This window comes from Notamacropus eugenii, chromosome 1 (genome assembly GCF_028372415.1).
Source record: "Notamacropus eugenii isolate mMacEug1 chromosome 1, mMacEug1.pri_v2, whole genome shotgun sequence".
Taxonomy (NCBI): Eukaryota; Metazoa; Chordata; class Mammalia; order Diprotodontia; family Macropodidae; genus Notamacropus; species Notamacropus eugenii.
Genome location: NC_092872.1, coordinates 603,984,627 through 604,272,984, shown reverse-complemented (window position 1 = coordinate 604,272,984; position 288,358 = coordinate 603,984,627). Strand labels below are relative to the sequence as shown.

The 288,358-nt window shown below is 38.4% G+C and overlaps 1 pseudogene; it reads left to right on the top strand.

Moving 5' to 3' along the window:
* The first annotated feature begins 129,833 nt into the window (after positions 1-129,833).
* LOC140521358 (putative monooxygenase p33MONOX pseudogene) lies at positions 129,834-131,371 on the top strand (annotated as a pseudogene).
* The last annotated feature ends 156,987 nt before the right edge of the window (positions 131,372-288,358 follow it).

Genomic DNA, 288,358 nt, shown 5'->3' with positions numbered 1-288,358 from the left:
TTCAACATTTCAGCTACCAACTGCACTCGACTGAAAGGCTGCACAAGCCACAATACAAACAGAACTGGTACATATCAGGTACAAAATTAACCCTTTTTAGTGGATAAAAAGAAGCAGAGGGCTGATAAATACTCTAGTAAACCCCAATTATAAAACAACTGTGATCCAACTTCCCTTGAACCAGAATAATTAATGTTTAACCAACAGATTCGATTTGAAACTGCCTACACAGCATACGCCAGTTCTGACCCGAGGGGAAACTGGATTTTCATTATGTCATATGCAATTGTTACTTTTCACATTGAAAAAATAATCAAAGAGTAATAACACAACTACCAAGGATTCAATTCACTTACACCAAATTAAAACTCAGTGCAATCTGTTAACTAGCTACTTGTCACAAAAATAAATAACACCTACATAGTCTATTTTATATATTAATATCGAAACCAAACAACAGTCTAATACCACAAAAATTGCTCATTAAAAAAGAAACAAGTTAAAACACCAACATAGGAAATAAATTGATATAATACTTCAAAATGCAAAAATCACAACGGTAAAATGCCTGCTGGTAGAAAACTTATGTGATTAAATTACCTAATTCATTCATTTAACTGCTCCATCAGTTTAGGGGCCAGAGGAGCAGAAAAGAGGTTGTGCATGAATTAAGCAACCATGTCTCAGCAATCCAGGAAGAATTTTCCTAGGAAATAAAGGCAGAAGAGGGCAGGGAGAGATGAAAAAAAAAAAACCACCTCTCTATCTGAAATTCTCCTCTTCACATTTAATTCAAAAGCACAACATATATGTGTCCAATAGTAACTTTTTCAGTCTCCTCAAATACCAAGATGCCCACACATACACCCCCAGCTCAGATTGAACCAAGAAGAACATGACACATTCTGAAACCATTCACAGACGCTTCTTTTCCTGATAACACTGAAGTACTCGCAATCAATTAGCTTCTCAAAAGCCCAAACAACTCTTTAAAAGGGATAGGAGTCTTCAAAAACAGTCTGGAGAAATTTTTGAATATTTCAGACAATACTTTGATCAGTACTTCTTGCTTTTAAAATTTATTAGTGTTGCAAAAGATAGTTTTTAAAAGAAATAAAGAAATATTCCTTACTGCTTTAATACATTGAGTCTCAAAAATACATACTCCTCCTTTCAAAAAATAGCAAAGAGTACATTTTATTTAACTTTGTAGCTTTCAGGACTTTCAGGGTTCCATCCATTAAAAAATAGTTAACTCTCCACATCACACACACACACACACACACACACACACACACACACACACACACACACACACACACACACACACACACACACACACACACACACACACCCCCTTTGCAGGAATATGCCTTCTCTTTATCTATTGTTTTAAAAGTGTGAAAATGGTAAAGAGAGGCCACACTAACACACTAGTGGTAGTATGTTATAATTTTATTCAGTAAATGGATTTCAGTAAGATCAAAAATGTACGAGTAATTAAATGGCAAAAACCACATGCTGAGATCATAGCAACCTCCACAGTAGGCATTCAGTGACGCAAAGAATGCTCATTATTTAAATGATTACCAATTTATCATTACAAATATAAAAGTTCCTAAGAAGAATTCACATACTTGATGCCAGTTTGAAGGAACCTTTGTGAGCTCAGTATTTTACACTGTACTCCACCTAATATTGTAAACAAACAAACAAGTTACCTCTTTATTGGAGATGGTGTGCTCTGGCATTAGACAGCCCTGCCTGAAATGGGAGTTACAATTGAATTCACATCTTTGTATTTTAATTCTGGGAAAATCTGTCAGAATTCTGATCTCTCGGAACAAGGAGCTTTGTCTCAGGTAGAACAGTAGCAGAGGAGATGCTTTGCAAACCCTCTGAAAGCCTGAGTCCTGCGTCTAATCATGGCACAGTTCATGAACGGCTCCAGTCACCGACTTTTTGGCTTTTATTAATCACTCTCGGGATTAGCACTGCTACCCACAAGCCTCACCTAAACTCTCATTTCATCCTGAGAGGACACTTTGAGAGCTTCTTCTAAAAGTTGCCACTCACTTAAGAAACACCGTAAAAACCCACTAACTCGATTTAGGAAATCATTTTAATTTTAGTCATCTGGAAAGAGTGAAACAGAACACAGTCCTGAAGCACTTTCTTCAGAGGACTTATCTTTCTTTCTTTTTTTTTTTTTCTTAACACAATTTACCACAACTGAAAAGGTCAATCTAGGAGGATAAATAGAGTCAACTTCTCTTTTAATGACATCTGTAACTTGGGAATTACTGAGCACTGCAGGAGGCACAACAGAAAAGTTTTCATTGAAGATATATGTTCAAACAAAGCATTAAAACACCCACTCCAGCATTCTGCAGCTCGATGAACTCAAACCGAGTCTTACTCATCTTAAAATGAATATTTTTCTGCAAAGTTGCTCCATGTGCAACCTAACTTTTTCTTCCTCTTTTTTCCCCTCACAAACACATTTGTTGACACTACAACCTGAAAATATATTTGCTTAGTTAGAAATATTTCCAAGTGTCACAAAGTGATTGGTATCATTCCTCCTACTCCAACAAATGACCATAAGCTGCCTACCCAGAGGAATTTAGATAACAATCCTGAACATTAAATTCAGCAATGATTTTTGCCAATATAACCTCAGAAATCTAATTTCAGAGCCTCAGAGAGATTCATATGTCTAATCAAATAATTCTTCCTCAGAATGCCATGGATATCAAGACTAGAGAGAAAAAGCAAAAGAGGTAGAAAGAACCCCTAAAATTGGTCAGAATGAATGCTCTAACAGTGGATTCTGCACTTTGATTTTCCATTAAGGGGAGAAAAAACATTTTAAACTAACAAATAGGGTTTTTAATAAGTATGAATACTTATAGTGCATGAAAGATGTTAAAAAAATAAATGTGAGGTTTGTAAAAACTAAAGGAATGCTGTTAATGTTCAATTGTATCCTTTTTTTCAGGGCATCTAATTCTATTGACCACCAGCCCACATAAGCTGGGCATGGTGGTCAGCTGATTAAACGACTGTACATTGTACCCAGTACCACCTTTTCCATACAAATCTGACAATTCACTCCAGTAACAAATAATTTGTTCCCAACATGCCATGTTGAGTGCTGTTCAGAATCATATTTGTAAACATTTCTACACCAGGCAGAATAAGCTACCTTTCAGAGAATAACACTGAACCAACCATTTCATTGACTTTGGGCTGAAAGCTATTGAATTAGATGTAGGATGACAATCTCTTCATCAAAGCCAGCTGAAAACAAAACTGAGAGAAACAGCTTGTGGTTTCACCAAAATGTATTTACATAAAATATATTTTAAAAAGCTTGATTATGAAGATGTTATTTGTGATGTGTGATGTACCTGACATTTAAAGATGTCAGATGGTTGTCAGTTGTATCTGTTGCTGTTGCTAATGCTTTTTTATTTTTATTTTTTCAGATGACACATCTTCCAAACAGGTCATATCTTTTGATTTTCTAACTTGGAAATGTGAAAGGTTTAGCAGTTGTGAATTTCAAGTACATTTTCTCCATGTCTCTGACTTTTTAACTTTAATCTCCATTTTAAAAGAAAATAGACCAATATGTGAAGAGTAGAATAGGAAGAAATGTTTGCAAGCATCCTCAGAGCAACCACAAGGAACAGATCTTGTAAAGAGAGTCTTCGATAAGTTTCATGACTACAGAAACGGAAAAGAATTTTGATTTACTTAACTTAATGTCAACTGCAGTGTACTCCTTTCAAAAGGGCCATCAAACAAGGCTGCTCTGTTTTCCTTGGGTGAAGCTTCAAAATGACTGATCACAAGGAAATGAACATGCACAAAAGGTTTCACTACTATTAAAAAGATTTGGTCTAAAAAAAATCATGTTAAGAGAACAACTAAATACCACCAATTAAAAGTAAATATATATATATGCACACATATTCACACATAAATATAATATATGTGTGTGTGTATATGTACACACACACATAAAATACAAACACCTGTGTGTGCATATGTGTGTGTGTCTTCAGAGACAAAGCATCTAAAGGAACTGATCTGATATAGAAGTTTTTGTGAACATAAAAAATCCTGGAGACCATAAAAAATAATTTCCCAACCTTCATTTGATTCTCCTGTTTTGAGGAGCTCAAAACCTTAGCTGTGTTAAAGAAATGGGACAGGATTATTGAATTCACCCCGGTAAAACACCAATGTTGTATGTAGTCCAATGTAACTTTATTCTCCATGTATATATAAATCGCTCTTGTATCTCTGTCAAGAAAACCCCAAGTGGGGACATGGAGAGTTAGACACAAATGACGAGGATTGGACAAACAAATATAGGTAAGCCAGAGATAAACACCATTTAATGATGTCTGAAAGAACATATAAGAGAAGGAAAGAGGGAGAGAACAAAGAAAGATGGTGGGTAGGAAACCAGTGAGGGCTAACAATAATCACTGAAATTCATATGACACTTCAAAGTATACAAAGCATATGACACTTCAAAGTATACAAAGATCTTTACATATATTGGCTCCTTTGAGTTCCAAAACAACCCTGGGAGGCAGATATTACAGGTTGCATTTTCCCCATTTTCGAGATGAAAAAACTGAGGTTCAGAGTAATTTTACCAAGATCACAAAACTAGTTAAGTGTCAGGGGTCAGATTAAAACTCATGTCTTCCCGCCTCCAAATCCAGAACTTTATCTACTATGCCACAATTCTTCTCCTAATGATGATCTCAATTCAGGATCCAACGCAGCCTTTGTTTTGTTTCCTACTCTCACTGCATTTTCGTTGTATTTGCAAGCCCAAGTACAAAGCACAAAAAGACTATTTCCTTGCATGAAATTACTGTTCAGTTTTCCCGACTGGTTATCATGAACTTCAGAAAATCTAAGCTTATTTTGTCTGTGCACTCAACACCTGAGAAAGCTTTGCTACACGGAGAGATGGAATGAATGAGGTTGATTCTCCTTTTAATGCTCAAGGGAGCCCAGCTTATAAATTTTCCATGCCTTGCACTGAGATCTCTTTCTGTCGTCATCACTGAATGCTTAAGTTGCTCCAAAGCATCCGCTTTGACAGATACAGAGGCAACAGCAGCTCAGCCACGAAGGATTTTTGGTCAAAATAGCAATACTGTGATACCCAAACAGATGTAAGTTTCCAAAAGGAAGCATTTCTCATTTGCAACAAATCATTAGAGCTCTTCAGACTATGCCCCTTGTACATCAGTGAGAAAGTTACCTATCCTAATCTCAGGACTGGATTTCTCGATCATTAATTTTGACTTAGCTAACTTTCCTGTTGCTCTTTCTTCTTCAGTTTAGTAGCTGATACCATACCTATTAGTTGTTTTCTGGAGCTCTGTTGACTACAAATGTCTCTTCCTTTAGAAACATGCTGCTAAGGAATGGATTCTGCTCACTTTTGAAGAAAACATGTATATGTGTGCACACATACACACACACACACACACACACTCCTCTGCTTGGCATTGCACAAACATATTTAAGTTTTGTGACAAAAGTAGAATTCTATTTTTTAAATAACACTAAAAACCTCATTTTACACCAGAAGGATGCCAGCATATGCCCCATAATGGGATATTTTTCATCTCATGGCTGGATATGATATGTTTGGAGTAGGTCTCATTTCCTTCTTGAATTCCTGCCCCTCATAACAAACCATTGTGGCCTGGGTAACTGTAGATCTGCTTAGAATAGCTTGGCTGCTGGTCTAATTCATTTGTGTGTCTTTTCATTTTTTCTAGGAACCAAAACAATAACCTTACAGTAGTTATGTCTTTAAAAAATGTAGACAAAAGGAAGTTGAATTTCCAGGCTTTACAAGTAGACATTATTTACTCACAAAAAAAAAAATTTAAAAAAAGTAGCTGCTGAATAGTATACCTTGCTGTAGGCATCTATCTGATAGACCCAAGTAGCAACTGCAGTTTGCTACTTCTAATGACTCCTATGCAATGAGTATCTCCCACTTCTTCTATGGTTCATCACAACATTAGTTCCCATTATTTTATCACTTGTCCCTGAAGGCCCCTTTATACCATTCACTATGTATTTAATCCAAACAAGTCTTCACATCAATCACTATTCATTGCCTGTAGAAGGGGATGACTTAGCTATTAGCTCCCACTGCTAAAAAGCACAAATAGATATGTTCTGTCTACTCATTGAATGTTGCTTAGGACGGCAGATTAAGTGTTAAAATTCCGGATGTTGCTTTGGCATCAGTAAGATTTTGTTTGCTTGGTTTTTTTTAAGCTCTCACAGGCAAATGTACAAGAATGGACTAGGTCAATTTGCTTGCCATAAAAAAGGTTCAATGGTTGGGGATCTTGTCAAGATCAGGGTAATAGACCGCGAAGGTGCAAAATTAACAGGATACCTTCAAAAGAAGCATAAAACTTTGGTCCTGCTCATGCCCAGAAAAACTTTGTGGTTTATCATAATTCTAAGATCAGTTATTTAATACCAAATGGAGTCAGGTATCAGTCAGTCAATTAAACACCTCAAAGGTTCCAGGTGCTGTCTTAGATGCTAGGGAATCAAAGACTGCAACAAGCTGGTTCTTGTTCACAAGGAGCTCCTATTCTAGAGAGAGACAATATATGCATGTAAGTATATGCAAAAATATGAAACGTATATGCTAAATAAATACAAGGTAATTTGGAGGGAAGAAAGTACTAGCATCTGAAGGGATTAGCAAAGGTCTGATGTAAGATGGTGGATAACTGAGTTTAGCTTTGACAGAAACTAGGGATTCTAAGAGTCAGAGCAGAGGAGACAATACATTTCAGGAATGAGAGTTACCTTGTACATGAAATGTTACATATCAGGGACAGCAAGGTCAGTCTGCCTGGACCAAAAAAGGCATGAAAGGGAAATAATATATAATAAGGCTGAATAAGTAGATTGGAGTTGTGATTGGATGGCTTTAAATACTAAATGGAGGAATTCCGTTTGATCCAAGAAGTTGGGAATAATTTTACATATGCCAAATAATTTTTTTGAGCAGGGAATTGAAAGAGATATTTTGGTAACTTGGGTAAGGATGGGAGAGAGGAGATACTTGAGACAGGGAGACCAATTAGCAAGTTAAAGACTTCTAATAGATATATTGAGGGCCTGGCATGGCACCACTTAGGTGTGTGAGTAGAAAGAAGGGGGGGGTGAAGTGAAAGAGGTGAGGAAATACAATCAATAAGAGTGGGTGAATATTTGGATATGTGAATGGGTAAATGAGTTGAGGGTACTCCCAGAGTTACGAATCCGAGTACGTAGAAAAATGATTTTGCTAGGTAAGGTGATGAATAGAGTGATGTTCCTGAAATCAGGAAGACTCATCTTCATGAGTTCAAATCTGCCCTCAGATACTTAATAATTATGTGACCTTGGACAAGTCACTTAACCCTGTCTACCTTAGTTTCTCATCTGTAAAATGAGCTGGAAAAGGAAACAGCAAACTATTCCTATATCTTTGCCAAGAAAATCCGAAACGGGGTTATGAAGAGTTAGGCACAACTGAAAACAATTCAACAACAAAAAAAAGATGAGTTCAGAAGACACATGAGTTTGGATGTGGAAATAATGTTTTGTTTAAGATATCTACTGTAACAGTTTGAAATATTCAATTGGCATTTGATACTAGGACTGGAAACTTTTGGGAATCATCTGCATAGAGATGATAATTAAACTCATGGTAGTTGATGAAGTCACCATAAGAGAAGGCATAGGAAAAGATAAGAAGGGGGCATAATATAGTCTTGAAATACACTCACAGTTAGGGGGTATGATATGAATGATGATTCAGCAAAAGGAAGTGAGAAGGAGCTGTTAGAATTATAAAGCAAAAGCAAGAGAGAATGTGCTCTCACGTAAACCAAGAAGAGAGAATTTCCAGGAGGAAAGTGTGGTCAATGGTGTCACATGCTGCACAGAGACAAAAAAGGACAAGGGCTAAGAAAAAGGTCATTCAGTCTAGTAGTTGGTAACTTTGGAAAGAACAGTTTCAACTGAGTGTTGAAGTGAAAAATTAGATTCCAAAAGGTTGAGAAGTGAAGAGGAAAATGAGAGAAAGTGGAAAGCAATGGGAGTAGACAGCTTTTTTTCTAATAATTTGTCTATAAAAGAGAAGACAGATTTAGGCAGACAGTTTGAAGGGATGGTAATGCTGAGTGAAGTTGTTTTGTTTTTTAAGAGAGGGAAGACCTGGATATTTGTATAGGCAGCAAGGAATGAGCCGGTAGAGAGGGAAAGATTAAACATTAAATAAAGGGGGGATTATTGTGGGATAATATACTAGAGGAGAAAGAAGCCAATGGCATTTACAAAGGAGTAAGGAAAAGAATGAGGATGATGTCAAGAAGTTTTGAGACACAGAGTAGGGGAGAAGAATGAGAAGTGAATGGCTCATGTTATTTCAATTAAGTATGAGACAAAGTCTTCTGATGAGAAGTTTTGGGGGAGGCACAAGGAGAGAAAAAGATTTGGAAAAGTGTCTGTGAGAAAGGAGATAGAGAATCAGTTAGGGTGGAATTAGATGAATGCCTTACTGCAATGAGGGGGGTCCTTCAAGTGAATATATTCATGGTACCATTGAACATAATGATCTATCAATGGGCAAGTTTACACATTTAAAAAACAAAATTTATGGTTATAATGATGACCCAAAGGCATAAAGAGCTCCTATATCAAATATTAAGTTTTGTTCAATATAGCTTCAGTGTTACATATTTTATGCCATTTTGATCCCTCAAAAAATTTAAAAATAAAACCCTGGACCTTAACTTTATGTTATAAACTAGAGTACTTTTTTTAAACAAAAGTATCTTAATCTCCAACTAGGCCTGCTATAGTAAAAAGTTAAAAAGTTTGATGCATTGTCATATAGCTTTAACCACCATCCTGGAAAAGGCCTTCACATTTTACATTACAAAGACTGAGCAAAGTGTGTGTGTGTGTGTGTGTGTGTGTGTGCGTGCGCATGTGTACATGTTTAAAAACTCCTTTAGGGCTCCTAGTCATGCCAGTGTTTCTTTGAAATAAAACAGAGAGGAGTAAGCACACTATTGCAACACAAAGGTTGTTTGTTCAATTAAATACCATTTATCTTTGCAGGGTTGTGTCTATATAATCCTTCTAGCCCAAAGTGGAACATGTTTGGCACACCTGACTCAATGTTCTGAGGTAAAATCATACAGGGAAAGAACAAGGAAGAATTAGGATACACTTGATGAAAGATAGATTGCAATGAATGAAGATGAGGCGCTCTGCTGGTAGACCGGACAGATTCTAAGGTGCAACCATTCTCACACAGTATCATGTTTCAATGTCAAAAAACAGAGATCTGAATGGGTCTTAAGTATGTTCCCATAAAAATCAAAAGTTGCAACTTATCCCATCCATGGCCGAGGCCTTTTGAGGTCAGCCAGAGAAGGTCAGAATGGGTCATTTGAATGGGTCATTTTACCTTCTGAGTAAGTGGAACACAGACCACATAGTAGAAAGGGTACAAGATGATAGTTAGGAGGTCTGAGCTGGCCTTAATCCCACTACACAGCTTTGTGATTTGTGCCACCTCCCTGAGCCTTATTTGCCATAATGGGAATAATATTAGGTGCTGTATTTGCCTCACAGGTTATTTTTAATGGGTCACCATGGCCAAAAAAATCTTGATTGAGTGAGTGACCAGAACTTAGCTAAGTTGGTCCTTGGACAGCATAATCGGCTACTAGGCCTTCACTCAAAGCCTTTACAATTGAGTGGGACTGCCAGGCCTTACATTCTACTGGCCTAACCCTTAACAAGTCAGAGGTGCCTGCACATCAGAACAAGGCAGCAGAGAAAGACTTTTGATTAGAAATGAAGTAAAAATGGGAAAACAACATGGAGAGTAAAAAATGGTATATAAACATATGTTCATAGGCTAATAACAATATTGAACACTTATACAGTCCTTTAAGATTTATAATGCAACAACAGTAAGAATAGCTAGCACTTACATAATGCATTATATAATTGTATATGTGTATGTATGTATATCTGCTTGTGTGCCTATAGGTATGTATATATGTGTGATATACCCCATTAAAGTATGTAAAGTGTTTACCTCATTTGTAAGAGGCAGATGTTATCATCACCCCTATTTTGCAGATGAAGAAACTGAGGCAGAGATAAGTTAAGTGACTTAGGGTAATGTAGTAACTGAAGTAGGGGGAATCTGAATTCAGGTCTTCCTGACTCCAAGTATAGGATTCTATTTACTATGCACATAAATCTAGGGCCAGAAGGAGGAACCAGACTCCTCATTTTATAGCTGAGAAAAGAGGTCTCTCATTACCTGAGGTTGGTATTCTTTCTTCTTCTCTCATATACAGAATACTTGACTGAAAATATGCTGAAGTGACCAATAGAAAGGCAGTTGCATGGCACAGCAGACAGTGCCTGGCCTGGAAGCAGGAAGACATAAGTTCAAATCCAGCTTCAGACACTTATCGGCTGTGTGACCTTGGTTAAGCAGCTTAACCCTGTTTCCCTCAGTTTTCTCCTGTGTGGAAGGAGCTAAAGAGGGAAATGACAAACCACTCCAGTGTCTTTGCCAGGAAAATCTCAAATAGGGTCACAAAGTGATTGAAATGACTGAACAGCACAACAGTAACAGAAAACATGGCTTCTACCATGCTATTAAAGGAGAAGGGGAGGACCTGTTATAGGTCAGACACTGTGCTAAGGGCTTGTACAAATATTATCTCATTTGATCTTCACAACAACCCTTCAAGGCAGGTACCATTGTATCAATTTTACAACTGGAGAAACTGAGGCAAACAGATTTTTAAGTGACAGGGTCATACTAGTGTACATGTGTAAGGCCAACTTTGAACTCAGGTCTTCTAGACTCCAATCCCAGCACTCTATTCATGGCAACATTTAACTGCCCTAACAACCACTATAATCTAAAAGATTTCCCCTTTAGAAATGGAGAAAAAAGAACTAATAGATGACCTTATTCTCATTTATCATATATGCTAAATATCTAGGATGAGTAAAATCAATGACTCAACGGTTTTATGGAAAGAAGAAATTGACTTATTTTCAAAGAGAATGCTACCTTTAGGCTTAATTGGCCTTTCTACTCCATGCTGGCCAAAACCTATCTCCAGCCAGGTGACATTTCCCAAGAGTCTGTCAACTTTATTTCCCTCTATGCCAACCCTTCAACTCATCTCCAACAAAACCAGCAATGCAAATATTCCACACCTGCCCAAGGTTAGTTACCCCTCAGGGTTTTTGAAAATAGCTTTAACCAAGGTCATCCAAAATAATAAAAATTAACACTTGAGCTCCATATATGGACAGTCCCAAACTTATAAAAAAAACTTTTAAAACACAACTCATTAGCAAGTCGGTTGTTTGAAACTCCAAATACACTTCCCCATAGAAACAATGTTAAACACAGTGGTGAGAGGTTCCCAAACCAACATTCAAAAGTCAATTTAATTCATAATGTTGCTGAAGTATAGCATTAGATTGTGCTGATCTGGGAAAATAGGAAGCCATGTAGTAACATTTGAGGGAGAAATATTTTTTTTTTCCCTTTTCTGGATTCTTTCCTAAGGAACCATCTTGAAACAGGCAAAGCTATTTAACTTTGGTATCTTCTTCTTTGGTATCTTCTCTGCCCCTGCCCCTCCTCAACGTCCTGTAAAGTTTCTGGAAACCTGAAGAGATGGGATAAGATGTTACTGTGGTTTGGTGGCAAAAACACCAGCTCTGGAGACTCAGAGGACCTGGATTCAAATTCCACCTCCAGTGCTTACTACATGGGTAACACTGGGCAAGTAATCTAACCCCTTTCCATCTGTTTTCTGATCTCAAAAATGTGGGAGTTAACTATATGGCCTGAAATTCCTTCTATCTCCACATCTATGATTCTATGTGTAGGTTTTTGACTCAGTCTAACATTCTGTCTGCTTATCCAGAGATAATGATGAGAAAGAGAAAAGTGAACTGATACTTATGTAGACCTATAAAGCCTGCAAAACACTTTTCCCATATTATATCATTTGCGCGCCAAGTTAATATGTCCTTAAATAATAATTTGGAATTTTCAGATTATTTGATGTTTCTATGATAGCATTTTTGAAATGAAAATTTCTAATTTCAAGTTTTTGAATTATTTAACAGATAAAATGAAATGTATATACAAATACATACAGGCATGTTGGTGGGTGGGATATGGTCATCAAAAGGGTTTGGTTTGAAATCTTTTGGCTTCTTGAGGTGAGGGGGTAAAGAAGGAACAGTTACTGCTTTATATAAGTATTACCACTTAGGGTTCCTTCCTAGTTACCATTGAAACTTTCTAATTGCATTGTAGCCACTTTCACATGTTATGTGATAAAGCATTAGAACTTCGGCATCTCTGAACACTTCCATTTAGTATCATTAAGCATTAGAACCTGTGGTTTCTGATTAATTGGCTCATTTTCACTATTGCTGTACTCTTTGACTCACTGCTTTTATAATAGTTACTTCAAAACACTGGTTTATTGCGGTACTTTGTATTAGAGTAATCTTTGACTCATGCTACAATTAGAAAATAAAAGTTAAGTTTTCATTATTTAGTGTTGTTTCTTCCTCTGTAGACTTAAACAGTGGTTGCTTTAACTGAGCAATTGAACTTTGTTCTTTCTTCATTTTTTTTATTGATACTTACTTCAAGCAATGAAAAAAAAAGCTCTAGTAATAAAGAGGATGGTGGCTCTTGTCCCTGACTTACAGGGCTAACGAGTGTGAGATGTTTCCATTTGAGAAAAAGACCCATACATAGCTTGTAATATCTGTATTGTTTTGCCGCTTAGTTTTGTTATGACAAGATTATTTTTAAAACAGGCCAGTACATGAAGCAATCAAGTCTTATCATAAGTTGTAAACATGGTGTTGGCCACACGTGCTTTGATGATAAATTCCTTTAAATATGGGGAGAAGACAAACTAATGTAAAGAAATGTGTTATAATGATGGTGGTGCCACTTTTTCTTCCAAGACATAAAAAAACTAACTTTGTCTATGGTGATAAAGGTATTTCTCTTAAAATCATAATTTTGCCTCAATTTATTCAGAAAAACAGATAACTTGAAAAGATGGGATTATAAATTCACTGGATAGAGACCCTGTTTTATGATCTTATTTAGAATTATCCATTGGATTTTTATTCAATAAATATTAGGTTAGAGTGACAAACAGACATTTCCAACCTCTGTGAAGCAAAGTTGTTCTGTTGCAATGTGAAGCTCACCTCAGATTCTATGGTTTTAAAGAAAAGAATTAGGAGAAAGAAGTTAGGCCAAGTAACAGGAACAGGATGGAAAGCCAGACTTTCAGAATTTCTACATTAGATTCTAAGATAGCTTCTTTCTTTACTCTAGATTACTTAGGGTGTGACCCAATGGCATGGACTGATTCTAAGAGGCTGCAGCCACTAGTCATACTTAATCATTTTTCAATCATGTTCAACCCTCCATGACCTCATTTGGGGTTTGCTTGGCAAAGATATTGGAACGGTTTGCCATTTCCTTCTCTGGCTCATTTTACAGACGAGAAAACTGAGGCAAAAAGGGTTAAGTGACTTGCTGAGGGGTAATACAACAAGTAAGTATCTGAGGTTGGATTTAAACTCAGGTCTTTCTGACTCCAGGCCTAGCACGATATCCACTGTGCCACCTAGCTGCCCACTGGTTTAAGGTATCATAGCTAAAATGGGGTAGTTTTAACTATACTCTTACACTTAAATTTCAAATGGTTCCATGACTCAGGATCTCTGGATAGCAGAGTAAGGACAACAATGCATAAAGAAATATGAAGATCAGACCAGTTTAGTGGGTTTCTGTTTCTATCTCATTGCAAATCCCAGTCTTTCTTTACTCACTTTATTCTCTCCTTTCATTTGCATCTTACTAGCTCTGAGACTCAGGTCTAATCATTTAGCCTCCCTCAGCCTCAGTTTCCTTACTTATAAAATGAGGAAAATAATGATACTTGATGAAGATCAAATGAAATAAAATATGTAAAGTGCTTTACAAACTACAGAATGCCATAGAAACACTAGCTAGCTATTACTCTAACCTAATGGTCAGTGTCGGGCAAGTTAAGTGGTACAGTAGATAGAGTACCAGGTCGAGAGTCCATCTTCCTGAGTTCAAAGCTGACCTCAGACACTTACTAGCTATGTCACCCTGGGTAAGTCACTTAACCCTGTTTGCCTGAGTTTCCTCATCTGTAAAATGAACTGGGGAAGAAAGAGGCAGACCATTCCAGTATCTTTGCCAAGAAAACCCCAAATGGTATCCCAAAGAGCTGGACACACCTGAAAATGACTGAATAACAGCAAACAGCAATGGCCAATGTTACTGGAATTGGTATTTCTTTCCCAATAGGACCACTTCTCACTCAAGTGGACTCCATTATCTGGAAGTTTCTTTCTAATATTAAATTCTAAGATGTCCTTCCCCTGTTTTCACCTCATTATTCTACTTGCTCCTTCCTGTATGATGCTAAATAATTATTCTCTACCCTGGAGATCAATTCCCATTACCTATGTGTGGAATTATATTTCTTTCCATATCTAATCTCCATTTTGCCAAGCTCCACATACTTATTTCTTTGGATCCTTTTTACTGCTAGACAAGTCTCATTAATTCTCTCCTCGGTTTCTTTGATTTGTCTGTCTTTCCCTCTAAGTGAGAGGTGTCCCAAACTGCATGCAATTTATTTCAGGTACGACCTCCTATCAACAAAGCAGCAATATATGTCTTGGGGTAAAATCTTAAGGAAATTTTATTCCTTGGAAATAAATGCATTCCAAGTGGCATGCACTCCTTTCTCCCACACATCTCTCAGAATCTACGCTTTCCTTCAAGTTAGCTCACAGGCCACCCTCTTCCTAAGGCTTTCCCTGGTCTTAGTTTTTAGCATCCTCTCCCACTTTGAGTATTTCTAGAGCTATTTTTCTGAGCTTTTTTTGAGCCCACACACTCCCAACTCTGTTTTATGTTTAACAATGTTTATGTTGTAATGCCCCTGTAGAGCATAATTTACTTAAGAATAGACTCATTTTTGTCTTCATATCTCCAATGCCTAATATGGTACCTTGAACACAGTAAACCCTTAAGGGCTACTTGTTGGAAGTAAACTGAGAAGGAATATAAAAATAGCCTTGAATGTCGTTTCCATATATCACGTCCAGTCTCAAATTTGAATTCTACATAGGCAACACGGCAGAGTAAAAAAAACACTGGATTTGGATTGGGTGACCTACATATTCATCTTGGCTCAGGCATCTAAGTGACTAATGTAGCCTTAATCACTCAATGAACTTTTAGTAAGCCATCTACTATCAGTCTCAGTCTTCTCATCTATCAGTGAGGAAGCTGGGGGATGTCAGAAGGTTCTCCTAGCTTTTAACCCTCTGTCCTAAGAACGGGCTGTTTGGATTTTCCTTCCCTGGCCAGCATAACATTTGACACATCGGCAGTTAGAACCACAGTATTTTTTCTCTATGTGGTGCATCACAGAAAGCGAAAGGCATACCATAAGTCAGTTTTAAGTTGTGGTATCACCTCATTTGGAAAGAAATGTTTCACTGTGACAACAGTCTCCTACATTAAGGTCCTTGCGGTCCTCACTCAAATTGTCACTTTATTTCCCCTCCACAGTTTTCATATAGGATTAATAGTACTCTTTCTGAACAGAAATAATAAACGAACGTCTTGTCCAAGTAGAATATCTTGAATTGGAAAAGAAATAACACTGGCTTCTCCCTGTTCTGGTAGCATGTAGTGATTACTTACTTTGTGATCAATTGGTTAATAAATGAGGAGGGATGTTCATACTGATGCTGAGGCAGATTTTTTTTTAAGTGGATCATAAATAGATTTAGGGGAAAAGTCATTTGGAGAGCAAAACAAATTTTCTTGTAACAGGACATGTGATACAATCTGTCTGAAAAAAAGATGATTCTGATTCACATGTAGCCCTCAATTAATTCAATTCAATTTGCATTTATTAAATGCCTACTAGGTTTCAGGCACTGTGCTAGGCACTAGAAATACAAAGACAAAAGAATGAAATAGTCTCTGCCCTCAGAAGCTGACATTTTGTTGGAGGAAACCACACGTATACAGACATCTAAGTGCATAATATATACAATACAAGTTAATTTGGGGGAAGGGAAAGGACCTAAATGATGGGGGTGAATTGAGAAACATATCATGGAGAAGGTCACACATGAACCAGGCCTTGAAAGGGACTACAGGTATGGGATCTGATAAACATGGATTAACAAGAAAATGGAAAAAATGATATGCTTCCTGGCAGGAGCTTGAAAAATATAGGGTGTAAAGAATACTACATATTCTTAATTATTTCCCCAATTAATGAGTTGACTTTTGGTGTTCTGAATGAAACTATCCTAAATTAGAATTAAATCCTTTTAGTATTAAATCCTATTTAGTATTAAATACTAACCAGTTCTAAAATTCTACCAGGAAGAATACTGGCTTGGTAATCAGAAAGTTCAAGGTTTCCTGACCAAGTTGCTTAACTCACCGAGCCCCAGTTTCTTAACTAGTTAAATGGGAATAACAATCCCTATGGTACCAGCCTCTAATGGGAGCTAGGAGTTACACTAAATAGATGATGAGAAAAGGAGCCAAGATGACCCGAGTTCCAGTCCTGCCTCAAATACTGGCTGTGTTACCCTGGACAAGTTACTTCACTTGTCTGCCTCAGTTTCTTCAACTAAAATGAGGATAGTAATAGCCCCTGTCTCCCAAGGTTGTTGTGAGAATCAAATGAGATATTTATAAGATTCTCAGGATGGTGCCTGGCACATAGTAAGAGTTCAATAAATTCTTCTCTCAGAAACAGAGGTACTTTGCTGTTCAGATCATTAACACATAATCGAAATGATTCCATTATAGCCTAATGATATTTGTGCATGCTGCATTTGAACAGTTTTAGGAGAGAAAGTTGACAGAGGGTATTCCTTTATAGGGGAATCTCAATCAGAATAAAAACATAACAGATAATTGCAGGCAACTTAATTATTGCAAATGTATCTTTGTTTGTAAGTCTTTAACTTGAGTGTATTTCAAGGGATCTTGCTGAATAGTTCAATAATTGACTTCTAGAGGAGAATTTAATGAAACACTATGATAGAGGTCCTCCCACAGAAAGAATTGATTAAAACTCTATTGAAGAGATCCTAGCACAGAAGAGAAGAATCAGTGGAATGAACATTTACTCTCATGTTATATTATTACATTGGATTAAAAAAATTTTAACCATATGTAATGGTCATGCTTGGAGTAAAGTAACTTATCTCTAACTATTCTCTCATCTCTTGGTTTTGTAACTCACCTCTTGCACCTATCAAATAGGTAGATAGGCTCTAACATTTGGGCCTTTTTTTTTTTTTTGGTTTAAGTTCATTAATTAAATTCATATTTATTTCATATTCACTTTTCTAGTTTAAATCATTTTGTTAAAGCCAATGTTGACAAAAGTATCGATACTGATTTTTGTTTGCATGACTTATGTGAATGGTGTAGTTCAAACTTCATTATCAAGGCTGTATTGAGTTAACCAGGTTAGACCACTAGGAAATTCTTTTGGAAAGTATTTCCCTCACTGCTAACCTGAGGAAATGAGTAAGACTTTTTCTCCCCAACCATTTTACATACATCACTTAGACATCACCCTATCCTACACCACTTCACTAAAAAAAAAATCATCTTTGGCCATAATCTAAAAATGGGAAATTTATGTTTGAGTAAACCTAGACCACTGTATTGGAAAATATGATTCAGCCTTGTCTGTAGAAACAATTTCACACTTGCCTCTGCCTGACATAGATCACAGAATCATGAACATCGGGGCTGGAATAGACCTTAAAGCTCATTCTACAAATGAAAAAAATAAGGCCCAGAAAGGGGAAGTGTCTAACCCCAAATCACATAGCTAGATAGAAGCAGCATTTGAACTAAAATAATAGATAATTTGACAGCACCCTAAAGTTCATGAAGCACTTCCAACTCATCATCTCATTAAATCCTCTTAGGTAATAAGAAAAATAATAATGGCTGGCACTTATATAGCAATGTCAGGTTTGCAAAGAACTTTATATCTGTTACCCCATTGGATCTTCACAACAACCCTGGAGAAAATAATAGCTAGCATTTATATTTGGTTTTGAAGCTTACAAAGCACTTTACAGATATCAGCTCATTTGAATTTCACAACAGTTCTTTGGGTTGCTATACTGTTATTTTGCCCATTTGACATATGAGAAAACTGAGGTTAGTAGGAAGGAAGGAAAGAAGTAGTCTTTTTTGCAATATGTCGTTCAAGCTATTTACCAACTCCTGCCTTCAATTTGTTCACAAAAATAAAATAAAATGGGAACAGGAAGGCCAGGTGGAACAGGACTTAGGGAGACAATATGGTAGAATGGAAAGAACACTGATTTGGAGTCAGAAGGACTAGGTCAAAGGCCTGCATCTGCAACTAATTAGGTATGTGACCTTGGACAAATCACCTCAGCTCTCTGGGCTTCAATTTCCTCATCTCTGAGTGAGTTGGACTTAAATGATCTCTAAGTCTCCTTACAGCTATAACATTGTGATTCTATAAACTACTAACCGGCATGGTTTTGCTATTTTGGTGGAGGTAAATACACTTTTAAATGAAAATATTTCACTTTCTTAAGGAAGCAAAATAATTAAGGTTTCTAGCAATAACTATTATCTATCCTGGACACACCTGGTAAAACAATCTCTCTCTAATGCACTGAATACAGACATGCAAATTTACCAAAAACTGGCCATGGATTCAAACAAAGACCACACAATTACTGTCAATCAATACAATGCAATTTTTCCCAAGGGTAAAAGAAGCATGAGGCTGATTTTGTTAATGCTTGAAGGAAAAATACATTCCTTGCTGATGGGAGGGAAGCAATTTTGAGGGTGTTTTAAAATTATCCATGAATATTCACAACTATAGGTTTACAGTGGGAGTGTGAATCATTTATTTGATTTTTTTCAGCTTTTCACATGCCTTTCTGTTTTTCTTGGACATATAAAATTACAATGGGTTGTGACATGAGAGAAAAAAATTAATTTCATGGATAAGCCTATGTGAAATATTAATGTTGTCTCATACAATATGGATGAATATTGAGATAAAAATCACTGGCATGCTACATAATGCTGATTACCAGCTACAGCTCAATCAGTCATTGTTTAATATATCATAAAGACAGAGAAATCTATAAATTTGTGTCAGGCAGAAATGATTTTGAAGATTTCTAAATCATAACCACATCAGATCATTTGGGACACAAGGGCTTCATGTCTTACCCCCAAAATTAGGTTAATCAGTTTCATAGTTAGGCAGTCATAGTATCTTAAGGACTGCATAGAAAAACAGAGAGGCCAAATGTTCCACGTGAAGTCAAAGATGTGTAACTCCACTTGGTAGCCCCCATCTTTTTCAGGGTCAAAGTGTGCTTCAGCAAATCTTCTCACATCGAAAAGAAAGCATGGTTTCAGTTCCACAGACATTTTTTCATTAAATTCTGGCTCTTAATTAGAGAGTTCTAATTTATCTCCAATGAAGTTATTTTTTTAAAAGTCTATAAATGTTTTTTTTACACATAAACCATTAACATAAAATATTTATCACAAAATAACTGACCACTCATGATAAAAGGGAAGGCAAGTACAAAAAGGCCCCAAAATAAAGATAATGGATCAAGCACAATTACTTTTGGGCTCTCCTATTTGTATGGAGGACACAAGCTTTTTTTATTTAAATAAGGAAACTGATCATTTGTATAAAAACCCCAAAACTTTTAAAGGCTACATATATATATATATATATATATATATATATATATATATATATATATACACATACACATAAATATGCTCAAGATCTTATGACAATAATATATTAAAAATAAATTTATAATAATTCTTCTTATTAAAAAACTATGTTATAATATAAACAAATGGGGAAAGCAGCCAGCAAAGGATTGGTAAACTTAATTCTACCTGTGTTCAGGAACACCTTACTAGATAGCATAGCATAAACTGATAATTTGGCAGATTATTTTTTTAAATCTACAAAGTATTTATAAAATTTAAACACTGTCATAAGTAGGCTTTCACTAGGTAAAACTTCCCTCTGGAGATATGATTGGTTAGGCAAATCTCAAAATTAATTTTCCATTCCAATTCCCAAATAGAAAGCTGTTTTTTAAAAATTAAAAATTATTTAGATTTGCTTTGGATCATGGGTTTAAGTGTCAGATTATAAATAACTAGGGGTAGATAAGGGTTGAGTGGGAGTAGAGGTGAGACTGTCCCTAGGATGACACCCATTTTGGAATGAACAAGTTCAAACAGGGCCATTACGAACTAGCCTTCATTTACATCACATTTACTCAAAGTAATGCTGAAACCCACATATTTCAACAGTGAACTCTAAAAGCATATTATCATTACTGTAATCTGCTTTGGACCACGCAATTAATGCAATACCCAAGTAAAAAATGACATGGGGTGGGGGAGGAAGGCAGAAGCCTCTTTTTTAAAAAAAAGAATCAATTTTTGTTTGTTAACTCATATTTTGCTATGAAAGCCACAGATGAGGAAAGAAAGTCTGGGTTTTTTTTTTAAGTATAAAGGAGAGCATGAAGTGGTTAGGTTCTAGAGCCCTTGGCATCCGTGGGTGAACAGAGCATTTTCTAATGAGTAAGACTGAAATCAGTGAAAAGGCACAGAATTAAAGAGACAAATAACTTCTGCATGCTTTCTAACCACGGAGTACAAAATTTGAAGAAAAATTCTTACCGATTCATTAAAAATGTGTATACGCTGAGAAACATATATTAACCTGCTGCTTCTTATGAACTATTTAAAACTTGATGACATTTCTGCTTGATTTAACCTAAATGTCTTAGATTAAACAGAAGAGACCTCATCTTTGTAGAGGTTTCAGAGTCTTTATTTCAAGATGGGATCTTGCTGTTTATTGAAGCTTCCAGATCACACCATAAAATTAAGTATTAATCTAATAACACTGTGGATAATATGGAATGCCAATAGAATCAATCTACTAATGGTATGGATGTTTTTTAACAAAGCTGTCAAGTTGCCCAGGAATGAAGGTCAAGGGTCTTTGATAGTAATCTCATTGTACCAAATTCCCAGAGACAAAACTGAGCTAGCTAGCATAAAAAGTCCAGGCCCTTTTTGATCTGCCTGTGTCTATAGATCATGAAGAATCAATGAAACCTAAAAGCACAACAGAATGACCTTTATAAGCCCTGTTTCCCATAGAGAACTCTACAAATGTTTACACACTCATACACACACACACACAAACACACACACACACAGAACACACATTTTTTTTCTTCCCTAAACTAGGTTAGGTTAAGTCTTAAAGAAAATCTATGGGGTGGCTGGTTCCTATCTCTTCAATAAATCCTTCAGTGTTTTCTCTTCTTTTCAAAATGACAGCAACAGAGAGGGTGAGTTTATGCCATGTGTTCTCAAATTTTCAGACATTAAAAAAGACTAACAAAAACATAGTGCTTTTTTTTCCTTTAAAAATTTTTTTAAAGGTTTCCACAGTCATGTGAAGCAATGCTGAAGTTGTTCTGCCCTTAGCTCTGAGGGTCTAGGAACTGCCTTCTGCATGGCAGTGAGAAAGCTGAGATATCTCCACACACTTGTCCCTCTTCCCTTCTACATCTACTCCCACCACACATGTGCGAGATTGCTTCACCACATTTTCTGTTAACATTTTGTTTGACTTAGTAATAAACACAGAAACAGAAAAGACAGAAGTTCAGGACAAGAGAATTAGCCGTTAGACTGAGTTGTGCAACTTGGGCCATGTGCCTAGCCCTGAGAGAAGAGAGGAAAGCTCCTCCAACATCTATAGATGAACAGACCAGATGTGATTGTAAAAAGAAACTAGATCAGTTGTTCCTGGCTTTTCTTCTCAACATCCCCAGTTCTATAACTCCAAAGTGCCAATCCCTTTTTCAGCAACCTGCTCCATTCTAGGGCTCAGTAATATTCTCTGTCATTCTTTCTTTCCTCCTCCTCCCCAGTCCTTCCCTCCTTTTTTTCCAGTTCTCCCAAAATGTCCTATAGGATCTCTGAAAATAGTTTTCAATCCCTGGCATGGTGTAATGAGCAATGAATTTTGAGATAGAGGACCTGGGTTTGAATTTGGCTCTGCTATTTCTGACTTGTATTAATTGTATGACAATGGGCACTTAACTCATCTAGGTTTCAGTTTCCCTTATCTATAAAATGAGGGGGTTGCATTAGTTGACCTCTAAGATCCCTTTCTGTTCTAAATCTAAAATTCTAAAACATTAGATTTCTAAGAATTCTAAAGAAAGTCATTCTCAGGTCTGGAGCTAAGTTTTATCTTTATATGAATGTCTCTCCTCATGTTCGCATACACATAACCTTAAGGAAAGATAAAGGAGAATTCTCCAATTATACTGCATTAGGGCAGATAATCCAATTTTTATTTCAAAAATAGATTCCTTTAAAAAAAAAAGACAATTTTCAACTTAGAAAACAGATAAGTTAGAATAAATGATTACCCACTCCAAAGGCAGGATTCCTTTAAAACAAACCCCACTGGTGAACTTAACAAAGAATTCTACAAAAGTTCAATTTACACACAACTTTTGGGATCACAGTTACTAAAAATAAAATGAAATACATTTGAATTTGGATCTTATAAATTTTATTTTGCTTCAGAGCTAAAAAGAATTAATTGTACAAACAGGACAACATCTAGGACAAGAGAGTACTTATTTTAGAGTCAGTAAAATTTAAGGGGGAGAAAAAAGACTGAAGTGTCTACTTCCAGCTCTGTGTGACCTCTAAAAAAGATCCATTTCTCTGTGCTTCCATTCCTCCTCCCACCCCATTCCTGGGCTATACCTTGTATATACGACCCCCTCAATATCTCTTACAAAGATGTGAGATGTAGGGATGAAATCATCACAACTAGGAAACCCGATGAGCCAGCAGGAAAAAGGAACAAACTAAAAACGATTATTACTAACACCTAAACTGGACCCTCCACCCAAAGGATGATCTCATCGGGTCTGAATCTTCTCTAGCTCTAGCTGAGGTTAACTGAGCACGGTGAGGTGGGGAAGGGGGAGGGGAGAGGAAGAAAGACTCACTAGGGACATTTAGCGAGGAAATAGTTAATTATTGTTGCTCCTGTTTCAGATAGGCAACAAAACCAGAATCGGTGGAAATTGCAAAGAGGCAGATTCAGACAAGATACAAAGGCTTCTTAACAATGACAGTTGTCCAAAAGTGGAATGGACTGCCCCCCAAAGTGGTGGGTTCAAAGTCACTTGCAGGTCTTCAAACAAAGAGTGCATGGACACTAGGGAGGAGGGGGCGGGGGTTCCTTCTCAGGTATTGGTTGGACTAAATAGTCTCAAGACTCTTCCAAATTTGAGATTCTACGATTTTTCTCTCATTCAATTATTTGCTTCTAATTTCTACAAACACACACAAAAATGCCTTGGCTAAGGGGGAGAAAAACTCCTAGACTCCTCTTCATTTAGTCTGAATAGCAAAAGTGGTTATAAAAAACAATAAATAAAATTTTGAAAAAGGTTCCCTGCCCCTCCCACCCCCCGACCCCCCCCATTAAAACGGGCTCTGCTCCTTCCAGTGCCACATTTCATTTTGGGGATGTTAATTTTTCAGTGAGTTATCTGGATTCTTGGGGGTCAGTCCTGCAGTCTTACAAAGAGTTAATTAGCTGCTGGAACAGTCGCCAACAAAACCCATCTCTCTTGATTCCTTTATTAATAATGCCCCCTACAGGAGCCCTTCAGAATAGACTAGCAATGTAACCTAAAACTTTGTAAGAATAACATTAAAAACAATTGCCCACGGTATTTTTTTTAAACTTCCTGTTTGTTAGTATTTTATCTCAGAACAGAACAAAAGCCTTTATAAGGCAGTTCAAGTAAATGCAGAAATATGCCATCCCCCTCAAGTCCTATTTCCAATAGATACACAAATAACTCTGGGAATGCCAACAACCAGCCTTGGTCGTTTTCCCCCAGTTCTCTCCAGCCCACACCCTCGAAGTTCTCTGTTCACAGAGGCAACATGGGAAAATCAAACAAAATTCCTGTTCTAACAGAAATAAGAAAATTGAGGGTTTGTTTTCTGTGGGTGTCGCTAAATGAAAATACAAATTTCTACATTGAAAAAGTGCATATTTGATCAGTACAGTTTTTCAATTCAAGCCAAGAGTCTCCTAAAAAAAAAACCAAACCAATAACAACAAAATGAAGACTGGTTAAAATAAGAGGATTTCTTGGTGAGTTATGTGCAACCCCAAAATGAGAGGGGAGAGGGAGGAAAAGGTGAGGAGTATGGGTGTGAATAAAGAAGCCTCTGAGTACCAAGACAGACAAAGAATTTGGGACTTTCAATCCCATCTTACAGAGCCTTCAGCTGATGCTTTTTTCTCTGTGATTGGGAGTCATTAATGACCTGTCCATGACATCACCAGCCCATCTATAAGGAGGGAGTCTTGATTCTGTCTCTTATCTTTTACCAAGGCATTTGTGTTCCAAGAATATTGGGTCAATAAGATTAAGTGAATGAAGAAAAAACATCAGGAAATTACCAGCCTAATGGTAGCACTGGTGATATTTTAACTTGAAAATATCCTTAAGAATTGATGGTCAATTGGGGCATGTGCCTGTAATTAGCATATAGCCCTACTACTTCATATACCTGAACAAAACTTCAAAAGATATTCTCAATCAAGACGGATTTCTTCCATTAGTTGTGTCTCACCTGCTTTGAAACACTCCAATATCATTTCCCCATCTACCTAAAAAACAGCAGCTTGGATCTGGGGAGAATGAACTGCCATAACAGATTTCTCATTTTTTTTTCCCTTTCTGAGCCCCAACAATCAGAAAATTGTTCAGCATTTATCCTGCAGGTTCTGCACTTTGTGAAAGGAGGGGGGTCCTTTCCCTCAAAGGCATACTGTGTAACCATGCCTCATGATTCCTGGTAGTGGCTAAATTCTCCTGATCAGAATAAGAGGAAGTAAGTTCGGAGGTGGTTGGACATTCTGCTGCCGAGGAAAACAACACTCTGGACATATCTGCAAACGGGGAAGGGCTGTCAGAACTGAAATGTGAGCTTACAGCTTTTGAACTGACAATTTCAACCTAAGAGGCTGCAAACTATAAACACTGCAGTGGTGCCAACAGCTTCTTTCTAGGCAGCCGAGAGTACTGAGAAGGGCCAAAATAAACCAAAAATAGCAAAACAAAGGAGGTCACATACTAAAATCCTAATCATCATGAGATCATTCCTTGCTGTATTTGAGTCACCACAACTGGATGTCTTAAATGTACAAGTCAAACGAAATGGGGGTTGTTTTGCAAAGGAAAGGGTTGTGTTTTGCTACTTCAATTATCATTTCTGAGGTGTAAAATCCCTCCCAGATCACACTATCCCATGCTCAGTGTGCCGAAGCAACACGCTGAGAGAAAATTCTTAAATACAATGGCATGGTCTGGTTGAGAGGCACACTTGGCTGGTGAACACAGTTAAGCCTTTAAATGATTATTTCTGTTTAAGGAAGGATGTGTGATTGCTGCTTGTTTACAAGAAGAGCAGGGAAAATGTTTAATTGGTATAAAAAAATTATTTAAGCCATGGGTTGACACAGGGCTAAATGCTACAAAGAATAATGATTCTCTAGGATTTTCTAAGTAAACCATTATGTCATCAGCAGATAGGGATAGTTTTATTTCCTCTTTGCTTGTGTTTCTTCGTTCAGTTCCCTTTTTTTTGTCTTCTTGCTATCACTATTATTTCTTGAACTAAGTCAAATAAAAGTGGGGTAGGAGGGCAAACTTACTTTACTCCAGTATTTACTCAGAAAGCTTTGTGTCACATATGCTAGTTTCTTTATTTTAGATATGTACTTTTAATCATCATAAAAATGGTTCTCCTATGCTTATAGCACAAATGGTCGTTGTATTTTGTCAAGAGATGTTTGTCTTTTGATAAAATCATGTGGTTTCAGATTTTTATTTTGTTTTAGTATGATCATTTTCATTGTTTTCTTATGTTGAACCATTTTTGCAGCCCTAGTATAAACCCAACTTGATTAGCAATAAAAAAACAGAAGAATCATCACATCTCCTTTCTAAGAAAGAAAACATGGGTCCATGGAACAAGGCAAATTTCCACAAATTCGGGGAAAAAAGGCAGCTCAGAGTATTTGGGATCTCAGTAGGAAAAGTAGCCACAACAGGCAAAAGAAGTGACCAGAAAAAATAAAACAAAGAATGTAGGCATAGGAATTCTCCTGCCACCTAAGCAACACTAAGTTCAAAAACAATCAAGATATTCTTTACGTAGGTAGAGGAATGAAGTGTTCAATTTACAATGGGCAATTCTGCAGGAACCTTGATCTTATTCAGACATCAATGACTTTGGCCATGCATTTAGACAGGCCCTATACTTATACTTATGGGCTTACGGAAGCCTAATATCTATCCACCAGACTACAAACCGGTTCAACAATAGGACATTCAGATTACACGTTTGCTTGGGGCCTGGAAGCCAGGAAGATTCTTTCTTGAAAGGTAAGCTTGTCACAACTGTGGACACTACAGCTGTGGACACGTTCCCTCATACAGTCTATCATTCATATAGCATGTCCCAGAGAAGCTGATTATGTATCATCACCTTTATTTAATAAATGTCACAGATGTTCCAGCTTCTCTCACAGCCAGATCAGAACACATGAGATTCTATCCAGATTCCCAAAGGGCCACCACCCTACATGACATAGTGAGAGGTCTTTTGTACACATGAACCCTAAATTAGAAGGTGGGGGCCAGATCCCTCTTGCTACTGAGAGAAAAGTGGGTATCAAGTAGAAAAGAAATGTAAATCAATGGTGGTAATGGAAGGTGATCATGTCAGAGGAAAGTAAGGTTATTATTTTTTTCAACACAAAAGACTTAGTAATAAGAATAGTCAGCCTGCCATATGAACAAACATGTCCAGATGGAACAGATAACCATTTCTCTTTCCTTCTCACCATGTCCTTCCATTATCTCTCCTTCTCCTTTTCTTTCTCTCCAGAAATTGCTTCTAAAAGTCAGAGAATTCCATTTTCCCTCACTCTCAAGGCTACATCTAACAGTTCAAGGTTGTACCAGAAAAGTATAAAAGAGAGATCTGGTGAGCATAAAAGAGAATTTTAGTTTTAAATCTATTTTTTAGTTCATTTGGCATGATCATTTTCCCCAGCAAGGCTCAGGATGATTTACTAAAAAGAAGCTTTTATGATGTGGGACATACTACCATTGTTAAGAATAATTAATTATAATACCAATAATAATATTTAGCATTTATACAGTGCTTTGAAATTTACAAAGTGCATTAAAATATTATCTCCTTTGATTCCCACAACAACCCGGAGAGGTGGGTACCACTTTTATCTTCATTTTATGGATGAGGAAACTGAGGCAGAGAAAAGTTAATCAACTTGCTCTGTCGCATAGCTAGTAAATGTCTGAGGCAGGGTTTGAACTCCAGTCTTCCTGGCTCCAAGTCTAGTATTCTATTCACTGAATCATCTATTTAATTTCAGCTCTACTTTTCATCAAAACATGGAATATAAAAATATACTTATTGCTCTAAACCTTAATATGCCATCACATGTATAATTCATGCTATTTGCAATGGCATTTGCTTAGGTATTTCAATGGTGCCAATCATTTTACTTATTAATTACTGGATAATCCTGGAATAAAAATAAAAGGGAGGCCCTATAATAAATTTAATGTTTAAGTTACATTAGTTGTGTCATAAGATCAGTACAAATTTAGGATTGGGGAGGACAGAGGATGGAAAAGAATCAAGATTTGAATAAAGAATTTTTTAAATGGGTCAAACTATTTTTTGGGGGGGTGGGGGACTACATCAGGACAGGGAAGTTGTATCATGAACAAAACCAGCTTCCTGCTTGCTCACACACATCTCATGTTCATAGAAGCGACTCCTCATTCCGTGGTATGACTTCTGTCAGTGGCTGCACCAAGCAGCTTTACTCTTTACTTAGAGCTGTCTACATGAGGCCCTTGGACTCCCACTGACCCATAAAAAATAACATGGCAATTCAGGGCCTAACTTGGATTATTAAACCATGTTTTCCCCATTATTACAAAAATATTAAACCATACTCTGGTTTAACTTCCATTATGGAAAAAGAGATAAAACTGTTTACTAAATAAAAAAAAAAGAGCTCCTATACCTTTTGTGATGGAACAATGGAACCTAGGCTCACATTACCTTCTGCCTAAATAAGTATGATGATTTACATGGTCTCTCTGTCTTCAAGCTGTAATACCAATTCTTCCAACGTGCAATTTCCACCATGCCCCTTCCCCAGTTAAGAAATTCCATGGGCTTACCATGGTTTACCACAAAGAGTGATAGGATCATGGGCTCACAACTGGAAGGGACTTTAGAAGTCATGAAGTCCAATTGCCTCATTTTCCAAATAAGAAAACTGGCCCAGAAAAGTTCAGGGACTTACTCATCTGAATGGTTTTCAAATATGGCCTCACCCTTCCCATCCAATCTTCTCTCTCTCTATTCTCCAACACAATCCTTGAGATTTGCCTGGGCTGATTTCCTCTGTATCCTCCAAACACTTCTTTGAAGACCTACACCTGTTTTAACATGGTTGCTTCTTCCACCAGCCAAGGCCAGAACCACTCTAATTCCTTAACTGATGGTCTTTCCTGGGCTACTGACATCAAAAACAAAACAAAAAACACTGCATGGTGACCAGCCTTCCAGTGATCTGCCTTAGTTCAGGGACAAGGTCCATTGCCAGAGTCATATTTAAAGTCTTTCCACGTGGTAGCCCCAACCAGAGCTTACACATCACTAATATGTCTTTAGAAAGTCAGAATTCACCTCTAGACTATTGCGAGGCATATGGGAAGGACTTTAGGGGAGGCCTCTGTATCTTGCTTACGTTGCTCTATTAATCTAGATAATAATGATAGCAATAAGATGCCAATAATAACAATCCATATTTGTGTAGCTTTTGGAGTCTAAGAATACTGAGATAGGTATTCAAAATATTATTATCCCTATTTTATAGATAAGAAAACTGAGGCTCGGAAAGTTAAAGCAGCCCTTCACATAACTGATAAGCATCTGAACTGAGAAACAAACACAAGTTGCCTAAGTCTTACAGACCTTTCTAGTCCTCTACACTTCCTCTCCATATTTCCTTTCTTCCCTTACCTCTGTCCAAATCCTACTCACTTTCACAATCCAGTTCCAATCTTGAGTATTCCATGAAGCCTTTCCTGACTACCCTAACCTCCCAAAGATCTTTTGTCCTCTCTGAATTTCCACTATGCTTATAATTTACATTTGATTGTTTCCAATGTGCTCACTATGTCTCATCAAATAGATGATAATCTCCTTGAAGACCAGACCCAGGTCTCCTATTTCTTACACTTACCCCATGGTATCTAGCACAGGGCTGGGCACATGATAACCACCTGGCAAATACTGGTTGACTTATTATTGAAAGAACACATTCTCCCTTTTGATTCTATTTCCTTATCTTTATAACACTATCCAGGCAGGAAAAAAAGGGGTCAGTCTCCTTGCACCCATCCACTTCCAAGGTGAAGACATTGAGAGAGTCTCTGTAAGGATGCCATCTTTTTCTCCTAAGAGCAGAGAGCAATAACAGTGTGACCTATTTCAGGATTTTCTGAAAACATGCTTGCTTCACACACTACTTTTCTAAACCCTGAACAAGCCCTAACCACAGTGATCACATCTCGATTAATTACACTCTTTACACGCTTACATGTTTCCCTAAACATCACTCCCTGAATCATGTTTATGAGTAGTGATATTTTACTACCTAAGAAAGGCAAGTCATAACACTAATTTCATATCTTACCAATAGGAACAATTTGACTTTGCTTTGAGGTTTAAGAAGTTGAAAATTAAATGAGCTATATGAAAACTTTAGATATCTTTAGTTCTGAATAAGTTGTTTCATTTTTCTTTATATTCTATCATTCAGCAAATATTACTTTTCTTTTATACAATACCAAACTGCCCATCTTCGTCATAACGGACAAAGACAGAGTACTCGTGTGGAATTCAGGGGGCCCAATTGGCAGTTTTGGCTCTGCCATTAATGAGACCTGTGACTTAATCTAGAACTAGAAAATGATGGAACTGAATTAGATGATCTATCTGGTCCCTTCCAAACCTATCCTTTGTTTCTATGAAAATTTTATTCTCCCCGTTATTACAAAAACAACTAAATGGAATGATCCAAAACTAAGAATTAGATAGTTTTCTTCTTCTCTCTTTAAACATAGATAGAGGGGCCTTAAATGGAATCATTCTATTTGGGACTTGTTGCTATGCTTCTGAAACGTTACACTGCCCTGTGGAGAGAGCATTAAACTTGGGAGTTCAAAGTTAGGGTCGAGTCCCACAGGATCGTGGACAAGTCACTTAATCTGAGCACCAGTTTTCTTGTCTTAAAATGGAAGCCGTAATACCTGTGACATCTTTACAGGTTTCTTTGAAGGAAAATATTGTTTAATCTGTAAGTCACTACTGGAAATCAAAGCTATTATTTTTCCAGAAAAATGAGCTCCATAGTCAATGGATACTATTTAATGAGAATATGTGGCAAAGGGAGGAGAGTTGCTGGTTTACCTTACACCATCCTGACTTTTAGATAATACTACTTAACAATAACAATAATGCCTAACATCCATACAGCACTTCAGTTTCAGAGCACTTTCTCATTTTCTCATAAATTTTCTTATTTGATCCTATTTCTGAATGAATGAAAAGTAATGTATCTAAGCCTGACTGTCTATCAAGTACTGATGGTGTTTTATTTTTTTTCTCCCCAAATGGGAAATAACATGTCTATGGTTCACCCTGATACTGAATGCACAATGATAAGCAACTGCAGTTGGAACATATTAAAGAAGAACACACTGATGACAACATAACGAAAGTCGCTTGACTAGTAAACACAGACATGCCTTTAGGAGATAATTTCTGCTCAGGAAGGAGGTGCTCATTTACAAGAGCAATGAAAACATTTTATCAGCATCAGAAATTATTAAGTATTTATTAAGCTAATCACTGAAAGAACTAAATAAAAAAGACACAGCAAACAGAGAAATATGGCTCCCCCCAAAGGCTATGATCATTATTATTTTTTTATGATTATTAATTTAACTCTGACCCATACTGTAAAATGAAGCAAAACTGCCCTTACAAAGTATTACCAGTTTTCCCAATGGGTAGCCTTGTATTTGCAGCAAATTATTCTCATATCATAAATGTCCTCCCATTTCACAGAAATCAACTTTACATCGAACTTCTCTTGGAGGGATCTAGCATTCTAAGAAAAAGCATCAGAAATGTCTTTGGATGAGGAGCTGAAAGACCTTTGTTCAAGACCTAGCATTGACACCAACTCATTGGGAGACCTTATGCAAGTTCCTTAATCATTCTGATCCTCAGTTTCCTCATTTCTATAAAATAAGGTTAAATGAGGTGATTTTTCAGATTCTTTCCAGTTCCAAATTTGTTTTTCTTGCTTATACATCTAAAAAGTACGGTCATGGACAATGGAAGACTCAATCTCATAACATGATTTAAATGATTTCATGCAGGATATAGGTACAATCAGACTGCAAAAACCCTTAAGATTTACCAGAAAGGCAATTTACCGGGAATATTATAAATCCTTATAGTAAATATAATGAGAGATGAAATACACTCAGCCTCAGACATCAAGTTCTGAAAAATATCGGATGGTTAGTAAAAAAAAAAAAAAAAAAGCCTAATAGTTCTTATTACTTACTCACCAGTTTGTTTTAAAAGGGAAAGCCAAGAACAAAAGGGGGGAAAATTAAGCTGTTTAGAAATGATTTTTACTCAATTATTAGCAACTTTGCCATGTCACACCAGATGAGCCACCCTCCGAGACAGGCTCAAATATTTCATCAAGAAAAAGGATGATGTGTCTTTCACGGTGTGAAACCAGAGAGGCTCCAACCAGCCCAGGCTTCAGATGTTTGCTCTGGTTTCATGCTTTTGTGCACCCCTGGCCTTTTTGATTTGCCATCCAGCTGGTTTGTGGGCAGCTGGCAAAGAGAGTGTGTTGGTGGGGGTGTTCAGTGGGATGCTGCATTGACGTTAGGAAAGAAGTCCCCACCCACACAGCTTTGGTTTCAGTTTCTAGATGTAGCAAACACAATTATGCAAATTCTTTCCCTTGCCCTCCTCACCTTCTTCACTCAAAGTCCATAACCTATTAATAATATGAATTAAGCATTCACATCATATTCACTTTTAAATAATCATAGCGCCTTATACATCTGTGTAGCACTCTCAGTAGGCAAAGCCCTTTTTTCACTTATCAATGTATCTGATCCTTACAAAAGCCCGGTGAGGGAGATAGGGTTAGCTTTACTGTATCCATTTTACAGACAGCTGGAAACAGATTTGGGAAGATTAATTGCTTGCCCAAGAACACCTAGCTAGCAAATGGGAGATCTTGACTTAGAACCCAGGTCTTCTCATGATAATTATAATACATTTTTCATTATCTCACAATACTTCTTTAAAAGTACAAAATTCAGTTTCTTAAAAAGTTATTCTCTTCTTACTCCAACCGTGGTCCAGAGGCAATCTGAGGTTCTCAAAGGCCAAGCCAGCAAAACATAAACCCTGGCAGATCCTACACCAAGCTGGAGAATCTTCAAGTACAAGGCCAGTGAGGACCAGGACAGATGTCTGTTCATACAGCTCAAATCTCACTTGCTACAGAAGGACTTTTCTGTCTACTCCAGTCTTCCTTTCCAGTTACTTTCAGATTACCTTCCTTTACAATGTACATATCTCCTAATAACTCTCCCGTTAGAAAACACGCTCCCTGAGACCAGGAATGGGACTGACTGTGGGATTTTTGCCTTTTTTTTGTATTCCCATCTCTTAGCACAGTGCCTGCCACACAACCAGAACTTAATACATGATTACTGATTGACTCTACTGTCTAAGAATTGGGTTAGCTAGGTTTAGAAGGACTTCAGGTTAGTCCTGAATCCTTAGGTCACAGTAACACACAAAGACTGTCCAGTCACAGAGTTGCTCTGGTGGAGGTAGTACTTGCACTGATGAAAACTGGGATCCTTGAATTATCTAGGATTATTCTGCAGATGGCATCTTCATGACTAAAAAGGGGATCTTGTAGTTCATAGAAATGGTAACAATCCCCAAAGCAAAACAATTTAAGATCTAAATCTAAATGCCTTCCTTTCCGTCTGTACATCTCCTTTCTCCCCAGCTGAAGATAGTGAAGAGTAAATGGTTGGAATTCTGAAGATTTATGGAGGGAAGACACAAATATCTGGATTTATGAGTCTTGAACCATCTCCCCTTGTTAGGAAGGAGGCAGATGTTCATTCTGTAGGGGTTGGAAAAATCGCTAACAGGCTTCATTGTTCCTTGTTGTTTTTAACTCAGGGATGCCAAGTTAATGTTATCATTTAGGATTTTTCCTTAACACCTGGGACAGATTGGGTTTGAAAAATGCAAATGATTACCTCACATTCATAGTGAACTTTTAATATTGGTTATTGTCCTCTGTTTTCATCTTGCCATTGAGTTCAGCTCAGGTTAACTCTTGTCCTTACGATTTCTATAGAGCTTTGAAATAACATCTGGCCCAGCGTGAAGCCCTAGTCAGAGACTGTGCTCCTTAATTAAATGAAGGGGGAGGAGAAAGTCATACCCAAGAAATCACTACGAAAGAAGAATTATTTTCTCTTTTATGCTTAATAAATTGGGGATTTTGTTTTCATTCTAGTTTAAAACATGGATGATAGTAACACCTGACATTTACACAGGGTTTTAAAATTTGTATAATCTTATTTGAAGCTCGTACGACAAACACCATTTCCCCATTTTACGGATGAAGATGAGACTAAGAGCTTAAATGACTCATCCATGGTCACAAAAGGATCGCTAGACCACTAAAATCTCTGAATCAAATATAATTTTAACATGAAAAGAAGAAAAACTAACATGGCAACCAAAAGCTATACTTAGAGCAGAATTCAGGGTCCAAAAAAAACACTTGATATCAAGTGGGACTTCTATGGGGCTGTACATTCATTTAACTTACTTAGCAATACTTGTTAGAGGAGAAAAGAATCCAGGTCTCCCAAACTCCAAGACCAGCATTCCTTCCATTCATTATACAACTCTGCCTCTCATCCCACTCATCTATCCTCTTTTTTGAGTCTCAATTTCTTTTACCAGGCATGAGATTTCATTCATATAAGGAACTCTTGGTAAACATACTTACTCTACAAGGATAAAGCAGGTTTTTTTTTCCTTTAGAGAATTTGCCTGGAACACTGTGAAATTAAGTGATTTGCTCAAGGTCACACATCTAGTACATGTCAGAGTTCGGACTTGAATCTAGGTTGTCCTTCTGACACCAAGGCCAATCCACCATGACACATAAAGGATTTTCAGGTTTACAAAGCACTTTCCTCACGACAATCTGTAAGACAGGCATTATATCAAATGTTACCTTCCCATTTTGTAGGTAACAGAACTGAGTCTCAACATGGTTATGGGCAGCTAAGTGGTGGAGCGGATAGAGCACCTTACTAGCTGTGTGACCCTGGATGTCATTTAACCTTGTTTGCCTCAATTTCTTCATCTGTAAAATGAGCTGGAGAAAGAAATGGCAAGCCACTCTAGTATCTTTGCCAAGAAAACCCCAATAGAGTCATGGAGAGTCAGGTATGACTGAAACAGCTTAGCAACAACTCAGCACACAATAAGTATCAGAGCCAAGATTCACAATCAAATCTCCTAATTTCAAAGACTCAGTTTTTTTTTCTAAAACTATCATAACACAGTTCCTTTCTATAACTAACAGAATTCTTCATACAACTTTCCCTATAATTAATATAATAATTAATAAATTAGATTGGTTTCTTAATTTATTTTCTGATGGGGAGAAAGGGGGAATAAGGGATTTTGGTTAGCTTGTAGGATATTTCTGGATATTATCTTAAATTTCTTCTAGTACACTTCCCCCTATAGTCACTGACTTACATTTTATGCTGACTAGTGACAGCAGTATCAAGTTCATGACGGCAAAGAAGCAACTAGCAGTTCTGCAAATCACTCTGAGCAAGAAGAAAATCCACCTTATTCGTCATAGCACTTTGAAAAAAACGACAAGCAAACTCGAAGGGAAACCACAGTTATTTTAAAGGGAAATGCAATCCAGTATGCTCAGTTATGCTCCTGCAAGAGTCTCTGATAGAGATAAACGAAAATAATACAGATCTGCCATTTTTTTCATTTTTCTAAGCATTGCCAGTTAATGACCATGTAACTTAAGACTAGCTCGATTTTATGCACATTTTTTATATGAGCATTTATATGCTAAAGATATTAAATGTATAACATATAATAAATAGTATGTTGAATACAGAAAATATATGGCATGCCTGTATAACATATATGCTAAATACATATTAGTGTATTAATATAACATTAACATAACGATATTATATTATTATACTAGTTATTAGTACATATATATTTATATATACTAATAACTAGCATAATATATTAGCAGACATACAGATCTGTTAATCTTATATTAAAATAATATGTAGTGTCAATATGAATTAATATCAATAATTTTTATATTTAACAATATTGATATATTAATAATTTTGATGTTAATTAATTATATTATATAGTAGCAATATTAATTAGTGGATATTAAATACATAACCGATATGTGTTAAGTATATGGCATAAATGTATAAAATGTTTTATATATATACATATGTGTAAATATTTAACATACCTAGATCACTCTGATTTTCTAAACCACTTTATTTATTTCAGCCGTACAATGAAAACCTCTAGAGGGAGAGCACCTCTATTCAAATCCTCACTTTGTCACTTACTACCTTGGTGACCTTGGATACTGCACACAGTCTCTCTGGGCATCAATTTCCTCATCTATTAAAAAAAATAAGGTAGGAGGTCTAAACAATCTGCCAGTGACCTCCTCTTAATTCTATAGTATTTAATTTAGGACAATGGTTACACATACTCATTAGGTGCCCTTAAACAAAACCCTCACAAAAGCTTACTTTGTGCCTTCCTGGCTCCCTGAAGACTTGGGATGTGAAGCAAGACTAACCAGAACTAATTGTCTCTTATCTCTTCTAAGTACTCCTCTGTATGTGTATGTGCGTGTGTGTATGTGTGTGTGTGTGTTTGCAGGTGTATATGCAAGTCAGTCCCTAACAGGCTTGTGAATACCCAGCTTTTGAATCTCAGCCAAATGACTGATTTGGTCATGGACTGTAATCTTTCCTACTGCTGGGGATGTTCTCCTTTGCTTCTGAAGACACCCAGACTGCTGCTGCTACCATGAGAACTTTAGCAGAGGGAGATGGGTTACTGGTGACTACAGCAGGAACTTGGTATGCACTTTCATCAAAAGTAAGTAAAATAAATAATAAAAATGGTGAGAGTCTCTACGTAAAGTGCTTGGAAAGCCTCAAAGCCCCAGCTAAATGATACCTAGCAGTAGTAATCAAGAAGAGCTGAGCAACAGTAGGAGAAGGGGGGGGGGGCGCAATATTGTTGTTCAACATGATAGGTTAAAAGGGATTGTGAGGTCTATCCAGGGACCCCAACCACTGTCTGACTCCTTCCAATCAGGACTTTTATCTCCTGCCTCAGAGGCCAGCACCCAATCCACCATGCCACAGAAAGGATTTTCAAGTTTACAAAGCACTTCCTCATAACAATCCTGTAAGCAGGCATCATATCAAATATTATCATCCCCATTTTATAGGTAAAAGAACTGAGTCTGAGGCTAAACTAACATCTCAATTCTGAGGCTTTCTACCGGTGTGACAGGAACCCTGGGCCTCCAATATGCTATCTCCAGAGCTGCTCATTTTGTTAGGGTTTTATCCCTCATCACAAACCAAGCTTCTTCCCACACTCCCCATACCCCCTAAAGAGAGAGCACACATTTCCCCAATTTCTCTTACTTGCTGACAGAGCAGGCCATACGAAACATGTCCTTTCATTTTCTCTTCCATGCACATGTAGGAAGTAGGAGGCAGGGGGGAGAAGAAGAGACCAAGGTGTGTGTGTGTGTGTGTGTGTGTGTGTGTGTGTGTGTGTGTGTGTGTGTGTGTGTGTGTGTGTGTGTGTGTGTGTGTGACAGACACAGACAGACACAAAGACAAAAAGAAAGAAAAAGAGAGAGACAAAGAGAAAGAGCTAGAGAGAGTCAAAGAGAAACACACACACACACACACACAGGGATACCTACTCTAGCACTCACCCATATGTATTAAATGTATTCTTGAGTAATGGATTCAAAGGTAAAGGAGAAGGTCTTAGAAGCATTGAGGAAGAAGGCTGTAGCATGGGAAGGATTAAAGAGGCAAGTCTGCATCTACTTACATCTGCTTTAAAGTAGAAGCCTAATAATACTAATGACATTGACAATATCATCCTCATCATCAGGGCAATCATGATAATGATGGTGTGACGATCTCTATGGCACTTTACAGTTTACAACACACTTCTCTCAAAACTAGCTGGGTTGCACAGAACTGTAGGTATTAGAAGCATTATTATCTTCATTTTAATGATAAGAAAATTGGGCCGCAGAGAGGAGTGACTTGGAGGTAGCAGAATTGAGACTTGAACCCAGGTCCTCTACCTTTAAATTCATGGATCATGCCACCACATCACATAAATAAATTCCTTAAGCGAATAATCAAATATTACATTGGGAAGATGGGCCCATAAATTAGCGAACAAGCAGTCTTGAGCGGGAGGACTCAATTTATTTGTCAAAAATCCATTATCTCAGCCTGGCCCCTGGACACTAAAATCCCAGTCTCAAGTATAATTTTAGGGTGAACCTAAGACTAGGCCAAATTTGCAACCAATATACAAATCTGGAACATTGTGTTTGTCCTTGATTTTCTAAAAGGACCAGGACATCAGGGAGATGATGACATGACTTGCAGTTGACTTTGCTTTGAGTGAGGGAGGGCTGTGCAAGGTCATGTTTGCCAAAAGAAAACCTAGGGCTTTTGCTGAGATTCTTCTCAATATACAAACTTCCTTTTATAATTCTTTTATAAGAATTCCTAATGCTACTTAATGTCTTCTTTACTTATATTGATATTTTTTGGTTTTGTACATGCTTTATTTTAGAATCGAGGACTCTCTACTCATCCACTCAGGGAACTATCCTTTGTAACAATGAATTTTTAAAAGAAATGGGGGAAAGGCAGTTCATTAAAACAAATATATACATCAGGTGAATCTGACAGTACATACAATGTTCTACACCTACAGTCTCCCGTTTCTGCAATGAGAGGACAGAGGGAAATGTATTTTCTCATCTCTTTTTTCAGAGTCAAACTCACTCATTATAACCATCTAGCTGAACGCTACATTTCAAAAATTGAAAGTGACATGATAGAGAAACATAAGTAGAAAGATGATTAAGCTTGAATTAAGGGTGATGATTACACTTGAGAAAATGAAAACGTATCTACAATGCAAATGGAATATTGACTTTGATGAGAAAAAACTTTATGGAGATGGAGAGATGATTTATGAGTGTTTGAAGTGACCCAGCAATCTAAGACTAAACCCAGAGACCTGGGGCACATGCTTCAAGAAGACGAACAAGAAAGGTAAAGAAGTTAGATAGGTGCCAAATTCCCCCCAGATTCTACCCATATGAGGTGCCACTCTGTCAACCTTTAAGTCGGCATATGCTTTACAAAACATGAAAATGAAAGAGCATGTACTTGCGATTTGGTGAGTGTCAGGATTTGTGGAGATGAAGATGGGATGGCCTGAAACTCAGATAAAACCAAATTTGGCAGACCTGCTAAAAGAATCCTGACATGTGGGAGTGGTAAAACCGCAGGCTCTATTTTTGGTCACAGCCAAATTTGAAGCCCAGAAGGGGGCCAAGAATAATGCAAAGGTGAAAACACTTTGTCCCTACAGTCAAGCAAATCGGGATGCCCAAATTAAGTTTACTTTCCAGATCGTTCACCCAGATAGCCAGTTGGAGAATTTATCCTTGGATTATAGCCTGGCAGGTATAAAATATGGAATCAAGTACTTTCAACTCAATGTCACAAACAACTCCAAACAACTTCGGTTTTTACGTTTAGTTACAAACAGTTGTAAGGCGTCCAGGTTTCATATCTCTTGGGCAATCTGACAGCCATAAGACAGCTCCAGCCTGCAAGTGCTCAAAAGATACTCAAATGGCATGATCTCAGCGAACATAGGAAAGCTGATTTTATGAAACTTAGTAATAGCCTCCCCATGGAATCCTAAATAATAAAGAAATAGTTTCGAGCCAAGAATTAAACATTAGGATACATACATGCATCGATACACAGTCAGTTATGGGTAAATCTGCAGGGAAGGGGAGGGGAACAGATGGTCATTAGCAAGGCTAAAGCTGATTTAGAACACAGACCTTTAAAAACCTAACCACTTACTGTCAATACAGTAACAGACCCTCATGGAGCAGTAATGTGATGATAAAAATTCACTGACAGACACCGACTTAATTTAATGAAATTCAATTGAATTCAACAAACTTATTAAAACATCCCCTACGTGCAAGACACCATGTTAGGAAATACAATATGACAGATATGACAGATCTTGCCTTCAAAGAAGTGATGGTCTAATGGGGAGAGGGGGGAAGGGGGCAGTCTGTAATAGAGGAATTGTCAGAGAGAATGTTGGACTTTTGAGTCAGGAGAGGTATGGATTCAAACGAATTTTTGACACTTGGCACTTCCAAACCATAGGTACCTAAGTCACTTAACTGCTCTGTGCCTCAGTTTGCCCATCTGTAAAATGGAAATGATAATACTTAACTCACAGGGATATTGTGGAGAACCAATGAGATAATCCATGCAATGTAGTTTGCAGATTTTGAAGTACTACAGAAATGACAGCTATTTATATAAGGACCAAAAGACCAGAGCTCCAGTGTTCAAGGTCATATGAGCATTGTTAGGCAGAGGTGCCCAGAGAAACTTCAAAAGAGGCCTCCTTGAAATTATTTTCCTGGCACTTTGGTCTATAAGGGCTTATACTTCCTGTCTTCTCTGCTGGAAGCCTCATGTTTTTACCATTTGAATTGCCCATAGAAAAATACTCGCAGAAATAAGACATGACATAGGATGTTAAGTCCCCTGTCTCTGTGAAAAGTGGTGCAGTTTGGGTTGAAGAGTTTCTTTGGAGCTGCCTCCCAACCTGGTAGCACATCGCACCAATCTCCTCAAGGGCAGAAGATTTTCAATTTTTTAGGGTGGATTTAGTTCCTAGAAGCAGAAGTTACTTGGAGCCATGGTGGAGAGGTAGGTGGTAAAACTGGAACAGTATTCTTTGGGATCAAGGGTCATTCAAAAAGAGTTACCAAAATGCTCAACAGCATCATTGACAGAGGGGAAGGGAGGATAGAGAAAAAGCATTTATATGGTGCTTCCTCTGTTAGCAGCCATGCTAAGCGTTTGACAAGTATCGCATTTGATCCTCAGAACAACCCTAGGAGGCAGGATTTTATAACTGAGGAAACTGAGGCAAACAGAGATTAAGTGACTTGCCTAAGGGTCTCTCAGTAAGTATGTAAGCTCCATTTGAACTCAGATGTTCCTGACTCTAGACCCAGTGCTCTATCTACTGCAGCACAACCTGCTGGGGGAATCAGCATCATGGTTTCCCAAGATAATCACTTTGAAAAACAATGTTCATTTGGATGTATCTAAGTCTCAGTACATTTATTTAAACAAAATGAGTCTCAGTGGTCTCTTGGCTCATCTCATTTACTGAAAGAAGACAAAGTCTCTCTCTCTCTCTGTCTCTCTCTCTCTCTGTCTCTCTCTCTCTCCTTCCCTCCCCTCCCTCCCTCTCTCTCTCTCTCTCTCTCCCCCCCCTTTAAAATTCTATGAGCTTATAACCTTCAGAGTTATACCATGTGCAAATACTTGCAATGTGAGCATGAAGACAAAACTGCCTTTTATTTCACTTTATTTTGAAAGAAAATGGAAAATATTAAGTAGAAAAATAACCCCACCAAACCACTCTTCCATTAATTGGGAGAGGCAGATTGATCTACTCTGGCTACATCACTAGCCACCAAAATTAAAAATGTATTTCAATTTGATGGAAACCTGGCACAGACAAAATGACCCCTGATTTTGGACATGTTCAAGAACTCAAGATCATGAATTAAGGATAAAAACAATACAAGAAACAGTAGTGAAGATAATAAAAATGTTGACAGTTTCCTTGGAAGGAGAGAAGAACCACTTTCAATCTCAAGATTTACTTATTTTTTTCTTCCAATGCAGCCACCTGCTTCTCCTTGTCTCTTGTCTATTTCTGAAATAACTACAATTTCTGTAAGTACTTTTTATCTTCAGGAGAAGCAGGCAATTGCATGCACACACACAGGTTCTCACTGCTTTTCCAGGGTTCATTTCAAACCTTTTGCTTTACAATTCCTGCTGCATGCATGGGTCAGTTATGAGAAAGATTGCCCTGTACTTATAGAAGCCTCAGTGGGGCCTGGGTGTGGGGCGGCACATCGGGCACACAGCTGTTTCAATTTGTAATTGGTGACTACCCAGCCAGTATATATTTGGGGGGAAAGGGAAAGAGGGGAATCCCCTACAGTTGCTTTTCAGAGGCAGCAATAATAAAAGTAATTCGACCCTGTAGTGTTCTTGGGGCTTCAATGAAAGAAATTTCCTACCCTCCCCAATCAAAAGTCATTGTCAGACTTTCTACTCATCTGTAAAAGTTGTGCCAGACAGCTTGAAGTTGAAAGCCACAGGTGCTACCACCTGTTCTGAGTTCTCTTCATCTTGTTCACTGTGCAATTGGTGTAAGACAGGGATGGAGAACCTGCAGCCTTGAGGACACATGTGGTCTTCTAGGTCCTGGAGTGTGGCCTTTGGACTGAGTCCAAATTTTACAGAACAAAGGCTTTAATTTATAAGACTCTAAGAGGTTAGACCTTGAAACAATTGAGATGGCCTTAAGATACCCCACCACCATGACATGTCTCAAAGTTGTGCCTCCCTTTCTATTCTCACTGCTATCACCCTCGCTCTGATGCAAATGACTGTAAACACACATTATTTCAAGTTTTCCAACTGGTCTCCATGGTATGAGGGAGATTCTTCTCTCATCAACCTTGTCAGCTGCCAGATTCATCCTCCCAAAACACCATTTTCATTAACTCAATCTTCAATGGCTTTGGTATCACCATAGGATTAGATATTTAGAAATAGAAGGGGAACTTTGAGGTCATTCATCTCCATCTCTTTATTTTACAAATGAGGAAATTATAGCCACAACAAATGACTTGACCAAGGCCATTGAGGTAAGGTACTAGAGCCAGGATTCGAATTCTGGTCTATTAGGTAAGGTAGTAGATAGAGCACCAGGTCTGGAGTCAGGAAACCCTGAGTTCAAATCCGGCCTCAGACACTTAGTAGCTATGTGACCTTGGGCAAGTCACTTAACGCTGTTTGCCTCAGTTTCCTCATCTATAAAATGAGCTGGAGAAGGAAATGACAAACCACTCCAGTATCTTTGCCAAGAAAACCCCAAAGGGGGTCACAAAGAGTTGGACATAAATGAAATGACTGAAGGACAACAACAATCACCAAATGGTTCCACATCCAGGGCTCTTTGTATCATGCTACCTTAGGGCCTAAAGTTCAATTTCATCATTCCAGCATCCAGGAGCCTCCCCATCCTGGACTCTGATCTGTCTTTTCAGTTTTACCTCCTTCTTCTTCCTAAAAAAAAGCAACCTTAATTCTAGCATGTCTGATTGATTTTCTATCCCCAGAAAACAAACACCTCATTCAAACCTCCCCCACCCCCATCTCCCAGGACCTAATACACTACCCTCTCTCTGTCCCAACTATCCAAATCCTCAGAGCTCAGATCTAGTCATTTTTCTCCAAGAAACTTCACTGACTCACACTGACTTCTCCCTCCAATTTGACATGATCTCTACCATTAGTGGTCACTAGGTAGTGGAGCAGACAGAGCACTAGACCTAGAATCAGGAACACACACCTTCAGACCCAGCCTCACACACTTACTAGATGCATGGCTGGGTAACATCTGTCTACCTCAGTTTCCTCAATTGTAAAGTGGAGATCGTAAAAGGACCTACCTCATAAAATAGTTGTAAAGATCGGATGAAATATCTGTGAAGCACTTACTGCCTAGTACATAGTAGGTACTTAATGAATACTGATTCCCATCTCTTCTTTCCCTTCCCAGTCAATCACTTGATCATAGACTGTCTCTTCTAGCTAGCCCACTGATTTATGAATGTCTCCTAGACACAAATGGTGTTGTGTTGTCCAAATCTGTTTTTTTGTGAGGTTAAATGCCAGTGGTTCTCCAATTCTGGACCCTGAAGAGTAAGTGATTAAGTAGTCAGCTACCTAGTGAATGAAGAGAGATGCCTGTCTCTCATCTAACTAAAGGGAAGTGACATTACATGCACATTGAGAGAGGTGCTTTTCTAAGTCAATAAAAATTGACTAAGCATCTGTTATGGGCATTCACTGTGTTAAGGGCTAGGGAAAGAAAGAGAGATAAAGGACAATTTCCACCCTCCAGGAGCTTATAGTCTAATGGATGGATGTACAGGGTTCTTAAACTTTTTCTTCTTGTGACCCCTTCAGTGACCCCCTTTTTAATCTGTGAGGTTTCAAGGACCTAGAATACAGAGAGAGATCAAGTGCCTTGCCCAGAGTCACACAGCCAGAATGTGCCAGAGGCAGAATTTGAATTCAGATCTTCCTGACCTTGGGGCCAGCTTTCTCTTCATCACTTCCTGCTGACCAGCTAAAGTTAAAGAGAAAGATATAAAATATTCCTGGACTCTCCCTCCAAAATCATTTCTTTCCAAACCAAAGATGCCCCACACATAAAAAGACACCTAAATAATTGCCCAGTGAATAATCTAGTATGTAGGTTATGATGGTGAGAGAAGGGGACAGAGGGAGTTAGGCTGGGCTGACCAGAGTGAAACTGGAAGGCAAGAGGAACATGGAGAGCCAGAGAAAAACTGTTCATCTCGTGAACCTCCCTTCCTATATGACTTAGAAGCAGTATGCATTACTTTAAGAGGAGGATTTGCAGTTTCTCAGTTGTCCATTTTGACCTCAGCAAAAACTGAAGCAGATTTCCCTGGCCCTGAGGCTACAAAGAAGTAGTTAGATTCTTGGCTGCTCTTGAACTCCAGTGCTTCCATGGTTCCTTCACCCTCCCTTTGCACCTTCTGTATTCCCTCAAATGCACATCCATATCATGCTTGCTACAGGAAGAAATGGTCCATAATGGCAGAAAGCAGTTCATAGTGTGAGAAAAGAGATAATCAGTCATGACTGAGGCCATAAATGGAATGCCTAAATAATAAAGGATGGGCATGCCAGTGCCAAGGAATATTGACTTGCCTATGTGTTGAAGCTCAGGCTTCACTCACCCACCAATTCCTTGCTACCATTCATCCCACTGATCCAATGTATTGCCAAGCTTTATTTTTACCTTCATGATATCTTGCCTGTATGTCCCCTTCTCCCCATTCACATGGCTGCCATCTTGGTACAGGTCTTTATTATCTCATACTGAAGACTGCAATTGCCTCCTTGATATATCTCCCTGTCCCAAGCCTCTCTCCACCAATTGCAGTCCATCCTCCACTCAGCAGCAAAAGTGTTCTTCCTAAAGGGTCGGTCCAATCATGACACCTCTCCCCCTCCCTTCCCCATACAGAGAGAGAGAGAGAGAGAGAGAGAGCGAGAGAGAGAGAGAGAGAGAGAGAGAGAGAGAGAGAGAGAGAGAGAGAGAGAACACTCCAATTGCTCACCTCCAAAATCAAATATAAAATCCTCTGTTTGGCTTTCAAAGTCTTTCACAGCCTCCCCCTACTTTTCCCTCATTTTCCAGCCTTCTTATACCTTATTCTCCTCCGCGTACTCTACAACCCAGAGATAATAACCTTCTTGCTATTTCTCACATGCGATAATCTGACTCCCAACTTGGTGCCTTTCCTGATTTTGTACCTTTTCACTGACTGCCTCTCCTCCTCCCCACCTCCTGGACTCCCTGGTTTCCTTCAGATTCCACTTGTTGCACAAGGCCTTTCTTGGCCCCCTTCCTTCCTACTTCAAGCTCTCCCTCCCCACCCTACCCCCAAACACAGCACTAGTTCCTTTCTGAGATTATCTCCATTTATACTATGCATGTATCTAGTACTTTCAAGCTGTCTCCCCCACTAGACTTTGAGCTCCTTCAGAGCAGGGTTTTGTGTTTTGTTTTGGGTTTTGCCTTTCTTTGTGTCATCAGAGTCTAAGGCATTACCCTACACAAAGTAGGTGCTTAATAAATGCATGATGATGATGATGACGACGACGACATCATCGTGCCCTTGTGTCCTACTTTCCTCCATGGCTGCTGCCACCTAGCTCTTAAATTTAAAATTTTTCTATTGTAGTTATTTAGTTTTTGACATATCGCTTGAAACAATGGCAAGAAAAACAGAAAGCAGACAACCAAAGACTGTAATTGTGGGAAAGGATCTTATTAATCATATAGGCTCATTTTGTTTTTATAGTGGAAACTGAGGACCAGAGAGATTACTTGACTAGTCCAATGCCATACAGTGGCAGAACAGAGTTTAGAACCCAATACTGCTGAATTCTAGTTTTTTCTAGTACATCAAAATTACGATTCCAGACTCCTCAGGCTCTGTCTACCCATATAGCCAATCAATTGCCTCTGGGGAAATTCCATCCCGCTGAAGAGAGGTATTTAAGTGGTCCAGTGGACAGAGTGTAGTCTTGGAGGCAAGTAGCTATTCAGTAGTTTCAATTGATTCTGACTCTTCATGACTCCATTTGGGCTTTTCTGAGCAAAGATACTGGAATGGTTTTCCATTTCCTTCTCCAGCTCATTATACAGATGAGGAAACTGAGGCAAATGGGGTTAAGTGACTTGCCCAGGGTCACACAGATAGTGAATGCCTGAGGCCAGATTTGAACTCAGGAAGATGAGTCTTCTTGTCTTTAGACCAAACAATCTAATCCCCTGTGCCACCAAGCTGCGCCTCTGAGTTTAAATCCTGTCCCAGCACTCACTAACTGAGTCATCCTGGGGAAGTCACTTGAGCTCTCTCAGCCTGGAGGATAAAGTTGAAACTCATCTCTTTAGTTTTTAAACCCTACACAACCTGGCTTCTCTTCATAGCCTCACTAGACATTACTCTCCTGTATTCTGTTTCTCAAATGACTCTCATTTGAGAAAACTCTCATTCTTAACTCCATGTCTTTGCACTAATCATCCCACATGCCTGGAATGCGCTCCCTCCTTACTAGCTTCCTTTAAGGTACACCTCAAGTACCATATTCTCCAAAAGCCGGTTGACTCCTCCCAACTCCTGGTATCCTTCATTATATGCTACCTTGTGTTTCATTTTTTCATATCTGCATCTACTTACTTTCTATTTATGAAGTAGATATCTGTATATGGGCATATTAATACATAGTAGGCACAAAATAAACATATACTGAATGAGTGATCGATTAACCTTAGAATGGAAGCCCAAACTGAAGTCAGCCACAGAGAGCTCATAAGATTTGAGATTTAAAGCTGGAAGGGAAAAACTCAGAAGCCATTGAAGATTCATTTAAAACTTACTACATGTATGCTAGGCATGGTGTTAAGCCCAGGGACCCAAAGATAAAAGGGAAAATAGTCCCTGTCCCCATAGAGTTCATATTTGAATGGGGGGAGCCAACATGTATATAGATAGTTATATGGAAGATAATACAGAGAAGGGCCACAGATAAGAGAGGACAAAAACATGCCTGTGATTAGATAGTTTCGAAGTTTGGAGCTGGGAGCTGAATTCAGATCTTCCTGATTCCAAGTCTAATGCCTTATACAATCAATCAATCAATGAACATTTACCACATGCCAGGCACTGGACATCCTAAAAGAAGCAGAAGATGGTCCCTGTCCTCAAGGAGCTTACAATCTACACTATATCATGTGGTTTCATTTTACAGATAAAGGAACTGAGGTTCAGAAGAGTGACTAACTTCCCCAAGGTCATAAGGGTTGTAAATAGCAAAGCCAGAATCTGAGATGAGTGTTCTCTGATTCCAAAGCCAGTACTCTTTATACATGCCGATGCAATCATGAGAGTGAATGAGACACCACCACCCCCAGTCAGTGACCTAAGAAACGGAAGAACTAAGAAGCAAAAAATCTACCTTGGAAAATGTCTATATTTAGGATACAGAAAGAAGAGCTAGTGAAGGACAGTATATTATCAAGGAAGTGAAAGCATGTGAAATTAAAGGAAAATTGGGTGAGCAACAGTTGCAACTGTTACAGACAAGTAAAGGAGAATGAGAAAAAAACCATCAAGTCTAGTGATCAAGAAGTTTCTGTTAACCATCAGGAATGAAATTTCAGCAGAGTAGAAGAGGCAGAAGCCAAATTGTAAGGACTTATGAAGGAAGGAGACTTTTAGTGACTGCATATACAGACCACTCACTTGAAAAGTTTGGCAGTGAAAAGAAGGGAAGAAATAATATGGTAGCTAGAGCAGGCAATAGAGTCAAGCAGATGTTCACCACCTCCCCTTCCCAAGACAGGGAAATCCTGCAACAAATTTAAAAGCAAAAGGGAAGTAGCCAACTGAGGACAGACAGAGAATGTAGATGCTTTATAAAGGTAAAGAACAGGATCAAGAACCTAAGTGACACAATTAGTCTTGGGATAGAAGGGGTTATCTAGAGTTTAGAGAATAGTAAAAGTTCCAATTTTCAAAAAGGATGGATCCTTGAAACTGTAAAATGAGGATGATCCTTTGTTGGGGGCGGGGGGAGAATCTAGAACATATTATTAAACATCTTGGAAACAACAGAAAAGAATGTGGTGATCACTAGGATGCAACATGAGTTCACAAAGAACAAATAGAGGCAAAGAAACCTGATTTCCTTTTGTTGATTAAGTACCTCAGTTGGACAATGGAGAGCAAGCAACATGGTAGGCATGAAGAAGCTAGTCTATTTGTGAAGTGCCTATCAGAAGGTGAATGAGAGATGTAATCAAAGAGAATACAACCAGAAAAGGAGGTGGGCTGGTCATGAAGCAAGAGATGTTACCCTCATGAAATGAAGGGATCCAGAGGAAGGCATCCAACATGTTGGACGGATCCTTTGTTGAAGATTTATGGGAGAATACAAACAAGAATCATAACAAGATAGAAGGCATGGAGGGGTTAGCATCTTCAGCCACTGGAGGGAGCACCTATATTAATGAGATGACAAATTCTACTAGATTAATAGAGGAGGGAAATGCCATGATTATAGAGTAGAACTAGATTTCAGAAAAACATGGAAAAATGTTTTTTTGTCCTAGAACCTAAAAGCTTCTAGGTTACTAGTATATAAACCACTTAAGAGTTACATATCATGTCCCAAGTCCACTAGGGCATTGGCTATTTCAGATCCTGAGAGCAACATGATACTTCTGCCATTCTGGTCAGTCACAAACGGTCCTAAGTCCACTGAAATTAATGAATGAACATATGAATAAAGGAAAAATCGTTCCCTAAGCACTTATTAGGTGCCAAGCACAATGCTAAGTGCGAGGGATAAAAAGAGAAAAGTAAAATGGTCCTTGTTCTCAAGAAACTCACATTCTAGTAGGAGGAGACAATACAAATAGGTCTCAGCTTCAAGAGAGTAGGAAAGAGCCCACAGTCCTTACAGGGCAGCAGCACTGGAGATGGTAATGCATTTTCTCTGATGTCATATACATTTCTGAAACGGAATCATTTGATAGTGATAATGCCTTTGCCTGGGATAATGCAACAACTTTCTTTTGGGGGGCTTCAGTAGCTGGGGCTGCTCAGGAGACAAAATGCTAGGTCACATCTTCACAAGGATTGCCCCCCTCAATAATGCCTGCAGGGGCTGAATTAGAAGTAGGGCCAGTGGTCTGAGGGATCCTGCTACTCCCAGAGTTCCCCTTGCTCAGGATCTTGGGCTGCTTCCAGCAGGATGTAAGGAGAAGCAGTGGTCAAGTTGGTTGATCTGAGAGCTCCTCATGGGTAGGGACTATCTTTTCCCTTTTTTTGCATATCCAGCACCCAGCATGGTGCCTGACACATAGTAGTCACTTAATAAATGCTTACTGACTGACTTTCCTGCCTTCTCTCTCTCTCCTTCAGAGTGACTTGAGGTTTCACCTAGGATGATTTGTCAATCCTATCTTCTGGCAGTTGGTCAGTAGTTGGTGATAGGGTTGGGCATGTTCGGTCCCTTCTCCACAATAAGAGAGACATTATCATAGAGTAAGTCCTTTCAGTCAGTTCTTCGAACTACCTGTTGGATTTTCTTGACTTTGCCTTAGCTAAATCTCAGGCCTCACTACTCCCTCCATGTCCAGTTCTCCATACTTCTGTCAGACTTGTGTCATTTGACTTCATCTCATATGATGTAAAGCTGGGACACTCCGTGGAGGTCATCTAATCCAACCCCTTCATTTTATAGATGGAAAAACTAAGTAAAATGACCTTTCCAAGGTCACACAGGTATGTAAGTAGGCTTGACGTTTAAATACAGATCTTTTTATTACAAATCCTCTCTTTTTTCAATTCTGGGATGCTTCTTCCTACTCTGTGGAGTCAATCACTCAACAATAATTTATTAAACACCAATTATATTTTAGAGATCGTACTAAATGTTGGGAATAAATAGAAAAAGCAAAATAGTCTCTTCCTCAAGGAGCTTATATTATGTTATTTCATTCTCTTGCACACACACTTAGCCTAGACTTCACAAAGAATATTTGTGAACTAGGCTTTGCTTTCTACCACAATTAGCAATCCCTTATCCAAGGGCACCAACCTCGTGAACTATTCTGCCATCACTTCAAAAGCTTTGCCAGCCTTTGCCACTCTCTGCTAATTATGGTGAATTGTAAAGACCCTAAATATTCTTCCTTTAGCTTGTGTTAACACACCACCTCAGAGCACGTCATTTGTCATTTTCTGCCTCCAAACTGACCTTTTCCAGTGATATGATTAGGTTATGATAACACTATTCCTCTAAATCCTATTCTCTGGTTGGCCCTGATCCATACAAAAGACAGCTAGGGAGTATGGTAGATAGGGTGCCTGGCTTAGAGTCAGGAATACCAGAGTTCAAATTCTGCCTTGGCACTTACTATCTATGAGACCCTAGACAAGTCACTTAAACCTTGCAGCTTCAGTATCCTCATCTGAAAAATAGAAATAAAAACAGCACCTACTTAACAGTTACTGTGAGAATCAAGCGAAGTGACGTGGGTACAGAGCTTTGCTAAGCTTAAAGTCGTATATGTTAGCCATTATCACGACTACTACTATAACACAAAGTCAAGAGAACGTGGAGTCTGGGAACATCATAGATTGAATTATCTCTACCAGATTTCTTTCATTAAATCCACCTGACTCATCTTTTCTCTGGGCTTACTCCTGTAAGTATACTGTATGATTTCATTTTATTTATTTATAGATTTTATTTTATTTATGAATAGATTTATTCTTTATTTTTAATGTCCTTGAGGGATGATATACTTTTATATGCCACAAATGTCACTAGGACAGATTAGAAGTTGTGGATCTGACAATCCTCTTCTGCTGTGTGTAGGTCCTGCTTGGTTAGGGAAGTTCTTTCTCAAGATTGCAATGCTTGCTATGGTTATCTAATTTTTTTTTAAAATAAGGTCAGCAGGGCATTGGGAGGTAGTTAGTCTGGCCTGCAACTACAATAGAAACCAGCAGAGGGCAGCAGAGGCATGGCTGGCTGGGAGCCATCAGAGTCTGTGAGGGCTTACAATTGGGGAAGCATTTGACCCGTTGAAGCCAGGAGTGGGATTTGGGGACATGTAGGGGTGGTTGGGGGGTATGATGAGGGATCAAGTCCACTACAGTTAGAGGGGGTGTGGGGACTGGTTTGATTGATTATGGAGAATCAAAGCATCATAGGCAAGGAAAGAGTCAAAAACCAGTTACAGTCAATGATAATGATTGAGAGCATGTTATTGTAAAGAGATTATTACACTGAAGAAAAGTCAAGAGAGAAGACCAAGAACTCAAGTGGAAGTGGGATTGGATCAAGGTGGACTTAGCCTGAGACTCTGGAGGGTCAGTCATGTATCATGATTCTGCGCATCACAAGACTTTGAAGCAACGATCCTGGGTGGGCACTCTAAGGGGTCTGTGATCAACCAGTCAAAAAGAGGAAAGAGGGCTCCCTTCCCACCTTCCCCCAAATAGCTAATCATGGGGCATGTCTTCAATACAACCACATCTACCCTTAGGTACTAACATTTCCTCAGTTTACTTCATCCATCTTCTGTGAAAGATGCCAACCCCTCCTGTTCTGAGCACCAGCTTCTCAGGTCAGTTTTATCCTAAGCATGCTACCATAACAGTATCTCCACAGGTGCCTTTGAGAAATTTCCAGCTTTCTTCATACCCACTTTCTGCTCTTCAGATGACCTGGGACTATGGCAGGAGCCCCTGAGAAGGCTCTGCTCTGGACTCTCCCTTTTCTGGATGCTCCCTCCCTTTTCCTTTTAGATGGAACAATGAGTCACAAAGGTTAAGCAGCCATGGATGGGTTGGGATATGAATACATTGTCTTCTCCCCAAACCTATCCCTCTTCCAGACTTCCCTATTTGCCTACCCAAGGCCACCACCACCCTTCTGATATCCAAGATTCACAGCTGGTAAATCATCTTTAATTTCTGGTTCTCCCTCACCTTATAGATCCAGTCAGTTGCCAAACCTTGCTATTTCTAATTCCACCTCTCTCTCATCTGTCCACTTTTCTCTCATTCACATAGCCACCATCTTAGGCCAGGCTCTCATCACCACTTACCTGGACTATCACAATAGCTTCCTAATGGGTCTCCCTCCCTCAAATCTTTCTCCATTCTCATTCAGCTTCCACACTGCTTCCAAAAAGATTTTTTTCAAAGCATAGGTATGAACATAGCACATCTCTACTTAAATTCCATGGTTCCTATTAACTGCAGGAGCAAAAAATATTTCATCTTTACCTCATCCTTTTAACATCCTTTATTTTGTGTTTTACAGTACAATTATAAATAAAATATGTATAACTTAAAACATAAGTGTATATTAATTACATGCTATACAATTATGCATATAATTATTAATGTGGTATTATATGTGTATAAATTATGAAGAACCTATATAGACCATAAAAGCTCAATTTTTAAAAAACTGATCAAGAGTTTGAGACAAGCTCCTTAAAGGATCCAAACACAACCTCAAATCCTACATTGAGGATCTCAGCAGGAATTTTAGCAGCCCTCTCAGTCTTTTTGTGGGTTTGTCTACTTGCATTTCTAAATGAATGAATTTTTACCTTTCTTTTTATCCCAAACACTTAGCACAATGTCTGGCACATAGAAATGGCTTATAAATGCTTGCTAATGGATTCAACTTGAGTTCTCATGTTTTAATGATGAGCAATTCAAATGGCTAGCTTTTGATTTTTTTAGCTAAAATATTTATGAACTTTTTGGTTAATAAATTGACAATATCTAAACAACAAAGAATATTTTATTTTCAACTTTTATTTATTCCATTTCAAAGTACCTACTGATGTGATTAGTACATTGATTATGTTTTTCGAGGTAGAGTCAAGATCCTAATCTTCAGGTCTTATATCACTCTGCAAACACAGTTAGCCATGAAAATTCCAAGTAACAAAATGGTGAGAGATTGGCTTATTGGTTGGTAGGGGGTGCACCAGATAAAGACCTGAAGTGAGAAAGTCATGAATTCAAATTTGACCTCAGATCCGTACTATCTATATGACCCTGGATAAGTCAATTAATCTGTGCCTCAGTTCCTCATCTGTAAACTGGAAATACGAATAGCACCTACCTCTGAGTGTTGTGAAAATTAAAATACTTGTAAAGTGTTCTGCAAGCCTTAAAGTCCTATATAAATGCTACCTATTAGTACATTTTGGCCAACTTGAAGCTTCTAGAACACCTAGAATGAGGGGAAAGGGGAACCTGCAGCCTTCAAACTTCACAAGTTTGGATGCAGTCAAGGGGATGCACTTGAGAACCTTGAGAGCCACATGTAGCCTCAAAGCCACAGGTTTTCCACCCCTTATCTCGAACATCTGTACCAAAGAATACTGATCAATGCCTCATTTTCAATTTGGCAAGACCCTTATGGAGTGTGCCATGTCTTCTTCTCTGACCTCATACAACATGTTTATCAATGACTTGACCCTGAAACTATAAATAACTAATACCACAGATGATAAAAAGGAAGAATTGATTCATTCTCAAAGGCTACAATACAAGGCTGAAGCCAAGATGTAATTTTACAGAGATAAATGTAAAATTCCACAATTAGGTACAAAAATTAAATGATTTAATTACAATAATGGGGAGACCTGGTTTGATAATTGTTTATTTTTTTAAAATCAGGTAGTTTTAGGTGACCTCAGTGTAATGCAATTATTGACAAAGCTAACACCAACTGAGATTATGATGTCCAGAAGGACAGTGTCCAGATGTTAACAGTAGCTCTCTAGTCATTTTTACCTCTGAAGCACTGAATTCAATCACCGAGCCTCAGAGATAGTCCAACTTGCTCATGAAGAAGAAACAGCATATCCAATAAATGGTCATCTAGCGATTGCATGAAATCTCACATGAGTAGGAACCAACCATTACTCTCTAAGACAGTCCATCTATCTTTGGAGAGTTCTAATTGCCAGGAAGTTTTTTCCACATATCAAGCGAAAGCCATCCTCTTTGCAACTCTGATCCTAATTCTGCCCTCTGACGCCAATCGGTAGATGTTTAATCTCTTTTGCAGCATTTTTTTTTTATTTTTGCCTTCATACCTTTTACTACCTAGCAGTTCCTGGCATATACTAGGTGCTCAATAAATGTGGAATTGAATGAACTGAGGCAAAATGAAGATAGCCATCCTATCCCTAAGCACTAAATTTTTAAAGAGGTACTGATAAACTAAAAGGAAGCTAGAGGAAGATTAGCATAACAAGGCCAATTAAAACTCATGGAGAATGGCTGAAAGAACAAGGTCATCACAGCAAAAGAAGAGGTGAATTAAGAGGGAAATGATAACTCTCGTCAAATATTTCAAGAGCTAATATGAATAAAGAATATTGACTTGTTCAGTGTTGATCTAGAAGACAAAATAGCTTCGGTGGGTGAATGATACAAGAAGACAAATTTGGTTCAACTTTTAAACAAGCTCTTAGACAATAAAAGTGGTTACCCTATGAGGTAATGAGCTCCCCCCATCAATGGAGATGTTCAAGACTGGATGTACAGCAAGCTGTTAGAGATACAGTAAATGACTTCTGTACTATGTAAGCAAGTTGAAATGAATGACTTCTCAGGTTCCTTTCAACCACTCATTTGATGAGTTCAAGAAGATTGTGGGCTGGTTCTCTGCCTACCCACCTTAGGAATTTGGAGAAATGTCAAGGAGGCCCTGTTAAGTGGTACTCCCCCAGAAATCAGCAAGAGGAGTACTTAGAAAAGAAATACCCATACAGTAAGGTAACTCCTCCAGACTATTTGAATCATCTTTACCCTGAAACAAACCCACCTGAATCAGCTATAGGTCAGAGAGAGAGAGTTGTAGAGTTCCTCTACAACTTTACCAAACCAAAACCTCAGAGTCCCTGAAGTTCTCTCCTCCTGTGGTTTCTGGCCAAGGTACATATCTGTCCCTGAGCATCCAGACTACTAGCTATAGTGCAAACGAAAATATGATGTGTATAAATGACATACAGGACGATGCCATGAATTTTTAGGCAGGGACAACCTTCCAGCTGAGAGGGCCAGGGAAGGCCTCATGTGGGGCCTCAAAGAGTGAGTTGGACACACTGGGAGGAGAGAAAAGGGACGGGAATGGCATTCCAGCCCCAGAGATGAGAAAGCACAGGACACATTATAAATGGCCAGACAGTACAATGACCCCAAAAGGTCATAACTTCTCGATTTGGTAGGCCAAATACCATGCAGGCCAATAAGTAAAATCCCAATAATTCTATCCACAAGACAAGTGTATAGTTACCTGGAGCCAAGACCTCACTCCTAAATTTGTTTCACCTTCTTGGTCTAGGCACTTTTCCCTCCTTCAGTCTTACCCTAATGTTTTTTCTAACAGAATGCTTATTTGGACCCTTCTCTGCATCAGTTCAGCAGGTTACTTTCATATTTCTGTTCCCAATCCTTACCTTCAAAGCCCCAAGCTCTTCATAGTCCTATGATATAGCATTATTAATTAAGTGGGATAACACATGGTGATTAATTGATTGAGTATATCACAGGTACAGACTTAAAACTGCACTAAGACTTTTGTGACATCCTGTATGCACTTTTAGGGCTATGAGGTGTTCTCTTCACAAAAACCTGTAAACCAGTCAACACAAATACTGTTATCCCCATTTCCCGGATGAGAAAGCTGAAGAAGCTGAAGCTTTGAGAGGTGATTAGCCTTAGGGTCACCGAACCAATAAGTGTCAGAACTGGGCCTGGTAAGTATTCTCTTTTCTATATTAAAACCAAATTCATTTAACCTGTTCTATCCTAGTATTCCCTAGTATTGTCTCTTCCTTTTTAAATATTGCTACAAGTATATGTTGTATTCTCTCTCCATGAATACAAATATGTATATGTATATATAATATATATATACACACGCACATACACATACCTATACACACACACACACACACACACACACACACACTTACCTAGTGTAAGCTCTCCCATTAATCCACACTGATTTGAGAAAAGAGGATTTTTATTGCCTTCTCTTTTACTCTCAATAACATTAAACTAGCAGGACATGCTTATCTTACAAGAAACATATAATAATAAATTTAGTCTATAGTGCCCATGGTGTTTTTTTAATCAAAAATTAAATTATAGGAAAGAGTACAAGTCCTCTCATTTAAAAGTGGCTTCCCACAAAGTAGGAGCCAATTATTTTCTATTTAGTTCTGCTTTTCCACCAACATTAGTACCTTGGTTGTTTTGTAATACATTGTTTGGTTTTTAATAAGAATAATGTTTTTTGCCCTTATGCTATGAAGCTGTTTAACAGAGAACCTAATTTTTGCAGTGTAAATACAGAGATGCCAAATTAAATACATAAACAGTAAATGCGATGCCTTTTAAACTCACGGGAAGAGAGATAATTTGCAAATGCACAGAGAATAAAAGGGAAGTGGCATTGAACCCTAAAAAACTGACATCATTAAAATCTAATTAATGGTATTGCCACTGGCTTCTCTTTAATGGACATGCTCATCAATTACATTGTCATACAGTACTGACCTCCCATGTGAAGTCTGATCTCATATTTGCATTTTCCTCAGACTATATCTGTAAATGCAGAAAAAAAGTGTATGCATGTATGTGTATTTGTGTGTGTGTGTGTGTGCGTGTGTGTGTAATAGAGATAATAAAGGGAACCCTCTGGCTGCTTGACTGGGACTTGTGGGGTGCCACAGTGACTCCTTGTCACTCACGCCCTTTAGCAAGTGGCTCCCAGCAGAAGAGGCCAAGGTACAGAGCTGACCATGTGAACACTCCAAAATCTAGCCTTGTAGGTCCCAGTTTAACAAATCAGTGGGAGTCTCTAATTACCTCCATGATACATATGCATATTTATGTGTGTGTATGTATGTGTGTATATATGTATGTATGTACATTATATAGATATAGACATAGAGTCGGTGCCGATGATAATGACTAATACTGAGATGATGTATACAGAGGATGTCTATCACGTAAAATTGCAATAAGACTTTTGGGGCTCCCTGTATCTCTTTTAGGGCTGCAAAGTGCTCTCCTCCCAAAAACCCTGTGAACTAGTTAGTGTTTATACACACATATACTCATGAACAGTCATATACATATGCTGTATATATTATGGGCATATATATGCATGTGTTTAAAATACAAATAAAGTTCTTGAGTTCAGGAGCTATTTTTTGTTTCATCCATTTATCTCTAGTGCCTAGCACAAAATAGGCATTTAATAAGTACATGTTGAATTAGATGTTTTCACACACACACACACACATTTATATATTTGAATAGAAGCAAAGATGTATAAATGTAAACACAAAATATTTATATGCATATTTTCTGAGCCAAAAAATGAAATTACTAATCTCATATTTGTAAAGAGAAGCTCTAAAGTACAGATATCAGCTAGATAACATTGTACAGTAGACAGAGATTGGACTTAGAGTCAGAAAAACTCTGTTGGATTCACTGCCTCTACGACTTTGAGCAAACCTTTGTATCGTCAATTTCATCATCTCTAAAATGGAAACAGTCATTCCTATCCTGGTCATTTTACAAAGCTGTTGCTGAGCTGAAGTGAGAGAATACATATGAAAGTGCTTCGTATGTGGCAGTCATTTGTATAGTTACAGTTTGTATGAACTATGGTAACAGGTTTTGAATATCAACAGCTCTGAAGGCAAGTAGCCAGCAATTCCTTCTTAAGGAGAGAGATTTGATCATTGTTTTCAGCAGGAAAATGGCCCTAGCATCACGGCTTATCTGAACTACATGTGTTTCTTCTCCCCTGTATGTTTTCTTTCTTACTTTTATTGTAGAATAGAGATCTCATGTATATGGTGGGAATACTTGTCCAGTCAGTTTTCAGTCGTGTCCGACTCCAGGTCCCACACTCTATCCACTGCACCATGATGGAGGAAGATACTCTATTGTGACTTACTTTGCTATTATTAAATTTGTCTTTGGCTTGAAATAATGTGACCTCTGATTTACTAGTGTAAAAAAAGACACATCAGTGGGGATACACGACCTCACTCACGTGCAGTATGTCTTCCTATGTGTGTGTTGTCAGGATCTTACCTGTTTGATCTGGACATTACATAGCATTAAATATGGTATCATATTTGCTTGTCTCAAAACTTAAATCATGCCATGTCTACCCATAGTCAGTACAATGAAGCTGCAAATGAATTACAATTAAATAAGCTATGGTTCCTTTGGTTATAAGTTCCCTCCAAGTTGGATAACTATGATAATTCTAGGGCTAAATACATTCCAATGGGTGCTCCCTTTTGAGGAGAGCATGAGTTACGCTAGGTTTATGCAGTTCATCTGAAATAATTGTCTGAAATATACCAGATAGAATTTCAAATGAGGAAAGTACTGGATTATCATTACTGGGTTATTATAAAGCGTCCTTCCTGACTACAGTGACATGCACCTTCCTAGGTTATCAAGATGAAGTCTTCATTTTGTCCATGCAGATATCTCCCCCATGTCACCTCAAATTGTGTGACATCTGTTCATATATTTCCAGAAATTAGTTGGAATCTTTCTTCTGGTTCTTTTACTATTCCAGAAATACCTACCACTGGAGTGGTCACATGTCTGTCTTTTATCCTTTATCCTAAACTATAAGACTAGCTTGTGTATTTTCTAATCACGTACAACTTTGATGATGCCTTTTGGGCCACTCTTTGGATACAAGGCAGCATTGGAAATGTTCTGCAACCTCTTTATGGCCACTAAATCATATTAGTTTTAATCACAATAAAATATTATCTAAAGCAATAACATTTATTAATGTTTTAAGGTTTACAAAGTGCTTTATAAATGTTATTTTATCCTCAAAACTAGGAGAGGTAGCCGCTGTTACATTTTGCAGGCAGAAACCAACGCAGACAGAGGTTATGTGACTTCTCCAGGGTCACACAACTAATAGGTATCTGAGGCTAGATTTGAACTCACAGCATTCTACTGCTTTTGGGTCACCTGCAATTTCAATTCTTCTAAGATCTTGACAATTTGAAACTATATAGCACCAGTGGGTGAATACTGGTGTCAAAGAGACAGGATTTTGTTACAGCAAGCAGTTTCAGATAAACAGTACATAATTTCTAATTGTGAGGGAAATGATCCACAACAGGCAAAAACCTCTTTTCCAATAGTCTTGACTCTCTCAGATCCCCTAAATAAATTATCGAATTTATTTAGTCACTGCAGGTGTTGACATTAAATCGATATGAGTAAAGCCTACCTTGTTTTGTAGATTTACCTGTACTACAGATAAAGACCCTGAGTCAAAAGAGAAAAATAAATTATCTGTCAGTGAAAGAGTGAGTTTGAGCACAGCAGGAATTACCTTAATATCCTGTCTCTCTAGCAATAAACTCCACAAATGTGGTGAAAAGGTTTCACTCTTTAGCCAAATGCTAGTCATGCAAGACTACAGTCACTAAAATAGGCTTCCATCTAATATTCTAAAATATGCTTCTTGACTGTAAAAGTCAATGTATTATAAGAAATGCTAATGATAGTGTGTGGTTGGGGCTTGCATCTCTGGCCCCACACAGTTTTCAGAGTGAAAACTGCTCATTTTTCATTTCTAAAACCTGACATTCTTTCACTATCATGTGTCATCTTCTCAGTTCTTTAAACTAATTTTCACTTTAAATTCTCATGAAATGACAGTTCCTGTTTTGGGGATCATTTGTAACACACCAATATTTGGGTTGCACATGAATTCAATATCCCGAAAATGAAGAAATCAACCACAAACGTGTGCCTCCCCGCCTTTCTCTTAGAGCTGTTGTAGTGCTTCTGGTCTTAAACTGTGCAATGGAAAACTCTAACTTAACTGCTAACAGAATACACACTTGGTTGGATTCAGAGATAAATGAAATTTTCTAATATAATTTCTGAATTTATTGTATTTTTCCCTCTTGGTTTTCTGCATTGCCACCTACAAATCAAGATGAATCAAATACTGTCTCTCAAGTTTGACAATTCTAAACAAATGTCAATAAGGGGTCTACATTTGTAAGTGTATTCCATCTCATTCTGACTCTCCAATAATGAGGATTCAACTCCACCAAATATTTATAGTACACCTACTGTGTGCCAAGATATGGGGGATAAAATAAAACAAAATATGGCCCCTGTCCTCAAATTGCTGATAGTCTATGGAAGAGAAATAACATACACACAGATAATTAAATGTTAAGTATCTAACAAAGTGAATATTATAATTTTGTGGGGAGGAGAGTATTAACCAAGCAGATCAGGAAGATTGTTAGCATGGATTAGTAAATCATATGCAGTCATTAAAAGAGGTTTGAACCTCTTTTAATTTATGAACCTGGGCAAGTTAATTAATTTCCCCACAAACCTCTAAGATTATGAATTGAACAATGGGTGCCAATATGCATTGGTAGAGGGAGTTTTCTCTTTGGGAGTTCCCATAACCAGTGAAATCATAAAACAAAAAATGGTGGCCCATAGATATGACCTGTATTACCACTCCTATCACCACTCCTACAACTGGAGTTTTTTTAGACAACATATTTTATGGTACTCAGGAAATCTGAGTTAAAACAGGTTGTAATTGTTTCCAGCCATTGCTGTCTCAAACAGCCTGTGCTTTGGGAAGGTCTCTAGCGAGGGGGTCCTTTTTGCTTCTGGGACAGTCAACTTGACTTTTGGAAGCTCTAGTTGTGAAGAAGGTTTTCCTTACATCAAGCCTAAATTATGCTCTTTGGAACTTTCATCCATTACTCCTAATTTATCTTCCCCAGACCCACCAAAACAAGTCTATTTTTTCTTGCTAGTGAGAGTCCTTCAACTATCTGAAGATGGTCATCGTCTCTCCCCACATTTTCTCTTCTCCAGAACAACATCAAATTTTCTTTCAACGGATATGGAGTGAAGCCAAGTCCTTCTTCATCCTAGTTTCCCACAATACACACACATACACACATACACACACACACACACACACACACACACACACACACTTTGGATTCTCTCTAGATTGTTCATGAATCTCCCAAAATGTACTTAGACGTTCACTGCTGTTTATCTGCTAATATGAATTTATATTTCATGTTCATTATAAAAATCAGTACTCCCATCTAGCCCATGCACATGGCAAATGATTAAAAATTTCACATGGAAAGACCTTTCAGGTGACCCTTCCCTGCTATTTTAAGCCTGAGAAACAGGCACAGTTTCTTGGAAAGTACCCTGGTCTAAGGAGAGCTGGCATTAACACTGACTAAATGACCTTGGGTTACTTTGGGCCTTCTCCTAAATGTGAACAAGGATAACACTCTCCCTATCTTGTATTAATCCTAGGGAGCAGTGAGGAAATACTAAATATTGAAACCATAGGCCTTAATGCTTCTTTGAGTGAGAGGGTTAATGAGACCATTTTCCCAGTGTTTGATGGAGTACTTGGCCCATGCTCTGTGCATACCTGTGATGGAAACAGAATGGTGACTTAATTATTTTGTAAATCCATGACTGTAGTAGTGGTGATAGGAATGGTAATACAGGTCATATCTATGGGCCACCATTTTTTGTTTTACTAAACCTATGATTTCACTGGTTATGGGAACTCCCAAAGAGAAAACTCCCTCTACCAATGCATATTGGCACCCATTGTTCAATTCATAATCTTAGAGGTTTGTGGGGGAGTCACCAAGAAATTAATTAACTTGCCCAGGGTTGCATAACTTGACACGGGGTGGGGGGGGGGGGGGTGTCTATGTGTGTATGTCTGTGTGTGTGTGTGTGTGTGTGTGTCAAAGGCCAGACTTAAAACCAGACCTTTCTAACCAACACCAGTTCTCAATTCATTATAATATACTACAAGACACATAACTGTGTTCCTGAACATTTAAATATGAATCAAAGTTTGGTAAAGTGAATCAGATCTTGAATACACCAGGGGAGAATGCTATTTAAATGAATCCCGCAATTTTCTCTTTATAAACCAGCTAATCACTTCCTTAATTTATATGTTTCATCAGTTCTGATTTTCATGAATCAGGTCTGTTGAAAGTGAGGTGTCACTTTAGAATCACATCAGGAAGGCACTTTTCTCATAGTCTTCTAGCTCTTGTAAAGATACTCTTAAAGAAGACGGGAGTAAGTCCAGGCTTGTTCGGTATCACTTACTTCCCACAGAACCGCCAGATAATAAAGTCTACAAATCACAAGGAATCAATCTTAAATAGTGCCATTGAACTCATCAGGGTCACTGGTGAATTCCTCAGCAGTTCCGTCTCATATTGAAAGCTGAAGACTCACCAAAAAACACAATGCCTTGTTGACAGGGGAAAGGATACCCTTTCTAGTGAAAGGGGATTTGTACTGTATGTGTGTCATCCCCAAAGATTCTCAGAGATGAGTGTCAAATAACCCAAGCTAAGAGCACAGAACCTTCAGCTTACACATTCATTAACCACAGCCTTTTTGCCCCTTGGGTTGTTAGCTCTTAAGCATAAGCAATACAAACCTACATGATTATTTCAGTTAGTATGGTGCTACTGTAATGCCTAGACTTGTACAAAAGAACATTCTGGGGATAATTTAGTTAATGGCAGAAAAACAACAATGATAGTTACTTTGAATCTAAACATTTAGAGGATTGAAATACTATGAATCCCTCAATATCCCTATCAAGGATTATGTTGCCCACGAAGCATTCCCTAGCAGCTCGGGCCCAGAATGATTTCTCTCCTTTTTGACCTCTTAAATAAGCACTCTTTAGCTTAGAATTATATTTCATTATGTTATTCTCTGACTGTTTTATATACATGAGTCTTTTCTCCTTGACAAGATTAAAAACTCTCATGTTCAGTTGTTTTTCAGTCATGTTCAAACCTCCCAGACCTCATTTTGGGGTTTCCTTGGCAAAGATGCTGCAGTGGTTTGCCATTTCCTTCTCCAGCTCATTTTACAGATGAGAAAACTGAGGTAAACAAGGTCAGCTGACTTGCCCAGGATCACACTGCTGGTAAGTGTCTGAGGCTGGATTTGAATTCAGGGAGATGAGCCTTTCTGATTCCAAACCCATTGCTCTATCCACTATAACACCAAGCTGCTTACAAAGGCTCTCACAGAGAATAGGACAAAATCAGCGATCCAAAAAAAGCGACCCAAAGATGACTTTGGAGGTCATCTCATTCCACTGTTTTATTTTACAAATGAGGAAAACAAACCAGAGAGAAATAAAAGCAACTTCCAAAAGCCCACAAAGAGCCAAGTCTCTTGATGCCCTGTCTCAGGCTCCTACCATTACTTCTACAAATCAGGAATGAGATTAACTACACATAAAAAAGGCAAGGACATTGACATTGGGTCAACATGTCCAAATCCATCACTATCCACAACACCACAGAGTCTCTCAGATATATATTACATATTCAATAAATACTTACAAAACTGAAACTAAAGAAAGATTATTTAACAACAGGTACTTACCTAGTTTCTTTAAGCTCTGTCTTACCTCAACCAAAAAAAAAAACTTCACAAATTTTTCCTTTTCTTTGACCACTAAAGGATAAGTTTCTTGTAATCTTTTCTTTATATCCATTTATTCCTTTGAGTATTTCAGGGATCCTCTATTTTATCAAATAAGGGAAACATCTTCAACATTTTTGACAGGGGAAGGAAGTATTAAATGAGGACTGCATTTATGAACTGGGAGAGGGAAGGCAGTGTAAACTAGTCAAGGAAAGCTAACATTACTCTGCCTGATAAGGTACACATTCAGGCAAGCATCTACAAGCTATTCAACAGCCTAGACCTGAAAGCTGTTCAGCATTAACCTTTTCAAGGTCTGACCCACCAACCAAGACTGCTTCATTTTTTCTTCTGAAAACGTCTAACTTGCAGTTTCTTCAGATGGTTATAGTGTCATAGACACCTTAGGGCCAAAGCATCATTTTGTACACACAGTTGAGGAACAACCCTGAACAGGGTATTCCCAATGACTTCAAGGGGAACTCCAAGCTCAGAATAGCTCCGAGAAAAGACCTAGCTAGAGAAGAAATAAAGTTCGGCGTCAATAGTCTTAGTAGGCATTTTTCATGTACTTTAAAAACCTCTGACCAGCAATGAGCAGAGAAGTTACTGCCTATTTATAGTTCACATTTCTCTACATTTCCACCATTTACAAAGCCCCTTTCTTACGATAACTTCTCAAAACTTGGACTACTGGAAGAACTTGACTAAGCATCAGAAGCATTATGGGTGCTGGGGTCTTTCTGAGTTCATGTGGTCTCTTGCTTCCTGGCAAGAATCAATTTCTATAGGTATAGTGAAAAACTTCCTCTCTCTGTCTTTCAATGAGCTTTTAAGCCATTGCTGCAGCTAGATGGCGTAGTGGATAGAGCACTGAGCTTGGAATCAGTAAGACACCTCTGAGTTCAAATCCACACCCAAACATTTACTTCCTAGGTGACCCTGAACAAGTCACTTCACCCTGTTTGCCTCAGTTCCTCATCTATAAAATGAACTGGAGAAGGAAATGGAAAACCAATATCTTTGCCAAGAAAAATATGACTTAAATGACTCGACAACACTTTTCAGAACTTGTCCCTAATAGCTAGGACATAGGTTCCCAAAGTGAGTGACACCACCCCCTGGAGGGTTCTGGAATAATCCAGGGGGCAGTTCGTAGCCTCTGGTACAATTGGGAGCTGTAAAATAAAAATAAGGGGGTGGTGGAAGCATACAGAGAAAAGATAAGAAAATTTTGAAAAACTGTATGTTTCATCTGTTGTGTAACAGAGTGATTACATTATTTTCCAAATAAACCCATAAAATGCAAGTTATAACAGACCAGTAGCCAAGTCCACAAGCAGGTCTTAACAAGCAAGTGTTGGTAGTGGAGTGTGTAATGTATTGTTAGGAAGTCTAGCATATATCGGTAGGAGTATGTGTGTGTAATAACTTGTTTAAAATATGATACTATATGGTTATATGATGCATTATTCTGTCAAAATTTCAATGCAGGAAAAACCCCACAAATTTATAATAAATTATTAAATTTCGGATGTAGCATTTAACAAAATATGTGTATACATATATACATAGTTCACATTTTTTGAAATGATGCAAAAGAAAGTAGATTTCCATGGGGTGCAAAGTATTTTTTTTGAAAAGGGGACAATTGACCAAATAAGTTTGAGAACCTCTGAGCTACATAGTGTACAAAGTGCTAGATTTTCGTCAGAAGACATGGATTCAAGTCCTACATCATACTCTCCCTAACGGTGTGACCCTAGGAAAGCAATTAAACTCTTCATGCCTCCATTTCTTCATCTGCAAAATAGGAGTAATGATAATAACAGCATCTAACTCAGAACTGGGAAGATAAAATGAGTCAGCATCTATAAAGTACTTTGCAAAACTTAAAGTATCACATAAAGGCCAGTTATTGTAATTCCTGGTGCTTCCTAATCATTTGAAAGGCAGTATGGCATAACAGAGAAAGTTTGAATTTAGAATCAGGTTCAAAGTCAGCCTCTCCCATTTCCTCAATTGTGAGATTCCACAAGCTACTGGATGTGAAGTTCTTTGTAAAACCTTAAGGTACTATACAGACTTCATCTCTTCTTATAATCACCTCTGCGACCTTGAGAAAATCACTTCATTTGTCTGGTCTCAGTTCCTATTTCCGTAACTTAATGCTTGGACTCTGTGGCCTCTCAGGACTCTTGCCATTTTAGATGCCAAGATTCTGCTATTAACAAAGATTGGAAATCAGAAGACACAGAATGTATCTAGTCAGTGCCTTGAAAAAGCAAAACTCTGAGCTTGTCTCCTATAACAATCTTTTTCTCTATTCAAGAATTCCAAGACCCTAATTCATCCCTTTCTCCTTATTTGAATTATACTTTGGAAAACTGAATTTTTGGAAACTAGCAAGAAATGTCTTTGTATAATCAAAGAACATTCAACTTGGAATTAGGAGAGACCTAAGTTCATACTGTCACCCTAAAACATACTAAGTAAGACCACTACAAACCACCAGACCTTTCCCAGATTTAATTTCTGAGTCTATTAAATCAAGAAAATAATAACATAATTGACTGTGTTGCACTGAGGCTCAAATTAGATTATATATTCTACACAAAAGTCTCCTAGTCTAGATATCCAAATATAATCTCTTTCCTAAAACACATATTACCAATTGCCTACTGAACATCTTCATTGGGATGACCCACTGGCATCATAAGCTCATGTCCAAAATGGAACTCATTATTTTCCTTCCAAACTCCCTTCCTAATTTTCCTCTTTCTTTTGAATGCACAACCATCCTTCCAGTTATCCAGGTTTGGAAACCCAGAGTCATCCTCAGCTCCTCCCTCTCTCTTACATCCAATCAAATTCCAAGCCTTGTCAGTTCTGTCTCCATTACATCTCTCACATCCCTCACTTTCTTCTAGTACCTCCAATACCTCTCACCTGGATCTTTCCAATAACCTCGTCTCATCCCTGCTTTATGGTCTTTACATAATGTGTCCCCCATGCCTGGAATGCTCTCCCTATTCATTTCTACTTCTTAGAATCCATAATTCCATTTAAGGTCCAGCTTAAATGCTGATTATAACAAGAGGCCTTTCTAGATCCCCTAGTGATTAACGATCAATCCCTCCTGCTTAAAATTATTTTGTTTTCACTTTGTATATATTTTGTATCCCTTCTGCTCTAGTTGGTTCCTCTAAAAGAATGTAAGTTCTGGAGGGAAAGGACTATTTTCCCTTTTTTCTTACATATTTAGATATAAATGACAGAGCCAGTATAAAGAAGGAAAAAATTCCAATACATGCAATAGTATAATGACTTTGAAAGTAATATTGGATTAAGTGAATAAACTCCATTTTACCTGCTACCTCGGAATCCTTTAGTTCACATACAGCAATCCTATTTGCAGCACCTGACACACAGTAGGTCCTTAATAAGTATTTACAGAATCTAATTTAACTGAAATAAAGCCCTAGGGAAACCTTAAGGTGCAGTGGAATTGTCAGCTTTTATTCTGAACAGCTGTAGCTGCTTTCATAATGTGCTTCATTGGCACCGTGAAATTAAGGCAATCCATTTGTGAAATTCAGCTAGTAAGTTTAACCTCATGGTACCCGCAGCTACAGGCAGATCCATCAGAAAGAACTTCCTCTGGGTGCCAAGGATTTCCCTCGGGAGAAAGTTGTCATTCATTCTGCTGGATTCCAGATGAGCCTCACAACACCTGAAGAGGACCAGATTAACCTCCTGACTGTTCTGCACACAAGGGAGGAGCCTGTCAGGGAGAATGTAGGTCAATAACTCGAGGGGGCTGCTCTTGGATTTTTAATAACCTTGCTATAATATTCAGAGAAACATTTTTTTTTACCATAAAGTTATGTCGGAGGAAAGTCTGACAAGTTTCTGACTTTTCATTTCTCACCATCACACATCAGGAAATACTTACATAGTGGGTTCACTGTCTGTCTGCCCCTCTTCCTACTTTGCTTGTCAGCTAAGAACTTGTTTTGTTCGTTGATTTTCTTTGTTAAGCAACATTTTACAGAGTTCAAACTCTTCTCAAGGCTAAAAGATCATTTGATGGTTTTGTTACTCTCTTTAAGGTAGTGTGGTGTACAGTCATAGAAAAGGAACTAGATCTTGGAGTGATGCACCTGCATTTTCCTCCCCACTCCACCACTAGCTGTGTGATCCTGGGTAAGTCAGTGTCAAGATATACATCTGGCATATACTGGTTATGTGACCCTAAGCAAGTCACATAACTTCTTGATGCCTTAGACAACTCGCTAAGACTTTATAGTGAAGAACAATTGTCTTTTTTATAGGGGGGTGGAGTCTCTTCAGCAAGAACTCCCAAGCCAATAAAATCGTAGATCCTGTATAACATACACACACACACACAATAGTATGATGATTTCTGAAGAAATATTAAATTAACTGAATGAGTCCCATCTCTCACTTCTAAGGTAGCCTCTTGATTAGGGTAAAACTCAATTTGGATCATTTTCCCTTGACTTACAAAAGGGTCTGAGGGGTATAGCACTAAATGCAAGGGAAAAATTGGATGGGTGAAAGTTCACAGAATCACAGAGGGGCAATGACCCCAAAGACCATCTAGGGTAATTCATGCCTGACTAAAAATCCTATCTATAATAATCCTGACAAGAAGACATCCAGCCTCTTCTGGAAGACCTCTATGGGGGCCAAGTTAACTTCAGTCAATAAACATTTACTAGATACCTACTGTATACTAAGCTAAGCACTAGAACCCACTACTTCCCAAGGCAACTCCTTCTACTTTGAGAATAACTCTAAAAATTCAGATAGCTTTTCTGTATGTTAAAATGGCGCAGTGGATAGATCATTGGGCTAGATTCAGACACTTACTAGCTGTATGACCCTGGGCAAGTCATTTAACCCTGTTTGCCTCAGTTTCCTCATCTGTAAAATAAACTGGAGAAGGAAGTGGCAAACCACTTAGTATTTTTGTCCAGAAAACCCTACAAGGGATCACAAAGGGTCAGGACAAAAATAACTGAAAAACAACAATAAATCTCTTTGCAGCTCCTGAGCCACTACTCTTAGTTCTAGCCTCTGGGGTCAAGCAGAATAAGCTAATCCCTCTTCCATTAATTCACTTGGACATTCATCATGTTTCCCCTAAGACTTCTTTTTTCCATATAAAATGCCCCAGTTTCCTTCAAATAATTGTTACATAGCAGGATATCAATGCATTTTACCATCCCAGTTGCTCTTCTCTAGACATTCTCCAGTTGATCACTGCCCTTTAGAAAATGTTGCACCAAGAACTGAATATGATACTCCAGATTTCTGTGCATGGGGTTATTATTACCAACCAAGTTTCAGAAACCATGCCTCCTCAACCTCCCCCTCTCTGAACTAGATAAATCCAACCTCAAAATAAACAAGAAAGAGGTTAAGGAGGTAAATAAAACTCTGGATAAGGTAGATATGATAGATCTTTGGAGAAAATTAAATGGGAATAGAAAGGAATATACTTTTTTCTCAGCGGTACATGGAACATTTACAAAAATTGACCATGTACTAGGACATAAAAATCTCACAATCCAGTGCAGAAAGGTAGAGATAATCAATGCATCCTTTTCAGATCATAATGCATTAAAAATTACATGTAATAAAAGGCCATGGAAAGAGAAACCAAAAATCAATTGGAAACTAAATAATCTAATTCTAAAGAAGGGTTGGGTTAAAGAAGAAATCATAGAAACAATCAACAATTTCATTCGAGAGAATGACAATAGTGAGACAACATACCAAAACTTATGGGATACTGCAAAAGCAGTTATTAGGGGAAGTTTTATATCTCTGAATGCTTACATAAATAAAATAGAGAAAGAGGAGATCAATGACTTAGGCTTGCAGTTGAAAAAGCTAGAAAAAGAACAAATTGAAAATCCCCAAGTAAATACCAAATTAGAAATACTGAAAACCAAAGGAGAGATTAATAAAATTGAAATTAAGAAAACTATTGAATTAATAAATAAAACCAATAGTTGGTTTTATGAAAAAACTAATAAAATTGATAAACCTCTGGTCAATCTGATTAAAAAAAAGAAAGAAGAAAACCAAATTACTAATATTAAAAATGAAAGGGGTGAACTCACCTCCAATGAGGAGGAAATTAAAACAATAATTAGAAACTACTTTGCCCAACTTTATGCCCACAAATTCGATAATCTAAATGAGATGGATGAATATTTTAAAAAATACAAATTGCCCAGATTAACAGAAGAGGAAGTTGAATACTTAAACAACCGCATCTCAGAAAAAGAAATTGAACAAGCCATCAATGAACTCCCTAGGAAAAAATCTCCAGGGCCAGATGGATTCACAAGTGAATTCTATCAAACATTTAAAGAACAGTTAATTCCAATACTACATACACTATTCTTGAAAATTGGGGAAGAAGGAGTCCTCCCAAATTCTTTCTATGATACAAATATGGTTTTGATACCCAAACCAGGAAGAGACAAAACAGAGAAAGAAAATTATAGACCAATTTCCCTAATGAATATAGATGCAAAAATTTTAAATAAGATTCTAGCAAAACGAATACAGCATCTTATCACGAGATTAATACATTATGATCAGGTAGGATTCATACCAGGACTACAGGGCTGGTTCAATATTAGGAAAACTATTAGCATTATCGATCACATCAACAACAAAGCTAACAAAAACCACATGATTATCTCAATAGATGCAGAAAAAGCTTTTGACAAAATACAACATCCATTCCTACTAAAAACATTGGAGAACGTAGGAATAAAGGGAACTTTCCATAAAATAATAAGCAGTATCTATCTAAAACCTTCAGCAAGCATTATATGCAATGGGGATAAGCTAGATGCATTCCCAATAAGATCAGGGGTGAAACAAGGTTGTCCATTATCACCACTATTATTTAATATGGTACTAGAAATGTTAGCTGTAGCAATTAGACAAGATAAAGATATCCAAGGAATTAAAATAGCCAAAGAAGAAACTAAGTTATCACTCTTTGCAGATGATATGATGATTTACCTAGAGAATCCCAGAGATTCAAGTAAAAAATTACTAGAATTAATAAACAACTTTGGCAAAGTTGCAGGGTACAAAATAAACCCACACAAATCTTCTGCATTCCTATATATTAGCAACAAAGTCCAACAGCAAGAGATAGAAAGAGAAATCCCATTTAAAGTTAGGGTAGACAGTATAAAATACTTAGGAGTCTACCTGCCAAAACAAACCCAGGGATTATATGAACACAATTACAAGACACTTTTTGCACAAATAAAGTCAGATTTAAGTAAGTGGAAAAACATTAGTTGCTCATGGGTAGGCCGGGCTAATATAATAAAAATGACAATTCTACCCAAATTAATATACTTATTTAGTGCCATACCAATTAAACTATCAGACAATTACTTTCTAGAGCTGGACAAAATAATATCAAAATTCATTTGGAAAAATAAAAGGTCCAGAATATCAAAGGGACTAATGAAAAGAAATGCTTGGGAAGGTGGCCTAGCGCTACCAGACCTCAAACTGTACTATAAAGCAGCAATTATCAAAACCACTTGGTATTGGCTAAGAAACAGAGAGGTAGACAAGTGGAATAGACTTGGCACTCAAGATGCGGTAGGCAAGGAATATAGCAACCTTCTGTTTGATAAACCCAAGGACCCCAGCTTCTGGGATAAGAACTCATTGTTTGACAAAAATTGCTGGGAAAACTGGATAACAGTGTGGCAGAAATTAGGCATAGACCCATACCTGACACCGTACACAAGAATAAAGTCCAAATGGGTACATGATTTAGGTATAAAGATTGATACCATGAATAAACTGGAGAAGCAAGGAATAGTGTATTTATCAGATCTATGGAGAAGGGAAGAATTCTTTACTAAAGGAGAGATAGAATGCATTATGAAATGCAAAATGGATAACTTTGATTACATTAAACTGAGAAGTTTTTGCACAACCAAACCCAATGCAACCAAAATCCGGAGGGATGTAGTAAATTGGGAAAGAATTTTTACAGCTAAGCTCGGGGATAAAGGCCTCATTTCTAGAATATATAGAGAACTGATCCAAACGTACAATCATACAAGTCATTCCCCAATTGATAAATGGTCAAAGGATATGAACAGGCAATTTTCAGAGGAAGAAATTAAAGCTATCTATAATCATATGAAAAAATGCTCTAAATCACTATTGGTTAGAGAGATGCAAATCAAAACAACTCTGAGGTACCACATCACACCTATAAGATTGGCAAACATGACAGAACAAGAAAATGATAAATGCTGGAGAGGATGTGGGAAAGTTGGAACACTACTTCATTGTTGGTGGAGCTGCGAGCTCATCCAACCATTCTGGAGAGCAATTTGGAACTATGCCCAAAGGGCTACAAAAATGTGCATACCCTTTGACCCAGCAATATCGCTACTAGGACTGTATCCCCAAGAGATCATAAAAATGGGAAAGGGTCCCACATGTACAAAAATATTTATAGCAGCACTCTTTGTAGTTGCCAAAAACTGGAAGTCAAGGGGATGTCCATCAATTGGGGAATGGCTGAATAAATTATGGTATATGAATGTAATGGAGTACTATTGTGCCATAAGAAATGATGAACAAGAAGACTTCAGAGAGGCCTGGAAGGACTTATATGACCTGATGCTGAGTGAAAGGAGCAGAACCAGGAGAACTATGCACAGCAACAACCACAGTGTGTGAGAGTTTTTTCTGGTACACTTAGATTTTTGTAATAACACAAGAACTTCTTACCAAAAAAAAAAAAAAAATCCCAATGGAGGATCTCAAGGCAAAATGCCTGCCACACTCAGAGAGAGAAATATGGAAGTCACTCACATATTGTAGCAGATCATGTTTGTGTATGTGTATGTGTTTGTGTATCATGTTCTGATTTGTTATACGATTTCTTTCATTTATCTTAGTCTGACTACATAACATGACTATAGTGAAAATATACTCAATAGGAAAGTATATGTAGAATCTATACAGAATTGTATGCAGTCGTGGGGAGGGAGGGGGGGAGTGGGGGGTAGGTGGGGGGGATAAAATCACAATTGTATGGCAGTGATTGTTAAACATTACAAAATAAAAAAAATAAAAAAAAAATAAAAAAAAAATAAAGAAACCATGCCTCTCTTTATGCAGTCTAGGAATGCATTAGCTTGCTTGGCTGCCAAGAAAGGGAGAACAAAAAGATGACTATTAAAACTGAATAGCAAAAAGTTCTGACCATAAAAAATATTTTAAATTCCTGGCATGGGCTACAAAAACTGGCCTTCATTTTGTACAAATATTTGTAGTTTCCTCCCAATATTCAAAAATGAATTGGACTCCAACCCATAGCAAAGGGTGGGCATTTTTTAAAGAACATTGATTCAACAGGATAATATGTGATAATTAGTGCAAAATTAAATGGAACTCATTTCTGACTTTAGAATGCCTTTTTCTAAGGTATTTAAAAGCACTTGAAAGACAGGACCTCATTGTGAACTCCACAAACACTGGTAATAGTGAGTATTTTTATCCTGATCTTTCAAAAGATTGAATGACAGAGGGAATCAATGATTATTATTAATAATAATACTATCTAATTTTTATAGAGCTCATTGTTGTTTGCAAACGCTTCACAATCATTATCTCATTTGATCCTCACAACAACCCTGAGAAAACTGAGGCAGCTAGAGATTAAAGGGCTTGCCCAGGATTGCATAGCTAGTATATATCTTACACAGGATTTTTACTCCATCTTCCTAATTCCAAAACCATCAGTGCACCACCTAGCTGCCTCATATGATATGTCCATCCCAGTTTACACAGGGACTTCAGAAGCAAAACAGGAACACTTATCACTCTCTGCATATTCCCAAGCAAAGTACTAATAATCACTAGACCATACTCATTTCTCTTTACAGTGTTTACCCTGTAGGAAAATAGTTTACATCTTTTCCTGAGTTTAAAGTGACAACACTAATCTGACATTTATAAAATGTCTTAAAGTTTACCAAGTATTATCTCACCTGATCTTCACAAGAATTTTGTGAGATAGGTATTCTGGGTATTTTTATCCCCATTTTACAGATGAAACTTTTCCATGGTCACAAAGCTAGGATTTGAGTTTAGGCTTTTTCTGCCTCCAGATCCAGAACTCTATCCAAAACACCATGATGCTTTCCATATTAAAAAAACAAACAAACAAACAACAACACGAGGAGATGAGAGAGAGGGAGAGAGGGGGAGAGAGAGGAGGAGAGAGAGAGAGAGAGAGAGAGAGAGAGAGAGAGAGAGAGAGAGAGAGAGAGAGAGAGAGAGAGAGAGAGAGAGAGAGAGAGAGTTTATGCTACAGAAGAATTTACTTACAGATGAGGGACAGGTTGTTCAAATTTCCTATGTTGGATTCTTGTTTCCAAAATATTTATTCAAGGACTACAAAATTCTAACCAAAACCTGACTTTTATCCCTCCATTGGCCTTTCCCTGGAAAGACACAGAAAGATATCTTCTCTATTCTTGGAACCAAAATCCAAGGCCAGAAACTATCATAAATAAAAGGCTTGCCTACATCATCGTCCTAACTGATGCAAAAACAAACTTGTTTCAGGGATAATCACTGCCCACGTAAAAGTTACCTCTCACCACAATACTAAACTAGAGAGAAGAAAAATTACGCAACAGAACATTCTTAAATAAATGCATGTCTCAAATCAGAAGCTAAAGAAAAGTATATTCCAAGTATGTATCCAATTAAAACAGTCACTAGCCGAACAGTCTTCATGATTTAACAAATAATTCTTCTTTCAATTAAATGAGATAATGGAAGGGAAAGTAGCCTGACAACTGTAATGCACAATGCAAACGTTCTTCTTATTACTAGTGATGTTAATAATAATAATAATATTCATTATGAAAGATGACATTTCCAAGAGCACCAGCAGAAGAATTTGGAGGAAAAGATACGGAACAAGAAAAAGAAAGTACATCTCCCTCCCTTTCATCTTTTCTTACCATGCCAAGCAAACAAATGTTTCTGAATCTCATACAAATGCCCTTCATTGTGTCAGACACAAATTTTCTATTCCTCTGACTTAAAATTTGACACAATTGCTACTGCATTATAATGAAACTATAAGATATATTTCTCTAAAGCAGTTCTTCAGATATATGGGTACATACAGAGATTTGCAGCTATAGGTTCATTCACATTAATATTTAATTTCATTTATCTATACAACTTCTCTACCCTATCAGCTAGTTAAGGAATCATTAGGGGATCATGCACTATCATCCCCATTTCACATATGAGAAAACTAAGGTCCACAGATTATTCAACTACTCAGTGACACAAAACCAACTCTGACAACCAGGTTCCAAGCTCAGTAGGCTATGTTAGACAAGTAAGCTCGAACCTTCCTGTTTCCAAGTTTAAATGTTACAAGTCAATACCTCTTTGAGGTCCAGGTAGTAACTGTTATCATGGGCTGTATCCTTGATATAAAAGGCAGAGTAACTGGAGGCCCAGCTTAGTGTGGGCAGAAGGGCAGTTGTTTTGGGGAATCTGCTGCCTGTTAAGGTTAGAATAACGGTTTGAAAAAATTTAACTCCTCTCTTTTTGAAGTCATTCATTCTCCTGCAAGATGGAAGTTAAAGACAACCAGTATCCATACCTACATAGAAGGAAAGACTGCAAAAACAAGCCATGTTTGATGACCACAAAGCTTCCCCAACACCATGAACCATTCTCAATCCCCAGCACCAACCTATTCATCTGATCAAAGTATGGACTGCCAAGAACGCCTAGTAGTCCAGCCACATGGAGTTCATTAGAAATGGAGATCACTGGAATAGTCCCATACCCCACACCTTCAACCATCGTGCTTTTTTCTTGGGGGGAAGATTTAATCTCTCCTGAAGCAAATCAGACTGAAAACTAAGGTGCTGACTCATTTTTTAACCCAGAGAACCCACACACTCGAATGATTCTACTGAAAAAAAATACTGTAGCACTTTGCCCATCTTGCCCTACTTGCTGGTATGTTTTTTTTTAAACAAAAGCAAATTTCCCAAAATGTTTATCATATGATACGTAGTGACATTTAACCGTTTCATTTACAGTAACTAGAGCAGCCCTGAAAAAAAATTTCCTGTGTTTTACTTTAAAGACCTCAATCGATCAGTATAGTTACAAGATAAGAAACAGCAACCTCACGAGAAATCCACATAAAAAGCTCTTAATTTCAAGTTGATTAAATTGTATGACTCTTCTCTTAATTGTACAGCCATGGTTCCCTTCTGTCCTCCCTCATCCAGATTATTTTCCTCTGCTTGTACCACTGCTCAAAAAATGTAAAGACCATTTGAGCTAAAGAAACTGAAGGAAACTTTCTGATCATTTCAATTTTGTGCTCAGCAAAGAACAGAAATTGTCGAATGTGGAACTTCCCTAAGTGCCCCATAAAGCCGAAGTAAAGCCAACTTGGATATTCTGTTGCTAGACAAATCCAAACTGCCAGTAGCAAGCTCAATCTTTAACTTTCCAAGTGAAAGGTCCTTAGTCAGTTTAGTTCCAAGTAAAGGGCTAGTGGCAGATTATCGGTGCCTACATTCTGTCTATTGATGCTTGAGAAATTTCCCCAAGAGCTACTTTGACATATTATTTGACTACATTAATATTGGGGAAGGAGAGTTGATGTTCTCCTAAAATATCAAAGTTTTCAAGTCTGCCCAGGGTGCAGCAGCACCTCTAACCCAACCCAGACACTCAGGCAAACTGCAGAAATCATTAAAATGCTAGAGACATACTCACCAGGGAGAAGTTGGTTGCTCCACCTCCTAGAGAACAGGATGCCTAGGGGGATAAAAGTCACATTTATGTATTCATGCAAAGTTTCATTGAAGTGAGAATTTAATACCTGAAAAGCACCAAGCATATAGGCAAAATCACTTATTTTTTTTCCTCCATTCACCAATGATGTTCCAAAGATTAAGACGAAGAAAAAAAACCCAAAACCCAAACCAAAAAAAGATATACACACCTCTCAGTCAGGCTTCATTCTCATTGGAACAGAATGACTCATGCTGACTCACGGCCTCCATTTCCTCCCACGACATTCTCTTCATACTTCTAAGTTTGACTGGTCAAGTTCCCAGGGTCTCTTTGCATCTCATTCAAAGTTCTTCCAGGAAGGGTAACTCGCCTTTACTGACAGCCTGGGTGGCAAGTGTCACAAGTCTGCTTTGCAAAGACCCAACTGTAAATTCTTCACACCCTCCATGTAAAGGAAATATATGGATTACCTAAGGGGGGGAGGGGCAGAAAAGTGAGAGGAATTTAAGAGCAGGGGAAAAAATAACACTGAAAAACCCACTTGTGAATATCAGTATATTTTTATTTTAACTTTGAAGCATAAAAACTTCTAAGCAGCACGTTTATTTATGAAACCTTCCAAGGCATTTCTGGGAAATGGAGGGTACCAAATTTTTCTCTTTTACCCTTGCAAAATTTGACTTTATTCTAGGAGTGTTTGGTAATGTCCAAATCAATTAAAATCTTGTTAATTAAAATAAATTGCAAGCTTGATAATTCAAATAATCTCAAAGCTACTCTCTCAAATGTATTTTAAATACCATTTCTGACATGTGGTTTAGTTTTAAATGCTCCTAAAAACTATCAGAGAACACAAAGGATAGAAAGAAAAGAGGATTACTGTAGACATATAGACTGAAAGTAAGTTAAAAAATGTATATATTATGTCTAGTTACATATATGCATATACATATATTTGTAAAATCATAAAAAATGAAAGAGATTTTACTGTTATTTTAAATAACCACTGATTTTTTATTGTACAATTTGAGCAAGCAAAAAACAAAATCAGAGTATTCTCAGGTTATATGATTTTTCCATCAGTTAAACCACAAGCAAGTGACTGAAAGAAAAGCATTCTTATTTTTAAAACTATTCAATGATATTTAATAGAATGTCAATCTTAACCTCCATTCATATTCCTAATCTAAAAATGCAATAGGTATCTCTCTGAATAACATATTGTGTCATTCCTCTGTTCTTATACCATTTGAGAAATTTTCAGTTAGAAAAGAAAATGGAAAGAAAAGGGATTCATTTGATCTACATTAACATATCTAGAAAACAAGAGGCATTTTCGAGTTTGAATTTTGGCTGATTCATTGTTTCTAGGAGGTGAATCATACACTCACTGACGAAAATGTGTGCTATGACAATCTGATTTGGTAATGCTCCATAGTGTGTGGGTCATATGATGGGGGAAATCTGAAGGGTAAAAGGCAAAAAGGGAAATTACATTGTGGCTGATGGTAGAGACCAGCAATTTACGAAGAATGAACAGAATAACGGACAAGGACTCAGAAGACAGAATTTTCATCGGCAGCTCCACTGTTGACTCACTTTGGAAAAAGGGTTACAACACTTATATATCTACTTTTTCATCCAGAGGGTCAGAGCATTCTCTATCAGAAAACATGAGATGCAAGTTTTCCTATAAAAGCTCTAAGACAGGTATAAAAGATTTTCATTTCATGAAAACTGCTCATAAGAGTGAGTTGCCTATTTAGTTTCCTCCAAATCAGGAATAAATTCCTTATTTGGAAGGAATAAGCATGTTTTGGGAACATGTTGTCCAGTTTAGTTTAAGTAAAAGAGTTCATGAGAGGAAGTACTGGGTGTTACCCAAAGAGATGTCCTTGGCCCTTTTATTCTTTCTAAACTCTCTCCCTTGGCAATCTCATTCCTCCAAGGACTTAAATTATTATCTTCATGCAGATTGCTTCAGTTCTATATCTTTAGCCCTATTCTTTCCTCTTGACTATTTGCCCCTCATCTCCAGATGTCTACAGATTTGTGACCCTGGACAAATAATTTAATCTCTGTCTGCCTCAGTGTTCTCATCTGTAAGATGAAGATAATAGGAGCACCTTCTCCTATTGTTGCTGTGAGGATAAAATGAGATAATATAGAAATGTCGGCAATGACAGGACACCATCTGAATAACCTATTGAAAGCTCAAACTCCACATGTCTACAAGTGAGCTCATTATCTTCCCCCAAATATCATTACTGCTTCTGACTTCACTATTTCTGTCTAGGAAGCTACCACTTACCTGCTTTGCCATGTTTGCAGACGTGTGTTTGTTTTTGCCACTATCCTTCATATTTTTCTCTCCCTCATATTTCCTATCCAATCAATTATTAATTGCTACAATATCTCTTACATTCATTTCTTCTTTTCTATTCCTGCTATTACTGCCTTACTACAAGCCCTCAACACAATCCCCCTTAGATTACAATAGCTTTTTTGTAGATCATCTTGCCTTTAGTCCTTTTTTCCAACCTGCTCTTTCTGCTGTTGCCAGAATCATCTTTCTCACATACAGATCTGGTCATATCACTTCTCTGTTCAAGAATTCTCAGTGACTCCCCATTGCCTGCCATTAAAGAGCCTCCTCATTCTTGGGACATTCTACCTTTTTGGTCAACTAACACTAATCTCAATGCACTCTGTATAGTAACCAAACTGGTCTACCTCCTGGACACTCCCTGTACTCATTCACTTTCTGTTCCTCCTTTCAGACTTTTTTGTACCTAGAGTGCTCTTTCTACCCATATTCACCAGGTGAATTCTCTCATTCATCCTTTCATGTTTCACTAAAATATCATTTCTTCCAAAAATCTTCCCTGGTCTCCCAGTAGGTTGTGACCTTCTAACTTAGACTTTACAAAACATTTTGTTTTTCAATTCTCTGATACATTGAATTCAATTTAATTAAATTAATGTATTTAACTTAACAATACAACTCTCTAATTCACAGGTTTGCGGTGTGGCCACTCCTACAACATAACCCAATATTTTCCCACACACACAGCATGTAAGCACTTACTCATTTTCATTTCAACTTGCTCTCACATTAGGAGTTCCAGGTTCCCAAAGATAGATCACCATCACATGGTTACAATTCAAGTCTCTCAGGATACTAGAGATAACAGGGCTGAAGGGAAATAAATTCGCTCCTATTCATCACTATAGCTCTTAAGCTCCCACTGATACATTTCTATTTTCACAGTTACTAAACATTTAACATACCATGTGAGGTTACAGTGAGTGTCAAAAACTCAAGCATCAAGTGTTGCATTTACACACATACACACTCATAATAATGACACTTTTAGGTCTTGAATATAACCCTTTACTTAGTAATAAGATAAAAGAAGTAGTATCCTAGATATAGTAATACACATATAGTAAAGCAAACATATAGACAATAAAATGCACCACAATCCACATATGGCCTAGGTCACATTCTCCCATCTATGCAATCAATGCATATAAAGAAGAGTGGGGCACACACATACAGAAACCTAGCAGGGAAGTACATGAGGAAGGGAAATACACGTGTTGGGGATAATGCATAACTTTGGAGTATAGGATATGATGTCATTAGCCCATTGAGAAACATCTGCAGCACTTGAAAGGGTTTCTTTGCCAACTTTTTATCTGGAGGTGCTCACTGCTCTCTAGCTCAGCAGATTCTCCTGTCTTCTATATGTGAAGGCAGCATTTACAAGCTCTTTCAACTTACCACTCCCAAAAGGACACTTAGAAAATATTGCCACCTAATATGAATAGCAGTTCCCTTTAAGCCAAAGCACTTCCAGTTCTTTTGGTTGTGTCTCCCTAGGCTATACAGGCCAACCCAGACAGTTACTCACTCACTCAGATGCTGTATTCTAATAAGAACAGAATGCTCTCACTCTCTCTGGCTTTGGCTCTCTCTCTCTACACACACACACACACACACACACACACACACACACACACACACACACACATATACACCAGCTCAGATTGACTCTCTGGACCCAAAGCAAACAGCCTACTCAGTTATTCTTATAAAGCAGGTAAAGTACCTATCTTTTCCCTTTCAGTTTTTCCCTCTTGACCCAGAAGAAGCATAAAAGGACACTATGCACTACAGAGAAGTTTCGTTTCTTTCAGATGTCAGGCAGTTCTGAAGAGCAATAGCTAAAACTGCAGTTTTCATTCAGCCCATCAGGAATCGCATAGCCTCACATGGCTGAAACCTTGTGTTAACTGATTGATCTTGTCATCGGCCTCTTTAACCACTCCAACAACCTTTTCCCAACTCCCTGCAGCGTCCTCAATCCTCACCGGCCCAGTGTGACCCTCTTCAGGCTTAGCCTCCTTTTTCCTGTACCACCAACTCTTTCCACAGTCTAAATCAAAGCCTCCTAGATCTCAGTACCTTACATTTCACTTAAAAGGTAATAATTCCCCAAATGACCCTAGGACACCAATAATCCTCATTAAATTACACCTCCTTCTCCAAATGTTTTTATGAATTCCTCTTTTTTTAGTTTTATCTTATTTATCTATAGAAGTCTATGCAAATGAGTTAAAGGAGCATGCTGCTCTGTGCTTCCAAGTTCACAACATGGTCCTCTAACCTATTTCAGGCCCTTGAAATTGTTTCTCCCAATTTTATCTAGTTTTTAGTGAATAATATTCATTCTCTACTTTCTTTAAGCTACAAAATTTTTCATGTATACAAAGGACATACCCTTCATTGTTCACTAGATGACACATTTATGCAACATGTTGTTCCTGCCCCAAACTGTTCCAGTTCCATCTAAAAGTTATATATCTTCATACAGTATTTTAAGTTTTTATTAAACCAAAGTTCTGCTCTTTTCAGACATCATCTGTTAGTAGCAAGAATATCTTATATCCTTTAACAGATGATTCAAAATGCTTTATGCAGAGGTAGCTAGTGGTACAGTGGATAGAATGCTGCGCCTGGAGTCAGGAAAGCCCAAGTTCAAATCCATCCTCAAAAACTTACTAGCTGTATGACTCTGTCACTTAAACTCTGTCTCCCTCAGTTTCTTCAACTGTAAGATGAAGATAATAATGTAAGGATCACATGAGATAATATTTATAAAAAGCACCTAGTATGGGGCCTGCCATTTAATAGGTACTATGCAAATGGTTAGCCTTTCCCTCCCCTTGTGCAAAAGTATTTTGTGTGCCCTTTGTAGCACTTATGAAAAAAAGCACTTATTAAGTAATATATTTTCTAGTTATCTGTGTCTATATCATATTCCCAGTAGAACAGAAGCTCCTTTAGAGAAGGGACTGTATCTTCTCTGACCTTTGTATCTTGTCCACCTAGTGGTGTGTTCTACATAAGAAGCACTAAATCAATACTTACAAAATTGGACTGAATCTCTCTACGAAAGAGGGTTTCTCAGTTAACTTCCTTATGTCTGGTGGAGTATGGTTACTAGAAGGACTAGGACATGACCTATTCTTGTAGCAGAATAAGTGATTTAAATATATATGTATATGTGTGTGTGTGTGTGTGTGTGTGTGTGTGTGTGTGCATCAGCCTTTTTAAAGTAAGAAGATGCTAAGGTAAGTTTTCTCTCCCCCGTAAATGAAGCTCCCTTTAATTAGAGCATCTTAGTGCCATGCCTGGCATGGTTCCTGCTTCACCAATTTGCATCATTTGAGCAAAGTAAGGAGTATTTGGGAGATCACCTTTCACAAAATAGGCAATTAGTCCACATTTGTGAAACGGAACGGTTTGTTTGTGGGCTTAAAGAGGTCATGGAAAAGTCTACTGTCTATTTCTTTACAAAAACTAACAGACTTCTGAAATGTACTGTGAAGGGGTACATGCTGTACACATGGTCACATATATGGTCCTGAACTAGAGCAAACGAAATCACTTAGTTCATTAAGTACAAAGATGGGGAAGAGAGCACAGTGGGACCTCTACTAAGTCTAAAGTTTGGAGTCAATGGCATGGCTTGCACACGTGCACTTCTATGTATATGTATTGTATGTGTGTATGTTTATATGTATTGTATGTGTGTGTGCACCACATGCATGTGTGTATGTGTGTGTGTATCTATGCATATAAATGTGTGTGTGTTTATATGTATATGTATTGTGTGTGTGTGTATGCAACACACACACACAAATAAAGCAGCTACGTGGCACATTCCAGGCTTAAAGTCAGGAAGATTCATCTTCCTGAGTTCAAATCTGGCCTCAGACACTCCCTAGCTATATGACCCTGGGCAAGTCACTTAACCATATTTACCTTAGTTTCCTCATTTGTAAAATGAGCTGAAGAAGGAAATGGCAGACCACTCCAGTATCTCTGCCAAGAAAACCCTAAGGTGGGGTATGAGGAGTCAGACATGACTTAAACAACTGAACGATAACATGTGTCAGGTACTTTATGATAAGCCCTAGGGACAAAAAAAGAGACCCTCCAAAAACTCACAACCTAATGGATATTCTCGTAGCATTATGGTTATTTATTTCTACAAGGATGTTTTATACATATATCACTGATGAATATTCTTATAAAAACTCACAACCGACAAAAACAGACTAGTTAGTGACAGTATAAAACTTTCACCCAATACTCACAAAGTGACTAGATATAAGCCAGCTAGCAATATAGGAATTTTTTAAGTACCAAATTCCCTTTCCCTGCATACCTATACACATATATTCCTACTTACTTCACAGTCTGATATCCAAGTTGTATAAAAGTATGCAGCACAGATGTAGAACAGATGTTTCCAAATTAAGACCTTTTAGTCATTTGAGAGACAGGTGGAAATCCTATTCTTGAACCAAACTGTCCCTTGAAATTAGTAACAATTCTATTTTACTGAAATAGGCAAATTAAATCATAGAGCGGAAAGCTCCACAAAGGGATTGTGAAGATGTCTGTACCACTGATCAGAGAGATAACGTACATTTTTGCTACAGATCAAATCTCATGACAGCCAAGTCCTAAGAGACAGTTCCAATATTTTATCTGTCCTAGAATTCCGTAATATTGAATTGTGCTTAAAATTGGCAGGTTAGAGCTTGGAAAGTGTTTTTATACATGGAATCAGATTACAATTGTATTTGCTATTATGGGATTTGACCAGTAAAACATAGTAATGTTTTAGGAAAAGTAATGTAATATGTGTTGAGGACTTTCATATAATTGACAATGACATTGATGGCACCCTCCTGATACGGCCCTACTGTACTTTCATGTTGCCTGACTATTCTAAACCCTTTCTATTTTCTTCAAGCCTCCATGGTCATCCTTGATTCCCTCCCTTTTGGCAGATGGCATTGTCTCCCACTGTACTGAGAGGCAATCAGGCATGGAGTGTTCTTTACTGCACATTCTGGGATCCCTTCACCTCTTCCTTTTTAAGGATCATGGTTCACGTCTCTAACCTGTGCTCCAGATCTCATAGGCGACTGCCTCCTTGATTCATAGGATTTTAATGTGGATAGGGCCTTCTAAGGGCATTTAGGCTAACTTGTTCATGAACAAGTACTTGAAGATGAATATTGTACACCTCAGTCCCACCCTAGGGCTTTTCCAAGCTAAACGTCCCTATACATTTGGGTCACAGCCTGGTGTCCTGCTCACTCTCTTCTGTATCCTCTTCATTTTTAATGCACCCTTAAAACATGGCTTTCCTCAAGCCCCTTCTCAGCAGAATTCAAGCCAATATTTGATGATCATGTGCCAAATATACTAAAGAAATGAATTGTTCATTGGGAAGAGATTGAGCTATATTAACTTCAAGGTCCCTTTTATTTCTCAGAGTCTGTGGCTATATTAGCTCATGTTATTTTCATAACAGCCTTGTAAGGAAGGGGAGCTATTACTATCCCCTATTTGACAGATGTAGAAACAGTAAGTATGATATGAATTAAACCCTGCCTATAGCAATTTTGAAATTGGCAGTTCCATCTTAGAAGCGTAAAAATACAGAGGAGTATCATAATTCAAAACATTTCTCTTACACTTATTGTCATATCCAACTGGCCTTCTTCCAAATTAATTACAAATTGTGTACTCTACGCACTGCTTCCAATTTTAGCCACTATTTTAAAGAGATTATAATGGATTTATGAGGCATTTTATGATGTCAAGAGAAAGAGAGATGCCTGGAAAAAGAGATGGGTTGTTCATGTAGCACTAACAAGGAATAACCAACGGACAGAGCATAGTCCTCATTGCTATCCAAGCAATGTCAAGAGATCCAGAGACAGGCCCCACATTACGTAGACCACACACACACACACACACACACACACACACACACACACACACACAGACACACACACAGTCTATGGGAGAACATGAATGAGAGTCACACACAGGAAGAAGGTATGGGTGAGTTGTGAGCTATACTATTGAAGGGTATACCCATATAGCAAGATGAAAGAATCAACCAAATTAGTAGCTCAAAATTAAAACATATCTTACTAGATTCTAAGATAACTAGGGCTCCAAGCTTATATTATTTTACTCATCTGCATAGTCATTTTTGTGTCTTCTGGGAGGTGAACCTCAGTTTGGGTTTTAGTTTCATCTGAGTTCAGTCTTTCAGAGAAACAGCAGCTGAGTAATACTGGGACAGTAGATAGAGCACTGGCCCTAGAGTTAGGGAGACCTGAGTTCAAATCCAACCTCAGATGCTGTGTGACCCTGGGCAAATCACTTAACCCTGTTTGCCTCAGTTTCCTCATCTGTAAAATGAGCTGGACAAGGAAATGGCAAACCGCTCCAGTATCTCTGCCAAGAAAATCTCAGATGGGGTCTGGAAGAGTCAGAAAGAACTGAAGGACATCTGAATAACAATAATTTCAAAGAAAAGTTGTCCTTTGAGTTTATCAGTTAACATATTAGTAGTTGATGGCCCAGGGGCCTGAAGATATGAGACCATTGTGTTAGGATGCATACCCAATAAAAAGGCAGTGCACTGACAAAATATAGAGAGCAGAAGAATAGGAAAACCCTAGGGAGATTGATTTCCTTGGGCCCTGACTTGGGCTGGTCAGCTAGGGCTCTGCTGGCACTACGGTCAGGAGGACACGATAGTCCTCCAATAGCACAGCGACAACTGATTTTTTTAAATTTTAATAATATTTTATTTTCCCCCAATCATATATAAAAATAATTTTAACATTCTTTTTCTTAAATTTAGGTTCCAAATTCTATCCTCCCTCCCTCTTTTCCCCCTTCCCTGAGATGGTAAGCAATCTGATATAGGTTATAGATGAGTGATCATGGAAAACATTTTCATATTAATCATTTTATCAGAAACTGATCTTAATATCTACTTAGCAAGAATAATTCCTTAAAATAGGAAGCTGCACGATGTAAAGGGTGGCTCTACCCATCTTCGGTTACATCCCCAAGTGAATTTCTCAGTCTGGCTTGGCACATCCTCTACCTCTACCCATTTTGGGTTGATTGCCCCAGGCACACCAAGAAAGCGCTAGATGCAGATAGCTCTGTGGCCACTTTATGTCTCAGTTAGCTGCCATTCCTCTTCCTCAGGGACAGATCACTAGAAAATAACAAAAATGTTTGGGGACGAGGGTACAATCTTTATCCATTTATAAAGTGATTTGGGATTTGCAAAGTACTTTTCAAATATTATCTCATTGGATTCTCACAACAATCCTAGGAGGTAGGTGCTGCTATTATTCTCCTTCTATCCCCCATTATAGAGGTTAAGTAACCTGGCCAAGGTCATAGCAATAAGTACCTGATAGAGGATTCGAACTGAGGTGTTTTTTATTCCAAGTGTAGCACTCAATCTATCACCCTACTTTGTTGCTTAACTCGCGTGTCCTAATGCTTCATTTTTTTGGAGACATAGTCATCCTATATCAAAAAATGGACCTTTCCATCCTTGCCTCTCTAGATGTTTGTTGAGAAGGAGGCTTTATGTGGAGTAGTTATAAGATCATTAATTTAGAGTGGGAAGGAGCCTTAGAGATCATCTAGACCAAAAGTTCTCAAACTTTTTCGTATCTGACCTCTTTTATTCTGAAAAGTTACTGAGGATCCCCCCCCCCCCCAAAGACCTTTTGTTTTTCTGTTGATATTTACTATCAGCTAATGGAGCACCTAGGTGGTGCCATAATGCATAGAGCACCAGGACTGAAGTCAAGAAGACTCATTTTCCTGAGTTCAAATGCGGCCTCAGACACTTACTAGCTGGGTGATCTTGGGCAAGTCACTTAACCCTGTTTGCCTCAGTTTTCTCATCTGTAAAAAGAGCTAAAGAAGAAAATGGCAAACCATTCCATTATCTCTGCCAAGAAAATCCCATAATGGGGTCATGAAGAGCCAGACATGACTGAACAACAACAACACTTATTGTATCTAAAATTAAAATATCTTAGTATCATTATGAAAATAATGTTGACCTCATAGGCCCCCTGAAAAAGTGGTAGGAACCCCCAGTGGTTCTCAGACCACACTTTGAAAACCTCTGATCTAGGCCAACTCTTGTCATTTCACAGAGAAGGAAACTCACAATCAAAGACAGTGAATAACCTGTTTAATATCACAAAGTTATTAAGTAACAGAGTGCTAAGATTTGAACTCAAGTTTTCTGACACCACATCCAGGATCTTTCATTTCTGAACCACTGTGCTAGCAATATAAAGATGAATTCTTGAATATGCAAGTATAAATTAGATATAAAATCTCTAAATCAAACACGTTATCCAATAAATTGACAAATAGTTTCTTCCTAATATTTTCACCTTAAAAATAGGTGGCAGTATTATATTAACAGAGGAGCTGTTGACAGAGCACTGGATTCTGAGTCAGAGATCCTAGATTCAAATTTTGATTCTCTCATTTCAATTTACTGAGCCTCAGTTTCCCTATTTGTAAAAAATATGGTGAACTAAATGATGTCTAAGGTCCCTTCTAGTTCTAAATCTATGATCATGTGAAAAGGCAAATAAAGTTTACAACAAAATTAATGCTATATATTAATAATAAGCATAATCATTGGTTATGAGGGATATGCATAATGGTATATGTGCTAATCAAGCATGAATAGTAGGCAATTTTCATAAATGACTATAATTAACATTTCTGTTATACCACCAAAACCAAATTTTTAGTTGTTCTCTTCTCTGTTCATTCTCTGCTATCTAGAAATAGCATCGCTGGTTAGCTGTCTTCCCAACTACCATGCACAGCTTAGAACCAATCAAATATTCACAGTAATGTCCATATTAATTCCAAAACTTAAGATCTAATTCTAGAGCAAGTCCAAGCCTGGATCTGGTATCTCGATAATCAGAATTGCCTCTTTTCCAACAAATAACAAACAACCACCACCACCACCAATTTATAATTAAATAAGGTTATAGAATGCATTACATGTGTGATTTCATTTGATCTACACAACAGTCCTGTGAAGCAGATGCTACTACTAACTCCAATTTGCAGATGAACAAAGTGAGAGTGGGTGATATTAAGTCACTTGGGCAAAATCACACAGCTTAGTGTCTGAATCGGGACCTAAATCTAGGTCATTCTGACTCCATGTTCAATTAAATGCATATATGCTGCCTCTACTTCCTTCCCCCTCACCATTCTCCCAACCACAGAAGCTATGGCCCGCAACAAAATCCCTGTTACCCTCAATTCTGTGTCTTCTGAGTCCCCTGCAAGATACACACACAGAGGTTACTGCACAATCTGTCTTCCCTTGACCTAGAAAGGTCAGGTAAGGAGTACACAACCATGATCAGCCAGTCCAGTAAAATCACTACCCTTCAAAGCAAGCAAAAGACAGAGGATCTCAGTCCTGTTAACAAAGCGAACCTTCCCGTATGCCCTGCTCACTACCTGTCTCTGCTACCAGCTGCCTCTGCTCTGAGGCACTGTACTGTTTAGCTTCATGATGTCCTGTGTGATTCTCCACTTCCTCTCTCCCTTCCCCCACCTCTGAAGATTCTTTTCTTTGCCAGGCTCTGTTTGTCACTGTTTCTTTCCCTCCTGTTGATACTTCTTTTCTGTATCTGTTTGGTGGCTGTTTTTGTTTGATTTTTATGAGTGAAGGGATAGCTTGCAAGTAGATCTCTCCAGATTTTACTGGCTGGCTGCAGGTTCAGGCTACATAGATGGTATACAAGCATCCAAATTATGGTATAAATGACAGGATGAAACCCCAAATCAATGGGAAGCAAGCAAAAGTGCAAAAAGCATGGGATGAGGAAAGGACATGTGAATGGATTCAGATGCTTTTGTGTTTAAGCTACGGGTTTTGGTGGTTGTCATTCTGGATTTTTATCTTTAATATCTTTCTTCTCTTAATAGAGACCGGATAGCAGTATTAGTGTCTTCCCTCTGAGATTATGTCTAATTTATCCTGTCTATATCTTGTTTGTACGTAGGTGTGGATCTAGGATTAGGAAGACCTGAGTTCAAATTCAGTCTCAGATATTTCCTAGGTGTGTAACCCTGGGGGAGTCACTTAACCTCTGATTGTAGACAAAATGGATCCATTGGAGAAGGAAATGGCAAACTACTCACAGTATCTTTGCCATGAAAACCCAGATGAGGTCACAAAGGGCTGGACATGACTAAAATGATTAAACAATTAGAGGACAACTTGTTGGGAACCTGATGCTCAGTGTTTTTTCTCTAGTACTCCCCAGTCCTGCCTTCCTTTTGTCTCCACACAAAAGGAGAGGGTGGCACTATGGAAGGGGAGAATGGGAAAAGATGCGTCAAGAAGGAGTGGAAGGGTCCTAAAGAAATTTGGTCCACTTTACAATTTTGCAGGGGGACACAATGGTTTTTCCTTTAATATGTGTAGACAAGTAAAAGCTGTTTGTCAAATAACAGAAACCCTAGTCACCTCAGGATAACTAGTGCAAAAAACATGAAAGGATTACTCCAGAAAGGAGCAACTCAAGACCAAGACAGGCAGCTAGGGTTGTGCAGTGGCCATAACACTGGGATTAGAGTCAGGAAGACCTGAGTTCAAATCCAACCTCAGACACTTACTAGCCATGTGACCCTGTGCAAGTCACTTAACCCTGTTTGCCTCAGTTTCCTCATCTGTAAAATGAATTGGAGAAGGAAATGGCAAATTGCTCCAGTATCTTTGCCAAGAAAACCTCCAAAGAGGTCATGAAGAAGAGTCAGACATGACTGAAACTACTGAATGACAACAAAAACTGAGAGAAAAATAGAAAATAGTCAGAGAGTAACAACAGCACAGGTTACTATGGATTCCCAGTTCTGGTCCTATTGCTTTCAAGTCAAAATGAGGTCTCAGCTTACTGAGGCTTAGACAAGGGAGTCTGTGTTTGATGCTTCTCATAGACTGTTGTTTCGAAGATAGCTCCAATAACGGATGACCATCCACTGACATACATAGTAGCCTATATGATCTCTAACATTGATTTCAAAACTTCTTTGATTTTGTGGCTATTATCTGGGGAGAAGGAGACATCTCACTCCTTATAGCCTCCCATAAACTCTATAATCCAGGGACGGGCTCCTTACCTTCTCCTACTGGGCACTTCATCACCTGACTCCACACGTTTTCACTGGCCGTCTCCCGAGCCTGGAATTCTCTCTGTCTTCTCATCTCTGCCTCTTGGCTTCCTTTAAGTCTCAACTAAAAGCCCACCTACTTTGAGAAGTCTTTCTCAGTCCTCCTTATTTCTGAGTGCCAATCATCTACATTTATCTCCACTTTATCCTGTATATATGGGGTGTGTGTGTGTGCAAGTGTGTGTGCATGTGTGTATGTGTTTATGTGTGAGAGTATGTATGTTATGTGAATGTGAGTATATGTATGTGTGAGTGTGTGCATGAGTGTGTATGTGAATGTGTCTATGTGAGAGTATGCGTGTATGAGTATGTGTGCATGAGTGTGTGCTTGAGTGTACATACATGCATGTATGTGTGTGTGAATGTGTGTATGTGTGCATGAGTATGTGAGTGTGTATATCTATGTGTGTATGAGTGTGTGTGAGTGAAAGTGAGTATGTGAGTGTGTGAGTGTGCATTTGAGTGTATGTGAATGGGTGTATATGTATGTGTGAGTGAGTGTGTACGAGTGTGAGTGCATGAGTGTGTGAATGTGTATATGTATGTGTGTATGTGTGTGTTGTATGAGTGTATGGGCATGTGTGTATGTGTGTGTATGTGTGTTGTATGAGTATATGGGTATGTGCACGAGTGTATATGTGAGTTTGCATGAGCGTATGAGTAAGCATGTATGAGTGTATGTGAGTGTGCGTATATATGTGTATGCATGTGTGTGTATGTGAGAGTGAGTGTGTAAGTGTGTGAGTATGTGTGAGCGTGTGTGGGTGTATGGCTGTAGTTGTCTATATGTTGTCTCCCCTATTAGACTATGGGCTCCCTGACAGCAGGGACTTTCTCTTATCCTTGGATGTTTGTTTACTCAATGCTTAGTCCAGTTCCTGGCATTTATAGGTGCTTAATAAATGCTAGCTGGACTGACTGACTAAAAGATGTTAAGTGTTTACAATAAGTATGTATTTGTGGGTTGGGAAAAAGCTTCAAGTGTCAGAAGTCATTTTCTAGTTAATTAAATTCAAGTTCAATGGATAAAACAAACATCACTATGCTAACCTCATTGAATAGAGAATTGTGAAATGAAATAAATACTAACAAAGAGTCCCCAATTGTGGGTTAGTCGTGTCTGACTATGACCCCATTGGGTGTTTCCTTGGCACAGATACTGGAGTGGTTTGCCATTTCCTTCTCCAGCTCATTTTACAGATAAGAAAACTGAGGCAATCAAAGTTAAGTGACTTGCCCAGGGTCACACAACTACTAAGTGTTAAGGCCAGATTTGAACTCAGGAAGGTACTTCCTGACTCCAGGCCCTAATTCTGTCCACTGTACCACCTAGCTGCCCGAAAAAAAGAAAAAGAAAAAAAAATCCCTTAGCTAGAAGTAATGAATGACTGGCTTCATAGGGATTTAAGCTTAGCCGGAAGAGTACACATTTGCAGTGTTCTGTCTGTATCTGTTGCTATTGTTTGTTTAATATTCCAACTTTGCAATGTTTAAAAAGGAATAGAAACTGTAGAGAAGACAATATTGGTACTTCAATGAACCCTAAAGTTGTCACTTTCAAATTCCCATTTTTGGGCTATAGGGCACAACCAAGAGATTCAAAACTAGAAATTTTTATGACTGAGGCAGATTACACAAAATGCACCGAGGGCAAGTAAGTGGCATAGAGTGTGCCATCTCAATTCAGAAGAGGCAGGGAAAGACACCTTCACATACCACGAGGGCTGCTGGTGAGTAAGTCAAAGTCAGGTAATGAGAAAACTATTTTTCATTTTAACTAATCATTTTAACTAACTATGTATCATGCTCAGTTTCTACATCCATCTGAAAGACTGGAATCATGAATTGTCTCCCTTCTAAATTCCAGTGTACTAGGAACAAGTCCCTAGCTGCTCAACATATAGCTCTGATTGTGAAGAATAGGTTCTTTCCATTGCAAACAAGCAGATCTGATAGTAGGTCTTTGGCATTTTTGTGATTTACTGTCCCCGGGAGTTAGTGATAGCTCAGATCATGCTAGAAAATTGCACGGTCTATAATAAGACTGCCCTTTTGGTCTGAAGCACGGTGTCTTATTGCTGGCCCAAGTCTATTTCTTCTGACATGCAATCCTGATTCCTTGCCAGGTCTCAGTTTTTGAAAAGTATTAGCTTCTTAATTCTCACCTCATTATTCTACAGCCTAGAGAATTCCTTCACACACAGACAGGCAGTTGGGCCTCCATCCCTTGGCAGGAAGAGAAGAGATGACTTGGGGGCAAGAGTTCCTGTCTCTAAAACTTGATGAACTTTTTTAAAGCACATTTTGCAATATTCTTTTATATGTTATTATAGTATATAGAAGAACTAAATCTGTACTATCCAGGAATCTATGATATATCTTAATTGAGTCACATGCAATACAAAGTAGCATTGAAATAGCGGGTTAAGGCTAGTAGATCCACGTTCATTTAAATGTCTGGTTCTACAGAAGGGGCAGCTAGGTTGTACAGTGAATAGAGTGCTGCGTCTGCAGTCAGGAATACTCCTCTTCATGAGTTCAAATGTGGCCTCAGATACTTACTAGCTGTGTCACTCTGAAGAAATCACTTAGTCCTGTTTGACTCAGTTTCTTTATCTGTAAAATGAGCTGGAGAAGGAAATGACAAACCATTCCAGTATCTTTGTGCAGAAAACCCCAAATGGGATCACAGAGAGTAGGAACATGACTGAAATAATTGAATAACAACCAGTTCTATGAAAATAACTAAGAACTATCTTTACAGCTAAGAAAAAAGTGATTACAGAAAAAAGAAGACTTTGTTTTGAGTCTTAATTCTCCCACTTAGTAGCTGCATGATCTTGGGCAAGACATCCTATTTCTGTTTTCTGCCTCAATTTCCCTATCTGCAAAGTGAGAAGGAAAGATCCTGTAAAGTCCCTTCCAATGCTAAAGATCTACAATCCTATGAAAACTCAAACTTTTAGTCTTAAATATTCTAGGCTAGGAATTTAGATCATATTTTATAAACCAGTAAATTTATCATTATTCCAAAGATGTAAAATATACCCAAATAAGCTAGGTTCTAATGCCACTAGCCTTGTGACTTTTAGCAAGAAACAATGGGAAACAGGAGAACAAGGAAGTCAGGAATCTTGTTATTGAATCTTAGAATAGACACTTCCTGAACTATATGACCGCTCCATATTTTACTTTCCTCTTCCCTAAAATGGGTAGAACAATACTTTATCTATCTACTTTACAAGGTTGTTATGAGGAATGTACATTATAAACCTTAAAGCGCTATGGAAATGTGAATTACTATTATCAATATTGTCATCTTCATCATCTCTGGGTCTCAGTTTCCACATTAGAGGAGGTTGTTCTAGATCAGGGGTGGGGAACCTATGGCCTCAAGGCCACATGTGGCCCTCTAGGTCCTCAAGTGTGGTCCTTTGCCTGAATCCAAACATAATGAAAGGATTTGTTCTGTAAAACTTGGACTCAGTCAAAAGGATGCATCCTGTTCTAGGTATCCTGAAAAAATTTTAAAAATGATCACATATGGCATTACAAATCCATGGTGCTTTATAATTTACGAAGCACTTTACTGATAACAAAATGTGAGGTTGTTATCTCCATTCAGTATAACTGTTATTCCCGTGTTACAAAAGGGTAAATTTTATAAATGAGCTCAGAGAGGTTGAGATTTTTCTGAGGTCACACAACTAATAAGAAGCAAGGTCAGCTATGAAACCAAAGTCTTCAGGCCGCTACTCTAGGGCCTTTCTACCATATCATGGTACTTTGTATTTCTACCTTGGCCGTGAAATGAGTTCTAGTTCCCCCGTATCCATTATTGATGTTACCTTTGAATCTACTATCCTGAAGTTTGAAGAGCACTATCATGGCTTTCTACTTATATTACACATTTCTTCCAAAGAGTTCCAAGTCCATATATTTTGAGCTTGTGCTAGCTCTTTAATCCTATTAAATTTGCTACAAGGGATGAAAAGTTTCAAGTACCTTTAGTCTAACTTTTACCAGTTGAAAAGAAGGTTGTAACATGGAGTTTGCCAAGGACATATGGCAGGGTGAGTCCCAAATTCCCACTAGATGCTAGCAGCAGTTTGACCCTGACTCCTAGACTACCTGGCAAATGACTTGCCGAGTTGTCAATCAATAATAGTAAATCCCTGAATTTACATTGTAATTTACATGATCTAAGATACTCACCTCACAACAGTGTTAGGAGGTTAGAACAAGTCTTATTATCTGTATTTTAAACATGAGGAAATAGAAGCTCAGAGGAGCTTATCAAGTAAGACTTCCAATGGCCAAATCTAATGCTCTACAACTATGTCTCTTGGGGCATTTTTGATAATATAACTTAATTTGAACTCTCTAGATTTCAACATTTGCCCTAAAGGTAAAATCTCTATCAGGGAATGTCACCAACAGAAACAAAGAAGCTGGAGGAAAGGAAGATCTGAGGGAGATGAAGGGTTTGGGCCACGTTGCCACCATGCTTCCACCCAGTTAGATACCTGATAGACTATCAGAAACTTGGAATTGTAGCTCAAGGAAGAGGTCAGGGCAGAGAATGGTGAGAGAATGACAGACGGCTAGAGAAAGAAGGGAACTTAAGATCACATGATCTAACTAACCACCTCATTTTATAGATGAGGAAACAATCCCAGAGAAGTATCAGAAATGAGACTTGACTACAGGGTTTCTGAATCTTAGTATCATAGAATCATGAGTCTAAATCTGGAAGGAATCTCAGAGGTCATCTGGTCCAGGGCTTCTTAAACTTTTTCCACTTCTTAACCTTTTTCCCTTTTCATTTCCAACAGCATTGGTTGGCACTGCATGGCCTGAGGGCATGTGCAGCGCAAAATGTGCATGCTGTGTGTTCACAACCCAGCCTGCAGTGAAGTTGCCAGATGCAACATGGGCAAGCTCTGCCAGAAACATTTCAGATTCATTACACATTTAATTTTAAATTAATTTTTGGTTGTTGCTTGTTCAGGAACCTTTTACTGTTTCCCAAATTTTCCTGGATCCACAGTTATAGAAGTACTGGACTAGTTCAATCCCTTCATTTTATGGATGATGTAACTAAGGCTGAGAAAGGTTAAGTGGCTTGCTCAAGGTCACACAAGTAATGTGTCAGTGACTTCCTATTGCCTCTAGGAGCAAACACACAGTAGGTGCTTAATACACATTTCTTGACTGATTACACCTGGGCCTGGATGACTTAGTCACACTTCATGGAGAATAGGTGTCTGAGTCTCAAGTGATCAAGTGAGCTTTTGTGAATAATTGAGACCAACTAGTTAGCTGGACTGTTATGAGTCACAACCATCCCTTCAAGTTAGGCAAATAAAAGGGTGTCAGTTGGAGAGCTAATCCTTTCCCTTTCTGAGAGATCTAAAGACACCTGAGCATAAGCCAGATGCCAAAGACCAGGATTCTAGAAAAAGACTTTTGGAAGGGGATGGGATGGGGAAGAGAGAGGGGGGGGGGAAGAGAGAGAAGAGGGAGGAGAGAGAGAGAGGGGAAGAGAGAGAGAGGAGGGAAAGGGAAGAAAGAGAAAAAAGAGCTAGCTATTCAATCAGGCCTGAATTCCTGAGTCTAAATGCCTTAACCCAGCCCTGGTGAGGCAGTGGCAAAAAATCATTGTGGCTCTGGCTTTCTTGCTGTTGGTCACCTACACTTGTGATTTTCCAGCAGTGACCCCATTTGGGGTTCTTCTTGGCAAAAATACTAAAGTGGTTTGACATTTCCTTCTCCAGATGATTTTACAGATGAGGAAACTGAGGGAAATGAGGTCAACTAACGTCCCCAGGGTCATACAGCTACACTTGATTTCCCATTTCCTGGCCTTTGCATTGGCCATCCCTCATGCCTGATATGCAAATTCTTCTTTGATTCCACTCACTGAATCATATAAGTCTTTCAATATTCCACTCAAGCATAACTTTCTATACGAAACCTTTCCTGATACCAGCAACTCTCCCCACCACCACCACCCCACTACTAATGCCCTCCATTTCTCTAAAGTACCTTGTTTCTCTGTAAGTATATTTATATATGTACATATTGTCTCAAAAATGTAAACTCCTTGAGGTCAGGGACTCTGTCATTATTTTCTTTGTATCCCCAGTGCCTAACACACAGTAGGTGCCTAATGATTCATTGATTGATTTTACAGTCTTTCAACTGAATGCCCCCAGAAGCATTGAAAAATTCAACCAGGATGAGGAGTTCTTGGACCAAGCCTTTTAGTGGAGATTTCCTAGACAGTGCTGAAAAGGAAAAGAGAAAATTATCTAAAGGGCTCAAAGTAGGTGTACAAAGAACTCACCAACCAATTTGGATTTTTTAAAGACATGTATAGAAGATAGAAAGAACTACAGGTAATTGTGGATAAATACAAAAGCATATCATGGTCCTATAAGGATAGGGGGTTACATATTGTTGGAGAAGAGTTGAGAAAATGTACTTCTGTCCCATCCCCCTTTTGCAAAGGTAGCAGACTGTGTAAGGAACACTAGAGATGTATTAGACTTTTTATTTAAAATATGTTAGTTAGTTTTATTAACCCTATTTTCCCTCTATTTTTGTTGTAAAGGATGGTTCTCTGAAAAGGGGAAGGAGGTGGGATATGTTAGGAGATGTAGATTATGGAAAACAAAATACACGAATAAAATTTATTTTGAAAAACATTATGCCAAACTGAATGAGATAAGATAAAATTAAATGGGACAAATCTAAAGTCTTCCATTTGTGTGAAAAAATTGAACTTCACAAGTACAATCTGGGGAAGAATGATTACATAGAAGCTCATCGAAAGCCTTTTGGTAATTTTAGTGGGATGAAAGTTCCAAACAAGTTGGCAGAGTCATATGGCAATCGAGAAACTGTGTTCATAGACTGCTAAGAGAGGCAGAGTTGGGGCAGCCAGCCCTGGGATCAGGAGGACCTGTGTTCAATTCTGTCCTCAGACATCTGACACTTACTAACTGTGTGATCTTGGGCAAGTAACTTAACCCCAATTGCCTCTACTCCCCCTTCCAAAAAGGGAGACAGACAGACAGATACACACAGGGCTTCCAGCAATAAGGAGAGGATAATAGTTCTGGTGTGCTATGCCATGGTCAGATCACGTGTTGAATGTTTTGTTCAGGGGATCACATTTTACTGACATGAAATGAGCATTGAAAAATTATGAACAAATCTAGAAGGAAGCAAACTGGATGGTGAAGGTGCCTGAGAGAAGAAATAGGAGAATCAGTGAAAGAAATTAAGTCCCTTCTCTTCTGGTTTGATCCTGACTCTCGAGGCTCTTCTACCCCTTTCTCCAGTTGGTCTTCTTACCCTAGAGATGCCAGGGGCCCCTTCTCCAGTTGGTGGTTCCTGCCTGGACCCTCCATCTGAGGGAGTGCCCAAGCCAGCCATGCTCAAGTCTCCTCTGATTCACCTCCTCATTCCCCCAATACTCCCCTCTTCCAGACCCTTGTTGTGTACTATCTTCCCCAACAAGAATGGAAACTCTTAGAAGGTAGGGGCTATCTTTTTTTTTTTTTTACTAGGTCTTGTATTCCCAGTCCTTAGGACCATTCCTAGCCCATAATAATAGCTTAATGAATGCCTTTTTTTCTATCTTAAGCCAGAAAAAGAGGATCAGAAGGGAGGCATGAGAGCAATTGTCAAGTGCATGAAGTGCTTCCATATGGAAAAGTGATCACATTTACTTTGGCCCCAGAAGACAGCAATAGAAACAATGGGTGGAAGTTCCAAAAGGCGAAATTAGGCTTGGTGAAAGGAAAAACTTCCTAACTGCTGGAGCTGTCCAAAAACAAAATGGGCTACTTGGGGATATTGTGGGTCTTCCCCTCCCTAGAGGTCTCCAAGCAAAGGCTGAAGGACCAGTTCTCAGGTCTGTTGGAGAAGGAATTTGTCTTCAGCTACGAGTTCCATTAAATGGCCACTATGGTTATTTCCATCACTGGCTCTCCCAAAGGAACAAGAGCTATGTGTCCCCTGACTTATTTACACTGTTTAGCAGTGCTCAAAATAAAGAGAGTTTCTGTCTTGGAAACAATTGTTCTTTCTATGACATGTATGAAGAAGGCAATCTTGGTGACAAGACTGTAATAGCATCAGAAGACAGAAATCATCCAAAATCATCCAAAAAACTTCTCTCTCTCTCTTTTCCCCTTTTCCCTTCCCCCCCCATCCCTGTTTCTCTCTCCCTCCCTCCCCCTTCTCCCCATCACACACACACACACACACGTACATACAAAGAAATAAATTCACTGACTGTGTGGTGATATAGTTGAACTGCTTATGACCATTCTCAAGTAACACAAGCAGTTCCCAGCTTACTGACTCCTAGCATCCATATGATCCATACCTATAAGTGCTTATATCAACCCTACATCTTCTCACTTTCAGAGTCCTCTACACTGGAGCCCTGTCAGCTACAGTAGGAAAAAAATCCTGGAACTTTCAGAGAATCAAGGTCAGAAGTTATCAGGGGGAAAAAAGACCTTGAAAAGTCAGGACCAGTTACGACCAAGGGTAGCTTACCCAGCAAAGTTAACTACAATGTTGAATGGGAAAAAAAAGAGTATTTAATGAATTCAAAGACTTTCAGGTGTTTGTGACAAAATCCCCAGAACTTCAGGGAAGGTTCAACATATAACATCCAGGAGAAATATAAGGTAAATATTAAGGAACAACTATAAAGGACTCAGTAAGGTCAAGTTGTTTATTTCCTATACATGAAAATATTAGCAGTAGTCTTATGATTGTCATCATTATTTGGGTAGTTTGAAAGAAAGACATGAGATGAGCTGAGTAGAATGGGGTGATTCTAAAAAATAAAACCAGAGAGAAATAAAAAGGAGTAATTATCTTATACAAACGAGGCATAAAAGGAAAAATTGATACAGATGAAGTTAGTGGGGAGAAGGCAGGTAATGCTGGAACCTTACTCTCATTGGGAATAGGTTAGAGAGAGAACAACATATACATTTGGAAAGGTATAAAAGTCTTCTAAATTAAAAAAGAAATAATAGAATAAGGGAATGGGGAGGATAAAGGAAGGACTCTAAAAGGGGTGGGTAGGTTAAGGAATAGGATGGCAAGGGGGCAGGTAGAAGTAAAGCAGAGCGATAGGGTAAATAGGATGAGAAGGATAGTGAAGAAAAATAAGAAGGAAAATGTACAAGTAATTTAACAAGTAAATTACTCATAAACAGAGAGGAGATGAAAAAATATGAATTCAACAATATGTTGCTTTCAGGAAACACTATAAAAATGAATACACCCAAAGAGAAAATAATGAGCAGGAGCAGAATTTAGTATGTAAAAAAAAAAAGCATAGGTAGTCTTCATGATCTCAGACAAAATTAAAGTTAAAATATATTTAATCAAAAGTGAAAAACAGAGAAACTATACTATATGAATGCAGTATTTATTCAACAGTTTTAGATTATTTAAAATACTTAGAAAGTATAAAATACCTGAGCATCTAATTGCTAAAACAGACATCAACATAAAATACTTAATATAAATAAACTCAGATCTAAATAATTGAAATAATATTTATTCTTCGTGGGTAGGTAAAGCCAATATAATTTTTAAAATAACAATTATACCTAATATATTTTATTCAATGTCTTCCCAATTAAATTATTAAAATATTATTTTACTGAGCTAAAAAAATAGTGACAAAATTCATTTGGAAGAATAAAAGGTCAGGAACTTCAAAGAAACCAGGGGAAAAGATGTAAAGGAAGTACATTCAGCAGTATCAGATCTTAAACTGTATTATAAGGTAAGAGCATTGTTAAAGTGTGAAAAAGGGTTATTTTGATTATTTTAAATAAAACTTATGTAGTCAAGAATAGAAGGAATGCAGAAAAATTGGGGGAAAATCTTTCATAGACATTCTCTCACATAGGATGTGATCGGGTTGGAATAGCACTGTGGTATAGGAAATAATGAGCTGGTTAGTTTAGGAAAACATGGAAAGACTTAGACTAATGAAGGAAGATGCTATCCACCTTCAGAGAAATAAATGACAGGAGGAAATAAGCAGAGTTCAGTCATATATGTGTGTATGTATGTGTGTGTATGAGTATATATGTGTATATATGTATATATATGTATATTTACATATATATGCTTAATGGTAGCCTTCTTTACGGTGGTGGGGAAAGGGAGGGAAAAAATAGAGTGTCACAGCAGAGAATAAAAGAAAATCAACAAGGAAGCAAAGAAAAGCTGGGCAGCTTTGAGAACAATGCATAGCACATAGGTTTGTTGTTTTTTTTTTTAAATAGAAATTTATTGTTTTATATTGAATCCTCTCTTATGGTCTCCTGTGTATGTGGCAATGTTTTTTTTTCTTTTCTCATTTTGTTTTTAAGTTTAAAATTTTTTAAAATTACAAAAAAAAACAAAAGAGTAAGTACAAGTTTAATGAAATTGATTAGTGGCTAATTCCCATTCAGAGCTATCCTGACCACCACCCACCCTTTATCCTTTATCCATAGTGCCTGAACATTTCCAGTTTTTCTGAAATTCTATTAGTTTGTGTTTAAAGGGTCTTTTTTTCAGGAGGAGAAGGAAGACTGAGGGTAGTTAGAAAAAAAATGTCTTTTAAAAATGTACAAGCCTCTGGGAATATTTAGAGATTATTAGTAATTTCTATTTCCTGCTCCCCCTGTACAACATTCTACTTCCTGACTCCAAACCCTTGCCTCCTGGAATTTCCAACTTTCATCAAAGCTTAGCTCAAGGACTAACCTCTATACAACACCATTTCTGATCCCCCGGGTAATTAGAGCCCCACTTTAAAAATATTTTTTTATTTGTCTTCCATGTATTTTATGGGGCAGCTAGGTGGCCCAGGGAATAGAGTGCCAGCCTTGGAAACCAGAGGACTTGAGCTCAAATCCTTAGCTAGCTGTGTGACCCTGGGCAAGTCACTTAACTCTGTTTGCCTCAGTTTCCTCACCTGTAAAATGAGTTGGAGAAGGAAATGGCAAGCCCTCCAGTATTTTTCAAAAAACCCCAAATGTAGTCACAAGGAGTTGGGCACCACTGAGATGAGTCAATGACAACCACAAAATGTATTTTATGTATTCTTATCTGTGTACATGTTGTTTTCCTTCTGAAGAATGTAGGTTCCTTAAGGATAGAGATAGTTTCATTTTTGTCTTTGTATCCACGGTTACCAGCATCCTGTTTGCAAATGTTTTTCAGTCGTTTTTCAGTTGTGACCCCATTTGGAGTTTTCTTGGCAAAGATACTGGAGTGGTTTGCCATTTCATTTTCCAGCTCATTTTACAGATGAGGAAACTAAGGCAAGCATGGTCAAGTGACTTGCCCAGAATTGAACTAAGGAAGCCGACTCTTCCTGATCAGAGGTCTGGAACTCTATCCACTGAGCTAGCTGCCCTGTGTCTTGCAAGTAGTAGGAGCTTAATACATTCATAATGAATGAATGAATGAATGAATGAATGAATGAATGAATGAATGAATGAATGAATAAGGAGAGATTATCAGAGGCACAAGAGATGAAGAGGGTTTAATCTGATATTGCTGCTGGAAAATTGACTTTAACATTATGATGTATATCATGTTATCAGGAGATAGAGAAATGTGCACTGTGTGTCAAAGAAAGCATAATATTTTCTACTACTTTCATTTACCTATTTCTCCTATAGAAGGGACTTATGATCCCATTATAATTTTTTAAACATTTTACACCAGAAACATTCCAAGTTATTTTTCAAATATTTGAAACAAGTTTATAAATTCCAAATAGAAAACCTGTCTCAAAAATCTTAGTGCTGTTTCATGTTTATTAAATCTTGAAACAGCACGAAGACTTTTGGGATATCCACTATATGTAACATTTCATATGGTTCAGCTAAATACATATCTATAAGACAAAAAGCAGTCAAGTATGTTTATCATTACTGAAAAGAATGCTGAACATGGCTTCTGTGAATTCTTGTATAGCTATTTACTAGTTGTATGAGTGGAGTAAATCATTTAATCTTTCTGAGGCTGTTTCCTCCTCCATAAAATGGGGCTAATATTTAAAAAACATTCCAAGCATAGTTGTCATGGCAAAGGTAGGAATGTGTATGAAAACAGTGTACAAATATCATCTACTGCTATTTTTGTGAGGAGACAGATGTGACTGTAAGAATGTAAGAGGCAGAATCATTCTACCCCACTTAGTCCTGGTATATTTATTAGATGAGAACACATCTTGATAGTTCACTAGGTGTAAACAAGGCCTAGATGCACCTCTCTAGATGCAACATAGAGTCAGTTTGGATTGGTTGAGGGATTTTTTTATGTATTAGTCTCTCTTTCCTCCCCCAAACACACAGGTCAGAGGAAGATCTTTTGAACTTCAAAGGGTTAGGAGAATTTGGGATTTCCCATACTTCCCATAAGCATCCTAGCAGTGTCCCCAGAACCACTTTAACAACAGCATCTGCCTTGGGATTCAAGTACAGACTGCATAAGAGAAAAACAGATTCAAGGCTCTCCAAAGAGGCCAGCTGAAAAGCTATATCACACCCAACGGGAATGTCTTGAGAACTCTAGCAAAGGCCTTCTAGGAGCTCTGAGTTACCCTTCGCCACATGGGCCCTCTAAGTTTGACATTTTCCTTTGATTCCTATGTACTGATGGGAACAGGTATTATACTGAGGAGGATATTTTGTACCACCTGTCTTTTCTATACCACCTTAGTAAATATCTCTTTCTAAAAGTTAATAGAGTCTGGTTAGCTAATTGAAATCAACTAAAAATAACTGAGGAAACACACTGGTGGGGGCTCATGAGCTTTACTATTAGAAGGGCATCCTACTCAATGATCCAGGACTACTCTGGGGACTCTGAGGGTAGATGTAGGGGACTCAACTCAATAGGGTGGGTAAGAGCTTATATGTACTTCATGAAAAAGGGAATAAGAAGGAATTTAAAAAATTATGAGAAGTAGAAAAAGTAAGAGGAAAATCAAAAGCAGAAGTAGGGGCATAAACAGAAGAATGGTAAAGTAAAAAGAGAAATAGATCTAAAGCAGAAACCTTAGCCTCAGAGAAAAAAAAAGAAAGGAAAAGGAAAGAGAAGCAGGACAGGAGAAGAAGTGGACAGCAGAAGGACAAAGTATATTAAAAGAAACAGGGCAAAAGGATGAGCAAAAGAAGGAGGGGGAAAAAGAAAAAAAGCCATTAATGCTCCTTTCAGAGCTAGATGATCCCTATTTTGTTCATTCTAGTCATAATTTGAATAGTTTATTTTTCCTTCCTTTTAAGAATCTCTAAGCATATCAAAGAGGTATTAAAGCAAACAAAAAGCAAACCTAACAATCAGCTCTGGGAACATGAGGAAATATAATTTATTACTGTACTGTCACGGGATCTAGAGATATAAGGTGCCTTAGAAATCACCCAGCCTAAACCTATCCACTCAACAAACACTCTTTTAATGTATTAGCAAGGACAGTGGCCATCAGTTAAATGACAAGTACATTATCTGTCATCAAAGGACAAATTCATCAACTTGCTAATCACTTAGAGGTACATTCCAAAGGAAAAATAATTTCAGCATTTTACTGATGGAGTTTAAAGGTCATACAAACCAATCAATCAGTCATCATTTATTAAATGCCTAATACATGCAAGGCTTAAAAAAAAAAAAAAAAAGATGAGGCTGCTGTTAAAAAAATGCCATATGATGTACAACTGATTTTCCCTAATGGAGAATTCCCTCCTCAGACAGGATTCTGTTTTGGTTTGATCAGTGTTTGATTACTTAAACATTTAAATGGTAGCTTCAGGATAAACATAAACTCCATATTATACTTCCTTTGTTTAGATAAACTGCCTTGCTTGGTGCCAACATTCCAGTGTTTTGCTAAATTCATATATTTTATTAGAGGTCATGGAAAAAAGCCTTACAGAATAAATATATTCATTCACAGAGAGACACGTAGGCTATAAGCATACATAAGAAAGGAAAAAAAAGGGATGAGAGGGAGAGATAACTGGACGCTCACTTGACCCTGATTTAATCCCCAGAAAGAGCATACATTCCTTTCAGCTTTATGCATAGACACATAAAATTTTTATGTACAGGATCCATAGTGTTTACATGCAGTGGGATACAACTGACCTTCCAAGTTTTTTACATGACAAGGTGAATACTTGTCATATGCCCTTTCTAAATCCAGGTTCAAATTGAGAGAAGATCTACAGTAAGAGTTTGACCCTGATTTCTTTTGGGAGAAGAAAGGTGCTCAAAACCAGGTGACTGATAAAGATCATGGAGAAAAAGTGAGGCATTTGGAAGCACAGGCATTTATCTTAGCAGCTCTTCAGACCTTGCTCTCTCCCTCTCTCCTTCACACACTCAGTTTTCTCATGAGACCTGATGCTGTCCAGTCTATAGAGTAAAGATTCCTGCATTTTTATTGTGTGATTTTCCCTGAATATCTTAAAGAGATTTCAGCTCAGCACCTCTAGTAATACATCATTTACCACAAAACTGAATTTAATGACTGTCCCTCAAGGCAGAAAGCACAGCCTATAGAATTACACCAGAAAACACTTCATAATCTGTGTTTCCCTCAAACTGTGGGTGAGAAAACAATCCTGGGAGGAAAGCCTTAGCCCAAGTGAGGCAAATTCTAACAGCTCGCTAGGAGTAGTGCTAAATGTTTTGTGAACCCAGAGGGAATCCCCACGTGAAATGAGTTAATCTGGGAGCCTGTAAAAGAGCAGATTCTTCTTACCTTGGGTTATTTCCATTCTTTTTGCTCCTACACCCATCAATAGAAAGGAATAAACAGCCGGAAATACTGTCCCTTTCCTTGGATATATCAGTTAGTTTACATGACAAGTTCATTCCTCTGCCAACAAAGGGATATTTTCCCACGCTCCACAGTCACTAAAATACTTCCAGAGTAGTAGTCAACCTCCTTCTTCAAAAGACACTAATCAGTTTTCACAGAAAACAGGGCAGCCTCTCCCCAGTACCTTCTTGCTTGGGAAGACTACAAATCAGCAACAGGGGGGTGGGTGGGAGGAATGAAAAACCACTGTGAGAAGCAGAAAGAAAAAAATGTGATAGAAAAGACAGAGCTACTTTGGGAAAACTCCCTACAGCAGTGTTCCCACTCCAAGTGAAATCTTGGGTCATCAAGGAAAATGCCTGGCCCTGGGAAGAATAAAGGGCTTACAACAGAAATCAGAGAGCATCCAGTTCCAAAGATTCTTTGCAAGGAGTCAGCTCCTTATGGGATTCAATTTTGGTCCAATTTCACCCAGGTTGTTGATGGGTAAGGGTCTCATTGGCTCTTAAAGCTGGGACCAGACCACCATCAGTGAAGGAACTCTACTGATCACCCTCAATATGAGGGTTCAGTACTCTGGTTTCTCAATGTAAAATCTGAATTTAAGTAAATTGACAAAAAAAATCATTCACAAAATAATATGAAAATATGCCCCCCCCCCGAATTATTGGAAAATGTGGTAGCCTCACGCTAGAAATAAGCTGTTTGGTTTTAGTTTAAAAAAACTTGAAAATAACTCCCACTGGAAAAGGCACTGACTCACAGAATTTTGGAGGGACAGGGGGGATGAGCTATGCTTTAATGGAACAGACACTCTAGACTTAGAGTCAGAAACCCTGTCACTTAGGACCTGTAGAACAAGATATGGAGGAACCTGGATAAGCACTAGGATGTCTTTTTGGAACTTGAGATAGTGCTAAGTCATTTAGACTATTTGAGACGTCACATGCTGGACTGGAAAGGACTCTAATCTGGGTTTGGGGTGGCCTGTCAGGTTCTGTAAATCTTATTTACTCAAGTTACTTCCCCTCTTTGGCCCTCAGTGGCCATATACATACATACATATATATATATATATGTACGTATGTATGTATGTATTATAGCCTCTCAAAGATCACTTCTATTTCTTATTTCTGTGATCCTATGATCTCACCTGTGAGACAAGAGTTTATACTGGTGATGGGAACTGCTATTTTACAAATGGAAAATTGGAGACTTTTCCACAAATATAAAAGAGATGTTTACAGAGCTCAGAAGAGGACCTAGGTCTTAGAATTCTCAGATTTCTTTTTGAACCACCAGTCCATGCTCTATTGACTTTCAACTTTTTAAAAATTTTATTTTTAATTTATGGAATAAAACAAGCATTCTCTAACATAGTACAATAAAAAAAAAAGATGATTGCATATGAAACTGAAAATCTACTACACAAATCTACTTAAAGCTTTTTTAAAAGACTGCTTCTCTTTCATTGTTTATATGTCCAGTTGACTATAAAATATTATTTCTATAAAAATGTCCATGGTAAAAGGAGCTGGTGGTAAGTGTTGAAATAATGGGCCCGATATTAAAGGCTGTCGTATAGTTAGTTCTTTTTGTAAATGTTTTGTCTCCCTACAGAATGGAAGCTTCTTGAGGGCAGGGTCTGTTTTCTATTTTGACTTTTTGTCCCCATCACCTAGCACCATGCTTTGCATACACTCAGAGTTTAGGAAATGCTTGTGAATTTTAACAAGAAAATTCCCTGGCAACCAAACCATGGAAGGAGGTTTTCCAGACCATGGAAAGGGGCAGTAATCCCTGAACATATGACCAGACTAAAATAGCACAGCTTAACTTCAGTGTGAATCTGTGGGTGAAGAATCCTAGGAGAACTGACTTTTGCCTGACAGGAAACAGTACGGTGAGGCATGTTAATGCCTGAGTAATGAAAGCAAACAGCAAAAGCATCCTTTTGATAACCAAGAGAACAGGACATCCAGGGGAAGGACATTCATTCACTCATTCATTCACTCATTTACTCACTCACTCATTCATTCAACAAGCTTTATTACACACCTGCTATTTATTTGGTAGATGCTTTCTACATGCTAGGGAATCAAAAACAAAAACAAAACCAGATCAAAGAGCTGAAATTTTACTGGAGGGATCTGCATTATGCTGAAACATGGCACAAGGGTTCCTCTGCACAGTGCATGGAGGAGAGGGGAAAGGGTTTATGAATGTAACGTGCTGTGGCTAGAAGAGGAGCAAACTCAGGCTAAGTCCACATGAGGAGCTGATGCATCCAAAGCAACTTCTGGATGTTGCTCAAGATACCAATAAACATCTGAATTGTGCTTTGTGTCTTTCTTCTGTGACTGAGTCTCTATGACATATGGCAGAGAGGCCACAAGAGGAATGGGTCTCAGAGCTGACATTTTAGAGTACCATACTAAGAGTCAGAGGGATGCAATTCAGGGCCCTGGAGAGGGAAGAGAGCCTGGATTGAGTCTTAAGAAGGATGTACTTGAGAAGGATGGATGCAGGTGGAGGAGGAAGGAAGCCTTACAGATAGAGAAAAGCCAGCAGTAAAGGCTGGGGTAGAAAACACAGTATGGTTTGGTAAATGGAGAATGTGCCAGGTTAATTGGAGTCAAATGTTCTTGTTAGATGGAATGGGAAAACTGAAAAGGTAGGATGACACAAGACTGGGAAGGTCCGTGAGCATCAAACTAAGGCATTTGGACTTTATTCCTTGACGATCAGGAGCCATTGAAGGTTTTTGATCAGGGAAGTGACATGAGCATTGTGATGCGTTAGAGACATTATTCTGGAGCCAATGTGAAAGAGAGTTTATAGAAGCAGAGCAGGCAGGCAGGCTATTGTTGCAATATCCCAAGTAAGAGGTAATATGGGCTTAATGTAGGGTACTAGCAGAGAGAGTGAATGGAAGAAGCCCATGTAAGTCATGCCAAGAGGAAAGGCAGATTGGATGTGAGAGGGCACAAAGGAGAAGTAAACACAAATCTGCCCAAGATTTTAAGTCTAAGTGCTTAGGAGAAGGGTGGTACCATGAACAGAAGTAGAAAAATTAGGAGGAAGGAAGATTAGTAGGGAAGATGTAAATTGAGTTTGGGACATGTTGAGTTTGAAGAGCCAAGGGGATATCCCCATGGAAATGTCTACACAGCAATGGGAAATATAGAATCTCAATAAAAAGAAAGGCGATAGGTTTGGGAATCATCAGCATAGAAATCTGAAGCCCTGGGAACAGAGACCAAGGAAGAGGAGAGAGCAGGGAACAGGGGAGAGGAGAGCACTCTAAAACTTAGGGGGTAGGACCAGATGTGTCCCATGATCCTTTCTAGCTCTAAAATTTTGTGATGGGATGTTTTCACTCCAAACAAATGAGATTGAAAGTTTAGGTATTAGATTGTTTTTAGTTTCACAAGAATGTGTTATTCCTGTCAAAAATTTTAAAAACTCACAATTGAAAAAAACCTTTGCAGGTGTTGAGTTGTGAAATCCAAAGGGCCCACAAACACTGCAAAGTAGAGTTGAACCATGGGTCAGTGGAGCAAAGGTTAGAAATTATACAAAAGGACCTACAGAGATTAGAAGAAAGAATCTGAAAATACAAAGCTACCATCCCTTTCCCTTAAGGGCATGATAGAAGGCTTACCTTTACCTTACCTTTGTTTTTGCTTTTGCTCAAGAAGACTGTCTCTTCCTGTGCGTGTGAGTGTGTGTGTACGTATGTGTGTCCTGGAATTTTGTAATGTCTTCCCATGTCTGCCAATGACTCACTGATCTCAATTTGCTCTGTACAATGGGGGTGGGGGGAGTCACAGACTTAGGAAAAGAATGACTCAGAAGGCACTCAGTGATAGCAGCTACTTAATTCTCATATATGAATATATTGAGCATCCAAAAGGTAAGAGTTTAGAAAGGACTTTGAGAACCTAGAGGAAAGGCACTTTTAAAATTCATGTTCCCACATATGATCTGTGCATGACCTAACATACAAAACAGCAAACAAAAAAAAATTTTTAATTGCTTTTTCATGACAGGAAGATTCTCTATTTTATAGAATAATTCCATTTCAAAAGCCTTTGAAATAGTCTTCTCAAATATAGCCAATAAAATATGATTTATTTTTACAAAATCATATTTTCATGCAGATTTGCAGGAACATATCTATTGCCGAATGCAAGCAAACATAAGCAGGACCATGGTGAAAACAGAAGGAAACAAGCATTTACTAAGGACTTAGTATGGGTCAGGCACTGTGCTAAGAACTTTACAAATATCTCATTTTATCCTCACAATAAAAATGCTATTATTTATTCCCATTTTACAGCTGAGAAAATTGAGGAAGGCAGAAGTTAAGTGACTTGCCCAGGGTCACACAGCTAGAAAGTGTCTGAGGCCAGATTTTAACTCACTCCAGGTCTTTCCTATCCAGGCCCAGTTCTCTATGCACTGTGCCACCAGCTGTCCCAAATAATGGATCAAACCCCGGATTTGAGTTAGGAGGGAAGGGACTCAAATCCTTCTTTTGGTTCAGTCTAGTTCTATAGCCTTGTGCAAGTTATTTGCATATAAACTCCATGTGCCTCAGGTAATTCCCTAGAACTTATCTACTTAATCACGGATGGATGATCATCCACAGCGGAGGCCACAAGTGTTCCCCACATTGCTGAAATCACAGATTATTTGTGTATAGTATATCATATTTCCACTGTGGAAGCCAATGATGTCAGAGGTAGGATTAGCCACTTCAGAAACTAACGATGGTACATCAAATTTTTGTCAGATGTAATTTTTGTTTTCAGGGGACATGTTCTGAAATGTAATATATCTAAATCTAGGAAAGGAGTACAAATACGGGATTCTACTGTGTATATAGTAATATCAGGAAGAGCCAAGGACAAATCACAAATCCAATCTGTAATACCACATCCTGTAATTAACGAAATGTGGAACCAATGTTTCTAGGTCCTGTATTGTCAGCATTTGGGATCAAAGTCTCACTGGAAACACCTCTGACAAACATAATAAAAGCAACAAGGTGGTTGAAAGAACTACAAAAGAAAAGAATAAAAATTAAGCGGGGGTGGGACTGGGGAAGGATTCATCAGTGCTATTTCTGTTACTTCAGTGGAGTCCTTGATTTAATTGTTAAGAATATTCCTTCAATCAATAAACACTACACCCATAGGGACCTCAATAGATGGACATTCTGAGTTACTTTGGTCAAAAATTTCATTAACACCTTCCAGCTAAAGTGGACCTGAGTCTTCACAAAATTAAGCTAGGCTGCTCTTAGGATGACAATTACACATTATTTGAACCCTTCCCACCCTGGATCTATTGGCATAACCTTCAGAACCCCATGGTCAACTCCATTATGATGAGGCATCAGAGGACCTTAGTGGAAGAGAGACTCCTCTTATAGAGAAAAACCATTAGGTGTAAACACCAAAAAGAAGGATATTTTAGAAAGGAAGAAAGGAGTAGAAATGACAATTGTGGTTCATTTATTGATCTTTTAAGGAAAGACTCCAAGCTCACCCACAAAATCATTAAGGCTATTTAAAAAATGTTAGTTGAAGTCAGCTTGCCTCTTGTTAATACACAGACTGTATTTTAGTTGAGCTGTTTTCAGGACTGCAGGTGTGGGTACCCATTGAAACTTGTGGACATATATGTGAGATTAATTATATTAGATCACTGTAACCTCATTTCTTTATAATTCTGTGTTGTGATGAAAGAACTGGGTCATATACATGGTACATCTAGAAGGTCACTGCATTAATTCGAAGTATCATCTTAAAAAAGATTAATTTGGTGATATTTTGCCATGGTTTCAAAGTATAAAATTAGGAAAATGCAAATGCAAACCTGGGGCTCCCTAAACAATCACAGGAATGTAGATTTCAGTCTGGAAGGGATCTTAGGAATCTTCTAGTTAAATACCCTCAATTTTACTGATGAGGAACTAAGGCCTAGGGAGGTTTAGTAACTTATTCAAAGCCAAACAGCTATTTCGCAAGTGGCCAAGACTCTTTAAGGGGAGCCAGGTGGTGCAGTGGATAGAATGTCAGGTCTGGAGTCAGGAAGACTCATCTTTCTGATTTCAAATCTGGCCTCAGACACTTACTAGCTGCGTAACCCTGAGGAAGTCACTTAACCCCAAACAGGGTCACGAAGAGTTGGACACAACTAAAAAATATCTGAACAATAATAAATACTCTTTACTCCACCTCACTGACTTCTTAGAGAATAAGATTTTTTTAAAAGCCAAACCCAAATTCATTCTCAAGGTAGATATATCATTTCAAAAGAAATTTTGAAAAATTAGGAAGGAATTTTATTTACTTCATGAGAACAAGCAAAAATTTGAGAAACCTTAAAAAATAAATACTCCTGACCTGAGGCTGAGCCAATTGAGTAACTGAATGAGTGCAGACTTACCTAGGCTACTATATCTAACTGGCCTCAGCCCAGGCACCATATCAACCATGCACCCTTAAGCCATTCTACCATTTATCCTGCAATTAGGTGCACCTCACTTACCTTTTTCTACCTCTTATTCTAGGCAAAGGAATCAAATAACAATACCATGGCTTTTGGATAGGGTATATTATGTCAACTGATGTCCTTGTGGATCAACTTACCACACACATCACTCCCCAGACCAAAAATCCCTTTCATGGTCACCCCTACATATGTGGTCTCCTCTATGGGAATGTAACTTCTGGAGGGGAGAAACTGTCTCCCTTTTTATATTTGATTCTACAGCACTTAACATAATGCCCAACCACATAACAAGAGCTTAATAAATCTTCCTCTCCCCTCTTCTTTTTCTCTTCCCCTTCTTTTTCCTCTATGACTGTCTCTCTGTGTCTGTCTCTCTCCTTTCCTTCCTTCCTCCTTCCTTCCTTCTTTTTCCTTCTTTTCTTCCTAGTACTACATCTCTTCATAACAGCAAGAGTTTTAAATGGTTGAAGAAAGGGTAAAAACCTGGAATGTGGTTCATAGTAAACACCCTGGGAAACTCTTTAAGAAAATAGCACATGTTAAAAATGGCACTTCCTTAAATATTAGAGCAGATCACATGAACATAGACTCACAGATTTAGAGCTAAAACGGACCTTATGGATCTAGTCAGTTTCATTTTTCTGAGGAAATTAAGGTCCAGAGAAATTAAGTGACTTGCCTAAAGTAACAAAAATCAATCTGAGATTAACGCTTGGTAAGACCCTTGACTCAAAACCCAGGGCTTCTTCTAATGTCTCCACTGCCTTTAGTTTGTGAAGAAAGTGATTTGGTATATAATGCAAAGATGTAGATGGGCATAGTAAGAGTACAGAGTGTAAAGTAAGGATTCTAGTCCTCTCTTATTAACATACCCCTCTCTTATTAACCTTCTCTTACTAACATACTGTGTCACCTTAGACTTCATTTCACCTGAGATTCACTTTTCTTATCTGCCCCTCAAAAAGGATAGGAAATCATATGCACACAGTATAGGGATTTAAGATTTGTAAAGCACTTCATAAACATTATTTCATTCATTAAAATAAGAGGGAGGGAGCACATGTTCCCTAAGGTCTGCTTCCAGCTCCAATGAATGAGTTATGGTTCTCTTTCTCTTTACTCATCTGAACCTTCTGTAGGGGAAAGGGCACTGGTATTAGAATACTGAGTCCAAGCTCTGATCCTTCTTTGTTGTATCTCAGTTACTTCATCTGTATATTGAGCAAGTTGAAACAGATGATCTCCAAAGCCCCAAACGCCTATGGTCCTACCATTGCAAAGCACTATTCCAACCATAGGCTACTTGTGACATGATTAGGACTGGGTTTAGAATAGGATGGATGACATCAAATAACCCAGAGAGCCTTTCTTCTCAGGAGCTGATGTGTATGTGGTAACCTGTAGTAGAAATGTGCTGAAGTATAGCATCAAGTCAGGTGACCATTTACAGACAAAAGAAAATCCTACAAATATATGTATATCTTTCAGCAACCACAGGACAATATGGAAAGTGACCCATAATTGGTTTTCGCTTGAAGATGTGAGACCATAGTTCTATCCAGAAAGGAATGCTTCCATTTTCCAATGTGAAAGACAAGAATGTACACAGTGGAAAGGACTATAGAATTCAGTAGCAGTCTCAATGAGAGAATTTCCCAAAGAATTTGAGTCTTGATTTTTACATACATAGAAAATATGGCATCTTTCGCAATGAACAAAGGCTTTTAAACTTTCTTTTGTTCCTTAGTTTCTGCATTCACAAATATCAAAAAGTCACAGATTTGTAGAACTGGAAAGAACCTTAATGGCCATCTAACCCAATCCTATCATTCTACAGATGAGGAAACTGAGACTTTGTCCAAGACCACACAGGCAAATCAGTAACAGAGGTAAGATATGAACCCGAGTTCTCTGACTCAAAAACCAATGCTCTTTCTCCATTTTATCACCCTCATGAAGGAGGCCATTTTCATAAAATACTTTGATATGTCCTAGTTAATTCAGTCTTAATCCAATTCAATATTTACTAAATACACTCAGTACAAAGTACTATGCTAGGCACAGGGGATACTAAAATGAAAAACCTAACAACATTTTGCTCTTGAGGTATTTCTATTGAGGAGGGCATGATATAAATGATGGTATTAAGTTGAATCTTATTTATGTCACCATAAATGACCCCCACCCTTTTTTTTTTTTTTACAATGAACACTATCAGAGTAACCCTACCATTGTAGCATGAAAGATTTTATCATTTGAAGTATAAAAGAAGTTGGAGAAGAGTGTGAGCAAATGTTGTCATCTTAAAGTATCACGTATGTATCATAAAGCATCAAAACTAGGGCAGACAATGGGCATAATTGGCAGTACTTCAGCGCTGAATCCTGATACCACCCATCGTAGGAATTCAGAATGGGTGGGTGTGGCTGTCCTTGCTCTGTAACTTGGTTCCTAAATGGGCAAGTTAATGGCCAAGTGAAATCCTTGAAAGTATAATCTTCAAGAAAAGTTTCTCTCCAGTTTCTTTCATTATATTTACACCACAGAGAAAGAGCCATCTCTGAGAAGGCTTACTTTTTTGAGTGTATGTGTGAATATACATACACATACATGTATAGGTATGCATGTATAGAGATATCTATGTACACAAAAACACATGCACATATTACCTATATGTGTGCATAGGTTTGTTCTGTACATATATGTATATATTTACATGTATTTATATATTCTGCTTATTTCTAAGATGGATTTGAAGCACCTTTGAAATTTAAACACTTTGTATTGGAAGAAAATTAAAGTAAGAAATTGGATGGGGAGAAAACAATGAAAAGAAACACAGAATCTGCTGTTACCAGTCAGGGAAATGAGTTGCTTACTACAGATGGGTGCTGAATTTAGCTCGGAATTTCTTGGCAGTTAAGATGAAAAATAAAACATAATTGGGTTGGATACAACCCATTGTGTGACAGAAGAAAGCAGGCCATTTCATTTACAAAGACTAATTCTTTTCTGACTCTGAGTTTTAGAAGGCTTTTATCAGATGAATCCTTGTATAAACGACATTGGGTAATGTAGTGGGTGGCGCTTTCAACCATGACTAGGCAAAAAACAATTTAATACAACTGAATTCAACAAAGATTTATGAAGCTTCTGGTATATAAGAAGGCAGGCACTGAGAACCGAGGATAGAAAGATAAAAACTGACTTCTTTTCCCTCAAGGAAGAAATTTGTCATCTGATGGGGGAGGTGAGAAGGAGGAAAGAAGGGGAATTGACTCTTATAGCCAAATAGCATACAAAGGAGATCAGAGAGGGTAAAGAAGGGATCCAAAGTGATAGGTCAAGATAACATGGAATCAAATTATGCCTCTGAGCCTTAGGATCTTTGCAACCCAGTCAAACCACTTAACCTCTCTGAGCCGCCGTTTCCTCATCTATAGAAAAGGACTAACAATTAAGATCAACCTCATAGGGTTGTCATAAGGATCAAATGGATGATGTTTTTACGAACCTTACAGTATTATATCAAGCCACCTATTCTCATCATTATTAATATTAACGTTATTACAAATGGACCTTAGGAGTTTGTTCTAGTAAGAGAATGTAACTCTTGCCCAAAGAACTATTTGCCTCTATCTGGAAGGTGGTCCTCTTTGACTGAGCATGCAGCTTAGGGAGGGACACATACAGATTGGTGAGGGAGGAAGGAGACACTTGTCTAGACAGCCAGATCAGCCAAATCAAGCCTGTCATTCAGTGGGGTGATAGATGTTTTAGCCAGATCACCCTTACATCCAAAAAAAAAGAAAAAAGAAAAGAAAAGGAAAAAATTATAAAACTTTATTATACATTTAAATGGAATAGCAAGTTGTACATTTGCAGTTTCATGTACAATCACCTTTTCTATCATACTATGTTATGGAAATGCTTCTTTTATTTCATAAATTAAAAATTTATACATATATATTGACAATATTATAAAAATTTGACAAAAAGATGTGGGAACTGTGGGAAATCAGAGAAGACTTTGTAGATGAAATGCCACGTGATCTGGATCTTAAAGAAAAATTTTATATTATATTTGTAATTACTTGTATTGAAATAGTAACTTTACATCAATTCATGCAACTCTTCCAAGGTTTCTCTGAATCCATCCCTTCTGTCATTTCTTATGGCATAATGACATTCCATCATATTCATATACTAAAATTTGTTCAACCATTCCCCAATATCAATCCCCTTAGTTTCTAATTCTTTCCTAAAGAAAATATAAAGGACTTTTTGTTTTTAGTTATTTGAGGGGAGAAAGAAGAGTTGGGGATGCTGCTCAGGATAGACAAGACATTGATAAAATAATAATAGTTAGCATTTATATAGTCCCTTAAGGCTTGCAAAGAACTTTATAAACATAATCTAATTTGATCCTCACAATCCTGTGGGTAGAGGGAAGATAGGTGCTATCTTTATTTTACAGATGAGGAATCTGCGACAAACAGAGGCTTAGTGACTTCCCTGGAGTCACACAATTAGTAAGTTTCTGAGGCAGGATTTAAAAACAGGTCTTCTTGATTTATGTCTAGAGTGCTATCCACATATCAACTTTCTGCCTCTGATGACTAAGGGAAGGCAGAACTATTTAGTTCTTGCTTTGGTTCTATTTTTTTTCTTTGACAGAGGTAATGAGGACTTAAAACCTAAGGTAAAGGACATAAGAAAAAAGCTTTGATGAATTCAAGTCACCAAGCCGAGATAACATTGTAAGATACTAAAAGAACTGGTAGATATGATTATTGAAACACTGTGATATCTGAAAAATATGTGGAAATATCTGATATTTGATCTGAATGATCTGGATATCTGGAAAACTGAAAAATTGTGCCAGGATTAAAGGATGATAAATGGTGTTCTAATTTTCAAAAAGGGAAGAGAGCCTACAGACAATATGCAAGCAAGATTGAATTAGTTTCTTGGCAAAATTCAAGGCAATATTAGCTTCGGAGTAAGGGGGGTGGGGAGTGCTATTATTAAAGACAAGGTAAAGAATATCAAAAAAAAAGGAAATAAGGAAATTGTGGTCACAAAGAGCCAACATAACTTCCTCAAAAACAGGTCATGCCAACCCAACCACATTTCCTTTTTTGACAAGGTATTAGACTGGTAGGTCAGGAGAATGCTATAGATACAGTTCACCTAGATTTCAGCATATAATGTGTCAGAGGCCCTCTTTCTATCTTTATAGGACCACACAGAGAGATGCAGCTGAGTTAATAGTAATATAGTTAGGTGAATTCAGAATTGGATGGATGACCAGCCCAAAAGAGTCATCACTAATGATTTAATGCCAGCCTGAAGGAAGGCTGACAGTGAAAAGGCCCCAGGAATTTGCCCTTGGATTCAGACTGTGTGATAGCCTTTTCAGTTATTTGGATGAAAATAAAGAGAAATAAAGAAAAAGCATAGATGTTTGTTGTTTAGTCATTTCAGTTGTGCCCAGCTCTTCTTGACTCTATGCATCAAACCATGGGGTTTTCTTGGCAAAGATATTGGAATGGTCTGCCATTTCCTTCTCCAAAGGTTTGATGACTTACCCAAGGTCACACAACTAGGAAGCTTCAGAGGTTGGATTTGAATTCGAGTTTTCCTGACTCCAAGCCCAGCAACACCACTGCAACACCTAGCTGTCTCATAGATAGCTTTACAGATGATATAAAACTATGAGGGAAAGGATTGGTGCAAAGGAAGGGAATAGCCCTGGAAAGCAGAGTGTATGCCGACCCCTACTTGGTCTTCTAAGTCTAAAAGCCTGAGAACACATATTGGAGGAAATAACAACAAAGGCTGTGATGTTTTCAGGGGGAAGCTAGGTTTAAACCATGGCCAAGAGGTGAGACACTGAAACTGAAAGGGTAGAGGGTCTAAAATGTACAATGTAAGGAGCAGGATGGAGAAGGGAGGGATTAGGGAGGAGCAGGTAGGTGGCGCCATCATGCACAGTGTTGGACCTGAAGCCAGGAAGACTCTTCTTCATAAGTTCAAATCTGGCCTCAGACTCTTACTAGCTGTGTGATCCTAAGTAAGTCACATAGCCCTTTTGGCCTCAGTTTCCTCATTTGTAAAATGAGCTGGAGAAGGAAATGGCAAACCACTCCAGTATCTTTGCCAAGAAAACCCCAAATGGGTTCACAAAGAATTGGACATGACTGAAATGACCAAACAACAAAGGTCTGAGGGAGATAGGAATGACATAAAGGTTATCAGGGGAAAGTGACTCTGGGTGACAGGGATTGGGTAAAAAGGGCAGTAGGAATCTGTTAGTGATGAGATAGGTAGAGTACTAAATTTGGAAACATTTGTAGAACCAGTGAACCATTCATAAGAATCTAGTTGGTAAAACACAAAGGTTATAAAGTCTGGAATGGACTAGAAATTGAAAGAAGCTTTTACAAATAAGCAGGTAGTGCATGTAATAAACATTTTAGATTTAGAATCAGGAGATGTGGATTCAAGTCTCCAAGCCTCAGTTTCCTTATCTGTAAAATTTGGGAAATGGATTAAATTACTTTTAAGAGTCCTTATAGAACTAAATCTCAAGACAGGATTCAAGGGAGGTAGTGCAGGTAAAAATGCTTTGTAAGCCTTAAACTGCTACGTAAATGGCTAGAATTATTAACACCAAGTGTCTTAGGTAGTTCCTCTGGCTTGAGCACATCTGGAAAGGACCACAGAACACAGACTCATTCTTCAAGTGAATGTTTCTTGCACTGACTGGCTGTAAAAGCTTAATGACATAACATCAAATTATAAGTTAATGAAGGTATTTCTTTGGGGAGCTGAGATAACTTGGCACAGGTATGTGGTTCTCTGATGACCTAACCGAACACAGTAATAGAGCTTGGTTACCCAAGAGGAATGAAAAGTTAATGTGCCCATTAGGCTATCTGTCTCAGATATCAGTTATTTTAATTGAGTTTCAGACATAAGTCAATTTGTGGGAGATGAGGGCCTGCAGTCTCAAAATTCTGTAGTATTGGCAGATAAAATCTAACTTGCCAGCCTTCTGAAGAAGAACATTTTTAGATTATTATGAAAATTTAGAAGATTTACCTGTATTCTTGTACATATGGAAAACCAAGTGCCTTCTGCATGAGTGTGGGGTGTATATCTGCCTGTGACTAATAATTTCCTTAAAAATAAGATCCTTGAATCTGCATAAGTTATTAAATGAGAACTTGTCCAACACACCTAGATTCTGGGTTATATAACACAGGGGGAATGATTTGGACCTGAAAGTCCTGATTCTGCACATTAACTGCCTCAACCATTAAAGTACCTTGGGATGGCCCCCATAGAAATTTTTTTTATTTCAAGTAGGACTATATTCTTGATTGAACCACAAATAGAAGTGTATTGTAAAGTATAACCTTAAACAGTTGACCTGATGGATGGGGCTACTTAGTATTCTCCACCTTAATTTTGGAGAAAGTCCACTACATAAAATTGCTTTAGTTTTGGAAGAGTTGATGCTACGCTTCTTTGACAATAATAGCCTTGAAGCATGTTCTGAGTTAGAGAAATAAGAGTATGTCATCAGCAGAAAGGAAAGATCGCTCCTCTTTGGTTTGCTCCAGCCAGAGGACATTAATTCAATGTATTTAGTAGCTGTGCCAAGCTATTTAGACCTAAGCTTACAAGGAAGGGGAGCTTTAACTTTACACCATTTCAGATAATAATTGTATCTTTTGCAGAACTATTCCTAATTTGAATAGTAGATAGTAGATAGAAGTGTAGACTTGAAGTCAGTAAAACCTAAATTTAATCCTGCCTCACAGACCCAAATAAGTCTCAATTCCTCCAAGTCTCAGTTTCTTCATTTGTAAGGTGAAGATAATAATAAAAAAACGGTGATAACAGCCATAATAATGATACCCCAGGACAGCTGGATGGAACAGTGAGTAGAGTTCTGGGCCTAGAGTTAGGAAGACTCATCTTCCTCAGTTCAAATCCGACCTCAGATGTTTCCTAGTTGTATGACCCTGGGCAAGTCATTTTACCCTGTTTGACTCAGTTTCCTCATCTGTAAAATGAGCTGGAGAAGGAAATAGCAAACCTCTCCAGTATCTCTGCCAAGAAAACCCCAAATGGCATCATGAACAGTTGGACATGATTGAAGACCAGCTTAGCAACAACAAAAAAATAATAGCATTGACCTGACAGATTTGTGCTGAGGATCAAAGGAAACCATGTTTATAAAAATGTTTTGCAAATCTTGAAGTACTCTATAAATCTGAATTATTATGATAGTAAAATTATATTTGGATTCATAGGCAGCTCCTATCTGTGATAATCAAAGGATATTAAGAGACTGTCAAATATGGGAGAAAGTTTTATCTTTTTTCATAACTGTGGTTTTTTTAATAAAATTAAATACAGTATAGCTGTGATCTGAAATTCTGGAATAGTTGTGTCTAAACTTTATAGAGCTTTTTTTGTTCAGTCATTTTACCCATGTCCTGCTCTTTGTGACCCAGTTTGGGGTTTTCTTGGCAAAGATACTAGAGTGGTCTGTCATTTCCTTTTCCAGCTCATTTTTACAGATGAGGAAACTGAGGCAAACCGGGTTAAGTGAGAGTCATGAAGCTAATAAAAATGTTCATGTGAACTTAGGTCTTCCTGATCCCAGGTCCAGCACTCTATCTACTATGCCACCTAGGTTTTTTACCCAAGATATTAAATTGAGATCCACAGTCAATACTGTTGTGCAGGTTCCTTGTGGCCTCCCTAAAGTAATGATTCCCCTAAGAGGGCACAAGTCAATTTTTCTCTGTTTTAGCAAGAGGTTTCCTAAAAGTAGAAAGTGTTAAGTAAAAGAGACAACCCAATCATGGATTTTGTAACATAAAGTAAGTTGTATTGGTAACTTTAACAAGAAAATTAATTTAACTTGAACAAAACCAATCCATTCTAGTTCTCTCCACATCAGTGCCTAGTTCAAATAAACACCACATGGTTTTGCAAGGTATCGAGAGTCCATGATAAATGCATAAACACACAGAGCTCAAGGGATGGAAACTTCCAAGATGACTGACATGGTACACAATAGTCTTTTCAAACAGGCCATATAATTTACATTAGGCAATAAACATTTTGGAAATAAAAAAATGAAGAATGGAAACTTTTTTTCTAAGGAAGTGTGAAGAATTGATGTTTTCTACTAACTGGCTTGTCAGTTTCAATACCATTCATTTCAGTATCACTACAGAGTTACATAATTAAATATGTTTCGCTGTATTTTGCTTTATGGTACATACATCCTGTAAGTTAAGTAGTTGGCTATTAAACACAGTTTTATAAAACTACCTAAGGCAGAAAAGTTCACATTTCATATCCCGTTTTGTCTCTCCACAGCCAACAGCTGCCTCTAGCTGCCTTATTTGCCTTTTTTGAAACCTTCTTAAATTGCAACACATTTTAGCATGGCGAATAAAGGGGAGACAAGGAGGGAGAGAAAATTAGTAGACCATTTTCCAAAAGTTGATCATCTGACATTTAATTGTGGTTACGCTGATTTTATTACTCTTGGCAAAATCTTTTCCTCCCTACAGAACCGCCTCTACACTCTGTTGTATCATTTGCCATTGAAAACAAAACCTATTAAATGTCAGACACAAAGGGAAATAAAAAATTGCTGACACTTTCTTTTGCAAGGACAAATTAATTTGCCCTGAAAACTGCATGTTTGCCACAAATCTCATTAAAACTGCTGTGAGATTATCAGGAAAAATTAATACAATCTGTTGGTTATCTGCTAAATCATTTTGGTTCATAAATACACGCACTGATTGTCATTTTGCTTCTAGGGGCAAGGACACTGAGGAAAAAAGGCATATTTCAATGGAAACTACTACCAGGGCACAGGTTCTTGGCTATTACACACCTGATTATCTTGAAGAGTAATCACATTGTCTCTTTTTGTAGGCATCCCAAAAGCAAGGCCATTTGGGCCATCATGCAAACCCTAACTCGTTTCTCAGACTGACCAAGAGAAAGAAAGAAGAATTTACAGTGAAGAGTGAGGTCAACATTAGAATACTGAACAGCTTATATATGTTTAGATCTACAATCAATGCATACCAATGTACAAGCATGTGGTGATGAAAACTACTCATTTTCTTTCAGATGGTGCTCTTTATCTCTAGACAAGTATTCAGTAGGTTCCCTTTCCCTACCTTTCTCAACTCTTCAACTCCTATGCTCTCAATGGCAGTCAGCACTTACCCGCCTGACTCAATGTAAAATTCCATATCTGCTCAAGCTTTTGTGCTCAGTTAGCCTATACCTGGGAGAGAAACCTAGCTATAGGTTTATATAGGAGGGTTCTAAAAAAATTCATGAAGTCAGACAAACAGAAAGCTCAGCTAATGATACACTCTATATTCTAGCTAAATTGGCTGACTTGCTTTTCCTCAAATTGGAGTCCCATCTCCTGTTTTAATCCCATGCCTAAAACCCATGCCTCTTTCTCTGAGAATCCCTGAACCTTCAAGACTCAAACTGAGGTGCCACCTCCTACAGGAAGCCTTTCCCAATCACCTTAGTTGTTAGTGTTTTCTTTCTCCTCAAATTATCTTATTTTTATTTAACTGTTGAATTTTATAATCGTCAATAGAACATAAGCCCCTCGAGGACAGGAGTTGTTTTATTTTGTCTTTTATTTCACAATAATAGGTGCTTAATAAATGCTGATTGGATTGGATAGAGCTTTCAATCTCATATTATCATAACTGATGTTCATAATGATGATCCTGAGGCACAAAAAAATTCTGAAGTGCCCTCTGAATCATCACAGATCATATTATGTTCTGTGTGTGAAAACTCTACTTAAAGACACTAGTTTCCTGAGATATGGTGAGGTATACTCGCAAGAAGGAGCTTGTGCCAACCTTCTGGGACATAAAGTGGAGAAATTATTGGGTAAGGTAGGGGTTTGACATCACTAAGTGTAATATTCTTCCTCTCCCAAGACCCATGCCAAGACACAGGAGACTTTTACTAAAGCATCATGCATATCATTCATTCCCTCTTAAAATTTCTTTAACAAGCACGTATTAAGAGCTTTCTTCACGCCAGGCACTGTACTAGGTTCTACAAACACAGAGACAAATATGCAACGGTCCCTGCCCTGGAGGAGCTTATATTCTACTAGGAAGGAACACCAGGTACACGCAAAAGAAAATACAAGAAACTTAATATCACAATGTGATCTAGGGGAGAGTGCTCTACACTGAGACCCAAGGGACCTGAGTTCCTATTCTGTCTCTGCTGTTAATTAACTTACCGAGTGACCTTGGACAGATCACTTTTACCTATCTAACCTGAAGGTCATGCTCTATAAAATGACCAGCTGATTTCTAGTCCTTTCCACCTTTAAACTTCTATGAATTTAGTCATAAGCTTGCTTCATCTGCTTTCTACTAAAAGCTGCTGTGTGTTTCTAATCCCAGCCTAGGAACATGACAATTGTTCTCTCTAGCAGGTGTTGGGGTTCCTGGGTTGTTGGGATTTGACCTTGGATTTCACTCTGATTCTGAGGAACTCATCCATAATAGCTTAGCAAGACGGGCTCAAGCCTTTTCCCCTGACTATGTGGATCTAAGGGGGCAAATTGCCAAGATGAAAAGAGGTCTAGTTTAGTTCCTAAAGTCTATGCATTACATGTAAGTAACAGGGAAAACAACAAAGGTGGGGTTCTAGAGAGATGACATTTTTCCCCTCTTTTTGGTGTGAGCAACCTTATGAAAATCCCTTGGCTCTCTCTACTGGAAGATGGATCCAGTTTTATATCCTGATCAGTGAATGGGAAGGGAAGGGGGAAGGGAAGGGGGAAGGGAAAAGAGAAGGAAAAGGAGTTAGAGAAGGGAAAGGAAAGGGGAAGGGAAAAGGGGAAAGGGGGAAATGGAGGGGAGAGAAGGGAGAAGAGAAAAGGGAGGGTCATTTATATAATAATAATAACTAACATTTTAATATAGTAACCACTATGTGTCAGACATTGTGCTAAGTGCTTTACAAATAGTATCTTTTCTCAAATATTATCTAAACAGGTATGAACTAAGCAGTGCTCACTGTCTTACTCTGGACTAAACACTCACTTCCAAAGATACCAAGCATATTACTAAATCAGTCAGCACCAACCAGAATCCAGTCCTACTCCAACACATAACTGAGATGCTCCTTGGAGCAAAATGGTGGTGGATAATCATGTATTTGGTGATGGGGAGGGGGAATGGTTCACTCCCCCACCCAAAGACTGAACAACTATTTTCTTTCTTCCAAAAAATTCTCTTTCACTATTTCTCACAATCTCATCAAGAACCATGCACTCTTTTTGCAGATAAGGGATCTGAGTCAGACTCCGAGTGTAAGACAGCATCAGAAACCTGGCTGCAGAGTAACAGAACCTCAGTCAAGAGGAGCTTAACAACATAGCTGATAAGTGATCACTCAACTTACATAATGATGAGCATACCTCACACATGCTTGTATAATTTAATTTGAAAGAACTACAGGAAGGCCACTAGCAGGTTAGTGGGACCTCCCTATGCAGACAATTTCTAGGAAGATCATAAGTTACAGAATATCAGAACTGAAAGGATTGGGGGTGGGCAGGATAATTGTTTATAAAACTGCTAATCCTCCCCCCTCCAAAAAAGAGAAATAAGACACTTATTTGACAATATCTAAATCTCAACAAAATGTTCATACTATTAACCATAAAACAATGGATTAACAACCTCTCCACTCCCAACCCCCACCCCTCTACCTCCTGGTGAAGAACAGACTCCTGGCATCAAAGTGACTTAAGAACCTTTGGAGGTTAAAATGATTTTTCTAGAGACACAGAGTAAATTATGACTTTAGTCAATTAAGTGTCTACTAGGCACTGTGCTAGGCATTTTATGATATTGTTTCTTTAGGTCCTCACAACAATCCTGGGAGGTAGGTGCTATAATTATCACTATTACAGTTGAGGAAACTGAGGCAGAAAGAGGTTAAGCAATTTGCCCAGAGTCATGGGGGTGATTAGAACTCAGGTCATCCTCATCCCAGGTACAGCACTCTATCTACCACACCTCTGGGGATATCTAGATCAACTCATACCTGAAAGAGAATCCCCTATACTATATCCCGATAAGTGGTCATCCAGTCTTTGCTTAAAGCAGGGGAGGAAATAACACCTACCACCTCCTCATATACTTGTGGGTTACTTGGATCATCGGAAAGTTTTCCCTTTCATCAGTCCTCAGATCCTGACTCACTTGCCCCTAGCCCTCCTAAACTATGTTTTCTTCATGTGGTTGGTTTAATGACATTGCTAAATTAGCACATACCAAACTTCTGAAAACAGACTCCATTATCAATGAAAAAGGCTTGTTAAATTGATTCCTGGTTAAGATCTTCCCAATCTTGGTGAGTAAAAGTTCAATATGATGCATCCTGGGTGGTTTGGCAGGTTAATATTTACAAAGATAACTATGCAAGATGACTTTGTGTGGCTAACTGTGTCAAAATGCCAACACTGATGCCTTTCAACATAGGCAGAAGCTTACCAGTAGTGTAAAATGGATTACAAGGCAATGGAATGGAATGACCAAGGAACAAAAGGTCATGAAAAAGCACCAGTTACTCAGTGGCCTTGAAAAGTTATCAATGAAAATACATGATGTTGGTTTGGAAAAAGAGCCCAGGCTGCCTCATTGCCTTTGTAAGCTACTGATGAGCCCAAGGAAACATCAGACAAATGCAGAATGAGATTTTATTTGAATTGGCCACCACAAGGATATTTATACAAAAAAAAGACACAGATGCCAGCTGTTGACAGAAATACAGTAATACCTAGTATAGATGAAAAGAATTTCTCAGGAACAACTCATCTGAGGAAAAATATTAGCCTAGAAGAGCTGCCAAGGTCAGTTCTAAACCAAAGCTGCCTCTAGTTCAAACATGAGTGATTGGGGTTGGAACTATTGGGTAGTGAAATGGCAAATGCTTCTATTAATAAGCTATTTTTCTCCTTTAATGAATCTGTTAGTCATTAAGAAATCTGTGAGCTGCAGGTCTTCCTTGTCTACTCAGTCTACATCCTCTAGCAAACTCTTCAAACCACACACGGGCTTTAAAAAGCCAAGAAAGTCATGCTGGTGAAGACATATTTTATGAAACTCTCTCTTCTGACTCTCAATTTTTCATCACCTCGCCATCCGATCCAAAGCTGGACCCTCATAGGCCTTCCTTGGACCCAGCAGCACTGAGTTAAACTGGTTTCAAACCTACAACTCCTTGGTTGATGCTGCAGTATTTCTCGGCATACCCATTTTAGGCTCCCATGGCCTTCAAGCATTTCTGCCAGTAAGTAGAAAAGGCAATTTTTTAAAAGAAAAGTGAGAAACAAACAACTTGCAGGCGAGAGCAGATATTTTAGAAATGACTCAGAAACATGTTTTGCTAGCAAAATGCTAATGAAATACAGAACACTTGTTCATGAAACTGATAACACAAAGAAGACACTCATTTGACAATACCTAAATCTCAACAAAACATTCATGCACAATGGATTACCAACCTCCCCCCCCACCCCTACTGTCAGTAAGCCCCCTGTCACCACCATTTCCCCTAACCTACCACCTCCTGCTGAGGAACACTGGCTTCTGGTATCACAGTGACTTAATGTTCTTTGGAGGCTAAAAATTTTTTTGTCTAGAACCATGGAGTAAATTACTGCTTTAGTGAATTAATAATGGAAAATAATTCACTAGCCTCCCAAACCATCTTATGCTGTAGGAAGAAGCTGACTCTCTCAAAACCTCTAACCCAGGAAAGATGAATGACCAAACAAAATCCTTCAACCAAAGAGATTGATGGTACTATCTTTTGAAATGTCATCCACATTGACTTGAAGAAGAAATGCTCGTTGCCATACTTGAAGAAAACAATCAACCACAAATCAATCTCAGGACTGAAGAATAATTAAACATGTTTCCTGGTTTTTCTCCCTTAATGAATCTGAGAGCGTTGTATGAGTTGCATTGGCAACATAATGGATCTCCATAAGCTGGTTGACTTCCATTTGGAAAGAAATGCCTAATATTATCTAGATACTAGATGTATGACATGTTTTGACAGCTCCTTATTTTTTCTTTCTAAGGGATCATGGATGCAGACCCTCTGCTATTCAACTAGCTGCTTGGCTTGACAGTAGTTCTATTTTCATTCCTACTTCTAGGGCTCTTGAGAATTTTCTGTAGCCATGACATAATGTGGATTGTTTATATAGAAGAGAGCCAGATGGATGAAAATATATTTTGCAGGTGCATTAACAAAACCATGCCAAGAAATTCTGGAGCAGAGGGTGGATTCAAGCTCCATCCAAAATCCAGAGGGCTTGAAGCAGAAGTGGCTCACTCTCAGATGGCACATCTTATTCTTTACAAGCAGACTCTAAAACATCAGAAAACTTGAACCACGCAGCAGACATCAAACAATAGAAGCAGCTATTTTAAACCTGAGGATAATAAGCACTTAAGTGCTGAGGAAATCTACCACCTTTTATACAAAACTCATAAAATATGTTTAAATGAAAGGTTGATATCAGAATCTTGTGGACAGCTATTCTAGGCTTAAACTTTTTTTTCTTTTTTTGGTCAAAAAAGCCTTAGTTTTGTTTGCAAAAATGTCAGACTAGATGAGTACTTATGCACATGAAGAAAAACAGAGAAGATTATGTTAAATATTAAATGCAGTAAAATCAAGAACATAAACACCCTTTTCAGGTTGTTCAAGTGTTCAAGACTAAGGGTCTTCTGATAGATCTAATGAATGATATTGCACAAATCAGGCAGCTTCGTGGTGCAGTAGATGGAGTGTCAGGCTTGAAGTCAGGAAGACTCATCTTCATGAGTTCAAATCTGGCCTCGAACACTTACTGGCTGTGACCATGGGCAAGTCATTTAACCCTGTTTGCCTCAGTTCCTCATCTGTAAAGTAAGCTGGAGAAGGAAAAGGCAAATGATTACAGTATCTCTGCCAAGAAAAACCCAAACAACGTCTTGAAGAGCTGTACACAACCGAACAACACAAATTGCATAAATCAACTCATCACCACTAGATATTAACTATTTACTGTTGAAATGTGGTGCCATTATGCCTCCATTAACCTATTTGAACATTGAAAACACTTGAGTGACTCAAGTGGCTGAAAAGTTGATTACTTAATATCTGCAAACTATTGTCACATTTCTGGCTTTGAGAGAAAGAGTTGTTACTGATGGAAGCAGAAAGGAATGGGAATCTCATAATCCCTCCTCACCCACTACTGGTCCCCTATTTCCCACTGTCTATAACCATCAACAAATGGTAGGGAGGAATAAGGGTAGGTAGGTGGAGATAGGAATAAAGATCTACAACTTCTAAATTAACCCAACCTCACACTTTCATAAAAGGAAAAAAAAACTCTTATACCAAAGAGAACATCTGAAGTGCCAATTATCCGAGCTCTGATCCCAATGCACAACAGTCCAAAATTAAAATATGTATGTAGATTGGTGAAGGGTTTCAAGCTATCCTGACAGTATTAGATGTTTACACAAGTGGTTCGCAAACTGGAAAAAGCTTTAAACTGAACTTCCTGATCCATTTAAAGTAGCCTTGCAGGTAGCCAGAAGTCTGTGTCCTGAAGGAGGAAAGGATTAATTCTAGACCAGTAGTAGCAGTCAAGGGGTTGGATAAATTTGTAAACTATATGTTTGAAATATTAATGTCAAGAAAAACTAAAGGAGAATAGCCAGTATAGAGAATGCATATATAAAGGTCCTGGCAGAATTGATATTATTTTGCATTGAAGGGTAGCATCATTTCATGAGAAATATGTCCATCTCATATTAACAGTGTTCATGGTAAGATTGTGTAAAAAGATAACCATGAAAATAACTATAGTTCCTTCATTTATAGCAGTTACAGAAGATAAGGAAGCAGACAAATTCTACAAAAAAACTTGATAAGATCCTTCAGATTAAAAATAGATTGACAGACAGACAGATAGATAGACAGATAGGTAGACAGACAGATAGATAGATAGATACTTGACGATTTCAATGTAAAGATAGGCATAAGGGAAGACAAGAAAAATGTTATAAAATATGACTCAGCAATAAGAAACAAGAAGTCAAAGACCTTTAGAATAGTAAGAATCCTCATACCTACAAATCATGAATATTTTCTATAAGAATCAGGAGGCAGTGTACATGGTGAATAGCAAATAACATCCCCCTCAAAAAGGGAAATTTATTATATCTTAATAGATGATAAATAATTAGTTGTCAATATGGGAGTAATTTTTTATCAGTTCCCTACATCCAGTCAATTGACTTCTCAGAGAAAAGGTCAAAATAAATACCAAGTTAGAAGAGAATCTAATATGAGAAGATTTGGTATGTAAATAAAATAATTTTGAACTGACCTACTTAAAGATTCTGTGGCATTGAAAAATAGGAAATGGATAAAAAAAAGAGATCTTCAGAAAAATTATCATGATTTCAATTTTAACAAATGTCACAAAGAGATGACCAAAAGGACCTAGAAACCACTTTAACCAGCAAACAGTTGCTCTCCTGGTCAAGTGGAAAGATATGACAACCAAGGACAATACCAGTTTAGAATATAAACTCATCAGTAATATCTTTCAGAGGAAAGTAGTAGGAGATTATAAACAGAATCCTCACATAAGACCTAGAAGACATGGAAAGAGAAAAAAATTAGAGAAAGTTTGAAAAGAAATTCAATGAATTCAGATCATTCCTGGACCTTAAATGAAGAAAATGGAAGGAAGACAGCACACATATGAAAAAATGGAAAAGATCTGTCAGCGTTGCTATAACAATTATTGTCTCCATCAAGCCACCACATCTGGACTACCATGACAGTTCCTGATTACTACAGGATGAAATGCTATAAAAAGAAAGCGGAAATTGAAAAGGTAGCCAGCCTAGACTGAGCATAAGGAGATCTGTGCTAAAGAAAAAACAGTTCTGAGATAATTGCAGGCCTGCTCTTCACCAGGATATCTGAAAGACAGGGGGAATAATGAAAGCTTGAAAAAAAATCTCTAACACTATTATTAACAGGAAAAGGTGAGACTTCAAAAACATCAATAACCACTGCATCCCTTTATCTACTTTCCCATCTCTACAAAAAGCTTTACAAGAATGGTCTATACAGCACTTCACTCTACTTCTCCTAGCTGAGGTCCGTTGGGGTCTTGGTTGTTTTACTTGCATCATGGCCTCAGTTTACCCCACGCTTCAGTGCTTAGGGAATGATGGGGCCTACAGACTCGTTAGTCTCACCTTCCTGTCCATGGTGGAGCCTCTGGTTGCGGACAATCTTTTTCCCCATCCCCCTTTCCTTCATGTCACTCCTCGCTCCTCTCAGAAACCCAGCTGTTTCTCTGCATGAGAGCTGCTTGGAACTCTTTGCTAGTTCATCATTATCTGCAGAATGCTCCCTTTTGACATCTTTGTCTTACTTTCTGTAGATTTTCACCGTGGGAATCAGAGTTCTGGATATCTATCTAGAGAAACACCTGGATCACAGTCTTTCATGGCATCATCCAGAGAGCCAGATGTTCCTGCTATTGAGCACAGTACAGGTGGGCTTCTAGGCAAGATGTCTTTGCCAATTGGAATGCATTGTCAGGCATTCAGTTATGAAGACGTCCTGGAGGACTCCACCCTCATCTCACATGTGTAGTAAGGTTCTGTGGGAAAAGTCGGTCATCCCAGATAGGAAGTACCAACAGCTTTCCAAGGTTGAGGAAGGAGAAAAGAGTTTCTCCATAACCCCCTCCACTTCCAGTGACCAAATAAACAAGACCCCAGTGGAGAAGGCCAACGCTGCATGTGTTATCATGAATTCTGTAATTACAAAACAGACACAAGAGAGCATCCAGCACTTTGAGCAGTGGCAGGGTTGACAGACATGGGATATACTCCCCATAAAGGCCTTACCACAGAAGAAACCAAGTACCATCATGTAGCAGAGGCAGTCCATAAATTGAAGTTACAAAATGGAGAAATGACAAAAGAAGTTAGACTGATTGTTTCAACCCAGTCTTCTCCAAGTAGTACACCCCGTTCTTCTCCCGAGCAAAAGCCCAGAGGCTGGTTTATTCATGGATCTTCTACTTCCTTACCTCACCTAGATATCAGCAGCATGTACTCTGGAAATGGAGATGGAGACAAACCCTCATCTGAAAAATGGAGCCTTTTTGGACCAAGAACACTTCAGAAATCTGACTTGGGTTTCAGTGTCCAGTCCTACAGAGGTACTCAAAAGCCATCACCAATGGAGCTCATTCGGGTTCAGGCTACAAGAATTGCAGAAGACCCAGCAGCCTTCAAGTTACCTAAGATGGACTTTCCAGTGATGGAAGGGAAGAAACAATCTCCATAAACCCATAACATCAAACCAAGAGACATGAATGTGTTGACTCCTAGAGTGTTTTAAAGCTCCCTTTTGATATGAGCAAAGTTGCTTTCCCTGGTGTACCCATTGTTATGTAGAGAGATTATCTTGAACTTTTCTTTCTTTCCTATCCACCTTGCACTTGACATAGGAAAGATGTCATCTATTTACAATTCTGCTGAGGACAATATTTCTGGGGAGTCAGTGATTGTTTCTTAAAATATTTGTGCAAAGCTTGAATCTGTCTAATGAAGGAAGACCTATTCTGTAACGTCTCACTGATCTGAATGATTTCTCAAAGTACAGTTGACTAGTCAATTACTGATCTATAGAACTATATTGCAGGGGGCAAGGGAAATAATTAAAATGTAGTAGACTTTGTTCTGCATTTATCTAAGATTAAAAAAAAGAATGATCTATACATATATTGAGAGCACCATTAATTAAAGTATGAGAAAGTAGCACCTTTTTGCAAGAGAAATTCTATAACAAACTATGTTAAAGGTTACTGAAAAATACAGAAAATGAGATCTCAAAACTTATCCCAAAACTGATCCATTGTGGTAAATTTGGATTTATATGAGGGAAACAAGGATAATTCAACGTTAGGAAAACAATTAACATAATTATATTAACATATATTATATATAACATACATTAACATAAAATATCCCAAACCACATGACTATATCAACATTTACCCAAAAAGACGTTGACAAAGTTGAGTTTGTGCTTAAGTATGATTTTGTGCTAAAAACCCTCAAAACATATGGATAGAAGGATTTTTAAAAAAATATTCACAAAAAGTATCTAACACTGAAAGACAGTATTATGTGCAATGTGGAAGCGTTAGAAATATTGCTAATAAACATAGGAGTAAAGTAAGGATATCATCTTTTTCCACTAATATTTGGTGCAATTCTAGATGGGTTACCAATAGCAAAAAGATTTAAGAAAGAATTTTTTTAAGTTAGGCAAAGAGGAAACAAAAACATACATTTTTTGCTGATGCAATGAGAATTTACTTAGAAAATCAAAGAAAATCAACAAAGAAACTAATTGAGGCAATTGATAGTTTCAGTAAAATAACAGGATACAGAATAGAGACACATTAAAAAGATATCATTTACATAGAACAATAACAAAATTCAGGAGACAATAGTAGAAAGTAGGAAAATATAATAGAAAATATAAAAATATCTACAAATACATAAAATATCCAGAAGCCCAAATACCCTCAAAATTTGGAAAAAATATGATGCAAAATTCTTCTTTAAAAAAATAATGATTTAAATAATTAAAAAGATATTCAGTACTTGTGGCTGGATGATGCTATTGTAAGAAAAATGGCAACATTGTTTAAATTAACTTACAAATTTAAAACTATACCAATCAGATTATCAATGGGATATTTTGCAGAGCTAAACAATATAACAAAATATATTTGGAGGAATTCAAGGGAAACAATGAAATAGAACCATATGAATGAAAGGAGAAAAGCACCATCAGATCTCAAATTTGAAAACAGTAATTAATAAAATAGTAAAATTATTTGGTACTATTTAAAAAATAGGAAAGCAAATAAATGGAACACACTGGGCAAGGGAGAACCCAAAATATTTATATTCAGTAATTCTGTGTATAATATATTGCAAATATAATTTACCTGGGAAAAATTTCTATTTAATGAAAATAGCTGGGAAAATTTGAAAGCAGTCAGGCAGAAGTTATTAGATTTAGAGTAACATCTTAGTCAATGTCACATACAAAAAAAAACACACCACAAAATGGGCTGAATGCGAAAGGTCATATGATAAAAAGTTAGAAAAGAGACAGATCAGATACTTTCCACAGCTATGGCTATGGGGTGATTTCTTAACCAAACATGGGATAGAAATTATCACAAAAGATAAAATATACAATATTTATAGCAGAAACTAAAAAGCTTTCACAGTAACATAAATTAATGCAACTAAGATAACAAGGTTCATATTCCAATGAGGATGAAAAAAAAACAACTTAAGAGCCTGATATCCTAGATATTGAGCAACTAATAGAAACATATAATACCCCAAATCATTTGCCAATAGGATGTAAAAATGTAGTTCTAAAGCAAGAAATTGCAAACTATTGTTGTATATTATATATTATTATATAAAAAATGTTCCAAATAACTAATAATTAAAAGAATATAAATCAAAACAGCTAGAAGGCTTTAACTTCACATCCAGAAAATTGGGAAAGAAAACAAAAGAGGAGAATCATCAACGTTGGAAGGATTGTATAAACTAATGTGCCTGGTAGAGCTATGAATTAGACCAATCATTCTGGAAAACAATTCAGAAATATGAAAATAAAGTGACTAAGTGTCCATATCTTTGGACCTAAAGATTATGCTTCCAGGCATGTGTGAGTGTGTGTGAGTGTGTGTGTGTGTGTGTGTGTGTGTGTGTGTGTGTTTATCCATCCCAAGGAGGCCAATGATTTAAAAAAAAAAAAAGGTCTGATATACTCCAAAGTATTGATAGAAACACTTCTTACAGTAGCAAAGAACTAAAAACAAATTACATATCCATCAATTAGGGAAAGGCAAAATAATTTAAGATATATTAATATAAAGAAGCATTATTACTATAAGAAATTGGGAATATTATAAAGACAAAGAAGCATCAACAGACATGAATTGATGTCTATGATGAAAATACCATGAGAATAAGCAGAATCAGGAAAAAATTCACACAATGACAACACTGAAAACAGAGTAACAAAATAATCACAGGTGATTACTGTGAAATTATAATTACCGGATATGGGTCCAAGGAAGTGATATGAAAAACTACCTCCCTTTGCCTTTCTTTACAGAGGTCATGGATTATGGCTGTGAGACAGTATATATTCTTTCAGATATCTTCAATGTTTGTTTAGTTTGACTGATTTGTCTTTTTTTTTTCCTCTCTTTTTTTATTCTTTATTATAGAAGATAGCTCTCTGGGAGAGAATGACCATCAAAGAATTCAAATCAAAGAATGATTTCCTATAAATTATGAGATCTCCTAAATGCTTCTGTTTGTGGTTGACATTGTTATGTTTTGATCAAGCTCTGGATGACTGTAGAGCCTCATAATTGCTCAAAAGAGTTCAGCCCAGCTAGCCACAGAGAAGAAAAATAAGTAAATGAAAAGTGAGTGACTGTCATCCTGAGTGTGAAGAACAGTTAGATGGTTGGCCTATCAGTCCATCCATCTTAGGCAAACACTGCAGATGAACAATGAATCAGTAATAGAATCAAATAGAGAAAGGCAAGGTAGGTCTTTGGGAAAATTTACAGTCCTTTTAACTTCTACCTGAAACCAGGGCCCATCTTTTAATACCAATACCCTTCAGGTAATGGTAGATGGCTACAAGTCATAGAATTCCAAAATATCTGAAGAACTAGAATAGTGAGATACCAACAAAGGGCCAAGGAAAGGTGCATGTAAGGTGTAGTCTATCACCAACAAAAAAACTGCCCAAGAGACACAGCATAAAAAGATATTATCAAAGAAATGTACCACCAGAAAAGTAAAAGAATTGGTAATGTAGTAAGAGCAAGGGATAATCAATGGGCTACCTGAATGTTCCATTAGTATCTACACAAGCTACTACTGCCTTTGTCATGGTAGATGCTTAAAAAAATACCAGGTGATTTGAATTGAAAAGATCTAGAGGAATACCTCCAGCATGTTGTTTTCTACTCCATTTGGAGGATTTATAAATGTGTGTGTGTGTGTGTGTGTGTTGTATATGTGTGGAGAGAGAGACAGAGAAACAGAAAGAGATACAGACAGAGAGAGAGAAGAAAGAGAGAGAGACAGAGAGAACATTTCAGCACTGGAAAACACCTCAGATGCCTTCCAATCCCACCTATATCTGAACCAATCACTATCTCCGGCAAATGATCTTTATAGAACATCCCTAACAAGTAGTCTCACTCCAATGAGAAAAAATCCACTATCACCTGAGGGTAGCTCACTCCATTTTTTGGATAGCTCTAACTGAGCTCTGAAGTTGTCAGGAAGTTTTCCTTACCTCCAGTCTAAATTTGACTCCTTGCATCTTCCAACTATTGTTCCCAGTTCTGCTCTTTGAAATCAAGCACGAAAGTCTCTTTCTTTTGACAGTTCTTTAAATACTTAAAGACAGATAGATGTGTCCTTCCCTAAATTTTCTCTTTACTAGGCTAAGTACTAATTTCTTTCAAATAGTTCAAATGTGAGCTGATCAGGATAAACAATGAGTCTATAGAATAAAATCCCCAGACCTCTTCCAGAAGAACTGCTGCTTACCCATGCCTACCTCTTTTGCTTGGGAAATAGATTTCTCAAATCAAGCAAAAGTACATTAATCTATTAAATTCAATTTTATTAATTTTGATGCAATATTCTGGCTTACTGAAATCTTTTTTAATCTTACTTTTTTTAATCTGATGTGTTTGATATACTTCCCTCTTTAATTTGACAAATTCACAATCAGTGCTTTCATCTACGGATAAAAAGTGTTAAACAGCACAGGGCTTCACACAGCCTGAGATACACTTCACTAGAAACCTCCTTTAAACTATTAATGGCTAATCTCTGTTTTCAGGCAGTCCATTAGTATTAAATCTATTTAAATATCAAATCTTAACTCTGTTCTTTCCCAGTCTACCTCAGTCCAATTTTTCTATAAGAACAGCCTGAGACAGGCTGGCAGTAGATGATAAGACATAGATTGGCTGTTATCTGTGCAATTATTCAAAAGTATCCATAACTGATCTCAGATCCATCAGAGGATCAAATGACATATATATGCTGATGATGCCTCCCCAGCCTGCTAGAATCAGTGTCTCCCTCTGCCCCAGTACTATGGCAATCCTCACCCTCAACCCTAGAGATTATACTATGATGGTCCTAGTTTCCTGCTTTAGCCATAATGGAAACCCTGCCCTGCCTCCTGCCATAGCCCTCTAGAGTGGCTGACCTCTCTGACTGACTTAAAGGGAGTTCAGAAGGGTCTTGGATCTCTGGGTTCACAGGGTGTGGGGGAGGGAGGAAGGGGGGAAATTATTTTGGTAAAGTAATAATTACATTAGTGAATGCATGGAGTTTTGTAGATAAGCCTGGGAACCTAATTATCATTTCATAGGAAAATATGTAAAAAAAAATCCCCCAAAACAACCCACAGAATTGAGAACTAGACATTTTCTACAATCTCCACTAACTCTAAGCAGAAACAACAACAAAAGGAATTACAGGCCAGAGGAAGAGCAATTAAAACCATATTCACCAAACAAGAAAGTCAATAACAGGTAACAGCCTTAGAAATTAACAGAGGGTAAGTATTGCTAGAACTCATTCAACACCTTTCTGCTCTACCAATGGGGCACACAAACCAATTCATCTTGCCCTTCGGTTACCAACTCAGAAATTTCTCTCCTGCTACAGTTTATGCTAGTACATGTTTCCCTGATCTTACCCCAACAGTCTATTGCAACAAACATCAGACCTCAACTCCATTGAGCCACATGCTGAAGAGGAAAAGGTATGAGAGGTGGAAACCACGCTCTACCTGGGGCAGCTCCTGAGTTAAGGAACTCTAAGGCAGTAGATCCTCAGTTCAAACCACCTACTCCACTCTTGCACAAGTCTGAAAAAAGTAGAAGACACTGACTTAGCCTAGTCACAGAACTAAAGAATGAAGGGAACTGGGACAGAGTGCCAACTCACAGGGCTGCACCAGACAGGAAGGAAAAAGACTAGCATTTTAGTGGAGGCAAGTCCTCTCTCCACAGAAATTTCTTGGCACAGGGACCAATGTCAGTGAAAAGTTTATTCCCCATTGTGCATGAAGTTGTAAAACAGTTTTAAGGTGACATTCTAAGGGAAAACCCACCATCAAAGGCAGGAGAATCAGGAAATAACCAACCAAGACATACAAGGGGGGGGGAAAGGACTAAAACTACTCAAGATTTCAGGAGGAAGAAAATTCAATTAAAAACCTAAAGCATAGGAAAATATATCAACAAGGAAAATATAGAAGTCAGAAGGGAAGATGAGTAATAAGAAAGGTTACCAGTGTCTCTAAATAAACATTGCGAGACAAAATAAATTGAACTAACACCTGATAAATCACATATTCCTCTGGATTCTCAGAAGGCCAGACCACACAAGGATGTTCCCATATGGTTCAAGAAAGAAATTAAAATTTTGAAAGAAAAATTTAGACAAGAACAAATGGCAGAATATATGGCCTGTATAACACAAATAAGGAACAGAATAGAAAACTTGACCTACAGTGGTGAGTATCTCTAAGGAAATGACAGAAAGAAAAATGGACTGGTAATGGACCAGTGAAAAACTGGTAAATGAGAAGCAAAATACTAGCAGCATTAAAAGAATACATGATCTCTAAATAAGCAAAGCAAACTAATCTAAAAAGAAATTCATAAAAACAGCTCAAGGATCTATATAGGCTTCCCAAAAAAGAATGTTAAAAGAAACAATCTGAACACCATAATAGAAGACATAATACAAGAATGCTGGAAACCTCTCAATGCAGAAAGAAAGCACCCCCTGAAAGAATCTGCAGATCATTTCTAGAAAACAAAATAACAACAAACTTTATGCTTCAAACTCCAAGATATACAGTGGCTAAATTTAACTATTACAGTGACAAACAACAAATTCTGAAAGACATGGGGAGAAAGACCTTGAACAACAAAGGAAAGGAAATTTTAATAGCACAAGACTATTCTGTACTCACTAGAAACCAAAAAAGGGAAAGCAATAATATATTTGGAAAAGCGAAGGAAGTCAAGATGCAACCCCAAAAAAAACATGCTCTACAAACGTGAACCTAATCCACAATGAAGAAAAGATGGATTTTCAGTAAAAGAGAGGCATGTGAAACATTCTTGAAAAATTGCCCCCCCCCAAAAAAAAAAACCTGGCTTACACGTCAATTATCACCAAGCACTTTTTATGTACCCGCTGGGTGCCAGGCATTATGCCAGGCACTAGGGATACAAAAACAAAAGTGAGACAGTCCTTAAGCTCAAGCACTTTACCTTCTGTTGGGAGTGGGAGGTGGTATAACAAGTACACATAAAAGTACATACAGAATATGTGCCCCCAAAATCCATAGTAATGAAAGGGAATCTAGGAAGAGATGAGTGACAATAAGACCATGGGTAAGAGATTCAAGAATCAAAGACATGCCAAAATTGAACAGATTCACTAAAGTTAACTGAAATTTTGATGAGAAGAAAGTGATCCCAGAGTAGTGGTGACTACCTGAGAAACATGGAGTAATGGAGTAACTACAAGTTGCAGTGAGGATACAAAATAGTTACCGTATCTGTAAAGGAAGGGAAAGTAGAAGAGCTGGGGGTTCTGGCCAAACATCGGAGTCTCAGAGGTATGGATTATGGAGGGCAGAAATCCAGTGGATATGATGAAATCAAGGAGACAAACCTCCCCTGGATGTGGATGAGGGAGAGTAAAAAAGATCCTAATCACTGAAGAAGTCAGACAAGCAAGGGTATGAATGATTCCATCGGCACATCAAGTGGAGTTCCCAGGTATAAGAACAGGGTTTGGGATGGAACAGAGCCACACGAAGTAGGCAGTAAGTCTGAGAAAGGATGGGAATGAACTGGGGTGGGGGGAGGAAGAGACAAGTAATAGTAGCTGGAATTTAAATGTTGCCTTAAGGTTTGCAAAGCACCTTATATAAAATATGTCCTTTGGTCCTCACAACAGCTTTGTAAATAATAGCTGCCAGGATCTAAATGGGATTAGATATATCTAAGTGGATTTAACCTCAAAGAGGGAAGAGATCAAAGAAAGTGGTAGGGGAGCATCTGAAAGGGCAGTGAGGAGTAGGACTCATACTTAGTCCTCCTGCTGCCTCAGTGGGGACAGAAAGTGGTAGCAAGTAAGAAAAGAGACATACAGTATGGAAAGAATAAATTATACTTAGGCCAGGGTAGACTGGTTCCTATCACTATACGATGGAAGGAGCATAAGAGCTATATTCTGATATCTAATAGGAAAGGCAGGTTCCACAAATAGAGTTGAACAGAGATGGGGAGGGCTAGGGCTGACATGGATACCTATGAAGAAACAGGGATTAATGGCCAGGGAAGGGAGCTTTGGTCTAGGAAATCTAGGATTTAGATTTTGAATGAAGGCATGGGGCAGCAGACTGTCATAATCTCTCTCTTTCCTTTTGGTTGTTGTTGGCTTTCTTTTTTTGGAGGCAACTGGGGTTAACTGACTCTCCCAAGGTCACCCAGCTAGTAAGTGTCTGAGGCCAGATTTAAATTCAGGTCCTCCTAACTCCAAAGCTAGTGCTCTCTCTATCCACTGTACCATCTAGCTGCCCCTATAATCTTTCAATAATAGTAATAGTAATGATGATTTGATATTATTGCCTGAGCAAGAAGTAGACATTGGTGGGAGATGGGGAATGAAAAGGAGTAGAGAATATTGACCTGTATCTTTATTCAGGATCCTTGTAATTTATCAGTCTCAGCCAGGGCAATTTGGCTTTGGCCAATGGATTAGGTCCTCTAGGGTTGGGGGATATGGTCACCGCAAGGTCCCTGCTCCTGGTGGTGAATAACAGGGAGATTATTGAGAAGGGTTTCACAGAATCCTTCTATTTTACCTGGTCATGACATGGGGATGTGACTCTAATTTCTTGACAACTATACCAGTGGGGCACAATGTTTTATCCAACTAATCATAATAGTAAAGCTTTGAGTATGGGACTGGTGGTGTCTGTCATCTAAGGACCAGTGTAGCTAAACCGAGAGAGAAGCTCATTGCCAGATTAGTTCCAGGCTGATGAAATTTTCAACCACAGCAATTCTCAGTCTCAGAGGGATTGTAATCTGTATAGGGGAAAAGAATGCCCACACTAAGGAAATCACAAGTCCTTCAAGTATAGAAGATAGAGCTTTAAAAGTACTACATTCCTCCACTTTCCATTTCTTTGGTCTCTTCTAAAAAACAGAGCACAATTCCTTACCACTATAGAAAATGCATTGTGCCTGAAAAGTAGGAAAATTGTGTAAGGCTTAATATTCAGTCACATCTGGCTGAAATCCAGTCTGGTCTTGACTTTTTTCTGTAGCATAATTTGTCACTGATCATCATATAAACCACCATAGAGTCAATATTATGCAATGCATAGAGAGCTTGCCTCAGAACTAGGCTCAAGTCCCATTTCATATATCCAAGTCACTTGTGGGCCACTGAATAAAGAGATGGTCAATTGCAGGTGCCAGGAGTGTCCTCTGACCTGCTAAAGGCCTCTCTGCTCATGAGTCTGTTCCTGTGCTGACAATTCTGATTTGCCTCTCCTCCCAAGAACCAATGCCAAGAAAGTCAAGATGCTATATAGAATGCTCCTGGTTTAGCCTAGGACTTGTTTAGATTACTTATCATTTTCATTATCTTTGTTATTCATGAAGGACTGTCAGTGTTTCAGGCAGTACATGGATCATAAAGATAGCTGCATTGGGAGCCCAAGAGGACCTTCTGTCTAAAGTTGACCAATTAAAGTACTCCAACTTGAAAGCAAAACAAAGTGATACTCACCATGAGCAGGGACCCTCAACCCTGGGTAACTTAATCCAGTGCTTTGGCCATAGCCAATGAATTGTAGGGATTCTGAAGAAAGACACAGGTCAGTACTGTTCTCTCCTCCACCCTCCCCACCCAAAGTGAGATTTTGCTTCATTTTGCCTGGAACCAGGACTCAGCATCTCTTCTTGGCCACCATTCCCATACCATGCTGCTTGTATCACTTTCATCTCTCAATACTCCACCCCCACACCCACTCCTGACACCCCAACCCAACCCAGGAACTTTGGACTCAACCTGGACACCACATTCTGGCAGATGAACTTTCACTACATCTTGCCTGGAAATAGGCCTCCACATCACTTCCTGACCGGGTCATCTTTGCTTCCCCTTCATCCTTCCAATTCCCCTTTATGTGCTTTCTTTCTTGTTTGGTTGTAAACTCCTTGAGCATAGCAACTGCGTTACTTGAGTGGATTTGTGCCCTTCACACTTAGCACCGTTCCTGGTACACAGTGAATGCTTGATCCATCTGTCTATCATATTATGTGTCACACTATGTGCAATGTGAGAAAAAATGTACATAGCTGTATGACTCAGTATACTATTTCTTAGCCAAGTTATCTAATTCATTTTTAATATGTTACTGAAGCAAATATTCATTTAATTTTTTGTCTCTATAAAGAACCATCACATTCTTAACACCTTCTTATATACTGGTGCCAGAATAAATTTCCTAAATATTGCTTTGAACTTGTCACTCCAACTTGCTAGAAAATTTCAATGGCTCCTTGTTGCTTCCTGAAGAGGATACAATTGGCTTTGCTTGGTGCTTGAGGCCATTTCTGATTGATCACCAATGGATCTTTCCTTGTGTACTTTGATTATGGGGGCAGCGAAGTGGTGCAGTGGATAGAGCACCAACTCTGGAGTTAGGAGGACCTGACTTTAAATCTGGCCTCAGACACTAACTTAACTGTGTGACTCTGGGCAAGTAACTTAACCCCAATTGCCTCCAAAAAAGAAAAACAACAACAAAAAAAAAAAGAAGAAAAGAGAAAGATTGTGACAGTCCGCTATCCCGTGGTTTCATTCAGAATCTAAATCCTAGATTTCCTAGACCAAATTTCCTTGCCACTTTATATCACTCCTCTTCATATACCCTAAAAACTTCTGAATTTTGCTGCTTTTCTATTCCCTTTGCCCTCTGATCTCATTGTTATTGTCTAAGTCCTACCCGTCTTTCAAGGTTCAGCTAACCCACCACCTGCTCCACGAATCCTTCCCTGGAACCCCTAGCTAGAAGTATTCCCTACTCTTTTCTATAGCCAACATTAAAGGGGGAGGCAATGTGGTGCAGTGAATAGAGAGTTGACCTTGAAACCAAGAAGACTAGTGTTCAAATCTCACCTCTATTACCCCAGACAAGTTACCCAATCTGTCAGGGCCTCCAGGTAAATCTCTAAGAAGGTGCCAGTCCTCATGGGTAGAAGGAATTTCTTTATCCAGGAGTTATTAATACCAATGAAAATAATGGATCTAGTCTCTATGCCTACTCCTAACCAAACACTGGAAAGTAGAATAATGATCACAATAAAGACTTATTGTAGTCAATCTACCAGTGACTTTGTTCACACTGTTTCCTGTGCCTGGGAAGCTCTCTTTCCCCATCATTGTTTGTTGAATTCCTACCCATCTTTAAAAGTCAAACTTAAATACTCCCTCTTCCTGAAAATCTTCCCTGATCCTCTCCTCCTAGTTAGAAAAAATCTCCTCATTCCACCTCAGATCCCAAATAAAATTTTGTATTGCAACTCTTTAATATATTTTTGGTGTGTACTATTATTGCTACTTGTATTGTAGGTATCTTATGCCATAAGTTTCATAAGGATAGGAAAAATACTTTTTCCCAACTTTATATCTCCCCGAGAGCTTAGCACAGTGTTTTCTGCAGGGTGGGAGTTTAATCATTTGATGTGTTCTATTTCTTGTGTGTAGCTTTATGTTGTACTAGAAGGTTGCATTCTGTGCCCAAGAAGACCTTCCATCAAGTAAGATTAACTGGGGTGTTGCAGTGTCTAAGAAGAAAGCCACACAGTACAATGACACCAGGTGAGCTTCAGCCTTATCTTGTTTGGAAAAATGCCCATTGCAAACTAATCATGTTGAGATTGCCAGCATGATGTCACTATGACCTTAGCTGTTGCTGGCTGGGAAACTGAAGAGTGGCAATCATATAAGCAAGATGAAAGGTGTTAAGGCCAGGTAGGAGTAACATTACCTAAAGAGGGAATAGAGAAAGGGGATTGCTGCAATCATCCCAATTAGGCCTTCTATAGTTAGGAGGTGGGCAGCTCTGTGGCACAGTGATAGAGTGCCAGGCCTGGAATCAAGAAGACTCATCTTCCTGAGTTCAAATCTGGCCTCAAGACACTTATTAGCTATGTGACCCTAGACACTTAACCTTGTTTGCCTCAGTTTCCTCTATTGTAAAACAAACTGGAGAAGGAAATGGCAAACCATTCCTACATCTTTGCCAAAAAACAAAACAAAACTCAAAGCGGGTCATGAAGAGTTGGACATGACTGAAATGAGTCACAATAACAATAGGAGGTATTTGGGAAAAGAAAGGGAGGAGGTGTAGAATTCTTTTTGACTAAAGGCACCACAAGGCAACAAGGAGGTCAGATTGGAATTGTGGTCTATAAAACAGTGAGTTTTGTCACAAACCAAAGGGAAGCTTTTCTGCATCTACAATGTGAAAACAGTGATCATGAGTCATTCTTTTCAGTCACACATATGGATAACAATACCATTACCAGGAGCAAGGAAGGCAAACAGGGCTTTCCCCCTGGGACACTGAAATTAAGAGACTTCTAAAAGAACTTGGCACAACCAAGTCTAATACCCAGTTAGCAAGAATAATTAATTAACCAATCAAGTATTTATTAAATACTCATGCTTTACCAGGCACTGTAATAGGCTCTGGGGATGCAAGTACAAAGAATGAAAAACATTCCTATTGGCAAGCAGCTTAAATTTTAACAGGGGAGACAACAAGTGTATATATATATATATATATATATATATATATATATATATATATATATATATATATATATATATATATATACAGTATACCATATATAGAGTGAATAAATGCAAAGCAGTTTGAGAGGGATACCATTAAAGGTTGGGATGGTCAAGAAAAACTTCACGTAGAATTTTGTACTTGATCTTCATCTTAAAGGAAGAATCAGAGGTAAGAAGTTAGTGGATTCCAGGCTTGTAGAACAACCAGTGTAAATTCATGGAAATGGGAGTTGGAAAGTCCTGCCCCAGTCCCATCATCGGGGGGCAGTATCCTAGTATTTTCCTGAACAAGTTGGATTCTATCAACCAAATGTGCCACAAAGAGAAAGCCAGTTTGGTTGGATCAGAGTATGAGAGGAAGACTACTGTCCAATGTACCTGGAATGGTAGGTTGGGGCCAAGTTGAAAAGGCCTTTAAAAACCAAACAGAAGAGTTTGAATTTTATTCTAGAAGCAACAGGAAGCCACTGGAGTTGGTTGAGCAGAGAAGTGACAAGGTGAGATGTGTACTTTAAGAAAATTGCTTTGGTAGCAATATGAAGGATGGACATGGATCAGGAGAGACTTGAGGAAAAGAAACTCATCTGGAGGGAGTTGGGAAGAGAGAGAATACAGTCTCTGCTCATGGAAACGCAGGACATAGCAATGCTAAGGGATAGATGGAAAAGCAATGTAAGTCTAGAGTTGGTGGTGAAATAGAGCTAGGGTATAATCTATGTTACAGGCCTCCATTTTATGGTAGATTCTTTCTCTACTTTCAGGTGCACACAAATGATTGTCCTTCCTTAAAGTTAGCCAATTGACATCCCCAGAGGCTAAAGTTACAAAAGTCTTCTCAGGTCAATTAGTCTTTCTACTTACCAATACAAAGTTGCCCTTCTTTTCAGCAATGTATTTTTTGAACTCTGACTTTCAACTTCTTTGTGAGTAATTTCCTTTTATAGCTTTATCACTTCAGAAGTCATTCATGTGATAAATGAGAAATGAATTCTGCTTGGCATTGATAAAGCTTATGAGTAAGTTCTTATTTTAATAGCATCCACGTAGGAGGGTTCCTTTTTAAATGAATACTCTAACACTAACGCTCTGCCCACAAAGAAGGCTAGACCCAGTAAAAGCACGTTAGGTCACAGAGTAAGTTACTCTTTGCAGTTTCAAGGTGATCTCTGGTTTATGTTATCTGAAAAAAAAAATCCATCAATGAATAATCTTTTGTCTTCACATGGTATCTTTTTCAGGACTTCTCCTTTGCAGAGTTGAAACTTTTGAACTCTACTTATTATGAGTAAACTTTACCACGATCAAGTTCCACCTTTAAAAATGCTTACAAATAATAAGTGCTGAATACAGACTATCCAGAAGAGTTTACTATCTTTTCATTTTTATCATTGTTACTCTAACTCTAGCTGTTATCAGTTTGTTAAACTTCAAATTAGAAGTCATTTCCAAAAAGGTAATTCTAGACTAACATGGAAATGTTTTACATAATTACACATGCATAACCTATATCTGATTGCTTACAATCTCAGACTGGGGAAAGAGGAAGGAGGGAGGGAAAGATACAATTTGGAACTCGAACATTTAAATAAAATTAAAAATTTTTTAAAAATTGGGGGGAAAAGAATAATTCTACTACACTCTTGTACTTGTCTTGAATTTGGGCTGGGATTTCAACTTACTTGAAATCTAGCTGGTGGGGTGTTGTTTTTTTTTTTTATCCTTCATATGAGTAATGTTTCTCTTAAGTATAGAATAAACAGGAAGACAATGTTAACCTTGGTATGCTGGAAACAAGAAGTGATTAAATTCTGCTGCCTGTAACAGTTAAACTGGATGAGTATGTCACAGAGAATCAAACAGAATTTCAGAATTGGAAGGAAACTGTGGTCATCTAATTTAAATTGTGTTCAAAAAATTATCCCATTTCAAGATGTCCCCAAAGTGGAAATCCAGCCTCCCATGGATTAGAAAATCAAGACTCAATTGATGACCAAAACACAAGCATGTGGGCCAGACTCTTTAGGAGGTATACTCCCACTCTTGGTACCACTGAACTCAATCAGTGCACTATTGTAGGGAGATGTGCCCCACTTTTTATCACAAAATGCCCAAGACATTCCTCCTATTCACAAAGAGGAAGTCTGGGGCTCCTATCTCACATCTCCCATCATCAGGGGGCAGTATCCTAGTATTTTCCTAAACAAGTTGGCTTCTATCAACCAAACGTGCCCAAGGTGTCAGAATTCTTAATTCTAAGGCTGAATTCTAGAAACCCTTGATATTCAGAAGACAACCCCCAAGCTTTAAGTTCTGCTTCTTGACTTTATCCTAATTCAAGCATTCAGGCAACCTGGTAATAGCTTTGAATTTCTTCTTGTATATTCCTCCACTAGGCACAGGAACATACATGGAAACTGAGTCCTGGAAATAGTCCTAGATAGCTCATAGTTTCTCAAGTTATCTATGTAAATTAAATTTGACTAATAATTTTGATTTACATGATTCTTTTGGAAAATGTGGGTATTGAGGAAAGAAAGCAAGGTTCATTTAGGGAGCTGGTAGGTTCAGGTCAACAGTAGTGTCTCAGGGTAGACTGAGACATGGAATTTGAGGCAAGAGGAATGGGACAGTAGAAAGCATAATGGAAAAAACCCTAGGCTTAGAATCTGAAGATGTAAGTATCAAGCCTAGCTCTTCTTACTAGCTAGATAACCTTGGCCAAGTCACCTCTATAGGCCTGTTTTTAATCTGTTAAATGAAGGATCTCAGAGCATATGTCAGACAAAATCCTTTTTAGTTAAAAATCTATATATTATAGGGCTCAGGACACATAGACCAAACAATTTGCTGCATTATCAAAGAGTCCCACTCCAGTGGTCCATTTGAACCATTGTCAAGGCACAAATCAGTCCTCAGAAACAGAGCAGAGAGAGTTAAGTAGGGAGACAGAGAAGTAGAGGAAAACAGGACGAAAGCTTAGTTTTCACCAAAGTGGCTGCATCTCAGATGACCATGACAGAACTGCTCCTTATCTGAACTATTCATTTCTTAAACCTTTTAGGAGAACCAGTCACACAAACATGACATGTGATAGGGCAGAAAATGGTGGCATTGTACACTGGAGTGTGTCAAGTGGGCACCAAATGTACTGACACACCTAGAGTGCATTCCCATTGGTACTTCACTTGAGGATTCACCACCCAGCTCATGCTGTATGCGAGACTATGGCAGGAGGCCATGGAAATTACATGCTACATTTTTATAGAGTGATAGGAATTATTATTTTTAGGAGTTTTATATAGTGTTAGGAAGTTACATGCTACATTTGTATATAGTGATAGGAGTATAATGTGTCCTGAAAGAACTCACAAAATTTAACCTTTCCCCAGCAAACACAGGGTTATCACAGATTTCTTAACTGTAAGAACCACAAAGACATGTGAGCTTACTCTGATGAATTCTTCTCATTCAGCTGAGCTAGTCAGCTATTTGCAATGCCGAAACCCCAAACCTGCTCCTTGTAGCATAGTCAGATCTGAATAAGGGTTAGTCCAACTGTCATCAAGATTTTACTCATTTATCATTTTTTAAAAATCTGTCACAAAATTTGAAGTGGAAAACATCCCTGGAACATATGTCTTTAAAAGTATTTCACACATCCAATCTTTTTCTGAATGGACCTGCAAAACGCTGCATTAAATTGGAAAGGGTGTATCTTTGGGGTTCTTATAGAACAAAATTGGGTAACAGTATGAGATGCAGAAAGCAATTTCAAAATCCTGGAAGGTACTGTGAAAAATACACTGAAACTATACTAAGACCAGAGAGAAACAGCCTTATTCCTTAGAAATGGGAGTGATTTAAATGCTCCCTTGGAGTGGATGATTCAAAAATCACATGAACGATAAGGGAAGAACAAGAGGGAGAGAAAACAGAAGAAAACCATGGGAAAGATAGAGTGAAAAGGCAGCAGGGTAGAGAGGAAAAGGGAGGAGAAACAATCAATTATATTTGCTGTGTTTGTGCTATGTGCAAGGCTTTATGTGTGGTCCTATGGGGGATAAAAAGGAAGGAATCAGGATGGAAGAGGGGAAAGAGCCCAAGGGGATTTGGTTCTGTCTCTCCCTTTCACGAGTCTTACGACCTTAGGCAAAACTATGTTCTCTTATAGACCTTAGGTTCATCAATTCAACAAACCTTTATTAAGATCCTACGCTAATAAGAATAGAGGAAATCAAGACAAAATTGAGAGTCTCTGCCCTCAGGGAGCTTCTGCTCTAAAAGGGATGAGAGAAGATGTACATGGATAAGTAAATATAAGGTATCATTAAGAAGGAAAAAATTCTGTAACCTTTTGGGGGCTGAGGCAGATAGAGTGAGGAGAAGGTGGAAAAAGAAAAAGCTTCACATGTCCAGGACAACTGTGGATCCACTTTATTGACACTCAAAGAAATTGTCAGCCATGGACAATAAGCGACAAATGGACATCCATCTATACTGAGGGATGCAGCCAACATAAGCATGATGTGTGTTTAAATTACATCTGGTATATGCTCACTGAGGGCACATGTTCTCCAAACTGACAAACTGCTTGTCAGATCTAGATCTTAACCAGCAAACTAAAGCTTGAGGAGATGGGTGGTATAGTAGACAGAATGCCAGTCTGAAATTCAGGAAGATCTGGGTTCAAATCCTGCTTCGAGCAATCTCTCAGCCTCACTTCTTTCATCTATAAAAATGCTATAAAAATAACACTTACCTCACAGGGTTATTACGAGGATCAAATGAGATTTTATATAGATATATATGTGTGTGTGTAAGTACATATACATATATACATATTTTATGTGTATATATGTACAAATATATCTATATACATATATAGAGATAGATATCTGTATTTCTATGTATGCGTGTATGCATATACACTATATATATATATATATGTATATATATATATATGTGTGTGTATATATATATATATGTGCACACACACATATGGAGAAGGGGAGAGGAGAGGGCTCTTCTATACAGCAGGCTCAAAGTTGTTCTCGCTGGTTCCATTTGGGCTTTGGGCCTGCTTCTAGTCAAAGGCCTCATACTTCAAGATCATGATGAAGAGTCCTGTTATTGGCTACAGAGCTGGAAGAGATGACAATTTAAAGGAAGCAACCCCACCCTCAGCTCTCTCTTCCTTTCTAGCTACAAATCATGGAAGGGATGTTTCAAGCTACCTCCCCAAAGTAGGGAGCAGATGGTAGAAGAAAGGGCAGTTTGCCCTAGCTCCCTATCGCATCTTTCCAGGCAGTTATAAACAATACACATATACAATGTGTGCCTTCTCTGGACAAGCCTGAGTCTGGATTTGGGCTACTCCAAGATGCACGTGTCTAAGCTTGGAGGCAACCTGATGAGGATGAGAAGTTCAGAATTCCTGGTCCCCATCGTGTCTGAATGGCAAAGGGAGCAATCCTTGGCAACTACTCCGGTGCCCCTCGAGGAGAGGACCTGACCAAAGCTAGGCCACGTTACCAGCACACATACATTATTTGTTTGGACCAGACTGAGTTAAGGGAAAATGTTCTGCCCTAGGCTAGTTGGCTCAGTGAATAGAGTACTGAGCCTGGAGTCAGGAAGACCTGAGTTCAAATCCAGCCTCTGATAGTACCTATGTAACCCTGGGCAAATCACTTAACCATTTCCCTTAATCTATCAGAAAAGGATATGGTAAACCACTCCAGTGCGCCTCTCAAAAACCCAAAGACAGGACAATGGATCGGGTCATGTGTCTGCAAGGTAAAACTTAAACTATATCATTACTGGTCCTGCAAAATGCTTCCTGTTCCATTGAGGTTTGAGTATTAGACACCCACCGATTTTAACAGTAGTTATAAATTAAATCAGTGAATCCTGTCCTATTTTCATTCTGTTTTTGTCAAATACACACTTTTGAGTATTCTGTTTAGCTTTCTTTTCATGTATAGGGAATAAATACTGGTCCCATACGTCATTCATATTATATATTTAGTTCTTCTTTTAACTCTCCTTTTGGGGGAAATCCTAGATATGAGTTTGATACTAAACTTTGATAATCTGTTCCTGGGGCATTGTGGTAGGGAGGGCAAGTAAGCCAAAGTGTATGAGAAAGAGAACAATCCTAACCCTCTCATTAGAGTCAGACTCCCCCAAGTCTGAACCCAATCCAAACGACATGATGCCTGTATCCAAAGTAAAGGCACTCCTTAGTGATGGTAGTGGTGGTAGTGGAAGTAGTAGCGGAAGTAGTAGTAGTAGTGGTAGTAGTGGTAGTAGTAGTAGTAATGGTAGTGGTAGTAGTAGTAGTAGTGGTAGTAGTAGTAGTAGTGGTAGTAGTAGTAGTAATAATGGTAGTGGTAGTGGTAGTAGTAGTAGTAATAATGGTAGTAGTAGTAGTAGTAGTAATGGTAGTGGTAGTAGTAGTAGTGGTAGTAGTAGTAGTAATAGTAGTAGTAGTAATAGTGGTAGTAGTAGTAGTGGTAGTAGTAGTAGTAGTAGTGGTAGTAGTAGTAGTAATAGTAGTAGTAGTGGTGGTAGTAGTAGTAGTAGTAGTAGTGGTAGTGGTGGTAGTAATAGTAGTAGTAGTAGTGGTAGTGGTAGTAGTAGTAGTGGTGGTAGTAGCAGTGGTAGTAGTAGTAGTGGTAGCAGCAGTAATAGCAACAGCTAGCATTTATACAGCACCTACTATGTGCCAAGCACTGTGCTAAACACTTTACACATATCTCATTTAATTCTTACAGCAACCTCAAGAGGTAGATGCTATTATTATCTCCATTTTACATTTGAGGAAACTGAGGCAAATGGAGGCTAAATGACCTGACCAAAGTCACATATTGGACTCAGGTCTTTCTGATTCCAGGCCCAGCATTCCAGTCACTGATCCACCTCAGGGAGTGGAACAAGACCCTAGAGCCGTTGAACTATCAGTAGTTTCTTATAGTTGCAAATGTAAAAGGTTTTGCAAACCCCAAAATGCTATATACACTGGCTATTATTATTGTTGTTAACACTAACATAGATTGCTGCAGCATGCATGGATGGGTGTCATGTAATCATGTGGCTCAGAATTCAGAGATTTCTTTAAGATCCGATAGGATATAGATGCCGTGAATTTCAAGAAAATTATTTGCTCTATTTAAATTCTACCATTAGCTCCTTCCCCCTCCTCCCCCACCCCATGGAGAAGGAAGAAAAGGAAACTGCCTAGGGTTGTCACTCTAGGGAATGAATGATACAGATGGCCAACAAGACTAAGCTCACTGCAAGAATCCACAAATGGGATGGCAGAAACAGGAAGTGATTCCCCCCCATCAAACATGACCCTCTCAAAGGGTCAAGGCAAAGAAATAAATACACGATAAATTTGTGATCACTTGAGGCTGACATCCCCTGACCCAAGGTTAATACTTTTAAAGTCTAACAAGATCATAGGATCGTAGGCTCAGAGTTGGAAAGTACCTCAGAGCACTATTAGTCCAAACTTCTTACTTTTATAGTTGAGGGAACTGAGGCAAAAGGTTATATGATTTGTCCAAGGTCACATGGGAAGTGACAGAGATGGAATTCTATAGCTTGTGCTTTCAGGACACAAGGAGAAGGGAGAAATGAAGAAAAGAGGAGCTAAAAGGAGATAAAAGAAATAGAAACAGTTAGTTGGAGGATGATCAAGCAGGGGAACAGAAAAAGTATGGCAAAGGAGAAGGAATGAAAAGGAAAGATTTTAGGCCACTGGAGGTCTATTCTTTCTATTTCCCTGAAAGGTCCTCTCACCCCTGACAGTTCTGAGAATTCAGTGAATTCTGTTGGTCATGTGGAATGCTGCTTTAGCAGCTAGGAATGGAGCTGAGGGTAAGGTATTCCATTTGGAAGTATCAACTTCTCTATCAACTCTATCCAAAACTTTCAGGGATCCAGGCCAGAAGCCAATAATGATTGATGTGGGGAGCCCAAGCTGGTGTTTCATTACTGTGTAACATGGGAAAAAATGGGCAGACATGAAATGCGATTGGGAGTTGAGAAAAGAAAAAGGGGTGCTGGCAAAATATTTGACTTTTCTAAGAAATTAATATAACTCATTTGGGATGTGCCTCTCCAAAACAGGGACAAATCTCCCTTGGAAGGCTGGAAAGCAGTTAAGATAATGCCTTGTGTTTAATATTGGCTATCTTATCTTATCAGACTAGAATTGACAAAACCCTTTCCTTGGTTGAACCGCAAGGCAAGCTAGAGTGAACAAGATCCATCTGCAAGAGACTCAGAGAGATCCAGAGTGATTTTCATACAGAAGGAAGTTAATCTTCTAGATTCAGAAAGCACAAACTATGTGCAGGACTAGCTCTGTGTTTTACCCTGAACTGGCTCTGTGGTGAAATACAGAAAACAGGGCAGAAGATGTGGAAGCAAAGGAAGTGAGAGAAGGAAAAGACAGAATGATGAACACAAAGAAACAAGGGCCTGGGGAGAGAAAGATAAGATAAGACAGAGCTGAAAATAATCAACCAGTTTGAGTGCCCTCTTTGGCACAAAATTATAAGCTTGGGAATACAAAAAAGGTCAACAAAATGGCCAACCATGATTTCAGAAGATTTTTAAGGAAGAATGCTGCCCACCTCATGGCAAAGCATGAACTAACATGTAGGAGAAAAGCATTTTTGGTTTGACCAACAAGGGGAATGTTTTGCTTGACTCTACTTACATGACACAAAGATTCTATATTTCTTTCCTTCTTTTCCTTCCTTGCTTTTCAGTGAATGGGTGTAGAGATTTGAAACATTAAAAAAAATTAAATGTATTTTTAAAAAGACATAATGAATATTAAAAATACAAAAAATTTGGATAGATATATAAAGTAGTGTGAAGTCAAATAAGCAGGACCAGAAAATGACTTTAAGAATTCAAGTGGAAAGAATAAAAAGTCCAAAACTGGAAGGAAAAAAAAAGGAGAGGAGGCAGGAGTCGCAGGGGAAAGAACACTAGGCTTCTATAGTAGGAGCTCAACAATATTAACCAGATAAGCTTTGGAAATGTTTAGATTTGTTGACTATAAACATGTATGTCACCTGTACCATTTCACTCATCTATAGCCACTGCTAAGAAAGAGAAAGAGGGGCAGTTAGGTCACACAGTGGATAGAGTATCAGGAAGAGTCAGGACAATCTGGGTTCAAATTTGGTCTCAGACATTTACTAACTGTGCGTCCCTGGGCATGTCACTTAACTTTGTTTGCCTCAGTTTCCTCATCTGTAAAATGAGCTGAAGAAGGAAATGGCAAACGACTCCAGTATCTTTGCCAAGAAACACCCAGATGGGGTCAAGAAGAATCAGACACAACTGAAACGACTGAACAAAAACAACGAAGAGAGAGAAAGGGAGACAGGCAATTTTAGCTCATATTTCTTAGAATATTCTGAAGCCAGTTCTCTCAAAAGTCCTCACCATCACCACCTCCAAAACGATATTTCCAAAGACATGTTGCTTCTGCCCTTAGGAAACACTTTGCCTCATTCCACAGGATAGAAAAAAATAAAAGCAGCTTCCCCTTAGTTTCGTACTCATCACTCAACTTCTCCCCAAAGGCTTATTCTAAGCACTCTAACACTGCTTCACTGTACTACAGCCCTAATGGTCTGAAACCCTAATGACCTAGAAAGGTGGGAGAGGACTTCCAGCAAATTGCTTTTCCTAGTTAAGTATCAAGCACACAGCTCCTCTCAAGTGCTAAGGAAGGGAGTGATCGATGTCTCAATGGATGGAGTACAATGAACGATCTCTTCTAAATTCTCTCTCCTTTCTCTTTCCCCAGTAGGATATAAGTTTCTTGAAGGCGAGGACAGTTTTTTTTTCATTTCTTTGTACCCCCAACATTTGGCAGCATTTTACACATAGTAGGTGTTGAACAAATGTTTACGAAATTGAATTAAAATCTGTGGTTCTTGAATACAAGAGTTTTTATACCTCATTTTAAAATTCCCAGTTTTTAAAGCCTACTAAGTGGAAACAAAACCAAAGATAGATTCAGTCCCACTTTTCAATATTGTCCTGTCAAGGTTTCAGGGGATTGAAAGGAAACACTCATAATTATACTATTTGCAGAAAGGAGATTCCCCCCAAAGTTAGATTTTCCCAAATCTGTCCTAAAATCCAGTCAAATACTATATAAGCGTGAGCGGTTAATAGCTTCTTTGTTACTCAAAAACTGTTTTGCAACAATCCTAGAGATTTTATTATTGAGGGAAAAGGGAACAAAGTATAATAAATTTGTTTCCTCTTCCTTCCCCACTACAACTCCCAGAAGGCACTGGAACTACCATGAGTCCTGGAGGTTTTTCTCAGGGAAAGAGAAGGATGCTTAAATGTCTCTGAGCATAGAACTTTCAAGGATAAATGGGGACACTATGGAGAATCACTCTCCATGCCTTGGTCTGCCTCCAGGTCTAGCAAAAAAAAAGTCCCCTTCCACTAAAAGAGAAGTAAAACAATATAAACACTGAGGCTGTGTTTGACTAAACTAATGAAGACCAACATGTTCCGTACTAAAAGAGGTAAAATATCAGAGAGAAACCCATGGGAGTAACCATGTTGTCTGCAAAAGTCAAGATTTAAGAATACCTTGAAGGTCCAAGTTGGGACAACTGACACTAAAAATAGTGGGATGAAAATGCTTTATTTCCAAATAAAATTATAATATCTGTTCATAATTATTCCAATTTAAATTGTATTTGCAGTGATAGAATAAATTATGGTAAAATTATTTTAAATGCTTAAATTAATATGTAAATTAAATTATGCTTAAAAATTCAATTGACACAATACTGAACAACGAACATTTCAGTATCCAGCATGCTGAGTGACTCCATACCCCTCCTTTCCTTGCAACAGCAGGAGTTAGGAGATTGTTGAAAGACCAAAACATTCTTGAATCTTCAAAAGACATCACTCAAGGGGCCTCTAGTGGGAGAGGTTTTTTTGTCCCTAGATTTTGTATTTAGTTGTCTTCATTGGAAGGTGTGAAAGGGAAAGGGAAAGGGAAAGGAAAAGGAAAAGGAAAAGGAAAAGGAAAAGGAAAAGGAAAAGGAAAGGAAAGGAAAGGAAAGGAAAGGAAAGGAAAGGAAAGGAAAGGAAAGGAAAGGAAAGGAAAGGAAAGGAAAAGAAAGGAAAGGAAAGGAAAGGAAAGGAAAGGAAAGGAAAGGAAAGGAAATCAATATGAAAAGATGGAAAAGATGGAGGTGGTGATAAGGACAGCCTGCCAGAAGACTAACTGAACTAAAGCCTAGTTGAGGGATACCAGCCCCCATAGGCACTGGAATTAATGAGTGACTGACAGCCACCTTGAGGACTGGGACAGGAAAGGATGATACTAGTAGCGCCCTCTGGTGGTCAGTGATGGATAATGAAGAATTGTAAAATAAGGAAGAAGAGTTGAATAGAAAGATTCTACTTGTGTCTCTGCAGTTGCACAAGTATTGTGACTCTGGGTAAGTCATGTTTCCTCTCTGACACTCAGTTTCTTTACCTAGAAAGTTACAGGGTTGAAATAGATCCCTTCCAGCCCTTTGGCTCCAGGACTGAACTTCTCTTTATGAATTCAACATTTATTAAGCCTCCAATTATGAGCAAAGTCCTATTTGGGGGGTAAGAATCCAAAGATAGAAATAAAATAATCCTCACTTTCAAGGAGTTTATATTCTTGCTTTTCTAATTGCCATAGAAGGCAATTGATCATATTGCGTTTGCAGCCTACTAAAACCCTTAAATACTTTTTTTCAGACAAAGGCTGTCCTAATCATACCTTCCCCATATAAGGACTACATCTCCCACTGCCATGTGTTTGCTCATCCCCCATGCCTGAAATGAAATCCTCTCCCAAATTCTTATTTTCTTTCAGATTTTAGCTAATGATGATGATGATGCAATAGCTAACATTTATATAGTATTTTGTGCTTTGTAACACAATTTACATACACTCGTTCATTTAAGTAAGCCTCACAACAACTCTGTGAAATGCTGAGATTTTATTTCCACTTCACAAATGACAAACTGAGGTTCAGAGTAGTTAAGTGACTTTCTCAAGGTCACACAGCCAATGTGTCAGAGACAGAATTCAAACCCATACCTTTCTGATTTCAAGTGTAGCTCTTTGACCACTATGCCACCCTTCCAGCTGTTTTAAGGCTTTATTGCTCCTTAGGATACCTAGTAGTTATTTCTACCTCTTACACCTCCCACCTACTCCTAGAAGAATAAAAGCTCCTTGAGACCAAAGACTTTTTTTCCCTTTTACATCCCTATTATCTAACATAATCAGAACTAGTATTAGTATAATAATAACTAATATTAAAATCTGAAAAGGGCTTTAGAGTATTGTCTCATTTTATCCTCACAACAACCCTTATTACACCTGTTTTACAGATGAGGAAACTGAAACAAACAGAGGCTAAATGAATTGCCCAAGGCCACACGACAAGTGATTGAGGTGTGATTTAAAACCAAGTCTTTCTGTCTCCATCCACTGAGACACCACTTCTAATACCTTATGCATAATGCTTGTTGAATTGAACTGAATTGTCAGGTGCAAACTGTTAATGATCTTGCTGAAGTTGAGAGCAGATCCAAATGGCCAGAGCCTCAACGGACATGATGTTAATCAGAACAACTTGCATTTTGATAATATTTTAAGGTGTGTATAACAGTTTTCTCACAATCCCATGCAGCAGGTCTTGCACATCTCATGATCATCATTTAATGAATTGTTGAGGAGACAAAGGCTAAGAAGAATTATTTCCCCAAAGACACATGCAGCTAAAATGCATCAGAGCTAGGTTTCAAACTAAATCTCCTGACTCCAGTTTCAAGTATCTTTCCATACAGCACACTGTCTCCTACCTCAACTGTCATCAGTCCAGGCTTAACACCGGTAGGAAAAAGAATGAAAAACATTCTGGAGACATCTAGAGCACAGTCGCAGCATTTTCCTTTAAAAGTGAAATAGGTCAGGTGAAGGTAACCTACAGTGATCATATGGAATACTCATAAGCTTTGAAAGGCATAAAGCTTCATCAGCTCTGTAAAAACAGCCAACCTAAAAGAGCCTTTCCTTGGAAAAAACTTAAAGGAGTGAAATGTGTCATCAGGAAATGCATCATCTCATCCCCCACTGACATCAGCTTTTCATATAAGCTTGCATAACAGGAAACACCAACACCACTCAGCCCAACAAGTCACAGGGGAGATGGAGCCCAGTAAATCCAAAAATGAGGAGCAACCACCATGACAGTATCAAGTCAACAGCTGCCACAACAACGTAGGGATTGAGCTTATATCAGCCCCCAATTATGTTAAGGTCAGGGGAATAAGGAAGTGGAGGACAAAAGCCCTATCTTGTCTTTGTTGGATGGGCTACAGCTCCAAAATCTTGGCATCATAGTTTTAGAGTCAGAAGGGACCTTTGCATGGATCTGATCTTTACAAACAAAACAAAACAAAAAAATAGAAGAGAGGCAGGCACTTATTATCTGCTGATTTGATATACAAATTCCTTACCCTAGTAGATGGAATTAATCTACCTGGTAAATAAAAGCTATCCATTTGGGCTACTGATTTGGAAAACCAAGTGACTGAGTACTAGCCTAATTACTCATTTCAAGAAAATATGAATGTAGGGAAACAGAGAGAAGTCTTCAATGGCTAGAGATTTTGGCCAAGTTGATCACTACTTAACACTATTTTTCTAACTAGTCTTTTAAAAAAAATAACTGATGTAGCCTTTCATACTATAGAACGGAGCTGTCAAACATTAGTCTGTGAGCCCCATGCATCTCACAACAGAGAAGGCTGAACCAGATTAAAATGTAGTTCCTACCTGATTTTAATGTGTTGAAGTTTTAATTAAAAAAAAAAAAGAAATATAGAAACATGTGTGGCTTTCTAAGTCAGAGGTGGTCCACAGAAATCCTTATGTATGGTTTAGTGACCAACCTCCATAGCTATTTGAGTTTGACGCCAGGGCTATGGACTACTGTCCATACATTCAGCTCAGATTTGAATACATCAGAATTTGTAACCCTAGACTTTCATCTTTCACTTAGAAGTTCTGTCTTGCCATTAGACTCCTAGGTAGAATTAGGATTTTTTTGAAGATCATTTTTCTATAGCAGTCACTAGATCATGAATTTATAGATCATTTGTGTCCTACATCCTCATTTTACATAGGAGGAGACTGAGTCCTAGAAAAGTTGACTTGTCCAGGATCTATCTGGACATAATAGATCTAGGACTCAAATACAGAATTTCATGGAAAGAAGAGACTTCACTGGCCAGCTAGTCCAACCCATACCCGAATGATGGTGTAGGATATTATAAAAAGGCTAATGCATTCTTAGAATCCACATACAAAATAAATGGGGAGCTGAGAGTCAGTGTTAGCTAGGAGCTGTTTCATTCTCCTACAGAATTCTGAGAGGAGAGTAGCTGTGGCAGAACACGGCAGGGAGAAATGGGGGTTGGGAGGAGGCAGCATTCATATCACAAGGAAAAGCAGACAGCCAGGCTACTCCCAAAGTATGAGGAGGAGGTGAAGGAAAGACAGCAAATAGAACAGAATCAGGTAAATGATGCCAGAACCAGAGTTAATGATTCAGCCAGTGACAACACCTGCCCCTCTTAGTCGGGGCTGACCGTGTCCCCAGGCTAGCGTTGGATGGAAGAGTGCAGTTTGTCATTCAGCTGAAACCTCTTACAAGGCTTAAGTCATTACCACTTGTGGGCATGACAGAGCTCATGATACTTCAGAAGGGAATGAAGGTTATCGAGATGGAATTCTGGCCCCTTTCCAGCACATGAAATGAGGTTCTGCCTATATGACATTAATGCCTTTGTGTAGTCTCAGTGTGATCTGATAGCTTTCGTCTTTTGGCCTAAACCCACTATGCAAGCTTATTAAAGTTCATTTGAAGGAGACACATTTCAGAAATGAGGGCAAATACCCTCAGTGCACAATATATAAATCCTGGGCTCTGAGGGCATTCAGAGGTCATCCTTCCAAGATGACGCAGAGTGCCCTGTGAGTAAGTGGCAATGTACAGTGTCAAAGGGCATGCCCTGTTTGAGTTCGGACGGTGGGTAAACAGCTAGGGGTATTGTTCCAAGGAGGAAAATGGGACTTGATTCCACAGAACAGTGCTCAAAGGATGGGAATAGCACATGTTTTTTTAGCTTATGTCATGAAAAGGAGACATATTTACTTTAGGTAGGCCACTCAGTCATTCTGCAGAATTTTGCTTAATTTACTGGAGTGGTTAAAAGGCAGATGGATTTATGCACTAATCTGAGGATTAGCCAATAGACAGGCAGAAGGAGAGCCAGTACAATTAGGTTAATGTTAGACATGGAAACACTTGATTCTCTGGCCTCTGGATTTATTTGAACTTTTTTTAAGGTAAGAGCATATTCAAGTCGTTTTTCATATCTTTACTTCAATACCATAAAAGACCTGCAGTTTCATCCCCTAAGTACCTCCTTCATCAATGGAGATCGCAGTACCTCTAAGCTGTTCTGCATAACAGCCAACACTTATACAATGTTTACTACGTGCCAGATACCGTGCTAAGCTCTTTACAATTATTATCATATGTGATCTTCACAACAATCCTGGTGCTGTTATTACCCCCATTTTACAGTTGACAAAACTGAGGCAAGCAGATTAAGTGACTTGCCCAGTGTCACACTGCTAGTAAGTCTCTAAGACTGAATTTGAATTCAGATTTTTCAGACTACAGGCCAAGCATTCTGTCCACTGTACCACCTAACTGCCTCGTGACATATTTTCTTGCTAAGATATATGGTCAAAAAAAATTTAACAGTTAGGGGTTCATATTCTAGTGATGAGCCTCTCCAAATTCAACTAAGCCAGTTTTTGGACAGCAAACATATAGATTATCCCTGGGCGTAAACTCCATGCTTTCTCATCCTCGTGGGTCCTGCTAAACACCAACCTAACCAAGAGCTCTCCAATCACCCCATGTTCTGACAAAGTATCACGGTAGAGGATTTTGTGAAAGGGTCATCTTTATGTAACTCTACTTAAGAATTTCTTGGATTTTTCAATGAAACTTTTGATTGATCTATATTTACAGGTGCTTAGGAATACATTCAGTTTGTAACAATCGACACATACACACACACACACACACACACACACACACACATATAAAAGAGCACAAATACTGGTAAATGCCAAACAGGGTAAGAATAAGCATTTCTATCGTGCCTATTATGTGCTGTGCACTATGCTAAGGACTTTTTAAAAAAAACAAATATTATCTCAGTTGATCCTCACAACAGTTCTATGAGTTAGGTGCTACTATTGTGTCCATTTTGCAGTTGAGGAAACTGAGGCAAAGAGAAGTTATGTGAATTGCTAAGGGTCACAAAGCTAGTAAGCATCTGAGGTAAAACTCAGCATGTGAGGTTTCCTGATTCGAGGCCCAGCACTCTATCCACTGTGACAATCGAGGCCTCTAAAAGTAGGAGGTCAATCCTCTTCCTACATGGGACTTTACTTTGCTCCCCAATATAGCATGAATTTAGATCAATAGGTTGTTACTTTAAAAAATAAATAGTGCAGAGGGTATCTTGAAAGTGCATCTTAAAAAAAAAAATTAAGAACGTGGGACTAGCCCATAGGAAAATAACAAATGATTGAAAGATTATAAAAATTTAATACCAGAACAGCAATCATCCTACAGAAGGCTAAAGAGGCTTTCAACAAGACAAAGTTATGTATAGAGATGATACTAGCCAAGACTCTCCATTTCTACCAAGGAATGAATGAAATGTTAAAGGAGAGATCAAGGATTTGGTTAGTTAGAAAGAGTTTCCAGACCATAAAGATTTGGGATCACTAAAAACAAATTAAAAAGGGGGAGTGCTGCACTTTCTTGACTCCACAGAGAAAAGGTAGCTCTTCAGATGAAGGACAGCCCCACCTAAAGGCCTGAGGATCAATCAGATAACCCCCAAATATCTTCTCTAACTTCAATTCAATGATTTAATACAGAAAGATTGAATAGGGAATCTTTCAGTCCTTTGGGGACAGCTAGATGGCAAAGTGGGTAGACCACTCAGTTTGGAGTCAGGAAGATCTCAATTTAAATCTGACAGCAGACACTTATTAGCTATGTGACCCTAAGTAAGTCACTTATCTCTTTTTGCCTCAGTTTCCTTTTCTGTAAAATAAGCTGGAGAAGAAAATGGCAAACCACTCCAGTATCTTTGCCAAGAAAACTCCAAACGGGGTCATGAAGTCAAACATGATTGAAATGACTCAACAACAACCACTACCATTTTTTGCCTCCCAACTCAAGAAACTTCAGTGACTATGGTTTCTGGAAAATAAATTATAAACTCAATGATCCTATACAGAAAGGAATGAATATGGATACAGAAGTGGGCAATATTTTGTCGTTGTTTGGTTTTCGTTTTGACTTTCTTTCCCCAATACTCTCACAGTGTCTTGTACAAAGTGAGCCCTTACTATATACTTACTGGGTTGGATTTGGAATCAATGTGAGATTACAATTTAAATGGAGAACTGCAGAAGAAGCATTGTTTAGATTTGGAAGGGATCTCATCACCCATCTGGTCTATGTCATGCCTGGAAGGAAACTCCCTATTCACACATTGACAAGAGGTCATACAGTCTCTCCTCAAAGTACTCCATTGAGGGGACCCCACCACTTTCCTGAGGCAGACAATTCTACAGCTGGACAACCCTAATTGTTAAACCTAAAGGAAGAACTTGTATGGTCAAATCTCATCACAAAGCAGCAGATGTTTCCTAAGAAAAATGGCTACCACGATTCCTTTCTTATAACCTCTAGATCTGGAGATGTTTCTGCCTTACTAGTTTTAAAAGTTAAAAAAAAATACATTTCCCTCCTAGATTAGAGGATGCTTTCCAATTTGAGCACAGTAGCACTGACAGAACTCAAAGGAATCCTTCTGTGACAAACAAATCATCTTCGAGAAATACTAGGTCAGTATTTTGGTGAAGATAGGTCAATACTTTCCTGTGATCACAATCTCAGAAGGCCTTCACTGCGTCTGTTTCTGAACCCCAGGCTCCCTCTGGAGTGGAGTGGATCTGGTGGACGCCCTTGCCTGAGACAGACAACTGACCTGCTGAGAGCAATTACAGATGATATTGTGAACTCCCTGGCAGGCTCTGAGACAGCCCCCCAGCTGGCCCACTGCCAGACGTGATGCTAGCATAATCAATGTCAGCCAGTCTTAGGACTAAGAGATATTCAATCACACCAGAAGAAATTCTGGAAGACATGAAATTTTACATCTTAATCTTCTATTCTCCCAACATTGTCACCTCTCTGACAAGACACAGTACACTTAAAAGTAAGATGAATTATGACAGTTTAAAAATGGGAAACGAAGCCTCTTCTACTCCCTTCCCCCAAGCAAGGGGAAGTTCAAAGACATTTCAGTTAAAAGGCCAGTGCAGCTATTGCCTGAAGGAAAAGATGATTGGAAATGAAAGACCAGATTCAGATACTACTTTAGGGAAGCATGTAGATATCATCATCCAGTTGTTTGTTTGGTTTTTTAAACACATTTCCTATTATAAAAGAAAAAAATCTTAAACCATTGACCTTGGATTAGTAGATAGACATTTTTTTTTAAATTCACAAAGCATCAATCACATTACTGCTTAGAAAAGCTATTGTGGGGTATATTTTAATAGCAAAGGTTACAGAGTGGGTAATAATGGATGAGGTAAGGTTTTGAAAGGAATTATTATCCATCCTTCATAGCTATGCTCTGATAGCAAGTCAAAGAAGCCCAAGTTTTGAAAGGAATTATGCATGATGATAATAGTTGACATGGCTATAGTATTTCAAGGTTTGCAAAGAGAGTATCTCACTCATAACTCTTCAAGGAATAATTATTAATTCCATTTTATAGATGAGAAAAATTGAGGTTCATAATAGCTGCTATGATAAAACAACAAGGAAATATCTGAAGCTAGGGTTGAATCCAGGCATCCTCACTCCAAGTCCAGCAATCTTATCCACTGGGTAACATAAAAAGATATACCATTGATGGACTGTAAGGATATGCCTAATAAGCTATTTGACCGTAGTAACTTTTTGAAAGAACCTAGTAAGTTATAGATATTGAATGAATATTCATGGAGAAAATGACATGAAAATCAGGCAGATACTTCTATGCCAAGAATAAAGAAAATGACCTCATGAAAATAAAAGATGATCACAGAGGAAGATCATAGTGTCAGCCTCCCAATGAACTAGTGCTATGAGCCATTACACATGATTCATCACTACTATATCCACTTATAAGTTACTAGATCAATCATTTTTTTAAAAAAATACCTATATTGCCACATCTCTTTTGACTGAAAAAAAATACCAAGTATATCATTATCAGATCAGGAATCTGTGAGGCAAAAGACTAGAGAGGCACAAGGTCATTGTAGGGTGGTAGTTATTATTAACAAGGTGTTGAAGTAGATAGAGTGCCAGCCCTGGAGTCAAGAGGTCCTGATTCCAAATCCAGCCTCAGACACTTACTAGCTATGTGACTCTGAGCAAGTCACTTAACCCTGTTTGCCTCAATTTCTTCATCTGCAAAATGAGCTGGAGAAGGAAATGACAAACTACTCCAGTATCTTTGCCAAGAACCCCAATGGGTTCACAGAGAGTCAAACATGACTGAAATGACTCAACAACAAATGAGAACAAATCAAATGTTTGAGCAAGAGAATCTTAGAGCTGAAAGGGACCGAGGTTATCAAGTAGAATCTTCCATCCCCAGTGTTGAAACTCTTGCTAAAATATCTCTGACAGCTCGATATTTTGCCATACATATCTAAGCAGAATTCATTCCAGTTCCTTAATTTCTTCTACTGTGGGCCCAAGAATGGGAGTGGGAACATATTCCTTTGTGTTGGCTATGACCATACTAAAGATTTAAAGCACAGTTCTTCTGAGTTCATTGTTTGGTTATGCACATTGCAGACAAAGTCTATATATTGAAAGATGTACAAAGTTTATATGTTGAATGTCACATCAGATCATGTCAGTAAAATCCCTAGTTATGTACTCTATTCAAATTCTTTAATGTACATTCATTTTATGGTAATGATTTTGCATTGAATTAGCTTTTCAAATAATCCAGACCTACTCATAGCTATAAAAGTCACTGGTATTTTCTCAGTGATCCAATCCAATTGGCATTTATTAAAGGTCTATCATTTACAAGACTCTAGGCAAGATGCTAGAATCAGAGACAATTTTTTTTAAATTATTTATTTATTATATTTATTTATTTATATTATATATATATTATGTTATTATATTATATTATATTATATTATATATTTATTATATTATATTATATTATATATTATATTATATATTATATATTATATAATATATATTATATTATATATTATATAATATTAATATATTAATATTAATATATAATATTATATATTATATTAATTTATTTAAATTATCTCTGGCCTCAAGAACCTTATAGTCTACATGATGAAGTTGTCTGTGGGAATCACGAAGACCCTCAGTCTTAAAAGAATCAAAACTCCATACAGTTCAAAGAGTAAAGAAAAGATGATGGTCAATCAATAAGCATTTAGTAAGTGCCTGCTATGTGCCAGGTGCTATATTAAGTACTAGATGAGGTTAAGTTGGGTCCATGGCATCTTCTATGTCTGACCAAACTCTGAGCACTCCATAGGACCTGCTTCCACCACCTTTATGGCCCTTAGAACCAATTGTTCACATCCACTCATTCTTCCAGGGAAGTTTTCACATGCTTGGGGTAAACACCCTCCCAACTCACCAAAGATTTCAGGCTGTCAATTGCCCTAAACCTGGGTTAGCCTAATCTGCTGAAACAGTTTACCAGGGTGCTGCTGCTATGCGTGCTATAGCTTCTTGGAGCCACAGGTGAGAGCTGGGTGGCAGGTGGACATGAAAGCTGGATGAGCAGCCCTGAGAAGGGCTCAGCAAGCCCTCACACACAACCCCTGTACACCCCCAGCAAACCACTTCAGTGTCTTTGACAAGAAAGAGTCAGACACAGCTAAAATGACTGAACAACAACAAAGTGTTAACACAGAGCCTAACATGGAAGGGGTGCTTCATAAATGTTTATTGATGAGTTATTATCTTATTTTTATCAGCGAGGTTGAATAGAAATGGTTCTGTGATGAGTCACTATTCTGCCTTCTTTATTCAATGTGCTACAGACTTTCAATAGAAGGATGAAATATCTCATTCTTCTCATATTTCTTAATAGGCTTCATACAGAAACAGTCCAGGGACAAGTAGTCATTACCCTGATACAATTTTTTTTTAAATCGATGTTCTATCAACTATTGCATAGGTGAATAAAGGTGTTGAGATTTGTAGTTGAATAAATCAAGACGTATGTTTATCCTCTGTAAGCTTACTGAAAGCATCTCTGATATAACTCCAATAGGACACAAAACAACAGAGATGATATGTAAGTCATCCTGATCACACATTTGATCTCTCTTGCTAGGTCTCTCTATTTTGAAATTTTTTCATTACTTGTAGCTTGAATATTATGAGTATTTGATAGAGTACCATGTACAGTATTAGAAATATCATCTTAAGATTTTATAAATTATTTTTATGAGTAGGATCATTAGCTTCTCCTCTCCACTGCCAAACTTCTAGAAAAAGTTTTTAATACTTCCTCATCTACCTTCTCACTCCTCATTCATTTTTCCATTTCCTATAATCTGGCTTCCAGGCCCACCACACTAATAAGACTGCTCTTTCCAAGACCACAGATGCTCTTCTAATCACCAAATCCAATTTTTCTTTTCAGTCTTCAGTCTTCATTCATTTGACAGTATCAACCCTCCAATTCTTGGTACACTTCCCTTCTTTGGATTCCACAACACTGCTAACCTGTTTTCCTTCCTTCCTTTATAACTGCTCCTTCTCAGTCTCCTTTTGCTCCTTCTCTTGTTCCCTCACTATTTCCCCCCTTCCTATTCCCCTATTGCTCTGCCTTCCTCTCTGCCTGCAGATTCCAGTAGAGGACACATCTGATGGACCACTTCTAAGTCTTCCCGTGTCTGGTTATGGAAAGTCCACATGAGGGGAAGTGAGTAGCTCCCCAACCCAAACCAATGGAGCCATGATGCAAAGGAGCTACTATGCTAACAAAAATTTATGGCAAATAAATTTTTGTAGTAGGCAAGAATTAGAAACTAAGGAGGTTGCCCTTCAGTTAGGGAATGACTAAACAAATGTAGTAGAATACTGTCGTGCTACAAGAAATGACAAAGAGGAGAGGATTTCAGAGAAGTTTGGAAAGACATATGAAATGGAGCAAAGTGAACTAAGTAGAACCAAAGAGAACACATACAATAACAACATTATAAGACAAACAACTTTGAAAGACCCAAGAACTCTAATCAATACAATGCCCAACTATGATTCCAAGGATCAAGGATGAAACTTGCTACTTACCATATGACAGAGAAGAAATGGATTCAGGGTGCAGAATAAAATATGTATTTTTTGGACATGGCCAGTAAAAGAATGTGTTTTGCATATTTGTTAAAGATTTTTTTCTCCAATGAAAGGCAAATAAATATTTACTCATTAAAAAAATAAAGAACATTTGAAAAGATGAGGTCAATCACTATGTAAACCCTGAAACTTGCATTCCTTATAGAGCCATAACAGGAGACTGGGCCAATTACTGGTGACTGATGGCTCAAGAAAGGAGATAAGCATCCTACACCAGAAGCCCCTCTGGGAGGGTCTAAAATCAGCATAGTCTCAGACATCTGGTCGTGGCCACAGGAGGAGAGGTTGCCTACCCTGAGTGGGTGATTGTACAAGGAGAAGGAAACAGCAAAGGAGTCAAAGCCAGCACCCAGTCTGGGCCACCAAGAAAGAGAAGAAGAAGCCAGGGATTGAATCAGAGGTAGCATTCTGGTCCTAGCCAGAACAAGAAAAAAAAGAGCATCTGGGCCACAAGGATTCTAAGAGTGGATAGATTATTTGATGCAAGAGATTAAAAAATGAAATTAGTATGCATGGGAAAAACACTAGAAGAATAATAAATAGTTTAGAATAGAAAGTGCAAAATCTTCCCAAGGAGTAGACTGCTTACATAATAGAAAGGAGCAAATGATTCCATAAAAACACCAAGAAACAGAACCAAATGAAAATACTGAAAAATAAGAACAATCGATTTCTAGCATTTTCTGTATTTTAGGCTCTGTGTACAGTGTTAGGGACACAAAATCACAAGTGAACAGCTCTTTCCCTGGAGGAACTTTTATTCTAATATACAACTAAGTACATTATGTGCAGCTATGAATATAAATATATATACATTATATATAATATATATTAATATAACGTATGTATACATAAATATATATTTGTGTGTGTACACATAATGTACACACACACACACACACACACACACACACACACAAAGTGACCAGTCTGGGAAAGGAGGCCCTAGTATTTGGGGAAACCAAGAGAGAATTCATGAAGAAGACTTCTTAAGTGAAGAAGACTACTTAAGCAGAGTCTTAAACAAGAAAATCAGGGATTACAAAGAGCGGTAGTATGAGGCTCAGCTGAGATCAAAGATATAATAAAGGACTTCAAAAACTTAAAGTACTAAATAAACCCCAGGTATTATAATTATAACTGTTTTTATGATTATTATTAGCCTACAGACACCAAGACTCCAGTCTGGTGCTAACTTCATTGCATGAGCCTTCGACACTGCTGTTGAGCTCAAGCAATGTTTAAAGAGCAATAAAAGGGAGTTCTAGAAAATGTTTAACAACCAGGTTCTCCAGGAAAAAAAACTTTCTGTCTCTTGATCAAGTCATATACATTCAACTTTAATCTGCATAATTAACACTTTCTTAAGTTCAGACAATCAACAAAAGAATGTATCAAGCCTTAATTTGTAGTAATTGTGGATTTCTGAGGTGTAAAGGCTCACACCAATGGAATGGTTGTTAGTAAGCCTTTAAGAGCTAGCCCCATTCCACCCCTGATTACAAGAGGTTGAAGTGAGGAGGAAGTGCTTTCCAGAAACTTTTAAATATGCCACTGGAGTTTGTGGTAAGGTGATATGCTTATCACCCCAACAACTAGTCATGGTGATACCTGTGCTTTTGGAAAAATCACCTTGGCAACTATGTGGAGGAAGAATTGACACAGGGAGAGAGAGAGAGCAGGGAAAACAAAAAGGAAGCCATATCAGTAGTACAGGTGGTGAGGGCCTGAATTAGGGCATGTAAGTAGAAAGATGAGACTAGATGAAAGAACTGTTGTGGAAATAGAAACAGCAAGATTTAGCAACTGATTGGTTATGTGAGATGGGAGAGAGCGAGACATCAAAGATGACAGCAAGTCTGTTAACCAAGGTGTCTAGATGGATGGAATGTAATTGGGAAGTTGGGAAGAGGGAAGGTTTCAAGAGACAGATAAATGAGGAATGAGTTTTGGATCTGTTGAGTGTGGGATGCTTCTGAGACATCCAGTTTGAAATGTCTAATAGAGAGTTGGTGACATGGCATTGAGGCTCAGGAAAGAGACTAGGAATAGATATATAAATCTGGGAGTAATCTGCATCAAGACTATAATTGAACCCATGGGAGCTGATGTAGACAGCAAAAGAAAATATAGAGCAAAAAGAGAAGAGGATAAAGAATAGAATGTTGAGGATGGTATAAAGTATCTATTATGAAAACAAAAACCTGGAAGAAAGGTCAATGAGATGTGACTTAAGAATCAGGTTACATGAAAACAGTGACCAAATTAAAAATCTGGATATCATAGTCTAATAAATTATAATATAAAACCTCCCCAATCTATTTGAACTAGAAGTAAAAAAAAAAAATACAAGAAGAACTCATCAGTCACCTCTTTAAAAAAAAAAAGTGAAATGCTAAGGAATATTATAGTCAAAATCTAGACCTTCCAAGTCAAAGAAAAAATACTGTAAGCAGCCAGAAAGAGTTCAAGAAGCATGGAATCAGTGAGAATCACACAAGACTATACTGCAATAACTTTTACTAAAGTAAATCATATATGATATTCAAAATGGCAAAGAAAAAACTTACAATCAAGGATAAATGTACTTGCAAAACTGACTATAATCCTATGGGGGGAGAGAATATGGATTTTTAAAAGCATAAAAAACTTTCTAGCATTTCTGATTTTAAAACAGCTATAACTGGGTTAAATCTTTGAAATAAACACAGGAAACAAGGGGAACCTACAGAAATGAGAAAAGTTAAACTTAAACGGATTAAATGGCTTTATCCAATATCTCAAAAGTAATATATGGCACATCTTGATTCAAATCAAGATCCCACTGACCAGCAATCTCTCCTCTACAACCACCCCAATAAGCAAACATCCAACATCTCACTGAATACCTCCAGTGAAGAGGTCCTTACTATCTTCGGAGGCAATCTACTCCACTTTGGGATATTTCTAATTGTTAGGAAGTATTTCAGTCTTCCTCCTATAATTTCTACCATGTTCTTAGCTGTTCCCTCTAGGACCAAGAAGAATAAAGAAATAAACAGTTCTGGTTCCAAACGTGTCTTGTTGTTGGAGCTGTTTTTGTTACGAAAGGAACTTGAAGATTCCTATTTGTACCCTTACATTAGGTGAAGCCATAGAATTATAGATTCCTAATAAAATTAGGGGATTCCTGGGAGCTTAGGACCATGAGCTGGAAAGAACCACTGAGATCACCTATGCCCAAACACTTATTTTATATGGGGAAATTGAGGTCCAGAGATATTAGAGCTGGACTGGATGACCTCTGAGACCCCTTCTATTCCTGACATTCTATGATTTCTCTATCATTTAAAAACTTTCACAATTAGGCTCCAACCTATTCTTCCAGGTGGATTTCACATTACTCTCACTCATACACTCTATGTATCTTTCAAAATAATATTTTTCCAATTACATGTACAGACAATTTTTAACATTTATTTTTAATAAAATTTTGAGTTCCAAATTTTCCCCCTCTCTCCCCCCCACAAGATAGCAAACAATTTGACATAGGTTATTTATCACACACTCTATGTTACAGACAAACAGGTCTATGTGCCATTCTTTATACACATTTCACCTCGCACCCCCATGTTTTTCCCCAAGTTGTCCTCTGTACCTAGAATGCTCTCATCTTTTCACTACTACCTGTTGGAATCTTTAGTCCCCTTCAAGGCTCCCTGCACATTCTACCTCCTATATGTGGCCCCTCCTGATCTGCCCAACTACTATTCCACTCTCCTTCCCAGAAATTACTTTGTGTGGTGGTCCCAACCTGTGATTTCATGGATGCAACAAACTCCTAGAGAAGAAACTCTCTATCAATGCATATCAGAGCAAGTGGTCAGCAAATATAATCAATAAAGAGTTGACTAGAGCTGAAAGAGACTTACCAGGGGTCACATAAGCAACCTGTATCAGAGGTAATCTTTTAACCTAGTTCTTGCTGACTTCCACATCTCACATACTATTTCATACAGCCTCTCATTTATCTAGCATGTATCTTATATTTACTTATCTGTGCAGAGGTTGCAACCTCCAGTAGGATTTTAGGTCCTTGCAGGCAGGGACTATGATTTGGCTAGCACAGTGCCTGGCACATGGTAGATACCTAAATGCTTGATGAAATAAGGGACGCTAAAAAATGCAAAATCAAAAGTTCTTTTCCCTTACCAAGTACATAGATCAGTCAAAGATAAAAGTGATGACTGGGGTAGAATGTTAGATGCAAAGGAGAAAGAAGTCAGAGGTCTGGATAGAGTCTTCATATACTACATTTTTCTCTTTAAATTACATTTCTTGAGGTCAGAGCCAAGATGGTGGAGTAGAAAGACACACATACTCTAGCTCTTCCCCCACAGCCCATAAAATACCTGTAAAAAATGACTCTCAACAAATTCTAGAGCAGCAGAAGCCACATAACGATGGAGAGAAGGAAATTTCCAGCCCAGGGTGACCTGGAAGGCCAACAGGAAAGGTCTGTCTCACTGGATGTGGAGCAGAGACTAGCCTTGGCCACACAGGACCAGGAGGAGCAGGACCAGACCAGGCCTTGAGGGCTGAATCCCCAGCAGCAGCAGAGGTTCTCAGATCCCTCAACCCACAGGTGCAAAAGGCAGCTTCAAAGGTCAGTGAGAGGGCTTTTTCATGTGGGTGAGAAGGGAGTAGGGTCCTCCCCTAGCTCTGGCCCCAGGCAGTGGCAGAGGCAGCAGCAGCAGCAGGCAGAGGTGGCTGCAGTGGCCATGGCAGGCAGTAGCCAGCATCCATTGTTGGAGCCCTCCCCCTAAAGCCCCTGGGGGAATTGAGCAGTTGATATTAATCTCACAGTGAGTGTTGGCTTGGCAGAAATGGAAGTGGTTGTGGAGAGGGAGTTCTACTACTCTCAGATTCTGGGCAGAAAAGTTTCTTGTTGCTCCCAGACCAGTGTGTAAGCTTGATTGTGCCATCTTGGAGGAACTGAGATCTTACAGGTCTCCAGAGTATATCCTACTCTTGACAAAGGACCCAAAAGTCAAGTAATTGGTTGGGGAAATGCCCAAAAAAGACTATAGAAAGTTACTTTCTTGGTGAACAGGTATTTTCTCCCATCCTTTCAGATGAGGAAGAACAATGCTTACCATCAGCAAAAAGCATAAAACTCAAGGCTTCTGCATCCCAAACTTCCAAAATAAATATGAAATCATCTCAGGCCATGGAAGAGCTTAAAAAGGATTTTGAAAATCCAATAAGAGAGGTGGAGGAATAACTGGGAAAAGAAATGAGAGTGATGGAAGAAAATCATGAAAAGCAAGTCAACAGCTTGCTAAAGGAGACCCCAAAAAATGCTGAAGAAAATAATACCTTTAAATATAGGCTAACTTAATTGGAAAAGAGGTCCAAAAACCCAATGAGGAGAAGAATGTTTTAAAAAGCAGAATTAGCCAAATGGAAAAGGAGGTTCAAAAGTTCACTGAAGAAAATAGTTCTTTAAAAATTAGAATGGAGGGGGCAGAGCCAAAATGGCAGAGTGAGAGCAACTACTCATCTAAGTTCTTAGACAAACTCCCTTAGATACCTCTAAAAAGAGAATCTTTTAGAACTAAATTTTGGAGGTGCAAAATCCAATAGAAGACAGATTGTGGCAGATTCACAGCCCAGGACAGACTGGAAGGTCAACAGGAAGGATTTGCTCCATGGAGGTGGAGGAGCACACAGCACACAGCACAGCATCTCTGCTGTGGCAGGGCCAAGCAGGAAAGCCCTGGGGCTGTCTGAGGAAGCAGTAACACAGCAGGATAGTAGCTCAGGGTGACAGTCAAGTGGAACCAAGTAAGTAAGAACTTCGGAAGGAGGCCCAGTTATCTGCAGCAGCTGCTCCTGAGACTTTCAGCCCACAGATTAAATGTCTGTAAGTCACCTACTTGAACTTCTGGGAGCCAAAATGGTGAAGTGATCAGTAAATGCTCTCTCCCCCTCCCCTTGTTGTCCTTGAGAGAACCATAAAATATTTCCCCAGAAAAATCCTGGATCAGTGGGATCAGCAGAAGGGGCAAAGAGTCTCGTACCACCTGAGACTAGGAAAATAGCTAAGGGAGATTCCTCTTACTGTGGCAGAGGACTGGAGCTCCAGGGGGGTGGAGCCTTACAACCAACACCAGAACCCAGGTGCCTCAGTGCTCCAGGGGAAATGGAAAGACACTAGAGCAACTCAGGATCACCAAGCCCTGAGCTTGCCTTTGATCTAGGGCAGCTGAGGAGATCCCCTGTGACCAGAGCACCCCTCCCCCACACTTAACAAGGTAGCTTCAGGGCTAATCCAGGGAAACACAAATAGAATTCACCTTTGCTTTCTCACACCAGCTAGCTCAGCATCAGGTTCTTTAGCTTCTAGCTGAAAGAACCAGAGGCCACAACACACAAAGCCTCTCTATGATGAGCAAAAAGCAAACGAGGATGGAAAAGACCATAGAAACTTTCTGTGGGGACAAGGACCAAAACACGAATACCAAAGACATCAGTATTGAGACTGTACTCCCATCTGAAACTTCAGAAGGGACTATGAACTGCATGCACAAAGAGCACTCCTGGAACAGTTGAGGAAGGAAATAGAAGAAAAAATGGCCAATGATTTTAAAAATATGAAAAAAGAATTCACTGAAGAGAACAGTTCTTTAGAAAGGAAAACTGAACAAATGGAAAAGGAAGCATAAAAACTAACTTGGAAAACTGGATAAATGGAAAAGTATAAAAACTAACTGGAGAAAATAATTCCTTAAAAGGAATAATTGGACAGATGGAAAAGGAGATGCAAAAGTTAACTGAAGAAACAATCTGATGAAAATTAGAATTGGACAAGTAGAAGCCAATGACTCTATGAGACATCAAGATTCGGTCAAACAAAAATTAGAATGGAACAGATGGAAACTCATAACTTTATGAGAAACCAAATTATAAAACAAAACCAAAAGAATGAAAAATGGAAGATAATGTGAAATATCTCATTGGAAAAACAACTGACCAGGAAAACAGATCCAGGAGAGACAATTTAAAAATTATGGGAGTAACTGAAAACCATTATCAAAAAAAGAGCCTAGACATCATCTTTCATGAAATTATCAAGGAAAACTGCCCTGATATTCTAGAACCAGAGGGCAAAATAAAAATTGAAAGAATCCACTGATCACCTCCTGAAAGAGTTCCAAAAAGAGAAACTCCTAGGAATATTATAGCCAAATTTTAGAGTTTCCAGGTCAAGGAGAAAATATTGCAAGCAGCTAGAAAGAAACAATTCAAGTACTGTAGGAATACAATCAGGATAACACAAGATCTAAGCACCTTCTACATTAAGGGACCGAAGGGCATGGAATATGAGATTCCAGAAGTCAAAGGAACTAGAATTAAAACCAAGAATCACCTACCCAGCAAAACTGAGTATAATAGTTCAGGGGGGAAAAATGGTCATTCAATAAAATACAGGACTTTCAAGCATTCTTGATGAAAAGACCAGAACTGAATAGAAAATTTGACTTTCAAACACAAGAATCAAAAGAAAGGTAAACAGGAAAGAGAAATCCCAAGGGACTTAGTAAAGTTGAACTGTTTACATTCCTACATGGAAAGATAATATTGGTAACTCTTGAAACTTTTCTCAGCATCTGGATAGTTGGTAGGATTAAACACACAGATACCCCACACACAGATACCTTTACCCACACCCACATAGAGAGAGAGAGAAAGAGAGAGAGAGACAGAGAGAGAGAGAGAGAGAAACAGCACAGGGTGAGTTGAATAGGAAGGGATCATATCTAAAAAAAATAAAATTAAAGGATGAGAGAGGAATATATTGGGAGGAGAAAGGGAGAAATGGAATGGGACAAATTATCTCTCATAAAAGAGGCAAGAAAAAGCTTTTTCAATGGAGGGGAAAAGGGGGGAGATGAGAGGGAAAAAGTGAAGCTTACTCTCATGACATTTTGCTCAAGGAAGGAATAACATGCATACTCAAATTAGTATGAAAACCTATCTTACTCTACAGAAAAGTAGGGGAGAAGGGGATAAGCAGGGTGGGAGGGATGATGGAAGGGAGGGCAAATGAGAGGAGGGAGCAATTAGAAGAAAACACTCTTGGGGATGGACAAGGTCAAAAGAGAGAATAGAAGAAATGAGGGGCAGGAGAGGATGGAGGGAAATATAGTTAGTCTTACATAACATGAGTATTATATTAAGTCATTTGCAAAACTACACATATCTAGCCTATATTGAATTGCTTGCCTTCTCAGTGGGGATGGGTGGGGAGGGAGGAAGGAAGAGCACTTGGAACTCAAAGTTTTAGGAACAAATGTTGAGAACTATTTTTGCAAATAACTGGGAAATAAGAAATACAGGTAATGGGGTATAGAAATTTATCTTGCCCTATAGGACAAAAGAGAAGATGGGGATAAGGGAAGGGAGGAGTGTTAGAAGGGAGAGCAGATTGGTGGAAGGGGTAATCAGAATGCTTGGTATTTTGGGGTGGGGGTAGGGAAGAGATGGGGAGAAAATTTGGAACTCAAAATTTTGTGGAATTGAATGTCAAAAGCTTAAAATAAATAAATAAATAATTTGTAAAATATGTAAATTACATTTCTTTGTAGTCTAAGAGACAATCAAGTGCCTTAAAGAAAAAAGGAAAGTAAAAAGAATAAAGGGATGATTTGATAGAGAAAAGAGGGATGGTGGAAGAGATAGAAACAGAAGTAGGAATATTATTATTTGGGTATCTTTTTGCCCACCTAGTTCCAACTACAGCTAAAACACTTTTGGGAAAAAATTGGCAAACACTCAGGATATGAAAGATTGCCAAATCAGAGAGCCATACTCAGAAGTGGTAAAGGCAAACACATAACGCAGCCAGGAAGTAAGGATCAAAAGGAACCCCTCATCAGAGGGTTAAGGGAATATAAATACTAGAACAAGGAACAAATCCAGTTCATACAGCTGCCTTTTCTGATTGATCTTAATCCCACCTGCCTGTTTTTTCACCATCCTACTCCATCATCACCTTCTCTGAGAAAACCTCGAGATTTCTCTTGAAATAATTTATAATGTTTGCTGTAGTTGCTTCTCTTGATAACTTATTCCAGATGTTTATTAGAGCCCATATAAAAAAATGTTTTCCCCAAACCTCCTATTCCACCAGTGGTGGTCACCTCACCCAATGGTTGTTTCCATGAGAAATTAGAGCCACCTTGTTATTTCACTCCCAAAGAGATAAACTTTCCATTCTGCTTACCTTATGGACACCATGTGTCTATCTACTAAAATTTTTGGCTGTCTGCTTATGTAGGGAGTCCTTGCTGGAGTGAAAGTCTCCTCTTGGTTATCCTAACAATTCTATTTTCTAATTAAGGATTAGAACAGAATAGAAAATACAGGATTTAGAGCTAAAACGGGCCTTACAGAAATCATCTACTCTAAATCCCTCATTTTACAGCTGAAAAAAACTGAGGGCTAAATAGAAGACTTGCCTATAGTCACCAAGGGTGAAAACAATAGAGCGAAGATCCAAGCCTTGCTCCTCCTAATTCGAGGAAGAGGGATCTTTCCATCACTATACTGCTTATCTCATTCAATTGTTTCAGTCATGACTTTTTATGACCCCCATTTGGGGTTTTCTTGGCAAAGATATTAGAGTGATTTGCCATTTTCTTCTCCAGTTCATCTGACAGATGAGGAAACTGAGGCAAAGAGTGACTTGCTCAAGGTCACACAGCTAATAAATGTCTTTAGACTGGATTTGAACTCAGGAAGATGAGTCTTCCTGGCTTCAGACCCAGCACTCTGACCACTGCGCCACCCAGAGGCCACACTGCTTATCTTACCTAATACCATTTTTCCTATGACTTCAGATAATTGTTTTCTTTATTGCCCTAAATCCTACTATTCTCTAGGCTAAGGTTCAACATCCCAGAGAGAAGGAAACATGACTTCATTAACTATATACCAAAGACAGCCAGTTTCAGCATACAATATTACAGATGAAATCTGGATATAGTCTCCTGTTAATAACACCTTATTTCCATTTTTAAAAATTTTTCACTACATCTATACCCAGAACTAGTAGTTTCAATGAATTTTCCACATTGACCTCCAAACTCTTTCCCTAAGCAATGTGTTGAATGACTGTTCCAGTGAGTACTTATTTCCCAGATTCCCATGATACCAAAGTAATTACTTTAAATGTGTCCACCTAGAGTTCCTTTTGCCAGCTATGGACCCAAATGCCTAGACAGTCCAAATCATTTAGATTCTTTTTGTATTTTTTTCCTCTCCTTACTGTCTTCTCTGCCTCCATTTTAATGGAGGCTATAAATTCAGAACTCGTTTCAACACCGTGAACCCCCATGTAACAGCAGAAATCTAAAGACTGGGATAACTTGCTCATTTCTCATTTTCCAAGCTTCCAAAAGAAATTGATTTAAAGTTACCCCTTTCATATTCTAAATCTTCATCCCTTATCCTATTTTGCTTTTCTCATTCATTTTTCTTAGCCACTAAGTTTTATCAAAATTTCTAATCAGTCAACAGAAAATCAATATAGTTATCACTCCAACAACTAGTCTACAAAGAATTCCAAATTGACAATTAAGAAGGAGCTTTCTCAACTCCATGTTTTAAGTCCTTAAATTATATTTTTTTAGCTCTCATTCTCAAATGTTCCCTTTAGCTCTTAATGATAAGAAATTCCCCAGTCTAGAACTTTCTGGTTTAACATATGTTAAATAGAAAAGGCTGTTCACAACAATCCAAGTCAGAGGCACAGTTCTGGACTTTAGTAAACTTTGAAGAGCATTCACTCTCACAAAGGTGAATGATTTTTGTTTTTTTAGTTATGGAATATCCCAAATGATTTTTATTTAAATGAGAGTTTTGCATAGGAATATACTCATAATGTGTGCTTTTGGTTCAGAACTTGAAGACTTTCTTAATTTCCTTAATGGAAAGGGCTGTTTTATTTACTTAATTTTGTCTTTGTTCAATTTATTTTTTTATTCATTCATTTTTATTTTTCTCTCCCTAACACCTAGTACATAACATATAGTGTAGCAAAGTCCAGCACATACCATATGCTTAATAAATTGACTGGTAACCTATTTGTTACTGTTCATTCCCTCCTTCGATTACCTTGTATTTACTTATCTATATACATATTGTAGTGGGGCAGGTAGGTGCCATAAGAAATAAAGTGCTAGACCTGGAGTCAGAAAGACTTCCTGAGTTCAAGTCTGGCCTCAGACACTTAGAAGCTTGCAAGTCACTTAACCTTGTTTGCCTCAGTTTCCTCATCTGTCAAATGAGCTAGAGAAGGAAAAGGCAAACAACTCCAAATCATTGACAAGAAAATCTCAAACGGGATCACGAAGAGTTGGACAAGACTGAAAACTACTGCACAACAACAATACATGTTGTATTCTACCTCTTCTTTCTACCTCTTCTCAACCCTGATACCGGAATAATATACTCTCTTTGAAGGCAGGAATGCTTTCGATTTTTAGTTTGTAACCACATCATTTATCACAATGTGTGGCACATGGTTTATTTAATAAGTGTTTGTTGATTGATTGTTGGTTGATTTGTACCTCAGTTTTTAGTAATTTCTTATAATTTTTAGTAAATTTAGTAATTTCACAGGGGAATAGAGTGTTTATTGGTCTTGAAGTTGGAAAGACTTAAACTTGAATCCAGTGTCAGACATTTATTAGTTATGTGACCCTAGGCAAGTCACTTAACGTCTCTCAGCCTCAATTTACTCATCTGCAAAATGGGTAAAAGCAGCACCTAGATCATAGGGCTGTTGTGAGGATTAAATGTAATAACATACAAACAAACAGTTTTGTAAATTTTAAAGAACTATATAAACATTATCTAGTCGTAGTCGTAGTCGTAGCCGTAGCCGTAGCCGTAGCCGTAGCCGTAGCCGTAGCCGTAGCCGTAGCCGTAGCCGTAGTCGTAGTCGTAGTAGCAGTAGTAGCTATCCCTCTCTTCAGATAACTTTGTATTTACTTATCAGTGCCCCCTAGTCACTATATGTAGAGGCACCAAAGCACAGTAGATAGAGTTAGGCTTGAAGTCAGGAACACAAGGTTTTAAATCCCACCTCCAACATTTGAAAGATGTCTGGCTCTGTGGGCCTTAGGTAATTAATTCCCTAGGACTAATCCAACAAATATTAGATGAGCTGCCTATTAGCTGTGTTGCTTGAGGAAGTTCCCACACCGGGAATTCCCCACACTGAGGGAATCATAATTTCTTCCCATATTTAGGCATTGTGAATCCCTATTTTTAAACATTCTTTATGCTTTCCATTTATTAATTCTATTCCCTTCTACTGTATATTCAAGATTTTCTTCTTACTGTAACCTCAACTATTTGTTAAAAAAAAAATACTCCTTTCCCCTGATTTGTGAGTTTTGTTTTTAACATTCCAGGCATATCTAAGAGACCATTCATAGCCACTTCAAGTCTAGCCTTCTGCATTCTGATGTCTCGGCTGTATACTGTTGCTCTACAGATAAAACACAAAATGAGGCAAAAAGCAAACAGTTCATTTAATCCACCACTATGTCAATTTTGCATTTTCTCTACTGAAAAGCACACACACACAAATCCATTTTGCCCCATCTGGTTTCATATTCCCCAAATGATCTCATCCCCATAATTTCTTTTCCTAGCAAATCACTCAACAATTCAATGATCTTTGGTCAACAGCAGTTTGTGTTCCTGCTATTTTTTTTGGTTTTCTTTCTTTCCTTTCATCCTATTACCCTTAATTATCTTTAGAGAACCATAATGCAGAATTTCTCTCTCCTGGTTTAGATCTTTCAAACTTCTAGACACTATCACATCCTCCCCTTAGTCCTTAACTTAATCCAGCAACAATGATTTAGTTGCTTAAATATTTCTTCATGAGTCAACCCTTTGTTCCCCAAATTTAGGAGGGAAAGGGAGGTTTAGATCTGTGGTTTTATTAGAGTAGGGAACTTCAAGTAAGGAAACTCCCTCCACCAATGCAGACCTAGAACTTTTTTTTACTTAAAGTCTTAGAGAGTTGTCTATAGATACTGAAAGGTTGTCATTTGCCTAGTTCAAGATAGGACTGAAACCCAAGTTCCAATATACCATGCTTCTTTCCTAATTATTTCAATTTTTCTTCTTTGGATCCCTATTAGTAGGAGAACAGAGATATGCGTGGTCCTCTCAAATTTTTGATGTTATGAATCTATATACAGAAAATACAACAAAGGAAATCTACTTACTATTCAATTGATTTTGACATAGAAATGTTTTGATGATGATGGTTTTCTCTAGTCAATATGTCTCCTTAACCACCATGTCATTACTGCCTCACTTCAATGTCCCAGATAGGGACATATGTGTGAGTTCTGACTTTTCCTCTCCACACCTCTATTAACTAGACCACTCCTACCCGTATAAATCTAGCAACTCTCTCCCTCCCAATATTCTCCTTGTCCCTGGCTCCTAATGGGCCCTTCACACTTCTGACAATTCTAGATTGCCTCTGTGGGTTCAATTACTTTGTTCAATGTCTTTTTCCCTCTCAACTCTCTCTCCTTTATTCTTTTTCTCCCACTTTATACTCTTGCTAAAATATATTCCAAGAGAATATATTCTCTTCCCCTGAAGAGAAGTATCCTCTATACACTTATTCAATACATGTTTTCAGTTATGGGCACTAGGACCAGGTAGGTATGCTTTGTAGCCAGTTTAGAAATGCATAAGTCTTAGAAAAAAACAAGGTTTATGAAACATTGAACCTAGAAAGTACTCTTAATCCTTAATGGAGATGTATCACTTTCCCTATATTAGGATAATAACTTAATTTTAGGTCATAAACATCACTTTGGGGCATATGAAGTAGCCAATGTCAAGGAAGAAAAAAAGTGTTTCATTAGGGGAACATGAGTGAATTAAGTGAGCTGAGATATCTAATTACGTACTTGTAAAAGTAACTGTAAAAACACACTCTTGCATAGGGAAGATAAAATTCCACCTTTTGGAAGAGATCTCTCCCATTGGCAGGTCCAGTCTCTACCCCTGCCTTGGAGCATCTTCCTTTGAGATTACCTCCCATGTGCTCTGCATATATCATATCTATCTAGCTGCCAGAATGCCATCTTCACTATTAGAAGGTGTTCTCCTCGAGGACAGGGACCTACTTTGCACCTTTCTTTGTATCCCCACAGTTTTGCACAATGCCTAACGCACTTAATAAATGCTTATTGACTAACTGAAGTAAAGATAGATATGCTTGTATTAGATACAAGTATGTGAAATATATGTTGAAAAACCTTTGCCTATTGGCTAAATGTTTAAATCCATAACCATACGCAAATATATAAATATATGTGTAAATGTCAGTTAATAAGCATTTATTAAGCATTTTCTACGTACTGCATGGACATTCTGTAAGTGGCTCCAATCATCTAACCAGGTATTAAGGAGGAGGCCTTTTAATTAGCTCTGAAGGTATTCAAAAAGCCTTTTCAGAGTCAAACACTCCCCATGTTGGCCTCATTTGGTAACTCCTTCCTTTATGGGGAATTGGATGGCCCTCAGGGACAGATTCTGTTGTAAGAGGAAAAGCTTTAGTGCCCTCTCTCTTCAGAAACCATGTCGACCTGAGAAATAGCTCTCAGTTCTTGGCCTTTTTGTTTCTTCCAATTTTCCGTTCTAAGTTAAGAGAGTGGAGTCCCTAAACTTGACAGTTTCCAAAGGACAAGAGAGCAAGCCACAGGAATCCATGAATCTAGGAAGGTTTTTGTAACCAGTGCAACAATGATGCCCCAAAAGATAGGAGTGACCTTTGGGAATAATGGGGACCCCAGCTCAGTGACAGCTGAGACAAGGATTCATTTGGCAGAAATAGTGCCTTACTTTGATGGGACTGATATTATGTAAGAACTGATCTAAGTCATGAGCCAACTCCCCCAGAGACCAAGGTAGTATAGGCAAAAATATGTTCCTAAGGTATTTGGGGAAGGGCTGTTTGCACATTTTTCTTGGTCTATCTGAAGTAAATATCTTTTTGTAAAAGCTACTTAGTGATTACAGTCATCCCATCCACATCACGACTTTCCCCATTGCAGTTTCACTTGTCACAGGTGAGCAAAGGAAATGAAATGGGAATTTGGGGGGAGTTTTGTGGAAGCTGCAGATGACACATGAAGGCCAGCAGATGACACAGAAAAAGTTTAGAAACTCAGAAATGCATAAAATATATGTAGAGTGTTATGTTTATTTGATCTTTTAATGCCATAGATATACACAATTTCTTGTTTAAAGTTAAAATAAGTAAAAAGTTAGTCTGTAAAAAGAACATGAAAGCCTACAAAGGGCACACATGGATTTTCCAGATGGCAGGGTCACTGTATCCCCTAACATGTGGAAGGGATAACTGTACATGAAACTGAGATACTAGATACATATCTGAATATGTCACCCTGCTACTTGACAAACTCCAGTAGCTTTCTACCACCTCCATAAACAAATACAAAATTCTGTTTTGCATTTAAAATCCTTCATAACCTAGCCCCCTACTACCTCTCCCGTCTTCTTATACTTTATTCCCCAACAGATACTCTTTGATCCAATGACACTGCTCTCCTGGCTGTTCTACCCACAAGACACTCCATTTCTCCACTCTGGGCATTCTCTCTGGCTGGCCCCCATGCCTGGAATGCTCTCTCTCTCTTCCTGACTACTGACCTCCCTGGCTTCCTTTAATGCCTGACAAAAATCCCATTTCTACATGAAGCTTTTGCCAGCTCCTCTTAATTCCAGTGCCTTCCTTCTGTTAATTATCTCCTATTTATCCTGTCTATAGTTGTCTTTTCATGTATTTATTTGTATGTTGTCTACTCTGTTCAATTGCAAGCTCCTTCAGGGCCGGGGCTATCTTTTGTCTTTTTATTTTTGTCTCCAGAACTTAGCATGGGGCCTGGCACAGAGCAGATGCTTAATAAATGTTCATAGTTGATTGATGGATAGATGGAAGACAACCTGTGGGAATTTGAGCCTCTAAGAATGAAGACACCCCACAAAAACCATCAAGGTACCTTAGCACCCAAAGGGGCAGACGTAGCAGCCTGCCTATAGGAGAAAAGGCTAGTGTGTACACATTGAAAATTCTCTTCTTTGCTTTTAAAAAGCCTCAGTTTAAAAAAAAAGGTATCAAAATATACAAGAAAACAGCAGCAGCAGCAAAGATGTTGATCTAAAACAAAAAGTCATAAAGTACAAAAACAATTCCCAAGTGTCAACTAATCAGAATGCTCTGAAATATACTTTCCTGTAGGTAGATTTCAGTTTTCTTGGATTAAGTACTTTATTTCTGCTACCCTTATTATTTATGTCACTTTATTACTAGCATCAATACTAAGAATAAATAACGCAGTGCTTACCATCGCATGGCCATGCATATGCCAAGATAATAGTAACAGCATAAAAAAGGAAACTCGTAGAGCACGGCAGACAAACTTCTGAACCACACATCAGATCCAATCCTCATCTGAATTTCATCCAGCACAGAGATAAGGGCAGAGATATAGTACACTTTTAGTTGTGAAAATATACGAAGCCTTCAAAAATCTTGAGTGTCAATGCCCTAAAAGAAAAAAAAAACAAAAAAAGAAGAAAAATATACTTTATACAATTCTCCATGGCATGTTGCCTGCTACTCCAGACTTCTCCCCATAATGGCACTGAATTTTCCATCCTGGGGGCCCTAAGACTCTGACTGGTGACCATTCACTCTAGCTTGTTTGGTATTGATGCAGTCTAGGAGTGCTAGGAACCCCCAAATGCAAGGGCATAGGTGGGGGGGGGGGGGGGGGGCTCTGCCTTGAAAGAATTCTACCACTCAAGCAAGTCTTCTTTCAGTCTAAGTTTATTAAGACATCATTTGGTGAGTAAGATTCCTAATGAGTCTGCAGTATCTGTGATGCCAGTACAAGTGGACCAGATTCTTAAGAATCTGCACAATTTAATAGGGGTAAGATTAATATTTTATACAGAAAGACTGTGGGAAGATCTAAATGGGATTAAGGAGTGGCAAGTAGCCTGGGGTGGACCAGTGGGCCAGGTGCAGACAATGAGGCCCACAATGAAAGGGCAGTTAAAAGGATTATACTAGGATGGGCAGATGCTGGCTCTGAAAACAGTAATCAAATCATTTTGGAAAGGACCTACCAATCGATTGCCTTATGACATCAATCACCATTCCTCAGACTTCAGATCCAAACACTCCTCTAGCCACTGCTCCCCAGGAGATGTTGTTTTCCCCTATTAGAACATAAGTTTCTTGAAGGCAGGAGCCATCTTGCTTTTTACAACAGTGCCCCTAGGGGTTAGTACAGTGTCTGGCATACATGTAGTAAATACTTAATAAATGCTATTCATTCATTCATTCTCTGCGGGGAAGTCTTGCTACTTTCCAAAATCAATAAAAGTATTTTATATATGAACACATATGTGAACTTATGCAGTTTTGTATTTTTTTTACAAAATAATTACCATATTATTTCAAACATAGACCACATAATAACTCATATTACATATTATTTTAGCCCATAATCATATTCTCATTACCTTTTCTTTGTCCTGGCATTAGCCTCCCCTGGTAAAAACCATAGGATTTACAGTTGGTCCACCAACTTTTTTTTTCCCATGACTCTAATTCATACTGGTAAATAAGCTATCAGACACTATTGTAAGTGACGGGTTCCTTCCCAGACCATAGGTAGATTCCTACTGCATCCCTCTTACTATTTAATTATTATAATAAGTATATTTTATAGGGTAATTTTGTCTAGTAGAAAGAGCATGGTATTGGAACTGGCCCTAGAGTCAAAAAAACCTGGGTGTACGTCCTATTTCTGACATATATACCGGATATGTGACTCTGGGGCAAGGTGATTAACCTCTGGCAGGTCTCTAAGATAGTTTCAGAGGTATTGAACTGCAGGGAGTTTGCTGTACCAGTGAAATCACTGATTCAGTTTCTATTTCCTAATTTTGTGTAATTTCTTAGTACATGCCTTTGTACTTTTTTTTCCTTTTAAAAATAACTCATTATAAGGGTACGGTCTTTATTTAAAACAACCAGGTAAATAAAAAAAATAATGTTGTCTTCAATCTTTCCCTTTGAGTCAGTAGCCCCAGTAGCAAAGAAAAAAAAGACTGTAACATTGTTTCAGAGATTGTGGCCTGCCTAGTTTGCAACAAAAATAGCATTAGGAGTAAGCTAGCATAACAGTATGCCTATACTAGATACATGATACATGTTTGTTGTATAAATGAAAGAATGAATGAAGGAGAGAAACAACCTAAGGTAAGTCACCAGTCCGCAAAAGAGCCCCTGATGTGGTTTATTCTCCAAGCAGATTTCCCCCATTATGATAGAAACTCCTTCAGAGTCTTTATTTCCAGTACCTCTCACAAATCGGTTACTAAATATTTGTTGAATTAAATGAATGATGCAAAATACTTATGGAATTCTGGTGACATTCAGACACCTTACCACACGGCAGAAACAGTTCTTGTTGTGACTTTTCACTTACACTCAAGTCTTGATGTTTAAAAAGCATCTGATTTAGCTATGCAACATACCCCCTAAAAGTTTCAGCTCCAACAAGTTGTCTCCTGTGCTTATGTCAAAATTATACGTGGTTTTTTGAATGGTGTAACAATATCCTCTGGTGCAGACAAGCCCCTGATTACTAAGAACAATCAAGGCATCAAAGCAGACATGTTCATCAAAGGTGTTTGCCACTGTCACGAAGGATATCCAGGGCAGAATCTAAATCAAAGAGGAAGTCCCTAAAGATGGTAGGATCCTCCGAATGCTGCTATTTGTGTGGTGTTGTATTTATTTCATCATGCCCCCAGAATATTTCAGGGCCTCCTAAAAGAGAAGCATAACCTACAAAGGAGTTTAGCCTTACCAGTCCCACAAGCAAAACCAAATGGATAAAGAATATGTGTTTGTCCACACTATGGTATTTGTTTGGATGGACAACATATAGAAGTGGTCCATCAATTTGAGCCCAGAACTGAAAAGAAAAGCATTTGGGAAACTGTGAAAATATTTTAATCACCCCAGGTTTCTCTCCAAAACAAAGGCCCATTGTTAACATCAACACTTTTTTGGTGACTTTTAGGGTAATGCATAATAAAATAGTGTCATTTTTGAAGAATTTAAATTGTAAGTCTCTCAAAAAGCAATGGAGAATTTCATGGTGAATGTCAGTCATCTGCAGTACATTACCAATTTTAAAACCTTCACAGAAAAAATGTCATAAAAATATCATCAGAAATATACTGACTAGAGAAGGATGTGGGCTTACCATGTAGTAAGAGTGAGGGATAACCAATGGATAGACTCCATGCTTCATTGGTATCTCCATAGTGTCAAGATTTCTGAAAGAAACCGGCACATTGGCTGAATGATCCTTCATAAGTGATTTAGAGGAGGACATGGAAGAAAGTTGTACAGGATGAAGTAATAACAGTAGATGAGTTGCAATATGCATCATTGCAAAGAGTGTCCACATTGATGAGATCATAGATTCATCAAAGGATATAAGTTTTAGAAGTAAATCTTAAAAGAAAAAAGTAAATGCACAGCTGTACCTAAATGAAGATGTCAGACACTAGGATTTAATGATGACCCAAATAATGTTACATTCTTCTTTATATTCCACCTATTGGAATAATAAAGCTTTCCCTTTTTTGTTCAGAAGCAGCCTGTTTTGGGGGGGGGGGGGAGGAGAGAGAGACAGAGACAGAGACAGAGAGAGAGAGAGACACAGAGAGAGAGAGAGACAGGGAGGGAGAGAGACAGAGAGAGGGAACAAGAACCAAAAGAACAACTAGGAATTAGGAGAGATTTAGGGTTGAACTTCACCTTTGACATTTCCACTGTGGTCCTAAGGCAAGTTAGCTAACTTCTCTCAGCCTCAGTTTCCTCATTGGTAAAATGGGGCTAAAAATGCCAATGGTACTCCAGTCACAGGGTTACAATGAGAATCCAATGAACTAATGTATCTAAAGTATTTTGTAAGTCTTAAAGTGTTAAACAAGTATCAGTTATCATTATTTTTACTGCCTTCAGGATGGAAACTCCCCTGCCCAGGGGTCATGCCTTTCAGATGAGCTGAAAACAGATCCTTTTCCTTTTCTCAGCAACAAGCTTTATTTACGGCACTTTCTGACCACAGAGAAATTTTGCCTCTTCTAGGGACGACCTTAAATTATCACTCTTCATCTAGAAAGGGCCCTCAATTTGAGTTTACCTCATTCCTTATAGAAGTGATAAACTCAGATATTTTGTCCTCTGCTACTTCATAAAAATTACTGTCTTTTCTCAAGAGCTATTTTCCTTGTGACAAATTTCAGGAGAGAGAAATGTATCAAGTTTTTAGGGACGGCAAGTTCCTGGTTAAGGGATAGTTACCCTTTGTGAGAATATGGGAGAGAGGAAAGAACACTGGATTTGGAATTCAAAGGACCTGGATTTGCATGCTGACTCTGAGTGACCTTGGGCAGGTCATTCAAAATCTCAAGAGCTCTGCTTCCTCATCTCCAAAAAGAAGAGGTTGAATTAGGTGACCTACAAGGTCTATTCTAGGTCTAAAACTAAAATCCTATGCTCCAGTTCCATGAAACAACCAAGTTCCGTATAGTTGGGTGGATACCTCATTTCCTAAGTCAGAGCATCCCACATGACAGAGATGATGGGGGAATCATATCTCTGTAGTTTAAATGGCTGGAGGAATAAATCAGTTGAATGACCACTGGTGAGGAATACATATCCATCAGCTCATCTAGGGGCATGGAGTTCCAAAGAAATGTAACAAATGATGTAGTTTACAATATTCTAGACATCTTAGGGGAGAGGACATAGAGAATTGTCCCTGCAACAGGTTACCAGGAATAAGAACAGCTTCCTCTACAAAAGACAGAAGAATGGAACAGATGACCTTTTGAGGGTTTCATTAGCCCTGGGGGGAGGGGGTGACTTTATTCATCTAAGAGTTAGTGATTACAAATAGTAAAATTATATAAATTCAAAAAATAAATAGTATATATGCAAGTAAAATAGAAATATAAAAGATAAACTTCAAGGTAACAGAAAACATAAAATATATTCAAGAAATGGCTCAAAGACAGAAAAACATGGCAAATGGGGATTCTAGCTCTTGAGGAAAGACTTCTTACAAAGTGTCAGAGAACAAAATATCAGAGTTTATCAATTCTATAAGAAGTAAGGCGAACTAAAACCAAAGATGATAAATGATAGTTTAATCTCTATGTCTTTAGAGGGGGTTAGATGGAAAGACCAATGACTGCAGCAGGACTTGTAATATTCTTGGGTCTCCCTGCAGAAAATCCCTAGGAGGCCAATGTCATGTCTGACAGTGAGAACCCAACTCTCCATCTCTCAAAAATTATGAAGACTGATAAGATTATTTGTAATTTCAATGACAACAAGAAAATATAGGGAGTCTCACTCAATCTACTGATGGGAAATAGGGCAAAGTGAGGGAACTGAAAAGAGCCCCTCCTCCCATCCCTTTCTGGGAGGGAAATGAGACACCATTTTGGTACTCTGGCTGCTCTTAGCTAATCTTTTTCTGAACCTTAAAAAATGTCAAAGAGTTCAGCTTACAGTTTGGTCCAAAGCCTCCAAGAAAAAGCCAGGGGGACTGTCATCTCACCCAAATAATCATGAGTACAGGTATATCTCCACCACCGTATTTCTTTCAATTTTGTGTTCTCCCAGTCAGACTTAAGAGTTGACCAGAACACTATGAAGAAGGAGGTCTTCCTGAATGTGCAAATGGAACATTGGAAGTGAAGAGGAATAAAAGTTAATGTGTGGGAAGGCTGTTGCCAGCAGAGAGGGAGGAGTGCATAGGCCTAGATCTTTGTCATAGTAACAAGACAGTGTACTGTAATCACCAAAGAGCCCCAAGGGAACAAGCTGTGTCAGAGCTCTTCACTTGGATGCACATTTAAAATTCATTGCGATTGTCCTAGAGAGTCCATACATCTTTATTTCTATATGCTTTAATACAAAATGCTTGTTAGGATTCAAGACTGTGAATAACATCTGCTGATAAACAGTCTTTCTCCTGAACATGTGTGCGAATCCCGCATGATGTACTCTGAAGTGTTTCATCTGGTTACAGCACAAACATATGGCAAGACTACTCAGCAATTCAGGAGCCTGCTCTCAAAGGCCTAGCTAATTTTGGAACACAAACTTCTGTGTAGAATGCCAGGTCAATGTTCCTCCAACACTGTGTTGACTGAATGATATTTGGTTGTTGAAGTGAACAATATTATCCATGAAGAGAAAACCCAGCATCATGGTGAAAGGGACGTTTTGCAGGATTGCACAGATGGTAGCCACCGGGTCCAGTTGGATTATCCAAAACAATACTTTCAAGTTTCTATAAAGAAATGAGCAGATTTAATTGCAAGACCAGTGTTAGGCACCTAGGTAGCACAGTGGATAGAGGGCTGTACTTAAGAGTCAGGAAGCCTTGAGTACAAATTCTGCCTCAGATACTTACTAGTTGTGTGACCCTAGATAAGTCATGACTTCTCTCAACCTCACTTTCCTCATGCGTAAAATGGAGAGAACAATACCACTCAACTTACAAGGTTGTCGTAGAGATCAGATGAGATCTATGTAAAGCACCTTGCAAATCTTAGAGTGCCACATCAATGCTAGCTATTATTATTTTCTGGAAATCACAATTACGTTGACAGTTTCTATTTGCCTAGCTTGCTATATAGTTCAGACTAGACAGTGTGGGTGTTTGTGAGAGAAGGTGAATGTGTGTGGTCTAACCAAACTAGAGTGGTCACTGTTCGCCAAGTTCCACACACTATCTTCCAACTCAGAATTCCTACGAGTCATCTCCCATGTCTCATCTCAACATTTCCCAATCCTTCTCTGCCTTCAAGGCTTGGGTTTCCATTCTCTCTTCTTCCAAGCATCTCTTGAACTCTTCCTAAATTTTCTGAGAACACTGTCCCCCATCATACCCTATCTTGTAGTTAATTTTTCTGTGTATGTGTCATTACTTAAATTAGAATGTCATCTCCCTGAAAACAAAGACTATATAATTTTGTGTTTTTCTGTCTCTTGCATCTAGCATAGTGGTTTGCACAGAGTGGATTCTCAATGTTTGATGAACTGAATTGACTAAAAAGTAAAGCCTCATTAATTTGAATCTACAGATTCAAGTTTTCTGAACTGTTCTCAAAGGTTATTTATGAAAAACATAAAGTTTTAGTAAGCAAGAAAATATTATAAGGAATAAAAGGGGAAATATTTAACCTACTTAAAAGAACTATTTTCAAACACTTGAGAAACATCTATTTTTATACAAAAAGTGACTTTAATTCAAATCATGTATCTAGTCATTAAGAGGAGATATACTACCAGACCATACTTTGTTCACTTTATTGTAAATAATGAAACTGAATTTTTTTTAAATTCTAAAACTCAGACTTTCCTAATTTAGACCAGTTGGGAAGGTGTTGAATTTTGCCTTAGATTTTGCGTTCTGAGGTGTCTGTTTAGCCTTTAAATAGAATGTTCTTAATACTATTTCCCAATCTCCTTTTATTCTAGTGCCTTCCTTCTGTTGATTACCTCTTATTTATCCTGTCCATACCTTGTTTGTACACAATTATCTGCATGCTGTCACTACCATTAGACCGGGAGCTGCTTAAGAGCAGGAACTATCTTTTCTCTTTCTTTTTATTCCCAGTACTTACCATGGTACCTGGCACATAGTAAAGGCTTAATAAATGTTTATTGACTGAATATATTCAACTTCTTTAAAAAGTCTTCTATTTATACAACACTCTATAGTTTTCCCAAGAGTACTTTAACAAAAATGATTTCATTTACCATTCTCCTCCCCTCACTGGTAGGAAGATATTTCTATTTTACCGATGAGAAAGCTAAAGTTCAGAAAATTACTACATGACTGGTTGGTAGTTGAATCAAGCAAAGAACCTATGTCTTTTACATACAATGATTTGGAAAAACATGGAAAGACTTGCATGAAATAATGAAGAGTGAAATGAGCAGAGCCAGGAGAACATTGGATACAGAAACAACGATAATGTGTAATGTATCTGTGGCAAATAATGACTTTCTCTAATGTAGAGTGGGAAGGGAGGGCGTTTGGAACTTAAAATGCAATAAAATAAAAAAAATTTTAAAAAGAAAGAAAAACCATGGTTCCAGTTTAGATTTCAAATAAAACATGTACTTTTTATGTCACCCCACAGACTATCTTACCACTCAATAGCAAGTTAGGACAATTTTTCAAAAAGTACTTAAGAAGGCAAGGGGACAGAAGGAATTGGGCATTAAGGTTAGTGGAGTGGGGAGGAGAAGATTGTCTCTTTAACAAGGCTTGTGATGAACTGATGTTTGTGGGGACTCTGCCTCATTTATTTGGAAATATGCAGGCCCAGGCTGGAAGATTCCCTTCTGTCCCCCCTTCTCTCATTTTTTTTTTTTTGTTTGTGGAGTTTTATGTTTTCTTGTGGGGGGAAGGAGTGGGAAAATTTCTGATTTAATCCATGTGGGGAAGCCATGGTATAGAAATTTCATCTACCAAGGCAAATCAGTGACTGGTTTGTAACTAAAAGTCTTGGAGTATTGTGAGAAACACTAGAAGATTAAGTGACTTGTCCATGGTCACACAACCAGTTTGTATAAGAGGCAAAGTTTGAATTTGGGTCTTTCTGACTCCAAGGCTAGTCTTCTCTCTACCACGAAACCATGCTGCCTTTCCCCTCCCTTACCCCTATGCTTTCCCCTCTACAACCTGTTCTGGGGGACATTTTTCTTTTTGATGGCCCATTAGTACAAAATTCCTACATTTAAACCTGTTGGAGGACTGAACCTACTCACCTAATCTTCTTAAGTGATGACAATATTATCACACACACACCCTTTGAACTTCGAAGGTAGTAGATGATATGTGGGGGAAAGTATTATTATCTCAGTTCAGGTGTGGCTTGTTGATTTCAAGACTTCTAAAATGAGCTTAAAATGACCTTCTAGTCTGACAGACTTGCCTGAAAAAGTCAAGTGACTAGCTACTTGTGGAAATTATGGATTTAACATAAAAGAACATCTCTGTCTTCTGTCTTCCATTTGCTGTCATCCAAGGGTATGACTCATATTAATATTACTTTGCTATCAAATACTTTTGAATATTTGCTTTCTTAAGCTGAAAGCCCACAGATAGGCCCTATAGTAGATACAGCATATTATATTCCTTTGATCTTTATCTAGGGCAGATAATGAGTCCAATTTTCCGAGTGGATAAGTGACATTCTCTGAAGAAGTTACCTTCTCTAAAGCTGCATTAACTCTTTCAGGTTATGGAGGCAATAACCCCACTCAACTGAGAGAGTCGTAACAATCTCCCAAAGCTTCTGTGTTATTCTCAAGGTTAAGGTACAGACCTATAATTTCACTGGGTATAGGTAATTCCTGATGGAAAACTGGGAACAAATCATAAGAAATTTATCCTGACTCAAGAAACAGAGGCAAGCATTAGGAAGATTGTCTATCCATGTTGGCATTCTCAAATACAGTACAAAAAGGGGATCAAGTAGAAAGGAAAGCCATCTAAAGAGTGATTTTGTTAAATGTCTCAAGCTATTTCTAAAGTATTTTTGATGGAATACAATATAATAAAGGTACTCGTTTGATTCTTCCCTTTCTATGACAACCCTGTTTTCAAGGAAGGACAAAATCCTGCCCTGAGATTTGCTTTCACTTTACTCATTAAAATGCTATTTGGTAAAGAAAGTGTTTGATATCTAAGAAGCTTTTTAAGACATTTTAAGTGTAAAATATTTAGATTTTTTCTATTACAGTGAAAAGGGGTACATTAAAGGATCATATGTGAAAATGATTTCATCAAAAGTTTTAACTTTTACAATTTACAATGAACACATTGTGAATGTCTGGGAGGGGGTGTCAAAACCTGCGCTCCCCATTTCTATTTAAAAAGTACGCTAAACAGCAATTCTTTGGGATAACAATAAGAGGGTGGGCGTGGAAGTAGAGGGGTCATACTCAGTACAAGTCACCATGGGAATATGGCAGCCAAGAAAGCTAAAGCAATTTAAAGCTAAATTTTAAAAAAGCATAGCACTGAGGAATAAAGAGGTGATAATTCTACTGTATTCTCCTCTCATTAGAATACATAAGGTCAGACAAAATATTATATTTAGTTTTTTACTTCACATTATAGGGAGAAACTAAAAAACTTGAGAGTTCCTGACTCTAACACTGGAGTCAGACCTCAGTTTAATTTTGGCCTTTAATACATACTAGCTATGTGACCATAGACAAACGTTTAACCTGCAAGTGTCCCAAGCAATTCTCCAATAGTATTAGTTCCACGGAGGCAGCTAGATGGCTCCATGGATAGAGAGCTCAGCCTGTAGTCAGGAAAATCTAAATTCAAATCCTGCCTTAGGCTCTTACTATCTGACCCTAGGCAAGCCACTTAACCTCTATTTGCCTGAATCCAGCAGAGAAGGAAATGGGAAACCATTCCAGTATCTCTGCCAAGAAAATCCCCTGGATACTATGGTCCCCTGGGTCACAAAGAGTTTGACACAACTGAGCGACAACAACAGTTGCTGATCTGCATTGGCAGAATAAGTCTCCACACCAGGAGTTCCCTACAAGTTTATCCTCCCTCACTCTCCCAACAGAAGAGGATTAAAATAGTCCAGTTCATGTCATACCTACACTGGGTGCTTAACAAGGTAAAGGGAAGACTTAGAAGGAACATAATAGCTTTCAATTATCTGAAGAGTTATCATGTGAAAGAAGGGTGAGATTTGTCTGCTTGTTCCTACATGAGAGAACTAATAGTGATAGAAGATACAAAAGGGCATATTTAGGCTTGACATCAAGAATTAAAGTAATCCAGAAGTGGAAGGGGCTGCCTCAGTAAAGTGTGATCCCCCTCACTGCAAAGCTTCAGGCAAAGGCTATCTGCCCATTGTCTTGGATGTGGTATGAAAGAAACTGCTACTCAGACGTGGTTAGACTAGATGACAGTAGAGGGCCCCTCCAACATTGACAGTCTCTGATTCTGCAAAGATCCGTCTTACTGTCAAGAACTATGTAGGGCAAAGCAACTAGATGAGGTTAGATTACTTTGCAGTAACAGATTATATACAATGCAACTAATTACAAAAACTTTAAACATATTAACATTCACATGAGTATTACCTTAATTAATTGGCTACAGCCTAAATTTGGGATACAGAGACATTTTTGCCAATAAAGTCACCATCCTTTGGAGCATTTTTTTAAAGTTCTTCCTTAGTGACTGACTTCAGAGTTCCATTTTGTTATTGTCGTTCAGTCATTTTCAGTCGTGTCCAACTCACTGGAGTGGTTTGCCATTTCTTTCTCCAGGTCATTTTATAGATGAGGAAAGTGAGGCAAACAGAGTTAAGTGACTTGCCCAGGGTCACACAGCTTTGAACTCCGGAAGATGAGTCTTCCTAACTTCAAGCCCCACACTCTATTCACTGTTCCACCTAGCTGCCCTTCAGATCCCATAGCACACACTTCTAAGACCCTGATGAAAGCAAATCTTCAACCTTTGACAATGAGTTTAATTTTTTTTTAATAGCCAAAAGTCTAGCCAATGAGAAGGGTGGAGAAGCTAGGAAGTGCCATTTTTGTTCAAAAGCAAGATGTAAAAAGAGAGTAAGGACTCTGAGGAGGCAGCTGTATCATACAGAGGATAGGGCATTGGGCCTGGAGTCACAAAGAGCTGAGTCCAAATCCAGCTTCTGACACTTATTAGCTATGTGACTTGGGCGAGTAACTTAAGCTTTGTTTGCTTCAGTTCCTTCAACTGTAAAATGGGGGTGATAACAGCATCCTTTCCCCTGATGTTAAGTGGTTCAAGAACTACCTGTTTCTGCAGTTCCAAAGTAACAGTGTCAGTAGCATCAGACCTAGAGCCATAACCAGGGCTAGGCAACTGAGGTTCTGACCTAGGATGTCAAAATTCAGTATAAGTGCTGTTAGCGGTTATACTCCTTTATCTGGTCAAAACAACTGATCTTAGCAACTAGTTAAGAATAAAAATCACTTTTCAAAGGAAGCTATCTAATGGAATGCTTCCTTCCTCACTGTGGCCAGACCTTGGGTAAATTCCTCCCTAGAATGGCCACATTCTATTCCCTCCCCCTGAAATCCCTGCCCCAAGAAGTTTCATTATATCCCAGGGTTTTTGTGTCCCCACCATGAGGCAGTATCTTGTAGTCTTCTCCCAGACAGAGTTTTGGCTTCTGAGGTCCTAAGTCTCTCCCCAAGGTCTTCCCCTCCACCCCAACTAAATTATTCTTAAAGTTGACTAAAAGGCACCTTTCATTCTATTTGCCCCCAGGGCGTGTTTTGTGGCATTCGCTACAGCAACTGTAATTGTTAGTTAGGCTTTGATCAGAACAGGGCCACAACCTCCCCAAGTGATTACTTAGAAGACAGTAATCACTATTTGGATATGTCAGCACAGAAGATGCTTGCTTTCATGAAAGTCTCATTATTTTATGGTCATACTCCGTGAATGTTCAGTTGTATGGAAGGCTATAAAACAGACCCTTCCCTTTGGCCTGCAATCAGATGTCATAATAAATGGATCCAGCTTTAGTAACTGACTCTTTCCAAACAAACTACCAGCAATAAAATTTTGGAAAAGGGGGAAAAAACACAGACTCTGAATAAAATCATTTTGGAATAGTACTATAGAGTGACATCTGCCAAGCCAAATACTTATGGCCTTACAAATAAGTAACACTACAGCTGATATCATCAATCAAATTCCCATTTAACTACCAAGGTGAAATCATGCTATCCATATTCATTGTTGAGAGACATAGGTAAAGGCTATTCAAAAGATTTAACCAATCGAGATGTTTGAATGGATTTCTTTCCATGGTTTTTGGATATGAAATTTGACTAGGACATGGGGTGTGTGTGTGTGTGTGTGTGTGTGTGTGTGTGTGTGTGTGTGTGTGTGTGTGTGTGTGTGTGTGTGTGTGTGTAAGGGAATGACATGAGGCAAATCTGGAAAAGATAAGGTGGCATTGATTAGCAAGGTCTTGAATGTTGAGCAGAACTTTAAAGGACAAGTACTTGAATGTTTTTGAGTAGAAAAACATTTGCAAGATGAAAATTTAATTCTGCTGTGAAGAAAATGTCCCAATAGTTTGGGTTAACCAAAATTCAATGAGCTGCTTTGGGAAGTGATGAGTTCTCTCCCCACCCCCACCCACAATCATGACCACCACTGGAGGTCCTCAAGAAAAGGATGAACAACCATTTGTCAGTTATATTATTGCAGAAGGAATTATTTTTCAGATATGGGTTGGAAAAGAGGTCTCTAAGTTCCCCTCTAACTCTGAAATTCTGTGATACAACACGATTCTGTGAAAAAATAAGTGATCTAAAGAGTGAAGGAAGAGAGAAGAGAGGAAGGGAAGACCTGTTTGAGTGGGTATTGCTTCAGTTAGTTAACAAGCATTTGTTAAAAATTCATTTTGTGTCAAGTGCCCAGCTAAGTGCTAGGTATACAAATAAAAGAAAAAAACAGCTCCAGCCTTCAAGGACCTTACATTCTAATGAGGGAAACTATGTAAATAAATAGGCACATACAAGATATATACAGAGAAGATGTAAGGGTAAGGGAATACTGAGGAGGGGAGATAGGAAAAGGCCTTTCATCTGAGTCATCTTTTCTTCTTTGCAGGGAAACTAAGAGGCAGAAGTGAAGAGGGAGAGTGTTCCAGGAATGTGACTTACGGCCAACACAAAGTCACAGAGATGGAGATGGAATGTTGTGTGCAAGGGACAAAGTCATTGAATCATAAAGCGTGTTAAAAGAACAAAAGCAAAAGGACTTGGAAAGGTAGGAAGGGTCCAGGTTCTGAAGGAATTTAGCTGCCAAACAGAGGAATTTTTATTTGATACCAGAGATAATAGAGAGCTACTGGAGTTTATTGAGTAGTGTGGTAGGGAAAGGGGGAGAAAGGGTGACATGATCAAACCTATGCTTTAGGAAATCAGTCTGGTAGCTAAGTGGAGAATGGTTTGAAGTGGAGACACAGTTGAGGCAGGGAGACCAATTAGAAGGCAATTGCAATAATGATGAGGACATGAACTAGGGTGGTTGACGGTTATGTTAGTAAAGAGAAGGGGACTTAGATGAGAAATGTTGTGAAAGTAGAAATGACAAGATTTGGCAATGGATTTGAATATCTGGGATGAAAAGGAGTGAAGAGTCATGAAAGAAGTGATGACACTTCGATTATGTGTTTAGATGACTGGGAGAATGCTCTTAATAGTAATAAGTAATAACAGTAACTAGTATATGATAAATAGTCACAAGGAAATAGCAATAACAGTGCCCTTAAAAGTAATAAGGAAATTCAGAGGAGGGGCTTGAGTTTTGAAAAGCCTATAAGACATTCACTAGTCAATATCCAAAAGGCAGTTAGTGATGTGAGCTCAGGAAAGAGGCTAGGCTGGATATATAGATCTGGGAATCAAGTGTCTAGAAATAATAACTGAAACCACTGGAGCTAATAAGATCTACAAATGAGGCCATATAATGAAGGAGTTCTTAATCTAGAACTCCAAGGAGTTCATGGATAGATTTTAGGGAGTTCACTATTCTGAAATTGAAATGTAGCATTTCCTTCAGTTATATTCAAAAGATGCTGGGAACCAGGAGAATATTGTACACAGTAACAGCAACATTGTACAATGACCAACTTTGATAGACGTGTCTCCTCTCAGCAATACAATGATATAAGATAATTCTAAAAGACTGGAAAATGCTATCCACACCCAGAGAAAGAACTATGGAGGCTGAGTGCAGATTGAAGCATACCATTTTTTCATTTTCTGTTTTTTTTGTCTTCTCATGGTTTTTTTCCCTTTTGTTCTGATTCTTCTTTCATAACACAACTAATGTGGAATATGTTTAATGTGATTGTACATATATAGCTTATATCAGATTGCTTGCCATCTTGGGGAGGGAAGGGAAGGAGAAAAAAATTTGGAACTCAAAACTTATAAAAGTAAATGTTGAAAAGTATCTTTTCATGTATTTGGGAAAAAAATTAAATAGTATTAAATGGGAATTTTTTAATTAAAAAAACAACATGATGCTGGGAAGGTCTCTGTAGGCTTCACCAGACTTCCAAAGAAGTCCACACAAAAAAAGATTAAGGGTTCCTGAGACAGATGGAAAAGAAAAGACACTCCAGCTTTGGACACAGAGAATTCTCAATTACTTGACATGGACAATTAGAGGACATAGATTAAAAAGCCTGCAAAAGAGACAAAGGAACTGTCAGATAGAAAGAGAACCAAGAGAGAGCAGTCATGAAAGCCCAGAGAGAGCATCCAGGAGAATAACTTGATGAAAAGGGTCAAAAGCCACAGAGAGGTCAAAAAAGATCAGAACTGAGAAAAGGACAGTAGATTTAGCAATTAAGAGAACATTGGACACTTTAGAGAGGATAGTTTCAATTTAGTGATAAAGTTAAAAGTCAGATTGCAGAAGTTTTAAAAGAGAAGTGGAGGTATCGAGTGGAGGCAGATTTGAGTAGTGTAGCCAAAAAGGGGAAGAGAGATACAGAATAGTAGCTAGTGGAAATAGTAGAATCAAAGGAAGATTTTACTAGGGCATAGCAAGGCAGAAGACAGTGTTTAGGGAGAAAGGGGAGATAAAGGGAGAGTAGAGATGATCTGAGAGTCAGTATGCTGCAGAAGATGGGATCAAGGGCGGATATAGGGGGGTTGGCTTTGGAAAGGAGAAGGAACACAGCTATCATACATACAAAAGTAAAGGAGGAGATAATGACGGAGGAGTTGAGATTAATATAAGATGAAGAGAAAGAGAGGAAAGGAAGTTCTCAGGAGAGGGTCTCCATTGGGGTGGGTAAGGGGACTGGATGGTGATATCCTTAGCTGAAAGGGCAGAAGAAGAGGATGGTAAGGAGTCTTGAGGAGAAAGAAGGTTTAGAACAGCTGTTATAGTGAGCAGGATAGTGACTTGATTAGGGAGGTGTAGAATAACTGTCTCGTGGCTGTGAGGTCAAATAGCATAAATCTATAATGGGCCAATTATAATCCAATTATAACAGGACATGCAGGTGGTAACAGGGGTCAGTATTAGCGTGGGGGCAATGAGAAGAAAGGATAAAGACGATGGCTAGGAAACTTTAGCAAAGCAAAATCAACAGATCTTGGTAATTAATTGGAAGGTAGAAATGAGGGAAAAGAAAAAGTAACATGATAACTGTAAAGTTTTGTGTACTGGAGTAAGAAATAATAAAGTCAAAATGACAGGTTTTGAGGGAAGTTCTGGTCTGGGACACAATGAGTTGCAGTTGTTGTTCTGCCATCCATATGAGGATGTCCTGTAGGCAGCCAAAGAAACGTCTGAATCTTAGAAGAAAATACAGATTAGAAACATAGACTTGAGAGTTATCTGCATAGACATGGTTCCCCCCTGTGGGGGTGAATGAGATTGCCAAAGGAGGAAAGAAAGAGAAAGAGAGAGGGCATAGGGCAGATCCTTGGAGAATACTCACATTAAGGGGTTGAGATGAGGTTATAGAGTCAGAAAGGAGCTTAGAATGGTGAGAGGAGAACCAGAAACACAAAATGTTTTTATAATGGAACAAATACCCTCATCAGTTTGGTTAACATTTGTTAATCTGTTCTTGTGACTTCTAAAAACAAAAATTAAGTCACACTACCCTAAATCAGTGTTGATAGGAAAGGAAAGCCAAAGGGAAAGATGAATCAGTTAATCATCAAACATTTATTAAGTGCCTACTTTGTGCCAGGTCCTGTGCTGGGTAATGGGGCTACAAGTCCTGCTCTCGATAAGCTTACATTCTATCATGAAGATAACACACACAGAAAAGAATATATGAAATAAATATAAAATACTTTAGTGGAGAAAACATTAATTACTAAGAGAATCAAGAGAGGCTTTATGTCGGGAGGAGGGTCTGGAGCTGAGGTCTGAAGGAACCCAGCAATTGTAAGAGGTGGAGGTAGGGACGCAGATAGTATTATGTGGGAGTAATAGCTGAAAAAGGCCAGTTTGGCTGGACCTGATGTATGTAAAGGAAAGCAATGCATAAGGAGGCCAGAAAAGTCAGTTAGAGCCAGAGGATAAAGGGTTTCAAATACCAAACAGAAGAGTTTGTACTTGATTCTAGAAGCGATTGAGAGTCACTGAATTTTAACAAGCGAGGGAGTGACATGCTTTAGAAAAAACCCTTTGGCCGCTGCACAGAGGCTGGATTGGAGAAGAATTAGACCAGCATCAAGGGAATCAGTTAGGAGTTGGCACACAACAGATACAGGACCCTAACACCTCTCCCCTCCAGAAAAACAGGTGTCCCCAAAAGGAGTAGGCCTCCTCTTGTTTCAGGAAGTTTACTTGCCTAGACAAAATCTCAAACTGCTCCCTGGATAAGCCCTGAACCTTTGACCTCTACAGTGCTGATCATAGGTGCAGAGATCCATTTCTCACATGAATCGTTTTTTGTTCCTTATGCTGAGCCAAATTCCAATCTTGTGTAATGCTTACAGGGCAACTCCCTTGACGTAAGAACTGTGCACACTGTTCTGAGCTGTATGTGTATCTTTTCCCCCCCTATAAAATGATTCAGAACACCTTTGTTATGCCTGAGATGAGAGTCCATGTGCTGGGTGCCTTAAGAATGGGATGCCAAGAAACTATCAACTCCGTTACCTCCCTCTCTGTGGCAGGAGGCATGGTTACCAAAACTGTGCTAAGCATTTTAATAAATTCAGAGCCTCTCATATATTATCTTCTACTTTTGCATAATTTATTGATCCTTGCAAGTCTGAAAATCAGGAGGAAATATATTTTCAATCCACATCTTTTATTACCTGACCACGAGAAATATCAAAGGTTTATCAGTGTCATTTAGAGTAACTTTGCGACATCTGTCATCATTCCTGTGACCTGTTACAGCGCAGGACACTCTGGGACTATACCACCAAATGATGACTTCAGTATCAGTCAGTCAAGGCCATAAGTATTTTTCCAGCTTATTAGGAAGAGAATCCAAAAATTATTTAGCAGATCTTAAAATATATGATGAAGAAAAAAGAGACAGTGGCAATCTCCTCCAAAATTCCGTCCTTTTTCATACAAGAATCCCGATTAACCTATTTGCACAAAAATATTTATAGCAGCTCTTTTTGTGGTGGCTGAGGACTGGAAATTGAAGGGATGCCCATCGATTGGGGAATGTCTAAATAAGCTGTAGTATATAATTGTGATAGAATATTATTGTGCTGTAAGAAATGACAAGCAGGATGATTTCAGAAAAACCTGGGAAGACTTACATGAACTGATGCATAGTCAAGTGAACAGAATCAGGAGAACATTGTTCACAGTAACAGCAAGACTGTTCACTGAAGAATTGTGAATGAGTTTGCTGTTCTCAGCAATACAATCATCTAAGACAATCCCAAAGGACTGATGATGCAGCATGCTATTTGCCTCCAGGGAAAGAAATGATATTGTATGAATACAGACAGAAGCAAGTTATTTTTCACTTTCTTCTCTTATTTGAGTCTTTTTATACAAAATAACTAATATGGAAATGTTTTACATGACTGTATATATATAAACTATATTTGATTGATTACTGTCTCAGGGAGGAGGGGGAAGGGAAGAAGGGAAGAAAGGAGGGATAGGATTTAGAACTTATAACTTAAAAAAAGTTTAAAATTGTTTTAATATGTAATTGAGGAAAAAATGTTTTAGATTTCAAAAAAAATCCTGATGAGAAACCCTGAAATACTGAAGTAAGATTCTTAGACTGGATGTCTAGGATTGTCCCACTGATGAATAAAGTGGTTATTTCTATGCTTAGACTTCAGCATCTTATAAAAATTAAAGATGTTTTAATTATAACACTACTTAATTATAACAGTAACAATTATTCAATTCAATGAATAGAAGTGTAATTTAAATATCAGCTATCATTATTTATTAAGTACCTATTATGAGCAAGGCACTGAGCTAGACTTTAGAGATACAAAGACCAAAAAAAAAAAACCAAGAAGCCTTCAGCATACACACAGATAAGAAAGCTCAGGATAAGCAGAGAAAAGGCACTAAAATCTAGAGGATAAGGATAGGAATCATGAAGGAAGTGACTCCTGAGCCAAGCTGTGCAGGTACAAGCAGTCTTGGAGATCACTGAAGCAATGAAACACCAATTTTGGAAATAGGTAGATCAGTCTGGTTGGAATGTATAGGAATGGATGTAGCACCTTCCATTTTTCAAAACATTTTCCTACCAATCAATAGCTGCCTGGTGAACAAGCCAGCAACTCCATAGCTCAAATTCAGTATCTTCAAAATCAGATTCAGCATTGTACTGTACCCCCTCCCCATGGCTTTCCCTTCCAAATTCCCTGTTCTTCTCTTCCACTCATCCATACAGCTAATCAGTTGCCAAATTCTGTCATTTTACCTCCCCATATCTCCTAACAGTCTGCTTATCTCAACTTGCAGAAAAATCACACTAGTTCAGTCCCTCGCCACCTGTTGCCTAGACTATTTCAACAGCCCTTTAACTGATCTCCTTTCCTCAGGTCTCTCCTCACCATAGTCCTTCATCTCTATAGATGCAAAGGTGATTTTCCTAAATCATAGGTCTAACTATATCATACTCCTACTCAATATACTTCAATGGATCTCTGTTATCTGTAGGATCAAATATAAAGCTCTTTCTGGCATTTAAAATCCTTTGCAACTTGACCTAAATATCCTTTTTCTAGCCTTGTTACATATTACTTTGGCAACTCCCCATTCCTGAAATGCATTCACTCCTTACTGTAACCTCTTAGTATCTCTGGCTTCCTTCAAGACTGAGCTCAAATTCTATTTTCTACATGACATCTCTCCTGCTTCCCCCAATTGCTAGTGCCTTCCTTTCCCATACACATAAAAATACCTTGCATTTATTTCACATATATTTTATGTTTGTGAACACACACATGTGCTTCATATATTTGCGTGTGTTATATATATTTTGTCACATGTCAATATATATGTAATGCATGTATGTAGCATGTACCAATATGTGTTATTCTATATTTGTGTTTATTTGTATGTTATATATTTATATGTATATCCTATTATAACTATCTGAGGGATAGCTATATCCTACCATCTAAGGGAATCAATGTATGTGATATATATTTGTGTTTATATGTATTATATATGTTTATATATGGATAGCATATATATGTATATATATTGCATAAATACAAATATGTTGATTCCTCAAATAGTCTGTAAGTTCCTAGACAACAGAGAGTGTTTCGATTTTGTCTATCTTCAGAGACTAGCACTCTTCTTAGTACATAGTAAGTGATAGCAACATTTTTTTTTGTGGCAGTAAACATATAAAAACAAAATAAATGCCCATTGAGGGAGAAAGGGCTAAACAAATTGTGGTCCATGATTGCATTGAAAGAAATGAGAAATCTGAAGAAAACAAAAAAAAGCATAGAAAGACTTACGTGAACTGATACAGAAGGAAGTAAGCAGAGCTAAGAAGGCAATACACAGTGACTATACAACATAAATGGAAAAACAATTGAAATGGAATGTTCTAAAATTAAAAAAATACAAAAATTATAATGTTCTAAAATTATGGTTTTAAAAATTACAAAGTTTGGACCCAAAGAAGAGATCTGAGAAGTCACCCATCTACTTCTTTGTAGAGGTAGAGGGTTCACAGTAGTGAAATGAATATATCAGATTTTTAAAAAAAACATGTATTGATTGGTTTTACTGTAGTTTTAAATCTTCTTGCTCTTGTACTTTTCTTTTAAAATCTTTGTCATAAGGAATGGCTCTCATGAGGTGGGGGGAGGTGGACTTGGGGAAGTCAAGTGATATAAAAACAAAAGATAGAAAATTTTTTTTTCCAAAAGCTTGTTCATTAATTGATTGAATGAATACCACTGTCAAATAAGTAGTTGATAGCTGGTAGTCTCAACCTCTAGTCTGGAGGAAAAGTTCATTCATTCAGCAAATATTCATTAAGGGTTTACTATGTGCAGAATTCTGTGCTAGGCTTTTGGGAAGATACAAGGTTTGGATAAGACCAAAGCTTCTTTCCCTCAGGAAATTTAAAGTATTGTAGGAGGATAAGACACAAAGACAGACATCTACAATGCAAAATATTACATTATTGTAAGGTGCATTCAAGGTGACTCAACTGGAGTTGATGACTGAAGCATGCAGTAGGTGGAGACCAACATGAGATAACACTGGAAAAATAGGATGCTGCTTGACTTTAGATTCTTTTTTAGAGGAAAGGGTATGCAGGACAGAGCCAGGGATCTGCCAAAGCTGATTTACCAGATAGAGGTCTGAACCAAACATGAGTCAAAGGGCATGAGGTGATGAGAGAACCACTCAAAACCACATGGGTCAAGGAACAGAAGAACCAAGCTAGAAAAATCCACATCAGGAGCCAAGAAATATCCAGAAGTACATGAAGCTCAGAGGCAACTAGGAGACACAGTGGGTAGAACCTGAGGTCTGGAGTCAGGAAGATCTGAGTTTAAATCGTGGATATTGACTAGTTGGGAAAGTCATTTAACCTCTATCTGCCTCCGTTTCTTCATCTGTAAAATGGAGATAATGACAATACCTTATCTCCCAGGGCTGTTGTGACAATCAAATGAGATAATATTTGTACAGTGCTTTTCACAGTGTCTAGCACGTAGTAGTTCCTTCATAAACGCTTGCTCCCTCCCCTTCCTTCTTTGGTCACAGTAGAGCTGAGTATAGCAAAGAGCCCTCCACAGATTTACACACAAAATACAATGAATTGAATTGGGTTTTGTACATTTGATTTTATATATTTCCTAGGCTTCATAGTCTATTAGGCTGTGAGCTCCTTGAGGCAGGATCTGCCTTTTTCCTTTCTTTGCACCCCCGGCACACAGTGCCTGACCCAGAGTGGGCCTTTAATAAATGCTTGCTGACTACCTTCATAGCCTTTAGCACAGTACTAGTACATAGCAGGCCTATAACAAATATCTGTTGGGGGGAAGGCTTTAAACTGGTGCAAAGTGAGAGGCTAATGAAGAGGATGCTAACATTCTGGAGGCAGCTATGGATGCCAAACAATAAGTGGAAATAGCTCTGAATTTGAAGGCAGAGGCCTTGTCCTGGTCCTCTGGCCAGGACAGGCCATAACTAGAATACTGGGTTCAGTTCCAGGCATTACATTTTAAGAAGGACATTGGTAAGTTCAAGAACATCCAGACAAGAGAAAACAGGATAGCTAAGAACCTCAAGATCATGGAAGAACTAAGGGAACTGGAATGTTTAGCACAGAATGGGGAAAAGATTTATTGGGGTAGGGGTGCAGGGGTAGAGATACATGAGTTGAATTCAGGTATGTGAAGGACTATAATATAGAAAAGATTTTAAAGGGATCATGTTTGCTCCCAGAGGGTAATAATAGGGCTTGGGGGGCAGAGCCAAGATGGCAGAGTAGAAAGACGCACATACACATAGCTCTGAACCCACAACCCATAGAACATCTACAAGAAAGTAACTCACAGCGAATTCTGCACCCAGAGGCCACAGAACATTGGAGCGAGGGAGATTTCTGTTCCAGAGAGACCTGCAAACCTCTCGCAAATGGTCCTTTGCGCCACGGACTGGGCGCCGGGACTGGGAGCTGAGTACAGCCCTGCCGCAGCCGCGGCACCAAGAGGAAAAGATCCGAGCGGGCTTCAGGGACAGGATCTCCAGCGGCCACACAGGTCCCTCCAACCACAGGTGACAGGGGTCGGTGAGAGGGTCTCTTTGGCGGGACGAGAGGGGAGTGGGGTGCCCCCATAACTCAGACCCCCTCGGGAGGCAACAGCGGAGACGGGAGTAGACCGGGGCTCCCCAAGCAGGCAGGAGCCCAGATCCATTGTTGAAGGTCTCTGCATAAACCCCCTGAGGGAACTGAGCCCGTGAGGAGGTCCTGCCCCAACCTGAGCACCTGAACTTAATCACACCCTGAATAGCAGCCCTGCCCCCCGCCAAAAGCCCTGAGGCTGGAAGCAGCATTTGAATCTCAGACCACAAACACGGGCTGGGAGGATCAGGAGGTGAGGTGGGTGTGAGGAAAATATTCAGAGGTCAAGTCACTGGCTGGGAAAATGCCCAGAAAAGGGAAAAGAAATAAGACTATAGAAGGTTACTTTCTTGGTGAACAGGCATCTCCTCCCTTCCCTTCTGATGAGGAAGAACAATGCTTACCATCAGGGAAAGACACAGAAGTCAAGACCTCTATATCCCAGCCCACTCAATGGGCTCAGGCCATAGAAGGGCTCATAGAAAATCAAGTTAGAGAGGTGGAAGAAAAGCTGGGAAGAGAAATGAGAGACATGCAGTCAAAGCATGAACAGCAGATCAGCTCCCTGCTAAAGGAGACCCAAAAAAATGCTGAAGAAAATAACACCCTGAAAAATAGGCTAACTCAACTGGCAAAAGAGGTTCAAGAAGCCAATGAGGAGAAGAATGCTTTCAAAAGCAGAATTAGCCAGATGGAAAAGGAGATTTAAAGGCTCACTGAAGAAAATAATTCTTTCAAAACTAGAATGGAACAGATGGAGGCTAATGACTTTATGAGAAACCAAGAAATCACAAAACAAAACCAAAAGAATGAAAAAATAGAAGATAATGTGAAATATCTCATTGGAAAAACAACTGACCTGGAAAATAGATCCAGGAGAGACAATTTAAAAATTATGGGCCTACCTGAAAGCCAGGATCAAAAAAAGAGCCTAGACATCATCTTTCATGAAATTATCAAGGAAAACTGCCCTGAGATTCTAGAACCAGAGGGCAAAATAAGTATTCAAGGAATCCACAGATCACCACCTGAAAGAGATCCAAAAAGAGAAACTCCTAGGAACATTGTGGCCAAATTCCAGAGTTCCCAGATCAAGGAGAAAATATTGCAAGCAGCTAGAAAGAAACAATTCAAGTATTGTGGAAATACAATCAGGATAACACAAGATCTAGCAGCTTCCACATTAAGGGATCGAAGGGCGTGGAATAGGATATTCCAGAAGTCAAAGGAACTAGGACTAAAACCAAGAATCACCTACCCAGCAAAACTGAATATAATACTTCAGGCAAAAAATTGGTCTTTCAATGAAATAGAGGGCTTTCAAGCATTCTTGATGAAAAGACCAGAGCTGAAAAGAAAATTTGACTTTCAAACACAAGAATGAAGAGAAGCATGAAAAAGTAAATAGCAAAGAGAAGTCATAAGGGACTTTACAAAAGTTGAACTGTTTACATTCCTACATGGAAAGACAATATTTGTAACTCTTGAAACTATTCAGCATCTGGGTACAGGGTGGGATAACACACACGCACATGCACACACACATAGAGACAGAGTGCACAGAGTGAACTGAAGAGGAGGGGATCATATCTTAAAAAAAAAAATGAAATCAAGCAGTGAGAGAGAAATATATTGGGAGGAGAAAGGGAGAAATGGAATGGGGCAAATTATCTCTCATAAAAGAGGCAAGCAAAAAGACTTTTTAGTGAAGGGAAAAAGAGGGGAGGTGAGATAAAAACATGAAATTTACTCCCATCACATTCCACTAAAGGAAAGAATAAAATGCACAGTCATTTTGGTATGAAAACCTATCTTACAATACAGGAAAGTGGGGGATAAGGGGATAAGCAGGGTGGAGGGGATGATGGAAGGGAGGGCACAGGGAGGAGGGAGCAATTTGAGGTCAACACTCATGGGGAGGGTCAGGATCAAAAGAGAGAACAGAAGTAATGGGAGACAGGATAGGATGGAGGGAAATATAATTAGTTCTTACACAACACTACTATTATGGAAGTCATTTGCAAAACTACACAGATCTGGCCTATATTGAATTGCTTGCCTTCCAAAGGGAAGAGGTGGGGAGGGAGGGAGGGCAGATTGGCAGACAGGGGCAATTAGAACACGGTGTTTTGTGGTGGGGGGAGGGGACAAAAGGGGAGAAAATGTGGAACCCAAAATTTTGTGAAAATGAATGTTAAAAGTTAAATAAATTAATAAAAATAACAATAATAATAGGGCTCAGTGGGAGGAAGTCAGAGAGAAGTAGATTCAGGCTAAGGAGAAAACAAAACAAAATACTCCACAGATAGACCTATGGAAGAGTAGAGGAGCTGCCTTGAGAAGTAGTGAGCTCCTCCTTTCTGAAGGTGTTCAAGTAAAGGTTGGATGATCACTTGTTGGGAAAGCCACAGAAGAGAGCTGTATTCTATATGGACTCCATTTGGCTCCAGAGTCCCTTCTAGCTCTGAGATTCTGTGATCCAGGTTTGAATCCTGGCTTTGTCACTTACTATGTGACTTTAGGCATATATTCCACCTCCCTACGTCTCAGTTTCCTTATCTGTAAAACTGAGGATTCTAAAATCCCATAACACCTACTTTTTTCTGTTCTGGGGAGGGGGAAGTTTTGGGAGAAGAAACAGGAATAGGGACTAGACTTGAGAATTCATTAATATAAAGAACTCCCAGAGGAAGAAACTCCCTCTACCAATGTAGGTTGACACTTTTTCTACAACTTTGAGCTTTAGAAAGCTGTTTGAGCACTGTTAGGTTAAATGAGGACTTGCATGAGGTCACACAGTCAGTATATGACAGGAAAAGACTTGATCCCAGGTCTTCCTGGCTCCAAGGCAAGCTCTCCATCCACCATGCCACTCTGCCTTTCAAACAACCTAATGCTTCATGATGTTTCCTCTTGTCAGGGAAGTACCTTGAGGTGGATGGGAGAGAAGAAAGGAATTATGTGGCCTTGCTGGAGAAAATTATTTCCAGTTGTTCTCCTTTTATTGTTTAGACTAGCAAGAAACTTGGCAACTGAGTTCCTGAAACCACTGACAAAGCCCACTTTCTTTCAAGCCAAACCGATTTGTTCTTTGCTAGATTGAACCAACAGGTCACTTCTGGGCAAATCCAAAATTTAGCCTGTAGGACTTCGTTTGAGTTCAAAACTAACTCAGCCCTTCTGGAGAGGAAAAAAGTAAAAGCTGATTTGGCTTTTCTCATTACCTTCATCTGTCATCATGGCCTTGCGGTGGAGATGTGGCCTCACGAACCAAGCTGAAAATAGAGCAAGAAAGATGTTTCCACTTTCCTCCTTTGAAGAGAAAACGACTCTGCATGCAGAGTTCCCTGGACTCCAGCTCTCTTACGCTGAAGCTGGCTGGCAACTAGGCCTCGAGAAAACCTACCCCAAACAAGGGTTCCTTCGGTTCCTAAATACTTGGGATTCTATTTACCAGGAAGAATGTGGGACAGAGTCAAGGACACACATCAACCTCTCAAAGTTATCACAAATGCACACTCTAAAGCCAGAACATATAAAGAAAAACAGGAAAAAAACATAAATGCTATTAAATCCAAACCTGCACCACTCCCTTGACTTTTCTGGCCAGCTAGGTTTGTATATATGTTAAGAATGATCCCCATAAAATTTTGACCCTTTGTTAGCAAGGAGAGGTTGGTATCCATGAGTCACCCTCCTGCAAATGACTGATGGTCTATATACTTGAAGTCTTCTGGTTATCTGGCAATCTAAAATGTTTATACTGATCAAATTGGTGAGTTTGATGAGATGCCTAGATAAAGCAAAGCAAAGAGCTCATAGCACCTTTGATAAGCTTACATTTGGGTCTTCTGCACCAACCATGTTTTAAAAAACAACAACATTTAAAGGTCACAAGTGAAGTCAGGTGTGAGTGTGTGGGCTCCAGTCTTTGTGTTCAACAGCACGCATGACAAAAACATTCGACTTTGGCACAAATTCCACTATCTCAGCTCTCTGATTTCAGAACAAAAGCAGCAGTGTCTGCTATGCATATGATATTTCTTAATATAACTCATGTGCTTTGTAGGTTTGCTAGACATGCCTTAATTAATTTCCCTTCAAAGTTCAAATAGCTACTTAAAAGGTTAAGAAAATTAAAAATAATTCAAAAATAGCACATGCCTCAAACTATTATTTTTTTCCTCCAAGACACATGGTGAAAGATGGCTCCTGCCAAGCCAGTACCATATCCTGAAGACCATCATCAACAACTAATATGTCCCAGGGCTCTTAGAGTTCATGACATTTTATCAGGTGACACTTCTGTAGTCTATGAAGCAATAGCTCCCCCAAGGGATGGAAGCCTCCTCAAATATTGCCTCTACCAAGCTGCCCAGTGGTTTGAGTTTGTTAGGCAATAGACAAAAAGGAAGTCACAATCCATGCAGGTGTCAAGGCATAGACAAGCAAGGCTATGACTTCCATCCTTACCTCCCTCATTGGTGGCAACTTTAACTGTAAACAAGCCATTGGGCTCTGATCAACATGGCCACCACTGATACTCTTAATTCCTTCCCAAACACCTTCCCTATCGAGATAAGATATGATGAATTCAGCATAAGTGTAGGGGAGGGGATGGGAGGATACATCAGAAGCAGGACTTGAACCTGCGTCTTCTTGCCAACAAGGCCAGCTCTCTATCCACATTACACCATGCTGCTCCTCAGCTCTCCTACCCACACTGCACCATGCTGCTCCTCATATTGATACAAGCAACCTTATTTTAAAGACCAGATTTCCGTTCCCAATGCTACTCTTCACTAGCTGTATGACCTTGGACCCCCTTAATCACTATGGTCCTCAGTTTTCTCACCTGTGAAAATTTGTTTACATGAGCCCCATCCAGGTATAAAATTTGGTGATTCTCTGAGAGTGATTTTTTTAATGTTACATTATTCTCTGATAATGGATAACAGAAACAATACTGTAATTCGCATAATATTCTTATGTGGACACCCCACTATACCCATGAACTCATCAGTGTGGATATACCCTCCACCAGTACAGGTCTCAATCTCAGGTGATTTTTTTTAAATGAATGAGCTTCCATTAATCCTCCACAGACAGTCTTCCCAACTCACAAGAGGCCTTCCTTGAGACCTTTCAATATATATCATAGATATTAATGCAATTCTCAAAACTGGCCCTCCTATACCTTGTTCTCACTTCTTGACTAGCCAACATCCTTTTCCAGCTATTTATCTCTTTGATGATATGATACTGATTTTTTGTTATTTTCCTTATGAGATATATAATGATAAAGTAAAATATTAGTTGAATAAGTAATCAAAAGGGAGTATTAATCTGAATTGACCTAAGGCAAAAGTAAGACCAATTTTGTTTTATTTTCTTTACATTTACTTTTTAATTTTAAGGTCCAAATTTTCTTCCCCCCAAACCCCCACACAAATTGAGAAGGCAAGTAATATGATATCCTTTATATCTGTGAAGTCATGTAAAGCATTTCCATATTAGTCATGTTGCCAAAAAAAGTGAGAAAAATAAAGAAAGCATTAAAAAATATGATTCAATGAATGCACTCAGTTCATCAGTTCTCTCTCTCTCTCTCTCTCTGGAGGTAAATAGCATTTTTTTCATCATGAGTCCTTTGGAATTGTCTTGGATCACAGAGTAGCTAAGTCTTTCACTTAGATTACTTAGATGTTGGTTATTCTTGCAATACTGCTATTCCTGGGTACGATGTTTTCCTGGTTCTGCTCACTTCACTTTGCATCAGTTGATATGAGCCTTCCAAGGGTTTTCTGAATCCCCTCATTTCTTTTAGCACAATAGTATTCCATCGCAATCATGTCACAACTTGTTCACTTTGTTTTTTCTTCAACTGATAGATGTTCTCTCAATTTCCAGTTCTTTGCTTTTACAAATAACTCCTATAATTATTTTTAGTATACATAGGACATTTTCTTTTTTCTTTAATCTCTTTGGGATTACAGACCTAATAATGGTGTGTGTTTTCGTCCTTTATTGCCAAAGAAGACCATGCCATCAGAGAAATAATGACATGACTTACACTTGACTTTGTTTTGAGTGAGGGAGGGCTGTACAGGTCACCAGCCTCACTTTTCTTCCAGAGCCATTTGAATCCAGTGACCAGATATTCATCAGGATGACTGGACATGACTCAGGATGAGGCAATTGGGGTTAAGTGACTTGCCCAAGGTCATACAGCTAGTGAGTGTCAAGTGTCTGAGGTAAGATTTGAACTCAGGTCCTCCTGACTCCTGCACTGGTGCTCTATCCACTGCACCACCTAGCTGCCCCTAATAGTGGTATGGCTGGATCAAAGGGTATACACAGTTTTATAGCTCTTTGGATGTAGTTTTAAATTGTTCTTCAGAATGGTTAGACTAGGTTCACAACTCCACCAACAATGAATTTGCATACTTGTTTTTCCACATTCTCTCCATCATTTGTCATTTTCCTTGTCTCTCTTGTAAGACAGTCTGAGAAGTGAGGTGATAATTCATAGTTGTTTAAATTTACATTTCTCTAATTATTAGTTATTTATAGCATTTTTTCCGATGACAATTGATAGCTTTAATTTTTTTTTCCTGAAAACTGCCTGGTCATATCATTTGATCATTTATCAATAGGGAAATAGCTCTTATTTTTCTAAATTTGGCTCAACTCTCTATGTATTTGAGAAATGAGGTTCTTATCAGAAAAATTTACTGTACTGTAAATTTTTTTCCTGTAGTTTACCACTTTCCTTCTAATTTTGTCGGCCTTGGTTTTGTTTGTATAAAAATACGAAATTTTCTGTAATCAAAATTATCCATTTTGCCTCCTGTAATCCTTTCTATCTTTTCTTTACTCAGAAAATCTTCCCTTATGCATAGATATGATAGGTAATTTTTTTCATGCTCCCCTAATTTACTCATGATAACACCCTTTATCTATATTTTGACCTTATCTTAGTATACAGTGTGAGATGTTGGTCTTTGTTTAGCTTCTGTCCAGGCTCTTTTCCAGTTATCCTGGCAGTTTTTGTTGAATAGTGAGTTCTTGTCCCTAAAGCTTGGATCTTTGGGTTGATCAAATTCTAAATAAATGTGGTCATTTACCTCTGTATATTGTGTATGTAATATATTGCACTGATCAAACACTCTATTTATTAGCCAGTGACAGATTATTTTGATGATTACCCTTTTGTAATATAGTTTGAAATATAGTATGACTAGGTTGCCTTCCTTCATATTTGAAGGAATTTTTTCACTGATTCACTGAATATGTGATTTCACATATTCAGGATGTTTTTTCTTCCAGATGAATATTGTTCACATTTTTTTTCTCATTCTATAAAATAATCCTTTGGTAGTTTCATTGGTATGGCACTGAATAAGTAAATTAACTTAAACAGAATTATTGTTTTCATTATATTGATTCAGCCTGGCCATGAGCAATTAATATTTCTATAATTGTTTAGATCTGACTTTGTGTGAAAAAAATGTTATGAAATTGTGTTCACATAGTTCCCAAGTTTTTAATACTGTCTACAGTCATTTTAATTGGAATTTCTCATTCTATCTCTTCCTGGTGGGTTTTGTCAGTAATATATAGAAATGCTGATGATTTGTGAGTTTTCTTTATATCCTGCAACTTTGATAAAGTTGTTGCCTCGACTGTTTTTTTAGCTGATTCTCTAGGGTTCTCTAAGTGTACTCATCATCTGCAGAGAGTTATAGCTTTGTTTCTTCATCACCTAATCTTATTTCTTCAATCTCTTTTTCTTGTCTCATTGCTATAACTAGCATTTCTAATACAATATTGAAAAATAATGGTGATAACGGACATCTATGCTTCACCCTTGATCTTACTGGAGAGGTTTCATGCATATCCCTATTACAGATAATGCTTGCTCTTGGTTTTAGACTATTTATTTTAAGAAATGGTCCATTTATTCCTATGCTTTCTAGTGCTTTTAAATAAGAATGGGTGTTGTATTTTGTCAAAAGCTTTTTCTGCATCTAGTGATATAATTATGTGATTTTTTTCTTGTTTCTGTTATTGATATTGACAATTATGCTTATAGTTTTCCTAATATTGAACCAATCAGCACTCCTGGTATAAATCCCACCTGGTCATAGCATATGAACTTTGTGATATATTGCCATAGTCTCCTTGTTAGTATTTTATTTTAAATTTTTGCATAAATATTCATTAAGGAATTTTGTTTCTCTGTTTTTGCTCTCCCTGGTTTAAGTATCTAAATCATATTTGGGACACAGTGTGGCATAATATAAAGAGCATGAGACCAGAAGTCAGGATATCTGAGTTTTAACCCCAATGCTGCCAGTAACTAAATGTGTAATCTTCAGTAAATCAACAAAAATACCTTTTGTGTATCAGTTTCCTTAGTACTGAAATGAAAGACTTAGATGATGAGATCTCTCAGATCCCTTCCATCTCTAAGGCTGCATGACTCTGAGTCTAAAAAAGATGAGACCGCAGGACCAAAGTCAATTTTAAAATACTCTTCATGCTTGTCTGATATCTATGATCCTATACTAAAAAGCTGCTGCAGATTGATTTATTAATGCTCTTATAAAAAGGGAACAGAAAGAGAAGAGTGAAGGGAGAGGTCTAGAAAGTTCCCATGGGGAAAAAAGATAACAGGTTCAACAGGATTTCCAAGTGTCTAATTATTTTTTGCAGCTGATTATAAAATCTGTTTTGTAGATTTTGTAGATTGTCTCAGGCTGGTCTGTTTCAGGTTCAGGACTGGAATGAAATGAAATACTCATAGACCATCTAACTGGAGTGGTTAGCCATTTCCTTCTCCAGTTTATTTGACAGATGAGGAAACTGAGGCAAACAGAGCTGTGACTTACTCAGGATCATATATCTACTAAGTGTCTGAAGTCAGATTTGAACACAAGAAGAAGAGTCTTTCTGACTGCAACCGCACTATTCTAGACACTTGACTACCTAGCTGCCCCTAACTGCCAACCTTAAAAAAACTATATAAATGCTAGTTGTTATTATCATTATTAATAGTTATAATGGTACCAATAACAATAATGCTTGGCTACAGTATAGAAAAGGAAGTTAGAAAAGGTATAACACTGACTCTGATACATGTAGCTCCTCCCCCTCAATCATCTCCCAAAGGAAACAATCTGGTCAGCAATGTAAGTTGACTTGCATTTCCATGGGTCATCCTTCAAATCTGAAAGGCCTCTTCACTGGCCATTTTTTTTCTTGTTTTGCCCTAGGTGACTGAGAAGACACCTCAATGGCAGAAGACTTAAGTCCTGGAACAGTCAAATGTTAGGGATAACTTCCCAGCCTTACAGAGTCAAAAAAGAACAATTTCCGTATCAGAATCTTAAGAGAAAGTAGCCCAGTCCACATGGCAGGGCTCTCCTAAATATTAGTTCAATTAATCAATAAGTGTTTATCAAGTACTTATGTAGGCAGCAGGGATACAAATCTCTCCTCATGAAGCACTTGAATTCTAATGGGAAAGACCACAAGTACATAAATTAAGTATAAACAAAAATAGACAAAGAGGATAAATGCAAAGTAGTTCAATACAAGGAAAGTTTGAGTGGAAAGGCACCAGCAATTGATGGAGGGGAGAGAGGAGTGTGGTCAAGAAAGAAGGTAATGCTCAAGCTGCATCCTGAAAGAAGAGAGGAATGCTATGAGGTGGAGGTGGGGGAGTGTATTCCCAGCAAGAAGCTTTCAAAGGCACAAAGATAGGACATGGAACATTGAGTGAGGAACAGATAGAAGGCCAATCTGGCTGGATTATAGGGATTGGCAGGGAATGAGTAATGTTCAAAGAGGTTGGGGAGGTAAGTTGGGACTGTACTGTGAAGAGCTTTAAAAGCTAAACAGAGGAGTTTATGCTCTATCCTAGTAGCCACTGGAGTTTATGAAACAGAGTAACACAGAGATGTGATGAAAAAATCATTTAGACAGCCAAGTATAGAGGAAAAACATGAGTGGGGAGGGGTCTGAGACATAGGAAGCTGTTGCAATAATGGAGGCAGGAGGTGATGAGTACCTCCACCAAGGTAGCACTCTATGAGGAGAGAGAAGGAGACAAAGAGAAGTCTCTTTGTGTGTGTGTGTGTGTGTAAAAGCATATATATGTATGTATGTGTACATATACATATATGAAATCATATATATACATATACAAAAGTAAAATGTGTGGTTGTGTTCATCCTTCGTTTTTGAAGATCATGCATGACATTAGAGATATATTTAGTAACTGATTGGATATATGGGGTAAAGGAAGAATGGTGAGTCTTTGATAGAAATGGGGAAGCTTAGAAGAGGGGAAGGCTTGGGAAAGAAAGATTATGAGCTCTTCTCAGACATGCTAAATTTAAGATATCTCTGTGATGTCCAGTCTGAAACATCCAATAGGCAACTGGAATTTGTTGCACGTTTGTTCATTTTTTGAGGCAATCAGGATTAAATGATTTGCCCAGAATCACACAGCTAGCACATGTCTGAGACTGGATTTGAACTCAGATCCTCCTGACTTCAAGGGCAGTGCTCTATTCACTGTACCACCTAGCTTCCCCTCCAATAGGCAATTGAATGTGGGTGTTCAAGGATGAGACTAGAACTAGCTATAAAGATCTATGAGTCATTGAGATAGAGAATAATTAAATCTACTTCTGCCACAACTTCTCTAAAATAACTCAAAGTTTAAAAAAAATATAAATCTGGGTTTCTCAATTCTCAATCTATATTTTATCAAAAAGAAAATCTTCTTGTTCATTTACTCAAAGATTTAGATGTCTGTTACAAGCAGCGTTTTATTGGCAGATGGCCTGGACTTCACTTTTACCAAGACAAATGGAAATGACCTTGCTTAGCAAACATGTTGGCACCCAGGACTTTCTGTTGAAGGTTGTCTCAGTTTCTGAGGAGTTCCATCTAATCATACGCAAGGACAAACATTTCCATCAAACAGCAAACCACATAGGAGTAGCCCTTTTGTATGAGTCTGGGAGTATAAGACATTGGTGGGCACCCATGTACCAGGGACCCCAGCCACATACTTTCTACCTTGCCTGTCACAGCCCATATCCTCTTGGACATAATTCAGTCTTTTTCTTAAACCATAGGAAATAATTGTGCACAGAGAGCAATATCCTTCTGAAATCAGCACTTTCCAAAAGTAGCTAAGCACTCAAAGCCACAGATAGGTACAACAAACCAACCACTTCTGAATTCTATTTTCCAGGTTATTCAGTCTTTTCTTTTTCTTTTTGAGATCTCCTCCTTATAAACCCCAGTTTAACTTTTACCCTCAGGAACATTATGTATCTATGAGAAAATGCACACACTGATTCAAAGGGCTTTCCAATCCCCTGAGAGAGTTAAAATTCTTGTGCCTTCTTAACCACAGCCCAGATGTTAAGTAAAACCAAGGCTGCCAAGAAATCATTTCTAAACTGAGGCTACAGTGAACCATCCTGGCCCATTTCCAACAAGCTTCACTTGAAGCTATGCTGCATTAAGTGAGACCTACTTTAATAAGGGTTTCCCCAAATATACTTTCTCACAATGTCAACAGGAAACTAAATGCAGAAATTCGGAGAGCCTTTCTTCTCTATGTTTTGTAGCATTCAACCTGAGGACATAGAACTCAGGGAAAAAAAAAAATTCTAATTTTTCATAATCCTGGAGGAGAAAAAAGAAATCTACCAGGAAATCACACGAGTAGGAAACTTAAAAACTAGGAAAATTGTTAATTCAGTGAGAGTCTTGGGTCACACATTTCTTCTGAATACTGATTGATGCATTCTGGACTGCCTAGCCAGTCGCCAGCTTGAAGACAAGGAAAGAGACAAGTCTAATAAGAACCATAGAGAATGACACAATTTACTTGTTTTCTGTATGTAAGTAGGTCATTGAGAAAGGATGCATGCTGACACCTTGTAAATATTACAGCACATAGTGCTAGCTATTAAAAGAGAATGTCATCAAACATTCATTAGAACATTTAGAACCAAATGAGTTCTTTTACTATCTGCAAGTTTCCTTTCAACACACGACTCTAAAGGACCACATAGCTTGACTTGTATGGATCTGTGTGTGTGTGTGTGTGTGTGTGTATACTTGACATATATATATATATACATGTACATACTTTTCTTGCAAAGAGATCAAGCAGCTTCTTATGAACTCATTTATCCTCACAATTTTCTTGTAAATAAGGGAGGTGAGGGAAGCATTATCACCATTTTATAGATGAGAAGATTGAGGTGATAGGATATTAAGTGACTGAGGCATAAGGAGATTGTCACTTCGACTGTATCTACAAAGATAAAATAAATCATAAGATTTAGAGTTGAAAGGCAATCTGACCATCTAGCCTAACCTTCTCATTTTACAGAGAAGGGAACTGAGGTTCAGAAGATAGTAGAGTGGGATAGCATTTCCATCTGGAGTGAGAGGATCTAGGTTCAGATTCTGACTCTGAAACTTACTGTGCAATCACAGACTGGTCATTTCATTCTTCTGACTGTTAATTTCCTCATCCGCAAGAGGAGGTGATTGGACTAAGTCATCTCTCAGATTCTTTCTGGGTCTTATGATATCCTAAGATTGTGAGCTGCCTGAGGTCCTACAGAAGTAAGTGATGGAGCCAGGAGATTGTAAGACTGGAGAGCGAAGGGACTATTATTATTTTTTTTTTTTTACTGTTTATTGTCATCACTACAGGACATCTAGGTAGCACCGTAGTGCATCAAGGGTTAGACCTGGAGTCAAGAAGACTTATCTTCCTGAATTCAAATCTGACCTCAGATACTTACTAGCTGTGTGACCCTGAGCAAGTCATTTAATCATGTTTGCCTCAGTTTCTTCATCTGCCAAATGAACTGGAGATGAAAATGGCAAACCACTCTAGTATCTCTGCCAAGAAAACTTCATTTGGGGTCAGGAAGAATCAGACACAACTGAAACAATTGAACAACAACGAGAAAACAGCTACTGGAAGCAGGAAGAAGCATGGACCTAAGAGAATGAGAAAGAATCAACTCAATATGAACCAACCCAAAGAAAGTCAAAGGTAGAAAGAAAAGATGATAGATGATAGATAGATAGATAGATAGATAGATAGATAGATAGATAGATAGATAGACAGACAGACACACAGACAGACAGACAGATAGATAAATAGGTAGGTAGGTAGACAGATGATAGATGTGTGTGTATTAAAATATTCATAGCAGTTGTTTTGTGGTAGCGAAAAATGGAAACAAAATAGATATTCTTTGATCAGGGAGGGGTCGAACAAACTGTGATATATGAATGTCATGGAGTACATACTGCCATAAGAAATTATTAATGTGAATAATTACAAGAAACATGAGATTTGTGTGAACTGATGCATACTGAAATAAACAGAACAAGGAGAAAAACATACACAGTGATCACAATAACATAAAAGAGAGAACATAAACAAAACCAAATACTAAGTAATTGCAATGACCAATCTTGACTTGGAGTAAAAAAAAAAAATGAGAAAAACCACTTTCCTCCTTTTGTTTGAGAGGTGGAACATTCTTGTTGGGAATGATGCACATGTCAGACAGATATATCTTATTAATTGATTTTTCTTAAAACATTTTCCTTTCTTACAAGAAAGAACTCGTCGAGTTGGGAGGGATGGTACCTCTAGCAACGACTTGTGAAAACACAAGATATTAATAAAACCTAATATTTCAATTTAACATGTACGTATTCATCTACTGAGTAGGTAGGGAAGAGCTAGAAGACTGGAGAAGTGGGTATTATTGAAAGTGGAAAGAAAAGGAAATGGTGGAGATAAAGAAGAAAGAAGAGGAGGTTCACCATCAGGGAAAAAAATTCTCTTTCCATAAGTCCCTTCCACCAACCCTTCATGGTTACATGCAAGTAATGATCAAGGCACAAAGTGGAAGGAACAAAGGAAGTGGGGGATTCACTCTCTCTAATTCTTCCTCTTCTGTCTATTGTCCCAAATCTTTTCTTCTAATCAACTTTGACTCCAATTCTCACATGTCCTTTTCTTTCCACATCCTTTGCCTTGACAACAGACACAAAATCCAGCATTCTGAGCACTCTCACTGTGCCTTCTAGTCATGTATGACCTCCAAGGCCCCTTTCAGTTCATAATCTATGATGCCATGGTTCAGATCCTTTCCTCTTAGAGATCTCCCATCTTCTCATTCTCACTTAAACATGGTTTTGACCTAAAAACACAACGTCTCTGGAAAACTTGCCCAAGGCTGACTGTTCCTTCTCTCACACCTCTGGAGAAGGCCAAAAGGAAGGGTTGCAAGTTCCTTGTTGTCCACTGCCACTTTCAGATTCTCTCCCAGTCACTTTGATTAACAGGCCAACAGTACATATAAGAACCTTCTTTCCTATTTTCTTTTTGAAACATATTAGACATATGCTACATATAATACACAAATCATAAAGTGAAATCACTCAAGCCATACAAAGCACACATGTCTTATTTAAGGAGCACTGACTAGAAGCCTTGTTCCAGAATAATCCACCTGTATCTGTAGAAATAGAAATTGGCATATGTGAACTTCCATATCCAATTAAGGACAAAAGGATTTCATCTAGGAAAATGCCATCCACATCCAGAGAAAGAAATATGGAGTCTGAATGAAGACTGAAGGATACTATTTGCTCTCTTTTTTTGTTTTATTTGGTTTTTTCTTTCTCATGATTCCTCCCATTCATTCTAATTCTTCTATACAACATGACTAAAGTGAAGATATGATTAATAAGAATGTATACATAGAGGCTATGTCAGTTTGCACACCATCTTGGAGAGAGGAGAGAAGAGGAAGGCAGAGAAAATTTAAAACTTATGGAAGTGAATATTGAAAACTAAAAATAAATTTTGCTTTTTTTTTTTAAAAAGGGGATTTCTCCAAGGGTAACAAGTCAAAGAAAGCTGGGTGGCACGATGGAACTTGTGGTCGGAAAGACCTGAGTTCAAATGCAGCCTCAGTCACTACTAGCTGTATGATCTTGGGAAAGTCACTTAGCCTCTGTTTGTCTCGGTTTTCCTGTCTTTAAAATGGGAATAATAATAGCACCTCCCTCCCAGGGGAGGATCAAATGAGATATTTGTAAAGTGTTTTGGAAACCTTAAAATACTGTATAAATGTTAGCTATCACAAACACTTACTGTGTATATTAATAACTAACCCCATCATTAATAGTAAAGCATTTTAATAGAGACATTTTAGTAGAGCAAGACCCAGAATTAAGAAGCCTGTAATAGTAATTTAAATGGAAAGATCTTTCTCGTTAATTAATAGGCCCATATGATCTACTTGGATCACCTGGAAACCTGGGTCACATGTGGTGGGAGGAGTTTGCTGAAGAGGTGGAACAGGAAGGGTGGAGTGGAACCAGGAGGAAGTGAGTGAGTGGGGTCAGGTCATAGGGGAACTGACACAGGCCCAACTGACACATTCTAACAGTTGATAATGAGAAGGCCCTGTCTGGGGGGGAAGGGGAGGAGGTTTGAAAATGGCTTTGACCTCTACTGTGATCACGTTTATTAACTTCTTGGTCACCAAGATAGATTTGGTTTTCTGGGTCTGGGATTTGGCTTTCTGGTGTTTAAATAAATGTTTTTCTTCTGCCTTCTACATGGAGAGTCTTCTATATTTTGCGACTGAGAACTGCACTGGCTTATTCATAGTCACCACCAGTGCTGTGAATATTGCCTTGGCGATACAAAGCCCTGATTTAAAATCCCATTTCTGACAATTTATACAAGTTGTATAATCAGAGGCAAGCCACTTAACTAATCTCTCAGAACATCAGACAAGTCTAAGAGATGGATCAGTGATTTTATAGGAAACCCCCTATGTCGATGCAAGTTAGCACTTTTTCTGCAATTTCTCATTGTAGAGAATTGTGTAGGACATTGAGAAATTAAGTGACTTAACCAGGTCCCACAGTCAACATGTGTCAGAACCAGGGTTTGAACCCAGGGCTTCCTAACTTTGAAGTTAGCCTCTCTATCCACTACACCACTCTGCCCCAGATCTCTAAGATTTTCTAGGTGAGTTGTGATGAAACGTATTTTTTTTCTCTATGAAATACACTTAGTGTTAGTAGACAGTTGAGAAACTATAGGAACCCAATGTAGCATAAACAATCATACATGATGGCCTGAATTGGTTGGTTTTCCATGGCACTAGAGAGGGTGCTATGGGACACATATCAAGATAATTGCTATGATATAAAAACAAAAATCATCAATCAAGGGGTTTTTTAAAATAATTATCTACAATTTATCATGCATATATTTTGTTTGAACATAGTTGTTTGCATTGTATTTTCCCTGTTCCCATATGATCTTGAGGACCTTGAGGGCAGGAACAGGTTTTTGCCTTTTTTTGGCATCTGCAGCACTTAGAACTTAGAGCTCTATGGATATTTAGGAATTCTAAGCACTGTCATTTTCACAGGTCTGCTACTATTGTCCCCAGTGGTTTCTTTTCCACTGATTTCCCTCCCTCTTCTTTCTGTAGATTCTGGAGTTATAAAGAAAAAAAGGTCATCAGGAGACAGAAAGGCATCTTGGGAACAGCAGGAAGGATTATGTCCATAATTCCAGCCAGGCAAATATTCATAACACCAGTCCCCTTAGGAAAACTTACAGAGGGTGGCAAGTGTTTGATATACCTTCTCTCTTTAAAACATAAAGAAAATGCTGCTACTCATCAAACCTCTGAGTAGATACGTAGTTGCCTTTGGGAGTTGGGAAGGCATGGGGCATGCCATCCAGTGTCAGGAGATAAGGAACTAAAGATACAATCTGAGTCAAAGATTATGGTACTTCTCAGAAACGGATAACACATCTATTTGCTCTTTCAGACACTGAAAATTATGTCCCTAGGATGGTGGTAATAAATAGGATGAAGAGAGGGACCCCAGTGTGGAACTGACAAAACTGCCCCAGAGACAAGGACAGTACTTTTTGGAGACAAACACCAAAAAGAGAGGATGGTGCTGCATATCAAAGGATGGTCAGGAGTAGAAAAATCAACGTGGATTCCTCAGAAGACAAAAATTCCTGGTACTGGATGTTACTGAACAGAAACAGCTTCTCCAAAGCAAAGAACCATCGAGTTAGGGAGGAGAGAAGAGGAAAAGGAGTCTCGTGTGTGTGTGTGTGTGTGTATGTGTGTGTGTGTGTGTGTGTGTGTGTGTGTGTGTGTGTGTGTGTGTGTGTGTGTGTGTGTAGCAGAGGGGGAGGATCCAAAGAAAACAGGCATGAGTTTGGAAGGAGATCCTGTACTTCATCACTGCCCTGTTATTAAAGGGACACATGGGAATTAGAACCTAAGAGAAGTGGGATTGTGTTTGGTTTGGCCATGATCAATAAGTTTTTACAATATAGAAGGATACATGTGTGTGTGCATACATACACACACATACATACACACACACACACATACACACACACACACACACACACACACACACACACACACACACACACACAAGAACAATGACCTATCTGCCTATTGTGTATGATAAAGCCTATTTGTGTCTCTTTTCTAGTGGTGGCTTCTTCTCTTTTATTTGTGAAAAGTTTCCCCCCCAACCTCCACCCCCTTCCATCTCCCACCCCCAGTGAAAACACAACCATGGCAAAAGAACCATACTGGTTGTCGGGCCCCTTTATCTGAGGTTCAAGTGCTAAATCATCCCCTCTCGGCTACACTGGCATCTAGGTTTTTTCCTTTCCTTTTCTTTTTCCAAATGTATTTACAGACTGTCCTTCTCTGGTCTTTTCACAGTTCCCTTCTTTCCCAGGTCGCTGCTCACATTCCACTGTCTGTTAAGCATCTCTACCAAGGATACCTAGGATACAGAAAATCCACTTTGAACAGAGAAAAGTACTCAGCAGCCACATCAACATGGTTTCCATGTGGGAGCACGCGGTCAAGGCCACATCTACACAGGCCAAATTTAATCCTCTATTTATAAATAGAGCCCTTTATCCAGACAGCAGTTTGAGAATAATCCTAATTTTTTTTTCCTTTTCTTCTTTTTCTAAAGTAATAAATTGAAGTAAAGCCGCAGGATTGCTGTAACCACTCCAGGTAGGAGGTTAGCCAGTATGTCTGATTTCTGAAGTGAGCCAAATAGCAGCATTTGGTACAGGGCAGGGCACACAGTAGGTGCTTAATAAGTGCTAGTTGACAGACTAGCATTTATACAGAACTTTAAAGCTAACAAAACTCTATACTTATGCTGTCTCATTTTAACCGTACAACAATGCTGTGAGGTAGGCACGACAGAGATTATCTCCTTTTTTATTTTTACAAATAAGGAAATTGAGGGACAGAGAGGCAAAGTGATCTGTACAGGGTCACACAGCTAGTAAGTGTCAGAAGTGAAATCTGAAGCCATATCTTCATGGCTACATGCCCAGGAGTCTGTTTACTCTGAGGTACTGACATCTCTGCCCTTACACAGATTTTTACAATTTATGCTCACCCCCTATTTCAGTAGGCACCTCAAAATAAAAACTTAGATTCATATAACAGAGCATTTTACATATATTTTCTTAGTCGGCCCTTACCACATCCCTATAATAATAATGAGTAGCATTTACATAGAGTTTAAGGTTTACAAAGCACTTAACGTACATTATTTTGTTTGATTCTTACCACAATCCAGTGAGGTAGGTGGCATTATTATCCTCATTTTACAAATGAAGAAACTGAGGCTGGGAGAAGTTCATTGACTTGTCCAAGGTCATATTAGTATCTGAGGCAGAATTCAAATTCAACTTCCCCGACTTTAAGTCCTGTGCTCTTTCCACTGACCCACCCATGAAGTACCATCCCTATGAAACAGGTAATAAAAGTATTCTTAGCCCCCATTTTGAAGATGATAATCAAAATCACCATCATGATATTGACAATAATAGCTAGCATTTGCATAGTATTTTAATGCTTACAAAGTGCTTTACAAATATTATCTAATTTTATCCTCACAACAAACTTAGCAGGTAGATGCTATTCTTACTCTCAGTTTACAGATGAGGAAATTGAGGCAAACACAGATTAAGTGATTTTCCCAGAATTATACAGCTAAGAAGCTTCTAAGGTTGGATTTGAACTCAAGTCTTCCTGACTCCAGGTGCAGTACTCTATCCATTGAGCCCCCTAGTTGTCTCTATTTATAAACCAGGAAACAACTTCAAAAAAGATGAATAACTTATGTAAGGTTACTTAAGTGTCTAAAGTTAGTAAGTGGGAAAGTAAGGACTCAGGTCTAGACTCTACAAACTACAAATCCAGTTTCACACTATACAAAGTCACCTAAGGAAGAAATATCCTTGAGCAGCGTTCACATGAGAGCCACTGAGGGACACAGTGGATAGAGTACTGGACCTGGAGTCAGAAAGACTCTTCCTGAGTTCAAATTCAGCCTCGGACACTTAGCAGCTGTGTGACCCTGGGCAAGTCACTTCACCCTGTTTGTCTTAGTTTCTTCACCTATAAAACAGGCTGGAGAAGGAAATGGCAAACTCCTCCAAGTATCTTTGCCAAGAAAACCCCAAATGGAGTTACAAAGAGTTAGACACAACTGAAAAAAGACTGAACAACAAATGTTCACATATACTCTCAAATATCCAATGTTTCCCAAGTCCTTCTGCTGGCCAATTCACAGGAAACAAGAAGGAATGAGGGAGCGAACACATACAATCTGTTACACTCTAAAGAGGGGAATCAAGAAAACAATCACGGATGGAGCAGGTTTTAAAACTGTTTCAAGTAAACTTTGTCCATCTGTGTGCAAGCCATTATATAACTACAGGCCAGATTACTAGTGGCTATTTTTATGTTACAGTGAACATGATAACTTATTTCCTTGTAAGACAGTAGACATTTGGTTTGGAGTCAGAAAATCTAACCTCTAGTTCTAGCTCTACTACTAAAGCCATGTGACCTAAGGGAGCTATTTACTTTGTCTGGTTTCTTCCTCTGTAAAATGAGGAGAGTGCATGTGTTCTGTAATATTTGTAGTGGTGTTTTTATGGCAACACAGAACAAGAAACAGAATTGGTGCTTGTCAGTTGGAGAATGACTTAAACAAGTTATAGTACATGAATATAAGGAAATATTATTCACTTATTCAATCAACAAGCATTTACTATGTGGCAGGCACTGTACTAAGTCTCAGAATATAAAGAAAGACAAAAATAATCTCTACTCTCAAGGAGCTTACATTCATTCTAATGCTGGAGATGACATGTGAACATATAGGTATGTACAAGACACCAAGCAGAAGGAAGGGAATCTTATAGAAGAAACTTCAACCATCTGGGAGGGGAGGGGGACCAGAAAAGGTCCTTTTGCAAAAGATGGGGTTGAAGCTGAGTCTTGAAGGAATCTAAGAGGCAGAGGGGAGGATCAACAACATTCCAGAAATGATAGCCAATGCAAAGACAAGTAGGTCATATGTAGGGTGACATGTGTGGAACAGCAACAGGATAGTATAACTGTATAGATGGGAATAGAGTGAAAGAAGCTAGAAAGATAAGGTATGAAGAGCTTTATATGCCAAACAGAGGAATTTATATTTGATCCTAGAGGTAATAGAAAACCACTGGAGATTATAGAGAACAGGCAGGGAATGTCAAAGTTAGATTTATGCTTTAGGAAAATCACTTTGATAGGTGAGGGAAAGATGAACTGGGATGAGAAGAGGTTTGAGCAATTAAAAGGCTACTCTAATAGTCCAATCAAGAGGCAATAAGGACCTGAATTAGACTGGTTGCTGTTTCAGTGCAGAGAAGGGAAGATAGATTAGATATAGACAGATAGATAGATAGACAGACAGACAGACAGAGACAGACAGACATACATTATAAAGTTATAAGCAAGGTTTGGTGAAAGATTGGGTATGTGGTATGAGCTAAGGTAAGGAGCACAAGAGAACATCAAGGTTGTGAGCCTGGGTAACTCAAAAGATGATGTGCCTTTGATAAGAAAAGGAAAATCCAGAAGAAAGGGTTCGGGGGATGACATGAGTTCTGATTTAAATTTGTTGATTTTGAGATGCCTATGCACATCCATTTGCTGATGTAGAACTATAACTCAGAAAGAAAACTAGGGCTGGATATATAGATCTGGAAATCATATACAATATATGATTTGAACCAATGTCTCACCATGTGATGATGGAATCCTAATAAAGCTATCCCCAGCCCCAACATTCTAATTTCCTTATGGGCACCCCTGAATAGCTGGCATGCCCTGATTCAATCACATAATCTGGCTTTAACCACACTATGGGCACCCCAGACTCAACATAGCCACAGACCCTACCTAGCCACTATCTCCCACATTCAAAATCCTACCTTCATATATGCCTCACTGTTCTCTAGAATAACAGTTATGTCCACTAACACATATTTCTCACAGAACAGCCATGCCCATGTGATGGGATTCCAGTCACTGCCTCTAGCTAGCTACTTTCCCCCAGACCCATTCCTCATATTTCTCACAGAAACAGCAGGTGTGTCCATGCCCTTAATCATAACCACATCCATCTAATCTCAGACAGGACCACAATCATCAGTCAATCAGAAAGCAGCACCACCAGGATGCCTGAGCAGGATGTAGACCCCAAAACAATAGAAGGGACTTTCCCTAACTAGGGCACCTGGGCAGTAATAGCAAAAGCTGTCCTTTAGATGAACTTATGATGTAGAGAGCCTTATTATAATATCATTTTTGTACCTACATACCCTCTCCCCCAAATGGATTTTCTGTATGCATTGTGGGTAATCAATGAAGCTGGGCCTTGCCCCTATTACCTAATCCCTTAACAAACCCCTCCTGCCTTTTTGATGTTCATAATTTCTGTTATGCAATTGTATCTTTACCCTGTAAAAATTCATCTTGCTTTCTCTGAAGTTGCTGGTTCCTCTTGGAGCCTAGCCCACTTCTGAGGGGCATCAGTCCTCAGTAAATGTCTACACTTGTATTAGAGGTGCTCTAACTTTGAATTCTTTGAGACGGTGCTACCACAACAACCATGAAATTGAAACAGTGAGATAGTATAGAGGAAAAAGAGAAGAAGGTATGGGATAGAGGCTTTGGGGACACCCGTAGTTAGTGGATATGACACTGATGAAGACCTAGTAAAGGAGCTGCCTGTCATATAGAAGGAGAAACAAGAGAAAACAATATTACTAAATCCCAGAGAGGAGCGAGTTCCCAGAAGGAGAAAGTAGTCAACAATGTGAAGTGCTTCAAAGAGGTCAAAAACATTAAGGAATGAGAAAGGTCATTTGATTTGGTGATTGAGAAACGAATAAAACATTGGAAAAAATAGTTTCAGTTGAATGTTGAGATTGGAAGCCAGACTGCAGATGGTTAAGAAGAAAGTGAGGAAAAAGGAAATGGAGGCACCAAGGACAGAGCTGAGAAGAATGGAGATACAAGCTATCTGGAGAGGACACTCATATCAAGTGACTGTTTGTTTGAATGGGGAAGACTTGGGCAAGTATGTAAGAAGCAGGTCAGGAGCCAGGAGATAAAGATGAAAGAATAGAAAGGAAGTGAAGGTGATAACAAGGATGATCATTTGACTCCGTCAAGAAGAAGGGGCACCTCTTCATCAGAGAGATGCAAAATAAGAAGGGTAGAAGAGCCACCTTTCAGAAAACGGCCTCAAATTTTTTCAGTGAAGCCAGGCAGAGAAGCAAGGACAGGAGTAGAGGCTCCAATCTCTGGGAACTTTACCAGGACCAACCAGAAAGCTTTCAAACTGCTAAAGACCCACAGCACATGATTTCTACGGCCTTTCCCTAGGCTGTAGATCAAAGCCCCAGGAATGCCAATGCTTCTCCAGGACTTGACCTTGACTGGGATGCTCCTTTGGAAGTTTAGCAAGGGCTAATTATCACATATGAGTAATTGGTTGCCTGAAGTGAGAATGGATGATACAAACATAGGAAAGAGGGATTTAGAATGTCAGAAAAGAGTAGAAGTGTCGGCCATTTAATGCAGGTATCAGGAGTGAAACTGACAGAAAGAAGAAAGAGATCAGAATGAGAACATCTGACCAAACTCTGCCCTCTCATGCTGCCCATCAAAGAAGAAATGTAGGGCAGTGCCTAGGAGATAGTGCTAGTGTCATAATAGATTGCCTTATTCTTCCCTAAACGGTGCTGTACTGTGACAGCATCTTATTCTTGACATAAATTCTTGTAGGAATTATTATAATCAGATTGGAGAAATTAGGATTCACTTTTTGTTATTTATTTTGCTGATGACCACATTTTGATTTTGAAGGTACTATCATGGAGAGAATAGCAACAAAGTATTTAAAAGGAGAAGAAAATCAGAAAAATAATGAGGAAAATCATAGAAAATGCAATTTTTTCAAATCACTTGACTTGGGTTACTGTTCACCCTACTCAAAAAGGAGGTCATGGGAGATGGGGAGGAGACCACTTGGTTTTGGAGTTCAAAGACTTGAGTTCAAATCCTACTCACTACCTGAATGATCTCGGGCAGGTCACTTCACTTCTCTGAACCTCAGTTTCCTTATCTATAAAATGAAGGGAATGGATTAGATAATCTGCCTAAGATTCCTTTCAGTTCTGAATTTATGATCCTATGATAAATGACTTTTCTTCTTCACTTCCCTTCAGAATTTGAATCTTTTGAATAAGGAAATATTTCCTGGAGATATTTACTAAGCATTTACTACAAGCTCACCTCCATATTGGGTTATGGTTGATTCCACAGCTATAGAGTCATGTTCATACATTTCCTTTAAAACACTTCTTTTCCCCTTAGAGGCATTCTTTGGATAATGTACTTTCAGGTGTAAATTTGTGACAAACTAATGGAACCTGCTCCTTTAAAAAATACGCCATGGATTGATTTCCTAAGTGAAGTATTACTCACCTGAAAGTAAAAGTTTTGTTAAGCAGCAAATAAAATTAGATGCTAATCTCTCTAAAATCAACTTCAGCAGAACCTTCCTAATTCTCTCCTCTCAACAAGGATTTATGAGAATAAAGCTGCAGTGAGGGCTCATATTACTGAGGCTTACTTACTAAATCCAGGCCTGGTTGCATAAATGTGTCCCTGCTACACATTACAATAGAGTCATGTGAATCATGCTTTTACCAGATTTAACTCCTGTGATCACTTATAAACTCCTGTAATCCACCAGGGCACTAAGGCTCAGCCAACCACTGGTTCAAGAAACTTCAAGAAATACAGCTTGGCTTCTATGGCTAGGTGATTCATTTTGACTTTCAGCCTCAGTTTCCACATCTGTAATTGAGAGAGTTGGACTACATCATAATATAATAATATTATAGAATAGAAAAGAATACCTCAACAAGATTCAAAAGACCCAGATTTCTCACTTGAATCAATAATTCCATCAAGAGTGTTAACTAAGTGTGAACAAGTCCTTTATCAACCTAGGAGAGTGGAAGTACTTTGATCACTGAAAGAAAATAGGTGAGGCTTCACAGGAAATATCCTATAATTGGCTGAAAGAATCAGACATATTTCTGGGCCTATGTATACCATTTGTGGTTGTTCACTCATTCAGTGGAGTCCAACTCTGCACAACCCCATGAACTTTGTCCATGGGGTTTTCTTGGCAAAGATACTGGAGTGGTTTGCCATTTTCTTCTCTAACATATCCCCATTTTATGAAGAAAAACAGGCAAATAGAGGCAAAGTGACTTGCCCAGGATCACACAGCTAGTAAGTATCTGAGGTCAAATTTGAATTCAGATCTTTCTGCTTCCTGACCTGGGAGTGCTCAACCCACTGCACCATCTAACTGCCTGAGTATATCATAGCAAGGCCAGTCTGTAATAGAATATTCCAGCAGGAACTTTCCAAAAACAGTCCATTTTATTGGTGGCAGAGGGAATTGTCCTTGGTGCTAATTTTTGCCCCTGCCTCCACATTGACTAGGTGATGATCTTGTGAATTTTGAAGGGTTAGAATCCCTGGAATCTCCATGGGTAGAAATGTTCAACACAGCTTATAGCAGCTCCCTAGTAGCTAAGTCTGAATAATTGACTAATAATTGATGGGATCACATTGGATGGAGGCTCAAGTAAAGTACTAGAAACCCCAGTCCTACCAGGGTTACCCAGGGCCTTGAGGGAGGAATGCAGCTATTCCTTCCATATCATGACTTTCCCCATCATGGTTTTGGTATATCAAAGATCAGCATAAGAAATTAAATGGGAATTTGGGGGGAATTTTGCAGAAGCCACAAACACTTGTGAAGGTGGCAGATGACACAGAAAAAGTTTAGAAACTCAGAAATGCATAAAATATATGTATAACATTATATAATATCAACATATTTTATCTTTTAACATGATAATAATTCAGACTTCTGGTACAAAGGGAGGGTAAAAAAATTTTATGTGGATCTTCCAGATGATGGGGGCACCACACCCTAACCTCTGGGATACAGAAGTGATAGCTATAGTCACTCTCTTTCTAGGAACTCACTGAGTTTCAGAGAAAGAGCTCAGACAGCAGTAGGGTGCTACAATAGTAGCTAAACTACACAAATGCGTGCTCAGGATGATGTGGTATTACCTTGATCCCTGTGAGGAAAGGAGAGGGAAGGGGCTATAGTCATCAAAGACAACTGACTACCAAGTCAGAATGAATGCCCACTCAGTAGATTTTAAACTGAGAGACAACACTGTGTTCCTGTCTTTTCTCATGTGTTGAGCCTCTGTGGAGGCTTTCTCTTTGACTTCTCAAGATGGTGGAAGAGCTCCTCTACCTTCCGTTCATAGATATAGCAACTGCTATAACATGACAACAAGAATGCATGATAAGAAGCAGGAGCCTGAACCTTGAGTTCCTAGCTGCCTCTTGGTTCATGTTTTTCTTTTTTTTTTCCCCAGAGCATAACTGACAGAACTGAAATCCTAGGATGAATGTTTTTAGCTTTGGCGTTACTCTCATGAATGTAGGAAGTTGGGAGCTACTGGATACTTAAGTCAGAACCGCCTAATACCACAAGGAATTTTCTGCAGCTGCACTGTTTTTAGACATGATGAGTAACAATGCCTTGGCTAACCAAGAAAGACAAATGAATGAATGAATACATAAATAAATAAATAACATTAAACCTACTATGTGCAAAGTACTGGTTTAAGGTGGGGGTTGGTGAAATAACAGAATGACAAAAGGTAAAAGTTGGAAAGGACCTCAGTGCCCATCTGTTCCAATCCATATAATCAAGGAATGTCCATTATAAAATACTCAACAAGTGGTTTCCCAGCCTCTTCCTGAACATCTTCAAGGAAGGGGAACTTACCATCTCTCAAGGCAATCTCTTATTTTGGAACAGTTAGGAAGTTTTCCCTAAAATTTTCTTCTTTACATGTTAATCAGAGAGTTAAAGATCTTCCCCACCAGGTATGAGCTGATCCAACTATTCTGGAGAGCAATTTGGAACTATGCCCAAAGGGCTACAAAAATATGCATATCCCTTGACCCAGCAATATGGTTTCTAGGGCTGTATCCCAAAGAGATCATAAAAATGGGAAAAGGTCCCACATATACAAAAATACTTATAGCAGTTCTTTCTATGATGAACAAGAACTGGAAATTGAGGGAATGCCCATCAACTGGGAAATGGCTGAACAAGTTTTGCTATATGAATGTAATGGAATACTATTGTACTATAAGAAATGACGAACAATCGGACTTTAGAAAAACCTAGAAAGACTTACATGAACTGATGCTGAGTGAAATGAACAGAACCAGGAGAACATTATACATAGTAACAACTACAGTGTGTGAGGACTATTTCTGATAGACTTAGCCCTTCACAGCAAGGCAAGGGCCTAAAACATTTCCCAAAGGACTCTTGAAGCAAAATGCCATCCACATTCAGAGAAAGAACGGTGGAATCAGAACACAGAATGAAGTAGACTATTTTTTCTTGCTTTATGTTTTGTTTTGATTTTTCTCATGGTTTCTCCCATTTGTTTTAATTCTTCTGTGCAACATGACTAATGTGAAAATGTGTTTAATAAGAATGTATGTGTGTAGAACCTATATAAGATTGCATGCCATTTTGGGGAGGGAGAAGAGAGAGAGGGGGGAGAAAATTTAAGATTTATGGAAATAATTGTTGAAAACTGAAAACAAATTAATTAAATTTAAAAAAAACAAAGATCTTCCCCACCCATTAATGGGCCTGCTTGATTAGGAGAGGCTCACACCTTTTGTTAATTTTCTAACGAGGCACTGGTTCTCAAAGGTTGTTATGCCCTCTGGCTCTCAAAAGTGTATAAATACTCTGAGATGAGGTCTTACTTTTAGGGCTACTGATTAGAAGTGTTTGTTTGGCCAGAGGAGACTCTGAGCAGCCCCTAAGGAGCACCCCAGCTTTGAAAATCCTGATGTTGGTGCTTTTCTCTCTCTGTGGTAACTATGCATGTATGGTCAGACAGTTATCTATCTGTTGATCTGTGATATATGTATTGCTTACAGTCAGATAGGTGGAAGCCCTATCTGTTGGTTGATCTTTGTTTCTCTGTATTTTCTCTGAAGTTCAGGGTGCTGACTTTTTCCTCTGAACTTCACTAAGTGAATGATATATATGTGCTTAACTGAAGTGATCATTGACCTCTCAAAAGCTGCTTTCCTTTTAGAAAAGCAGATCTAATATAGATTTAGAAAGCAGGCCCTCCAGCATATGCTGGGGTCCTTGCCTATACATGGAGTGTGCTATAATACCATATTTGTTCCAATTTCTGTAATCATTCCCTTCTCAAATCATTTGAGAATTTACTGAACTCTGGAGCATGGTCATATTGCCATGGCCTCTTTGAACAGGATTCTTGTGAAAAGTCATTCTAGTTTGAAGGTCTTTTTGTCCTAAGTCTAAGGTCTATACATGACCTGGTTCTGTAGTGATCTTATCTCTTACTGTATATGGGGCAGCTGAGTAAGTCCATTACCCTATTTACACATATAAAATTACTTAGCAAACCTTAACATGCTACATAGGTATTGCTGTTGTTAGTACTGCATTTATTTCTAATGAATTTGATCTTACTAGATTCACCTCAATGCTGAGGTCTGTAAAGGTGCCTTTAAATCCTGACTCTGTCATCCAGTAGGTTAACTATCACTCAGGGCTTTGTATCACCTACAGATTTGATAAGCATGCCACCTGTGCTTTATCCAAGTAAATAATAAGTTTATTAAATGGTAAGGGCCAAAGATCCCTGGGATACTCCATGGAGAGTTCTTGACAAGGTGACATTGAATCAACATTTAAGTCACTCTAGAAAGGTACTCAATGTTCAGTGTAAGATCAGTCATAGACCAGTCATTTATTTCCTTTACTACAAAAGAAATGCTTAAAACACAAACACAAACCAAAAAAAACTAACAAGCACAAGTTGACAGAGACTTTAAAACATTAATGGAATAAGCCATAACTTCTATCATACTCTCCAAAGAAACTGATATTAAAAAACCCAAAACATGAAACCTTTTATAGGAACTGATGAACAACCATTTCACCGTCAACTCAGCTTTGGATTGTTCAAACAACCCTTCAAGAGTCAAATGGTCTCATAAGCCAAGGGTATAGCTGGGGCTCTTTCTGCTCTGTCAGTGATCATATACTCTAAGAGGCAGTTCCATAAAAATTCTGCTGCTAAGCAGCTCTTGCTGGAGGAAATCCAAGAACTCTTGAATTATTAGCCTTATGATGACTATTGAGTGGCATGTGATCAGGGACTATAAAGTAGGCAGCTCTTTCTGGTTCAGTGGCTAACTTTAGCCAAAAGTATATGTCTCTCTGGAAGTGGTCAGGAGAATTCAACTCTATATGTTTGCCATGGATTGTGCTCAATTCCCATTATCTTAGGAACCAAGCTCTAGAGCTGGTAGGGCCTTTAGAAGGTAATACAATTTTATAGATTGATATATTAAAAAATCTAGTTTTATCAATGTTACCAAATAGGAAACTGAAGACTAGATAGGAGAAACAATTTATCTAAGTTTACTCAAGTAGTAAATAAAAGAGTCAGAATTCAAACTCAGGTCCTGTGACTGAGTTCTCTATGCCATGATACTTCAAGTCTAAAGTTACGATTCTGTGATCAAGTCTTCAGCCTTACGTATCAAAGCCATAGCTCCTGTGTCCTTGGAGCCTCTTAGCTAAGAGTGTTACTTTGCTGAATCCTGACTGATTATAGGGCTGCTGACTTAAAAGTATTGTATTGTCCTCATTGCCTTGCAGCTGGGACAGAAATCCAAACACAGGTCTCCCAGGTTACCTAATGGCCCCAGGAACAGGTAACAAGGCATTTATAATTACATAATAGTACCCTGTAGACATTTTGCTGGTTTGGGGAGGTTACATGCTTAATTCTCAAAAGTACCTGGTGGAGCACTTGGATTCCGCAAAGTTTTGCTTTGGTTTTAAGAAGGAAAAAGGAAGGCAATGTTATCTTAGTGCTTGATGACTGTTACTTAGTAATTGTTGTTCAGACAGACAGGTGACTAACTGAAATCTCAAAGTACAAACCAGAGTTGTATTTGATAAGCCATGTAAGTTATTGGATCAAACCAGAAGAGAGAGGTATTGACTTGTTCATTGTATCTCCCTCTCCTATAGTTCTTTTGCCATTAACCTGACCCTCTCTATAAAATGCTGATCTTTTTTCCCCCATGGCATCTATTTGAAATAAACCACAACCCAAAGAATTAACTGAAGACCCAAGAGGCAATGGTTCAGCTAACAGCTATTGAGAAGAGTACAACTACATCAATTCTGCCTTCTTTAAGCTAAAAAATAACTCCAATAATAAGAACTCTTACAAATTCAAATAGCTTCACAGAAACAGAACATTGTGTGATGATCAACCATGAATGACTTAGCTCCTTCTCAGGAACGCAATGATCCAAGACAATTCTAAAAGACTCATGATGGAAAATACTATCTACATCCAAATGAAAGAATTGATGGAGTCTGAAATGCAGATCGATGCATACTATTTTCACTTCCTTTGGGTTTTTTCTATTTTTTTCTTCCTTTTGTTCTGTTTCTTCTTTTATAACATGACTAATGTGGAAATATGTTTTACATGATTGCAATGTACATATCAGATTGCTTGCCATCTTGGAGAGGGAGAAAAATTTGGTACTCAAAATCTTATTAAAAAATGAATGCTGAAAATTGTCTTTACATGTAATAGGAAAAATGAAATACTATTTACACTTAAAAAACTAAATTCAAATAGTTTGCTATCTCTGGGTTTTGTTTTGTTTTGTTTTGTTTTTGGTCTTTTCTTCTAAAACGTAGGCTGTGCTTTTTTTTAATAAAGGGATTCCATTAAACAAAATACAGAAACCCTTCCTTAGGGCTGTATATATGCCAAATCTAAAGTGACAAAACAATTTATACACACATATATATACACACTTTGACATTCTAGGCTTTCTGTAAATTGATTCCTTTGTACCCATCCATGGTAATTTCTGATTACTTACCAATATGAATCTTGCATTCCAATGAGGCTGGTCCCATATTCATTACTAATGTTTTCCAAACAGGTAGCAGACCAGCTGAAATGTCAAAGGACATGCCATACTTTTGCCTGGCTACCTAATAAGCTGGGCAGCAAGTAAGACAAACAAGAACAGAAAAAGACTAACTTCTTCATTGCACCTTAATCTCGTACAGATCTTACCCAGCTTAACTCACCATCCCATATGCAGGCACTAAATTCGTTTTTGTCTCTGGGCTTACTCTGTTCCCCACAATTAAACTGCTCTTCCTCTTCCAACTCTACCTATGCAAACCTTACCCATCATTTAGCCTCTCTCAAGTTCTTACCTCTCCCATGGAGTCCTCCCCAATGACCCTAGAAAATTGTGAGTATTTTAATAGACTGGAAGCTCACTATAAATCAAAGCTAATGTGATTTGGGGCTACCTTTGGGCTGCACAGTTTCCAAGACTAAAGAGGTGATAGAACTATAGTACTCTCTATCCTGTTCAGATCACATAGGCACCCATTTTAAAATAGACAGTGATGAGCTGGAGGACCACCGGATGAGGACAATCAGTAGTGAAAGGCTTGCAGTTCATTCCATATGAAGAGCAAATGGAGGAACTGGGGATGTTTAGCCTGAAAAAAAGAAAACTGAAAGTGAGGGGAATGGCTACCTCTAGCAGCCATGAAGCAAATGAAAGGGTACCATGCGGGCAAGGAATTGTGGGCAAGGAATTTGACTCACTCTGTTTGGCCCCAGAAAGCAGAACTGGTGGTTGTTACAAAGAAATAAACTTAGGTTCAACATAAGGAAAACTTTCTCATAATTAGAGCTATTCAAAAGTAGAATGGTCTGCATTGAGAGGTAGTGGGGTCCCTCTCATTGGAGGTTTTCAAGTCAAGTTGAATGACCATTCATCAGTTATACAGGAAATTATTTTGGTGAATTTGTCATCCAAAGGATTTAATTTTTGAGTTATAAGGGAAGTCAGTGGCCATCTGGTCCAATCCTAAATTGAAGGTTTCTTTCATGAGACTTGAATTTTAGTGCATGATCTCGAAGAGTACTGAGGGGTTTTTTTTTGGGGGGGGGGGGGTGGAATTTTTTCACTCGCTTCTCAGGTCCTGGCTTTATTCTGGATAGGTGAGAGGTAGAAGTGACCTATGGCTTAGCAATGTGGTTCTGTATTCTTTTCAGTATTCCCCAAAGCAACTAGTATGGAAATAATACATAGTGGGCACTCCATAAAGACATGATAAAATGAATGGGAATAGACAGGAAAATGAAAATGCCTCCCTCCTCCCCACTTCCAGAAACATAAAAACAGCCAAAAGAATTTTCTAAAGCTTTCCAAAAGAAATACCAAACATCAGAAATTTCGATCTCAGAAAATGAAAATGTCAGTTGGGAGGTAGTAATAAACCAATATAAATGTAAAAATAAAATAAAATAAAGGATAAATCTAATAATGCTATGACTAATTTAATTATTACAACTGTTTGATGAGGAACTAGTATTGGAAGAGGAGTGGGGACGGGGGAGGAAAAGCATCTTGCTGCTAAACTTTCCTAGAGACTATGCATAATTACAATTAGCATTCACAGAGGGGCTAGAATACTGGGTAACACCATTTCCAAAACCTGCAATGTTGTTATCCTGGACTCAGATGCTTAATATGAGACTCAAGGCCAAGTTCCTTCAATCACTAGGAGAGTGCAATCAGAAGGCAATAACATACACAAGTCCTGGACCTGTGCCTGTAACTGACACGTGGTCCTTTTGTTTAAAAAAAAAAGTATGAGCCAAGATAATCCTGAAAATAGACTTGTAGGTTTATGGTGTGTAAAATGACATTCCCCCTGAAGCAATCACACATCCTTATTCCCTAATACTATCTTTCAAAGAAATAACTAAATTTTTTTTAGTAGTGAAAACTTCAGCAATTGACAAGCCATTCTTGCCCTACCTCTATTTCACCCTCAGTTCTCCATTATACAGTGCAATTAATTATTTGAAAAAGTCAGGCCCAAAAAAGAGAGAAAGAAAACTCAAAAAACAAAACACTTGCACCAAACCATACAGATATTTGAGGACACCTAGGTAGCACGATGGATAATGTCAGGCTTAATGTCAGGGACTCTCATCTTCCTGAATTCAAATCTAGCCTCAGACACTTACTAGCTGTGTGACCCTGGACAAGTCACTTAACCCTGTTTATCTCAATTTCCTCATCTGTAAAATGAGCTGGAGAAGGAAATGGCAAACCACTCCAATATCTCTGCCAAGAAAAAAGAAATGGGGTCACAAAGAGTTGGACACAACTGAAAAGACTGAACAACAACATCCAGATATTTGTACAGAAGTATCAGGAATTGTTTTATTTTCTGAATTCTCTTGGTAATTATATCACTCTAATGTCCCACTTCACTTTTCAAGCCCAGATATACCTCTCTTCCCAAGTCAGGTTTCCCTACCAATGATTTCCTCAACCATCAAGTCTGAGGAAAGTTTTTACCCAGTTATTACTACCAAAGGTATTTTTTTTCTTGAAATTATCAACTTTTCAAAACTGAATCTTGACTGAGGAAGAGAATTATACCTTCGCTTAACATGTTCAAAGTGAAGAGACACTTTTCCTCAATTAATTTCTTTGGTGGAACGTACTGGTAACCGCATATCTAAACACAAGTCCTCCTGACTCCAGGGCCAGTGTTCTATCCACTGAGCCACCTAGCTGCTCCAAGCAACCATATAACTGTAGGGAAAGGGATCACTAGTTGGGTTTGTAATTTGTCACTAATTAGCATGTAGTTGATCATTTTTTGATGGAAGCAGAGGATGGGCAAGCATGAATGCCTTGTAGTTTGCAGGACTCCATGAGGCATTTCCCTTATCATGGGATCATACATCCACTGGGATACTGGTGTATTCTCAGGTTTAAAGACTTAAGTGCATTCTTCGGTTTATGTGGGCGAGGGGATAAAAAGCTATACATACACCTGGAAGATGTACATTCAAGTTCTTCCTGAGACACATATAGGCTGTGTGACCCTGGAAAGTTATTTAACTTCTCAGCAAGTCTCTATGACTATAATTTATAGAGAAGTTGTCATCTGTACTGAAAGATTTCCCTGTATGAATGAAATCAGTTTTAATCCCTATTCTTATTCTTTTGCTCAACATAATTACTTAGAAAATAATTAATAATATTATGGAGTACTTTAAAATTTACAAATAACTTTCCTCACAACAGCCCAGTGGTGTTAGTATAATTATTCCCATTTAACCAAGAAGAAAAATGAGGCCTAGTTGCCCAGAGTTACCTACAGGCATTCTTAACAAATTTATGCATGTCATGGCCCACTTTAGCAGACTGGTGAAGCCTATGGACCTCTTCTCAGGATAATGGTTGTTTCCTATAGTCATAATTGAAGGAAATGCTAACGTTCAATTAGAGGTTAGTGAAAAATAATTCTGGACCCCCTGAAATCTCCCTCAGCTCTTCTTCCTTCACTGGTCCTTCCCCTACACCATGCTACTTCAAAACAAAATAGAAAAGATTGATCTGAACATAGGAAGCAGGAATAAATATAAGGAACACTGCTTGGTGGTGCTCCTATGTATAACTATGACTTAGACTTTCAAGACGTGCAGGCAGCTGATCATGAAAAATGAAATCAAACTTGAAATTCCTCCTGAAAAAAAAAAAGGGGTTGGATTGGCTCTGGAAACATGCCAGCAATCATTCAGAAACTGGGCTTAATCTCTGTGTCCAGAGGCCTGAAGATACAACCCACCACCCATCTCCTGTCAGAGAGGCAGAATGAGATGTATATTTTTGGGCAGGTCAACTTGGGGATATGTTTGGCTGGATAATGCACACTTGCTATAAGGATTTATTTTTCATCTTTCATTGTCTAATTAGGAGGGGCAAAGGGAGAAAGGAGATAATAATTGCTTGTCAAAATAAATAAATGAATTTTAAAAAAAAATATGGATTCCAAAGAAAACTGATCACTTTAAAAAAAAATACTAATAATGATCTTTTAAAGTAGAAATCTCTGAATGAAATGCATTTCATGAATTTCAGAAAATGTGTATACTTAAAAGTATAAATTATCCAACCTCAAAAAAATGGAGTTTATTGTTAGATCTTGGCCAGGTAGAGATCAGTAAGACTGTGGGGTGCTATTTAATAAAGATGTTGTATTCAGTTGAAGCACAAAACCAGCAAAGCTTTCTCAACATCTGATGATGAAATATTCAAATTAAGAAATTGAGTCTCTCAGAAGCTAGTAGATTCCCCATCACTAGAGGCCTTCAAGTAAAGGCCTTAACCACTTATCCAGGACATTGTAAAAGGTATCCTCCTGGTGTGCACATTCCCTCCACCAAAATAGGCAATTCTCCTGTACAGTCCTTCATGATTTGACTTCGACCTGTTCTTCTAAGCTGATGACACATTACTCTCCCTCAAAGAGTTCATATTTTGGTCAAACTGGCTAATTTGTTGTTCCCCTTTATAAAACATTCTATGTCCTATCTTTGTGCCTTTGCTTGAGCTGAACAACATGCTTGGAATGGTCTCCCTCTTCACCTCCACAACTTGGAATACCTAGATCCCTTCAAAGCTCAGTTTGAGTGCTACCTTCTCATTATATCAAATACAAATCTACCCCTTTGAAATTCCCACCCATAACTCCTAATCCTACACACTCCCTTCCATTTTCATTTTTAGGATTGAAATCTCTGAGGTTTGGCTCTGCACCAAAAGATGATTAAGATATAGTTGATAATCCTCAAGGACTCAGAGGAATAAGACATACCCACAAACGCAATGTCAAGTATAATGTTGTGAGTGCTAAGAGAGGTTAAACAGTAAAGCACTCTGCTAGTTCAGAGAAAAGAGATATTTTTTCCTTCAGTTAGGAAAAGGGAAGGCTTCCTGAAGGAACTGGCATTGGAACTGAAGGAGATGGCAGTAGAGCTGAATCTTAACACATGCAGAGATGGTGGAGGGATGATACAGTTCAAGTGTTTGTAATAACAAGAGAAGGACAAGAAGGCAGGTTCGGTATGCTTTCAGACATAGCCCAATCTAGCTGGTGTAACATTACAGGCTACATCAAAGCAAGTTATGTAATGTAAAGTTGGAAGGGCAAGCAGAAACCAGACTGTAGAAGGCCCAGCATTCCCAGTTAAGGAGAAGAGAATGGAGGTGGGGATACTATCTGAGAGGCAATAAAGGCCTGGAATCAGATAGTGGCAGTAGGATGGGAAAAGGAGAAAACAGATAGGAGAGAGATCATAGAAGACAACGAGATTTGGCAACTGACTAGGTGCATGGGGAGAGGGTAAAGGGAAAGCAGAGTCCAAAGCTACTCATAGATCTTGTGCCTAATTAGTTATCAACATTGTCGTTTAGTCATTTCAGTCATGTCTGATTCTTTGTGACTTCATTTGGGTTTTTCTTAGCAAGATACTGAAGTGGTTTGCTACATCCTCCTCAGGCTTGTTTTACAGATGAGGAAATAGAGGCAAACAGGTTAAGTGACTTGCTCAGGATCACACAGCTAGTAAGTATTTAATGCCAAATTTGAACTCTGGTCTTCCTGACTCCAGGCCCTGTACTCTATCCATTATCAACATTAAGTGAAGATAAATACTTTAATTTCCTTTCTACAGCATCTTAACTACAGTATTAAAATATGAACAAAAACTCCTGATAATACCAATCTTAAATTGACCACAATAATGGTTAGAGAGCTGGCTGACAGGAAAAAGTGTTCAAAACCTATCTCTGACACTTCTCTGTGTGACCACTTGATCTCTGAATTTCAGTTTCTTCATCTGTAAAAAGGTGATAGCATATATTATATTATACTTTTATTATTATTATACTATATTATTATTATACTATACTATTATTATTATTATATTATATCTTTAGGTCCTACTTCACACAACTACTCTAAGGTTCAAATGAGATCATGTATACAAAGTACTTTAAAAAAAACTCATAAGGACTATATATATATTATTATTATTAATAACAATAATGAAATGGAGTAGTTGCTATTTAGTTTTCACAGCCTCATCAAAAACATTTGACCTCTCTCCATCAAGTATGCCATATTACTGAATAGTAACCTGAGTTCTCATCATGAACTGTGGGAAATCTTCCATATTATATAAAGTGTTAGAGCCTAGGAAGACAAGGAAGGAAGGAAGGAAGGAGGGAGGGAGGGAGGAAAGGAGAGAAGGGGAAGGCAAAAAAAGCAAGAAAAGTCCTCTAGAAAACTACAAGGCAAAAACATTTGCTTTACAAGCTCCTTTTCCTTTTTCAATATCCTTTCTCCTAATCCAGGAGTCTCTCCTTCCCCTGTTCAGTGCCATCATGTTCTCCAACCCCATATTAAACTGCTGTAAAGAAAGAAGATCATCCCCATCTTTGTATGGCCACTCACCAGGGTTTGGGGAAAGAGAATGGGTAACAAATTTTAAGCCTTTTCTCTCCCTGTGGGATGAGAGACTTTTTTTATCAGGTCCCATGGAGTAAGTAGAGTAAGACTGTGGAATATGAGCAGGACATTTTCCTCTTGCTGAAAATCCACACATAATTTTGTCACCTCCTGAACTCAGTTCTTTAGTTCCTGGGGAACTGTGACTTCAGATTCTAGAAAGATGGAATTTGGGCTAGGGGCAGAGTATATCTAAGGAGATTTAGGAAGAATATCTTTGCCTGAAGGTTTGTGGATCTTATTCAAAGGCTCAAAACTAAAAAGGGAGGAGGAAAGAGAAAAGAGCCTAGTTACACAATTATCAAACCAAGATACCAGAGAAAGTAAAAAGTTTGTTATGGAAAAAAAAATAGTAATGGGATGGAGATCTAGTAATTTTCAGGAGAATGTAACTGAAAGGTGGAGAGAGGGAGTAGAAACAGTATTATTATCTTAAATGTCTATAAACCAATTTGCAGAGTATAGATAATAAACAGCATGAGCAAAATCTTAAGGCAAAGAGTAGGATGTGAGTCATCCCTGGAATACTGCAGTGGAAGGCTCTATCCAGTTCAAAAGAAAAAGATTAGATAAAGGACCATCTGGGTACTGTTTTATATCAAAAAGATATGATCCTGTATGGAAATTCACGAACATGAGGGAGGAAATGGTACCGAGCACATGGGTAAAAATAAAATGGAGAAGCAGAAGAGATACTGTGTTTGGTGGGAATACGCCACAGACAAAGCAGCCAAAAGACAGAGACGGATCCCAAGCAAAGCTAGTGTGGAAACAGTAGATCACTGTCATGGAGGACTTCAACTACCCAAATAGCTGCTGGAGGTTCCCCTTCTGCTAAAGAGCAGAGCAGCGGAGAAATTCTTGCCTGGTTAATCACTTCATCTTTCAAAAGGAAGAAGAGGTGACAAAAGGAATCTGACCCTGGACCTGAATCTAACTAAAAAGGAAGAAATGGTTTAGGAAACAGAAATGATGGGAAATTTGGATGATTTTGAAATGCCACTTAGAGTTTGTGTTTCAAGGATGGTGTAGGGATGAAGACGGGCATGATCTAGACTTCTAGGAGGAATATTTTTCAGAAATGAGAGAAAATAAAGAAAATATGGGCCCTAAAACAGGAAACTGGCTCCAAATGGGGAGGCTTTCAAGAATGATATTGTGATGAATTGGATCTTTCTGGTAAAGTATTCACAACATCTTCCCTTAATAGGCATATCAAGTCCCTACTTCTGCTACTCTCTCACAATTCTAGCCAGTAAGTATCCATAAGTGCCTATTCCATCATGTGCTCTGCGCTAGGGATCCAAGGACAAATGAAAAAAAGTGTCCTTGTCCTCAAGAAGCTTGTCTTCTACTGGGAGATAAAACACTGGATGGTTTTCAAAGCTTTTTCACGTACACTGTCCTGCTGTCGTAACAGTGGACAGGTGGGTGTAATTAGCTCCAATGGGGGAGGAGGGAGGCAGCATCTTTTTTACTTTAAGTTGTGGTCATCAAAGTGTAGATGGGATACAAAGGCAAGTAAAGAAAACAGTTCCTGCCCCGATGATGCTATTAGAGATATTATAAACACTGAATTTTCAACAAGGCAATACCTAAGGGGAACCTAACACTGTGCCAGGCTCTATCTCTGGTGCGAGGACTTGTTGAGTCCTTTTCAAGGCTGCTCATCCATCTTTGGCACCCACCTGATTCACTCAACTCTAACCTTGTGGTTCCAAGTGCGTGAAGTGGTCACACCCCAGGAAATGGTCTGGTCTGAGCAGTTGGGCTAAACCAGATTGAGAGCAACCAACAGTCCCCAAACCTGTCAATGAGTTAGGGAGATGTACTCCCCAAGTATGTGAAAACTTTTGCCAATCATCTTGTCTTCTGTCCTGCTACTCGACTTCAGGAAAAGATAGTGAGGCTGATGACTCTATACAACTCTGTCTCACTTAAATTCAATTCATGCCCAAATCAATACATCACTTGTGATGTCACTGGTCCTCTTTGAAAATGAAAGACAGACAACAACAAGCTCTATGGGACACAAATTAAGTAGAAGACACAGTCTCAGTCCACAAAGATCTTCCAATTTACTGGAGGAGGGAGTATAGAACCACATAAAATATATAACCATGTACATTCATGTCCTATTAGCTAAGTCTAAGGAAAGGTAAAATAATACAATATAGAGACTTCAGTGAGTTGAGAGGAGGTAGAAGTCTGTAGGAAGGACTAGAAGTCTTCATAGAGGAAGTGGGACTTAAGTTGGACCTTAAAGGATGATTCAAGGTTTGGATAAAAGAGGAGAAGTCATTCCATGCAGGGCTAAGGGCATAACTTAAAGAGTTGGGAATAAACATGGCAGCTTGAGGAACAATGAGCTCAGATTGTTAGAAAAGATGGCTCATGCTGGGATTTCTTCATAAGGAATAAGGTTAAGGAGGTAGACTGAGGCCAGATTATGGAATATCTTGAATATCAGACAGAAAAAATTAGACTCTATCCAACAGGTAAAAAAGAAATTTGGAAATTTTATTTTTTAAAATATTGTTTTTATACTGGAGAATGACATTATGCAAAAATCAGTGGTAAGAACACTGTTCACAGAATCAGAAGACCTGGGTTCAAATCTCACATCTGATTCTTATTACATGTTAAGACCTTGTGCAAATCACTTCACTCTCTTGGCTCTCGGTTTCCTCCTCTGTAAGATGAACGGGTTGGATTAGATGACCTCTGAGGTCTGATCCTTTGACCTGCCTCATGAGTCCACGATCCTATGAAAATAAATCTAATACTAACGAGTAAAACAACTGGGACTGGGGAAGAGGGTAAGGGATAGATTTTAGTGTCTTCAAATCTTTTCATTGTTGTTCAGTCGTTTTCAGTCATGTTTGACTATGACCTCATTTGGAGTTTTCTTGGCAAAAACACTGAAGTAGTTTGCCATTTCCTTCTTCAGTTCATTTTATAGATGAGGAAACTAAAGCAAACAGGGTTAAGGGACACATCTAGGGTCACACAGCTAGTAAATGTTTGAGATCAAATTTGTACTCAGGTCTTTTTGACTCCAGGCCCAGAATTCTGTCCACTGTGCCACCTAGTTTAATTTTCCAGTTCATAGATTTCCAAGACACTTTTCTTCCCTCTATCCCTTAGGATAACTGACTTTTTTGTACAATGTTATTAGTTAACATCTTCATGGACTATAGAAATAGAAAATTATTTTTTAAAAAAGCACTAGCACTGACCTTTTCTTCTTGTTAGCTTCAGGTAGAGGGAGTCACAAAGGAGAATAAAACTATCTATTAAAAGTCACAGATAACTAGAAGCAGCAGCATGGCCCCACTAGGTCTTCATTAGTGCCTGAAGTGGTCACACTATCTAAATTCACACTGACTATTTCCATTGGGCCAGAATTATTTACTATATTTTGCTTAATTATAATTTCATATAGAGTGAATCCCGATGCATGCAATCACTTTACTGGATTTATTATTTGCACTAACAGTGAAATAAGAGTTAGGGAGAGAGAGAGGATCCAAGTTAGAATCCTAGCTCTGTCACTTAACAGCCACTTGAACTTGGGCAATTCATTTAAAATCTCTCTGAGACTATTTCTTTATCTGTTAACTATAGAAGGTATGCTTTTGAAAAACAGGCAAGAGCTACTTTTAGAATCACAGTCCTAGAGCTGGAAGGACTTTAGAGGGCATCTGTGCCAACCCCATCATTCTACAGAAGAGGAACCCAAGACCCAGGAATTTTAAATGTCTTGCCCAAGCTAACAAGCAATAAGCATCAGAGGTAAAATTAGAACTCAAGTCTTCTCATTCCACCACTGCACCCCTTTCCTTCTGTCTCTGTCACCCCAGAGTCTAACACAATGCCTTACACATAGTAGGTGCTTTATAAGCATTTATTACATTGAGTTACATTAACCTGGAGACAGTGGTAGTTTTGTTATCTATATCATAGGACTATTATCTCCAAATTTTAAAATTGAGATGATTCTTATAAAGGATTTTTTATAAATAAAGTAGGACTGTATAAGTTTTTAATTATCTGAAGGAATGCATTTATTTCTCTGGCAGAAGAATCTCAAGGCTCGTACTTTTTGGAATATTTTCTTGAAAGCTACATTAAATCTTTTGTATTCATAGTATAATCTATTTAAGAAGCCATCCTAGATATCATTACAACATATTGTCTGTATAAAAATCACTCCTGAAAGTTTCCCCGGGATTAAACCCAGGTAAAATTCAAATTAAAACTTTGTTTTCATTTGAGAAAGAACACGTTTTCTTCTCAGCATCACAACATGAAACCCATTTGACATTTCTAAACCCATAAACATCAACTCTACCACCTCCCCACCAACCCCACCAGCCCTGGGGGTCTGAGCCTATCTGTGGTAAGTCAGCTCTAAGAGGAAGTGCTCACCCATGTGATAAATTAGAAGCTATGAATAAGAGACAGAATTAATAGGTAACAATTAAAAGAACATCAGGGGATGGCTAATCAACCTAGGACAAAGGGAAGACATGATAGTTTTATCACTATCTGCAGGGACTGTCATGTGAGAGCTTTCCCTGTGTCAGCTCCTGTCATAGAGACCATCCCCTTGCCTACAGTCAGGACGGTATTTAAACTATGCTATTTTTAAAGCCATCCAGTGAATTCCACATTTTCTCTCGGTAACCTATTTCAGTGTCTAACAAGGATTACATCAGAACAATCTTCTTGGTTCTAAACCAAATTCTTATGACTACCCTCAAACCTGTATGCCCATTTCCTTTTAGGATGTCTTTGGAAACAATAACTCTCTGTTGGCTTATCAAGCATACAGTCAATCTCTTCAGGCTTTCCTTCTCCAGGCTACATAATCCCTGCTCCCTTTTGTTGTTGTTCAGTGGTATCCAACTCTTCGTGACCCCATTTGGGGTTTTCTTGGCAGAGATACCAGAGTGGTTTGTCATTTTCTTCTCCAACTCATCCTACAGATGAGCAAACTGAGCTTAACAGAATTAAGTGACTTGACCAGGCTCATACAGCTAGCAAATCTCTGAGGTCAGATTTGAACTCAGGAAGATGAGAATTCCTCACTCCAGGCTCAGCACTCTACCTACTGTGCCACCTAGCTGCCCCTCCCTTAACGGTTAACATGTTATAATAAGATTTCTAGCACCTTCTCTTTTTGGTTTTATAGGCAGAGATGCTAAATTCAAATACAATGATGACCCAAGTTTGTGATGAATTTAGAAAAAAACCTCTTTATTGTGACCAGTGGTACATATATGTTCCCTATTCCTGGAATGTCCTCTTTCCCATCCTTTAAAGGACAAATCATATATCATTTCTTTCATAATGTCGTTCCTGATCCCCATGTTGATAACCATCGTGCCGCTTAAACATCACATAGCAACTGGCTTTCAACCTCTCTATTCACTTACCATCAAGCAAACAAACAAGTATTTACTGAGTGAGTACTATATGCCAGGCACTATTTTAGAGAAAGTTTTCATACATACATACATGTATGTATGTGTACATTGTGGTTCAGTCATGTCCCACTGTCTGTGAGGCCATGGGGGTTTTCTTGGCCAAGATACTGGAGTAGTTCCCCATTTTCTTGCATGTACATGTATGTATATAAGCACATGTACCTTCATGTTGTGTGTTCTGTGTGTTGCTTATATTATACATGCATGTATTATCCCTCATAAGCTTTATGGAGTCGTGGCAGTGTTTTATCTAAATATTTTATCTCCCCAAGTGCCTAATGAATGACTAATGAAGTCATTTAATAAAGGAATTATAAAGTATTTATTAAGCATTTACTATGTGCAAAAAGTGGCAAAAATAATAGAAGCACAGAAGTTCCCACCCTCAAGCAGCAGATATTCTGATGGGGAAAGATAATACAGATGGTGACTTTGATGGAGGTGTGGGGGAGATGGGAATGAGACAGAGTGACAGGTATGAAGAAGTCTGAAGAGTGAATCTAGGCTTAAGTGAGGTTAAGTATGGCTAGAGTCCTTCCCAAAACTTAAGCTTGAGAGTCAGAGCCCAAGTGGCCTTCCTGGTCCCTCCTCTGATGGACCCGGGCTGAAACAGGGTACAAAGAACAGCATGAAATAAGCCTGGAAAGGCAAGCTGAAGACAGATTAGAGAAGGCCTTGAATGCCAGGATCAAGAGTCAGCCTTCACACTTGCAAATAGCTGTCCAGATAGAATTAGCAGATATTTTAGGAATACTTTGTTCTCTGATGGCATAGCTTCCAAGAATCACGGGTTATATCTGCACCAACACGGAATAATGGAGAATGAAGTTCTTTCTCTTATGCTTCATTTCATTTTAGTTTTGCTTATCCTTTCCTCCCCATTAGCATCATAGGTCCAGATCTAAAAGAAACTCTAAAGATCATCTAGTCCAAGGGTTTTAAACCCAGTGTCTAAGAATTTGGTTTTTGTACTATTTTGATAACTTTATTTCAAAATCATTGGTTTCCTTTGGAATCCTATGTCTTTTATTTTATGCATTTAAAAACCTTATTCTGAGGCAGGGTCTGCCAAAGGCATCCATGACACAGACAAAAGAGGGTTCAGGGTCCCTGGTCTAGCCCAACTGCTCCATTTTAAGGATGAGAAAATGAAGGTCCATAAAGGTAAATTAACTTTCCCAAGATCACAAGAGCAGACATTGGTGGAGCTGAGTTTCACATCCAGATTTTCAGACTCCATGCTCTTTTTACTACACTATTTTTACTCAAAGATAAAAGCTTATGTCTTCCAGTTTGGGGCCTTCCTCCAATACCGAGTCATTGCTCCTGGTCACTAATAGATTATTTCCTTTCATGAGGGCAACTCATATTTATCTGACCTTAACCAAGTTAAAAAAGTCTGCAAGAGTGTATGTGCCAAGCAGCTAAGGTGGCCTCATGGATGGAGCACTGGGCCTGAAGTCAGAAAAACTTGAGTTCAAATGTGACCTTGAACACTTACTAACTGTGTGACCCTGGGCAAGTCACGTAATCCTGTTGGCCTCAGTTTCTTCATCTATCAAATGAGCTAGAGAAGGAAATGGCAAGGCCCTCCAGAACTTTTGCCAAGAAACCCCAAAATAGGGTCATGAGGAGTTTGATACAACTGAAATGACTGTATGCCGACAACATGTTCCAGGCGCTGGGTCAAGAGTTGGATTACAAAGAAAGACAAAAGACAGTCCCTGCTCTCAAGAAGCTCTAATGAGCGAAGCAACATGCGAACAACTATGTACAAAAAGGATACAGACAAGACAAACTGGAGATAATCAAGAGAGGGAATATGCTAGTATTTAAAATGAAGGTATATATCATTTTTAGAAACTTTTGTTTTAGCACTCTTTAGAAGTATAGAAGGTTGGCGCTTGAAGGGATCTCAGAGATAAAAGCTCATATTTATAAAGTACTTGCAAAGTGTTGACTCACCTGCTGATTCACCTCTACAACTCTGGGAGGCCAATTCTATTATGATCCTCACTTTACAAATGAGAAAACTGAGACAGAGAGGTTAAGTGACTTGCCCAGAGTCACACAGCTACTGTGAGGCAGATCTCAAACTCCGATCTTCCCAACTCCAAGTCCCACATGTAGTCTAGCCCTTTCATTTCAAAGATATGAAAACTGAAGCGCAGACATTAAGCAAGTTGTTTGAATAAGTGGTGGAATTGAGACGAAAACACCACATTTCCTGACTCTCGGTGCAGGGTTTTTTTAGGTTATTTTTATTTTGTTTGTTTTTCCCCCAGACGCTAAAAAACCCCTTCTCTTTAAAAATCAGTGCTCTCAAGAGAAAGTAATGCACTTTATCTGGCGGGACAGAGTTGCACAAAATGAAGCTATCAACAAAACCTTTCATTTGACTTCAGCTCTCTATCAGGAAGAGTCTGAAATTGAATTAAAAAAAAACACAACTCAAAACAGCAGACACCATCTTGAGAACCCTTAATCTATGGTGCAGTTTACCGTCTGTTGATGATAAATAAATCACAAAAACAGTGAATTGTCAGTATGTAAGTGTGCACTCTGATATCTCATTGTCAGCTAAAATCCTGTACTACAATGTTTAATTAAAAGTCCCACTGTGGTTTGGGTCCTGACGCAGTATACAGTTTACCAAATTACAAAAATGAGTTTTACGCAAGCGTGATCTTAAAACTGCGTTTTTCTCCTTTCAAATTTGGATTTCTTCCTTTCGCAAAAGGTCACACATTGCGCAACTACTGTGATTCAGGGCAGTAGCATCCACAGACTTTCATGAGTTGTCCACCAAGCCAAAGGATTTGTTTTCCCACAAGTCTTCCTTTCTCTTGTGTCTCCTTTAAGGAAAAATATTTTTGTCAATCAACAGTCAATAACATAAATGCCTACCATGTGCCAAGCATTGTGCGAAAAGAAATAAAGTGGCAACTTTGTGGAACGTAGGCAGTTACAGGAAGGAGGAATCTGTTAACTGGTGTCCCAACCTTGGACAAATAACTAACAGAGAGGGAGTAGCTATTGTAAGGTAAGGGCTTCCCATCCTTCTTGAACACATATTCAGGGAATTCTAGAAATGTTCCTGTTCCAGTTTGAGATGCTTGGGTCTCCTAAGAGCTTTTCTAAGTCTTAATCTTAGCTTGTGTTGGGTACCAATATGGCAGCTTTTCATTTCTGCCTTTTTTCATTTTCCTTTCTTGCCCTGCTGCTTCTGATGCTAGGGGAAGAAGGAGAGGATCTGATTTGACTTGTTTCCTAAAGAGCTGTCTGAGGTCTGCTAGAGCCAATAAAATAAAGAATAAATGAGTTTAATGGGGCTGAACCAAGCCCTGAGAAAGGCTACCATTAGTCCAACGATGGGGGAGCAGAGTATAATGAAAAACCACTGGACTTGAAGTTAGAAGACCTGGATGCAAGTCTTAGCTCTGCCACTGTTCCATGTAATAGCTCTGAGAACTTCAGTGAGTCACTTCCCCTCTCTGTGACTTAGTTTCCTCATCTGTAAAATGGGGTTATTAGACTCTAAAATTCTGCGGATGGCAAATGGGAAATTAAGATCCTAATATTCTAAGTAGAAGAGAATGGACATCCTGATATTATTTCCTATCACCAGATGAGTTGGTGAGGAACTAGGCTATCCCAAGGTGATGTGCTTCTATAGGAAATCGCTTCCCCACCCTGTGTTGAAACTCCCCCCTTTCTTTCTCCACCACATACTCTTCATTTTCTCAAATAAACCTGTGCTTCTATTTGGCTGGCATGGGCAGTAAGATACCAAAACACATGAAAGAAAGACCTCATTGTACATGCCAGGATCATGCTTTTTTTCCTAGTAGCTAGACCAGATATTTGGACTGTTACAACGTAGTCCTACCCATGATAACCAGAAACCAGCACTTTTAATGCATTAAGTCTTAAGGCTGAGGCTGAAGAATGTCCCTGCTACTCAGAAGCTCAGGGATCAAGTCAGAATTCTACTAGTGAGAAGGAAAGTGCTCACCAGTCTAGGCAGAGATTTCCTGGTTATAGGAGAAGTATTTATTTGATTAAAATTCAACTAAGTGGTACAGTGAATAAAGCTCCAGATCGGTAGTCAGCAAGCCTTAAGTTCAAATCCAGTCTCAGACATTTACTAGCTATGTGACCCTGGGCAAGTCACTTGACCTCTATTTGCCTCAGTTTCCTCATCTAAAATGGAGAAAATAACAGTACCCACCTCCAAGGGTTGTTGTAAGGATCAAATGAGATATTTCTAAAGCACTTAGCACTTAGGTGCTAATTAAATGCCTGTTTCCTTCCTTCTAAAACCAAATAATCTAATTTCCATGCTGAAATAAAATTCATCAGCACTATTTCAAGATGAAAAATCATCAAGAGATATAATTTTTTCACTAAGTAAAACATGTAGAAATATAGAATCTTAGAGGTAAAAGGTAACTGAGAGGTCATGCAATCAAAGGAAGTATAATGAAGTATATAGAAAGCTGGACTTGGAGCTAGCGAAGTATTTATTTAGCATTTAGCATGTGCCATTGAGAAGACAAAGAAAGCACAAAATATGGGTGTGTGTGTGTGTGTGTGTGTGTGTGTGTGTGTGTGTGTGTGTGTGTGTGTGTGTGTGTGTGTGTACGAGCCCAGAAATTCTCTCAAAGACAGTCAGGGAGGCAAAAAGGAGGAGGACAGGTGGGAGATCATTCTAGGCCTTCTGAGGGGAGACAGAGGAAGACCTGGTTTCCAAATCAGTTTTGTGACATTCACTAGGTGACCTTGGATAATTAATTTAGTTGTTCAGAGTTTCATTAGCCCCATCTATAGAATTAAAATAATATCTCCTACTACACAGGGTTATTATGAAGGTTAAATTAAATAATGTATGTTAAATGATGTATAAGCTTTAAATACTATGTCAATTTTCATTACTCTTATTTTAAACCCCTACTCAAATAACGATTGTTTTCTACAATACTCCTCAGCGAGTGGCCATCAATTCCCTGCTTGAAGACATCTTGGGATGTGGAATTCTCCTCCACCACCACGACTACCTCCCAGAGCAGCCTGTTCCATTTTTGGACCTCTCCAATTTTGACTCAGCTTTACCTTTATAATAAAAAAAATAAAATCAGTAAATCTAGTTTTGCTTCAAAAAATATCCCTGTGTGTACAGTAGTACCATTAAAAATGTATATATAGCAGAAACAGTTTAGAGGCAACCCAGACGCTCTGTTGAATATACAGTAGATGTGAGGTATTAATATTTTGAAAAATGGCATGAAAAGTGAAATAGAATCCTCCTGTTATCTGAAAAGCCCCACCTGCCAACCCTTCCATTCTTTTGTACTAGAAGATTCCCTCACTTGAAGCTTCTCAGATGAATAAATAATAATTGAATCCCGTTTCCAGAGGAGCGCATTGTCAGAAGACCAAACATTTGTAAGACTGGCTGGAGCCCACGTGGGTTCCAAAGTTCTTTTTCTGGTTCTTCTCAAATGTTCCTCCCTAAAAATTAGCTCCTCAACTCAGAAACAAGTTTTAATAATTGATTGAGTGAAACTCCAGGGCTTTATTTCAAAAGCAATGGTGGGCTCCTAGCATTGCGGCAAGGAGGAATGTGGCAAGGGGAGATGTAGGTGAGAGTGAGACTGAGCAGAACCTGGAAAATGAAGTCAAGAAGCAAGAAAGGGATGCCTGGCTTATCAACTTCACAGAGAAGACTCTTCTCCATCTTTGCTGAAATGCAGCAGCTGCTGAGCACAATGAAACATACTGGACCCCACTCAGGACAGCTGACCTGTATCTAGCATGGAAAACATCATTGCTTTAGGCTCAACACAGCACTATTTAATCTTATCCCACTTCTTTCTTTCTGATACCACAAAAGGAAGAACTGTGAAGACCCTGAATTTATTAAGTTCACTTCTTAAACCTGTCAAAAATGCTAGAAAGCTCTCTGCAGAGATGTAAGCAACATGTGAAGAGTCTAACGTACAAGGATGTTAGCTGCACTTAAAACTGAGGACTGTTTTGAAAGCTACAACTCCCAACGACAACTTTCCTTCCTTGGGGTGCAAAGGTCATCTTGATTTCTGGAGAAACAAGAAATCAAATCAAAATCAAGTAGTCCCCTCATGTTCCTGGAAGACGTGTTTTCAACTAAAATAACAGAATTCACATCTCATTATGTATACACAGGTATAATAAGAACTTTATTCCTTACCAAGGGCCTAATTGATAACCAACTATTTTTTAATAGGAATGACTGGAAATACTGTGTTTTAGCAAGCAGGTAAACTAAGCCCTCTGCCTAGTATAAAACTTTCTAAAACAAATCAATCAACAAGAATTTATTACCTACTATGTGCTAAGCACTACGTGTTGTGCTAGAGACACAAATACAAAAAAATGAAACCTTTTCTCTCCAAGAGCTTACCTTCTACTGGAAGAGAAAGTGGATGTAAATCAGTTAAGTAAGGCAAGAAGAAATGAATCAGGTGAAATTAATTAGATTTGGTAGTATCATACAGTACCATATTGCACCAGTATTGTCCTAGTTTGGAGGTCTTAATAAAAATCACTGCTATGGTTCAGTCAATTTTCAGTCATGTTTGACTCTTGGTTACCCCATCTGGGGTTTTCTCAGCAAAGAAACTGGAGTGGTTTCCCATTTCCTTCTCCAGCTTATTTTGTAGATGCGGAAACTGAGGCAAACATCGTTAATTGACTTGCCCAGGTCACACAGCTAGTAAGTGCCTCAGGCAATAAATGACAGGGTAAGAAATAACATGAGAAGGCTAATTTGGGAACTTATTTTGCTTCACTATACATATTATAAATGGATTTTGTTTTTCTGTTTTCTCAGTAGGTGGGGAAGAGGGAGGAGGAAGATAGGAATTCAGAAGTGAAAATAATATTGAATATAAAAAAGAAATAAAATGACAATAAGGATACTTGTTGAATTAGACACTGTTAAAGTTGGAAGGGACTTTTGAAGTCACCTTATTTAACCTCCCTAGGGCTCAGTTTCTCAATATGTAAAACTGAGGGATTAGACAAGACAACATCTACCTCTAATTCCATGATCTCATCCAAATACTTCACATTACAGATAAGTCAAGGAAGACCAAAAGAGATGATTTTTGCCTAATGTCACACCAGTTAAGTTACAGAGGTGAGTCTAGGGGACCCAGAGCTCCCAACTTCCAGAGCAATGCTTTTATTTTACTAGACAATTTTGTTTCCCTAGAGTTGAAGAAAGATAAAATAATGGCCTCTCTAGTGAAAATAATGTTTAAAAAGGCAGTTAGGTGGCACAGTGAATAGAGTGCCAGCCCTGGAGTCAGGAAGTTCTGAGTTCAAATCTGACCTCAGACACTTGACATGTACTAGCGGTATGACCTTGGGCAAGTCACCTATCCCTGATTGCCTTGCCAAAAAGAAAAGAAAAGAAAAAGAAAATTATGTTTAGGAGTAAAGGAGAATCAGAGGAATAACCTCTAGAATTTGAACTCCTAAAGAGCCAGAGATCTTTCCAATGGAAAAAATGCAGGATTTGAAGTAAAAAAATTAGGTTCAAATCCCAACCCTGCCACATACTATAGGAAAACACATATATGGATGAAACCTCTTTGGGCCTTAGTTTCCTCTTCTGGAAAAGGAGGTGATTTGGACTAGATAAGTTCTGTGATCTTCTTCCAATTCTAAATCTCTGAGTATTCTGACACTGCCTCTAAATACCAGTGCCTCTCCCTCCCAGGGAGGGTCATGGGACATAACAGTAGAAAGAAAAATTGGGTATGGGGCCAGAATGAAGGCCTGGGTTTGAACACCAGTTCAGTTCATTTCCTCTGAGCCTCCATGGCTCAACTATAAAATCAGGTACTAGATAATAGTCTTGGAACTTGGAGTTAAGAAAGATATGGAATCAGACCTCACCTTTGAAACTTGCCAACTATAGAACGATGGGTACATGTGCCTTTCTGAGCCTCAGTTTCCTCACCTGTAAAATGGAGATAATTCTAGTAGTACCTATTTCACATTGTTGTGGAGATCAAATGAGACTTTAGGCACTCCACAAATGTCATTTGCTATCCTCCATCAACAGTTTTCATAAGAGAATTTGGATACTCTATCCATAACAACTATTCCTCCCAGATTTTATAGGACTGTATTGATTTCAAGAAAAATAAACTTTTAACAAGATTTTGGCAGAGAAGTGGCAAAGGATAGCAGAAAGAGTAGTGGGGGGGTGGAGCCAAGATGGCAGAATAACAGCACAGATTTTCTAGAGCACTCCCACCAAGCCCAGCCAAACACTTGTAAAAAATGGCTCCAAACAAATTCTGGAGCTGCAGAACCCACAGAATGACAGAGTGAAGCAAATCTCCAGCCCAAGACTGCCTAGATGGTCACTGGGAAATGTTATCGCACCATGCTGGGAGCAGTTCAGTCTGGGCCGTGCCAGCACAGACAGTACCTGAACAGGCCTTGGGGAGACTGAATCTCTCGCACCTGTGGTGGTTTCCAGACTTCATGATCCCAAAACGCGGAGGATAAATTGGAAAGTCAGTACATAAAGCCTGTGAGACCAGTATAGGAGAGTAGAGTGGCCTGGCCCCAGTCCCAGGGCAGCAGAGGGGGAAGGGGTGGTGGAACCAGTGGCAGCCACAGCAGCAGCAGAGGCAGTTGTAGGCACAGTTTCTGGAGCTCTAGGCCCACAGATTGTGGGGGAATCGAGTGGCTGACAGTACACTCCCTACCCCCACTGGAAACAGAGAACTACTTTGTAAAAGAGCTCAAAAGTCAAGTAAATGGCTGGGGAAATGAGCAAAAACTGGAAAAAAAATCAGACTATAGATTCTTACTTTGGTGAAGAGGAAGATCAAAGGATGCAAACAGAAGAAAACAAAGTCAAAGTTCCTCCATCCAAAGCCTCCAAGAAAAATATTAATTGGTCTCAGACCATGGAAGAGCTCAAAAAGGATTTTGAAAATCAAGAGTAGAGCAAAAATTGGGAAGAGAAATGAGAGTGATGCAAGAAAATCATGAAAAATGAGTCAACTACTTGCTAAAGGAGACCCCAAAAAAAATGCTGAAGAAAATAACACTTTAAAAAAATAGACTAACCCAAATGGCAAAAGAGATCCAAAGAGCCAATGAGGAGAAGAATGTCCTAAAAAGCAGAACTGGCCAGATGAAAAAGGAGGTCCAAAAGCTCACTGAAGAAAAGAATTCCTTAAAGATTAGAATGGAGCAGATGGAAGCTAATGACATTGTGAAAAATCAAGAAATTGTAAAACGAGACCAAAGGAATGAAAAAATAGCAGACAATGTGAAATATCTCACTGGAAAAACAACTGACCTGGAAAATAGATCCAAGAGAGACAATTTAAAAATTATGGGACTACCTGAAAGCCATGATCAAAAAGAGACTAGATATCATCTTTCATGAAATTATCAAAGAAAACTGCCCTGATATTCTAGAAACAGAGGGTAAAGTAAATTTGAAAGAATCTACTGATTGCCTCCTGAAAGAGATCCCAAAAGAAAAACTCCTAGGAATGTTATAGCCAAATTCCAGAGTTCCCAGGTCAAGGAGAAAATATTGCAAGCAACCAGAAAGAAACAATTCAAGTATTGTGGAAATACAATCAGAATAACACAAGATCTAAGCAGCTTCTACATTAAGGGATTGAAGGTCTTGGAATATGATATTCCAGAAGTCAAAGGAGGTAGGATTAAAACCAAGAATCACCTACCCAGCAAAATTGAGTATAATAGTTCAAGGGGAAAAAATGGGCATTCAATGCAATAGAGGACTTTCAAGCATTCTTGATGAAAAGACCACAGCTGAATAGAAAATTTGACTTTCAGATACAAGAATCAAGAGAAGCATGAGAAGGTAAACAGGAAAGAGAAATCATAAGGGACTTACTAAAGTTGAACTGTTTACATTCCTACATGGAAAGATAATATTTGTAACTCTTGAAATTTTTCTCAGTACTTGAGTAGTTGGAGGGATTATATACATATAGACAGAGGGCACAGGGTAAGTGGAATAGGAAGGGTTGATATCTAAAAAAATAAAATCAAGGGGTGAGACAGGAATATATTGGGAGGAGAAAGGGAGAAATGGAATGGGAAAAATTATCTCTCATAAAAGAGGCAAGGAAAAACTTTTTCAATGGAAGGGATAAGGAGGGAGGTAAGAGGGGAAAAAGTGAAGCTTACTCTCATCACATTTGGCTTAAGGAGGGAATAACATGCACCTTCAATTTGGTATGAAAATCTATCTTACACTACAGGAAAGGAGCGGAAAAGGGCATAAGTGGGGTGAGGGGGGGAATGATAGAAGGGAGAGCAAATGGGAGGAGGGGATAATTAGAAATAAATACTTTTGAGGAGGGACAATGTCAAAATAGAGAATAGAATAAATTAGGGGCAGGATAGGATGGAGGGAAATATAGTTAGTCTTTCACAACATGACTTTTATGGAAGTCTTTTGCATAACTACATATGTATAACCTATACTGAATTGCTTGCCTTCTCAGTGGGGATGGGTGGGGAGGGAGGAAGGGAGAGAAGTTAGAACTCAAAGTTTTTAAAACAAATGTTAAAAATTGTTTTTACATGCAACTGGGAAATAAGAAATACAGGTAATGGGGTATAGAAATCTATCTTGCCATACAAGAAAATAGCGGAGATGGGAATAAGAGAAGGAGGGGGTGTGAAAGAAGGGAGAGCAGAAAGAAGGGGTGATCAGAATACATGGTGTCTTGGGGTGGGGGGAGGGAAGAGATGGGGAGAAAATTTGGAACTCAAAATTTTGTGGAAATGAATGTTGAAAACTAAAACTAAATAAATAAATCTTTTAAAAAAAGAAGAAGAAGAAAGAAAGAACAGTAGACTTGGAGTCAGGGGCCTGAGTTCATTTCTCAGCTCTGTCACTTACTGTATGACCTTGAGCAAGTCACTCAAACTTTCTGAGAATCAGTTTCATTATCTGTAAAGTAGGAGAAGATGGAACTTAAATAATCTCTTCCAGTTCAAAATCTATGATCCCAATTTCCTGTTGCTTTTTTTAAATTGTGTTTACTTTATTTTAAATTAATGGAAATGCTTGTTTTATTCCAATATCCTTTTTTCAAAATATGCAGGCATACCTCAGAGATATTGCTGGTTTGGCTCCAGACCACCACAATAAAGCAAATATCATAATAAAGCAAGACATATGAATTTTTTGGTCCCAGTACATATAAAAGCTATGTTTACACTATACTGTAGTCTATTAAGTGTGCAAGAGTATTATGTCTAAAAAATCTTCATACTTTAATTTAAAAATACTTTATTGCTTTAAAAAAAAAGTGCTAACCATCATCTGAACCTCCAGTGTGTAGTATCTTTTGGCTGGTGGAGGGTCTTGCCTCGATATTGATGGCTTGCTGACTTATCAGGGTGGTGGTTGCTGAATGTTGGGGTGGCTGTGACAATTTCTTAAAAAAAAAGACAGCAGTGCAGTTTCCATATCCATTGACTCTTTCACTTGAACACTTAGAGGCCACTGCAGGGTCATTAAATGGCCTGATTTCAATACTGTTGTGTCTTAAGGAATAGGGAGGCCCACGGAGAGGGAGAGAGAAGAGGGAATGGCTGGTGGTGGAGCAGTCAGAACACACACAACATTGATCAATTAAGTTTGCCATCCTTACATGGGTACGATTCATGGTGGCCCAAAATAATTACAATATTAACATCAAGGATCACTGATCCCACATCATCATGGCAGATATAACGGCAATGGAAAAGTTTGAAATATTGTGAAAATTACCAAAGTGTGACACAGAGACATGATATAAGCACATGTTGGAAAGCAATCTCACCAATAGACTTGCTTAATGCAAGGTTACCACTAACCTTCAATATGTTTAAAAATAAAATGCATCATCTGCAAAGCACAATTAAATGAAGTACAATCAAATGAAATATGTCTGTGTACCTGAACTTCTGAGCTTGGAAAATATGGCCACCATATAGTCTCTCCTATCTACTTGAATGAAACTTAGCTTCCATGTACATATATTATGACCTTCTCCAAGAACACTATTGTCCTAAGAACATTAAGTCCAGGTGGCTATTAACATGGACAAGAGGCATGTTTTCAAATTCTTCTGTTTAAGGAAATTATTCTACATGCTCTAGAGGAAACTCAAGAAAAAGACAATAAGATCTGGGAATTTGTTGAAAAGCAATAAATATAATTCAGCAAACCACAGTATCTTCTTTTTCTTACCACTCTCCCCCTCCACATCTAACCATCTAATAATATGGGGGATAGGAAAATGGAGATGTTTGCTTTTTGGTTCAAAACAAATTTTAAAGATCCTTGAACAGTAAAACAATGATTAACCTTTAAGATCAAGGGAAAGAAAGAAAGAAAAAGAATAAACATACATTGACCTACTTTCCCCATTTTGTTCAGACAAAATTCCTTCTCACTCTACTCTTCTCCATTCATCACTCTTAAAGCCAATACTATTAAATTCTAAATCAGACTATTATAAAAAGCATATCTACGAGGCAGCTAGGGGGTGCAGTGGATAGAGCGCAAGACTTAGTGTCAAGATGTCAAGAAGACCTGAGCTTGAACCCTGTCTCAATCACTTACTAGCTTCATGAATCTGGGCAAATAACTTGCCTTAGTTTCCTCATCTGTAAAATGGAGATAATTATAGCACCTGTTTCACAGGGTTGTGAGGAAATGAGATAATATTTATTAATCAATCTGTAAACCTTAAAGTGTATATGCACATGTATATTTATGTATTAGCGTATATATGCATTTATACATAATTTAAGTATATATATATATATATATATACACACATGTTTATAGTTACCAACTCGTAGTAGTATTAAAATGTTCAAAGCATCATCAAGGATGCACATTTTAGACCCTTGGTCTATTCAGGGGTGGGAAAATGAAGTGGCAAACATGTAATTTTAACAATTCATCTCAATAAATATTTATTTTTAAAAATTTGCTTAATACCCTTAGTTGTTACATCTTACCTCATTTCTGGATAGATCTATTCCTTCTCCCTTGCTCAGAAAATAATCTCTTCTAAAAAATGTTAAAAGAAAGGGGGGGGAGCAGTTTAGCAAATGAAGTAACATACTGACCCCATCTGACAAAAAGGCAATATTCCATACCCATAATCCCCCACTTCTGAAATGAAGGGAGTGGGGTTATATAAGCATTTTATTTTATTTTATTTTTTGCTGTGTGACAGGCACTAGATCCTTGACCTATCACTATCACCCTTCTCATTTAAAAAAAAAATGTATTCCTTAATTCTGAGGCCAAAAATAAGTGTGGTGTGTTTGTTATTTAGGAACTTGCCAACAAATATCAAATTGAAAAGTTTCCAAGATCGTTGCCTAAACTTAATAATTTCCATAAAATATAACAGTCTGAAGACTCCCTAGCAGGAAACAAAGAACATTTTAAAGAAAGTAGGCCACAAAGCTGATTGAACAAGTCATCCCAAAGAGATCTGTACTGAAGGGAAACTCCAGGGCTCACATGCTGAGAGGGCTTTACAAAATTTATTAAAAATTGTATTCACTCAATTCTTTAGCCTGAAGTTCTTTTTTTTTCCAGCTCCTATAACCTGTGAAACCTGTGCAAGTTCTTGTTGGTGAATTAAACCAACAGAAAACAGGGTTCCCAGCAAAAGACAGTTTGGTCACAGAATTGAAAACACCCATGCATGAACATGTGAGCACAGGTGCTCACACAACCATCATTATCTTGTGCCACTGTGGTTACACTGTGGTTATTCAAAGTGGGCTTGGCCACAGTGACAAAGCACAAAGGTTTCTACCCACTCACTCTAAAATTATTAATTCAATTTTGAGATTTCTTTATGACATGAAGTTCTACGGAGGCTGTGTGGTACAAGGGAAGGAATAACACACAGATGTGGAATCAGAAGAGGGATATCAGCCAAACTTTGAACTAGTTACCCCCCCACCTCTGGCTCCTTTGTAAAATGAGATGACTAGACTAGAAAATCCCTAAGATGACTTTTCAGTTCTAAATTTAAGATCCTGCAAATTCTGACACCAAATGTAACAAAGATATCCCAAATAATGTGATTTACCATAGGATTAGTGATTATTAGGTTGGAGAGGGATGCAAAGGAAAGTCTCCTCAGAAATGTACAAGGAAAACCTTCCCCATTGCCTTGGTCCTGCTTCCCAATCCTGTAGGACCCAATTGTGTGGGCACTATGACCCAATACAGAGGGTCACTAGAGCAGTTAAACAATATTTGTTCCTTTTAAAGTACAAGAAAATGTACCAATCTCAACTGCAAAAATTCTTTGAAGGAAGCCCATTTAATTCTCTTTTCTCAGTTTTTCTGACTCTCATATGCTGATGCTACTATTATACTTGAGCAAGAAAAAAGATGACAGAAATGAGCCTCTCTCTCTGTTTCCAGGTAAGGGTTAAAAAGTGAGTACTGAGGGCCCAAAGCTCCCAGCCTAGCCTACAAAATACATTCTCAGGCTGAACACCAAATGGTTTCAATTCCCTGTTCCTTACACTCCCTACTGTCTTTTAAAGATAACTTTGGGCAGATGAGCCTCTGCAGAAAAATTTCTAGAAATTTTCTGGTCATGGAGCCTCCCACCACATACACACCCTCTCCAGCTTCCCTTGGGATGTTTGGCATTACTTCTCCTTCTGCTGAATACAACCTCATTTTGAAAACCTTGGTCCTTAGTAAACCTATCTTCCTTCTTTCACTAACTTTAGAGTGAAGCCTAAACTACTTCTAGGTGGGGCTCTGTGTTCAGGGGTTCCAGAGTTTATCTTGTACTCCTGAGGATTAAATAAACATAAATCTCCTTCAGGGCATCGAGCCAAGTTCAAAGAAAAGCAGATTTCTCTTATCAGGAAGTTGAGGTGTTTGGTGATTTTTTTTCTTCTTTTTTTTGGACTTTCCAGGTGGCTTCTACTAATATATCTATCCTTCAGTTTCAATTCATTTTTTTTCTAGATTGCTCTATCATTGAGAATGACATCAAGTTAAGGCTTCTTAACTCTTCTCAGCTTCTCTTTTTCTGGGTACAATGAAAAAGGTGTTAGAAGACCTGGATTCAAATCCCACTTAATACTTGAGACCTTGAACAAGTCACTTAATCTCTCTAGACTCAGTTTGCTCTTCTCTAAAATGAGGGAGCTAGACTGTATGACCTTTAAGGATCCTTCCAGCTCTGTGATCCTATCCTCCATCCCTGCAGCCGACTGGCTGATTCTTCTCCAAACCTCCATCTCAAGGAAGATGCCCAGGCCAGTAAGGTCTTTGTTCCCTTCTACACTGTACTCCTCATACCAGAATGTCTCTACCATGATGCCTGGAACTTTCATTATAACCTCTCCCCTTTTTCGCTTTCTTTTAGGTGCTCTTCTTCTGTTAGACCTAGAAGGTAGAGACTGTCTTTTTCTGTTTGTAATTTATATTCCCAGCACTTAGGACAGTTCCTATCACATAGTATGATTACTATCTCCTTTACAGAATCAGGAGAATAGTAAAAATCTAACACATACTTTCCTGGCTCACATCCATGATATGACCAGAGCAAAGGCAGCATAGTTTAGGGGAAAGAACATTGACTTTGGAGCTAGGAACCTAGGTATATGTCCTACTTGGGACACTTTTACTCACCATGTGACCATAGGCAAATTCTTTAGTCTCTCTGGTCTCCATTTCTTCAGCTAGAACACTTACTATGCTACCTTTTTTACAGGGTTATTGTGTGGCAAGTACTTTGTAAACCCGAGCTGCTATGATGCCTTAGACCAGTGACCACTCTCCTTCCCTCCCACCACTCTTTATCTTGTGTTTATTTTGTAGGTATAGGACTGACCTATATACAAAGTTGGATCTCCCTGAACAATGTAAACTCCTTGAGAGTAGGGACTGTTTTGTTCTTGTATCCCCAGAGCCCAGCACTGTGCTTGAAACATAGTAAGAACTTAATAAATTCTTACAGATCAATCTGACTCTCATAAGGTTACTAAATGACAACATAGCCTTGATCTACCCTTCCTATATCTCCTAAATGCCAGGGACTGTGCTAAGCAAGTTACAATTATTATCTCAACCATTCCTTACAATAATCCTGGAAATTAGGTGCTATTATTATTCTGATTTTATAGCTAAGGAAACAGAGACAGAGAAAAAGTGACTTGTCCTGGGTCACACAGCTAGTGTCAGAGGCAAGATTTGAACTCTTGTCTTCTTGACCCCAGGCCCAGAGACCTATCCACTGTGCCACCCAACCGCCCTAAAGATAGGATATAACCTTATCTACTGTCTCCATACTTAAGATGAGATAGCACTTTGTAATAAGCTTGAAATTTAGGAGGACCTGGGATTGAATTCCTTACTTTATTAGCTATGTGACCACAAAGGGACAATAATACATATAGTATCTAGTTCACGGAGTCATTGTAAGGATCAAATGAGATCATGCATTAAAGTGCTTTGTAATCCTTAAAGTGCTCAATAAAATTTCAATAATCATCATCATATCTCTCAGCTCAAGACTGAAAAATAAGAATTTCTAAAATAATTTTTCCATTAATATCATGACCCCAGGTCAGTGGGAAGAAAAATGGAAATGGTGTTCAGAATCCAGAAAACTGGATTTGAAGTCAAAGTACCTGGGTTCAAATACAGTCTCTCATACTCCTTTCCCTCTGAGTCACTTTTGATAGATCAGTTTTCTCAACTATAAAGTAAAGGCACTGGACTAAATGACATCTAAGGTTCCTTCCAGCTTGTAATCTATGGTCCTAAAATTGTATCTTTCCCCCAGGTGGGACAAACAGAACCCACATAGCCTTCAGTTCCATATGCATCACAAGATTGTTTTGTTTTTTTTAATTCAAAGGGAGGAAAGAAAATTTCCTGACTCGCTAAAATGGGAACTCAGGGTCAGAGAAGCTGTACACCAATGAATAATCTCTACTTCTAGTCAGGTAGTGTCATTTAACCTGGGCCAGCTCACGCACTAAACTGGGCACATCATAAAACACAAGGGTGGTCAAAAGTCACTCAGCCTTCACAATGCACATGCTGAAACATTTTAATACACAGTCTTGAAGGAATGATAATCAGTCATGTGATGAAGGGGCTGGGGTGGAGTACATGTTAATTTCTGTTGAACATTCTTGGTCTAGAGCCTCAAATGCAGATGCCAGCATAACAAACAATTCCATGAACAGCTAATTACTCCTTTTTTCAGTTGAGGTCTTCAAGGTTACCTTCAATGTGTAATTATTTAGGGACAGGAGGAGCCCACTACTAATTTTAAAAGGCTCTGTTTTCCCCTAGATGCACATACATAACTCCTGCTAATGTTACAGGCACTAATTAACCTCTAGAAAGTCAACTGAAGGAAAGAGAAGAATAGGCCCCTTAAACCAAGACACCTCCTTCCAATAAGCTGGAGGCCCCAACTCTACAGTGTTTATGGGCACTTGGCATTGACATCCCAGAGACTCACATACTGCATGACTTTTTCTTTCTTAGCCTTTTTTTCACTTTGAACCCTTGCATGAAATTCTGTATCATTTCCCATTACTTAACATACAAAATCCTTCTTACTCCCCGGTGTTTCCCCAAAAAGTGGAACCAGCATACCCGCCAACAAAAATAATAACATTTTGCACGTTTATTTTTTCCCAAGTAATAATCCCTCTTTTTAAAATAGAAACAGTAAAAGCCAGATTAAGTGACTTGCTCAAGGTCACACTGAGTCAAAAAAAATCTGCCTTTTAGCCTGATCTACTTTTCCCAGCAGACTCATTAGGAACAGGAACCTTCTCTCCTGACCAGTAAATTACTATCTGATTTCTCTTACTCAGAGCCTTCATAGCACCCTGTCCCTGGTTCACTGATTCACTGTGAACAAGGCAACTTATCCAACCATGGAATCTATTTTTAAATTATTTTTTGACCTATGTTTTCAATTCCATTCAGCACCCAGAACATTGAAGACCCAAGTACAAGAGGTGCTGTGGCACAATGAGAAGGAGGAAGGAAATAAGCATTTACGAAGCCCCAACTCTGCCCCAGACACTGTGTGAGCACTTTACAAATAAAAACCATGAGAGGCAGGTGCTCTAAAATCCCCGCTTTACAGTTGAGGGATGTGAGGCAAACAGAGATGAAGTGACTTACTCAGTCACACAAGAGACAAAATTGAAACCCATCTTCCTGACTCCAGGCCCAGCAATTTAACCATCTTATCACCTAAATACCTCAACCAAGTAATTCTATCAATGGAAAGAAAGCTACCTCAGAGCCAGGAAAACCTGGGTTCAAGGTCTACCTGGGACTCATAACAACTGAGGAATCACTCCAGTATTTTTTGCCATGCAAACCCCAAATGAAGCCACAGAGGGTCAGACAACCATGGTAGTAAACGCTAACCTTTCTCTTCCCCTGCAGTCCTCAACTACTAAATCTAGACCACTTCTTCTGGCACATAACCAGTCATATAGCATATGCTGCTATTCAGTTGTGTCTGACCCTTCATGACCCCAATTTGGGGTTTTCTTGGAAAAGATACTGGAGTGGTTTGTCATTTCCTTCTCCACCTCATTTTACAGATAAGGAAACTGAGGCAAACAGGGTTAAGTGATCAGCTCAGGGCCATATAACTAGTAAGTATCTGAGGCCAGATTTGAACTCATAAAAATGTTTCTTAGTTATATGCCTCATCTCTTCAACAAAATTTCAAATTCCTTAAGGCTAATATATCATAATATGTCTTTTTTTATGTGAGTGTTTTCAGAATACAAATAAAATGACATGGATCAGAAAATAGATTCAATAGATAATGCTGGCCTGTGATCTTGGGGATCTGGATCCATTCAATAAGCCTTTATTAGGTACCTACCATGTGCAAAGCACTGTGCTAAGGGCTGGGTACAGAAAAAGAGACAAAAGACAGTCCCTGCTCTCAAGGAGCTTACAATCTGATGGTGTCCCATCCCCGCTCTGCGCCTCTGTAGACATGAGACCTTATGCAAATCATTTCAGCTCCATGACCCAAAGTATCCTCATCTGTACAGTGAAAGAGCTGGACCAGTTGATGTCTAAGGTCACTTTCTACTCCGACATCCTATGATTCTCTTCCCTTCCTCTCAGGCAGACAAATAGAAAGAATGAAAGGGGCATTCAAAGCCTTCTCAGCAGCAGCAATGTTGCCCACACCCTGTGTGTGGTCTCATGGACAGAATGTTGGAATTAAAGTCAAGAAGGCTTGAGTTAAAATCCTACCTCATGCACTTACTAGCTGTGTGACCCTGGACAAGTCACCAAGCCCTCTCAGTTTCAGTTTCCTCATCCACAAAATGGAGGTAATAAAAGCACTTTCCTTAGAGAGTTATTGTGAGGACCAGATGAGAATGTACATCTGCATGCCTTAAAATGTTACAGAAATGACCACTGCTAACATTATTATTACTGTTATCATTTCCACACCATTTCTAAATGTACTCAGTATTCAATGCACAGGGGAAGGCCAAGGAGATCTTCTGCATCGTTTGTGGTTAGGGGATGAGAGAAACACCAGAATCGTTTTCTAGATAACAGCCTCCAGCCTTTTGCTTTGTTTGATTTGTGGAAACCATTATACATTTTATGTCTCAGAACAAAATTTGATATTTATGTTAAACCATGGCCTGCTATGAATCATGGAAACATAAAATTGGATGGAGGCTCAGGAGACCTGATCCAAGTTCTTGATTCTAAGCAAGAGTACAGCATTTGAACCCAAGCACGGTAACTCTCTGTTCTGTTTTCTTCCCATTTCTACTGGGCTGGCAAAAAGGCTTCCTGGGCCCTTTGGGCCTGCTCCTGTCAGCACTACATTTGTAACAGGTTATGTTCTTTCTTCCCAACCAGTTTTTCCCTTGTTCTCTTCAGAGCACAGCGTGACAGTTTGAATCAGTCCACAGAAACAATGGCTCAGAGTCTCACAATTGGCAAGCGATCCTGATTACTTCTCTGCTTTGGGTAACTGGAGAAACCTCGGATGACTGGTTATTATTGGAACTGGTAAATCTGCCTTCTGTAGCTCTCTTGAAGCAAAGAAATCTTTCTTCTTGAAAGCAAGAGATAGACGGAGTTTCACATTTCTTGTATGCTGGTACTGGTGTTGATTGAAGGATGTACATCTTCTGGCCAGGTTTGACTGCACCTGGCTTCCATGTCTAAATCTGATCTTGCCACTACTTGAATCCCTCAGAAAATGTTCATTTGCATAGCCTCAGAGTCAGCTTTTAAGTCAAACTAAGATTTCACTAATAGAGGGTGAAAATAATGGGACTGCCAAAGAACATAAATTCAAGGTGGCTTTAGACAGCCAATTTCTTGCAGATGTCAAATTGACTGGAGGATTCCAGGCTAGATCTTCTCTGAAAAGGTGGAAAGAAGCTCTTTATCAGACCACATTAATGAATGTTTAGTAATCTAATGCTTAAGCCTTAGTGAAGGTGAATAAAAATTTCATGATATGAAATAAACATTTCCCAGTATTTCACCTGCCAAACTTCACTTCGGGGCAACAAATATCTAGAAGACGAATCACGGGATTCAGGAGACCTAGATTCTATTGAGTTCTACCTCTGTGACTTACTATCTGTGTGACTTTCAACAAATAACTTTATTTCCCTGGGTCTCAGTCTCCTTGCTTGTAAAAGGAGGAGATGAATTAAGAGATTAGACAACTACTGAGGTCCTTTCAAAGGATCTGGGGCATAACCCCAGGTTTATGATCCTACAATGTCTATGATTCTGTAATCACTAATGCCCCTCCTCAACTCTAAAATTCAGTGCCTCCCAGGGATCACAACTGCACTGAAAATAGGAATGTCTCCCCCTCCCCCCACCAAATATTTTGAAACCAGTAAGAAGACTTGCATGGTTCAGAATTTACTCTGGGTGGTGTCATGCAGATTGACCTCCTCTCCTTATCAGGAACACTCTCTTTCTGAATGTACTCTTTAATAAACACAAGAAAATACTTCTTCTCTTTGTTGAATTAGCTGTTGGGAACTCCCTTTTCAATGGTTTGGTTTATTATTTTTTTTCTCCACCTGTTCTTTCCATCTTGCTGAAGCTTTTATGAGAGACACAGATCATCAAGTATCAATTGTACTAGCCAAGGGTCAACTCAGTCTTCACGATATCCAGTAGGGAACAGAGAAGTTCCTCCCCAAGGTGAGAAGTTACGTGACAAGAAATAACCGTCCTTGTTTCCTTCAATCAGAGCTCACCAAGGATTCCCCATCTTTCACTAAAGAATTAATATCCAAGAAGTAACTGAACACAGACTTCTTTCCAAATAATTTCTACTATTGCTTGGGACTTCTCACACTGTATTTCTTGCTCCCTTCCCTCAGACCTCCTTTTTGGATGTCAGGTTCCTAATGAACTGAAAATATATCTTACTTTGCCTTCTGGGAAAGAATTTGACTAGAGGTCTGTATTTTCCACTACTCTTTTCAAACAGAAACTCTGTTCTAGCCAAGACCTTCTCATTCGAATAATCATCCACTATTCTCAAAAAATGGGCCTTTAGATATGTAACCAACCACCTTGTGATCTGAAGAGAGGAAAAAGTATGTATCTATTTCTCTATTTCGTTTGGCCAATAAATAATTTTGTGGGTACTAGGAGGAAAGGAAACACAGAGCTTGGGGATATCTTATTCAAACTTCTTTGGGGTCTCAGTTTCCTTATCTGTAAAATGAGGAAACTGACTAGATTTCCTCTAAGGTCGCTTCAAGTTCTAGGTCTATGATCCTTTGATTAAAGACACAGTAGACAGAGCATTGGTTTTGGAGTCAAGAAGTCCTCATTCAAATCAAACTCAGATATTTACCATTTGTATGATTTAGAAATCCTCTAGGACAAGCCCCTCTGAACCTGGAGTCTCTGACTAAAATCAATTCCATTTCCATAACACCATTTGGAAGTGACCTTAGGGATCATTTCATCCAACCTTCAGAGTTTATAGATGGAGAAACAGGCCTAGAGAGAAGTGGTTTGCCCATGGTTACACACTGAGTAAGGAGCAAAGCCAGAGTTCGAACCCAGAATTTCTCATCCCAAATCGAGCATTCTTTCTACTCTCCCAACCTGCTAGCTCTGCCATTAACTAGTTACTTCCCTCCCAGGGATTTTTCTGTCCTATACTCCCTGACTTGATCCTGGTATCTTTCAGTAGAGCTACTTGCCTAGTAGGAAACACTACAACAAGCTGGGAACAGGCCCATCTCTGCCTGAGTTTCCTCATCTACAAAATGAAGATAATAATACTTCCCAGGATTGTTGTGAGGTAAAAAAAAAAAAATGATATCATATTTGTAGTGTGCTTTGCAACACTTAAAATGCTCCCCATGCCCAAGGGAAAAAGAAAAATAACCATGAAATTTCAGGGCATGGAAATGCCCAGTAAGCCTATCAGAAGTTTGATTACCTAGCAAAGGCAAGAGTCATTCCAAAGATCAAACCAGAGGTAAGAATTGCTAGAAAGAAGTGGAGAAGTGACAACTCCTAGGAAATCCTGCCTGGGTAGTATTAGTGGTATCAGTGCAGAGCAGGTCAGTGAACTTAGAAGTAAAAGATGAATACTAAACAACCATGATCTGTTCTAGAGGGAGGCCTCTAGCAGACACTAATGCATACCTAGGCCAATAGATAGACTTCCTAGATGTATAGTCTTAACTTCAGATTTACCCCCACCCTTTTCTGAGCCTTTGTTCTAGATTTAGTGCCCATTGTACGTACGTCTGTATGCATATATATGTGCATATATTACATATGTGCATATATAATGTGTATACCTATGCACTCAGCAAAACAGCAAAGTATAGAAACCTCATCTTGAATATTTCTTCTCTCCCCACCTTCCTAGCTCTCCTTTAAACAATATCTATCCACTTCTGGAATTCCTCTATCCATTTCAATTCAATTTAACAAGCATTTATAATATACCTACTATGTGCAACTCATTATGCTAGGTGCTAGAGTTACGAGGACAAAATTAAAAATAATCATTGCCCTCAGGATACTTACACTCTACTTGTGGGATACAATGTGTCAACAGATAAATAAGTACAGTAAACTTGAAGTTGGAGATAGAAGCAATAACTAGATGGGATCAAGGAGGACTTTCTAAAGGACACAGCATCTCAACTGGTGTTTGAAGGAAACTAAGGAATCTACCTCAGACATTAACGTCCATAAGCACCAGTTTCTTCATCTGTCAAATGGGGCTAATAATAATAGCACATACCGCACAGGCTTATTGTGAGGAACAAATGTGGTAAGGCATATGAAAATCTTAAAGTGCTATAAAGGGTGTCCCAAAAGTCTTAGAGCTGACTAAAACCTTGAGGAGCACTAAGTGATACAGGGTTTAAAGTCAGGGAGACTCCTCTTCCTGTGTACAAATCCAGCCTCAGATACTTACTAGCTGTATGACCCTAGGCAAGTCACTTAACCCTGTTTGCCTCAGTTTCCTCATATGTAAAAAATGAGTTGGAGAAGGAGATGGCAAATCACTCTAGCATCTTTGCCAAGAAAACCCCAACGGGGTCACAGAGTCAGACACAACCGAAAAACAACTAAAAGGAAAGGAAAACCTTAAAACTGCACCAAGATATTTGGGACATGTATAAAAATCAAACTTTATTATGATTGTTACAAGAGGTAGAGGTGAGGAGAGAGGACATGTTCAATATGAAAAAGCACAGAAACAGAGGTGGCACGCCAAGTTTGCAAAACTGCAAACAAGTCAGTTTTGCTGAAACAGAGTGCATAAAGAAAAAGAATGTGAAATAAGTTTGGGAAAGAGAGGATGGAGTCACTTTGCAAGAGTTTTAAGTGCTTAGTTGAGGAGCTTGTACTTTATCCAAGAGGAAATAAGGGCCCACCCTCGACTGTCAAAGCTTACCTCCCCTGGGTCCCATTCCCCTAAGGCCCTGCTCTCTGTTCTACTGATGAATTCTAATATACTCTTGCCGTAATTGTGATGCCTTTCTCAAATAACACTTTGTTCTTTTAACAGGAGTTTTCTGGAAACTACCTCAACCTAAAGAACTAAGTGTGATGATGGAAATTTCAGGCACCACAGCAATAGATATTCTGGAGGCAGGTGAGCCTTCTGGCACTGTTACACATATAGATGACTATAAATTCCGTCATGTAGGACTTGAAACCAGTCTGTGGCTTTGTCCCCATTCCTATGTTATTTTTTTAAAATGTACAGGTTTTATCACATGCACATAATGTACATACACCAACTTAAATGCAAATTCCTTGAGAACAAGGTCTATCCCTTGGGAATCAGGGCATTCTTCTATGCCTTTGAATTTCCATCCTCTCCCTTGACTATAGAAAAGAGTCAAATCAGTGTCTAGGATACAACAAGTCAGTTAGTAAATTTTGCCAACTTATAATTTCTAAGTTGTAATGGAATATGTTGACCTGCAGAAACTCATTTCTATGCTACTGAACCTGAAAGAACCAATGTCAGATGAAAAGGAATAACTGACAGGAAAATCAACAGTCAAAGGTACTTTGGAAATGAGAAGTCCAGGAGAAGTAGGAAGACATGTAAGCCAAGTTTCTGGTGGGATATTAGGTTACAAAAGTGGGGTCTCAGGAAAGGAAACATGTTGATATTGGAGAATAGACTAGAGATGGAAAGGTCGAGCCTGTCTAGGGGAAAGATGAAGATAACTCTTCAATATTAGAAGGCAGAACCTTACTTCCAGAGTCATCTGAATCCAGTGACCAGATATTCACCAAGATGACTGGAGATGACCCAGGATGAGGCAATTGGGGTTAAGTGACTTGCCCAAGGTCACACAGCTAGTGAGTGTCAACTGTCTGAGGTGAGATTTGAACTCAAGTCCTCCTGACTCCTGAAAGTAACTGGACTTCTGGTGCTGATCAAAAAAGGCTAAAGATTTGAAGAGAGAGAAGTGATCACTAAGTACAGTTCAGATTGATATCCCTATTAAGAGAAACAGCACACCTGAGGGGTGTCATCCTACAAAGATCCTTTTTTTTTATTTTTCAAGAAATCCATAGTTTGATCTTTTAATCTGACTCCTATCTTCGTTTTTCACTAGAAACTTTATAGACATAATAAATATATGTAAATAATCAAAATGGAAATATTACATATTTCTATATACGTACAAAATATACAACATGTACAAATATTTGGTATTTGTTACATATGATATGATTAATTATATATTATATTGATTTATATTAATATGCTTATATTGACTTATAATTATACCATATGTAATTAATGCAATTAATTTGACACGATTTTTGTTTTCATTAGAAACTTTATGCAAATGGATTATATTACATTATATATATATATATAAAGTTTCTAGTGAAAACTGAAGCAAGGAATCAAAGGACATGTGTGTGCATGTATGTATTGTCTATGCGTATATACTAAAACTATAAATTGCAGAAAAAGCATCCCCCTGGATTAAAGGGCATTCATTCCTTTATCCAGGATTTCCTTATGTCAGTAAAATACTAGGTCCACTTTCTTCCCATGCTTATATATGTGCATATATATATTTATATAAAATATTTTATAATAAAATAGAAATAAATATTCATGTAGATTGTAGAACTTTTAACACTCAGTTCTCACTGGAATTTCTCCTATATAGAATATTTCTATATTGCCAGTTATGCTTTCTGGTTTACTAGGAACAGTATGATTGGAGAGCCTAGATTACAGCTCTTCTCTCATTACCCTTTAGCTCACTGAATCTCTTCCCTCAGATAAAATGGGAACTTTCTAACACTACCCCCAACTCTCCTTACAAGCACATAAGTCACAAGGCTCAAAGGATGAACAGGCTCATTTACAGGTCAAAGAACGTAAATAAAACTTGTGTTAGAGCCCAGAGAAAATAGCAACATATGCCACTATGCAGTGGTTCCCCCATGGATTGTTCAGTCTAAGTCACAGTATCTCACTAAATAAAAGTTCTAGCAGGGAATGTGTGGGGTCACACATGGCTCTTCCTTAGTCTTTTAGGCATCCCAAACTTATATCTCCTGTTTCATCAATCTGCCACTTATAGGTCTGCTCAGCTCCTGCAGAAGAGACTTTAAATTGTACAAGTAGAAGCTGGGAAAGAATTTTTGGCCAAGGATGGGTTAAACTAGATGGCCTCTAAAGTCTCTTCTACCTTGGAGATTCTGTGTTGCTGGGGTGTCACAAGATGTGGCTACCCCCATTGTCACTTCCTTGTTTTGACTTTCCCAAATGTAGCTCAAGAACATCTCCAGACCGCACTGCCGCTATTTTCTGAAGCCTTTCCTTGTACTTTTTCAAATGCAATTTGTTCCAAGTTTGGAGTTATCCTCAATATTTTCCCTTGCTGTTATTCAGTCTTTTCAGTCATATCTGACTTTTCATGACTCCATTGGGGTTTTCTTGGCAGAGATACTGGAACAACTTGCCATTCCTTCTCCAGTTCATTTTACAGCTGAGAAAACTGGAGCAAATAGGGTTAAGTGACTTACCCAGGGTCCTACTGCTAGTAAGTGTCTGAGGCCAGATTGAAACTCAAGAAGATCAGTTTTCCTGACTCCAGGCCTGTCACTCTATCCACTGTGTCACCTTAGGGATAAGTGGAAAGATTTAGCATTCTCATTTCTTAGCAAAGTAGCTTTTCTATGTTGGTATCCAAAGAAAAACACATAAGACCCTTGTTCTTTGACAGACCCATGATTTCATCAATGTAGGTATTCACTTCAGACTAAGCTATTTGCTATATATCATGATGACTGAGACTTTGCCTGAGGCACTGCATTTAGAGGGAACTAATAGCCTTTACTGTCCTTCAGCCACGTAGAAATAGAGGGCATGTTGGGGGCATCAGAACTGTTTCAACAAGGAAGAAGTATATGAATTAAGTCTTAAGAGATAAAGATCTTCATCTTTGGTGGACAAAGCTAAAACTGGCTACACACTGTACAACTCCATATTCAGAGCTCACATGCTTTTTAATAAAAGGAGTTTCTTTGGCATGTGTTTTTAATATCTGCTTTATCATCCTTTCACTGTACTGTCACACAGAGAATAAGTTATTATTAATATGGCAGACTCCACATGAGTTGGGAAGGGTAGAGAAGAGGAAAGGAGGAGGAATCAGGCAGAGATTCTGTCCCCATCCAATCTGTTCCATTCTAGGCAATCTGGAGGGTTCTTCACCAGCCCAACCTTTTTTTGAAAGCTGTGAATAGCAGCCAGTTGGCTCTGGAAAAAGTTTCCCAACATAAGAATCAAAACATGAGAGACTGAAGGAACCTCAGTGGCCATCTTGTCTAAATTTCACCTGAATAAGACTCCTTTCCACGGTATTCCCAATGTATAGTCATCCAACTTTGGCTTGAAGATGTCCAGGGAAGGTGGACCCACCTTACAACCTTCGAAGGCTACCTATTCCAATTGTGGATAGCTCTAATGGTTATCAAAGTTTTGTTTTCTTTTCTTACCTCAGGCTTAAATTTGCTTATCCTTTTTCAGCCTTCCTTTTATCTTGTTGGTGAGTGAAGTGACCCCCTTTGGTTTTGTGGCCTTTTTTGACCTTAGCAATTAATGTCCCCCAAGCTGACCAATTAATCAGGAGCATGTGATGCAAGGTAGAGTAACTGCCCTTTAGAATTTGATTTTGACTCATTTTTTTTTTGACTTGCTTGTCTGTCTGCTTCAAAATTCTCTAGTATAACCTCTCATCTAAGGCAACATTCTCTCTTTGCCCTTCCATGTGACAACAAAACTTTAATTTAGGACTGGGCAAAGCAAACTTCAGAATATTAGGTGGGAGTACTGAACTCAGAGTCAGTTTGAAGCCTGCCTCAGACACTTAATATCTGTGTTCCCCCTAGGCAAGTCACTAAACCTCCAAATCTCAGCTTCCTCATCAGAAAAACGGGGATAATAATAGCGCTACTTCACAGGGTTGTGGAGATCAAATGAGAAAAACAAAGTAAAGTGCTTTGCAAGCTTTAAAGTTCTATGTCAATGCTCATTATTATCACCACTAACTTCAGCTGGATGGATGTCAGGCATAAGGTAGTGAAGACTCTGTCTCTAGGTATAGCTTGGACTACACGGCCACAAAGATCCCTTCCAATTCTGAAATTCAGTGACCATTCTGAGAATCTGTGATTTCATCGTCATGGGTATTCCATCCAAAAATGCAGACCACAAATCCTTTATAATTTAGTATATAGATAGAGTTGCTGTGACTGATTCACCACTCGAATGAGCCTTTGTGAAGTTATCTAGACTCATCTTTGAATAACCGCTCTCTAATCTGTCACTAGGTTCACACTCAAATAACTTCCTATTTCATTTTTGGTTTTGGAGCCCTGGGGCCTATCTCAAAATAGTATGCTCTTAATAAATGCTTATTGGTTGAAAGATTAATTGGCTTGTCATTGTGTGCATAACACCAGCATGGTGTTTGTGAATCCAGGTGAGACATCAGAAATAGGAATTATTGGAAGAATGAATCTCAAGGGTCAGCTCGGTGGTACCATGGATAGAGTGTCTAGCCTGGAGTTAGGAAGACTCATCTTCCTAAATTCAAATCTGACCTCAGACACTGACTAGCTGTGCAACCTTGGGCAAGTCATTTAACCCTGTTTGCCTCAGTTTCCTCACCTATTTAATGAGCTGGAGAAGGAAATGGAAAACCACTTCAGTATTTTTGCCAAGAAAACCCCAAACGGGGTCACAAAGAGTCAGGAATGACTGAAAATAATAAGTGTCTGGAGATCCGTCAAAAATACTGAAGTCTTTTGATTTGAAAGTGGACTTTTATCCTCATATTTCTCAGAGTTTGAGGGAACTTCAATCTCTTATTTTATAGTTGAAGAATCCCAGAGTGGCTAAGGGATTTGCCTAACAGTACTCAGAGCCAGGATGTGAATTCTTTTACTCTAAAGTCAACAATCTTCCCACTATATATGTGTCCCTTCATCTGTAGCATGACAAGATGCAGAGTTGGAAGAGACCTTGGAGATCACACACAGGGGCAGAGGAGACCCTGAAACCATCTCTTCTCCCTCCCAATTAAGACCCAGAAAGCACCCAACCTCACACTGGTAAAAGGGAGCAAAGCAGATATGGCCCCCAGGTTCTCCAACAGCCAATCCAGTGCTCTCTCCACACAGCCTCTGGGTCTGAAGCTTCATAAACACTTGCAGGTTCCTAACAGAAGCAATAGACTGACAGCTTCACTTAGTCTCCTGAATCAGCAGGCTGTGAGCATGGGAACACCCCCAAATCAGTGAGTTTCAAGTCTACTACAATGATTGGCAGCAGAACCGTGCAGTAGAGCAGCATTTTTCAAACTAATTTAGCCACAGAACACTTTAAGCCTTTAATTTATCAAAGGAATCCATAAATGTTGGTGTGGGGGATTAGAGGAGTTTATTGACCCACCCTAATTCAGAGACATTTAGGAACAAAAAGGACGGGGAGGGGTCACACTGTGAAGGAAGATATCTCTTTTGTCAGATGCAACTTGTACAAGAGAGAAGAATGGAGTGTATGTATAGTGGGGATACTGCATAAAAGGGAACTGAGGAAATGTGAGAAAATTGCACTGCGCCTGACATATAGTAAGAGACACTTAATACATGCTTGATTAACTGAAGGATGATGGCACATGTGAGACGGGAATCCACTGTTAGGGAGAGGAAGATAGGGTCAGGGCTCTGGTGCAAAGGACACTGGGATAGGTCTTCATTATAGCAAAGAAGCATTTTTCTCAGTTGAGATCTTCGTATCAGAATGTCTGACACAGAGTAGGCACTTAATAAATGCTTGTTAAAGAGATCATAAAAATGGGAAAGGGTCCCACATGTACAAAAAATTATGGTATGGAATATGGAATACTATTTATTGCACTATAAGAAATGATGAACAAGAAGACTTCAGAGAGGCCTGGAAAGACTGATATGATCTGATGCTGAGTGAAAGGAGCAAAACCAGGAGAACTTTGTGCATAGAAACGACCACAGTGTGCAAGAGTTTTTTCTGGTAGACTTGGATCTTCATAGCAATGCAAGGACATAAAAAAAAAATTCTCAACGGTCTTCTAAGGCAAGGTGCCTTCCACATCCAGAGAAAGAACTATGGAATTCAATCACAGAATGGAGGAGATCATTTGTGTGTGTGTGTGTGTGTGTGTGTGTGTGTGTGTGTGTGTGTGTGTGTGTGTGTATTATGGTCTGGTTTGTTATATGGTTTCTCCCATTTATATTTTAGTTCTTCTGCATAGCATGACTATAGTGAAAATGTATTCAATAGGAATGTATATGTAGATCCTATATAGAATTGTATGCCATCTTGGGGAGGGAGGAGGGTGGTGGAAGGTAGGTAGGGGGAAAAATATCTAAATTTTATGGTAGTGATTGTAGATCATTAAAAATAAATTAAATTATTTTAAAAAATAAATGCTTGTTAATAATCTGACTGATTAGGAAGGGATAAGGAAAGTCCAATGCAACAGGTTCTTCTTCCTGTCTTCTTAGTCTAACTGTACTCCGTGGCTTCCACAACCATGATAGGAGCTAATCCTTGTACAAATCTCACCATTAGAGCAGAATAGATTTCAGGAGGTCTTGAACTTGGATAAGAAAAAAAAGATATCTTTATGGCAAATCTCAGTTCTCCATCAGCAGCTCTGCTTGGTTTCATCTGCACAGTATAAGTATGTCCCTTCACTGAGTACCCCCTTTTTACACCATCCCTGTTTTTCAGTGTGCACCCCTGTTTTTCAGTGTACACCCCCATCTTTCCTCTGACACTGTCACCTCTCTAGGGCAGGCCTCCATGACTTTACACCTGGATGATTGTAATAGCCATCTGGTGGCTTCAAGTCACCTGCTTCAAGTCAGTCCCCACTCCAACATGTTATCCATTCAGCGACCAAAGTCATTTTCCTAAAGTGAACTCTTCTATTCAATAAACTCCAGTGCCTTATCACCTCTGAGATCAAGTACAAAATGCTGTTTGGAATTTAAAACCCTTCATAACCTCACTCTCTCCTACCTCTTTCCAATCTTCTCACACCTTACTTCCCCACTTGTACTCTTCCATTCTGAAACTGGTCTTCTGGCTGTTCAGGGAACAGGATACTTCATCTCTAGGATCCAGGTATTTTCTCTGGTTGTCCCCTATGTCTGAACACTCTCTCTCATCAGCTACACTACTAACTTCCCTGATTTCCTTTAAGTCCCTACTAAAATCCCATCTTTTACTAGAACCCCTCTTAATTCTAGTACTTTCCTCTGCAATTATTTCCAATATATTTTGTATATCGCTTGTGCATGTCTTGCTTCATAAATATTTCTTTGCATGTCATCTTCCCCATTAGATTATAAGATCCTTGAGGCAAAGGACTGGTTTGGTTTGGTTTGCCTTTTGCCTTTTTTTGTATTCCTAGTGCTTAACATAAAGTCTGGCACATAGTAGATGCTTCATAAAAGTTCATTAATTGACTGGCTGATAGTAATATGCCTGTGTTTCGACAATTCTTCCAATACTGACTATTCCCATCTTTCGTCATCTTTGGCAATTTTTTAGGCATGAGGTAAAACCTCAAGAGTTGTTTTGATTTACATTTTTCTTCTTATAGCAATTTGGAACAATTTTTTCATATGTCTCTTAATAGTCTAAAATTCTTCCCAGAACATGTGCATACATTCTATGGCTTTGGTTAAAAATTCTCCTCATAACTATAGTCATGTTTGGTACCTGATCTAATTCTCTTCTAATTTTTTTTTTCTGTCCAATCCCTTCATTTTACAGATAAAGCAATCGAGGCCCACAGAGGTGAGATGGCTTTCAACAGGTCACATAGGAAGCAAACAGCTTCTGGTATTCAAATTCAGGTATTTTGGTATTCAAATCCACATCCTTTGCCATCAAATCCAGTATTCTTGTGTTGCTTCTGTGGCCAGCTCGCTAGTTTGCTGCCAGTCCGGGTAGTCAGCTTTCTCTTATACCACTTCTGGCATACATCCAATAATCATTAATACCCTATGGCCTACTCACAATTGCTCTCTGCCTTTGTGCCCAGGAGCTGCTGTCACATATCAAAAATTTTGTGGGCATGTGCAAATGGGAGAGAGCATGCATGCACACACACACACACACACCATAAAGAAAACTTCTCTGGATGTCATTATTCTCCATTTTTCAACAACATAGAAAACCTGGGACAATATTTTTCTTTTGGTAGAAGCTTACTGGACATCTAGGTAGTATAATGGACAGAGTGCTGGGTCTGGGGTCGGGAAAACTCATCTTCTTGAATTCAATCTGGTCTCAGACATTTAATAGCTGTGTGACCCTGGGCAAGTCACTTAACTCTGTTTGCCTCAGTTTCTTCATCTGTAAAATGAGCTGGAGAAGGAAATGGCAAACCACTCCAAGTATCTTTGCCAAGAAAAGACCCCAGATGGGATCACAGAAGAGTCAGACAAAAGACTCAAACTACTGAAAAATAAAACAAAAAGACTTACTGGTCTAGAGCTTAGAGGGTAGTAGGGGATAAAAGGATGAGGAAGAAAAGGAATAAAAATCATTGGCTTAGAGTGGGGAGGGGTAGTAAATAATGGCATTAAATAGGTAAGATTAAACAAGTCTTAGATTAAGCTGGATGAAAATGCAAAGTCCTTTAAACCAAAGTTGAGTTGTGTGGTGTGTTTTTCCAGGCTCAAATATTCCCCCATCCCCCATCAATAATTTGTTAACAAACAATTGGGATTTGAGTCATAGTTCCCACATCACATCAGATCCACTGGAAGTTGTACTTCAGGGGCATCATGTGTAACAAATTAAGCCGAGCTAACTTGAGAACTAAGAAAACTCTTCTACCTGCTGAAGTACGTCCAAGTACTAAGACATAATTAATCTAAAACCCCCAGAAATGTTTCCAGACTCTGCATAATCATTTTTCCAATTGACTTGATTAAGAATTGATTTATATCAGTTTTTTTTTAATTGGGGATACACTCACACAGCTATGAAAACAAGGGTAGGCTATCGTGCCAAAGTACTGTAGGAAATAAGGAAGGGGGAAGAGGGAGCTGAGATTTATGAAAGGGACTTCAGCCAGGCCTCACATAAGGCAGCCTTTTTTTTTTTTTTTTTTGACAGTGGATCATTGGGTATACAACCCCAGAGCTGGAAGTTGCCTTAGTTCAAAACTCCCTCCTTTTACAGGTGAGGAAACTGAAAGCTTTCAAAGACATGTTTTAAAGTGAATTAATAATAGCATTTGCTAAAGACAAAGATTTGTGCTTTTTTTTTTCCAGAGGAAGAATTGGGGCAACGTGAAAAAAAGAGGCTGACATACTCTTGAAAACAGGAGTGTGAATCAGTGAAAGTTTATTTTAAACAAAAGAGAATTTCTATAGCTTTTTTTAAATTTGCTTTACTACATACAAACTAGCATTCATGTAGAATAAATAGTCAATATTTTTATTGCTTCAGTCAATAAACAGTAAGCATGAGTAATGTGCCAGGCATTGCGCTAAGTGTTGTGGATACAAAAAGGAGCAAAGGACAGTTCTTACCCTCAAAGAGCTACAATCTTTTTGAGAAAGCTTGACTCTAGGTGGCATAGTGGAAAGAGCTGTAGACTAGGAATCAGGAAGCCAAGAGTAAAAATCCTGCCTCCACAACTTACGATCTCTGTGACCTGGGTAAGGCACTTTAATGTCTAATGGCCTCAGTTTCCTCATCTGTAAAATAAGGGTAATAAAAGCTCCTACCTCCCAAAGTTATCGTGAAGATCAAAATGAGGTAATATTTGTAAAGGACTTTGAAAACCGTAAATGCTATAAATGCTAGCTATTATTATATATGCATATTATATGAGTATGATATATTACCTACATAACATGAGTATAGTAGAACAATAAGAAAATGGGAGGAAATGCATAAAATTGATTTTTTTTAAATTTAAGACACTTTGGGACTTATTTCTCTCATCAAAATTATTGTCTCTTTGTAGAAAGTTTTCTGGAACTGAGAGCATGTACAACACACCAATCAAAATGAAGCTAGCAAAATACAGGCTTTCTTCTACTCAGTTTTGGAACTCTGTCCTGAGGCTAAAGTTGCTTCACTGGTTAGTACATGAAGAGTCACCTAGCCTACAATATCTAGTTGGTCCCAGACTAAGTGAGCTTCACATCCCACTCACTCACTGTACCTGGCCATCTTCCCATCAACCCTGTTGTTTCGTTTTTGTGGCTGCCATTTGGTTATCCTACAGTCATATCCAACTCCGGGGTTTTCTTGGCAAAGATACTGGAGTGGTTTGCCATTTCCTTCTCCAGCTCATTTTACAGATGAGGAAACTGAGGTAAACATGCTTAAGTGAATTGCCCAGGGTCACAGGACTAGTAAATATCTGAGGCTGGATTTGAACTTAGATCTTTCTGACTTCGGGCTAAGCGTGCCAACCATTTCACCACCTGGCTGCCTCGTTGTTCACTCTTTTCTCCCCATTTAGTATAGCACCCTTCAGTCCTAACCTCCAGAGGTCATATCTTGTCCGTCTCCTTTAGGGTAATTGATTCATTCATCTTTGGAACTCCAGTCTAGAGCTGAGTTGTCCTAATTGGTGAGTGAAGGCAAAATCACCTAACCGGCTCTATCAAGCCATCCCCAAGAAACTTGTACCTGTCCCAAAATCTTGCTGAAGATTCTGCTGTCACCTGCATACGGCACTCCCAATCCCACTTTTCACCTCTTGCTCAGAGAGTAATAATCACATCAATGCTAGTATTGTTGTTGGAAAAGGCATGACAACCAACCGCACTACTGCTACACTCACAAACCTGTAACTTCCCAGACCAAAACTCCCTTTTCTGGTTCCCATTTCCCTGTTGCGATTGTCTCTCCCTGTTAAAATGCAGGCTCTTGGTCTTATTTTTACTTTGTATCCCTAGAGCCTAGCACAGTACCTGGCACACAGCAGGTGCTTAATAAGTGCTTTGTTGTTTGTTTATTCATTCGGTTACTTTAAAAAACACACATGCACTTTTATTAAGCACCTACAATGTGCCTGGCACTATGCTGAATGCTTTCTATTCTCTCATTTGATCCTCACAACAACCCTGGGAATTAGGAGATATTATTATCCCCATTTTACAACTGAGGAAGCTGAGGCAGATAGGAGTTAAGGGACTTGCTCAGGTTCTCACAGCTAGTCACACATGTTAGTCCCTACTATGTTCTAACACAGCTATAAATATCAAGTTTGCAATCCAGGATAAGCTGAATAAAATATACACAATTCAGTCGGGGACAAGTTCAAAACAGGTGCTGATCTGTACAGTCAGAGATAATTTCTTCACCAGGAGTTCCCTGTACCAACAAAATTAGTTTCCAAACTCTCAGGAAATCCTTCTTCCTAGGTATTAATCTAATTTTTTTTCTATGCTGTTCATGGACTGCAAGTGTTTTCTAAATTTTGGTACCTTAGGACAAAGCCCCAGTCACTCCACTCTAGTCCTGTGTTCTATAATAAGGACCATCCCTTACACTCATGACATTAGAAGGACAGTGAACACTATCATGCTAAATCATTCTGGAAATGGGAGAACATTAGTTACAAAGCTAGGTCAATGATTTAGTAAGTCAAGTAAAATACCTCATATTCACCAGTGGTGAGATGATCTCATCCATGCTGATGACTTTTGCAAGATGGCATGTGAAAAACTGAGATGAAGAAAAGAAGAAAATTCTAGCACATATTTGTCTAAACTGATTTAGTCATCAAGCTAAAATGTTAAATATAACAGTGATCTAAGTGAAGTCACTTAACCAGTCCCTGAAAACTGTAATGAATGATGCAATTCAACCAAAAGCAGAAATCACCTCACTCCATTAAAAAAATACCTAACATTCTCTAGGAGCTTACCAGCTACCAGCACCTCCCAACAATCACATACCCAGTCTCCAGTAAACTCAGCAGTATCCTAATCATTCTTTACACAAAATTGTAGTGTTAACTTTAAGAGTCTCTGACTTCACCTATATAATCTGTAATAAAATTAATTTATGCAATTTACTGTCATAGTACTCAAAGGTAATATTCATAGAATCACCAAAGTTCAGAGTTCCTGTGGACCCCAGTCATCTGGTGTCCAGTCATTGTGCCAAATCTTTCTCTTATAAGGGTATAATATCCAGAAAATATGGGCAACCAACAGAGAAATATTTAAAACTGAAAACCATGCCCCAAGACGTAAGCGGTCAAAGGATATGTGCAAACAGTTCTTAAAAGAATTAAAAACTTTTAATGACCATAAAAAGAATGTTCCAAATCACTAAGAGAAATGCAAACCAAAACAATTCTTCAGTTTCATCTCACACTCAAAAAATGAATAAAGATGACATATAGATGGTAACACTCAACAAGGAATTGGAAGAGTTATGGAAAGACACACACACACACACACACACACACACACACACACATCCCAACCTATGGGTGGAGCTGTCTGGAAAATAATTTGGAACCATGCTAAGAAAGAGACTAAAATGCCCATCACCTTTCATCCAAAGACCCCACTGCTAGCCACATTCCCTTAGGAGATCAATAATGGAAGAAAAGGTCCCATATAAACACAAACATTTATATTTTACATTTTCATAGTATCAAAGAATTAACCACAAAGTTGACGTTCAATGACTGGAGAACGGCTAGTAAAGTCGTAGTACATGAATACAATGGAATATTATTGTTCTTAAAGAAATGATTAATGAGATAAATACAAAGAAATATAAGATGACTTCTAGAAACTGATGGGAAGCAAAGGAATCCAGAGGTGTCAAACATGTAGGCCCGTGAATATTAATAAAGAAAAGAAAACTATAACTGTGTATCGTTTTTTTAAGTAAAAGTTCAGTCCACAATGATCCTTATTTATGGTTTCGTGGCACCATTTCTATTTCAGTTTGATACCACTCAAGTACATAGAACCAACAAAACAACATATCAAACACCCATGATGCTGTGAACAAGAACAAAATAAGTGGAACTGAATGCTATAAATTACAAAGACAGAGTTTGGCCCCGAAGAAGATACAGGAAGATGGAGATCGCTCTTCGTTCATTGCTAAGGTAGAATGGAACACTACAAATACTGTCAAGCTTTTTCAGTATGTTGGCCAGTTTTAATGAATGGTTTGGGGTCTGTTTCTGTTTGGAGGTGGGGGGAGCTGAGTACATTGAGAAATGTAGGTTATGCAAAAACAATAAATTGATTTTAAATAACTTTTTTTAAAAAAAGAAGGGCTCTCCAATTTGGATCTATGCCCAAAGGGTTGTAAAAATGTGCATACTCTTTGACCCAGCAATACTGCTTCTAGGTTTGTATCCCAAAGAGATCGTAAAAATGTGAAAAGGACCTACGTGTACACAAATATTGATAGCAGCTCTTTTTGTGGCGGTCAATAACAAGGGAATGCCCTTCAGTTGGGGAATGGCTGAACAAGTTGTGGTATACGAACGGAATGAAATACTTATTCTGCTATGAGAAATGATGAATAAGCAGACTTCAGAAATACCTGGATAGACTTATATGAACTGATGCTGAGTGAAGTGAGCAGAACCAGGAGAACACTGTACACAGTAACAGCCACAGTGTGCAGTGTCTGATTTTGATAGACTTAACCCTTCCCAGCAATGCAAGGACCTAAAACAATTCCAAAGGACTCATGATGGAAAATGCCATCCACATCCAGAGAAAGAAGCATGGAGTTGGAAAGCAGAATGAAGCAAGCTATTTTCACTTGTATTATGTTTGGTTTAGTACTGGTTTTTCTCATGGTTTCTCTCATTCGTTTTAATCCTTCTATGCCATGACTAATGTGAAAACGCATTTAATAAAAATGTATGCGCGTAGAGCCCATATAAGATTGCATGCTGTGTTGACAAGGGAGAGGGGAAGAAGAGGGAGAAAATTTAAAACTTCTAGAAGTGATAATTGAAAATTGAAAACAAATAAATAAATTTGGAGGGAAAAGGCGGGGCTCTCAAGGATCATTTCATTCGATTTTTGCATTTAAAAACATCTGTATTACAAAACATTTGACATTTAGCCTTTACTTAAAGATGGTTTAAGTGGATGGGGCACTTGACTGGGAATCAGGAGGCCTCAGATTTCAAATTCTCCCTCAGACACCTACTTGCTATATGACCTTGGGCAAATCCTTTAACTTCTCTGTGCCTCAATTTTCTCATTTACAAATGGCAGCATTGGACTCAATGACCTCTAAGGTCCCTTCCAGTTCTAAATCTATTACCTTATGAACCCCCAGTGAGGGGGAAGTTAGCACCTCCTTTGACAACTCACGTTTGGCTTTTGGAAAGTTTTCTCTCATATCAAACTCAGATTTTCCTCTTTACAACTTCCAGCCATTGCTCCTGGTTCTATAATCTGGGGCCAAGCAGAACAAGACTAATCCTCTTCAAACCTTGAAGAAAACAAACATGTGCTTCTTCTCTGGGCTACAAACATTCTCTTCTCTAGGCAAAACATTCCCCAGTTCCTTTAACCAGTTCTCACATGGCATAAGCCCAAGGCTCTTCCCAGTACTGGCTGCCCTCTTTGGGACACTCTCCACTTTATCCATGTCCTCCCTAGATCTTTCATGTGTAGCACACCTCAGATTGTCAACTGGAGGTTAAGAAAGGGGCAGGAGCTGGAGGGTAAGGAATATGGGTGGGAGGAGAGGACAAACATCCAATAAGTAAAACTCCCCTCCCATCTTCAAAATACCCATATATCCCCAGAAAGACAGTTAAGGGAGGGTGTTTTGTGATTCTACCCAAACGGCTGTAATGGGATAGATGAGCTTTTCGGCAAACCCAGACATTCCTGTTCAGAAGCTTCAGTTAGTGAGAGAAGGAGGAAAGCACGGACTCTCTCCTGAATTTCAGACATCTGGTAGCCACAACTTAAACGCTAAAATAATAGTGGTAATTATGAGATAATAGCAAGAAATGATGTTGGACTGTATGGAAGGGCTATGAGATTTAGAGACACTTGGTGAAAATTACCATTGTTGAGACCTGTTTAGAATTCATAATTTCTGATCAGTCAACCAAATCACAGCCTTTTGATAGAAAAATCATTTGAGAGCACACAGAAAAGAAAGAGACAAGTCTTTCTCCAAAGACCTTAAGTAAAAAAGGGTCTAAAATTGTCTGGGCAATAAGACTGAATGTTGTATAAACACTATACAAATAATCAGGATTTCCTTTACAAACATTCAACCTTTCAAAAAAGAGAGAGAGTAATTTGTATAGTAAGGACTGTTCTACTCACTTTCCTCTCCTCTTTCCCCTCGGGACCACAAGTAGTTAACTAAGTGCTTTCAAACCACACTTTCCCTACTGGACTGTCCAAAGGAAACCTAAATATGTTTAAAGTACTATAATTGTCTTTAGAAAACACTGTCCTAAAAAAAGCTTTCTTTAATGTATGGTTTTACAAATTCTTTAGCAGGAAAAAGGAAGGAAAACCAAAATTTTACATCTAAAGGCAGAGAAATTACGCCTTTCAGATACCAAGCACTTGGTTTGTGACAATTCTGACCTATGAGGTCACTATAAAAAGACAAATGTTACTATTTCAGTTTTCACATGACAATAACTAAACCACTACATATGTTCTTAAGGTTGTAAAGATATCCTCTGGTGGCTCAGCTATGGGTAAAGTTACATCATTGTCTTTTTCCCCCTTTTTTTTTGTTCAAA